At 38.0% G+C, this 288358-nt stretch overlaps 17 protein-coding genes, 3 long non-coding RNA genes, 3 other non-coding genes and 1 pseudogene across 34 annotated transcripts in view; 12 read left to right on the forward strand and 12 right to left on the reverse strand.

Moving 5' to 3' along the window:
* The first annotated feature begins 15624 nt into the window (after positions 1–15624).
* LOC136250930 (uncharacterized) lies at positions 15625–16081 on the forward strand. The gene is made up of 3 exons (XR_010698830.1): positions 15625–15688; positions 15744–15784; positions 15837–16081. It is a non-coding gene; the product is annotated as an uncharacterized lncRNA (long non-coding RNA).
* Positions 16082–21897: 5816 nt separating this feature from the next.
* On the forward strand, positions 21898–38103 carry LOC136251648 (uncharacterized). The gene is made up of 7 exons (XM_066044103.1): positions 21898–22177; positions 22239–22336; positions 24041–24151; positions 24198–24329; positions 24385–24444; positions 24710–24931; positions 37344–38103. Exons 1-7 carry the CDS (start codon positions 22057–22059, stop codon positions 37977–37979), a joined length of 1380 nt encoding a protein of 459 aa, XP_065900175.1. The 5' UTR covers positions 21898–22056; the 3' UTR covers positions 37980–38103.
* Positions 38104–46376: 8273 nt separating this feature from the next.
* LOC136251649 (uncharacterized) lies at positions 46377–48023 on the reverse strand. The gene is made up of 3 exons (XR_010699133.1): positions 47930–48023; positions 46972–47877; positions 46377–46856 (listed from the first exon to the last, which is right to left on the reverse strand). It is a non-coding gene; the product is annotated as an uncharacterized lncRNA (long non-coding RNA).
* A 12244-nt stretch (positions 48024–60267) lies between these two features.
* On the reverse strand, positions 60268–68038 carry LOC136251651 (uncharacterized). The gene is made up of 7 exons (XM_066044105.1): positions 67878–68038; positions 67730–67827; positions 67045–67155; positions 66867–66998; positions 66749–66808; positions 66247–66462; positions 60268–61013 (listed from the first exon to the last, which is right to left on the reverse strand). The coding sequence occupies exons 1-7, from the start codon at positions 68002–68004 to the stop codon at positions 60396–60398; spliced, it is 1362 nt and encodes a 453-aa protein (XP_065900177.1). The 5' UTR covers positions 68005–68038; the 3' UTR covers positions 60268–60395.
* Positions 68039–70985: 2947 nt separating this feature from the next.
* LOC136248862 (uncharacterized) lies at positions 70986–82615 on the forward strand. 2 transcript variants are annotated; one of them, XM_066040682.1, is made up of 7 exons: positions 78115–78272; positions 78328–78425; positions 79048–79158; positions 79203–79334; positions 79390–79449; positions 79719–79940; positions 81835–82615. In XM_066040682.1, the coding sequence occupies exons 1-7, from the start codon at positions 78152–78154 to the stop codon at positions 82468–82470; spliced, it is 1380 nt and encodes a 459-aa protein (XP_065896754.1). In that variant the 5' UTR covers positions 78115–78151; the 3' UTR covers positions 82471–82615. The 2 variants fall into 2 exon arrangements, with proteins under 2 accessions (XP_065896755.1, XP_065896754.1); XM_066040683.1 differs by lacking the exons at positions 78115–78272; positions 78328–78425; positions 79048–79158 and adding an exon at positions 70986–71126.
* LOC136248868 (aldo-keto reductase family 1 member A1-A pseudogene) lies at positions 77352–93936 on the reverse strand (annotated as a pseudogene).
* Positions 93937–93940: 4 nt separating this feature from the next.
* On the forward strand, positions 93941–97453 carry LOC136248866 (tetraspanin-33-like). The gene is made up of 8 exons (XM_066040689.1): positions 93941–94116; positions 94459–94647; positions 94759–94833; positions 95318–95413; positions 96374–96487; positions 96535–96594; positions 97036–97152; positions 97207–97453. The coding sequence occupies exons 1-8, from the start codon at positions 94045–94047 to the stop codon at positions 97351–97353; spliced, it is 870 nt and encodes a 289-aa protein (XP_065896761.1). The 5' UTR covers positions 93941–94044; the 3' UTR covers positions 97354–97453.
* Positions 97454–97479: 26 nt separating this feature from the next.
* Positions 97480–110549, forward strand: LOC136248863 (putative RNA polymerase II subunit B1 CTD phosphatase rpap2). Of its 3 annotated transcripts, none has more exons than XM_066040685.1 (11): positions 97480–97558; positions 97608–97716; positions 107617–107715; positions 107762–107824; positions 108130–108218; positions 108274–108305; positions 108834–109258; positions 109486–109577; positions 109629–109784; positions 109959–110121; positions 110327–110549. In XM_066040685.1, exons 1-10 carry the CDS (start codon positions 97527–97529, stop codon positions 110080–110082), a joined length of 1221 nt encoding a protein of 406 aa, XP_065896757.1. In that variant the 5' UTR covers positions 97480–97526; the 3' UTR covers positions 110083–110121; positions 110327–110549. The 3 variants fall into 3 exon arrangements, with proteins under 3 accessions (XP_065896757.1, XP_065896756.1, XP_065896758.1); XM_066040684.1 differs by having other exon boundaries at positions 109959–110125; positions 110327–110539; XM_066040686.1 differs by lacking the exons at positions 107617–107715; positions 107762–107824 and having other exon boundaries at positions 109959–110125; positions 110327–110545.
* Positions 110131–120807, reverse strand: LOC136248861 (mucin-2-like). Its single transcript, XM_066040681.1, has 10 exons — positions 120523–120807; positions 119901–120182; positions 117130–117215; positions 116726–117071; positions 116443–116674; positions 114762–115376; positions 114634–114711; positions 110760–114589; positions 110526–110622; positions 110131–110341 (listed from the first exon to the last, which is right to left on the reverse strand). The coding sequence occupies exons 1-10, from the start codon at positions 120682–120684 to the stop codon at positions 110286–110288; spliced, it is 5784 nt and encodes a 1927-aa protein (XP_065896753.1). The 5' UTR covers positions 120685–120807; the 3' UTR covers positions 110131–110285.
* On the forward strand, positions 120770–124853 carry LOC136248867 (U7 snRNA-associated Sm-like protein LSm11). Its single transcript, XM_066040690.1, has 3 exons — positions 120770–121088; positions 124097–124236; positions 124459–124853. Exons 1-3 carry the CDS (start codon positions 120809–120811, stop codon positions 124795–124797), a joined length of 759 nt encoding a protein of 252 aa, XP_065896762.1. The 5' UTR covers positions 120770–120808; the 3' UTR covers positions 124798–124853.
* Positions 124793–131232, reverse strand: LOC136248865 (corepressor interacting with RBPJ 1-like). The gene is made up of 10 exons (XM_066040687.1): positions 131065–131232; positions 130806–130900; positions 130678–130753; positions 129859–129938; positions 129761–129809; positions 129578–129637; positions 129300–129494; positions 128955–129040; positions 127072–127149; positions 124793–125192 (listed from the first exon to the last, which is right to left on the reverse strand). Exons 1-10 carry the CDS (start codon positions 131140–131142, stop codon positions 124841–124843), a joined length of 1149 nt encoding a protein of 382 aa, XP_065896759.1. The 5' UTR covers positions 131143–131232; the 3' UTR covers positions 124793–124840.
* An 88-nt stretch (positions 131233–131320) lies between these two features.
* LOC136251954 (U5 spliceosomal RNA) lies at positions 131321–131438 on the forward strand. The gene has a single exon (XR_010699294.1). It is a non-coding gene; the product is annotated as a U5 spliceosomal RNA (small nuclear RNA).
* Positions 131439–134742: 3304 nt separating this feature from the next.
* Positions 134743–190178, forward strand: LOC136248869 (splicing factor 3B subunit 1-like). Of its 2 annotated transcripts, XM_066040691.1 has the most exons (30): positions 134743–134902; positions 134988–135067; positions 135180–135238; positions 135880–135922; positions 135975–136058; positions 155299–155419; positions 157290–157363; positions 160808–160880; positions 161085–161161; positions 162375–162576; positions 173075–173332; positions 173420–173532; positions 174994–175119; positions 175178–175552; positions 175788–175874; positions 177427–177509; positions 178458–178645; positions 179757–179902; positions 180540–180686; positions 180742–180867; positions 181783–181908; positions 184340–184435; positions 184716–184898; positions 185264–185356; positions 185410–185495; positions 187040–187225; positions 188069–188341; positions 189624–189840; positions 189890–189964; positions 190012–190178. In XM_066040691.1, the coding sequence occupies exons 1-30, from the start codon at positions 134881–134883 to the stop codon at positions 190093–190095; spliced, it is 3903 nt and encodes a 1300-aa protein (XP_065896763.1). In that variant the 5' UTR covers positions 134743–134880; the 3' UTR covers positions 190096–190178. The 2 variants fall into 2 exon arrangements, with proteins under 2 accessions (XP_065896763.1, XP_065896764.1); XM_066040692.1 differs by lacking the exons at positions 134743–134902; positions 134988–135067; positions 135180–135238; ... (1 more) ...; positions 135975–136058; positions 155299–155419 and adding an exon at positions 155472–157066.
* Positions 142921–143038, forward strand: LOC136251955 (U5 spliceosomal RNA). The gene has a single exon (XR_010699295.1). It is a non-coding gene; the product is annotated as a U5 spliceosomal RNA (small nuclear RNA).
* Positions 144832–144949, forward strand: LOC136251956 (U5 spliceosomal RNA). The gene has a single exon (XR_010699296.1). It is a non-coding gene; the product is annotated as a U5 spliceosomal RNA (small nuclear RNA).
* Positions 190179–190236: 58 nt separating the features above from the next.
* On the forward strand, positions 190237–192086 carry LOC136248870 (paired box protein Pax-6-like). 2 transcript variants are annotated; one of them, XM_066040694.1, is made up of 4 exons: positions 190237–190508; positions 190846–190942; positions 190994–191138; positions 191260–192086. In XM_066040694.1, the coding sequence occupies exons 1-4, from the start codon at positions 190292–190294 to the stop codon at positions 191731–191733; spliced, it is 933 nt and encodes a 310-aa protein (XP_065896766.1). In that variant the 5' UTR covers positions 190237–190291; the 3' UTR covers positions 191734–192086. The 2 variants fall into 2 exon arrangements, with proteins under 2 accessions (XP_065896766.1, XP_065896765.1); XM_066040693.1 differs by having other exon boundaries at positions 190238–190508; positions 190846–191138; positions 191260–192085.
* Positions 192033–200372, reverse strand: LOC136248873 (coenzyme Q-binding protein COQ10 homolog, mitochondrial-like). 2 transcript variants are annotated; one of them, XM_066040696.1, is made up of 5 exons: positions 200243–200372; positions 200108–200191; positions 195142–195334; positions 193742–193837; positions 192033–192300 (listed from the first exon to the last, which is right to left on the reverse strand). In XM_066040696.1, exons 1-5 carry the CDS (start codon positions 200323–200325, stop codon positions 192130–192132), a joined length of 627 nt encoding a protein of 208 aa, XP_065896768.1. In that variant the 5' UTR covers positions 200326–200372; the 3' UTR covers positions 192033–192129. The 2 variants fall into 2 exon arrangements, with proteins under 2 accessions (XP_065896768.1, XP_065896769.1); XM_066040697.1 differs by lacking the exons at positions 200108–200191; positions 200243–200372 and adding an exon at positions 195445–199234.
* On the forward strand, positions 200373–208992 carry LOC136248871 (leucine-rich repeat-containing protein 46-like). The gene is made up of 8 exons (XM_066040695.1): positions 200373–200507; positions 200555–200663; positions 202117–202163; positions 202517–202626; positions 205823–205892; positions 206928–207040; positions 208543–208598; positions 208828–208992. Exons 1-8 carry the CDS (start codon positions 200437–200439, stop codon positions 208906–208908), a joined length of 657 nt encoding a protein of 218 aa, XP_065896767.1. The 5' UTR covers positions 200373–200436; the 3' UTR covers positions 208909–208992.
* A 735-nt stretch (positions 208993–209727) lies between these two features.
* On the reverse strand, positions 209728–213347 carry LOC136248874 (uncharacterized). 3 transcript variants are annotated; one of them, XM_066040699.1, is made up of 5 exons: positions 211383–213347; positions 211187–211327; positions 210848–210883; positions 210713–210801; positions 209728–209887 (listed from the first exon to the last, which is right to left on the reverse strand). In XM_066040699.1, the coding sequence occupies exons 1-4, from the start codon at positions 211971–211973 to the stop codon at positions 210715–210717; spliced, it is 855 nt and encodes a 284-aa protein (XP_065896771.1). In that variant the 5' UTR covers positions 211974–213347; the 3' UTR covers positions 209728–209887; positions 210713–210714. The 3 variants fall into 3 exon arrangements, with proteins under 3 accessions (XP_065896771.1, XP_065896770.1, XP_065896773.1); XM_066040698.1 differs by having other exon boundaries at positions 209728–209892; XM_066040701.1 differs by having other exon boundaries at positions 209728–209892; positions 210693–210801.
* A 5335-nt stretch (positions 213348–218682) lies between these two features.
* LOC136248884 (uncharacterized) lies at positions 218683–232960 on the reverse strand. Its single transcript, XM_066040717.1, has 2 exons — positions 232872–232960; positions 218683–220592 (listed from the first exon to the last, which is right to left on the reverse strand). Exon 2 carries the CDS (start codon positions 220587–220589, stop codon positions 218850–218852), a length of 1740 nt encoding a protein of 579 aa, XP_065896789.1. The 5' UTR covers positions 220590–220592; positions 232872–232960; the 3' UTR covers positions 218683–218849.
* Positions 232961–242590: 9630 nt separating this feature from the next.
* Positions 242591–260236, reverse strand: LOC136248877 (uncharacterized). Its single transcript, XM_066040707.1, has 8 exons — positions 259526–260236; positions 259338–259415; positions 249914–250054; positions 249785–249859; positions 243500–249106; positions 243321–243446; positions 243114–243245; positions 242591–243046 (listed from the first exon to the last, which is right to left on the reverse strand). The coding sequence occupies exons 3-8, from the start codon at positions 250040–250042 to the stop codon at positions 242921–242923; spliced, it is 6195 nt and encodes a 2064-aa protein (XP_065896779.1). The 5' UTR covers positions 250043–250054; positions 259338–259415; positions 259526–260236; the 3' UTR covers positions 242591–242920.
* Positions 260237–264223: 3987 nt separating this feature from the next.
* LOC136248882 (uncharacterized) lies at positions 264224–276853 on the reverse strand. Of its 2 annotated transcripts, none has more exons than XM_066040716.1 (9): positions 276711–276853; positions 266467–267204; positions 266307–266405; positions 266196–266252; positions 265564–266147; positions 265271–265504; positions 265092–265212; positions 264666–264940; positions 264224–264607 (listed from the first exon to the last, which is right to left on the reverse strand). In XM_066040716.1, the coding sequence occupies exons 2-9, from the start codon at positions 267191–267193 to the stop codon at positions 264491–264493; spliced, it is 2214 nt and encodes a 737-aa protein (XP_065896788.1). In that variant the 5' UTR covers positions 267194–267204; positions 276711–276853; the 3' UTR covers positions 264224–264490. The 2 variants fall into 2 exon arrangements, with proteins under 2 accessions (XP_065896788.1, XP_065896787.1); XM_066040715.1 differs by lacking the exon at positions 276711–276853 and adding an exon at positions 267797–269172.
* Positions 276854–278676: 1823 nt separating this feature from the next.
* On the reverse strand, positions 278677–279607 carry LOC136248887 (uncharacterized). 2 transcript variants are annotated; one of them, XR_010697856.1, is made up of 2 exons: positions 279569–279607; positions 278677–279017 (listed from the first exon to the last, which is right to left on the reverse strand). It is a non-coding gene; the product is annotated as an uncharacterized lncRNA (long non-coding RNA). The 2 variants fall into 2 exon arrangements; XR_010697857.1 differs by having other exon boundaries at positions 279532–279607.
* Positions 279608–284125: 4518 nt separating this feature from the next.
* Positions 284126–288358, reverse strand: part of LOC136248885 (uncharacterized) — a 6272-nt gene continuing 2039 nt past the window's right edge. The window contains exons 1-9 of one of the 2 annotated variants that reach the window (XM_066040719.1): positions 287938–288113; positions 286937–287063; positions 285542–286773; positions 285010–285489; positions 284725–284960; positions 284576–284677; positions 284469–284528; positions 284367–284414; positions 284126–284320 (exon numbers count right to left, since the gene is read on the reverse strand). In XM_066040719.1, coding sequence (XP_065896791.1) covers positions 284300–284320; positions 284367–284414; positions 284469–284528; positions 284576–284677; positions 284725–284960; positions 285010–285489; positions 285542–286319 — 1725 coding nt within the window. In that variant the 5' untranslated portion in view covers positions 286320–286773; positions 286937–287063; positions 287938–288113 and the 3' untranslated portion in view covers positions 284126–284299. Of the gene's footprint in view, positions 284321–284366; positions 284415–284468; positions 284529–284575; positions 284678–284724; positions 284961–285009; positions 285490–285541; positions 286774–286936; positions 287064–287937; positions 288114–288358 lie in introns of those variants that run through there. The other variant, XM_066040718.1, reaches the window with a different exon arrangement.

The raw sequence follows: 288358 nt of genomic DNA on the forward strand, positions 1-288358 counted from the left end.
GACAAGATTGTTTTATTTGACACATTTTATTTATGTAAGGTTGTATATAGCACAAGTTGCTGTCAGATCATCAGTACTTCAGATATCTTCAATAGGTGCCTTTAAAGATTGCAGTGGTTGCATGTCATGAGTGCACTGCATGTATATGGATTTAAATTCACTGCATGCAGATAGTCTTATATATTTGGTCTTATGGACTACTCTAGTCCATTGGTTTGTTGGCCTAAGGTTAGGGTGCTCTAATTATAGCTGTGTATTGTTTATCTGTGATAGCCATCTGCCAACTGAAGCAACTACTGACAATATAGCTACAGTTTCCTTGGAAAGAGGAATATCTCAGAAAGGTATAAAGGTATATAAAATACATAATAATGGAACATTTGGTTCTTTAGAGTTTGTAGCAGCTACAAAATGCTTTGCCAGCTGTATATGTCTAATCTAATCAAAACAGCCAAGCTGTAAAAAAAGTGTGACCCCTAAAAAGGCCATGGTGAAAAAAGATGTGAAATCCAAGGTGGCGGCCAAGAAATGGCTGTGATGGTAGGTTAATGGTAAAACTTTTAATAACGACAATTCATGTGAATTTGTGTTTCGGCACCAAATTCACCTGAATTATCATTATTAAAAGTTTTACCATTAACCTACCATCACAGCCATTTCTTGGCCACCACCTTGGATTTCACATCTTTTTTCACCATGGCCTTTTTAGGGGCCGCACTTTTTTTTACAGCTTGGCTGTTTTTGATTAGATATCACTTCTTTTTGTACTTGTATACCCCAAAGCCAGCCATAGGCCGACTTCGGGGCTCTTTTAACGTATCCTTTTTCTTTACCACAGGAAGAATAAAAAGACAAAGCAAATTTTTAATACTTCAACTGTTTTTCATTTTATCAGTAATTATACAAATTATATACCTATATTTATTACATGTCTATTATTCCCTACTGGATCACTTGTTCGCAGCTGATCTCTCTACTAAGTGACTTGAAATGTAGCTGAACTATCTACATGATGGTTTCTTTGTCACTGAACTCTACAAGATGACTTGTTTCTAGCTGATCTCTCTACAAGATGACTTCCTCTAGCTGATCTCTCTACATGGTATTGTATTGTATTGTATTAATGCTTGGTGACTTGTATCTAGCTGAACTATCTACAGGATGATCTGATTGTAATTGAAATCTCTACAGGGTGACTTGTTTCTAGCTGATCTCTCTATAGGGTAGCTAACTTGTTTCTAGCTGAACTCTCTACAGAGTGGGTTCTTTGTAGCTGAAGCTGCTGAACTCTCTAAAAGGTGACTTTTCTAACTGATCTCTCTATAGGGTGACCTGATTTCTCTGTAGGGTGACTTTTATCTAGCTGAACACTCACAGGGTGATTTGTTTGTAGCTGAACTCTCTACAGGGTAATTTATTTGCAGCTGAACTCCATGCAGGGTGATTTGTTTGTAGCTGAACTCTCTACAGGATGGTTTCTTTGTAGCTGAACTCTCTACAAGGTGACTTGCTTCTACCTGATCTCTCTAGACAGTGACTTCTTCTAGCTGATCTCTCTACAGGGTAACTTGTATAGCTGAACTCTCTACAGGGTGATTTGTTTGTAGCTGAACTCTCTACAGGATGGTTTCTTTGTAGCTGGTCTCTACAAGGTGACTTGTTTCTAACTGATCTCTCTACAAGGTGACTTCTCCTACTACAGGTTGACTTGTATCTATAGCTGAACTATCTACAGGATGACCTGTTTGTAGCTGAAATCTCTACAGGGTGATTTGTTTGTAGCTGAATTATCTACAGGATGACTTGTGTCTAGCTGATCTCTCTATAGGGTAACTTGTTTCTAGCTGAAATCTCTACAGAGTGGGTTCTCTGTAGCTGAACTCTCTACAAGGTGACTTCTTCTAGCTGACCTCTCTATAGGGTGACCTGATCTCTCTGCAGGGTGACTTTTATCTTGCTGAACTCTACAGGGTGATTTGTTTGTATCAAAACTATCTACAGGGTGATGTTATTATACCTGAACTTTCTACAGGGTGCATTTGTAGCTGAACTCTCTACAGGGTGATCTGATCTCTCTACAGGGGGTGATTTGTTTGTAACTGCATGATATCTCTACAGGTAGATTTGTCTGTAAGTGAACTCTCTACAAGGTGATTTGTTTGTAGCTGATTTCTCTACAGGATAATTTGTGTGTAGCTTACATAACTCTCTACAAGGTGATTTGTTTGTAGCTGAACTCTCTAAAGGGTGATGTGTTTCTAGCTGATCACTCTACAGGGTGATTTTTTTTGTAGCTGAATTCTCTACACAGTGATTTGTTTGTAGCTGATCTCTCTACAGAGTGATTTTTATTTGTAGCTGAACTCTCTACAGGGTGATTTGTTTGTAGCTGATTTCTCTACAGGGTGATTTGGTTGTAGCTGAAGTCTCTACAAGGTGTTTTGTTTGTAGCTGATCTCTCTACAGAGTAATTTGTTTGTAGCTGAACTCACTACAAGGTGATTTGTTTGTAGCTGATCTCTCTACAAGGTGATTTGTTTGTAGCTGAAGTAAGCCTGAACTCTCTACAGGGTGATTTGCTTGTAGCTGAACTCTCTACAGGGTGATTTGCTTGTAGCTGAACCGGCTCTCTGCAGGATGGTTTCTTTGTCACTGAACTCTCTACAAGGTGACTTGTTTCTAGCAGATCTCTCTACAAGGTGACTTCCTCTAGCTGATCTCTCTACAGTCTCTACAGGCATACTTTATTCCACGGACTGGACTGGACTTGTGGACTGAGCTGGAAACAGCTTTTAAACAATAATCCAGGAATTATCCATCTCTTGCAACATTGGAGACACCACTATCGAGCTACAACTGCTGCTGCTGGCTCTTCTCCCTTACAAATCAAGACACTAGCGCATGCACTAATTAATTAGAATACACTTACGATACATGCCGTACTAGCAGTGATGCAGCGTGATAAGGGCTATTCTTGTAGCGTAGATGTTTTCCTTTGTTGTTTTAGCACTAGTGTTACAGCTGTAGAGATGAGCCAGTAATTATTCTTAGCAGGTAGCGAGGTGCTGGGGCTATGCAATTAATCTGGCTCATCACTACAACCCTAACGCTAGTGTTAAGTACTGAAGCAACAAAGGAAAACATGTATGCTACAACAATAGCCTCTGTCACGCTTTATCACTGTGAGTACACGTGTATCGTAAGTGTATTCTAATTTATTAGTGCATGCGCTAGTGTCATCTGACTTGTAAGGAAGAGCAGTGCCAGTAGTTATAGCTCGATAGTAGTGTCTCCAGTGTTGCAAGAGATGGATAATGCCTGGATTATTGTTTAAAGCTGTTTCCAGCTCAGTCCGCCAGTCCAGTCCAGTCCACGAGTCCAGTCCAGTCCGTGGAATAAAGTAGCTAGGCCTGTTTATAGCTGAACTTTCTTCAGTGTGACTTGTAATGTATAGGCTTCTAAGCCTCAACCCAAATCACATCATAATCATAATGTTCTGATTCTTCTGAATCACTACAGCAATATATTTGTAGCTGAACTCCCTATGGGTGATTTGCTTCTTGCTGAACTGACTATAAGATTAACTGTTTGCAGCCGAACTCCCTACAGAATAACTTGCAATGTAATAGAATTCTATAATGGAGTAAATAATTAGCTGAATGCTTTATTAGGGTGACTGTTCTATTAGAGTATCTCGATCTCGTATTTGCTACACGGAGTTGACTTTCGAATTATAACTCAGTGGTTTGTACTCCGATTCTTCTGTACTACTGCAAGGGCTTTCTATGAAGATTATTCCAGCTATACACCGATTTTCAGCTCATTGTTCTAAGCGGTTTGCCTAGTAGGCGTGAAAATAATACAACTTGTTTGTATAGATGATCGGAATACGCGTTTGCGTTTTATAGCAATTTTTGCAAGCGTGCGTGCGAAAAGACGAAGAAAAAAAACGAAGAAAATTGAAACTATGGCAGCTCGTACCTCGGAAATGACTTGAGCGATTTCCTTCAAATTTTGAATGTAGACTTCCCTAGCTGGCGGACAACTCTGTAGCAAATTTGGTTCCAATTGGATAAGGGATCACCGAGATATAAAGGTGTGAAAATGACGTTTTCTTCCTGTAAATATACCCACGGTGTGGCGCGCCGGCTTCTTGGGCCGCACAACTATATAAGGCTATAGTATCTATGGCACGACACACTATCGTGTGTCTTGATCCATAACAGCTACCAGCTGTGAAAAAAGGGCTGCTTGTAGCTACTTCCTGTTGCATTTGTATACCTCAAAGCCAGCCTATATGGCTGGGTTTGGGGCATAATTTTTCTTCATTACAGGAATGAAGAAAGCGTGATTGCTGCCAGTTTTGCATCTATTTGATTTATTGCTGTTAAATTAGCGGATTATATATTTGCAATCAAAAATTCAGCTCTTGATCTCTTACTCCTCTCTGCAGCAAAGAAAAGACAAGTAAGAGAAGTCCCAAGGCCTTGGCTTTGGAGTATATATTCAAATACAGATATCAATAACAGCCAAGCTGTGAAAAAAGTTGCAGCCTTTCAATAATCACCAGGGTGAAAAAGAATGTGAAATTCAAGGTAGTAGCCAAGAAATGGCTGTGATGGTAGGTTAATGACAAAAGTTTTAGAATGACAATTCAGGTGAATTTGGTGCCACCTGCTCTTGGCACCAAATTCACTGTTATTAAAATTTTTGCCATTAACCTATACCATCACTGCCATTTCTTGGCTCGACTTTTTGAGCCACATGACACACTATTGCCGGTGTGCCTTGATAGTTGCACATGCTGATATGTCTGTTGTGGTATTAGTGTGCCTTATGTATAGCATGTGCTTATGACACATTATTATGCATTGGAAGGTGTGTTAGTATGTACGGTCATATTATGTTATCTATGTATGTCATTACACTAGAGTCACTACTGATGTTTTTTACAGATGTTAAAGCTCATACTATTGGCAGTGTGGACAGCTATTGTAAGTTGTACGCAGAACAACTTACCTAGATTTAGCACCAGCAAAACAATTGATTGTACGTACCGTCCCAATGATCCCTGCTATCTGGATCTGGTAGTCGAGCCACTGACATCAATGACCTATTACAAATTTACTGATTATAACAGAGAGCTGAAGGGGTACAGAGCAGCTTTTAATTCTTCTGGCAATGTGGTGACTCTCAACCCAGATGTTAACACTGAATACATGCAGCCCCCAATCATTACTGATGGCCGTTTCAGGCCCATCATAACTATTAATGGACACATGCCTGGTCCCACTATCATTGCTCATAAAAACCAAAGGCTGGTAATAACTGTCTACAATGAACTTAAGAATGTTGAAGGTATATCGATTCACTGGCATGGCATACACCAGATAGGTACACCACGGGCAGATGGGGTGGCATATGTCATGCAACTTCCTATCATGTCTGGACAACACTACCAATATGATTTTATAGCTAGTCCATCTGGGACACATTGGTATCATGCACACAGCGGCGCACAAAGAACCGATGGCCTGTATGGAGCATTGATAATAATGGAAGATCATGTTTTACCTGGTGACTTGTATGACTATGACCTACCTGAACAACACACATTAGTGTTAATGGATTGGCAAAAGGATGCATCAATTGACTTGTTTTATGAAATAGGAACAGGCTTGGGTTATTGGAAAGATGATCCACTTGTTCTTTTCTGATCTGTTCACACTGATTCAGTATCTCAAACACTGTGCTGAGCTCTGTAGCTGATGCATTAATAGTGGCAAATATCCTAATACATTTTCTGAGATTGGTTCTTCATCCCTACTTTGAATATTACATTCAGTCCAATATGGAACAGCATGATCTGTGTGCCTTGCTAAGACCCATATCAAATTTTCTGACATGCAAAAAGAGCTGTACAAGATTCCTTGTCATGGTTATTTCTAGTTATAAGAGATTGTGGGCCAACATGTGCACCAGCTACATAAACATCTAAATCCTGATCTCGGTTGTTTACCTTTCTTTTCAATGTGTGGAAGTTCAAGTGCAGGAAGAAATGGACCATGTACCTTTGCTTGTATTGCTATACCATTTACCTGATATGAAGTTCCTTTCCCAGTGAGAGTCTCTTAAAGTCAATCAATGTTGTCCCATGCAAGATTGGTGAAAATATGAGGTTTGATAGAGGTTGGGAGTGTAACCTTTAGCTGTGACTCAGTTGCTACATAGTTTCTGCAGACACAAAGCAGTTTCATTCTCTTCAAGCTGGGAGTATGAAACACCATGCCCAAATCTGTTAAGCATTTGAATCATTTCAACATTCCCTGTTAGAGTTTTGACTGCACAGGGGAGTAGGAAATGTTTTGACGGCTTGTGTTTCCCACATGTTACTGCATAAATTAAGTCCTGGCTGGAGGACTGCACTAAGGTGCTCACTCTGTAAGATGTATATTTTGTGTCAGGATCTCCAGTTAGAAAGCCAACAAGGAAACGCTCCAGATGATATGGTATGCTCAGATTATCAGCTGAATCTGATGGGTGAAATGGCCAAGGAGAAGGCTCTGTACTTTCTTTGATTTCTGATCTGATTTTTGATGATGCCTGATCTATAATCTTAATGCAATTGCTCACCTTTTTCTGCCAAATTTCAAGTTCACTGCACAGACTTTGAACTTCAATGACAACTTCCTGCAATGTCACATTGTCAGGTACCAACAGCAACTTTCCTCTGGCATCTTGAAATATATGGATTGAATCTAGCAATTCAGATTCTAATCTTCTCTGAACATGTTTTCGAGCTGAATCACGTAGAGCAAACTTTATACTTCACCAGAGAGCATAAAAGATTCTAGTCTGACACAATTCTTTTGTTAGGAATTACATCTGTTTGAATAAATTCAAAAAGATCAGCAAAAGCTCGTTCCTTAACAATTTGATATGTATCCTCTCCATCATCAGCCTTTTTCTTGTTAGCTGTAACTTTAACAGTGCACTTTTTATAACATGAAATAGGATAGTGGGCTTCAGCAGCAACTATATCTCTACTTGTTACTGCTAGAATCCTTTCATCAGCTTTCTGAATACCACATTCTCTCAATGTTTGATCTGCCCATAGTTGAACAGCTTGTACAAGTTTTTCTCGTGTTTTAGTGCCCTTCACATACTTGCATACCTTACAGATTGGTCATAAACCCTTGATTCAGACGTTCTTCTGCATAATCTTTTTGATGAGCATGCATCATTCTCATCATCAAGGTTTTTGTCATCTTCTATTTTTGAAATAGTCTCTCTAAGTCTCTCTTGAGTGTAAAAGCACTTCTACATTTCCTATGGTAATAAATTTCTGGGACTTCCCCTTCATTAAGCTGTTTTGGTAGCATCAATGTTTAGCTTATGCTTTCTTATAGTAGCAGCTTTGAGCAAGGTAAGCCATGAATCATAAGTTTTAGACAAGTGGCAATCATTATCCATACCTTCCTGTGAGCAGATGATGCTCAGTTACTTGAACACTCCACTTACAGGTCTGCAGTTAATAGATAGATTTTAACCAAACATCTACACATCTAGTCTTACCAGCTACTTTGTTCCAGTAACTCCAACTATCAAAGTACAGCAAACCTACTAAACTACACAGTTCTTTCAAGAGTCAAAACTTAACAGCTGACTGAATACAATAACTGAAGCATACCATATACGTATATACAGGGGGAGATTTCTGGGGTCTCCAGAAACCCCCTCTGAAATAGTGCGCTCCCCTATGATTCGTCTGGGCGATAAAAATTACAAAGAGTTACATATACTGTATTATATTATGGCTTTTTCTATTGGCAAAACTTCATACTTTTGCCTCTGAAATCACCTTCACAGTGTTCAAAACCATGTAGTGACCTTTGTTTTTGTTTTTTATGGTCTTCAACTCGCAGCTAAGCTGAAGTTGCAATTCCAGAGAACCTGAAACCCCCTCTGAAAATTTCTAGATCCGCCCCTGCCATAGCATTTATATCAGATCAGAGTCAGCATTCAGTCACTAGCTAGGTGTCGCCTACTAAATGCACTGAAAAGATTGAATTGAAATCCCAGCACAGCAATTTTACGGGATATCAGACCAGAGCTACTATGGTTTTTTAAAGAATAAGTATCCAGTCTATAGGTGTGGCCTACTAAACACATTGGCAAGATTGAGTTAACACAGCAATTTTTATGGGATATCAGACCAGAGATACTATGTGGTTTTTGAAGAGTAAGTATCCAGTCTATAGGTGTGGCCTACTAAACACATTGGCAAGTCAAATCCCTGCACAGCAATTTAACGGTGTACACGATGTTTATCAATTAGAAATTATAAGTGCCTCTGAAAAAGTGTCTGAAGCTGACTGCATTTATAGGCCACTCACCTGCTGCACAATGAGCATACAGTCTATTACGTCGCCTAGCTACCAACATCATGCAAATGTAACACGATGTATGAAGTCCAGTTGTTGAGCTCCTGAGTGAAACTTGCTTAGCTAGTAATTATTGTTATTTCCCCGGAATTGTTTGCACAATGTTTCTAAACTTTGGTAGCTGGGGGAAATAATAAACTGGTATGTTCATTGTGCAGTGGCCTATAAATGCAGTCAGCTTGCAGACACTTTTTCAGAGGCGCTTATAATCTCTAACTGATAAACATTGTGTGGGGCACTGTGATGGGGAAAAACTGGATTAGCCATGCAAGACTACTTGCAGAGGTACCTAGTACAAGTATAGTATATTGTGAAGTGTATAAAGAGTTGGATCCTCATGGATCCCCATGGGTCCCCTGGTCCTGGGTCCTTGGTCCACTGTTTATACCTACCCCAATTTTATGGGATATCAGACCAGAGCTACTATGTGGTTTTTTGAAGAGTAAGTATCCAGTTACTGCATAGTTGTGACAAGATTGATAATCAAATCAATAAATTTATATGCCAGACTAGAGCTACTATCTGGTTCTTTGAAGAGTCACTATCCAGTCATTAGAATAAGCTGAAAACATGAACTGTTAACATAAGTACATTTCATTACCAGGGTTACTGTTAATGGGTTTAGTAGGATGCAAATTATGTTTAAAAATCATAGTTATGCCAAACTTAAGCCCAACTACTTGTTTGAAAGTGCTCATATTCATATAATATTATGTATGTGACTCATGTTGAAATTTGGGGTGTGGTAAAAATTGTGCCATAAAAACCACAAGCTACCATGTCATCAATGCTATCATAAATTTTTCGACTACTGGGATGTATACCTTCTCAAAAACTAACATGAACCTTATTCAGCAAAGATGGTACCAACAGCCACAATTTTGGTGCCTAGCTCATGGACTATTTAATGCAACTGTTCAGCAGTCATTAGCATTATCACTTGAGGGTCTTATAACAACAAGCTAGAGTTTAAATTTATATTTTTACACGTAGTCTATAGCTTAGCCACAGTGGCATGGCTTCTGGAAGTGCAGTCTAGTAACTTTTTGTAACTAAGCATGCTGCAGGTAGCTATTATTGCAAACTTTTCTATATTATTAGATTTCTGCTGAATATTATATAGGTTGTTTTACTGAAGTAAGTTTAAAAGGATTCATTGTCTTTCTTCAAATTCTGTGTATCAGAATTCTGAGAGCAAAATATCCAAGTTTTTCCCTTGTTGACTTCATAGTGCTGTTCTGGAATTCTGGATCTGGCACTGTGCAGACACTAATACATGTATGTATATATATACCTTTTTAAATTCCATTTGCTATATTGCTTAAGGCATATAGACTCATGCAGACTTTCTAAAAACGGTTTTTACTCTAAAGCACAGCAGACTGATGGCATTATGGGTCACATAGCTCAAAACAACTTTGGTGGATTTAATCATTTAATCCCACAAATCTCAAGAAAAAAATCAATAATATCTCTGTCAACCAAAAGATCAGTTATTTATGTGCACAAGTAGGTTATAAAACTATATGGTGCATGGGATGGTGAGGATAATTATAAGTATATTCTCTGTCCATACAAGAGCACAAGGGTCTAACTGTGTATAGAAATGAAATCTCTTGCCAATTTGTCGTTTTAAGTTCTCCCAGGAACTGAGACATCAAAGAGATAGTTACAAAATAATAAAGCAGTTTACTTAATGTTCTTTCAGGTTAGAGTTCAAGTATATACGTACTTAAAATTAGATGTAATCCTGACTATGTAATCTATGTAGTGGAGCAACATAGTGCAAAAATGGGCATTTTGTGCACTTTGTGATACATTTATGAAAATTTCCTCACAAATTGTACTCCTTAATTATGACATTTATTTTTTGATATAGTGTCACTGCAGATTTGACATTGACCATGTTTACATTGAAAATTCACCATTTCTGTATTTATTTCCCTGAGGCATTGTTTTACGCTGATTTCAAATTAAAGGTGGTGACCTAAGAAACAACTTGACTTTTGTTTGAAGCATTCCACTCCAAAGTTATTTTTAGTGACAAATTCTTTAGCCTTATGTACCAATGAGCAGGCAATTCCATTGCTAACATATAGTTAGTCATAACTTCAAAATGAAATCACTTATATACAGACTTCAAATAAAGCCAAGTTGTTACTTTAAGCAAGACCATTGATTTACCATGCAATAATCATGTAAAATAATTCCTCAGGGAGATAAAAGGCAAAAAGGATGATTTTTCAAATGCAAAGATGGCTAGCTGTAAAGGCCAAATCTGTGATGGCACTATATCAAAAACTAAATGTCATAAGGAGTGCAATTTGTGTGCAAAGTTTCAGGTTGATATCAAATGCCACTCAACTAATGTACACAATCTTGTGGTTGGAAGTTACGGTAATGTGTATGTGTGATGGTAGTGACTATGCCATATAGTGGGAAATTCTCGAAAATTTTGAAATTAACAACAAAAATGCCAAGTACTCATGGCTCAATCTGCAGGCCACTGGATTAAGGCAAAGTCCATTGTTCAAGCTACAAAGAAAGATTCTAGGATAGCTAGACGCGATTCTACCAAAAACAGATGGGTCTCTATGAATATCAACAGCAATAAAAATTGTACTATGACAAGGCCACTAAAACACCTTGGAGTCGGAGAGCCAGTACTCATAGCAGCCAAAGATAACAAATGGAAACCAGCCAAGATTGCCAGTGTTAGTAATACTGGCCCTCACTCTTACAATATTATGACACTACAAGGACATTACTATCATACAATACTATCATACAATACTATCATACAATACTATCATACAATACTATCATACAATACTATCATACAATACTATCATACAATACTATCACAGGAATAGAAAATATTCAAGGAATTTAGTATCAAATGCAAATATCGACATAAGTGTTGATAATTTCCTAGATAACACACGATAGTAAGTCATGCAGCCAAGTACAGCCAGCGCGGGCGAGTGACAGACAAGTGTGTATTTATAGGAACCAAGAAAACAAAGTTTCACACATACGTAGCTTTGATAGTGCTTGACCAGAAATGAACCATTTTTGCTATGGAAACTCCCTCGAGGTGGGGCACTTCCTGTTTCAAATTTGAGCCAAATCTTCCAAGCCATCACTGAGATATGCGCTTTCAAAGTTTGTCTAGTTTCTTTATGTTTTCTTCTTTTTTTTGAAATACTTACTGTAACTCGTGTATGCTTTAGTCCATTTTCTTCAAATTTAGAGGGCAGTAAGTGCATAATGCAGCATGTTTGCAGTCCAACTTTCGTACACATCGGATAAAGAACAAGGGAGTTATACGCAGTTTTCCAAAAACTGCAATAGCCATTTTTTGTCATGGCCACAGAGTAAACCACTTGAAGGAATGACTTGAAAATCGGTCTGTACATGGAGCAACCATCGTAGTGCAAATCTTTTATGATTTGAAAGAAATTGCACTTAACAACCATGGAGATAACAAAAATGCCAACCATGTGTAACAAACATATGATCAAGTTTTGTTAAGGAAAATAAGGATTACTTCCCATGCCTACCAGGCAAACTAGTTTACGGAATCAGCTGAAAATGCATAGATAGGTAGATTATTATAGAGCGATCTTTCAGTGGTCTACAAGGAATCAGATTAAAAACCACTGAGTTACACTATGAAAGTCAACTAGGTGTAATAAAGCATTTACTTCTACAAACATTAAATTAATTGAATCAGTGTAACGCAGAGCAGCCCGCTGGATCTGTAGCACCTGGAATCCACAATTACATCAACGATCTAAGTCATCAAATATGATTGTATCAGTGAACTGCAATGGCCGTCCCTACAGTCTAGACAGCATTTCTTGTCATTATCAATTTTGTATGATATTTGGAAGAAGTGTACTAGATTTAGTTGAGTTCAATAAATTGTGTACAAAGTCGTACTCCCAAACATTAAAACTGTTTTCCTCTACCATCAATGTTTTCGTTACTCTTTTTTTGTATCCGTGGCATTCTTGTGGAACACTATTCCAGTGGACATTTTAGCTCAAAGCCATGTTAAATATTTCAGATCAAAACTGAAACAGTTTCTATTCTAGAGTATTGTGATTGTTTATAGTTTTGTAATTGTAATTGTTGTTTTGTAACTGTATGGATTGTATGTAAGGGTATCACCTTGTACAGGCATCTGTCTTTTAAGTGCACGATCGAGATACTCTAATAGTGTAGTTACCCTAATAGAACATTCAGCTACGTAATGCAGGGGCGGCTCCAGGGGGGTTTCTGAGGTTTCTGGAAACCGGTCACATTTAGATCAAGATACTCTAATAGAGCAGTCAGTCACTCTAATATAAGTAGTGTAGCAAACTATGAAGTTATGAATAAAGATTTTTATGTACTTTAGCAGTGATAAAAATATTGTTTAGTGGAGAATAGCCATTCTTAGGAGGTGTCAACCCTTTTTTCTTAGGTCTTCACCTAAAATCTAGCTATGCTTTTGATCAGAAACCAGTCGCCAAAAATCCTAGAGCCGCCTATGGTAATGAGTCACTCTATTAGAGCGTTTAGTCCCAATCAAGTCACCATATAGAGAGTTCAGCTAACAGCAAGGAACCCAATAGAGAGTTCAACTACAATCAAGTCACCCTATAGAGATTTTGGCTACAAAAAATCACAATGTAGAGAGTTTTACTACACACAAGTCATCCTGAAGAGAGTTCAACTACAAACAATTCACCTGTGGAGTTCAGTTTTAAAAAAATCACCCTGGAGAGAGTTTAGTTTTAAAAATCACCAAGTTCAGCTATAAAAAATTCACCCTGTAGTGATTTCAACTACAAACAAGTAGAAGGCTCAGCCACAAACAAGTCACCTTGTACAGAGTTCAGCTACAAGCAGTTTACCCTGCAGCCACAAACAAGTCACCCTGTAGAGAGATTGGTATGACCTAAACTTGAGTATGCCACCACAGTCTGGAGTCCACACTTAATAAATGATAAGAATAAGTTGGAGAAAGTACAGAAATGTACTGCTACATATGTAAAAGGAGAGTACATGTGATGCCAGTGTTACGCAGATGCTAAATGAGTTACAATGGGAATCACTTGAATCACGTAGGGACCAGTTTAGTTTGATAATGCTCTGACATCCTAAAACAGAACACCTATTACTATCAGAATATATTACAGAGTTTCATTCCCAGACATCACACTATCAAATATCAACTGCAAACCAGATCAAGCCACATGTTCAGTTTATCTGAATTTTTCTGTAATACAGACACCTACAGGTACTCCTTAATTTCATCACCAAGATCAGGGAGCTTTTTGCCATGCCACATTGTCGAATGCACCACAACAGAATCTTTCAAATTATCACAACAAAACTATTGCTATGGACTTATAGTTAGCTATCTGTGTATGATCTTCATTTTTGAAGTTTTCACAGTATTGATAAATAAATAAAGAGTTCAGCCCCAAACAAGTCACCCAATAGAGAGTTCACCCTGTCAAACAAATCACCCAATCATCTAATTGTCTGAAATTCTGAATATACTCCCACTTGGGGGTTAAGTTGTCCTATACTTGAGGAATATCTGTTCTTATCCTCTTCCACATAAGCAGCTCAGCTGGGCTAAGCCCACACCAGGGTAAAGGTGTTGCTCTGTAGCTGAGGATCGACTGAGTGCTCCAACAATTTTTTTCATGTGAACAATAATATTCCAACAAAAGCACACCATACAATATATACATATACGCATACACTGCTACAATATTATATGCAAGTGTCTGTCCCATAATATCCATATGCTACACAAGTTGCCTGTAGGTCACCCTGTAGAGAGTTCTGCTACAAACAAGTCAACATGTAGAGAATTCAAAAACACCCTGTGAAAGGTTCAACCACAAACAAGTCACCCTTCAGCTACAAACAAGTCACCAAGATCAAGTCACCTGTAGAGAGTTCAGCTAAAATCAGAGAGAGCTCAAGTTACCTTGTAGAGATGTAGAGATTTCGGCTACAAGCCAGCCAAGTTGTAAACCAACCTGTATAGCAGAGAGGACATGCACAATAATTTTCATACAGTAAAAAAATCATATAAAATATCCACAGAATTTAGCACTTGATCTTTTCCTCCTTTAACAAACTCCAAAGCTGGCCACAGGCTGGCTTTGGAGTATACAAAATTACAAAAAAGAAGTGATATCTATACCAAAATAGCCAAGCTGTGAAAAAAGGATGCAGCCTCAGGATAAAAAATGTGAAATCAAAGGTGGCGGCCAAGAAATGGCTGTGATGGTAAGTTGATGGCAAATATTTTAATAATGACAATTCAGGTGAATTTGGTACCAAATCCTAGTGAAACTTGGGGAGAAGGCAACACAAATTCACCTGAATTGTTGTTATTAAAATTTTTGCCATTAGCCTACCATCACAGCCATTTCTTGGCTGCCACTTTTGATTTCACATCTCTTTCACCCTGAGGCCATACCCTTTTTTTACAGCTAGGTTGTTTTGGTATTCATAATGATATACAAGTGAACCAGTCATTGTATCCCCTGAAATTTATGAACCTAGGCTACCTGCTGAAATAGCCCCAGCACCAAGATGCTCATAAAGAACTATTAAGACCCCAGTAGGTATGCAGACCAATTTCCATAACTCTCATGCATACACTACACACAATTTGTCATTTTTAGTTGATCTGAGCACTGTAATTAAGTTTTGCAATTGTAGCACAGCCCCTTACCACACTCCTTTCTGTAACAAGGGAGATGTAATAAATAGTGACATGTAATCATACGATGTTTAGTGCACGACTTTCTAGAACATTTGAATCAATCTACTGCATGACATAATGTTGTTCTGTTTTCATGACTATAGAGATTGCATCACAATACATCAACATTCCAAATAAAATATTTTGAAAGTTACACCGTATATCCAAGGGATTTTCCACTCATAATATGTAATAGATCTCATGACCTCATATCACATTAGCTACATTCGATTGTGGTTACTATAAATATTGTACATGTAATACAGAGCTACTTGAATTTATTAGAATGATGGATGTCCATAGATTACTAGAGTGTTGCCTTTGGTGATCAATAGACTGGATGTTTGGAAATTGCTCAAGGTGATGGTATAAAGAGGCTGACACATGCTGGATGTTGGGAGATTACTGAAGAAGCTGTGTAGGATTTGCTGGCACTTGTAACAGGTTGGAAAAACTTGTGAAGGTGATTGTTACACTGTTAATGTGTTTTAATTTACTTGAGATATTTGAATAATTAGTGAAGAGGCTGGTTCAGTGAAACAACTGGCACTTGTGTCAGGTGAAGAGAAGAAAAGTGATTTGATCCTGGTTGTTACACTATTAATGTGCAGGGTATTCCAATCATGTCAGGAGACTGGTGTAGAGGAGGACCAGGTTATTGCAGCGGGCCTAATCCAGGGTTTGCATTAAGCATGCATGATTTGTAGAAGTCTTTCAACATTGCCAATTGCATCACGTCATTCAGTATAACCCTGAACCAAATGTACAGGAGTCCTAGGGCTGCACCGATTCTAGTATCGGTATCAGTATCGGGCCGATACTGCTGTTTTCATGAAGTATCAGAATCGGCCATGAGAGAGGCCATCATTTTATTGATGAAAATTGAGTATTACAACAACAATAATGTGAGGTGAGTCCTCAGAAACACACTGCCACTCACAGAGCTATGCCCCAAGAGTGGGTGTGGCAAGGGAAAAATTACAAAAATATATTATATATGTATAATTAATCAAGTGTCAACATTCAAGAGTCCATTCAGAGCAATCTTTAGCCAAAAATATTCTTCTGGAAGCAGAGATAGCTATTTAAGCTGCCAAGTCAAAAACTCTCCTGCAGTTTACTTAGATATCATGGTGGTCTCATCAACAAAGATAGTACAGTTTTGAAAGGAAGACAAAGAAGGTGATAGGTAGTGGCCTAATACACTTAGTTCAATTGTGCTGTAAAAACAACGAACTCCCAGTCAATCAAATTCAGACTGTATTTCTTGGTATTCGTTTTTCCCTTGTTTACATTCCCTTGCAGACTCAAGGTTTTGAACCGAGTCCAATGGACAAGTTAGCTCCAGCATAGCCACTGAGTTATTACTCTTGTTGAAAATAACTAGATCAGGCCAATATGGTGTAATAAGTAAGAAAGGAGGAATTGTTGACTGGGGACAGTCACTTACCCGCATTCCAGGTAAATCAGCATATGTGACCGGATTTGCGAAAAGGGGTCTTCCACACACATCCAATTCCGTAAACGTTGGAGACCATAACTCAGTGTTCAAGTAACATATTAACCTGAAATTTTCACCATGTATTCAGCTATAGTGGTGCTCACCACTGTCCAAACTTCAAGGCAATAGCTCTTTCCAATCTGAAGTTATCAATTGTCAAAGTTGGCAAATTGGATGTGTGTGGAAGACCCCTTTTTGCAAATCCGGTCACATATATTGATATCACATATGATCCTGTGAAACACTTGGACAGTTCTGTGGCCAAACAATGCAAGACCTTATTGTGATGGTATGTAAAGCGACCCTGTGACAAAGCACTGGGACATTGTTGCAGATCCGATTCTTATCATGTGCGGGAATAAAATAACATTCGTTTGTACTTGCTTATTTTACTAGCACAGTGGATACCTAAAAGCATCAAGTGTAACACTAATAACTACCAGCAAAATTACTGATCTATGCTGAAACCTACATGTGAAAACACTTTACTGAGAAAAAATCGATATACTCTAATAGAACAGTCAATAATGCTAATAGAGCAATCTGGTAGAAGTGACGGGGTGTTTCAGTATTAGAATATTTGTGTTTTTGTAAGCACCATTATGATATTGTCTACACTTCTCCAGAAGAATACTGGAATATTCACTGGTTTGCATTTCAATGACTTCCTTAAGGCTTCTATTTGGTAACTATTAGTTTCTCATCCACTGCCCGCATCCTTCTTAGGCTACCGCATGGTAAGCCATTATTTACTCTGATCATGCTCAGAAGAACATGTGATACCAAACCGTCATAATTTGTATTGAAACACGATGGCGTTTTTTAATTAACACTAAAGTGCACCAGGAGTACTGTTGTTTCCTTGGCAAATTACTGCAGTGGATTCTATTTTCGACTGTTTTTCAAGTCTACTGAAATCCTGCTAGCTATAATGAAGTTGATAGAGCACGATTGCAACTAAAAACCAATGTTAATTTGTGGGAGGAAAGAAAGACAATTTGGACAAGGTCTGTACATCAGTGTATTAATACTATAATGGCCTAATGGTAATTCCCTCCCGCTCGCATCAAAATAATTAGAAAGACTGGATGAGAAACTAATAATCACCAAATAGGGGCCTAATTCTTTGTGAATCTTGATTGGCTACTTCATTTGAACCATACTGAAAATGTGTACAAGAATACCATGAAATGCACTATATAATAAATGTGTGCACTATGAAGTAGCTACTTTAAGGCACTTGCTATCGGTACTTGTACTTGCAGATACTTCCCAGCTGAGTACTTGGTATTTGAAGTATCGGTAAAAAGTGTAATTGGTGCAGCCCTATACAGGACACTCGGAATTTATTTAGTGGGATACAGGATGTCGGGGGGGTTGCTAGGGTGGTGACTTCTGGAGCTTGTATCAAGAGGCTGGCACATGTTGCATGTACCAGGTTAACATAAAGTGTGAAATATTTGAACCTGGTAATTACACAGTTAAATGTACAGGGTCCTTGACCTCTGGAGGTGCTGGTGGAAGTCACTACCACATGTACCAAGTTAGGATAAGTTGTCCAGTAGTTCATTCTGAGTGTTGGACTTGTTGCTCCATGTAGTTGTGTGAGGTGATGTCATATTACATTTATATTTGTTTTTTCTTTGTTAATTGACATCGTTTCAATTGGTGGTTGAAGTATAATTTGTTTGATTACATGTGTACAGGAAATTGTGTTGTGCTAGAGAGATTGTGGTGACCAGTAAAATCCCTCAAACTGCTGTTTCCACTGCTTTTGCTCTGAAAAACGTATTTCACTATCCTGGTATACATGTCAGCCATGTTTTTACACCTGTCACTAGGTTGACAATATCCTAATAAATAAATTCATGCATATATTACAAAGAATCTAATTTTCTTGAACTTTTACAGTGTATTGATATGACAATACTAACCATGTCCAGGTAATCTTTTTCAAAAACAATTATTTGTGATAGGATTTCAAGTCATCAACTTCACGGAGGTTTGCTGAAGCTCGCCGAAACTCCAGATATGACATAGTATTAATCAACAGAAAGAAGCAAGAAATATAATGTCTTTATATTTCAGATAAGGGGAAAAAGAAAATTAACTAGCTAGACAGTGCAAAATGGCACTGATTTACCTCACAATAGGTGAGTGGCTTAGTATGGATACAAATATTGTTTGCGTATCAATGTGGCCATTCTGCTTTGCTATCAGCTTTGTTCCACCCATTGTGTGAATTACAAAAAGGAACACTTTGAGAACTGCCTCAGCAATCAATCAAGTTATTACAGACTGAATGCACATCCTGAATATCAATCACTGAGAAGTGAAATGGCTACTATACTTCTTTTTCAACCCGTCATACAGCATTAAAAATAAAGAACAGTACCAGAAGCATCGCTGCAATCAATCCAGTCACCATAGGAGTTATGGATGATTCTCGCAATAGCTAGCTAGCACTGAAGCCATCACATGTTGCCACAAATCAGTGCCTATGTGGCAGTAGAAAAATAAATGGGACACACAAGGACACAGGTCACTGTATGTAGCCCCTGCAGCACTTGCCAAAAGACATGCCTTGGGCCAGAGATGTCAAACAGTAAAAAAAATCAATCTTGTAGCCTTAACCATTGTTGAGTTATGCTTGGCTGAAGGAGCCACTTAGTTAGTTAGTCAGTTATTAAAAATAATTTAGAATTTTTTTACAAACTCCATAGAAACAAGTTTTGGACTGCTCTGTAGCCATTTTCGGGCTTGATGATACCTAACAAATACCTGGCAAGCTGTCATGAAGGGAAAATGAGGTTGCATGGTTTTAGGGTGATCTGTACCTACATAGTACTGGTAGCAAGTTGTTTTGGCTAGACAACTGTCTGGCTAGACAACTGTCTGACTAAACTATACACTGTTACTGTAACTTGTCATGATCATGTGTAAGTGACTACAGCAAACAATACATTGACTGGTCCATTAGGTTACTTAATTATAATGAAATCATAACAATCATGTTTCTGATTTTCTGGACAGACAACAAGACAACTTCCCCATTTAATAGTACATCATTACAGTATAACCTTTCTCACAGAAAATATCACACACAACTTACCGTAACAGATTGAAGCATTTCAACAAGGTGCTGAATCATTCGAGGTCTATGAACTGATGACTGAGTCGGGTTCCTGCATGGATATGCACCTAGTAACAACATGGAACTTGTCACCAGAGAACATTGCTTAGCTTGTAGTCAAACATTAACCATGGCCAGTTACAAAATTAAACATTGTCTATAGACTATAACACAACACTAGGTTTTGCAACAATGATTCAGTGATGTAGCTATAACCTTACAGATACTTGGCTACCAAGTCAATCAGTTGTTGTCATTGTTTATAATATTTCATGTGGACAGGTCAAGCAATATATGGTAAAGGTCAACAATAACAAGTTGCACTCACTTCAAGTATGAGCTCCATCTGATCATGCAAATACTTCAACAAGTTTTTCATCTCTTTTGCCTATAGTAGTATAATGACAAGTCAGCTGTTTCTATGTAACATGTAGTACACTAACTTCATAATCTCTTTGTATTATATCCCTCTTCATATCATAACAACACATTATCTTAAACATGTTGTTGTAGCACATCATAGTGTAACTGAAATATTCCACATTGAGAGTAGCTCGTATGAAGTTGACAACATCCTACAAAACATTAAGTTATGGGATGTGACATATTCACTATTATTACCTGTCTCACTCAAATAGGTTTACAGTCCCCATATAACATTGTAGCTGTCTTGATAGCATCTGACGAGTCCACCTGTAAATATGAGTATTGGTGGGTGGTGGACGTGGTATAGAATTTGCATTCTGCACACACTCTGAGAATACTAATAGTTGATTGTTAAACACCAGTGAAAACTGTATACACAAACACTAAACTGCTCTATAATTTAACCTAGCCAGTCAACAGTACATGTGATGATCATGGTAACAAACAATTAAACCTTTCCTGCAGGTTAACACAAATCAAAAGCTACACAAAAGAATTCCCAGAATTTATGGGAGGGGACCAAAGATATTAATATTAATGATACAAAGCAGAGTGCAAGTATCTCAGCCAATAAGAGAACCAACACTCCATGCAGTTATGATGAATGATCCGCTGTTGACCTTTAGTTTGACACCTACACTTGCCCTATATGATGAAGTTGAGCCAGCTCTTCCCCATATATGCATGACAAAAGAGAATATGCTTTCTCTATTACTATTAAACTGCATAACAGAACTTTGATGGTCCCTTTAATTTCTGTGTGCAACTACAATCCTACCAGCTCTAAATCTCACCAAATCACAGTAGATCTCATAAATGATTTTGAACTTCTCCTTCATTTCTTTTGGTCAATAGTCACACAATAAGCGAAGTCAGAATTGTATCCAATATTCTATATGACAACAAAAGCATCATTACAGGTTAATGAGGGGTGACCTCAAATATGCTCAAACTCACCATCAATGGCATGAGCAAAGAACCTTATAACAGGATACAGCCAACAAGGAGAGTGCAAAAATTCATGGAGTCGGGAGTACGGGTACATCGTAAGTAGCACCATAGATGGTGTGTGCTCTAATATCTATGGTAGCACCACCAGTAGCCATCTCTACTGATGAACTGAGTATGTGGTCTGTAAGGTCTAGAAGTTGTTATAATAACCGGAACCGGTATGAGGAATGGAACGGAACGGAACGACTAAACCAGGTGAAGAAGAAACCAAAGCTGAACCCAACCCTAACCTGTTAAGCATTATGATGTATTTCACTGTCTGTATGAAGATAAGTTTTTGGTGAGTTCGGGGCGAGCTAGGGTTGGCCCGGCTTCGCCGGGACGCTCGCTCCAACCCTAGCTCGCCTCGAACTCACTAAAAACTTACCCTAGTGCAGCACTGTGTGCTTGATAGTGGAGTTAGCAGAGTGACCGTTCCGTTCCATTCCTGATTCCGGTTATTATAACTCAGATTACTTAATAACTTGCCAGTTTTTATTTGTGCAGTCACGTGCAATATAATGACATCACTATTATCTGCAAGCCACGTGACTAATCCAGTATGCAACTGTTTACTGGGACGTCTTTCCCGTTGGTAGCTACGTGGAAGAGCAAGAAAGGAGTAGCAGTTAAGTGTGTGAGCGCGACCTTTTCGTCACGTAAAAGTTGTGGAGCACTTTAGCTACGAGGACACGTGCCGGCTCAACTATTCTACGTCATCAAATTACACGTGACTGGGTAAATTGCCACACTCAGTTTACAGTTGATATTTTTGATAGAGATGGCTACTGGTGGTGCAGTTCACGGTGTACCCATACTCCCGACTCCAGGGTTTTGTGAATTTTTACACTCTCCTTGTTGGCTGTATCCTGTTATAAGCTTCTTTTCTCGTGCCATTGATGGTGAGTTCTGTCGGGTGAGTTTGAGGTTACCCCTTACTTACGCTTTAAATTCGTTGTGTAGAATATGGATACAGTGCTGTCTTCGGTGATCCTGTTTTGGACCGAAAGCAAATAAAACAGGAAATATACAAAATTCTTTACGAGACCTACTGTGATTTGGTGAGGTCATGAGGTCACACATTGTGGAATGCTCGCGAATAGCTGTATGCAGAGATTGTGATAAAAATGCATTTGTGTATAGAGTTACCAGTTGAGTCAATAGTAGCGAATCCGGAAGAATTTTAACATTAATGGAAATAGTTTTCAAAACCTTGTGTAATACTCTGTGAGGATCTCATAGCTATATAAACACTTAGTTTTTAAAAATCCGTCATAGGATGGTGGAGTTATAAGCAATTTTGTCCCTTAAAATATGCTAAAATTTGTCCATATCTTTCCATTGAAAAAGGTCACAAAAAAATGGCACAATTGAACAAAAAACAATTAATCACCTTTGCAATAACATTTTGAACTTCTGTTTAAATACCTTAGTACATCGACCACAGTGTAGCCTTACTTGTAAAACCCTCTGAATAAAGGTCACTTCCATAGAAGGCCACTAAATAGTTGCATGCATTTAGCATCTTACAGATGGCAAAATAGCATACGCATGGTGAAGTGCAACCACTCTGTACCAGTCATCTACACCCAAAAAGGATTGCGGACCCTAACAAGGGCTGAAGTTTCATCTAGCTATTCAGTGAAGTCATGTGAAACTGTCAACCAGTCTTAATGCTAAGTTTAGCTTTGGTTCAATTGTCAGCTGATATTAATTGAGCAATGGTGATTGTTGTTTCAATATAGTCACCAGGCCATGCAACCATTCAAATAACCATTCTGTATTTCCTCGTATAAAAGCCGCATTCAATTAAACGCCTGTCTTGATTATAATCGGGGGGTTTCCAGCACCTTTGGAAAATAAATGCCTGGTCTCAAATAGAGGCCTAGGCTGTTACCTGAGTCCATTAATGACTTTCATTGTTTCCCTTGTTGCTGCTGTTTCTTCATACTTAGTTTAGAGCCTTCTGAAGGATGAAGGTTACTACTAATAATCATGTGAGTAGTCCGGATGAGTCTGAGTGCATGCAGATATGTATGATAAAACTCTTTTGTATATAATAAAACTATTTTCCAATCAATTTAAACCTTTACTACACATGTTTATATAGTCAACACACTGTATCACTGTTTTCTATGCTTACCATTACAGTGATTCTGTTCTACCACCACCCAAATTCGATTAAACACTGGACATTGGTTGAACAATCCAAAATAAACACCCAGTCTCAAATAAAGGCCCTACAGTTGGACCTCTCTTAACGAACTCCCTGAATTAAGGACACAATAGAAAAAAACCTCCATGATAAGGACAGAAATTTTGGTCCCAACAGGTCTGGTTAATACATTTTTTACCTCTGAAAGAGGAAAACCTTTATGCAAAAAGTGGCCAAAAATTCTGGGTCCCAAAATGTCCAGTCCATAATAGAGAGGTTCCATTGTATTCGTTTACAGGCTGGGTCAAAAATGCTGAGAAGGAAACAAAAGCCCCAGGCTTTTATACAAGGAAATATGGTATACTGTGGTGTTGATATTGGCTTAGCTAGCCCGTCACTAAATTTTGGAAATTATATCAGTAGACATGAGTTATGCACCTTTTAAGTGATACTAAGCTAAAGGAAAGGCTTAATAGTTCAAGTTAATTCTGTTGACAGTCATTAAACATTAGCAGTATAGTTTTCAATAGTTTATTAAACAGCTGATAGATTCCTAGCAGAACACAAAACTTCTATACTGCTTTCTGTAATACACATTTACCATTTGCAGGTTGGTTGTATTCTTGTGGCATATCACAAAGACCAACAGGTGAACTTGTCAGATGTTGTCAAGACAGCTGCAATGTTATGTGGGGAATATAAACCTATTGGATTGAGACAGGTAATAATAGTGAATATGTCACATCCCATAACTTAATGTTTTGTAGGATGTCGTCAACTTCATACAAGCTACTCTCAACATGGAATATTTCAGTTACTCTATGATGTGCTACATCAACATATTTAAGATATTGTGTTGTCATGATATGAAGAGGGATATAATACAAAGAGATTATGAAGTTAGTGTACTACATGTTACATAGAAACAACTGACTTGTCATTATATTACTATAGGCAAAAGAGATGAAAAACTTGTTGAAGTATTTGCATGATCAGATGGAGCTCATATTTGAAGTAAGTGCAACTTGTTATTGTTGACCTTTACCATATATTGCTTGACCTGTCCACATGAAATATTCTAAATTAATAACAACAACTGATGACTTAGTAACCAAGTGTCTGTAAGGATATAGCTACGTCACTGAATCATTGTTGCAAAACCTAGTGTTGTTTTATAGACAATGTTGATATGTAACTGGCTATGGTTAACGTTTATACAAGCTAAGTAAAGTTCTCCAGTGGCAAGTTCCATGTTGTTACTAGTTGCATATCCATGCAGGAACACAAGAACGTTCAGAAGTATTTCATTGGGGTGAAGATGCCACCTGAACTACACAATGGACCATTTCTCTGTTGTTATGGAATTAGCTTGTGTGACCCTGATTGTGGCCATGAATCATTCCTTGGAACATTATTGTACTTGACAAATGAGATTTCCAAGTCATCAGTTGATAGACCTCAAATGATTCAGCACATTGTAGAAATGCTTCGTACTGTTACGGTAAGTTGTATCATCACAATTGTGATATTTTGTGTGAGATAGGGTATACTATACTGTGATGATGTATTGTTAAATGGGGAAATTGTCTTTACCCTTGTCCAAAAAACCAAAACCATGATCGTTATGATTCAATATAATTGGCGAGCCATAGCGAGCATCCTATGGTAGTGTTTGTTCAACTGTACGTCCGACCCATATGACCATTCCCAAAAGTTTACGTAATGAATACGGACAGTCTCAAGCTAAGGCTTGCCCATGATGCTGTGTAGCATCCGTATAGTTAAGTAATGGACCAATCAATGTATATTGCATCTAATTTATGTATGTATATGTATGTAATTGAATGGGTGTACAGGCTTCTAAGCCTCAACCCAAATCACATCATAATCACATCATAATCATGTATTGTTTACTGATAGTCCACTATAATTAGTCACTTACACATGATCATGACAAGTTGCAGTAACAGTGTATAGTTTAGCTAGACAGTTGTCTAGCCAAAACAACTTGCTGCCGGTACTATGTAGGTACAGATCATCCTAAAACCAACCTCATTTTCCCTTACCAGGTTCAAATATTTCACACTTTATGTTAACCTGGTATATACATGTTCCAGCCTCTCCAGAAGTCATCAGCTTCTTCAGCAATCCCCCAACACCCTGTATCTTGGCAAATGAATTCCAAGTATCCTGTGTACTAGCCTGACCCTTTGCTTAAAGTAAAGATCTGGTACACGACTTGTGTAGCCAGTTGGAAAATGACTGGTTGATCATATATTGAAGAATCCATTTTACATCATGGGGTCATTAATGTTTTAATATTCAGACTAGAAAATTTCAAAGATTCAGTGTTATACTGAAAGACATGATACAATCAGTAATGTTGAAAGACTTCTACAAATATCAATCACACATGCTTGATTAGGTCCACTAAACTAACCTGGTCATCCAATCTCTTCTTAAAATGTACACCCTGCATGCACATTAATAGTGTAATAACCAGGACCAAATATTTTACACTTTTCTTTACATGATACAAGTGCCAGTTATTTCACTGAACTAGACTCTTCACTAATTGAATATCCCAAGTAAATTGAACACATTAACAGTGTAACAATCACCTTCACAGTTTTTCCAACCTGTTACAAGTGCCAGCTAATCCTACACAGCTTCTTCAGTAATCTCCCAACTTTCAGCGTGTCTCAGCCTCTTTATATATCACCTTGAGCAATTTCTCAACATCCTGTTGATCACCAAAGACAACACTCTAGTAATCTTTGGACATCATTCTAATAAATTCAAGCAACTCTGCATGTACTACATGTATAACAACCACAATGTATAACAACATTTCTACATGTATAACAACCACAATCAAGTGTAGCTATAATATACTAATGTGATATGAGGTCATGAAATCTATTACATATTATGAGTGGAAAATCCCTTGGATATTACTCATGGTGGGTGTAACTTTCAAAAAAAATTATATTGTTTGGAACATTGATGTAATGTGATTCAATCTCAATAGTTACAAAATAGAACAACATTATGGTGGATGTAGCATGTAGTAGATTGATTAAAATGTTCTAGAAAGTCATATGTTAAACATCATATTATTGTACAATTACATGTCACTATTTATGTTACATCTCCCTTGTTACAAAAAGGAGTGTGGTAAGTGGCTGTGCTACAATTGCAAAACTTAATTACAGTGCTTAGATCAACTAACAATGATAAATTGTGTGCAGTGTGAGCATGAGAGTCGCAGAAATTGGTCTGCATACCTAACTGGGGTCTTGGTAGTTCTTTGCGAGCATCTTAGTGCTGGGACCATTTAGCAGGTGGCCTAGGCTCATAAACTTCAGGGGATTCAATGACTGGTCCATTTGTATCACTATCTGGACTATATAATTGGTCATCAACACTTATGTCGATATTTGCATATGATGCTAAATTCCTCAAATCTGATCTGTTTCTGTGATAATATTGTATGATAGTGTTGTCTTTGTGGTGTCACAATATTGTACAAGCGAGGGCCAGTAACACTGGAAATCTTGGCTGGTTTCCATTTTGCTATCTTAGGCTGCCACGAGTACTGGCTCTCCAACACCAAGATGTTGTGATGGCTTTGCATGTTGGTGATCGTATAGTTTTTGTTGCTGTCAGCATTGGACAAGGTCTTTCTGAACCGTACATGGTGGGAATAATTGTTTTAAGCTGTAGTAAGGTGCTAATGGTGGGTAAAAGTGTCTTTTTTTTGCCTACCCATTAAGAATTGAACAGGTGAGCCAATAATATCTGACCGTGGAGTATTCTGATACTCCAACAATGCTAAATTTAAGTCCTTTCCATTGTGTAATGAATTGTTTGACAGTTTGCACAACTTTCTCAGCCATACCATTGGATTGGGGGTGGTATGGGCTGGAGGTGTGATGATCATTTTGATATTGCTGATTGTAATGTATGGCTACAGAACATTGTCCATTATCAGGACATCCGGTATACCATGATGAGAAAACTGTGATTTAGTATGTGTTGCAAATACCACATGATGAGATGATGGAGATGCCATGACTGGTCAGTACAGGACATCTCTGACTCATCGTTTTCACTCTTCTATTCCCATATGAGGTCTGTTAATTAATTGTAGCATTTTTGGTTACGTTGCCTTTGGAATAATTATCTTTTCGCCCTTGAAAAATACTCCCATCATTGCAACATATTTGGTCATGGAATGTCCAGAATGATAAATACTAGATAGGGACTTTTAATATGCAGTATCTGTGATCACTGATTGCTTTCCAGGATGATACACAAGATCGATTGGATACTTCTGAATTGACATAATCATCTTTTGAAATCTGGCAGGCCCTGGTAAAGCAGATTTTTTATAATGGCCTTTAAAGGCTTGCGATTGGGCATCCCCTAGATATACTCGCGAAACTTGTTACAGCAAAATACAGTGGTGAGCATTTCCTTCTCAATTCAAGCATAGTTTTACTGGCATGGTGTAAGCGCATATGCGATGGGGTGGTTATCTTGTAAGAGGACAGCTCCCAAATACTTACAGCTAGAATCAACTGGCAGTTTAGTGGGCTTCTTGGGGTTAAAGTACTTTAGCACTGCAGCTTCAGTGATTAATTCTTTCAGAGATGTAAAACTCTTTTGCTGCTCATCTTGCCATTTACCCAAATAGGTTAACATACCTAAAAATATCTGGAGCTCTTCTCTGCTTGTGGGACAGGGCATGTCTGCTATAGCTCTAGTCTTTATAGGATCAGGCTTCAAACAATCCTTGCTGAATATATGGCCAATATAGTTGATTTTTTGCATTTTTAGTTGGCACTATAAGCTTGAGATTTCTATGCCTTGCCCTTTCCAAAACTTATTTCAATCGGTTGTCATGCTGTTCGTCATTTTCTCCCCATATCAACAACTTCAACTCCATTGATATTATAAAGCATGTCTGACACAGAAAACCATCTTGGGACGATGGCAGTCCAAATGGAAGATATTTAAACATGTACCATCCAAATAGTGTTAAAGGTACATAGTTTGGCACTGCAAGAGTCAAGCTTAACTTGTCAGAAACCACTAGGATTGAAAACTCTGTGGCATTCAGCTGATCATTCCTCAATTGTACATCATGTATAAGGTTCATGCTAAAAGGCTGTATTCAGATCATTAAAGTCTGAAGATGTGTGACTAGACATGTTGAAACAGACCCAAGACAGCCAATCACAAGTGGTATAATTTTAGCTCACACATTCCACATTCTTTGTATCTCTATCTTCAAGTCTGTGTATCTTTCACATTTCTCGTTAATTTTCTGAGTGAGTCGGCTATCACCAGGTATGGCAATGTCAATTATAAAGGCTGTCCTTTGGTGATGGTTGATATATACAATATCTAGCCTGTTATGAAATAAGCGTTGGTCAGTCTGGATGGTGATGGTAAATCCCAAGATCTTCATTGTAGAATTTTCCAGTACAGATGGGGGATCATGAAACCACTGTTTATCTTCAACTGGTAATTCCCTGAGTTTTGCAAGTTCATAGTGGATCAGCCTTACCACACTATCATGTCTTGATTTGCATTGTGTCTGGGCGATAACACTACAGCTGCTCAAGATATATGATCCACTGACTCAACATGTAACCCATACAGACAACACTGGGCAGAGCCAGGCTGGTGAAAAGTGTTTATTTTGATGCAGTCCATTGTTGTGAAACATCAATGCAGCCATCAATGTCCCTGGCAAACTGACCATGCATGGTTTAGCTTTCCAACTATCATAGTGGTGTTGTTTCCTCTGTGCCTTAAACTTAGATGGAGATTCTAAAGGAGAAGACCTCTCAGCACACTGGATGAATTGCTTGCAACAAAGGCTCTTCACTGCTAGCCAAATACTTAGCCCAAGTGTGGTACACTGTGTCTTCCACTGAAAGCAATCCGCAACCACCATTTTGTCTTGATACATACAATCTGTCAATGTCATCATTTTATATATAGGCAAGGAGCTTTCGAGTGGAAATGTCCAGCTGTTGCAGGTATGTTACAGATCCAATTTTGGAAACTAATTGACTGCTCAGAAATTACCAAAAGTGGCAATTTCTGGCAACCAAAAGTAGTTTTTGGCAACTTTTGATGGTTCAAAAAGTTTGGGCAGTGGAGGAAAGATGCCAATTCTGGCAAGTTTCTAGTTGCCCATAATTGCCACCTTTGGCATTTATTAGCAGTTCAAAAGTTGCCAAAACTGAAAGTTTCCAAAATTGGCAAGTATTGTTTTGCTTTGAGCAACCACAAAAAATGGTGCTCCAAAGCTACCAAATCTGGCAGTAATTGTATTTTTACTTATAAAGGACAATAAACCCATTGATTGTGGGATTTGGTTTGCCAAAAATTACCAGAAGTGGCAACTTTTGGATGCTGAGAAATTAGTGAGCAGTTCAAAAGTTGCCAAACTTGGCAACTTTTGGTTGCCAGAAATTACCAATTTTTGGCAATTTAGCTATTTCTGGCAACTAAGCATATCACTTTTTATGCAATGCAAAGTTGGAAATTTTTGCGACCAAATTGGAACATTCTTAACCACACAGAATTATCATAGCTATTAGACACTTTTCAAGCTGGACAAAAGTTGCCAAAACTGAAATTGTTCCAAAATTGGCATTGTCTGTGTTGCTTTGAACAACAAGTAGATGGTGCTTAAGTGCTATCCCACTTTAATTATAATATGCAATAAATGGGCTGATTTAGTAAATGTAAGTTAATCAGTTTCTACAATGTGGAAGATTTGAAGTTAAGATTGTCTATATCACATCCACTTCTTAATGACCCTTTTACACCTATGCTTGGCCAAGGGTGTAAATTCCTTGCATCACGGGTTATTGTTTTCTTCTTCTTGTACAATTTCCAAGACTTCTTCTTCCACAGAATTGCCATTGGAGTTACCAACTCGATTGCCATTGCCATCGAGTTGTACTTTTATATAATAAACATATTATTGTTCAGTTATTCATAAATTTTAACTGCTTAAAATATGAGTGTGATCAACAAGCTACCAATAAAATGTACATACCTTATTTACTAGTAGTTGCACTTGAGTAGTTCCACAATCAATTTTAAAAACTTAAACAAAGTTCTATGAGTAGCGATAGATTTTGAATAATTGCCACATCAATTTGAAAACCAAGGTAATGAACACTGTGGTATTTAACCATGTAAATACGGAACTTATTTAAGGGATAAGTATAATTTCGTTCTTTTTAATATCAGTCAGGTTGCTGGAATCTAGTACAGTCACAACGCCTTATTACTTTTGGCAGGTTAATATGTTCACTTTCAAAAGTAATCTTTTTTTGCCAAAAATGGCAATTTTCCACCTACAACACAGACTGAAAGACACCTTCTTACCCGCATAAAATTCCACTCATTTTTTGTTATTCTTCTTTTTGCAACACTGTAGAAAAATCACTATAACTCACTCATGCTTTAGTCGATTTTCTTCAAATTGAAGGGCAGTTGAAACTGATTGCCCGATGAGATATAATAATTGCAACCTAGCTGTGTGAGTGAATAGACTATTTACGTGGTATAATAAGCATATTTTTAAAGCATCGACTTCTTATTTGAAGTGATTTTAGTCACTCTGAAGACACTTTTCAGTTTGATTCTACTTAACCAAAACTGCCAAGGTGCCATGAAGGGATTGTGAAGCTGATTTCTGGTCATATTATTTTTTTGTGTGAATTTTTATGATTCCTATTATACAATCCTACTGTATTGTATGATGTACCTTCAATAAAATTATTAATATATATATATGCAGAAATTTCCCAAAATGGAAATTGTGAGCACCTCAAAAGTTGCCTAAAGTGGTAACTTTTTTGTTGCCAGATATGGCAATTATATAAATTGACACTTTGGGTATCAAAATATTTTTTGGCAAACTAAATCCCACAATCAATTAGTTCATCATCCTTTATAAAAGGAGTAGTACACTTATTGCCAGAATTAGTAGCTTTGAACACCATCTTGTGGTTGTTCAAAGCAAAAAAACAGAAGTTGCCAATTTTGAAAACTGTAAGTAGTTTCCAGTTTTGTCAATTTTGGCCTGCTCGTGTTAAAAAGTTGCCAAAAGTGGCAACTTTTGCTGCTCAAAAATTGTGAGCAGTTGCCAAACTTAGCAAGTTTTGGTTGCCAGAAATTGCCGTTTTTGGTAATTTCTGAGCAGGTTTAAAGTTGCCATAATTGGTTTGTAACATACCTCGCTGTTATAGTTCTAGTGGTGACCACTTCAATATTCCAACAGTATAACGTATTAGTGGCAGTGCCTACATGTTGAGGCCGAGATTAAATTCTGTCCATTTAGAGCTGATATTAACAATAATTATTATTATGTTTAAATAATACCATATATATATATACTTGAAAGCATATGTACAGGAGATTTGACAAGTTTAACTTGAACTTTAGAGTGAAAGATGTCTCCTTAACATCTTATCAGTCCTTAGCAACACTGTCTTCTGTAATTGATGAACAATGATTTCAGTTATTTGGAGGAATTCAACAGTTTTTTCATGTAGGGAACCCAAACCACCAAAGACCAACTCAACATTGGTGTTCCATAATAGCTGAAGCTCCATTTCCAAGTCCAAATACTTCTTAATTTTTTCTCCATGCTTGTCAACCACGTGACGGTCCATCACACAAGCTACGTCAATAATTTTGGTACACCTGGACACCTTATCTATCAAAACTAAATCAGGTCGTCTAGCAGCAATACCATGATCAGTAAAAATATTAAAATTGTAGAGCAGCTTATAGCTGGAATTGTCTAAAACAGGTTATGCTTTTACAGTGCATGGCTACAAAATTGTGTGTACAAAAAATAAGAACTAAATTAGAATCCAGCAAATACCACTGATGGCCTAATACTCACAAAACTAATTAAGTGCACTTAACTACTTACTTATAAATTTGTAGGTGCGGGGTTACAAGAACAATTATTACACGGAAAATTATATGGGTATTTGCAAAGTGTGAAGCTACCATTAGGCTTAACAACAGTAACCATGCTATTCAACCAGTGATTGGGTTCTTCAACCTTTCAAGTTACACCTAGCTTTTCCATTTGGATTACCGTATTTGACCGGTTAATAGCCGTGGCTACTATAACTTTCAGCAAGCAAAACCCTGTGGCTACTATCCGAGGGCAGCTACTATGAGCTTGTGTGGCAGCAGCCTGCAGCATTTATATGGATTCATGAGTGGCTGACCTTGTTTAATCATCTGTGAATACTGTCATTAATTTTAACTTCTCTCAAAAATGCTATTCCTGGCTTAAAACAACTCCTTTTCCTGGTTTCTGCTTCAAACATGTCTAGTCAACACTTGCAACAGTATGTTCAGATACAAGCAGTGGCTCTTATCTGAGGGTGGCTCTTATGACAATGATTCTAGGCTGTGGAGTGGCTACTATCCGGGGGCAGATATTATATGAGCCACGGCTATTAACCGGTCAAATACAGTAGTTCCTCTTGGATATTGGGTCGCAAAGTGACTGGGACTCTTCTAGGTGGTCAGCAAAAACTTTTGTCAACTTTGATATGATAGTTATGCAACCAATCCTTCAAAAACAGCTGTATGAGTTAAACAAATCAGTGGTGTTATGTTGATGGCGTCTAAGCGTTAAGAGGCATGTATTTAAATCAGTGGCTATAAATATAGCTGGGCATGTCCCTCAATCTGTTGATTTAGATTGTGAAAGGTTGCTCAATTGTTATTGTCCAGACAGTTCGTGAAAGGCCATATCATGCAGGTACAGTGTCTCCAACTGTCTACCAGTAATACCTTGTAATGCAGCTGAGCACTGCTTTAAATGGTGGCTAATATAGAAGGTGTTGATACAGAAAATTAATGCCTTGATACGGTTTCGTTTCATGAAGAAGAAGTCAACCAGCATGATTGAAGATTAAAGTAAAGGCAAGATGCAGAAGGAAGACACTTGCCAGAACCCCATAAAGGTACATGCCACACATGAGCCAAGTATTGTGATGAAAAATGATGGTGGCATGGGTTTAGCAATTTTTAAAAATTCAATATTGGTGTATGTATGCATTTCAGCCATACACAGCCTGTGATATAACTGAAGTTGGGATTAAATGTCCACTAGTGTATTTAATGAAGTAGGGATACAAGTGGTGAAACAAGAGATGAATGATGCTATTACAGGATAGCTCCGTGAAGATCGTTTATTATATGCTGAGCTGACATACCAGCAGTCAAGGAAGACCAGCTAAACTGTGATAGTCGTCGATTACATTTATTTAGAATTTGATTATTATAAATGTTGCACACTTTAAGGATGCTGAAGGTCCACCAGTATCCTGCATGTAGCTACCAGTGGCCAAGTTAATCACATCAATGCATCGATGTGTCAAAAAAAAAAAATTCTAACGAAACTATCCCTACCACACTTCCCTTTTCTTACCACTTTGGGTGGACGGTGTTAATGTATGGTACTATTGTTAGCACATTCAGTTCTACAATAGCATAGTAGACGGTAAGTGAACTATATGGGGAGCTAATATGCCAGGAAGGCCAACGAAGATCATCAATTACATGCTGAGTTAACGTGCCAGCAGTCGAAGAATGCCAGCTAAACTGGGAAGTGATAAACGGCGTGGGTGATGAGAATCCAACCTAGTCTCATCCGAGATCCTTATACGGTCACTAATCAGTTGTAAACACCTGACAACAAGTATTCGATATATTTCATGTGAGAAAAGGTCACCTTCCTTTCATCATCTGGCTTATGTACTGGTGACGTGACATCGCTCGCCAACTAAAGCAGTGACCTATCATGCTAAAAGGGGTCACACACTGTGATTTGTAATGAATGTCATGAAGGTTACAAGGCATTGCACGATGCAGCCATGTGTTTCTATTGTGTAGTGCTACACCCTAGCATCAACTGCCCCGGAAATCTCCAATTATTAGACCTGGTAAAGGGGTTGGAAGTTCCAATAGTCCAAAAGCATACTAACATGAGTAAATTCAGTGTTTACATTCACGTGTGTGACAGCGAGCTATATAGTAATCACCTACAGTTCATCAAAATGTGTAAATCACTTAGGTGCAAGCAGAGCAGATGAGCTCCCAGGACGATATGGTAATGCCACATTCCCCCCTGGGTAGTTGTTTCGTGATCCCAATTTTGGCCATCCAGTAGATTGAAAGTAGATACAGTAGCTGTTCACTGTGTCAGTAACACTCAAAAGCTGCACAGTGCCTGGTTGGCATGTAACTTAAACCTGCCCTCATTGCTAGGGTCAGCACTCATCTGGACAGAAATTGGTCGATGTATGTTGCACTTATAGGACAACTTACCTACCATGTATGTCAGTTATTGGGGGCGAGCCCCACACTAACGAAAGAGCCATAAGTCATCGTCAATTACACAGCAACTTCATGATTAAATACAAAAAACAAACCTGACAAGTTCTTTAGTGTCACACAAGGACGCAATAATATACAAAGTAGTGTCAGTCATCGTCAATGTCACAGATGTAATTAACGGTGTAGATTACTGGACTTTCTTATTGGTTCTGGTAATTGTGGAAGTCACGGCAAAGTTAAACAGCGTAGGTTACTGAGCTTATTTGTACTGTTAGTCATTGTTCATTACACGGAAGTTAAATGGCATGGATTACTGAACCTCCAGTTTTGCTGTCAGTCATTGACTCATCATCAATGTCATGGCGATTCTTCAAGACTTGTTGTAGTACAATGGATAGAGATTACTTCCTTCGAATGAATACCAGCTAAGAGGCTGCCCGCATGTTTTTGGATCTTCAATAGCAGCGGAAGCGCAAACATGCAACTACAAGATAATGCGCACTTTCACAGTGATAATCCAGACTATTTACAACTAGATGATGACATTGATAGCACCTAGTGACAACAGTGATGAAGAGTCACCAGATTACTCACCATTTGAACTGAATGCACAGTCTCCGACACTTCCAACCATAAAATGTGGTGGTATATAAACAAAATTCAAATAGTTACATGGTAATATTGAGGTAGTTATTCATTACTTAAGGAACATGTTCCAATATATGTAATGACTGCCACTGCTTCACTACCTACATAACAGAAACAATGCCATAGTCACCAGATCATATACAGCACAATTACAACTACACAGGCTCACCCCATGATGCTGATAGCATCTGTCTAGTCAAGCAGATGGTGTAAATGGAGGTAGGCTCAATGTGTAACGTCACATCATCACTACAATTTCAGCACAGTTATTACATCGATAAACACCCCTCCCCTTTTAGCCATTATGTGCTAGGTCAAGCCCACTCACTATTTACTGGCGCATGCAATCCCAGCTCTTGACGGGGCAATCAAGGGTTAGTTTGGGGTCATTGACATGAGCTGAAAGTAATTCGGGACAGGATAAATGGAGTGCTAGAGAGAGGTAGCAATCTAGGTGAGAGGTGCGAAACAAGTTAAAGCCATACGTGTATAGAAAATGCAATACTGATCTTTGAAAGAGGGAAGTCATTAAGTACACAACTGAGTTATCAGTGTTCTTAGTATAATGATGGTGGAGAACTAGGCTAGATAAAGCGATGTATTGAGCCATATAACACATACAAGTTAATGAAACATACCACAAAAGAATGTGCAAGGAGCAAAAGTATTGGGAAGTACCAATACAGGTTACACTGAATTACGAGACACAACAAAGTGTATATACATACAATGGTCAGGTTAGACCCCAGTATGTCATGGGCAGAAGCACCCAGGACTGTTTACTGAGAATCTACAGCGACAAACCTAATGAGTTTGAGCAAGACGAGATTACCTTGGTGCCAGTGGAGTACCATCAAATTTCTTCGCTTTGACATTCAGAGCACTGGGCAGTTGCGGTAACATGATCATTGGACACCACCATGGACTCTACAAGGGACTCTGACATTGGTACAGGTGTACGGTGACAATACAATTAGTACAGTACGGTAGAAAAGGTAATGAACCAGTTGCACTGAGGAGTGCTTGTGTATCAAACAGTACGGTTGTATTGTTTAGGTAGGGATCGTGGTGAATGTTTCATGTGCCGCCCAAAATTCCGCCTTTAAAAATCATCCTACAGACATTTTACACAGCGAAAATAAGCATTGAGATAAAAGTGACAGGGATGGATTACAGTATGTTAAATGATGGCACTTCATTTATACAATAGTTTACCAGTACGGTACATGTGTCGCAAAAAGTCTTTTACTCAGAAGGCTATTTCCAAATATCAACGGGTATGTTAGGGTTAATTGGTAAATGGTATATGGATGTTGTTAATTACACGATATGATAAAAAGGGGGTGTATATAGACAGCAGAGTTGATTGTTTAGTCTTGGCAGCTCCTGCGTTGTTGAAAAGTTGCTAATAGCATGCTAAGCACAGTGGGACAAAATGGTGGTGCATGCATATGGTTAAGTGAGGTGAGTGTTTGACAGGACCCTAATCCAGAACGCATATGATTGAGGGGTCAAAGCAAAGGGTAAGCAAACAAACAAACTAAAACAAATTAAAGAAACCCCCGTTGCTTGGGTGAGGCCTGGATTGCATAGCAACCCAGCCTCTGGGTACAGTGGGCACTGATGCCCACGTGTCTCACCCAAGCCTACTGAGGTCACGTGAGCCGTTGGGAAGGCCGTGGGCGTGCAGTAACGAGCAATCCCTTACCCAGCACGGGGGGCAAACCTAGGTAGGTATTAGAATGTCGTCGTACTGTGTAATCGTAGCCAGTTAAATGTTTGTAATTTTATATCACAACATATTTGTATCATGGGTATGATGTCTCATAATATCTCTACTGTGTTGTTATTGCATACAGGTTGATGAAGAAAAGGTGGACAAGCATATCAAGGAAATAACATCAGAAATACCAACCACTTCAACTGATGTCAAGTCTGAAGTCAGGAGGGTTAAAGCATCACTTCTTAAGTCCTCATTAGATCAAAAACTAACAGTATCTGATAAAATATTAACCATCACTCATGACCGCAAACTTCAGCAGGCTGTGCTTGATATATCCAAACAGAAGGTGTTATCTTCAGATAAATCAATGGCAGGAAAGTCCAAACCAACAAAAGAGCTGAAGCTTCCAGAGGAAAAGGTTGCTGTATCACAAAATCCTTCACCAGACCCTAATTTCATGAGAGGAGTTTGGTCTCGTGATACACCAGCCAATATGCAAATAAAACACCTGTATTTAGAATTTAACTACAGAAATACTAAGAACCTTGCTTACTTATCTGAACCATGGATAATACAAACAAGTGTAGAAAACATGTGTCAACTGAAGGCTGTGGTGGAAAAATATGCCAAAAGGTTTGAAGATAAGTGGCCACGTACAGTTAGTAAGGAGGGTGAACGTCGATTAAGTTATTCACGTTCTCAACCAGACAAAGTTCTGAAAGAATCACGGCATGCTATTACGATGCTCAAATATTCCAGTGAACTATACTAATGACCTCATCAATCTTGTACTGGACTGTCCTATGGTTATCTGTTGTGTTGCACACATCCTAACATGTTGTAATGTGTCACTTGTTATATCAATATTATTACTTGTAATCTGTCTTGTCATACAATTATCATAAGTTATATGATACAAATACAGAGGGTTAGGTTACACTATATATCAGCATGCTAACATACACAGAAAGCACTGGAATTTTTGACATATTTTATATAGTTGTACATAGTTTTAATTCACATCTGCAAAAAGTTAAAGGAAAGTGAAGTTACCTTTAAAGAGAATTAACCAAGCTTGTAAATAGCTACGTGTATGAGAGCATCACTTGATGATAAAGATTCATAGCTAGTTACAATGCACCCCAGCATATCCCCTACAAGAAGAATTGCAAAACTGGACTCATGCCAAATTAGTGTGGAGATAAGTTGTGCTGCAACCTTTACATTACCACAGATTAACACTTGGGTCAATTATCTGAATGTCAAATAATTGTTCTATTAGAGCATTTTATTCACAGGTATATAATTTATTAGTTGTTTGGTGTCACATATTAAGGTACGTATACAAATACCCCTCTGCCATATTTGTTTACATAATTGACTCTCCACTGTTATTGGTAATCCCATACAGAAACAGCATGGCTGTGTTTGTGTAACTGGCAACTACAGGGACTAATGTAGCAAGACTTAACATAGAACACAAACCAATAATCTCTGTTATTAACTTGCATGTACGAATATTCATTCTTGGCCACACCAGTTCTTAGTAAATTCTAATAAGTGATTTTTTCTACCACTACTAGCCAATTTTAGAAGGAATTGATTAGAGGCTGGATGTAGCACACAAGTCAATGACAATAATATTATTTGCATTGACATTCATTCTCAGGTATCAGTTGTATTATCACACAGTTGCAATGTGTACTATCCCAGATAAGTTATTTTTGTACAGTTGAGTTAATTTTGCATGATTTTTTAAATCAAATGCTAAACTAATGTATTTTTAAGTATGTGATTTTTAACAATTTGTGTAAACAGCAGGATCTCTATTACCTGAGCACTTTTCTGCTATCATATGCTTGCACTGAGCTGGTTCCTGAGAAACAGTAAAAAGGAAAGCAACATTTAATTGCAAGAGAATAAATATTTCATGATTTAGTGATGAGTCTGCAAAGGTGTGAATAGTAGACCATAGCTCCTGTGACAAGTTTGGAGAATATTCATACCACACCACACACTTTTAGCATAGGAAATGTATGGTGTAGAGTCATAATAAAATGTCAGACATTTGAATGAAAAGAATTAGTCATCAAGCATTACTACAAATGAATGGGCCAAATTTCAAGATCCTGCTCATTTAATTTTGTAGGCAGCTATCCACAGCACTAAAGTTCACACACATACACATGCAAATTTGCAATACGTTACAATAGATTACAATAGATTACAATACGTTACAATACAATTATTTGGCTCAAGCTTAATATATGAAAACTATTCCAAGGAATTTGATTAGACCTAATTTTCCCAAAATGCTTTCAGAAATTTCCTAAAATTTTCATTTATTATGCTGTTCCTATTATGCTTGTATTATGCTTTTAGGTTAGTAATATTTCTTACAATTATCTTGTATTTCAAAGTGACTGTTCTATTAGAGAGAATTGATCTAAAGAACTTAGCTTTGTATAATACATCTGAGTGCTTGGTTGTAGTTTGCAGCTTCCACTCACTGCTCTGTTAGGGAGTATTAATCTATTTTCATGGAATTAAGCTCCATAGTTTAAAATATTCATCTAATAATAATGCTGGCATACACTGTGAAAAAGGTGGGATATAATATGGTATTTCCAGTGGCTTATTGAATACAAATAAGCCTCGATATAAACCCTGTATTATACTCATGTTATACTTTAGTATAATGCATACTATACTATTACATATATGGTTTCAGTTTATTTACCACAATACCTAAAATAGCTTATATCAAATATAATTCCCACACTATACCATCACATATATGGTTTCAGTATGTTTAACACATTAACTAAAGCCTTACATGTGATTGTTAGTATACTACAGGTTATATCAGGCTTTTTTGTATTCAATAAGCCACTGGATATACCATCTTATATCCCTCTTTTTTCATAGTGATAGCACTCCAGCCTATTACGCTTTTATTAAGTTGGCATATTGAATTGGAAGTGCATGTGGTTACTAAACTGAGAGGTTTTTATTTTTGCATATAGTAGTAAGTATTAGGCAACACTTGATAGTTTTGATAGCAATTGGCAATGGTGATCAATTTTCTAGTACCACGTCTCCTTTGTATACAGATTAAATTTTAATAAGTATATTCACTCATTTCCTAAAAGATCTTGCTTGCTAAAACGGTTTGTAGGATCAGTGCATCAGAAAATTTGTCTTTAATGCTTTGCAAGAATTGTCATAATTTTTTAGTACTTATTAGCAGCTCACTTTTATCTGCAAATAACAAAGAACGACTTTTATTGAGATCACTTACAGCCAGTGTAAATGTCACTTACTGTTGCAGTATGTACACTGATCACTCTAGTTCTGTAGTCACAAACATAATTATATAGTTCTTAATTACTTTTATGTATATGACTTATATAGTGCGGGACATCATAAACGTCTGTGACAATAGTCATTTTTATAAAAATCATAACTCACAAATACTTCCAGATAATTAGATGAAATTTTTACTGCATACTCCATGATACTTTCTTCACACATTTTGAATGTTACACTATAAAGGTTGAATATATGTTTTCACACCAATTTTATTGAATATTGGAAAAAACGGACATTTCTTAGAGATGCCTTACTACATTAACCTATAAATTTTTATAAAGGTATGTAGTACCATTGTTGTTAAAATGTATTGAGTAGTTTTTTGATAAATTATTTCTTCTAACATTTATTTCGATTTTTGTAAATTTCAGATGATATTTGTAAAATAGACATTTACATAACCTCATTCAGACAATTTTCACAAAGCTTTGGACCAATATAGCCAAAAAATTTCTCTACAAAATGTATTGAAGAGATTTTAAATATCTTGTTTTATCAAAAAGGTATGATGCCTACAACAGATTTGTAGAATTTTGCACACCACTATATTTGTATTTCTTCAAAATTCCCTAATCCCTTTATTACTGTAATTACATTAATTTTTCTATAAGCCCTGTGATACTTTCTTGTGTTTCTAAAAATATTTTTCTTATAAGATGTAATCCAGCATAATTTTTAAGTGTGGAGAATTTATGGATAAATGCTAATACAGACATTTATGATGTCCCGCACTATAGAGATGATGTTTAAACCCCAACAGAGAGACAAAACATGCAAAGCTTAAGCTACTGTGTAATCTGATGTCCTTGCTATCTTTTATAAGTAAGAATGGACCTAATTTGGCCATGCATTGTACCATGGTGCCTGCAATCCTGCATGTAATTATAACCAGCAAAGGAGATGACTAACTATAGTTTCATTTAACCTTAGGGCTCAAGTGAAGAAAAGTAGTGAAACAAGATACAGTTTATGCACAGTACTGTAAAAACGATTTTGTTAATTATTGTTGTCACCATTTTGTAATTGCTTGTTTGGACAATTTTTTGCATCCGAACAAGAAATAACGAATGGTGGTAACAAACAATTTGTTAAAATGACAAATTGTTTTACACTGACCATAGCTATGTGAAAACATTGGCATGTTACTAAATGTGTGGCTGTAAACTGCTTTATTAGAGTATCTCAATCTATCAATGTATTAAGGGCACAGTTTGCCATGAGTAGTGTTTGATTTCTACAGCAAAACTGCAGCTTATTGCAGCTATTATATATAGATTTAAAAGAGCTTTGCCCTGAGAGCACAATAAAAATTGCATCATACCAAATAATTTTTAAAAATTCTTTCACAGTTTTAGCATTGTACAGTGCTTTAGGTAATCTGTTCCAAATGGCCGTGACCCTGTATGCCAATGACTCTTTTTCATAATCAGTTCTAACACTGGGAACAAGACTTGTGTTTAGTGATGTGTTTTTATCATTTATGGGGTGTAGTCTAGTTGATCCATACAATCATTTTATAAGCATGTATCAACTCCACTTAAAGTCTTCATTAACACTTCAAATAGTTTTGTGGCTTCTGAATACTTTTAAGTATAAAAGTGTCAATGCGGAAAGTTGATGCCTTGATGTGGTTTACTTGCATGAAGAAGATGTCATGTGATTGAAGATAAAAGGAAAAGCACAAGCACAGAAAGTAGACACTCATCAGAATCATGCAGAAAGGAAGAGGCTATTCATCTGGTTCTGTACATGATAAAAACACTTAGACACTGAAATGGTTAACTTAATATGGCTTAGAAATAATTATGAAATACATCATTTATAAATAAATATTATTTAATTGTACTTAGTTTGTTAACTTTTTGTTATAGCAAGTTATGACATACATATGTGGCTTTAGTATCTTGATTGATTGATTGATTGATCGATTGATTGATTGATTGATTGATTGATTGATTGATTGATTATAACTTTACAGTACTGCATACAAGTATAGAATAAGGGATGTACAATTAATAAAATCTTTAGGGTACAGCACTAGTCTGATGGTCCGCTCGCTCAAGGCTACCGGCCATTAAAATTCAAAAATTTACTTACCGTATTACATTACTTATACTTAAAGAGTTACATTAAAGGGGGACGGGGTGTGTTGGAACATCTACTACATGGGCATAAAAAATGAAATGTACAAGGGTTGTCATGTCTAAAGTTTGATAAAAAATGTGACCATAGAAACTTATATATCCTTGTCTTGTTCATTTTAATAGATAAAGATAAGTCAATAGGGGGTAGGGCATTCCACAATCGAGGGATTCTATAGAAGAAAAAATGTCTACCTGCATTATTATTGTTTCTAACATGGATCATTTTACCACTTGAGGAGGACCTGGTATTTCCATCAGCAAAAGTTATGTAGTCTGTGATATTAAAAGAGGGAGAGGGATACTTGAGTGACTTTAGTGTAAACACTATTTCGTTAAGCTCAAAGGTGTACATTAAAGGTAATAGGTTAAGTTGTTTGAGTCTATCAGAGTAATCAGAACTGTAGTCATTTAAAATAAACTTTGTTGCTCTCCTCTGGATCTGTTCAATAAGTGTGATGTCCTTGATAAGGTTAGGCCTCCAAATCACTGAACAGTATGTAACTTGTGACCTCACTAAAGAAATATACAAAGTTCTCTTGGCTGTCACTGTTTGATGCCTGCTGAAGCTGCGACGGAGCAGTCCTAGCATTCTGTAGGTCTTAGGGATTATGTTTTTGTAGTGTTGATCCCAAGATAGGTCTGATGGTATTACAATACCAAGATCTTTATGTGAACTATTTGTTAAAACCTGTGTGTCAGCTATTTTGTAATTAGTGATGACTTGCACTAATACTGAGGTGGACACTTTTTTTTTGAACATATTATATCTCGTACTCCACAAAGTTGCTGAGTCAAAATCGTTTTGAAATGCTGAACTATCTCCAGGACTACAAACAGTATTGTAAATCTTGATGTCGTCAATGAATAATAAAGTTTTACTGATGGTAACACAAGATGGTAAATCATTCATGTAAATAATGAAGAGTAGGGGTCCCAAAATACTCCCTTGAGGAACCCAGATAGAACGGCAAGAGGGCAGATAATGACTGATACAAACATGTTGAATTCTACCAAATAAGTAGCTCCTGAACCACTTCCACAATTTGCCCTGAATGCCAAAACTATATAGCTTGCAAAGTAACTTGTCATGGGGAATACTGTCAAAAGCTTTCTTTATATCCAAATAGATAACATCAATTTGTTGGTTATGGTCGTTGTGCACAAAGTTAAAAAATATTAGCAATTGCTGAAGAGTTGACCTGCCCCTGAGGACACCAAATTGCACTAAAGAAATAGATTCAGATATAAAATTGATAATTTTATCATATACAAGTTTTTCAAGTACTTTAGATACATTGCATAAAAGTGAAATAGGCCTATAGTTATTGACTAAGTTCTTTTCTCCAGATTTGAATACTGGAATAATTATGTAAGTTGCCCATTCAATTGGTATTACACATTGCTTCAGACACTTTTTAAACAACAGGTGGAGGGGGAAACATAGTGACAGAGCACAATTCTTGAGTATTCATGGCCCTATTCCATCTATCCCCATGGCTTTTGTGACATCTAAACTGGCAAGGATGCTGTAAACTTCATACTGGGCAAAATCCAGTTCTGTAAGTGGTGTAGGCACATCAGAAGTAAGGTTGTCAATATTATTTGGGTCAATGGAGCTTTGAGTAAAGACTGAATAAAAGAACTCATTAAACAAGTTGGCATTCTCCTCATCACAACTCCCACATTGGGTGTTGAAAAACAGTAATTCAGGTATGGATCTTGTTTTTGTGGTGTTACAAATGTATCGATATATCATGTAGTTTTTCCGTTTTGAAAAATCATTAATCAGTTTATTTTCAAAGTCAACTCGAGCCATGATAATGGAACTCTGGAGTTTGTCTTTAGCCTCTTGCAAGCGCTTCAATTTTTCCAGGTTGAACCGCTGCTTAGTCTTTCTTCTCAAAGTTCTTAGGCATTTTATTTGGTGTCTTATAGTATTATTAAACCAGATTGGTTGGGTGTTATGCATAGCTGTTTTGGTTTTGGGAACAAATAAATCAATGGCACCTAAAATCGTGTTTTTAATTGCGAGCCATGACAGTTCTACATCTAGAGAGTTGAGATAGGAAAAGTCAGTATCTAATAAGTAAGCACACATCTCGATGTAGTTTCCTTTGGTAAAGTTGTATGTGTATTGCAAGCCTGCTCTCTCCTCTCTAGGCTTCAAAGAAGTACACACCTCAAATGTGATTGCATAATGGTCACTATGTATTAATGGTTTAGAAGTGTCAACTGAAAGAGAATGTACCAAATGTTCCGCATTGGTTAATACCAGGTCGAGTATATTTCCCTATATATGTGTCAGTTTATCAACTAACTGGTTCATGTTTAAATCAAAAACTTGCTCACAAAATTGGTTGGAAATAGTGGTACCTCCTGATCAGTGTTGGGAATAACGCGTTACATAAGTAACGCGTTACGTAATATTATTACTTTTGTGGTAACTAAGTAATATAACGAAATACGCTAGAAAAATGGGTAATATAACTCGATTTACTTTACTTACAAAATGTAACGCGTTACCTAAGTAATATAGTTACTGTAACGAGTCTAATATTACGTAATATTATTACTACAAGTAACGAAGTTACTAATCTCGTTAGTTAACTTCTGAGTAACGACTAGCCAAAACGAAGTAACGAAGCCTACTGAATGAAGCTTATTCACCAGCTTCTTACTTATAACCAAGATTTGCACATTGTCCAACAACACAATCATGTCATGTGATAAAGTGGTAGTTTCACACGTGACAGTTTAAGGCTGTGGACACAAAGTAATATAATATGTAATATTATTATAGTTACTTTATTTTATGGGTAATATGTAACTGTAACTAAATAGTTCAGTTGCAAGTAATATGTAATATGTAACTAGTTACTTTTACAAAGTAACTTGCCCAACACTGCTCCTGATAATGTTTCCCAGTTAATGTCACGGAGATTGAAGTCACCCACAACAATAATGGTAAGGCAGGTGTCAGATAAGTTGGATAACTGTTTGCAGCAGTTGTTGACATAGCTTATAGAAGATTGAGGAGTGGCATATATAACACTAATAATAACGGGATTCATGTGGTTTATTTCTACAGTTATTCCTTCAATGTCAGATAATGTATCAAGCATTTTACTAGATATGTCATTCTTTACAGCTAACAGAACACCACCTCCATGAGAATTTCTATCCCTTTGATAAATGGTAAAGTCCACTGCTAAAATTTCATTATCCCAGTAGTCAGATGATAGCCAAGTCTCTATGTCAGTAGATGAACCATAAACTATTGCTTATAGTTCCTTAAGCTTATTACAAATACTACAGGCATTAAAATATAAAATTTTGAGTTTGTTTAAGTTGAGCCACTTCACAGAGTTTTTAAGTTGAGCCACTTCACTTGATTGCTTCGAAAAGGCACAATATAGCTATACACAGAAATGGTGTTGAAGCATCCATGTTTGTGATATTTACAAACATAGACACCGTTAGACCAGCACATTGCCAATGTAGCCAGGTTTTACACTGACCCTCACAATACACTGCATCCTCACCGGGATTTTGAGCACATTGCTCAATAATTTTCTTAGTACACACCCCACAATTAACCTCAGACCCCGATAACTCATCTGTTATCTGATCCTCAGACTGTTGCTCTTTTTCTGGGTTGCTTCCTTTCTTGCTAGCCTTGTAGGGTCCTCGTTTTTTCTTTCCTTGTTGATACTCTGATATTGTGACTCTAATTGATGCTCACCAGACGTTCTGTGGGCTAAGACAGACAAAGACCAAATGGTAGAAGCTCACAAACCTTTTAAGGTACCGTTATCTTTAAGGGGTGCCACGGTACAACAGCGTTAAAAAGTTTCCGAAAGGATTAAGATCTCTTGAAATCAAGCACGTATGATGATCACGTGAGTTTTTCTTGATCTCCCTGCTTGTCTCAAATGAGCTACGTAATAGAGTAAGCAGCATACTTTTCCATGTCTAGTTTTTCGACAGCAAAAAATCCAGTTGATCACAGCTAGATCATCAGTTAAGCATGGAATGCACTGATTGTTAAGTGTGAGTGATGTGTTCCAGTTGTTTAAAGGTGTGGTTGGATCAGCAATCGGTTTTATAAGTACAGTTACACATATCTACTCCACCTGCAGGACATTGAAACATGAGTTAAGAACAATGCTTCAGTATGTGCTTTTCAAAACAATGCTAGTGCTAGCTAACTGCTATCTTTTTCTATTTAAAGTACTTTCAAGACCTTACCTCTTGTGACTACTGTATGGAATCAAAGTGCATCAAAAAGAAATCTAATGATTTTGAGAAATGAATTAACAAGATACAATTAAACAATCAACTGTACAATATCTTGAGTTATAAACATGAAAATTTATTATTTCAAGAACTCATATAGTGCAAGAGTGTTGTGCAATGTCATTTAAGCATGCAAATGTATCATTAACATTCCAGAACTAGTGCAATATTATATGGCCTCTTGGTATGAGTATGAAATAAAATACATATATACACAAGACCCTTATGTATATGTATAGCTAAGTACGTCTGTCATCAAACAACACAACTACATGTGGTAACTGGTAAGCTACACAAGTACTACTATTGTGACACATCTCAGGACTGCACAGTTCCTCAGCTACATGAAAATTTCTCCAGCTACAAGTTATGCATACATACATGTGGACAGACAGACAGACAGACAGACAAACAGACAGACAGACATTACATACACACACACACACACACGTGCATGTATACATAAAGCAGAAAAGCAAAGCCTACAGCAGCCATGTGAAACACAGTCAGTGAACTTCCTGTGTACCACTCAGGTGCTCGAGTCTTGTGCAGGCATACTCCCTGGGGCAGGGCTAGTAACCCACATCAGGTCTCATGGAGAGAGGTCTCAGAACCCAAAGCAACCTCAACACCATTAAATGAGACAATCACCAGGTACTCATTGATGTTACATCTGGGTGGGCTGCTTCCCCTGACATACAGGCAGTTTGTACCATTGGCACTGGAGATCACCATTATTGGAGCTGAGAGATCAGTACACACCAACTACATGTAACAGTATACAAGGTATTGTATGTATCACTTTAATAATGAATCATATGGTTCTTCGAGAATATACAGGTCCACATAATGAGACAACTGCAATCAGTAAGTGATATAAAACACACGATCAGCCAATAAAACTAAATACCTGAAATGAATATATAATAGAGTCTAAACCATTATGTACACCACTGCATGTCATCATAGTCTAGCATCCTATCCTCTTGATGTGGTTCACATCTGTATAGCAAAGAATTGCAAGCAGTAAAAGAACATGTGTCATGCACACACATATAATGCATTTAGTGTACTAATACCTTGATTCATCTCTAACAGGCATACATGAATTTGATTCAAGGGATACTATTCATCAATCTTTGCAATTTTTTAAACCAATCATTTCAAACCAATCATATCTTTGAAAGCTGTGAAATGATCAGTTGGAAATGGAAGGCTATGCAGACACATGATAGAAATGATCGATGTTGTCGGCTATGAAATGTTATTAAGAGTAGACCTATGCTATCTATAACTAAAAACTTGCAGCCTATATATATTATATATACATGCATTGATCATTGTTTCTAGAAAACGTAGGAGTCTGTGTGATATATATATATGTACCACTTTCACACCTCAGATCAAAGGAAAGCCAGTGCATATATATCACATATCGCACTGACTCAAAATGTTAACGAGATATACGCAGTGCGTATATCTTGTTACACACTGCCTTAACGAGATATACGCACCACCAGTGCATATATCTCGTTAACTTGAGACATTGCACACCTAATAGGAGTGCACACTATATCCAGAAATCATCAGATTTCTTTGATGTTATACTGTTATCTTCTTTTCTTATATAGAGAATTATGAATCAAGCAAGCTGTGATTGTGGGATTGAATTCTGCCAAACAACCTGTGATTGTGGGATTCAATTTTAATACATCAACAGTAGTTTGTTTTTTACTTTTGTGTAAATGTAGCAATTAAATTAACACTAGTCTCTTAAAATTGCTATATTAGCAAAAATAAAATCAAACTACTGTTTGATGTATTAAAACTGAATCCTACAATCACAGTTTGTTTGGAAAACTTCAATCCCACAATCACAGCTTACTTGGTTCCCTATATAAGAGAAGGGTATAGCAACTAAAGATTTTGCCAATTAGGTGAGCCTACATGCTAAAGTAGAACATATTAGTTATACCATGGGCACTCGTGCTTTGCCTGTATATACGCACTCGCCCTTGGGCCTGTGGCCCTCAGGCTTGTGCGTATATATCAGGTGAAGCACTCTTGCCCATGGTATAACTATTACATATATAACCAACTAGCAATTGTATCACCTTCATAGACCCTAACCCTGCCATAACCCCTAAAATAAGCTTATTCACTACAATGTACAGGTGACTTTTGTGGGAGGTCCAGTGAAGTTGCCAGTGAAGCTGGAACCAATGTGGGCATTGGAAAGCTGCATGTACACGAGCCTGACACATCTGCAGGTTACGCTTAAACATGCCCAATCCCACAACAGTGATAAATGTACAGTTCCACCATTCCACAAAAGTGCCACATGAGGACATCTGCCATTGCTGATATACTTAGCCTCTTTAAGGGTTTAGGGTGGGTACCAACCTTATGCAGGATAGAGTATTTGTTTTCCTGGCTATATACTTCTTTTCTTTTCTTTTTTTTCTTTCCTTTTTCATATTTTCCATTTTTGACATTGAATGATGAGCTATAGATGCTAACAGTTAGAGAAGATGTCAATATCTTCTGTAGTTGTTGTAGCTGTAGTCACTCCATGTCTATCTTGATTCCTAGAAATGCCAGGCAGGTATTGGACCCCCAATTAATTAATTCAACTGTGATTGGTCTAGCAGGATCAAGAGGCTGTAGATTGTGGACATGCAGTAGTTTCTGGTCTTGCCTTGTGCAGGTCCCTTGCCACCAGCTGCTGTACAACATCATCAATGGTGTCCAGTCCTTTTGCTTAAAATCCGAACACTAGGCCAGACATTTTAAGGGTAGCCAACCTTGTTCATATGGATTGATTCAATACCTAGCAAATACTGAGCTGCACAGCCTGGGATCATCTGCTTTTACTTAAAGAGACTCCAGGAGCTACTAGAACAGCCATGTCATTTCTCAATGTGCGTAAGACAGCTGCATTTCTACCATTTTTACTGCTTGAAATAATGTTCCACAATCAGACAATTTCTGTTATTTTATTGCTGGAGAGCAGCCAGTAATATTTAATGTGGCATCTCAAGCCAACTTTTGAGGATTGTACACCAGCCTACTTGTACTTGTCAGCTATTAAACATGTTGAAGCTTAGCTCAAAGCACCAGCTTTCCTGCTTGGACTACAAACAGAATGTACATTATGTTATGACACTGTTATACCACTTTTGGCTTGCGCACTGAAAAACTCAGAACTGGTACTAGTACATTAGTACATTTTTGTGCCTTGTCCAGACCAAATCCATGTACTGACAGTTTGATAGTACGCTCAAAAATATATATATGCTATCGGGAGGCCCTGTTACTATACTCCAGCACAAGGAGGTCAGCATTCTTCTGGTTTACTTTTGCTTAGGTATTGGCCTCAAGGAGATAACCCTTTGGCATTGCATCCACAAAACACTTCTACCTTCTTTATAGTGCCACATGCACGTCTTGCTAGATAGCCAATCACTTTGCTTTGATATGTTGCAATCTATATTTGTGGTAGATGACTCTTGTGCATCCAAATAACCTTTATGACTACTGTCTGGGATATTATTAGCAACTGAGATATCCATGATCTGATAGTTCCCATATCCACTGATCCAAACAGAGTGAGGGTATATAGACATCCCATGACATAGGGATCAGTGGCTGCAACCATGTTTACTGTCCAATACTCATAGGTTCATATACATTCCTTCTGATAGAATATGATGTCCCAGATAAGCAGGGAGAAGCCTGATAAATTACACACCATAAGGTGGAAAGACAGGCCTCTCCCTAATACCGTATCCTACTAGTCCTGAAGATCCTCTCATCTGGTCTGGTAGCTAATAACCACCACATAGCTAATGGGTTTTTTGAAACAAATGGACAGCCAGGACCAGTTGGGTATGGCATTATCTTGGGTAATCATACAATTGAAGCATAATTCCTTGAGACCTGAAGTACCCACCGACCTGCTAAGTGTCAATGAACATAGCAACCACTGAGATGGGGGTGGCTACTACTGATTTGTTGAGTCTGCTATTATGCAAAATTAAAGCTTGCAGCAGCAGCAGAAGTTGAACTGAGATTGTTGATAACCCCAACAGCAGGTTGGTGGCACCACCTGTATGTGTTGACTGAGAACATCAGTATTTGTTGTAGCCAACTTACCATTCATGAATGATATAGCTTGCTACAAGCCCCTAACTGCCAGGCAACACTATGGGTACACCCCTACAAGCTGGTAGGTACACCCCTACCATACAGCAAGCCAGTAGGTACACCCCTACCATATAGCAAGCTACCAGTTCTTACCATACAGCAGGCTGGTAGGTACACCCCTACCATACAGAAGGCCAGTAGGTACACCCCTACCATATAGCAAGCTACCATACAGCAGGCTGGTAGGTACACCCCTACCATACAGCAAGCTGGTAGGTACACCCCTACCATACACCAAGCTGATAGCTAGATACATCCTTACTATACCTCAAGCCAATAGTTACACTCCTACCATAGAGCAGGTTATAAGTTGTACACTTGGTCAGTAATGTACTTTACTACTTGAACCCTGAAGGGCAAACACTATAGTGCCTGAGGTGTTTACAACAAAATAATGTTGTTGACTAATACCTCCTATAAAAATTGCACTGGTCAAGGGTAAACAACACTTCTAATTCTAAGATGTAACACATTTACATTTAAAAAATACTTTATGCTTTAATTTCTGATAAAAACTTTCAATAATTCTTAGCATTCTAAGCCAACTATTAATGTTTCATGTCCATAAATCACGGCTTTCATTCCGTGATTATTATGTGAAATTGACACTACACTAACTATGTTTGGAAACAATAATACAGTGAAAACCCCAACATACTTAAATGTGTGTGTAAATGTGAAATGTGTTTAAAACAAAATTCTATAATTCCCACAGTTTAAGAGTGTGTACTAGCTAGCCTCAGGCTGTTTAATCTACTTGGTAGAGTGGCAGAAATATTCATTTGCTGCTCCATCCAATTTTCTTCTTTAAATGTAAAGTTATCCTGATGTTCTGCAACTTAAAACAAATATAAGATATACAATTCTGTGTTTACCATGAGTCTAGGTTTACCCCTGATCACCAGGAAGGTATAGTACCACCTCTACATACAGTATCTCTGTAGGTACACCCGTACCATACAACAAATTAATCAGTAGATACATCCCTACAAATTAATCAGTAGGTACATCCCTACCATACAGCAAATTTATCAGTAGGTACATTTCTCTAGCATCAAGGGAAAACTATGACACCAGGAGAGATGTCGCTTAACTGACCTCACTTCAAATCCTAAACCAAGTATACCTACTTCCAGAAATTTAATTATCACATCACAGTACTAACCATCCTGTTAACCACATCATTGCCTTAAACAGGAAGTGAGGTACTATCTCAGCCAGTGCCATACCCATCTACAGAATGTATTTCTTATGCCATCTTCCACGCCGTGTCCAGGTGCATTACCAGTCTGCTGGTTCCCCTATGCTGGATCCCCTTGGCTTATGCAAAACAACAAGCATGTGGCTGCAGCGTGCCAAGCCTTGTAACTAACTATAAGAGCTTAATAGTACCCTGCTTACCTGCATTAGCGTACATACATGACTGTCAGCTGTGGAGCCAAACAAACTGCTGTAGTTGTGACTCAGAAATAAGATACCGTATAGCCTAAATATTTCGAGGGGCAAATATTTCAAGGTTGAGCAATGTTGCTAAAAATAAAATTTTCGCGGATTTGCAAACACTCCCAAAATGTATTAGATTATATGGAGGTCAAGGCTACAATTTTCACCGATAACCCCCAAAACCTCGAAATCAGTGAAAATTTTCCCCCTCGAAATATTTAGGCTATACGGTATGCTTGGTGCCACAATAGCATCTAAATGGCTAGCTGAAAGTGCATGCATGCCTACTTTAGCCACATTATCTCCGTGATGTCATCCTGGGGTGGATGGTCTCATTGGAGATTGATGATAATGTTGTAGTAATATTCTGCTGCTCCCATACTTGATAAGTTCCTGTATTAATACCATACCTGTTTCACTGCCCATACAAAAGTCTCAATAGTAGCAGTGAAATTTATCCCGTATTTCACTGGTAGCAGTGAAAAAGTTGTAATTGCAATTTCATTGGCTAGAATTTATGTTAACAATGTAGCGCCAATTAGTGTTTACGCGTGTTTAGTATACGTACATAGTGACAAATTGTGTACATAGCAACGCTAATGCACAGCATGCGTATATGCAGCGAGTATGGTATTAACTGGGAATAGCATGGGTATAGCAGTGAAATTTTGGGATAAATACCACTCTTGTTGTATTGAAAATGGTAAATTTCCAATACAACACTCGTGGTATTTATCCCAAATTTCACTGCTACCCATGCTATTACTAGTACTAATATCAACTCAATAAAGCTTTTCCAGCACTGCAAACAATTAGTGATACTGCTACTCCTTAGCTGCCACTGCTGCCCTGCTGTAGCATAGAATGATCTAGAACAGGCTAGCTGCTACACATGCTACCACCTCAAACCTGTTGTTGATACCTTCTAATGCATACCACAATGCATAGTGATCAAGCTAACCCTATTGTTAGTTTACTGACACTTTGCCTGTATAGTATTCCCATAGACTAATGTTGCTATGGCCGCCTTCAAGTTAACACTGTTTAACCTTCAATTAAACTTGTATTGAACTAATGTACTGAATAATTGTGCTAGCATGATAGGGTCAAGATAATCAAAATACTTTTTAATCAATCCAAGTACTCGGTTAGCTTTGGTGGTTACTTGAGTAGTGTGGCCATAAAATTTAAGCTGGCTGTCAAAAAGAATGCCAAGGTTACTGTGGGACGTATTGATTTTAATAGTAAGCATATTCTCTTTTGTCATGCATACATGGTGGCTCAGCGTCATCGTATAGGGCAAGTGTATGTGTCAAACTATCTTATGTAAAGGTCAACTTTGGGTCAATGTGGTCAAATTGATCATTGAACAATAACTGAAATGTTGACAACCATAGGCACAACTATTATAACTACACAGGGTGATGATTCTCTTATTTTATTGGCTTAGATACTTGCACTCTGCTTTGTACCATTAATATTAATATTTCACATAAAATCTGGGAATTCCTTTGTGTAGCTTTTGATTCAGTATTGTAAGTACACGCTTATTCAATGCCCCTACCTTGTGGACAAATACTATACCCGACCTGGTAGTCGTGGACATACATATCACTTCCCTGCATACAAGCCTGTACATCTTAGACTACTGGGACTTAAGGCTAAAGTGGGGTATGAAAATACAGTTAGTGCTAGTAGGTGTAAGCTTCAGTGGAGGGAATTGTGTGAACTACGGTCAAGGGTAGTCTTGTCCTCGCAGACCCATTCTCAGGGGTGGAGCTTATTGATTAGAGATTATATTTCGGGGTACTTATAATCTCTAATCGATAAGCGCCACAATGGGGCGCTTATAATCTCTAATCGATAAGCGCCACAATGGGGCGCTTATAATCTCTAATCGATAAGCGCCACCCCGGAGAATGGGTCTGCGAGGACAAGACTACCCTTGACCAAATATATGTAGTTCACACAATTCCCTCCACTGAAGCTTACACCCACTAGCACTAACTGTATTTTCATACCCCACTTTAGCCTTAAGTCCCAGTAGTCTAAGATGTACAGGTTTGTATGCAGGGAGTGATATGTATGTCCACGACTACCAGGTCGGATACAGCATTTGTCCACAAGGTAGGGGCATTGAATAAGCGTGTACTTACATTACTGAATCAAAAGCTATGCAAAAGAATTCCCAGAATTTATGTGGATAATATTAATGGTACAAAGCAGAGTGCAAGTATCTAAGCCTATAAAATAAGAGAATCATCACCCTGTGTAGTTGTAATAGTTGTGCCTATAGTTGTCAACATTTCAGTTGATACTCCATAAGAAGAAATGGAATTGTTCTAATGACTCCCTTGACCTAGTCTCGTCCATTAATATTAATCATTGGCGGATCTAGATGGGTTTCTGGGGTTTCGACAGAAACCCCCTTTTAAATTTAGTTCAGTGGCATTATAAATACATAAACATTGTTGCATTGACAATTTGTCATAGCAAACAACTATATACCACTGTATTTCAGTAGCATGCATGCAGTTGCACTTAACTGACACCATTTATAGCTATTAAACCCTCAGCAACACTTCACTTTCATCTCCCACTGCATTAAAAACGATCGAGATACTCTAATAGAGCAATCATGTAACTACTCTAATAGAGCAATCAAAGCTACAGCCATATTTGCCCTATATTTAGTTATAGTATTTACAATTTAAAGCATTGGTTTTATTGTTATTGGTAACTAAAAATAGCCTACATCCGATCTCAGAGCTTCTAAAATCTCAAAATTTTCTGGAGAAATGTCATCAGATGTCTTATTCAGCTATACCAACTTTCAGAAACCCCCGTTTAAAAATCCTAGATCTGCCACTGTTAATGGTACAAAGCAGAGTGCAAGTATCTAAGCCAATAAAATAAGAGAATCATTACCCTGTGTAGTTGTAATAGTTGTGCCTATAGTTGTCAACATTTCGGTTGATACTCCATAAGAAGAAATGGAATTGTACTCCCTTGACCTAGTCTTGTCCTCGCAAACCCATTCTCGGGGGTGGTGCTTATCGATTAGAGATTTTTCAGGGTCGCTTATAACGATCTCTAATCGATAAGTGCCACCCCCGAGAATGGGTCTGCGAGGACGAGAGTAGGTCAAGGGAGTCATTAGAACAATTCCATTTCTTCTTATGGAGTATCAACTGAAATGTTGACAACTATAGGCACAACTATTACAACCACACAGGGTAATGATTCTCTTATTTTATTGGCTTAGATACTTGCACTCTGCTTTGTACCATTAACAGTGGCACTAGGTCAAGGGAGTCATTAGAATAATTCCATTTCTTCTTATGGAGTACAAAAGCAACAAAAAGCAATTATAAAGTAAAAGGCTTTAATAGTTAGTTATTATAAGTAATTAAGTACATAGCTAATTTCAGGGTCTGGTACTTGTTACCAGATTCCTTTAGTGCAACTTGCTCATGCAGCTATAACTACTGTTTATATCATTATGTATTTTTAACATTGCACTATAAAGCTTTTTACTACTACTTACTACTACTAAAAACAACTACTGGGGGAATGGGCCATGAAGCCAGTGTTTTTTACAAGCGATTGGCGAGTTTATTGTCTGACAAATGGAATGACCCTTATGCCACAGTACTAGGATGGATTAGATGTAGATTGTCATTTTGTTTACTGCGTTCAGCAATCCAATGCATTAGAGGAGCACGATCTTCACAAGGTCGTTACATCAAAAGTGCTCCTGTGGCCTTGGTGCAATCAGAGACTCAGTTTTTGATTTAATTGTTTAACTGTTATTTGTATGTTCTAATCTTATTTTCTTTATATCTTCAAAAAAAAAAAAAAAAAAAAAAAAAAACTAGCACAATAACAACAGAGGTACGACACAAGATACTGTACCGTATAGCCTAAATATTTCTAGGGGCAAATAAAAATTTCGCGGATTTGCAAACACTCCCAAAATGTATTAGACTACTGTAGCTATATGGAGGTCTAACTAGTTCAAGGCTAAAATTTTCGCTGATAACCCCCAAAACCGCGAAAACTTTTCCCCCTCGAAACATTTATGCACCTATCAATGTAATGCCCGACTACCACTAATACTAGTCCCGCGTTGCCAGACCCTATTTCTCCGCACGACGCTTATCGATTGGAAATTATAAGCGCCTGCTCCGCTTTCAGAGCAGGCGCTTATAATTTTTAATCGATAAGCGCCGTGCGGAATAATAGGGTCTGGCAACGCAAGACTACACTAATACGGGCTGAGGGTGGGGAAAGGTCGGGCATGGTGGGGGAATTGATCGCTAAATTTCGGGATTTGTCTTCACTAAAGAAATTCACTCAGATAGCAAAGGTGTGTGCTTTCAGTTTAGGAAGGAGTGTCTCGGGTGCTAGCTATTATGCACCTATCAATGTATTGCCCCACTACCCCCCCCCCCCCCCCCCCCCCCTCGGGCATATATGGGGCTATAGTGGGGATTTGACACAGCCGAATGTCAAATGCCCCATAGTAGGGCAAATCTATCGTGTCAAATCCCCACCGCATTGGCCCCAGTTGCAATGCGGGATTTACTCGGGATTTGACATAGCGAAGGAAGTTACAACGAAAAATATTTGGGCACTTACTGAACGATCGTCAAATGCACCATAGTGGGGCAGCAGTTTTGTGTCAATTCCCCCTGTAAAGCCCCACTTACGCCCGAGGGGGGGAGTGGTGGGGCAATACATTGATAGGTGCATTACGTTCATACTAGAATCCACTCGAACTAACTCATCACTAGACCAACGCCACACTACCGTACAAATCCCCTCCTAGCCCCAGTATTCCCGGGGCTTGCAGGTCGAGACTTGGTCAGGGTTTGTATCGCCAGTATTCCCCAGTAGGTGCGGGGGGGTTGTAATTTTCAGTTTTGCAAATCCCCACCTTAGCCCGTATTAGTGGTAGTCGGGGATTACTGATAGGTGCATTAGGCTAGGTCTATACGGTATTTAAGGAGGCACGTTAGTTTATCTATCAACTATGGAGCCATGATACACTGTGGTGTGCGTACACACAAACTGTTACAGGAGAAACGAGTTTACCTTCAACTGTCTATAGTCATAGAGAAGCGATTTTCTTGTTCCATCTTTTCTACTATTAACCTGTGGAATGGCTAAATAACGAGATTTTAGAAGTGCATAACTTAATTAAGCACAAGTCACGTGACCTCGTGGGATTGGGTGAAAATAAATTTTTTTTGGGAAGACTGCATCAGTAGAAAGCAGTGCCCATACATAACATACAATATAATTACATACACATTAACATACATGCAAGTAAAAATTAGCTAAAATGATATTTATATAAGTGTTTAAATTGTCCAAGAGTAGCTGCAGCATAAATTGAGGCATCCAATGAGTTCCAAATCTGTGTACCTTTATAGTAAAAACTATTCTTTCCATATGAAGTCCTGACTCTTGGTACAAAAAGGTGATGACTGTTTCTTCCAACATGGGAGGTAATGAGAGATCGCTTCTCCTAAAGGATCAGTTACTCCAACAAATAATGATGATAATAGTATAATAATATGCTCTCTATATTATCTAGATATACCAGCAGCATTAATATCAATCAAGACATAGAGTGTCTGTTTGAAAAAATGTATGTGTAATTATACATGTCCCTAGCAGTTGTGGGCAGAGTTTGGAGAAACTTGGTAATTTATCTTGCCTATAGCCAACTTCTTGGATATAAACCACTTCTACAGTTAGCAGTGATGAACAGATTAAAAGTTGAAGGTGTTTAATATCTCCTGTCAGTCTCTCTATGGTCTATTAGAACAATTATATTCAACAGAACTTCATGAACTCATTTATCAATGATATGATATGTTCACATTGAGCTGATTCCAAAATATTTTGTAACTAGTGAGTAAACTGAAAGATTGACAACCTTTTACAAATCTGTTTATAACCTTGTAGTTCTAAACTGCATGAGATTCCATCTTATTACACCACTACTGTAACACCTATATACCACAACTTCACTATATTTCCTCCTCATCATCCACTGATTATGATCATACAAATTCTGTTACTTTCCTTGTACAATCTGATTGGAACAATCTTCCTGAAAGTTTCTGTCAGAATTATTAAATCAAATTTAGGCCTGCATCAAATTAAATATGCCAGCATAATAGGCTGGTCCTGGAGTGCTATGCCAGCATAATGACTAGCATTTTAGATGGATATTTCAAACTATGGAGCTCAATTCCATGAAAATAGATTGATACTAGTATCCCTACAGAGCAGTGAGTGGAAGCTGCAAACTGCAATAGAGAACTCAAATGTATTGTACATATGTAGCTCATTAGATCAATACTTTCTAATAGAACAGTCACTTTGTAGTGAAATACTCTATTAGAGGATTCACTGGTCAAAATGTTCCAAGATAATTGTAAGAAATATTGCTAACTTAGGAGCATAATGCAAGTATAATGGGAACACAGGAGAGGAAAAATTTTGGGAAATTCCTAAACATATTTTGGGCAAATTCAGCTCAGGCCTTGGTGCTTAATACAACTCTACTGGTATGAGAGAACTGTTGATAGGTGATGAATATGGTGAAGCCTCTATTCTACATAACAGAGTGAGGTGTCGATGCTGTACTACTGGCAGTATTTTTGATAAATGCATCTCAGTTATTTACTCTCTCTTACTACTATACATTATGAACACTTGGTAGGATCTTGAAATTTATTGGCGACGCTTGATGAACTAACATTTCTTTTCATTCAAATGTCTGACATTTTATTATGACTCTACACCATACATTTTCTATGCTAAAAGTGTGTGGTGTGGTATGAATATTCTCCAAACTTGTCACAGGAGCTATGGTCTACTATTCACACCTTTGCAGACTCATCACTAAATCATGAAATATTTATTCTCTTGTAATTAAATGTTGCTTTCCTTTTTACTATTACCAGCTCAGTGTGAGTATACAATAGCACATTAGTGCTCAGGTAAGTCTTTTTAAACACAAATTGTTAAAATCACATACTTTACAATACATTATAATAATTAGCTTAGCATTTGACTCACAAAAACACATGCAGAATTAGCTCAGCTGTACAAAAAGGACTTATCTGGGAAAGTAACCATGGCAACTACATAATAATAGAGCTGCATGATATCTGAGAATGATAACTGAATTAATAATTAACATTGTCATTGACTCATGTGCTACATCCAGTCTCTAATCAATTCCTTCTAAAACTAGCTAGTAATGTGTCTGTAGTGGTAGAAAAATTACCTAATAGAATTAACTAAGAAAGCGGCAAGGCTTAATGTAGAACACAAACCAATCCAATATTAAATCTCTGTTACTTGCAATTCTTTTTGTAAGATAGTTACATGTTGTGGTGTACTAATTAAGTGACACTCTCATACACTTAGCTATCTGCAATTCTCTTTATTCAGGTAATTTCACTGTCCTTTAATTTTTCCTTTAATTTTTTATAGATGTGAATCAACTACATCTAGAATATGTCAAAAATTCTCTGTATATTAGCATGGTACTATGAAATGTAACCCAACCCTCTATTTGTATCATGTAATTGTATCACAAGTCATACTACAAATAACAGTGATATAACATATTACAACATGTTAGGGTGTGCACAACACAACAGATAACCATAGGACAGTCCGGCACAAGATTGATGAGGTCATTAGTTCAGTTTAGTGGAAAATTTGAGCATTGTAATAACTTTCTGTCTCTCTCTCATAATATTGCATAGCACACGATGTGAATAACCAGCTGCCTCCTCCTCCATCTCCCTCTCTGTTATTGGTACTTGTCGAAATTTTTTATCATATATTTTCTCGACAGACCACAGTCCAGCCATGTATTCTTGACTTCTTTGTACTTTCCATGCCTCATATAAGTAAGCAAGGTTCTGAGTATTTCTGTAGCTATATTCTGAAATCAGGTGTGCCATTTGCAATTGGACTGGTGTATCTCGAGGAGGCCAAACTCCTCTTACAAAATTAGGGTCTGGTGGAGGACTCTGTGATACACCAACCTTTGCTAGTTTGAACTTTTCTGCTATCGATTTATCAGAAAATAACGCCTTCTGTTTGGGTTTACCACTCACAGCACTCTGAACTTTGGGGTCACAAGTGATCATGAAGATCCATATTTTATGAAATACTGTTTGTTTTGGATCTAATGAAGCCTTAAGAAGTGATGCCTTAACCTTCCCGACTTCAGACTGGGCCTCAATAGAAGTAGTTGGTGTATCTGATGTTAATTCCTTGATATGTTTGTCCACCTTTTCCTCATCAACCTGTACACAATAGCAACATAGTAGAGATGTAATAAAACATCATACATAATTTCCATGATACAAATATGTTGTGCATGATGTAAAATTTCAAACACCATATAGTAAAATAGTACTAAAGCACCGCCACATGTGTGTATGAAAAATAGGACAATACAACATGCCAAGTGCTGTATTTGCCTCTAGACACCCCCAGAGCACTGTATTTTGCAGCAAGGCAGTGCTTTAAGTGGTATATTGTACTTCCTGGTCGTCCGTGGCTTGGAGCAATCTTCTCTAGTACTCAAACTTGCTGCAATTTTTGGTGATCAGAATATCAGTAAGTGTTTATATAACCTAGAAGTGCACAGAAAAATTTGGAATTTTCAACTAGAGTAGGGACCATAGCACATCGATAAAAATGCACAGTATAGGGATATAACACTTCTTATTGTTTTACTGTGATTTAGTATCGTGCCTACTCCAACTTGTTTCAGTACTTTTTATCGATGTGCTATGGTCCCTACTCTAGTTGAAAATTCCAAATTTTTCTGTGTACTTGTTTGTTAACTTTTTTTGTAAATAATTATTATGACTGGTGAACCCACGCACACCACATCTGAAATGGCACCGCGTGCCCCAGCTATATCAATTATTATCTAAAAAGTGAAGTATCCATTATGCTTCGTTGTCAGCTATGTTCAACCCATTACACAGCATTCGGATCAAAACCTGTTTGAAAAGCACCTCTGCAATCCACGCATATACTAAAGGAAAGAAATACTGCCGCACGCCCCAGTTATATTAATTATCGTCTGAAAAGTGAAGTATCCATTACGCTTCGTTGTCTGCTATGTTCAATCCGTTACACAGCAGTACGAATCAAGAACTGTTCGAAAAGCACCTCTGCAATCAAAATAGCCACTACGAAAAATACGGATGATTTCCATTACGAAGGGAAACCATCACGTGCTACCACCAAATCGACCCTTTTTGCTGTCAGCAAAGATGAATGGGATACAAAGGAGGACACTGGTAAGTCCATGAAGAATGCATTGTACGTACTGCGGTATGCCAAAAGGCACCAGTCGGGCCGAGGCAACATCGAACAGTGAAAAAATCAAGCCCATAGCCTTAGCCGTTATCAAGTTACGCTTGTCTGAAGGCATCAGGCAGTCAGTCAGTCAGTCGAAAATTCCATAAAATAAATCATTTTTAAAATTCCGTAGCAACTTGTTGAAAGCGTTTCAGGTCGAGGTCGATCTGAAAATTAGTCAGTCAAGTCAATCAGTCAGTAGAAAATTCCGTTAAATAATTTCTTTTTAAAATTCCGTAGCAACTTGTTGAAAGCATTTCAGGTCGATCTGAAAGTTTGTTTGGGCTTAGTTTTACCCAACCAATACTGCCTCATAGTCGTCAGTGAAAATTGAGGCTATTTTTGGGTGATATTAGTCCGTGGGCCAAACTTACTCCTTTGTCGTCCCTACTATACAGTAACTATTGTACTGTATGATCTCTAGTCGATAAGTTTGGCTAGTTACATAGTCCATGCCAAAACAGCCAAGCTGTGAAGAAAGGGTGTGGCCTGAGGATGAAAAAGATGTGAAATAAAAGGTGGCAGCCAAGAAATGGTGGCAATGGTAGGTTAATGGCAAAAATATTAATTACGACAATTCAGGTGAATTTGGTGCCGAATCCTTGGCTGTTTTGGTACCCACCACAGGTTATATCCAAGGGATTTTCCACTCATAATATCTCGTATCATATTATGGTATATACCTACATTTGATTGACTGAAGAAGCCATGTAGGATTTGCTGGCACTTGTAACAGGTTGGAAAAACTGTGAAGGTGATTGTTACACTGTTAATGTGTTCAATTTACTTGAGATATTCAATTAGTGAAGAGTCTAGTTCAGTGAAATAACCGGCACTTGTGTCAGGTGAAGAAAAGTGGTTTGATTCTGGTTGCTACTCTATTAATGTGCAGGGTATTCCAATCATGTCAGGAGATTGTTCAAGAAGAGGCTGGTATAGAGGAGCAATTGCAGATCCAGGATGGGGCATTTGGGGCAAATTCCCCCCCCCTCGTGGAGCCATACTTCTGATTAAAATACTAAACTTTATGCCAGGCCAAGATCAGCTTATAAAACTCACGAAAATATGCACATTTTACTAACATTTATTACGAATTCAAAGCATCAAACTAGCTATGAAACTGTCGCACAGCACCTTCGTGCGTACTAAGTGCCTCTAAAAATAATTATCGTGTTGATGTTTAAGACATTCAGAGCCTTTTAAACAGCTTTAAAGACTTCACACCCATCTGCAAAGGCCAAAATGGTAAAAACCAACAGTGAGATACTACTAAGAGGTGTATTATTTGTTGCTTCAAAAATGCAGCAACTAACAAGAGGATCTGGCTCTCTCTAACCACCTACAACTTCCCTGTTTGTGCCCCTCCCCTTGGCAGGTACTGGATCCGCACCTGAGGAGGACCAGGTTATTGTAGCAAGCCTAATCCAGGGCCTGGCAAGGGAAAAAGTATCCAATTGTATACCGAGTGCATCACGTATTTCAGTATAACCTTGAACCAAATGTACAGGACACTTGGAATTTATTTAGTGGGATACAAGATGTTGGGGGAATGGTGAAGATGCTGGTGACTTCTGGAGCTTGTATCAAGAGGCTGGCATATGTACCAGGTTAACATTAAGTGTGAAATATTTCAAATATTTCAACCTGGTGATTACACAGTCCTTGACCACTGGAGGTGCTGGTGGAAGTCACTACCACACGTACCAAGTTAGGATAAGTTGTCCCTCTAAGTGTTGGGCTTGTTGCTCCATGTAGCCTGGTAGCTGTGTGAGGTGATGTCATATTATTACCTTCATATTTGTCTTTTTTTTCTTTGTTAATTGACATCCTTTCAATTGGCAGTTTGAAGTATAATTTGTTCAATTACATGTGTACAGGAAATTGTGTTGCGCTAAAGAGATTGTGGTGACCAATAAATATCCCCATTTCCATTGCTTATGCTCTGAAAAAGTATTTCACTATCCTGGTATACATGTCAGCCATGTTTTTACACCTGTCACAAGCCTCTAGTAGGTTGACAATATCCTAATAAATAAATTCATGCACATATTACAAAGAAACATATTTTCTTGAAACTTTCACAGTGTACCGATATGATGATACTAACCATGTCCAGGTAGTTTTGATCAAAAGAATTGTTTGTGATAGGATTTCGAATTGTCAACTTCATGGAGGATTTGCCAAAACTCCACATATGACATAGTATTAGTTTGCAATATATAATAGTTAGACATCAAGACCAAGGGAACTAAGCGATTTAGTAACCCTGATGGCCTGAGGCTGTAGCGTCTAGGGATTATGCTGGCATAATTATGAGCATAATAGGTGCCTGAAAGCATTGAGTAGTATAATAGGTAGAATATTTACGTAATAGTATGAATTCTTGCTTATAAAAATAGGTATCACAGAAAGATTGATATATTCTAATAGAACAGTCAGTAACTCTAATAGAACAATCACATAGCTGACTGTTCTATTAGAGTATATTGATCTTTTCTGTGATATACATTTTGACAAGTTTGTGCTTCAGCCACTTATTATTTATCCATAAACTGGAAATTATTAGCAGAGCATGAGAACTGAGGCATAAATAATTGGGCATAATTTGAGCATAATAGGTAAGTATTGAGCATAACTTTAAGCATAATAGGTAAAATTTTGAGCAGTGCAGCATAGCATAATAGGTAAACTTATGCTGCATAATAGGCGGGTCCCTAGTAGCATCCCTATCAAAGCGAGGGTGCTACTAAGGGCCTGAGGGGTTACTAAATCGCTTAGTTCCCATTGGTTGCAGTGTCTAACTTATTTAGACTATGGTTTAAAGTACGTACCTTTGAAGTCCTTATAGTGCCCCAAAAAATTATTATTCGACCGGTAACCAGAGTAATGGCTAGAGCTACAGTGGATACACCACTTAGTCTACTATTTGTCCAGAATTATTTGCAGAACACGAAGAAGAAAAGTATTACAGTATTATCAAGTACTACAATGTGCCTATCGTGTTATAATCATTTATCATGTACAAAATTGCTTGAGGGCGGGTTACTAAGTGAACATTTGTAGGTGACTAAGTGAGCATGTCAGGTGACTAAGTGATTTTAGCTGTACAATAGTCTAAAATTATTGTAGTAATAGTAAATTAATAGCAAAAGAAAGAAAGCAAGAAATGTAATGTCTTCATAACCCAGATTGGGGGAAGAAGAAAACTTAACCAGCTAGACAGCACAAAATGCCCAACTTCCTTGGCACTGATTTACCTCATAATAGGCGAGTAACTTAGCATGGATACAAGTATTGTTTGTGTGTGATATCGGCTATCAATGTGGCCATTCCACTTCGCTTTCAGCTTTGTTTCGCTCATTGTGTAAAGAACGTACACTATGAGAAGCAATCGATTGAGTTACTATAGACTGAATGCACAATATCAATCACTGAGAAGTGAAATAGCCACTATACTTCTTTTTTGATCCATTATACAACATTACAAACAAAGAATAGTACAAGAAGCACTTCTGCAATCAATCCAGTCACCATGGCGATTCTCACAATAGCCTCCTGGCACCAAAGCCATTACATGTTACCACAAATCAGTGCCTATGTAGCGGTGGAAAAATAAATGGGACACAAGGAGGACACAGGTCACTGTATGTAGCCCCTTGGCAAAAAGGCATGCCTTGGGCCAGAGCAATGTCAAACAGTAAAAAATTAATCTTGTAGCCTCAACTATTGTTGAGTTATGCTTGGCTGAAGGCGTCAGTTAGTTAGTCAGTTATTAAAATTTAGCTAAATAGAATTTTTTACAAACTCCATAGAAACAAGTTTTCAACTACTCTGATTATACCTAACTAATACCTGTCAAGCTGTCATGAAGGGAAAATGAGGTTGGTTTTAGGGTGATCTGTACCTACATAGTACTGGCAGCAAGTTGTTTTGGCTAGACAACTGTCTAGCTAAACTATACACTGTTACTTGTCATGATCATGTGTAAGTGACTAATTATAGTGGACTATCAGTAAACAATACATTGATTGGTCATTAGGTTACTTAATTATGATGAATCATAACAATCATGTTTCTAATTTTCTGGACAGACAACAAGACAACTTCCCCATTTAATAGTACATCATTACAGTACCTAAATAATTATCACACACAACTTACCGTAACAGTTCGAAACATTTCCACAAGGTGCTGAATCATTCGAGGTCTATGAGCTGATGACTCGAAAATCTCATTTGTCAAGTACAACAATTTTTCGAGAAATGAATCGTGGTCACAATCAGGGTCACACAAGGTAATTCCATAACAACAGAGAAATGGTCCATTGTGTAGTTGAAGTGGCAATTTACTGATACACTTCTGAACCTTCTCATGTTCCTGTGTGGGTATGCAGCTAGTAACAACATGGAACTTGTCACCAGAGAACATTGCTTAGCTTGTAGTCAAACATTAACCATGGCCAGTTACATAATTAAACATTGTCTACAGTCCATAACACAACACTAGGTTTTGCAACAATGATTCAGGGATGTGACTATAACCTTACAGACACTTGGCTACCAAGTCAATCAGTTGTTGTTATTGGTTTAGATTTTTTAGAATATTTCATGTGGACAGGTCAAGCAATATATGGTAAAGGTCAACAATAACAAGTTGCACTCACTTCAAATATGAGCTCCATTTCATCATGCAAAAACTTCAACAAGTTTTTCATCTCTTTTGCCTATAGTAGTAATATAATGACAAGTCAGCTGTTTCTATGTAACATGTAGTACACTAACTTCATAATCTCTTTGTATTATATCCCTCTTCATATCATGACAACACATTATCTTAAACATGGCATTGTAGCACATCATAGTGTAACTGAAATATTCCAAGTTGAGAGTAGCTCTTATGAAGTTGACAACATCCTACAAAACATTAAGTTATGGGATGTGACATAGTCACTATTATTACCTGTCTCACTCCAATAGGATTACAGTCTTCACATAACATTGCAGCTGTCTTGATAACATCTGACACGTCCACGTCTAGGTCTTTGTGATATGCCACAAGAAGACCACCAACCTGCAAATGGTACTATGTATTGGTGAAAGCAGTATAGCTAGAAATTTTATGCTCTGCTGGGAATCTATTAGTTGTTTAATAAACTACACCACTAATGTTTAACTTGATGGCTGTCAAAAAATCAATATAAACAATTGAGCTTTTCCTACAGTTTAAAAGCTGCATAACTCATGTCTACTGATAGAATTTGCAAAATTTAGTGAGGGACAATAGCTAAGCCAATATCAACACCACAGTATATGCTTCTTAGAATGGTTGGCCCGGTGACCTTATTGAAATAAAAATCACTATTTCAATTAATATCGCCAGCTGACAATTGAGCCAAAGCTGAGCTTTGTGTTAAGACTGGTTGGCAGTTTCCAGCACACACAGCTATATAACTCCGCTGAATAGCCATATGAAACCGGCTGAGCTCTTGGACTGCACTCTTCAGGCTTATTTCTATCATATGCGACAAAAGAAAAAAAATGTGAGTCTGACTACTGACTCAACTCACAAATACATTTTAAACACAACTTCTGCATGCAACTCAGTATTCGTGGGCATTCCATGATGTGTGACCTCATGACCTCACCAATTCACAGTAGGTATTATAAAGAGTTTCAAACCGCTCCTCCGTTTGCTCCCGGTCCGAAATAGGATAAGCGAAGAAAGCATCACGATATCCATGTTCTACACGACAACAAATTTAAAAGAGTAATAAGGGGTAACCTCAAACTTACCATCAATGCAATCTGAAAAGAACTTTATTACAGGATACAGCCAACAAGGAGAGTGTAAAAATTCACAAAACTTTTCAGTCAGAAGTACGGATACACCGTGAGCAGCAGCACCACCACCAGTAGCCATCTCTATAAATTGTGAACTGATTGTGTGCTCTGGAAGGTCGGGCAATTTTATTTGTGCAGTCACGTGTAATCTGATGACGTAACTAATTACTGAGCCGACACGTGTCCTCGCACATTTAGCACATATTTTCGTAAATTCTCGACACGTGTCCTCGCACATTTAGCACATATTTTCGTAAATTCTCGTTTTGGTTGTGAGCTAGCTTAATCACCGCTTTCTAGGACATCTTGATCGCTTGATTCAGAGCTAATTTACCCCTTGATCGCTTGATTTGATTTTGATACCGGTCGTAGATGGTTCTACAGGACTATTGGTAGTGAATACCCCTTGACAATGGACGTATCGAGGGGACGTATAGGCTGGAGCGACTTTCCTGTTGGTCGTAGGGGTAGGCATGGAAGGAACTGTACATGTACTACTGTGGGAGGCCTGTGAGGGGTAAAAGGGGGCGCTATTTGTGGCTAAAAGGCTAGATGTAAGTAACTTTGGCCGTTATAGTCAGTGTATAAACTTATGATAAAGCTAGTTGTATTAAATGACTTATAAATCTAGTATGGCAAACTGTACCACAGAATCAGGTACTCAGGCCACGTTTTTACCGGTATTTAATAACACTAAATACCTCGCTAAATACTATAGTATAAAGTGGAAAAGTTGTGTTTGTGTGCATGCATGTATCATTGTGATTACATCAGTGACTACAAACAGAGACCTCAACCTGCCGGTAAAGTGCACTAGGAGTGAGGTAAAAATGAGTGAGATTTGCTTACTTATGCATGAGGTCTCGTCTTAGTAGAAAAATTCCCGTAAAAATTGCAAAATTTACAACTTTCTTTGGCTATTTTCAGTTATACTTCTCCATTTTTAGCCATTAGAGCACTGTTTAGTGCTTTTCCAAGAGGTTTGAAGTGAAATTAACTTACATGAGAGCTTAATTTTCCAGGCATTGCAATGCGTGAGATGGAAAACCATGCGTGAGATGGAAAACCATGCGTGAGACAACAATCCAATGAGTAGTTGAGTTGTCTGTACAAAGGCTTATGACACTGAAACTGCTCCCACTTATATGTATGACTTCATTGACTTGGCTGACATCTTTTGTAAAATCAGCAAAGTGTCCATCAGAATTAAAGGTTCAACATCTTCAGATATGTGGAATTTACAGCTGGCCTCACTAGGTCAGCAGGTCGTAAACTGAGACATAAGACAGCATCTAAAAACAATGTGATGAACATACTTTTATTGTATACTCAGATTGGAATAGTTTACCAATAATCGATCTATCTTACTCCCTTCAAACCATTGGATTTAAACTTTGGAATCATTTTATCAACAATTTGATAGCATGTAAGTCGCCAATTATTGGCAGATATTAATTATCGGCACTTCAACAATAGAAGTTACAAGGTATGTGGAGGCTACCAAGTTCCACAATGAGCTGATATATCCTTTAAAACATTTCTTACAATCATTTTCATTCGGTGATTATTGTTGTTAAAGCGCTATACAATCTATACTGGTTAAGCATGGAATTGCGTTAAAATAATTTTATATTGGAAACCAGTATGCTTTTACATCTAACCTGAATCTCTTGAACAGCTGGCCTCATCATAAAAGTTATGTGAAATGGTATTCTCCAAGGACTACACCTCCCATAAAAACTTCACAAAGAATCAACAAGGCATCATGGAGTTACACACAAAATTACACATTGTGCCAATAATTGGCCAATCACGGAAGTACAGTTGCCAATAATAGGTACTCCTCATGCCAATAATTGGTGCACGATAGGCATTGTAATTTCTTATAACAAGATGTTCACTCACATGAGATAATTAAAATTTGGTGCAATATGATATGAAGGACTGCTCTGTCAAATGGTTCAAACTGGAAGTTCATACATCATTCATAATAACAAAAGTTGCCCCTAGCAACCTGAATTTTACAAGATTTGTAGGGGTAAATGTCTATAGTAACATCTCCAAATTAAAAAAAAAAAAAAAAAGGATAGCATATATAGGTCATGAGATATACCATTTTGAAGTTTGTTGTTTTTCCTATGAGAGGGGGAAACAGTTGCCCCTTCTGGGCAATCACATAAATAAGTGACATCATCATATTGCACATGACTGCACAAATAAAAACTTTCCAACCTAGGTGACCTTCCAGACCACATACTTTGAGTATACTCAGTTCATAGAGATGGTGCTGCTCGCAGTGACGTACCCGTACTCCCGACTCCAGAGTTTTGTGAATTTTTACACTCTCCTTGTTGGCTGTATCCTGGAATAAGGTTCTTTACTTATGCCATTGATGGTGAGTTTGAGGTCACCCCTCATTAACCTGTAATGACGCTTTTGTTGTCATATAGAACATGGATACAATTCTGACTTCGCTTATTCCGCGACTATTGACCAAAAGAAATTGAAGGAGAAGTTTAGAATCATTTAAGAGATTTAGAGCTGGTAGGATTGTAGTTGCACACAGGAACCACTGGTAATAGAGAAAGCACATTCTGTATGGGTATGATCAAATAGTGCCCAGTCCAAGGGCTGGCACATGCATCATATCAGGAGCTCATAAGCACCACAAGGTACATATATAGGGCAAGTGCATGTGACAACCTGTCTTGCTTATGTAAAGGTGAAGTTTGGGTCAAATTGATCATTGAACATCAACTGAAATGTTGATTATTGTTTCAACTATAAGGTCAACTATTACAACTACAAAGATTAAGGGTGATGATTGTCTTACTTTATTGGATTAGACCCTTGGTACTCTGCTTTGTAACATTTGGTCCCCTCACATAAATTCTGGGAATTCTTTTGTATAACTTTTGATTTGTGTTAACCTGCAGGAAAGGTTTAATTGTTTGTTACCATGATCATCACATGTGCTGTTTACTGGCTAGGTTAAACTTTAGCAGTTGTAGTGTTTGTGCATTGCTGTTCAGCAGAATGCAAATTCTTAGTATACCACATCCACCATCTACCAATATGTACCATTTGCAGGTTGGTTGTATTCTTGTGACATATCACAAAGACCAACAGGTGGACTTGTCAGATCTTATCAAGACAGCTGCAATGTTATGTGAAGACTGTAATCCTATTGGAGTGAGACAGGTAATGAGTGATTATGTCACATCCCATAACTTAATGTTTTGTAGGATGTTGTCAACTTCATAAGAGCTACTCTCAACGTGGAATATTTCAGTTACACTATGATGTGCTACAACGACATGTTTGAGATAATGTGTTGTTATGATATGAAGAGTGAATAATAAAAAAGGGATCATGAAGTTAGTGTACTACATGTTACATAGAAACAGCTGACTTGTCATTATACTACTATAGGCAGAAGAGATGAAAATCTTGTTGAGGTTTTTGCAAGGAGTGATGGAGTTCACATTTGAAGTAAGTGTAACTAGTTATTGTTGACCTTTACCATATATGCATGTTGTTTGTGTTTCTTTTTACCTGTTTACCGTGTAGAACAATTATTCTAAATCAATAACAACATCACTGAATCATTGACACAACACCTGTTTATTTATTATTGTTCAGTTATAGACTATAGTAGCATGCTCTAACACAAAAGGGGTAAGGTGTAACTTACCATCTAGCTATAGACAGGGTTTGGTTACAAGTTCAGTAGGTCATGGCAATGACTCAAGTTCAATATTGTTATTATACCCATGCAGGAACACAAGAGAGTTGAGGAGTATTTCAGTGTGGTGAAGATGCCCATTCAACTACACATTGGACCATTTCTGTGTCATTATGGAATTAGTTTGTGTGATCCTATGATTTGAGCCTTAATAAAATAGTGTATTTGATGAATGAGATTTTCAAGTCAACAGTAGATAGATACCAACTAACTGAGTATATTTCACAAAATTTTAATAATGACAATTCAGGTGAATTTTGTGCCAAGACCAAGCGGCACAAAAATTCACTTGAATTGTCGTTATTAAAATTTTTACCATTAACCTACCATCACAGCCATTTCTTGGCCGCCACCTTGGATTTCACATCTTTTTTCACCATAGCCTTTTTGAGGGCCGCACACTTTTTTTACAGCTTGGCTGTTTTGGATTAGATTTCCATTGTACTAGCATTATATGAATACAGCTATACCAACAACAATGGGGTGTGTCATAATGTCATTGTGATCAAGTAAAGAGACTATTGATTGACTTGATTGTTGATTTAATCTCATGATAATCAACACAGGTTACACAACCATTCTTCTTTAATGGAGCATACACATTAACCAACAAAGGACTAAGTATACAACAAAGAAAAACAAACTAAACAAGACATGATAAGCTGAATACAACTACTCATTATCATACAACAACAAATGTTCATAAATAGGGGCTGGCAAGTTGGAAGATGAAAAGAGGCATTGTCTTGGTGGTCAAGAGATAAGTGTGGTATCAAACCCATTGTGAAATTACAGGTATGTACCAAGTATAAGTTCACAGCATCTAAATGTGCTGGAAGGATGAAGACCAGCCTGATTGAAGATAAAAGGTGCATCCCCATCCAACTGGTAAGTTTTTTATTGTAGCGTATAAATGATGGCTGTGAGCTGCTTCATTTGGCCTCCAGCCTCCATGCAGGGAGGCAGAAAGGCGGATAGGCAGGCATTGCTAAATTAAGGTATTGATACCATATTATGACATGCCTTCTATCCCACACTTCATAAAGAAGTACATACAATGAGGTTATAGTAAAGTTGTGTATGGTTTCAATTTTGCTGCTCTTGCAGCTATATAATTATTATGATATGGCTTCAAGTTTCCTTTGATCCAACTGAATGTATTTTGATGGTGACCTGCTGGGGTTTAACTTCCATTCCTGAGGTTTAACTTCCATATCCTCCTACATTTTTACTTAGATGTATAGTGTTTCAGTAGGATAGAATTGTTTTTAATGTTGTATTTGATGTTAGATGGACTATAATAGTATTGTTCATAAAGGAGATTTTCATTAGTGTAAGATGCTTTAAAGGTGGCATTTTAGGCAGTGTGTGTCATTTTGGGGGGATCTCTACTTAAACAGTACTACTGTACTATTTGATAAGTACCATCATACTGTTTGATACTGGTTATACATGTACAGCCTGAATAGTAATCTATACTGAGCTAATATGAGTTGAAGGGACAGGTTGGATGACAGATTAAAACTAGCTAACTATACATTACAAGGACAGAAAACCCAACAAAAATATTAAACTACATTACTGCACTACCTGTCTTACTGGTCAAGTGAGGAAGATCAACTTCTGTGGTCTGACAGTTGTGCTACATCAAGACACATAGTAGTGTGTCATGCAGCCAAGAAAGTAGCACCTCACACTGTGTGCCGGTATATTGAAAGGAAGAAAGAAGACTTGTTCAATGGTGGCCCCCTCTCCAAAGCACATTATTTAAGAAGGCCGGCTGTGGGCGTGCGCCTGGTTTACTGAAATTGTCAAGAGAATTTGTGGGAAAAAACACGTTAGTTACACTATAAAACAATTTAGAAGATAGTTTTGTGTGTAATATGTTGGTAAAAGTGGTTTATTTAACAAACGCTTCCTTAGCAGTGCATAGCAACGTAATTGAACGAATTACGAATATTTCATGAATTACAAAATACGAGAAATAGCTAATTATATTATTGCACAACCCAAACTACCCTATTGTAAAGTAGTAATACATAGTTGGTTAATTCATAGTAGCATATACTGTCTATAGTTATTCCAGATGAGTTAGCTAGCTGCATGGCGCCTGGTTTTTAGAAGTAGCACAACATCAACTTGTTTTCTTTGCTTTCTCTTCTTATAAGGGATCTATGGGGGCCTTTTTATACACTTTGCAAAAAGATTTATAAAACCCAAGCACTTAACGCATGATTCGATTGCCTTGAAGTTTGGTACAGATAAAGAGCAAATGAGGGTAAATTCACATGCATACTAAGTTTATAAGGAATCTGATATACATATATTATATTCATGGTGATATGATCATTTATTTGTGTCACACTTTAGTCACAGCTATGCAGGGTAAACCAATTATGTGAATAATTTGAAATTTGATGTGTACATAGGGCTATTGATGGTTTGAGTTAAAGAAGTAACAACTACAGAGTTACAAAGCAAAAATCAAACAACTGTAATTGGTGGGGTCAAGATACTTGAATAGAACAGAAGGAAAATTTACCAGAGTTCAAATCTGGGACCTCCATACTGACCACTAGTCACTGACCAATGCTATCACAGCTGTTCACCTCTACTTTATATGCAAATGAAAATTCTAGCTAATTCGTTGACCACCACATGCACCAGCTGGAGACAATCTGTCACAAACATTTCAATCATAACAGGTGTCATCCTGTATTCTCTATTACACTTATATATAACAGGCACTCATGAGGGACGTACTAAATGTGTGCCTGAATTGTCCATATTAAATGTATGGCTCACTAATCTTGTTATTGCCCCTATCAAAGCACTTTTTTGATAAAAAATTCTGTCATTTAAAGGACTTCACAGAGCTACTAAATGTTTGGGAAGTTGGCCCTTGTAACAAGAAACGAGGGCTCAGGTGAACGCAAACAGTAACTTTAGAATGAAATTACCTATTGGCTCCAAATAAAACCAAGTTGTTTCTTTCAACAAGACCTTTAATTTGAAACCATGTTTAATGGTGTAAAACAATTAGGGATGCGGCGATTATGCTGGCATAATTTCGGGAATAATAGGTATGTGTGGGAATCAGGAATTATGCTAGCATTCTGAGGTGATTATAAAGCTTTAACAGTAGGAAAATATGCAAATTGCACAATTCCGTTAAAAAAAGATCGAGATACTCTAATAGAGCAGTCAGAAACTCTAATAGAACAGTCCAGGGGCGGCGGAACCGGGTAGGAAGGGTAGGCAAATGCCTACCCAACTTTTAGTGGTAACTATTGAGCCATGTTCCAAGTCCATAGAAAGCAGTCTGGTTGCTCTGATTTTTTAGGATCGCTTTTGGTTATTATCACTCGAGATACTCTAATAGAACAGTCATCGATACCCTAATAGAGCAGTCAGTGACTATTCATTCCATTAGACTATATTAGCTATGCATTATTTTATAGATGTGAAATTGTCTCCAGATTCAATCGCAGAAAGCAATTTTTCTAAAAATTTCTGGAGCTGGCCTAAGCATGTTGCAAATGCTGGTTGTGATTGCACAACTATGATGCTGGTGATGGTCATAGAAGTATGATCTTACAGTTGCCTACCCAACATGTAGACGTTTCCTCCGCCCCTGCAGTCACTGAATATTTACTGTAACAAAGCAGTCATACTGATACAAAATACTCTAATAAAACAACCAGCTAAAGAATGCAAGGTTAAACATCAATGAAAATGGTCTGATACAGCAATTAACTGGCATTATTAGCCAATTATAGTGGCTTAATTTTGGGAATAATGGGCAATTCTCAAAAGCATAATAGGTAATTTTTTGAGCACTGCTCAAAAGCATAATGCTCAATTTTTGGAGCATAATAGCCTCATGCCTAAAAACAATGCCCCAGGGAAATTAAAACAAAAATGATGAATTTTCATTATAAAATGTCCATAAAGGTTGCCAAGGATTATATGCAATGGCACTATGGACAAAAACTGTCATTGGGAGCACATTTTATGATGTGCTAAGTTTAAGTTTGATGCTTTTCTAACAAAGTGCACAAAATGATCATATTTATACACCATGCCACTCTATTATAGCTGATTATTCACATTTCCTGAAATCTAATAGAGCAGTCACTTACTCTAATACAGCAGTCAGGAAAGGCTGATATCATAGTCTAGCCAAGTCTAGAGCATAATCTCAACTTCAAAAGCATAATTTTGAGCATTATGGACTGGATATATTTTTGAGCACTGCTCAAAAGCATAATAGACTATTTTCAAAGCATAATTGGTCAAGCCTACTTAAAAACTTATATCTTGACTGCTTTATTATTGGATCTAAAACACCTGTGAACGTCCTACTAGGATATTTAAGCATGATTCAGTGACTGCTCTATTAGAGTATATAGTAATAAATCTGAACTTTTATTGTGTTTGTCTCTATCCCAACCTGTATCATGCAACATGTGCACAGTTTAAGCTTCTCTAATATAAAATGCACAAAACTGTACCTACTATGCTGGAATTATGTTCAGTGCTATTGCCTACCATTAACTATGTCCATATAATTATGCTGGCATTGTTGACACTCAAAGTACACCTCATATGTATTATACACACATCTTTGGGACCTACTTGACATTTATAATGAGGTAGTCTTATTAATGAAATCATCAAGTACACTTTAGCTATGTTTGAACCTATATATACCACTTTGACACCTCAGATCAAAGGAAACCACAGGGTTATATTTCACATATTGTCCTGACCACATGGCGATATCATGATATAGCCCTGGCCACAATTGCCTTTGATGCTGCATGAGGCAGTTACAAAGCATGAATTCCCTTTGATTATTTATATAGAGCTGCTTAAAGTTTTGCATTGTAAGTGAAATGGGAAGACAGGGGCAGATCCAGGATTTTGCTAAGAGGGGGGCGGAAGCAAACAGGTAGAAGTCACTCCACAGTGTGCGAAGCACACTCTGCGAAATGCGAAGTATGAGCCTTCTAGGGGGTCTGAGGGCATTCCCCCCCCCCCCCCCCCCCATGAAAATTTGATGTTCTGAGATTGAATTTGGTGACAATTTTGACTGAAATTTGTTGATAGTTACTGGAAGATACAGAGTTAAAAACTATGCAGAATTAGTTTAAACTGCTCCCTAATGAATTTTTGAAAACTTAACATTGTGAGATAATTTTAACTAAAATTTGTAAATGCTTATGAAAATTCAATGTTGGAAGCATGAATGCTACTGAGCTGTAGTAGCTATAAAGTCTATAAAGAAATTTTGAAAAATATTTACTTTATGAAAATGATTTTGGTGCTGATTTTGGCTGAAATAAAGTTGAAATTTTTAGAATTAGCATAAGGTCCCCTGCACAAGCATCACAAAAACTTTAAGCAAATAGATAATCCTGGCATTTGGTGTGCAGCTGCATTCCCAGAAAATTTCTAGTCACTAGTGTGTGGATAGATCTAGAGTCATTAACTCAATTTAGAACAGGTGTTTTAGTTGTTTAAAATGACAAACAGTGTTTTATAATTGTGTTACTCTTGACTGTTTTATTAGAGTTAATGACTGTTCTATTAGAGTATCTTGATTTCTAAATGTAGAGGGTGCTCTATCCCACCTAGTTCCCCTTGTGTTATGTCAATATTGGTAACAATTTGCTATAGACACATTTATTATGTTACACATAGTCATAAACTGCATAAAAATGTTTGAATTATGTCAAAGGTGCCTAGCTATGTTCAATGAGCAACACCATAAAAAATTCTGAAGGAAGGGAGGCTGCCCTGGAAAAGGGATGCTTTCCATCAACCTCAATCACTGGGTAACAAGCCCTCCAGTTACGGTAAATGATTCCAGTGTAACCAGGTCCTCAGCTGAAAGGCTATAATCAAACACATCAACGTTAGCCTTGATCCTGTCAGGTGTTACGCTCTTTGGGATCACCACTACTTTACGTTCTACTTGAAACCTGATTAAAATTTGAGCTGCAGATTTGTTGTACTTCTTAGCAATCTCAACAATTTTGGGGTCATCTAGAAGTGATGACTCTCCATGGTCGGTCAGGTGAGCCCAATGGACTATAAGCAGTGGTGACAATGTTGTGTTTGGCACTGTGAACAATCAGCTCCTTTTGTATGAGATAGGGGTGACACTCTACCTGTAATGCTGCTGGTTGTATCTTAGCCATCGCCATGATCTCGCCAATCTGTTTGCTATTGAAATTTGACTGACAATCTGATATGTTTGACCAATCCTTCTTCCACGAGTTTCTCCATAGCAGCCCATGTCTCACAGTAGTGAGTGTCAGAGTAAATCAAACTACCATCAGGGAACTTGTCATCTCCAGCTCTGAAGCCGATAAGCCACGTGGCTTGCAGATAGACTAGTGACGTCATCACATTGCACGTGACTGCACAAATAAAAACTGCTTGACCTCCCAGACCACATACTCAGTTTATAGAGATGGCTACTAGTGGTGCTGCTCGCGATGTACCCGTACTCCCGACTCCAGAGTTTTGTGAATTTTTACACTCTCCTTGTTGGCTGTATCCTGTTATAAGGTTCTTTGCTCATGCCATTGATGGTGAGTCTGAGGTCACCCCTCATTAACCTGTAATGACGCTTTTGTTGTCATATAGAATATGGATACAATTCTGACTTTGCTTATTCTGCGACTATTGACCAAAAGAAAATGAAGGAGAAGTTCAGAATCATTTATGAGACCTACTGTGATTTGGTGAGGTCATAGCTACATGATTGAAGCTTTTAGAGCTGGTAGGATTGTAGTTGTACACAGGAATTAAAGGGACCATCTGAAAGTTATCCAGTGTAATGATAATGAGAAAGCAAATTCCGTATGGGTATGATCAAATAGTGCTCAGTCCAAGGGCTGACTCAACTTCATCATATAGGGCAAGTGCATGTGTCAAACTGCCAACCTGTCTTGCTTATGTAAAGGTCAAGTTTGGGTCAAATTGATGTGAACGTGGTCAAATTGATCATTCCTATCAATTGAACATCAACTGAAATGTTGATTGTTGTTTCAACTATAAGGCCAACTATAACTGCACAGGATGTTACTTTGTTGGCTTAGATACTTGCACTCTGCTTTGTACCATTTGGTTCCACCACATAAATTCTGTGAATTCTTTTGTGTAGCTTTTGATTTGTGTTAACCTGCAGGAAAGGTTTAATTGTTTGTTACCATGATCATCACATGTATTGTAGACAGCTAGGTTAACTTTAGCAGTTTAGTGTTTGTGTACAGTTTTCACTGGTATATTCTCAGAGTGTGTGCAGATTGTGATTTCTCAGTATACCACATCCACCGTCCATCAATACATATATACCATTTGCAGGTTGGTTGTATTCTTGTGGCATATCACAAAGACCAACAGGTGGACTTGTCAGATCTTATCAAGACAGCTGCAATGTTATGTGGGGAATATAAACCTATTGGAGTGAGACAGGTAATGAGTGATTATGTCACATCCCATAACTTAATGTTTTGTAGGATGTTGTCAACTTCATACGAGCTACTCTCAATGTGGAATATTTCAGTTACTCTATGATGTGCTACAACGACATGTTTGAGATAATGTGTTGTCATGATATGAAGAGGGATATAATACAAAGAGATTATGAAGTTAGTGTACTACATGTTACATAGAAACAGCTGACTTATCATTATACTACTATAGGCAGAAGAGATGAAAATCTTGTTGAGGTTTTTGCAAGGAGTGATGGAGTTCACATTTGAAGTAAGTGTATCTAGTTATTGTTGACCTTTACCATATATGCATGTTGTTTGTGTTTCTGTTGACCATGTAGAACAATCAATAACAACATTACTGAATTACTGACACAACACCTGTTTATTTATTATTGTTCAGTTATAGACTATAGTAGCATGCTCTAACACAAAAGGGGTAAGGTGTAACTTACCATCTAGCTATAGACAGGGTTTGGTTACAAGTTCAGCCGGTCATGGCAATGACTCAAGTTCCATATTGTTATTATACCCATGCAGGAACACAAGAGAGTTGAGGAGTATTTCAGTGTGGTGAAGATGCCCATTCAACTACACATTGGACCATTTCTGTGTCATTATGGAATTAGTTTGTGTGATCCTGATTACGACTATGATTTGAGCCTTAATAAAATAGTGTATTTGATGAATGAGATTTTCAAGTCAACGGTAGATAGACACCAACTAACTGAGTATATTTCACAAGTGATGATTAATGTTAAGGTAAGGGAAGTTGTGTCATCATCAGGGTTGTGATATATACTAACTGTATTGGTGTGCCCTGTATATTATTACATTTGCAATGGACCTTATCCATGTTTACATCACAACATGGGGTATTTTGTACAGAGGGGTATTGGGAGAGGTGCCTTTTGACATACTGCAGTACATACAATGCATTCTTCATGGACTTACCAGTGTCCTCCTTTGTGTCCCATTCATCTTTGCCGACAGCAAAAAGTATCAATTTGGTGGTAGCATGTGATGGCTTCCCTTCATAATGGAAATCGTCCATGTTTTTCATAGTGGCTATTTTGATTGCCGAGGTGCTTTTCAAGTATTTCTTGATTCAAAATGCTGTGTAATGGGTTGGACATAGCTGACAACGAAGCATAACTTCAGACAATAATTGATATAGCTGGGGAGCGTGGTGCCATTTCAGATGCAGTATGCGTGGGTTCACCAGTCATAATAATTATTTACAAAAAAAGTTCAAACAAGTACACAAAAAAATTGGAATTTTCAACTAGAGTAGGGACCATAGCACATCGATAAAAGTACTGAAACAAGCTTGAGTAGTGCACGATATTAAATCACAGTAAAAGAACAAGAAGTGTTATATTCAAACTGTGCTCCAAGATACCATAACAGAAATGCACAGTAGGGATATAACACTTCTTATTGTTTTACTGTGATTTAATAACATGCACTACTCCAGCTTGTTCCAGTACTTTTTATCAATGTGTTCAGTGTTGGGGCAGTTACTTTTTAAAAGTAACTAGTTACATATTACATATTATTTACAACTGAACTATTTAGTTACAGTTACATATTACCCATATAATAAAGTAACTATAATAATATTACATATTATATTACTTTGTGTCCACAGCCTTAAGCTGTCACGTGTGAAACTATCACCTTATCACGTGACATGATTGCATTGTTGGACAATGTGCAAATCTTGGTTATAAGTAAGAAGCTGGTGAATAAGCTTCATTCTGGCTAGGTGTTACTCAGTGGATTACTATAATGAGATTAGTAACTTTGTTACTTGTAGCAAGAGTAAATAATAGAAGAGAGAGTATCTAACTGCCATATAGTGCATCAAAAATGAGCACACGTTAAGTAGAGAAGCCACCCTGTAGTGCTATCAAAGTAAGTGTTGAATGAAGCAATAAACACTTTCTACTTCAGACTGTTTGAGCCTGGGTACTTCAAACAGTCTGAGCTAGAAGTTGTTTATTGCTTCATTCAACACTTACTTTGATAGCACTACAGGATGGCTTCTCTACTTAACGTGCTCATTTTTGATGTACTATATGGCAGTTAGATACTCTCTCTTCTATTATTTACTCTTGCTTGTAGTAGTAATATTAAACTCGTTACAGTAACTTCATTACTTAGGTAACCGTTACGTTTGTAAGTACAGTAAATTGAGTTATATTACCAGTTTTTATAGCGTATTTCATTATATTACTTTATAACCACAAAAGTAATAATTATTACATAACGCATTAATAAGTAATGCATTATCCCCAACACTGGATGTGCTATGGTCCTATTCTAGTTGAAAATGCCAATTTTTTTTGTGTACTTGTACTTATATTTACAATACAAATGCACGCTATTTTGATCCATATCAGAAGTCAGATCTGGTTTTGCCAGATGGGCCTATTTTACATCACCACAACACCATTATCGAATGGTTCCATGTTGTGAAACTGAGCTACAAGCACACTAGTTCAGTTTTTGTTACTGCGTGATGAAGTCACGGCCATTTTGGCAATTATGAAATCACAATTTGTCGATACAAATAAGATCCATTCTATGTCACAACTTGTTCATATCATGGTGGCATGTCATAACACCTCTAATGTGTTGTTATTGTGTACAGATTGATGAGGAAAAGGTGGACAAGCATATCAAGGAATTAACATCAGAAACACCAACTACAATTGATGTCAAGTCTGAAGTCAGGAGGGTTAAAGCATCGCTTCTTAAGGCCTCATTAGATCAAAAGCTAACAATATCTAATAAAATATTAACCATCACTCGTGACCGCCAACTTAAGCAGGCTATGTTTGATATATATAAACAGGAGGCGTTAGTTTCAGATAAACCAATGACAGGAAAGTCCAAAGAACCAAAGCTTCCAGAAGAAAAGGTTGATGCACCACAGAATCCTCAACCAGACCCTAATCCTCGTCGTACACTGAGAGGTGTTTGGTCTCAAGATAAAACAGCTCAAATGGTACATCTTGTTCAAGAATACAACCACAGGATCACACAGAACCTTGCTTTCTTATCTGCAACATTTATGATACAAGCACGTGTAGAAGACTGGTGTCAGCTTAAGATTGTGGCAGAAAGATATGCTAAAACATTTGAAGATGAGTGGCCAGATACTGTTAGTAAAATAAAGTCAGGAGGCAAACGTCACAGAAGGTATTCACATCCTCCACCAGAGGAAGTTTTGGAAGAATCACGTCAAGTTATTAAAATGCTCAAGTCTTCCACTAAACTGAACTAATGACCTCATCAATCTTGTACTGGACTGTCCTATGGTTATCTGTTGTGTTGCACACATCCTAACATGTTGTAATGTGTCACTTGTTATATCAATATTATTAGTTGTAATATGTCTTGTGCTACAATATTAATTTTTAGTATTATAATCACACAGATATAGTGGTTAACTAGTATATTAAAAATCATTAATTAAATATGAAGTAGGGATCCAAGCAATAAAACAAGATATGAACAATGGTATTACAGCATAGCATGGTGGGAACATCCCTACAATGACATGTGTATATAATAATCAATGCCAATGTAGGGATTTTCTCACCTAATATGCTGTAATACCACCTTGCTTCACTGCTTGGATCCCTACTTCATTTTTATCGCTGCACTGATCTGCTTTCTCACCATAGCTTAGTAACTTACAGCAGCATTCTGATCTGACATGGATTAGAAGCACATCGTCTTTCTGTTTACTGTAATCTGTCACAATGTACATCCAGGTAATGCGATCGATTTCCCATTGCTCCACAGATGCTTTCCCAGATATGAGCCATATTTCTGTCCTTATGGACTGCTAGATGTCCTCTTTTCTTGGGAATAGCTAATTGTTTTATTATATTTATTAATTATTACCATTACAAAAACTTGTTATAGCATATATGTGACTGTTCTATTAGGGTGAGTGCTGTGTTAGAGTATCTCGAGTCAGCCTTTCACCTACTACCAGAGGTCACTATTTCATATTTTCATTGTGTTAGCATTATGAATAGAGCTATACCAACAATAACGGGGTGTGTCACTGTGATCAAGTAAATACAATGCATTTTAAAGAGATTATTGATTGATTTGATATGATTGTTGATTTAACCTCACAGTAATTGGCACAGCTGTTCTTCCTTACCGGAGTGAACACACTTACATACACATTACAAAAGCCAACAAAGATACAATTACAACTACAAAGAAAAACAAAACTAAACAATACATGCACATAACAAGCTGATTACAAAGTACAGCTACTGCTCATATAACAACAAATGATCATTAATAGTGACTGGAAAGTTGTAAGATGAAAAGAGATGTGGTCTTGGTGCTCCAGAGATAAGCATGATGTTGAACCTACCGTGAAGTTACATATTTACTGAGTGTAAGTACCTAAATAAATCTGCGGCGTTTAAATATGCTGAAAGGACGAAGACCAGCCTGATTGAAGATAAAAGATGCACTTGTCAGAACCTCAAAAGGTACATCCCACTGGTGAGTTTGTTATTGTGGTGTGTTAAATGGTAGCTGTGTGCTGCTTCATTTGGCCTCCAGCCTTGCAACTGTGGTCAGGCAGAGGCAGGCAGGCATTGCTAAATTAAGGTATTGATAATGACATGCCTTCTATCCCACACTTCGAAGCATTTTACTTCATAGAGAACTACATTGAGGCCAGTAAAGTTGTGTACGGTTTCAATTTTGCTGTGCTTGCAGCTATATATTATGATATGGCTTCACATTTCCTTTGATCCAACTGAATGTGCAAATCAGCTTGTCATTCATACTTAAGGATTTTGTACTGGAGTTTAACTTCCATTCCAAGGGTTTAACTACCATATCCCTCTATTTTGTTTACTTTGATGTAGGGCTTCAGTAGGATAGAATTATTTTTAATGCTATATTGGACTAATATTGTTCCAGAAAGGTGATTTTCATCATGTAAGATGTTTCTAGGATGATTTTTAAAGGTGGCACTTTGGTGGTGCATGTCATTTTTGGGGGGATCCTTACTTAAACAGTACTACTGTGCTGTTTGATAATTAAGTAACATCATACTGTTTGATACTAGTTATACATGTATAGAAAGGAATCTACTTGCATGTACTGAGCTATTATGAGTTAAAGGGACAGCTGGAATGGTGACACTTGGATGACATAGATTAAAATTAACTATACATTATAAGGACAGAAACCCCCAACAAAAATACGTTAAACTGCATTACTGCATTACCTGTCTTACTGGTCAAGTGTGGAAGATCAACAACTTCTATGGTCTGAGAGTTGTGCTACATCAAGACACATGGTAGTGCGTCATGCAGCCAAGAAAGTAGCACCTCACACTGTGTGTATATTAAAAGGAAGAAAGAAGACTTGTTCAAGTTTCATGGCTGCATAGTTCAATCTCTCCAAAGCACATTATTTTTTGCATTGTAGCCATCCACCAGGTAGGGTAGGCCACACAGCAAATTTGATTAAATTTGTCATGAGATTATGGGTTTGGTTATTTGTTATTTGTTTTTGTTTTCTTATAAGGGATCTACAGTGTGGGAGTCTCCTTTCACACACTTTGTAAAAGAATTATAAAACACACACACTTGACGCATGATTTGATTGCTTTGAAATTTGGTACAGATAAAGAGAAAATGAGGGTGAATTCACGTGCATACTTACTTTATAAGGAATCTGATATACGTATATTATATTCATTGTGTGTACATAGGGATTTTGATGGTTTGAAAAACAAAGAAGTAACAATTCGGAATTACAAAGCAAACACCAAACAACTGTGATTGGTGGGGTCAAGATACTCGAATAGAACAGAAGGAAAAATTTACCAGAGTTCAAATCTGGGACCTCCATACTGACCACCAGCCACTGACCAATGCTATCACAGCTGTTCACCTCTACGTTATATGCAAATGAAAATTCTAGCTAATTCATTGACCACCACATGCACCAGCTGGAGACAATCTATCACAAATGTTTCAATCATTACAGGTGTGACCCTGTATTCCCTATTACACAGCACTATTAAAATGAAGAGTAATCACAACTCTTAAAGAGTTCCCATAATAGGGAGGATTTAACACCCCTGGAGAGTAACCATTACTCTAAAGGAGTAACACATGCTCTGAAGGTGGTGTCACTTACTCTTCAGAGTAATTGTTATTCTCTTCAGAATGCCAGGGGTGTTAAATTCTCCCTACACTGGGAACTCTTTAGAGTGGTTGTTTACTCTTCATTTTTAACAGTGAGGCACTTATGAAGGACAGATCTAGAGTCAAAGTTCCTTACAGAATATAGTACAGCTGGAAACAAGTCACCCTGTAGTGAGTTCAGCTACAAAAAAGTAAACCTGTAGGGGAAGATCAGTAACAATACAAGTTACTCAGTAGAGTTCAGCTACAAACAAGTCACCAAATATTTCTTGGTTAGCTGTATACTGCAGGCATTTCCCAAAATTTTATTACAGGCTGTATTTTTATGTTTAAATTTATTTGTCACTTGTACCATATATATACTATAAAAGCTAGTTTCATTATACTCTCCCGATGTTGGTTAGCACATACTTAGGTGGTTTCTTTGTTCCAGTTATACTTTTGGCAAGATGCTCACAGCTACATGGTGATGTTGAATTGGAAACAATAGCTCTCATTTAGCACAGTTGGATAGGATAATGTATTATATTATTTATGGGAAGTGTGTAGTAGGGATATAACAGCTACAAGGATAGTAAACCATGCAGGGTCTGTAAGGTACCATACTACATTACATTACATTGCCTCAACAAATCTGTAAGGCAGAAATACACTAAATCCATGCAACTCTGAGTGCATTCTTATATCCCTGAATTTCCTAGTAAACTTATACCTGTGAAGCTATAATGGGCAACTACAATAGCTATTACATAGAATAATAGGATCACCATAATAAATAAGGATGGATAATAATTTATAGGCTGGGTAATAATTTATATATATATATATATATATATCATAATGAGGTAGTCTTATATACCACATAGTCTACACAACCTCTGTTATGACTCTCGTTAAACGATTGCCTAAAAGGATCATTCTGTCTCATCAGTTATCTCTGGGTCTCAAGGTTGACTGAATTGCAGGTCATGCAGTTTGTAGTGTGTACTAAGTCATGTATAGTGTGTACTAACAGGAGCCCACGTATTTGCAGTGCTCATCACATAAATTATGAGCTTCTGATTATAAACAACTATTGCTGAATCAGAAGCCACATAAACAAGTAACCTGAAATACCATTGTACTTATACATACATAAATTGTTTTCAACTTCCTATGTATGTGGTAGCAGTGATGATGTCTTCCACTTTACATGCAGCTAACAACTCTGTATCAAACAACCAACAACCAATGTCTGTATTATGTGTACTTACTGGCAACTACTTTTGTACAGCAACACAATTACTTACCTAGCTACTAGGATGACAAACTTTTGTTCTCGTAGCCTAGTTGAAATTAAAATTGCAAAAGTGATTAATAATTAAATCAATAACTGTTACAATTACCTATCATTCTGCTGGCAGGAAAATGCTACATATAACTACAACAAGCCTGTATACAAAATGCCTATATCAGCAGCCACTTTGAGTATCTGCATAGTACACAAATAATGATGTCATGGTACACCAGGATTAACTGGTAACAGTGTTTATACATTTACGCAAGAGTAAGAAATAGGCTATCACTATGACCTATATATGGAGGGAATAAAATAAACATTTAGAACTTGAAGAGATATGTCACAGGATACACTAGCCTGCTCAGTAAGTAACCATACAATTAAGTGTTAATATAGCGATTTCATCTCTAGAATAATACTGTATGAAGTAAGAAAAGTTTTAGTTTCTGTTCACCATTGTTCACTTCCACATTGTAATCATCAAATATGAGGTATTAATCCAACTGGTGCATGGGAGTATGTGAGTGGGTGCTTCTTACAGTTTCTATACATGTAGTTATTTCACCTTTGCTATAATCTGTCAGTTACAATATCATGAAGGTTGTGTAATTGATAAATGATTTCTATAAGACATCTTTGGTGGGAGGATACTTGGGCGAATCATTCCATCAACTAAATTATAGCTCTTGCAATTGTCATTTTGTAGGTAAGGTTGAGCTTGAGTTCACCAACGTTTTTTGTAAAATGTGTGCAATTGAGCTGACTATATATATTCACCAAAGTTTCCCTCCATACAGTACATATGTAGTCACTACAATGAAGTGGTCTTGACAATGAGGTATAGGTTTATAACATCATGTTTTTTCAGCCAAAAATATCAATATCACCCTAAAACCAGCCTCAGTTTCCTTTCATGACAACTAGGCACAGCCAAGCCCAAAAATGTCTTCAGACTGACCCCAAACCTTTCCAAAAAAATATTAGGAATTTTAAGTTGGATTAGGGATCAAAGAAAACAAAGTAGTGAAATAAAAGTGCAAGGAAGGTTGCAGATATACTAGATAACATTTAATCCCTAATTCAGTCATGGTTATAGACTAAAATTTAGGGATTTAATGTCATATGCAACCTTCCTTGTTTCACCACTTTTAGCTATTCCCTTGTTTCACTACATTTTATTTCTTTGATCCCTAATCCAACTTAAAATTTCTAATTTTCCCTTCTACTTATATACTTGAGGTTCCAAGGTGGATGCGTAAAAAGTTACTCCCCTGAAAGTACCTTCAAACTCCCTCATATAATTATCTGTATACAGTGCAATCACTAGTCCCACCAGGCAAGCTGAATCAGCCTGCTCCCTGACTGACTGACTGACTGACTGACTGACTGACTGACTGACTGACTGACTGACTGACTGACTGACTGACTGACTGACTGACTGACAAAAGAAAATTTCTGGCAAAACTATATGCTAAAAGATAGTGGCTATGCAGGCTCCACTGTACTGGTGATGAATACAAGCATGGAGATTTCCAGTTTTTTTTGCCATGTCAATTAAAGAAACAGTAAGTAACTGATTTGCAGTAAGACTCAATTATATAGCCTGAGGCAAACACTGATTCCATTTACCCAAGTTTACTTCACAAAGTTCCAGGTCATTATCAGCTTATATAAGGAATACACTGTTTACATATAACATATCGCTATAAACTATACATATAGCTACTTGTATTATAAATCTAGGACATTCTACATGTAGAAGTCCTCAAAAAAATGTGCACTCAATTAGAATATTAAGATAATCCTACATTACAATATTGACAACTGAAACTATTTTGACTACTATCTTCCATAATCATCATGTGTGCTTGAAGAAGAAATTGTGTAAAATTAAGCCCCAAGTTAAACTCCAAAATTAAGTACTATGGATATGTCTTCTATAATCATCATTTGTGCCTGAATATATAAGAATTGTAAGCCCCAATCTTTTGCGCAAACATAGCTCCATGCTCCTTTTTCAAATGAAATGATTTTTATGCTGCAAATTAAACTCCCTTTACCTCCAGCACCCCACATGTCAAGTTGAGCAAGATCACCTTATGCATTCATGAAATACAAACCCTAAAAGTTTATAATTAGCTTGGTCTCTTTTTTTTCTTTGTTTGGGGGCTTAGATTTATCCATTTCTCATTTACTTTACAAAAGCCATCATAAAATATAAATGCATACCTCATTCGCCTTGCTTTAAGGATGTATTAAGGCTAACTCATGTGCAAAGTTTGGGGCACAAAAACTCTGATAGATGTTCACAGAGTAATGGACAATTATTTGCATACAACAAATATTTTGTCATGCCTACAGGGTAAAAGACTTATGAGAAAAGCTTTAAAATCTGTTTTAATCATCAAAGCTCAAACCTTTTGTGGTTTAAAACAAATTGCAGTGATAGCTACAGAGCAATCTGGTGTAAAGTCTAAATACTCTAATAGAACAGTCACTGAGAATTTAAAAAGTGAACAGAATTTTTAAAATCATTGACCATCTCCCAAACCTTCACCACTGAACCACTGTTTTCACCTGATCAGCTAATTTAATTGCTGCCTTATAAATTCATTTAAATCTATATATGTGTGATCTATTTGAAGTCCTTAAAATGTTCATTCAATTCACAAAATATTTTATAAAACATTTGACAAATATCAGTCTACAAAATGCAATACTATTAACTACTGTCTTCCATAATAATCATTGTATCTATAGGTAAGAAAAAAACAAATCTAAAAACTTTATGACTGGCTATGGGATATTTAAAACACAAAAAGTAAAATCCATGTAAATAAAACAAACAAAAAAAAACAAAAACAGCCAAGCTGTAAAAAGGGAATGTGGGGCCAGGAAATGGCTGCAATGTTTTTTTTTACAGCTTGGCTATTTTTTTTTGGATGAACATTAACAGTTCAATACAGTGGGAGGAGTTGGTCATCTGAACCAAACAGACTGTTCTATTAGAGTATTTAGTCAACAGGTGTATGCTTTATTAAAGTAATTGACAAACTTGATTATATTTGTTGCATTTACACAAAAAATCCAAACCTTTTCTGGCTAATTCAGTGGAGAATTGATTATCTGGGGGATCTGTGTATAACTGCATGAACATACTGGAAAGATTAAATTAATTTTTAAAGCTAATTAAATTTAACTCTTACTATATATGTCCACCTTTTCTCTCTACACTGATTACTGCAAAAGGTACTAGTCAATTAGAGATAAAAATATAGGAACATAGAGTCAATGATAAAGTTCCAGTGCGTCTGCTGCACCAGATATTAAGTTTTTTGATTGCCATGCAGTTACTCTTATTTTTTTCTGAACACATCCTCTTTGAACAATCAATAAATATCCATATTAGTGGACCCTAAGAGGAGAAATGTAACGTGTTGTCATAACAACCATATACCGGTTACCATGGTATCAGCCAGCTCAGGCAGGGGTTGGATAATTTTTGTGAATCAAATGAATATTGGTACCTTACTTGCAAAGAATGCTTACATTATCTTATCACTTGGTTATAAATTGGCACAGAAGCATTCCGGTTAGGTTTAGGAAATGGTAGAAGACATTTAATCTAATTAATCACCTTTGTCTGTACCACTACATGCCAACTACACAATTATCGTTTATATCCAAGAAGTTGACTAGGAAAAGATGGCTGGGTGACAGTCATATTGTGAGTTACTTCTTTACATCAATACACAACCTTGGCATTAGTGGTCCAGATGAAGATGTATGAATGACTGATATATGTAGCAGATGCTTCATATCACAAACCAGGTTTTGAAATTGTATGTCTCTATTTAAGACTTGCTTAACCTCAGATGTAGAGATCATGAAAATTGCAGAGAGAATTACAAAACTGGTGCTACATTATTATTAACAACTCCCAGTAGTGGTCACACTGTTAGCATGCATTTTTCTTTATATTCTTGGCAGTGCGGCTCACTACCATATGTACATGATGCACTGAACATAAATTAATATTGACAATGCTATAACACACTTATGCCTCTTAAAGCCACAACAATTCCAATTGAATTTCATACTATAGTCTGTTCGTGTTCACCTAAGCCCTCGTTTCTTGTTAATAACTCTTGTTACAAAGGCCAGCTGCTCAAACATTCAGTAGTGCTGTGAAGCCCTTCAAATGCCAGAACTGTTTATCAAAAAAACGCTTTGATACTGACAAGAATAAGTGAGTTATGAGGCTTTAAAAATATCCCATACATTTTAGTAAGGATGATTCGGGCGTGCAAACATGTTTACAACATGAAAATATGCTTGTTCCAGTACAAAACCATTGGGAGTGAACTCATGTTCACCTCTTTGATATTCCTATATTTGGCAGGGCTCAGGTGAACGCATACAGACTATAAAACTATGTCACATAATCAATATTGTAGGAAGCCCACATGTCTTGAAGTATGTACGAACCCAGGGGCTATCTTCAGTAGTTTGTGATGAGTCAAAGTAATAGCAACAGCTAATAAAACTCTTCTTAGTATTATAGCTAGCTAAACAGTGCATACCAGTATTCATGACTACTTGACTGAGAGCAAGTACAAAGAATTAACAATATTATATGGTGATCTTCCCATTTCGACTTTAATAATCAAAGATTCTACCCACTGCAGTATTGCTGAACTACTACATGTAAGTACAGTGCTCCCTTGATTGTCAGAACCCCTTGGTAGTTACCAAGATGTGTCCAGATAATCAAAATTTCAGCTTATTCAGAGCCCTGTTCAATTACTCTAATAGAATGCACACCTTACACAAAATACTCTAATAGAACAGTCATTTCTATTGTTCAGATAATTAAGTATTTGGATAGTTAATTAAGGGATTCACTGAAGTATTAGAATTATGGATTTCAGTTATTCTTAAGGCTTAGCAAAGTAGATTGTTAGTTTCTCATCAACAACTTCCTCAATTTTGGGACGGGCAGGAAGTAACTTTTCATGCACCCCAATCACTTACCACCTTTCTGAAGCAGGAAGAGAAACATTATCCTTAGTATAGTTTGCCCAAACATCAAATTGCTAGTGTACGCGATCAATCATGGCAGTAATGAATCTAGATATGGCAGGGTGGAAGATGATGCAGGCGGGTGATTAGAAACTATAATCAACTTTGCCTGACTTATATAATGAGAATGTAATACACTTTATATGCACAATAAACCTTGGTCATGTGCGACCACAAAGACTGGCTCAAAAATGAAACAAGCGTAGGGGTGAGAAATAAAAATTGCTATAACTAGATTAAGGTAAATGCGGGTATTTCCGGACACTCTTTGATAAAATCGCTCTAACATTGCACTCACAACGAGTTAAGACAAACTCTAGGAATCTTTGTAAAGCCTATCTTATGGTGCATCCGCAGTACAAATTTCGTTTCGATAAAATCAACTGCTGAGGAGTTATAGACCGAAACTTAACAGCGTGTAAAAATGCAACATGCGGCTAATTCCGGACACTTCGAATAACAAGCAAGTAGAGCCTTCCACAGGTTACCAATCCTCTTTCACAAGTATGGAGACTAAAGTACCACTCATTTGCAGCTTATAAATCAAGTAGAAAGTTCATACCATTTGGGAGAAAGCAGCAGTGCATATTTTTAAAAGTTTATGTAATTCGTGAATATTTTCTTTGTATTTCAACCGAACAGCTGCTGAAAAATCAACTGCCACTCCGCCTGTGCTGCATGGATTCTTATGATTTTTGGTATGCAATTAGCCAAGGGTATGATCTTTCTATAACTCTGAAAATCGAAAATATGAACTAGGACTGATTGACATTTTCAAAGTTTTTGAACAAAATTACCCATGATTGCGCTACAAATTCGTGTCAAACTTCGCGGTGGAATAATGGATTCGCTTCAATTTTGATTTGTAGATAGGCCATAGGACACTGCATTAGCTTACCAAATTATAGGCCCAGGAATTCTACCATTGTTGAAAATGACCCAAGTGTCCGGAATTAGCAGCTGTCCGGAATTACCCGCACTTACCTTATAAGATTTATTATACAGCCACTCCATGCAGTCTCGTGCTATAAATACGCTGTGTCAGTTTTGAGTCACTGATGTGCCTTTGGTAATGCACCTATCAATGTTATCCCCCACCTACCCCCTCCCGGGAGTAGTGGGGGAAATGGTGGGGATTTGACTTTTTGAAAAACCAAATTCTCCACCCATGGGGGAACGACTAGTGGTCAAATCTCCATGTAGTATGGCTGTAAGGTACTTTAGGAAACAGGTCAATTTATTTAGCTTGCAAGTTAAAACAAATGCCTAAAATTTCGAGCGGTCAAATGCCCCACTAGTAGGGCAGAGTTTCAGATCAAATCAGGTCAAAATCCCCCACTAATCCCCTAGTAAGCTTGGGAGGGGGGTAGTGGGGCTTAACATTAATAGGTGCATAAACCCTACAAAGTAAAATTGAGGACATTCCAAATGTTCTTAAACTTACCCCCCAACTAATTACTGAATCACCCCCACCCTCACGTAATTGATTTAGCTACATAGAGTATGTACATCTTCTGAATGAAGTTTACACAGTAAAGAAAAATCTAGCTATTAAGGTGAATTAAGGCACAGCTCAGTAGCATGGTGACAAATCCGAGGACAATACGACTACTACACATGTACAACACACATTATGTAGTAGTCTCGCGTGGCCAGACCGCTTTTTTCCGTATACTGGGTGGGGAAAAAGGGTCTGGTGCAACTCCAATAGCTGTTTACTTCTGAGCCGTCCCCACATTCTGGGGACGCTAATTGAATAACATTGGTCTCAAAGGAGGTGCCATGACGTCAGTAAACTACGAAGTATTCCTACACTCCTGCTCCGGTTGTGAGTCTTGTTACACGATGAGGATTAACTTTCAAGACGCTATAAAAGAGACATCGGAGCAAATTAAGATTCGTTTAAAGGATAAACAGATCTCTAGTTAACTTACTGACGTCATGGCACCTCCTTTGTGACCAATGTTATTCAATTAGCGTCCCCGGAATGTGGGGAAGGCTCAGAAGTAAACAGCTATTGGAGTAGTGCACCAGACCCTTTTTTCCTACGGAAAAAAGCGGTCTGGCCACGCGAAACTAATTATGTAGCTCATGTATTAATCACAATGATAGGTACGTATACTAAGTAAGCTTACAACCAGAGATTCGATCTGTACCTTTTAATACTTTTTACAACCCACGATCAAACCCGCCATATCAGAATAATAAAACGAGGATATACAGAATTCTACTATAAGTACCTTATTTGTATCGCGTCGCCTCTCATGCCTCTTATTCCTTAAATAGTCGCATAGTGAAAATGACATCGGAGAGTCAGTGGGGAAACTTACTGATAAAGTATCTTCTGTTTGTTGTCAACTTGTTAATCTGGGTGAGTATATTGTACAGGTACGTGTGATAATTTATACTAATTGTTATTGTTATTGTTGAAGTGCGTATTAAACCAAACGTCGGCTCGCCCTACTTTACACTTCGTACCTCACCACGCCAAATATCACAATCATTTTTGTGTAGTGAACTTGACTAGTTTGCAGATCTTGGCGCCAGATTTTAGCGCGAGTTTTAGAACTTGGGCCGTTTTGTTTACGTGTGCTTCTGAATCAACAATCAACTACATGACTGTGTGCGGATACTAGAATAGAACAATAGAACGAAGTCACACATTTCCTTACTGGACTTCTATATACAGCTCTGGCATGTTTTCTTGTTTCAGATTCTCGGTGGAGCTTTGCTGGCCATTGGTATCATAGCAGAACTACAGAAGGAAGATTATGGTGATGTTAGTTCTTCAGTACTGGCTAGTCCTGCTATAGCCTGCATGACTATTGGTTCTGTGTTGTTTGTGCTTGGCCTGTTGGGATGTCTTGGAGCTCTGGTAGAGATGTACTATGCCTTAATGCTAGTAAGTTACAGTATGTGTCATCTTTCATATATGGTATATGACATTAAAAGTGACTAATTAACCCGTAATATGTATCAAAATATTTATCATTGTTGTGTTTTTCTTCTGTAGTATGCCATATTGCTCAGTATTTTGCTTCTGGCAGAGATGGGAATTGTCATCTTTGTGTTTATCCGTCGTGATGATGTGAGTGTGGTGTAGTGCATGCGTGTCTTGTTTGTGTGCTGTGTGTTTGTGTGTGCGAGCGAGCGAGTGAGTGAGAGAGGCAACATAACCAAGTGAATAAAGCACTGGCCTGGTATTTGAAAGGTTCAAGGTTTACTGTGGCAGCTCCATTATTCCCAGTTGCTATCGTTGTTGTTTTTTTTGATAAGAACTTTACCAAGCTGTATATTGGACCTATTGGTCTGGTATCAGCTGTTGAAAATGCCCAACTGTCCTTGTCTTACTTAGCAGTGTTGGGATCATTGTAGAACTTTGGGTTCTGTGATCTCCTTCAGCGGGTTACTAGTCCTACCCAAAGAGGATTTGCTTGCACAGATTTGAGTGCCATGAGTGGTGCACGGGTGGCAGAGTCGCTCAACTGCCAGAGGCTTTGCTTGGTGTGTTGTTTGTGTTGAGCATTTTATGTAGTGTGTAGCATATTTATACTTCAGTTTTGATATTCTAGTCAGAGGAGCTTGTTCGTGAACAATTGGAGGAACTCATAGTTGAGTACAGGAACAATCCAGACCTACAGAACCTCATTGATGACATTCAGTCTGATGTGAGTAACTGGTATTGTTTGTACCATACTAGTACTGTATGTATAACTAGTTGTGTAGAGTCACTAGAGTGATTAGGTTGAATAGGAATTTTATAGAATATCCTGCTGCTATATATAGTGTGTGTTAGCTGCTATATATAGTGTTACAGCTTTTGTTATGAATATTCCTTGGCCAACTTGTGATTATTACACTCAGGTTGGCTCTAGTTCACACACTGTTGTGTATGATGCATTGATATTCCTGAGCATCCACTAGCTTTAACATGGCAACCATAACAATATGTCTTATTTCAGCTGCATGGTTCTGCGCTTTGTTGCTATACTCTAGTACCCTTTATTAAGCATCTAAATAATTAAAAGCTTATTAATTATTGTGCATATATTTTAACTTCTTATGCACCATTGAGCTCGTGTCATCAGAGCATAATTGTCACGGAGACTACAGGAAACACGGTATGTCATAGCCACACTGTAGAATGCTTTTAATGAGTAGAAAATCCTGACTGACAAAAGCAAATTTGTTAATCTAATTGAGTATCCCAGATTACATTCACATTGCATCCTATCCCGGACCAACTGGTGCCAGCCCACCTTGTCGTGTCGTGCCGGGCTGTACCTGGTGTTAGGGCTACAATTTTCTGACTTAATTAAGCAGGTGGCTATATTGATACAAATGATGGTATAAACTGTTACAATGGCCAATTTATACAGGTGACAACATGGTTGACTTATTAGACAGTTTGCTGATTTAAATAACGGTTTATATGTAACATCCTGCTTTTCTGATGTCTCCAGTAACATTTTCATCACTTACTTATGTTGTGAATTGTGCAATGTATAGAGGGAGCTATGAAGAAACAGTACACAAACATACATATTACATTGAAGTACTGACTGATAAATTGTATGGGTATTTACCTGTCTTTGATTCTCTCCTTTAAGTTATCTCACCATTTGTAGTTGCTAGAATGCTGTGGTATTGATGGACCAGATGACTGGCAGTTAAATCCATATTTCAACTGTAGTAGTCCTTCACTACAAGCTTGTAGTGTACCATTCTCCTGTTGTCTACCTGTAAGTGTTCATATTAAGTGATCAGTGACTATTGACCTGTTGCGTAGGAGGAGAACTCTACTACTGTTAACACACAATGTGGGGATGGCGTTCTGGAACCAGGAAATGTGAGTGTAATGTTTAACAGTGCTAGGGTTCTCTTTATTTTTTATGTAATTGCTGACTTCACATTGTTATGGACGTAAATGGATGTAACTAAAACATAGAATGGACTTGCAAACAGACTGGCTCAAATTGTTTATAATTAAAGCCAATAAAAGTTATCTTGTCAAGTTAAATTACTAGCCATCCGAGGTTGTAAAGCAGGGAGTCAAAAAATTTTTTTTGAAAGGATAAGTTTTTTTTCATGAATTCTAGTTAGTAGCTCATGTATAGTGTATTGCTGTTCTACAGTTACAGGTTATCTGTCTAGATGGTAATCCCCAAATGTTTTATATATGTGCATAAAGATCTAGTTATATGCAGCCAACCACCTACTTGAATTTTGGCCCACATTAGGTGACCAGAATAGACGACAAGTTTTACTCTTATATGTGCTGTCGTTTCAGAGAGGTAATTTGCCAAATGTGATCTATACTAATGGATGTTATGAAGAGTTTGAGGAACTAATCAATGACCTGTTGCCAGCGTTGGCTGGCATTGTACTAGGAGTGATCGTATTAGAGGTATACATTACAACTAGTTTGTGTTATTGTAGTCACTATTGTTCCATATTGCAGTTGGTGAACATATTTCTCTCCATTGGTCTGGCACTTGATATCCACAGAGAGAGGAAGAGAGCTAAGGAGTGGAGAAAACTTCATCCCAAGCAGCCTAAGGAGAACCGAAAGAACAAGCGCAAAGACCACCAAGATTCCCGCTTTTAATCAGTAGCTTTAATTATTATATAATAAATATTTACCGTGGATCTTAACTCAAATCTGTGTATATATCACATTTATCATTTATTGAAGTATATTTTATTGACGTGTGCATGTGGGAGTTTTAATGAAATCGATCAGTAACTTAATAAATTTTGATTGTGGGTCGTAGTTTCGGGATGTCGGGCGATGCGCGGTCAAAAGAACAAAAGTGAGTCTTTGATATTGTACTATCTTTGTATTTATTGGCGTCGTTATAGCCTCTTTGCTAGTTCGCTGGAGTGGCGAAAAGAGTGCGAAATGCGCGCTCACAAAATAGTCGAATCCTTGATTGAACCTGGGATAACTGAAACTCAGTTAATTGACAGTGTAAGTTCTCATCAATCTCATGCACGTAGTTACTAGTAAGTTACTTTCCGAGTGTGCAGTACCGTATAGCCTAAATATTTCGAGGGGGAAATTTTTCGCTGATTTCGTGTTTTGGGGCTTATCAGTGAAAATTTTAGCCTTGAAATATTTAGACCTCCATATCATACAGTACGATAGTACTGTATAGTAGGGGTTGGTAAGGAATCATATGGTTTCGTGGATTTTCACACCTCAAAAAACAGCCTTGCAATAAGTTTTACCTGAAAAAACCACCTGGAATGCATTAGTACTGTTATAATGATGCTGTACCTTGGGTAAACAAAGCGAAAGTTGAATGTTTTGATGTACAGTGAGTTTTTAAAATTTCAAAATTCACCTACATTTTGTCTGCCAGCCTGCCTGTTGTAAGACCTGGTAGCGCTAGGTGTACGGCTCCAGAAATTTCAGACAGTCAAGGTAATGACGTCGGATTCACGAATCTGTTGTTCCGATTACGTTCTGTCCACTGCGCCATGCTGTTTGCTTTCATCATTCATCTGATTCTTTGTTCTTCTCGAAGGATAATCAGTAATTGTGGCGCTTAATAGTTGTGACACGCGCCACAACTCAAACACGTGATTTTAACGAAGTGTGAATATGTGTGCGTAAGATCAGGGTGAACGGGTGTAGTACCCAAGGAGTTGTCTCTAGCATTTGTTAACGCTGGATAGTTGTCTTTTTGTGAGGTAGCTGGCTAATAATGTCTTTGAGGGGTGGATCTACTTCGTTATCCAGACTTCTAAAAGCGAGGGTTAATAATGGTGGACTCTCCAGTGATGTTTTACTGTAAAATCATCAACATTTAGACCATTAGAAATGCAGCTGAAGCCTTAAACAGCTGCTGTAATAGCTTTAAAAGACAATACGATAATTATTTTTAGAGGTGCTTATTGCGTACGAAGGTAAAAGATAGCTGCTTCAAGTGATATTTATGCTATGTGCAAAACAAAAAGAGTATAATATAGCTAGCTAGCTAGACAAAAAAAGTTAACAAACCAGCTATTTAAATTTCAAAAGGAAGTAGAGGTTGATATACACGCTACAAAAACTAAGGAAACCAGCTCAAAAATGTTACAGCTGAAAAGAGAAATGATCCAGCAGTAAAAAATAAGGAAACAAAATTAGACGACTGCTTGCTAAAATTAGACATACTTTAATCCCTACTTTTGGCTAATTTGATGGTCTCATTTCAAGATGCTAGCCAAAAGTAGGCATTAAAGTGTGTCTAATTTTAGCAAGCAGTCGTCTAATTTTGTTTCCTTATTTTTTACTGCTGGATCATTTCTCTTTTCAGCTGTAACATTTTTGAGCTGGTTTCCTTAGTTTTTGTAGCGTGTATATCAACCTCTACTTCCTTTTGAAATTTTTAAATTTTTAAATAGCTATAGTCTAATACATTTTGGGTATGTTTGCAAATCCACGAAAATTTTATTTTTAGCAACATTGCTCAACCTCAAAATATTACCTCGAAATATTTGCCCCTCGAAATATGTAGGCTATACGGTAATACAAGCGCCTGATCTTAATTCTAATTAATAAGTGCCTCAAACAAGGCTGTACTTGTGCATCAGAGGAAGTTGGACACGCTATAAGTGCTACTTAAATATATTGCTCTTAATTGCATTCTTATCTTTGGTATTTCATGTGACCCTCAACAGTCACAATACTAATGATGGGGTTTGTTTAGTCTCGTCCTTCAGACCCATTCTCCGGGGTGGGCGCTTATCGATTGGAGATTATAAGCGCCTCCAATCGATAAGCGCCCACCCCGGAGAATGGGTCTGGAGGACGAGACTAGGGTTCGTTAGATATTCAGATCGACCTTCACATAGGCTTCAAGGCTATGTATGTACTTTGTTTTCTCAAAGCACTTGAGATCCGGGGTGAAATTAATAAATTGTGATTTGATGCATACGACTTTACCAGACTTGTCACATACGTTTTCTATAATGAAACAATGTCCCTTCGCTGCGTTACACTGAGTTTGCTGTATTACCCTCCTCTAAAAAGCAGATTTTCGTGATTTTTTTTATTGGTGCTTTAAACCCTGGCTTTGTTACCAGCCAAATCAGCGGGGTTCGCTGAGGTTCACCACGCCGTTAGATTTAGAAATACACAAACTTTCAAATGCACTATAGTTTTAATAAAATTGTCTTGAAATTAAGATTTTCCGATGGAAATGTACCACTCACATGAATGCGTCCAACCTCCTCTGCTTGTGCATATATAAATCTATGACTTGTGTGTCATCATGGGCGTGACCGTATGTGTTGCATGTGTAGTGAAACTGCCTTCCCAGTGCCTAGGCATGGCTGGCTAAATCTCTGGCTACATGTGTCATTGTGGTATATTTATTAGACATTAGTCAGGCCTTCACCGTTAGGAAACACAGGCAATAGGTAACCAATTGTTTTGTCTGACATGTTATATTAAGTATCTACTGTACAGTGTAATAATTTGACGGGGGGGGGATTTTGACAAAGTCTTTATCTCTTGAATATTGACAAGGAAAATATTGACGAATGTCCTATACCAGAAGTATTCTAATTAACTAGTCACGTGAACTTTGACAAGGAACATTTTGACGAATGGCAAGCATTTTGTCAAATTCGTCAAAATTTCTTCCATCAAATTTTTACGTTATATCAAAATAGCCAAGCTGTGAAAGGATGCAGTCTTCTAAAAAATCCAGTGTGAAAAAATATGTAAAATTCAAGGGAATGGCTGAGATGGTAGATTAATATACGATAGGAAATTTTGACAAAAGAAAAGTTGACAAATTATCAAATGTCCATTAGCACCTTAGATTTACAAAATTTTGCCATTGATTTACCATCACAGCCATTCCTTGGCCACCACCTTGGATTTCACATACTGGCTTTTTTTGCAGGATCACACCCTTGTTTTCACAGCTTGGCTGTTTTGGTATAGATATCACACTTCTTTTTAAACCAGGCGGCCGGCTGTGGGCGCACGCCTGGTTTGCTGAAATTGCTTTCGTAAAGGTGTGTGTGTGTGTGGTACCTATCTATCTACCTATGTATCTATCTATGTTTGTCCATATGCACCCACATGACCAAAATCGTTAAATAATGGTAAAAGCAGCTTTTATGTAAGAAGTAAAAGCAAAATGAAGTCTGTATTAAACTTCTGCACAGGTAAACTTTGCTCTGAGAAAGTTTCTTTTTGGTGGACTGAAATACAGGTGTGGTGACTCTCCTTGTGAATTACCTTCACTTCAGGGTTTTACAAACTGAAAAACGGCTTCGTAGACTACTAGGAATAGCCTATCCCTTCGAGTTGAAAGGGGGCATATCCTTTACGTACGCGAACGAAAATGAAGAGCAGCTTTGAGGCTTTGTCAAGAGAATTTGTGGGAAAAAACACGATAGTCAAAGTATAAAACAGTTTAGAAGATACTTCTGTGCGTAATGTGTTGGTAGAAGCGGTTTGTTTAACAAGCGCTTCCTTAGAAGTGCATAGTAATAATTGAATGAATTACAAAGATTACATGAATTACGAAATACGAGAATTACACACTAATAATAATGTATTATTGCACAACCAAAAACCCTATTGGTTAATAAAATAGTAATACATAGTTGGTTAATTCCAGATGAGTTAGCTAGCTGCATGGTGCCTGGTTTTTAGAAGTAGCCCGACATCAACTTGTTTCTTTTGTAATTGCATACCCCAAAGGCCAGCCTTGTGGATTCCTTTTTACTTCTCTTTTATCTTTACCACAGGAACAAGTAAAGGCTTTGTTATGTTTAAGTGACTATTTGAACTGTTTTGTAGTTGTCCAACTATAACAGGTGACTTGTAACATAGCTGAACTGACATAGCTGAACTCTCACTTGCTAACATAGCTGAACTCTCTACATGGTAACTTATAATGTAGCTGAACTCTCTACAGGTGACTTGTAACATAGCTGAACTCTCTACAGGGTGCCATACAGGGCGACTTGTTTGTAACTGATTTCTCTACAGAACAACTTGAACTTTCTACGGAATGACTTGTAACGTAGCTGAACTCTACAGACTCTGTAGAGAGTTCAGCTACATTACAAATCACCCTGTATATAGAAAGTTCAGCTACGTTGCAAGTCTCTCTGTACTTGTAACATAACTAAACTTTCTACTGGGTGACTTGCTACCTGCTGAACTCTCTGCAGGGCGACATGTAACATAGCGAATGCTCTAATAGAGTACGTAACTGACTGCTGACTACTCTATAAAAGTATCTCAATTGCACACTTACTAAGTTGCTAGACGTAATTGGTTTTTGCAAAACTCAGTTTGTGCTTTTAAATCCAATTACTGAAAGGTATTTCTATAGTCCATGAGCTGGAGGGGTCAGTCAGTACCATCTGAGCTGAATAAGGTTCATTGCTGTTTTTGAGAAGGTGTCCATCCCAATAACACAAAAATGCATGATAGCAATGTATTTGTGGTAGCTTCTAATTTTTATGGTCGTATTATGGAGGTACAGTAATTACGTGACATTAAAATTATACAAAATCATATTACTAGTTACATAAAACATTTTTGTTCATTTTTAAAAGTCATAATCTGTTCATTTATGACATCTTCATAATCATCAGCATGATCGGCCTGATTGCAGCCTACACTTTTCTGTACACTTGGGCCCATTAGTCATACAAATGTACCTTGGCAGCTCACACTTCTTTGCACAGTTGCAAGCTAGAAGATCTAAAGTAGCTTGGGGTACTGGTTGACCAGTCATCCAGTGTATCACTAGTTGAGTGTACTTCAATCTTCCATCCCCTGCCTTCAGGACTTGGAATACTAGGGTTCTGTTCCAAACATCTTCGCCATATGGCAGCCTGAAAATTTGATTGAAGGGCGTGCTAAACTAGACAATCTTTGCAAGGTGGAAGCAGATGGCTTTTAACCTCACCCTTCTTAGCACAGAACAGATGATACCTTAGCTCATGGAAAGTTAACAACATGATGAAAACATCAGTATCTTCTGAGCAGATAACTACAGCCTGATATCCATCTTTTGCTGCATGAGCAGTGTGTAGCAAAAGGCATCCATCAGCTTCTTCTTGATTACACTGTAGACATGGTACTTGCACGCATTCCTCTGATGTAATTTTGAAACAAACAACACTAACGGTAGCAAACAAACCTCACTAATGGTGGCATACAAAACTTTCTCACCCAATTGTTCTCTGTGCTGTGTACTCCTCCATTCACTCACTAAAAAGGCAATTAAGCTGGTTTTGTTAATGGTTCTTGACAAACAATTCCTCCATTGCCTTATGATCTATGTACTAGCAATGCTCTGAAACTGATGACCAGTCTCCTGATCTTGCAGCAACCTCTCACTGTTTTTGATTGAATTTTCTTTGTATGTGTCAAAAACAACATCAATCCTCTTGCTATGTTTTCCTTCTCTCAGCACCTTTTGCAGTACTGCAGTAGCAACATCACCAAATGTAGATTGTTCACCTTGACCTTTTGCACTAAGCTCATTCCATCTATGATCAATGCAAAATTATCTGGTAACTGCTCAACTGGTGCTACATTGCTTTGAAGACATGTTGCTAAAGCAGCTTTATTGGTTTTTCTAAGCAATCCATCTGGTGTGGACAAAGCTCAAGGTAATGGTCCAAGGGGATGGAACAGAATATCTTCTATCAATAAGTCTCCCATCAATATAGCCACCCTGCCACTTGTTTCTTTTGCACAAGCTGCTAAAAGATTTTAACTTGCTCAATACTATTGGGTCATGAATTTCTTTACTGAAGATCTTTTTCTAGGCGCTGATCATTAAAATCTGAATAACATTGTTGACCAATATCATGTGCCTTCATCAGATCAGAAGCAACTTCTCTAGGGTCTTTCCTAGCTGTTGATATACACAGTAGATCCTGGTTCTCAGCAAATGGATTAATCCAACCTTGAACTAGTTCACACACTGTTGCAACTTTCTGCATCTTTCTGAATTCTTCTCTGCTGTAAATCAGGATGCTGGAGTTTAGCTTTGTTTCCATCAACAATGTTTCTTATCTGTGCCAAGAAGGTGCTTCGATACTTTGCTGTCATGTAAAACCGCTGTACAGCACCCGACCTCAAACTAAATCCAGTAGTACCTCCTGGAGTCTCAGTATCTTTGTTCACAGTCACCTCAGTAGCTTGATCAACTGGTATTCGTCCAAAAGGGTTGAGACAAGATAATTGAACTGAAAACTGTCCAGCAATAAATGCTTGATAAACTCTTGATAAACTTCAGGCTTACTCTCTGGCAGAGCTAACATTTCAGCATAATACACAGTGAGGTATCTGGCATAATTGACTTTGTCATATGCGAAACACCATGGAATTAAAGTTCTTAGCATTGATATGTTCCCTTCACGAGATCCACGCAAAAGTCCAAGAATTACATTCTCAACCTATGACATCCAATAAGCTGATAGTTCTCCATTATCCGGTCACAACACAAATGATGAAGAAAAGAATTCCATTTTGCCATTAATTTGGATAAAGAGTATTGACTATTGAACAGTTTGTTAAAGCTTCTCTGGTTAATATCACTGGCCATGCTGTTCACCTGTTCAAAAAATAATACAGCTGCGGAGTGGGGTCCCTAGTCATTTTCTGTCCAAATTAGAAACTGTGCCCACATCAATCTCATTAATGCTTCACAAATACATTTGTGGACGCTAACAGCATGATTGTAATGCTTGCCGTCAAGAACACTATTGATGGAGCAAGCCCAGCTTCAATGCAAATGTCTTTTAAACCAGCATCCCAGAATCGTTTTCCTAAATTTGACAAAGCATTACAGAATAGTATGGAATGCTCCCATCCTAAGAACTACTTTAGAGCAAAATTCTTTTTGCTTCCAGACCAGAGGTATGTACTATGTGGTTTTTTGAAGAGTAGGTATCCAGTCTATAGGTGTAGACTACTAAACACACTGGCAAGATTGAATTGTCAAATTCCAGCACCGCAATTTTATGGGATATCAGACCAGAGCTACTATGTGGTTTTTTGAAGAGTAAGTATCCAGTCACTGCATGGGTGTGGCTTACTAAACATGCTGACAAGATTGATTATCAAATCAATAAATTTATATGTCAGACTAGAGCTACTATCTGGTTCTTTGAAGAGTCACTATCCAGTCATTAGAATAAGCTGAAAAAATGAACTGTTGACATAAATACATTTCATTACCATGGTTACTGTCAATGGGCGTGGTTTGAAAACCACATTAGTAGGATGTTTTAAAATCATAGTTATACCAAACTTAAGCCCAACTACTTGTTTGAAAGTTCTATATTTGCATATGTATGTGACCAGGAGCTTATGAGCCGCCGAAGGCGGTGAAGGAGCATGAAACTCGGTTCCATCACAATCCAAATTACGTCACGTTTTTTGAATAAAATGCTACGAGTGTCGCGCACAATTAGTATATGGCGTTGATTAATGAGATTTTACTTTCCTTATATGGAAACTAATCGCTAATGAATTTGGATTTTGATGGCACCCAGCAGGCTACGTAAGTTTCATGCCCGCGGCTCATAACCTCCTGATGTGACTCATGTTGAAATTTGGGATGTGGTGAAAATCGTGCCATAAAAACCACAAGCTACCATGTCATCAATGCTATCATAAATTTTTCGACTTCTGGGATGTATACCTTCTCAATAACTAACATGAACCTTATTCAGCAAAGAATGGTACAGCCAAAAGTTTGGTGCTTAGCTCATGGACTACTATGGTGATTAGTACCAATTCCTTTAAGCAGTTTGCTTGGTACGTGGCAAGGAATTATTGTTTCTTTTATTAGCAAAATTCGATTGTGTAATTGTTGGTGTTCCACCGATAATCGGATCGGTATCAAATCGGAGCCGATATTGGGAATTTTTGTATCAATCGGTATTTAGGTATTCCGATACCGATTAGTAGCCACTCGTGCCAATCGTCATCATCATAACTATCATCATAAATGCTATGCTAGCAAAACTTGGGGTATGACAGGCTGGAAATAGTGTTGAGCATTATTCTAGTATAAAGGGTGCAGGATTTGCTTTGTCAAACATTGAGCAACTGCTGCTTACTATACTTTCATGAAAAAGATCGAATTACTCTAATATAACAGTCACTACACCATCTAATAGAGCAGTCGTACATAGCTAACTTGAGAGGTATGTAGATTGTAGGGCAATAGGCCTTATCCAAAGCTACGCAAAGCCACACAAGTGCTGTATACTATCCGTTTTATGAACACTATACTTTTGTTTCATTTCCGTGTCACATGGATCCGTGATATTTTAACTGGGGGTGTAGTTTGTACAGGAGCCTATGGGAGAATGGTAAGTGCAGCCTATAAGAGTAGCTCTAGCTTTATGAGACACAAGTATGTTGTTTTATTGTTTAAAATATGGTGTTCTAAGGTGGCAAAACCCAGGAATGATGCCTCAAAGCAGGTTTATTTTGCTGTGTGCTCTAATTAGAAACTTCCATACATTTGTTTAATGTACTGTAAATTGGCAGTCTGCCATTAGGACAGGCAATGCAAAAGCATGTAGGCTAATTGAAACAATACTGAATGCTAGATTGAACGCGATAACATGTCCTTTGTGCCGACTCTATTTAGCGCATGTTATCAAAAAACTCAACTTCTAATCTTTATTCCTGGTAGGGCTGAAACGGATAGCAACTTTTACTATCCGGATATCCTGAACAAAACCTATCCGGATATCCTACGGATAGTGACATCATCACTTGCTATAGAAACATTTTATAGTTTATTGTAAACATCCTTGTTTTACTAGTACTAGAAGCAAACAAACATTAACATGATAGCAAAAGGTTTGTGGTAATGTTACAGTGTTACTTACACCGTCTGTAACAAGATTGGCAGCTGGAGAAAACATGAATACAAGATGTAGCAGTTGCTACAAGACCTTTTCCAGGTACAACTAGTGTAAAGAACTCTTTATAAGGCAATAACTATTCTGTTACAACTTCTTCAGCAACATTCACAGCCTCGCTTCGTAATTTAGCGATGGACGTGGTCACCAGTAAGCTGATTAACTTACCAGGCTGCTGTTAACTTCACATAATCTAGCTTAGCTAACTCTCCATGATGAAAATTGATTCATCTAGTGATGAGAAGTTGGACAGATAAATGGCTTTAAGTTATTACTATCCACTTGGCTTCAAAGTACTATCCGGATAGTAAATTATTATCCGGATCATACGGATATCTGTTTCATCTCTAATTCCTGGGTTTTGTCATCTTAGACCACAGTATTTTTAACGGCAAAATAACATACTTATGTCTCACAAAGCTTGAGCTACTCTTATACGTTCAACTCACCATTCTCCAATAGGCTCCTGTAGAAACTACACTCCCAGCTAAAATATCATGGACGCAACGCGGAAATGAACCAAAAGTATAGCGCGTTCATAAAACAGATCTGGCTTCGCGTAGTTTTGGATAAGGCCCATTATTGGTATCCGTATTGCTGAAATTTTCTACTAGGTATTGGTATCGGATCGGAAGGTATTTTTCTGAATCAGTGGATCCTTATCCTAGTAATTGTTATACGTTGTTGGTTATTGCATTTTCTTTATCTTGATTTCTTCCAAATTACAAGAGGTTTTAGGTTTAGTAGTAACCTATCAACTTGTTAACATTCAGCTTCTTTAGCTTACACTGTAAGTGTGACAACATATTGGGCATTATTTTAGACAAATCATTGTTAATAACTACTCATATTTGGTATGTGGACTATTGAAGGTGGACTGATGTGTAGCACCGGCTCCTTGAGCTACATGACACACTACCATGTGGCCTCATGACCTATTTACTTCTACTAGGCCACCGCACTTGATCCTGATCATTACGAGCGTGTGTCAGAGGAGAGATATCTTGATCACCTGTGTGGTTACCCATTGTGTGATAATCATGTGGATAAGGTACTTCCCCTTTAGCATGATTGTTAACTAGTGATGAAGCTTCTAGGTGGATAGACCATACCATATTTCAGTAAAGACTAAGAAAGTGTATGAGTTAACTGAAAGGAAGGTGTGTGTGCATGTGTGGTGCTGTATGTGTTGTGTGTGTGCATGTGTGGTGCTGTATGTGTTGTGTGTGTGTGTGTGTGGTGCTGTATGTGTGTGTGTGTGTGTGGTGCTGTATGTGTTGTGTGGTGCTGTATGTGTTGTGTGGTGCTGTATGTGTTGTGTGTGTGTGTGTGTGTGTGTGGTGCTGTATGTGTTGTGTGGTGCTGTATGTGTTGTGTGTGTGCATGTGTGGTGCTGTATGTGTTTGTGTGTGTGTGTGTGTGTGCGTGTGCGTGTGTGGTTAACTATTTTATAAACATCTTGTAGCAATTCTGTAGTGGCTGGTGTTATAAAGCATCAAAATATTTCAGTGCACAGTTGGACCCCACCCCACTATGGGCCAGAGGAAATGACAAGTACATGATGGATATGCCTTCATATGAGCAGTATTGTTACATGTATATCCCACAGGTCACGTCCAGTTGAACTACTACAACTCGTAGGTAAGGAAAATGTTTTGTGTGTGTTGTACGTGAGTGCATGTGTGCACACTCACACATACACTTTCATGTGTTTCTAAAGTGCTGTTGACTTTTGCTTGAATTCGATTGTAATGTAGCTATGTTATGTGCAAAATTCTAATTAGGGTACATGGGTTATGTACACACCAGTTGATTTTAGTAATTGTGTATTGAGGGTGTGTCTTATTGTTGAGATAGAGGAGGGAAGGAGACTTAAGACCACTTCCTCCAAACAATTTGTTTTATTATGCATAAAGAGACCCTTTGTATCAAGCATATTTTTCAATCACCCTTTGGAGCCTGGATTACTTTTTTCCTGAGTATTCAAATGTCAAAATACAATAGTACCACATAGCAGGAATTTGTTATGATAAGGCTTGAGGTTTGAAGAACTGTTTATTAGCTAAGGAAGGTTTATACAGGATGCTGCAGTTTTGCATTGCAGAAACTTTTCTGTATGGTAGACACTTTGGTACTTGGTAGGTCTTTCAATGCAGTTTGTTTACCTAGATACTGAGAAGAAGGATGGTGGAAGTGCTAAGTCAAAAGTGCAGGTGGTTGAGGGGGACCAGTCAGTGGACAGTACCATCACTTCACTAGAACAGACACACTTGTCTGACACTGCTTCATCAAATGGTAGTGACACAAGAAATGGCGACACACAAGATCAACCAACTGCCTCTGTGGAAAAGTCAGATACCACCTCAGATGTTGTTAACTCTAAGCCTGAACTAACTTTAAGTCATGAACGAAAGACAGAAATTATCAAGCAAGACACTCCCAAGCCAACTGTTGGTCCCAAACATTACGGGGCACCCTCACAAAAGTTATCACCTCGTGAGAGAGTGATGGCTGCTCTATTAGAGTGGAAGACACCTAAAACTGTGAAGTTTCTTAAAGGGACTGAGCCAGACTTAAATCAACTTGATGAACCTGTAAGTGATGTTGCTGCTTGTGGAGCCTCACTTGTCTGAACAGATACCAGAATATTACATGATTGCTCTATTAGTTCTGTTAGGGTACCAAAAATTGTATTCTTTTTAAAAGCAACTTCATACTGTGTTTTGTATACTGTTAACTGGACACCAGGTAGTCTAGGGGGTTCAGACTGATGAAGTTCCACTGTACTGAGTAAAACTGTTGATTTCTAACTATCCCACAGGTGGATAATGGTAACAAATACCTACCAAATATTGACTCACACAATCAGATATCCATGAGACGAAAGATTGCCACACAACAACTAATGAAGGGGTATTGTTATGATGTCACTGTTATCTATTTATAGAAACTCTCTCCTAATAGGGTTACTCCAATTGTCCATCAAGTTGGGCTGTCAGTGCAACAAGTGTCAGACGATATTGTTGCGATAATGACCACATTCAACTTGCAAGCCAGCAATGTTAATGTCACCATTCAGCCCTCGCTGAGGACTGCTGTAGCTGCCATTATATTACTACTGTAAGTGCAATGATTTAATGGTCTCATTACAAGTCGAACTGTAATGGATAAAAACTGGAGCTGAAACTAATATTTAGTTTGATTTTAATAGGCAACTGTCACTGTGGTTCAATATTTTACTTTTTTGATACATTTAAAGATGGATAGTAACATATGTCTGTGTTGTTGTTGCAGAATACGGTCAGTAAACAAAGATGTCGGTAGCACTATCAACATCAGTAACACAATGCCTTTCATCAACAAAGCAGAACTATCAGAAGATGATATTAAAAATTGTTTGTCAGCTTTTGAGAGCTAGCTATCCAGATGAATGGCTAATTTGACAAGCTACATTGCAGTACGTAAGTTGTGTACAAAAATATAAACAATTTTAATTAAACTTTTGAGATAAGCAATGAGATATGATGTGTTATTGATACATGTACTATAGAGACGAGGGATAACTAACATGTGTACACAATTTCAAATAAATAGTATTTACTGTGTGAGTCAGTATAGAGGCTAGTCCCATTCATGACTTGTGTCTTGTTCATCTTCCATAGATGTGGAATGTCGTTCTATATGGACAAGAAGAGATTGTCACACAAATTGCTAAGTGTATGTATTTCTAATATGCAAGAAAATTCAATTGTATATTTAATGGCACCTTTTGGCATGTACATCTAAGTTGTGTATATGTGTGTGTGTGTACGCATGCGTGCGTGTGTGGATACGCCTATACTATGTAACGTATATACTTACTTGAGGTGATATTAATACGTCGCTGCTTCATTGCTTGTGCTAGTAATGAGGCCATTTCAGTATGAGGAGACCCAGTTTGCTCTGGCGGTGGCAAAGGCTACCAGGAAGAATTTGTGTATATTCTTGTAAATTAATATGTAACACACACAAAAATACAAGCATTATACTGTACATGTGTACAAACATTCATTAACATTTTACTAGCAAAGATTACAATAAGGAACAAGAAATTACCTTTCTTAAAATGGTACTGTGATCAGCTTCTCTCACTTCTTCCAAGATGTCATCAAGTGCATCTTCATATTCTCCAGCAGCTTTTGATCTCAGTGCTTGTGATGGTGGCCTCTGGTGTAACACTGAATCAGACACAGTTTTGTTCATAGTTTTGTAAGTTAGTTGATCTAGTGGTGAATTAGGGTCTGTCAGTGGAGGCGGAGATGTTGTTGGGAGGGGCGGTGGGGAGGTTGAAGGTAGGGGTGGTGGACTTTCTGACCGAGTCTCTGAGTCAGTTGAAGTGTTATTGGTAGTCACTGGTGTGTTGGTGGCATTACTAGGTATTGGTGGTTTACTGGTACCTACTAATGGTGATATCATTTGGGTAGGCAGTGGCGTGCCACCTTGCTGCATTCCAGTACCAGATTGTGGAATCTGCATTGCCATTCCGATTTGTGGCATTTGCATGCCTGCAGGCATCTGCATACCAGGAACACCAAGTTGTGGCATGGCCATCATGGGGTTAGGTGTTTGTCCAGGTGCTACTTGTTGTTGCTGTAGCTGCTGTAATTGTTGCTGCAGTTGTAGGATCTGTATCTGATTCTGTAACATTTGGATCTGTTCCTCTTGGCTGCCCGAAACATTGCCAGCACCCATGGCATTCTGCATTGACATACTGGGAACTGCTCCCTGGACAGGTGGGACTGGGGTTGCTTGTACATTAGGTACTCTACTTTGTGTAGATTGCATGTTATTTTGTCCTTTGGGTACATTAGTTTGTATAGAAGATAAAGGTCTTGTAATCCGTTTGGGTTGAGTGACGGAAGGCTGTGTTGCTTTAATGGTAGCTGCAGCTTGAGATGTATTCCCCTCCCAACCTTGATCCTTTGTTTGCCGCCTTTTTAACTTTGCAGCCAGTTCATCTTGGAACTCTTCAACTGGTACAGTAGATCCTGGTCTCTTTGGTTTAGGTTTGACAGTTGGTGGAGGGCTCTTAGCTTTTGTTGGACTAGTGGGTAGTTTTGGTTTACCAACTGGCGGAAGTGGTGGTGGGGGTGGAGCTGCCCTAACAGGTACAGGTACTGGATTAGGTGCCACTGTTTCTTGTTTAACAGCTTCAGCAGTGGAAGAGATCTTACTGTGGTCAGGCATTTGTTTGTTAGCTGAATCTTGAGTGGTGACTGCTTGAGTAGTAGCTACATCTTGAGTGGTGACTGCTTGAGTAGTAGCTACATCTTGAGTGGTGACTGCTTGAGTAGTAGCTACATCTTGAGTGGTGACTGCTTGAATAGTAGCTACATCTTGAGTGATGACTGCTTGAGTAGTAGCTACATCTTGAGTGGTGACTGCTTGAGTGGTGACTGCTTGAGTAGTAGCTACATCTTGAGTGATGACTGCTTGAGTAGTAGCTACATCTTGAGTGATGACTGCTTGAGTAGTAGCTACATCTTGAGTGGTGACTGCTTGAGTAGTAGCTACATCTTGAGTGGTGACTGCTTGAGTAGTAGCTACATCTTGAGTGGTGACTGCTTGAGTAGTAGCTACATCTTGAGTGGTGACTGCTTGAGTAGTAGCTACATCTTGAGTGGTGACTGCTTGAGTAGTAGTTACATCTTGAGTGGTGACTGCATCTTGTGTTATCATTTCATTCTTACTCTCATTAGGCAATGATTCCTTTGGTGGACTCTCAGGTGGCTGTCTCCATGCAGATAGAGGCGGTGTCTGTATTAGAGAATCGTCCACAACTTCTTCTCCATCAGATTCTGCTTGATCTTGCAACATGGTCTGCAAAGAAGCAATTATGTTGCTTAGTTCATCCTGCGTCTCTGATTCCTTTGTGCTCTCAACTGGTGGCTCTGAGATGTCAGATGCAATATCACCACTTGTTTCTGTTATATTTTCAGTCATTTTTACTTTCTCTGTTTCCATTGCATTGTCTTCCTTGGTCTCTAGCTCTTCTGCTGGTAAACTGTCTGGTATACTGGGAATATCTATGTCACCTTCAAAATCCATGGGTTCTTTATTGCTAATTGGGGGTGTCCAGGGTGGTGTTGATTCAGGTGGTACATCATCAGACATCAAAGTATCTTCTTCGGCGGCCTCAAATGATGGAGCCATATCCATAAGTGTTGTAATAATATTATCATCTTCAGCAGAAGGTGGAGGAGGCACAATGTATGCTTCATCAAATTCATCATCATCACCTGGTAACGGTGGGGGTAGAAGTGAAGGATCAAAATCAACTGGTGGTGGTAGTGAATCTTCATCAATACTGAAATCATCCATTGGCGGAGGTGGAGGAACGGTTTCTATATCATCATTATCAGGTACCAGTATTTCTTCATCATTATCAGGTGCTATTATCTCTTCATTACCAGGAGCTACTATTTCTTCATCCTTGCCTGATATCATCGTTTCTCCAGAGACCAGTTCATTGTGAGGCGTACCAGGAGGGGTTGGTGGTAAATCTTCTTTTGGATTAAAGACCACATGTGGAAGTGGTTCTATTACTTGTTGTGAACTGTCTTGCTTATTGCCTACACTTGGCTGTTGACCCTCTAAACTATGTTTGGAAGTGTCATTTGTCATGTGCCCATCAGTACCAACAAGCTGTTGGTCTTGTGTAGCTGTCACTGATGTTGCTGTTTTGTTTTTCTCTGGAGATGTAGTGAGTTCTGTGTTCTCTTCACCTTCTTGTTCTTCACAGGGAGGTAATATTGGAGGTGGTGGTGGTAAAAATATCCTAACAGCAGATGTGGGTTGGTCTTGTTTACTGCTCCCAGGAGGAGGAGAGGGACAGAGAACTAATACCTGCCGACCATCATTACTTGATTCGATAGTAGCCGCAGACGATTTTCTTTCCTTATTAGGGGGTATCTGCTTTGACACAGCTTTTATGTATGACTCCGATTTAGTACGTTTGCTTAGTGCAGCAGGATGTGATTTCACTGATTGAGTGACTGTATCTGCTGTAGTGACTGGTGTATTAGAACTAGTGACTTTATCTTCTGCCTCCTTAGATTTCACCCTAGTCATTTTAGGTTTTACTTTAGGTGGTACTTTTCTGACAATCTCTGGTCCACCAGAGGCAGCTCTTTCCCTTGCAGGGTCACTGTGTAGCTGACTTGCTGGAGTAGGAGGTTGTTCTGTCTGTTTGGGTGTTACTTCAGTAAATTGTGTAGTTGTAACTTTTGCCTTGTCCTCTACAACCCCTTGCTGTAACTGTTTTTGTTTCATTTTGTCTTGGGGAGGAGGTGGTGCTCTTCCACGAGGTTTCAGCTTCCTTTCTTCTGGACTTTCATCTTGTTTAGTGGTTTTGATCCTTTGCGAATTGGATCTTTTAAATACTTGCTTTGGTTCTTGTGTTGATAAATCTTCATGTGAACCAGTTCTTATCAATGAAGCTCGCTTATTCATTGTTGGCTGATCATTACTTTCACTTTTATGTACAACAGCTAAGGGAGTTCGCGTGAATGATTTCTGCTTTTTCATGAAGCCATGGAGCATTATTTCGGACTGGTTGCTAGCAGCTATTTGTTCTCTCACTCTTCCCTTAATCCCACGAACTGTTCCACTCTCACTGACCACTTGGCTAGGGTTTTGTTCAGCTTTTGACGTTGCATCATCATCAGTTTTGTCATCTGATGTCACTTTGTTCACTGAATCTGTTTCCATTGGAGCATGACCAGAATCAGTTTCATCCACTGAGGAGTCTTGTTTAGTGTCAGTGTCTTCTTTGAATGTTTCATCCTGTAAATGTCGTTCTGCTTCCTCCACTACACCAGATAAGCACTCCTCGAGCTCATCCACTTCAAGTTTGTATTGAGCCGATGATGCTGACATTGGTCTCCCTGTTTCACAAATATAATAAATGCAGGATACATACACTACATACCCTGCCGTGCTGTTTTCTTCAGTTCCAACACATCCTGGTTGGGAGCAGTTGTATCCATAGGAGTTTCTTGTTGGAGTTCTAGTAAAAAATACAAGGTAGCTAGCTATTTTAATACAAAATTTTCCTACCAGTTTCTAGTTTTCGTTGTGGAGGAGGTCGTGTTGGTGCTTGGCGTCTCTTTTTTGCCGTGGTCTGATCACTAGTGTCTTCTGTAGACTGCTTAGTAGGACTTGTTGGTGGCTGTTTCCCAGTTGATGTTGGAAACTGACTATTAACCACGTGTTGTTTTGCTGCTGTTGGTATTCCTGGAGCTGGACGTTTAGCAGGTGAACCTGGTATTGGCTGTTTAGTTTGTGTAGTCAAGTGTTTTGGGGTACCAGGTGATACACTAGCTTCTGGCCCAAAATCTGTTTCATCAATTGCTTCTTTCTTTATCTTAGGTGGGGGTGGGGCTCTTCTTCTTGCAACATTTTTGGCTGGAGATGGATGTGAATCTTTATCACCAGCTGGTGTCAAGTTTTGCTTTCCTTCTTTGTCCCCACTTTTGTCTGTTATCTTCTTCTCAAGGGACTGAACTAGATCTTGAGATACTTTTCGTTTGCCTTCATTTGCTGGTGGTGGAGGTGCTGATCTCTTTTGTGCTGTCTTATCCACAGGTTTTGTTTCATTAGGTGAAAAACTTCCTTTTTTTCCAGAAATTTTAGCTTCAGGCATGGCTGAACTTGGAATACTTAGTCGATGAGCTGTATAAAATAAGCAGCTTGTATTGCATAGTTTTAAATTAAACCACTGCTATGCAACTATAGTACTATGATGTAGCTAAATGGTATACTATTAAAAACAGAAATTTGGCACAGAATAGTACATGATACTATGTGTGTGTGTTTTTTTTTCTGTCTAAACTATGTATATTGGTTATTGTTGGTTATGTTACAGATAACTACTACGTGTGCTCATCATAAGCTTTTGATATACATTGCACTATGTGATCATGCATGATTTTGTGGTTTTCTAAGTCTGATAGGATACCTAATATGAACTACAGTGGAAGTCGTCTAAGCCGGTCACTTTTAGGTCAAAAATTTTTGGTTTTAATAGACAGGCGGCTGCTTTGGACAGGTGAATTAGTGTTTAAAATAATATCTTACCAGTTGGCCATTTTGAGAAGTAGGCTTTCTATACAGGTGGTTCCTTCCAGTGAAAATTAGGTACATTGTGTCCACATCAGTGGTGCATTGATTGATGGCTATAAGTTTACCATGCTTAACTACTCAAATTGTGCCACGCCTTCAAATTAAACCACATTGTGGTACTTGTTTTTGTAACAAGTACCCAGCAATTTATCAACATACAATTATCTCAACACTCTGAAATGGAGATGTCTTTGATTATCAGGACACTTGTCCATGAAGTCAGGACACCTCTCTATCTTAGCATGGTCCCAAGGTGTTCAGAATAGAGATGTTCCTCTGTGATTATTTCATGATAAATTTTGCCAAAAGGCTCTTAGTAACAGTGTAGTAAAGATATGGAAATGTGGTTATGTACAACTACTACCTATGGATTTCATTTTGGGCAAAAATAGTACCTCTGTTGCACAATTTAAATGTGTTTTAAACAACTTTAGGGCAATTTGTAATGGTGTGCCACTATATGAGAGTTCTTTCTTCTGAATATCAATTCTATATTTAAGGAGACCATTTAAATCAGGTAATTGTAGGCTCAACAGATGTGTAGCAATTACTGTTAAATATCAATGCATTGCCCAAGTTCTTATTCTCACCTATACTGGACTACAACTATGCATACCTTTCAGATCAATTAGAGTGATCACACCAGAAGTTATTGCTGACACTGTCATTTCTCTTGTCACTATTCTAATTTGTCCTGATGATGGAGAGGGCAAGGTCAGTGTGTGATGGGCAGGGTTGAGATTTCTCTTCTCACAAATGTACACTAGTAATTGTGGCATTGTCATTGATGGACTAACTTGTACAACCGTACGCTGGTCATATGGCAGTTGAACTTTTAGAATAGTCATCTAAGGATGACATGATTTGCTTGATGTGAAAATATCTGGTACTTGACTTACCTGTGCTTGCTTCTGTGTTTGTGTTGTTAGTTGTGCTGTAATCTTCTGGTTGGTGGGTATAACTGGTTTGTTTTGTTCAGTTGATGGTATTGATCCCCTTGGCTCCATAGAGGGTACTGATTTTCTCTGTTCAGGAGGTAGACCCGGTGCTTGTTTCTTATCCGCCAATGGCTTGGTTCTCTTTACAATATGAACTTCTGTGATCCTGAGAGTGTGGAGTTGAGTGGATGGAGAGAACTGTGTTTGTGCAGTCTTGGGTTTACTGGGTGGGAGCACCAGTTCATGATATCGAGGATCAAGATGTCTCTTAGTAACAATATTAGACAACAATCCCTCCATTGTAATGCTATGAGAACAATGAGTACGTTGACCCAATGGGCTGTTATTGTATCTAAGCAGCTTACTTTGGTGGGACTGATATTACTGTGGTCTGTTTTCCTGGTAAATGTACCTTCAATAGCATATCACGCTCCTTAACTTCGTTCTCTGCCTGCAGGGACAAAGATGTCTGACTTACATGACAGTTGCTTGCTGAGTTCATAATTATATTGTATGTCACTAGGTTTAGCATTTCAATTGGAAGTATGATAACAGGATAGATGGTATAGTGCAAATAAATCGAAACATAAACCTATTTTGAGTTGACTTACCAATTCAGTTAACAAAAGAAACTGTGCTGGTATGAAGAATGGACCTTTTAATTTTTAAAAAAAAATAGGGCAAAGTGCACATGGTGTGTAGCCAGTTCTTTAAAATATTATTACATCATTCTAAATATGTTGCGGAAGTAGTTTAATTAATTTAGTGATCACATTTGGAGGTACAATGACAAGATCAAATGTCAGACCTACAATAAATTCAAATATTCCTATAGTCCCATGTCTTCACTGGTGTTGTACTGATTCATCCAGCCTGAAATCGGTAACATTTTAAAATATCAGTATCGGTATTAACTAACACAGTATTGAGTGATGTAAATATGAACTATTTTTAGAAATTGGGAAATTATAAAAATCAGATTGGTCATCAATTTAGCAGCCATTATACATAAAATTAATATTATTGACAAAATATTTCATTGGTCTCAGTATATTGCATAGCTATGTAGGAATTTTCCTATAGAAATGGTGGATGAATGAAGCACTATTATGCAAAACCCTTGGAGCAGTAAATGCATACATTGAAGTACTACCAAGCATTTATATACATAATGTTTATTAGATAAGGAAGTGAGTATTAGAGGATCAGAAAAGAGGCTACTGAATTGTTTTGAGAAATAATCACTACAACAGTGAGCATTGTTTATATCCCAGTGCGTGGGACAGTGCCATAACTAACTTATCACCCCAGTGCGTGGGTTGTCAATTAACGTGTACATGGGAACAAACTTTGAAACACAGCCATGTTACATGAGGTAGGCTGCTGTTATCATGCATGCATGCATAGTCCACCGACCATGTGATCCGTGAAGGCTCAACAATTTAAAGTCTATATAGCCAAGAAACTTTCTAGTCCAAATCTGAGGGATACACAACAAGCATAAAATGTTGTAAAGCACTGGTAAAATCTGGACAAGTTAAGATATTATTGTAAATCTTGAAATCTCAAAGATTTTCAAAATCTCATGGCTGGTTTTGTTGAGTTTCTCAATCCCTCGTATGAATCAGTGGAGATCTAATACACCATTATGGTTGAAAAGAATTTATTGCTATCACTTTTGTACATTGAGAATTCATCAAGAAGTGAGGAAGGCCAAGATGAACAACAAATATTACCATAACTTTTGACTAAAGCATTTGTGGACAATCCACACATTTCATTTGTTAAACTCACCTAATAGTAATTTGCTTTTATCCTTAAACGAGGTACAAGTTAAAGTGGTAACAGATAAATTCACACAAGACAACTACCATAGCCTTTGGTGCCATGAGGGTTAAAGATTAAAGTTCCCATATTATGTAGTATTACGTAGTAATAACCACCTGGATATTATTCAAAAAATTGGTAGAAATAGTTTCTGAAGCAGTTTCAAATCTTCCTATTAAACATTTGCAGCACACTACTGTGGTTTCTGACTCACTGACCAATCCGAGTGTACCTGCTACAGTGAAAACAGCAGTCTGGCACTGCCTGCCCCTTCGCAAAAAGATTGGGTCTGGTGAAATACAAACATATACTAAATCATTTCTGAAATTCGGCGGTAGCCAATTAAAGAGTGCCAATGACATTCACACACAAATCACCTTGGTAACACAATGCTTTGTTCAAATTGAAAAGCAATCATCTGACGTAGTCAGTAATTACATACGCTGTCTAATAGAATTCCTTTTGAAATCTGTGTTTCACTAGACCTTTACTTTTTGCGAAGGTGCAAGTGGGGCCAGACTATGAAAACAGGTGCTCGCATCTAAGAAGTCTTTTTTCTTGGCAATTACGTTAACCATTACTATTGCTATAAAATTTGTTTGCTAAGACATGCTATAGTAGATATATAGAAGTTTGCGTGTGGCAACTGAAACAGTATACTGTAAACTAAAAACAACCTTAAGCAACCATCTTTTTACAGGCTGCTTCATGTCTGAAATTAGAGAGCAGATACTGTAGGGAGGAAACTGAGGTACCATGTTGGGAAATATTATTTTGTCATAATTCAGAGCAATTAAAAAGCATTTGATTGCACTTTATACCCTTGACATCACAGTTCATAGCCAGCACCACATTCTGTCTAGTTATAAACAGTATAGAACTAGCTACAGTACAACTTCTCTTAAAGGACTCTTTGAATTATAAGAATCAACCTCTGTTTGTCCCCGAAAGTCTGGAATTTTTACCTCTGAAGGAGAAAAACCTTACAAAATGAGCCAAATTTTCCATTATAGAGAGATTCCACTGTATATCCCTGCAGAACACTGGTCAGTACAGAACACCAAAGGCAGAGCCTGTGTGACAACTTGTCTATCTACCCGTGAACTTGTGCTTGGGCTAGGTAATCAAGTCAGAAGTACAATACATCATATACATAGGAGATGATACAGAAGAAAACGAATGTATATCACCGTAGTGACCTAACCTGGGCAAAATGGATAATCCAAAGAAGTTACTATTATTTTAATGTGCAATATAGGGTGAATGTAGCTACCAGTTTCATGCCACAAATTAGTGGTTAATTAGGTACCTGGGTGGTGGTGGTGGTGGTTGTTGGTGGTTTATATGGTGCAGGGTTTCCAGGTGCTGGAGCTTTACTAGCTGCAGGAGTTTTGGTGGGTGTGGCTGAAGGAGTTGTCTCCAACATAGCTAATACTCCACCCACTATAGCCTCAAAACGTTGACTGTCATTAGCGCTCTTTAACCTCAGACCATAATTAACAGGTCGTCCAGCTGAGTTAGTCTTCCTCCACTGAACAAAGTTGTCCTTTGACCTCAACTGCATCTCATTGTTGATGTCATGAACTAGAACCTGAAGATAGAGAATACAGTAGCAAATTAGACAAACAATTCAACGGTATACTGAGACTTTTTAAAGCGCCAATAATGATCAGTGCATCCAGGAAGTAACCTATACTTGCAGTGACTCAGCACTGATATCATAGAGCTATCCCTGCTTTTTATACAGCGAGTTCCTGTTTAGCTACTAGCTCTCACTAAAGCTTCATACTCAGCTACGTAAATGAACTTTGATGACAGACAAGGAGCAAACTTAGCTAACATGTTGACAAGCTAGTGTGGAATTTGCATGCCAAGTACGATGCCATGAATTAAATAGCGCCAAAATAATCCAACATTTGTGACTACCATACCTCGCGATCCTTGTCCAAGGCGATAATTTGGTGTCCCTGCTCGTCTAGGTTAACTATCTGTACAGTTGCAGGCCCACTGGCAATGCTCGTCCATTTCTTTGTGCTTGCAGCAGCTTCAAAAATCTGCCCGCTGAATGAAGCTACTACATCTCTCTCCGCCATTTTAACCAGAAAGAAAGCATTCAGCGATATCGCGAGACCTCAGTCTCCGTGCTGATCACGAACTTTTAAAACAAAGTCACACCTATGTTAAAAAAGGGGCGTGCCTGGCACAAGGCGGCATCAAATGGAGAAAAAAGATGACGAAAATTCATCAGAATTGGATTTTGCTTCTTCTCAGTTTAACCCTCTAGCAGTTCTGTATGCAGAAGGGTTGGAACCACCGTGCCCTGAAGTGCGAGGATTTAACAGTATTTATGAGTATGAGAACTTCGTCCGCGGAAAGAAATCTGTCAAGTACACACAACCTTCAACTCAGCAAGCCACCTCAATAGAGCATTTAGCCAAAGATGTTGCTGAGCTGGTGAAGCAGAAGTCACCAACGAAGCAAATAAGTTTTATGGAAAGTTAGTCTTGAGAGTATGTGAAATTGTTTATAGTACGTTCACGTTGAGCTGAATCCTGAAAAACAGCTAAAAATTAAAAGTGGATTTTTTCTCAACAGAGTTAACATTTCAGCTAACCAGATGATTATTGGTAACAGCAAAGGTGTCAACAACAGACACGTACGGTTTGGCTCCATTACAAGTTCGGGAAAGGGCTGTAATGGACACTGTACTTATATGGCTTCCCCATAGGAAATGTATTGTGAAAATTTTGATTGGCTGTAAATATTATGTCAAACATTTGAATAAAAAGATTTTGAAATATTTTTAGCGGATCAAGCAGTACTACAAATGAGCCAAATTTCAAGATCGTGTGTAATTGCATCCATGAGTTATTAGACGTTTTAGAGGATTCAGCTCAACGTGAACATACTATAGTGGGTGCAAAGCATATAGCATCTATGGTGCAAGTCATGATGTACGTGTGTGGTGTACGTTGCTGCAGCTTTTCACGAATACCAGTGCTACAGGACTATCAGCTTGGTTTAGGCTGGGTTCTACAAAGCAGCTCTACTAGGTCTTAGTTCTCGCGTAGCCAGACCGCTTTTTTTTCTTCTTTTTCATTTGGTTGGGGAAAAAAGGGTCTGGTCCGGTTCGAATACCCGCACTTGTTCTCAAAATCCCGGAATTAATTCTATGCGTGCTTACTACAATCAATACAAACATTACAAAATCGTAGCTTGCCTGTTCGTCACTGAATGATTGGAATCCTATCTTTTCAATTACCCAGTCAATGACAGACTTAACGTCCATTCAAGCATGCTTCGAGAACACATGCATAGAATTAATCCTGGCCACAACCAGGATTTTGAGAACAAGTGTGGGTATTCGAACCGGACTGGACCCTTTTTTTCTCCACCAAAAGAAAAATGTGGTCTGGCCACACGAGACTAAGTAGGTATATAAGTTTGGTGAATAATTGGCATTTCACCCAACAATAAAAATGCACTAAATACTTAATCTGGAGCAAATTTGCCAAACGTTTTCTCATGAAAATCGTATCATAACAAATTCGCCAAAACTTCTTCCCACCAAACTTTTCTGTTATGTGGTATTTCCAGCTTCCCAGCATTTTGAGAGCTAGTGCTGGGGGTGGTGGCAAGGACAGTCCGTATAACCCGGGGTTAAAAAAATCCATAGATATTAGACTGACCAGATCACATAGCATTTTTTTCAAGTCATCACCATTGACAGGGACACAGCTAGTGTAAAGTGATAACAGAGCATTAAGTGAATTTGTCACTGAATGTACTAATGAATATTCAAAGAAATGATATAACTGATATTGATTGGCTCATCACAGCTGAACTGATTGTCACTATAGTCAGCTGAATCAATGTGTTGTCTTGAATTACAGCCAGCCCTGTATAAATGCTTACTTATTCCTGTTTAATCACCAAGGATATAACAAAAAAAAACTGCCAGGTTTCCTAGTACAAAATAGTTCTGTGCAGTACCATACATGATGAACTAAGCTACAAAACAAAAAATATATATATATATATATTTTTGTGTTAAGACATCAAGACAACGAGGTACGAAGTTGCTGCATGAATGTTGGTACACTGGCCTTGTATACTGTAGTTGCCAGTCTCTAACCCTAAGGTTGGAACTATCAGAGTCCTTTAGTGCACTCATTGTAGGTCTTCATCATGGACCACTTGGCTCTCTGTTATTGAATTTTGTTAGCAGCCAGAATAGCCTCTAGCAGTATCAAGCATTCCTGTGCACATCATATAGTGTTGCATGGCTAGTATTTAAATAGAGACCCCATGAAGATATACACCCTGTATTATTGAGTCCCACCATACAGTGCTACGTATAATCTTTCTTTGCATGTAAAACAGTTTGAGATTATATTTCAGCAAGAGCCAAACACTAATAAATTTTTGACAGTTACCAACTTCCAATGAACCAAGGAATAACAAAAATAGTCTTTGGTGAAAAGTTTGTGAGCATGAGCCCATCATAAATATAGCACAAAGTGCATGTTATTGGTAAACCCTGTAATATTGTACCGCATGAAATTTTGACTGAAGAAAAAGTTATTTGTCAACTTTTAGTTCATCAGACATTAATGATCACCTAGTGTTTAGATCTATGGATTTGCAACATTAAAACTGATGAAGTGACGATTGAAGTTTTAAGTTTCCTGTTGTATGATATAGTGTAATGGTAATGTACCACACCCAATAAGGATTAATGGTATATTACCCCCATTATTCACTTGGTGGCTTTTTAGCAATTCATGTTCCCATTTCTAAATTTCCTAATATCTGTTTTATCACTGAGTAACCACATCTACTGATTAGGCTTGTGTGTCTGATAGTGTAAATTGATAACACTTTATTTACATTAAGTGAATTTATCGCTAAATGCACTAATGAATATTCAAAGGAATATCACTATCAGATACAACTGGTGTTGATTGGCTCATTGTGTATTTGGCTAGTCAGTATTACAGGCTATTGCCTCACTCTAGGTCCTAAATAAAGACCATGTTTATATAGGGAAATAAACATCCAAAAACACACATGCTAAAATTTATGTTTGAAAGAAATTATGACCAGGCCGGGCTGTGATTTGAGGCAATGTGCTAGTAAATTTCCTTTCCTCTGTGATTCTTATTTTTCTTTCTAGTGGACAATTTGGGAACCCAGAAGTTTTGTTGTATTTTCCTGTATATCTACGTGTTGGGCCCTTCTCTAATGTGGAGAGTCCTTTTGAACACTACATGAGGCACCGTATAGCCTAAATATTTTGAGGGGGAAATTTTTTTGCTGATTTTGCAGGTTATCAGCGAACATTTTAGCCTTGAAATATTTAGACCTCCATATAGTCTAATACATTTTGGGAGTGTTTGCAAATCCGCAGAATTTTTATTTTTAGCAACATTGCTCAACCTCGAAATATTTAGGCTATACTGTAACATTTAATAACATTGTACTTGCCATCAATTACACTCACAGGTCCTCGTCATGGACCACTGGGCTGTCTCCAGCAATGGTACAGAGATAACACCATGGTGTGGGTGTGGATTAGACATTCTGCTGGGGTGAGGGGAGTTTGCCATGGAAGATTGATAGCATTTGATAAGCATTGGAATGTGGTAAGGTATTGTAAACTATGTGTGCTTGCACCTGGAAGTTATCAGGGTACGGGTCTGAACTAAGTCTTGCTTAGAGAACTTGGTCTCAAAGTGTACTGTGATTAGACATTGCATAAATTTTAGTATGTTTTTGCTCGCATACTCAACTGCGTATTTGTGGGGACCATAAACTTTTCTGCTGTGATAATTTGAGTGGTAACTTTCATTATTGTATTCACACAGGTATTAGCAGATGTAGAGGAGACATTTGTGCCATTTGATGTACGCAATCTCAAGAAGACCAAGAAAAAAAGGAACAAATCAAATTCTAGTCGGGGTGTGTCAAGTAGCTTAGAGTGGACCCCATGTGATCAGGTGCCTTCAAATGTTGATAGCCAATCCAAAGACAGGATAGCATGCACAACTTTAGCCACACCCCCAGAATCATCAGGCTTCAGGTTGGGCTACTGCACAGAACTGTACAGAAAGACACCATCAGTATTAACACGTACACTAGCTCAGTTATTTATCAGAGGTGACAATATCGTAATGGTAGCTAAAACTCACTCCCACAATACATGATGACGCTTGTATTATAAAACTGTTAGTGTATATAAAATAAATATTATTTACGGTGATGGTGTGCAGGGTGAGAAGTAGTTCTGCTGCTACTGTCTCTGTGTGTTGTTTTGTGATGATTATCAGGTGAAGAGTTATACTGTCTCTTCTTGTGGTTAGTTTTCTTCTTGCTTGTTCTCTCTGCCTCGCTGTCTGAGTCATCACTTTCTGACCTCTCTCGTCTTCTCCTGTGTTTCTTGTGCTTTTTAACTTTCTCTGATTCATCATCTGGTGAATTACTTTCTGATCTAGCCCGTTTCCTTTTGTGCTTCTTGTTGCTCTTTTTAATTCTTTCTGGCTCACTATCTGATGAGTCACTCTCTGAGTCAAAGCGATCACGTCTGTGCTTCTTACTAGACCTGTGTAACAAGGACAACACTCATTCAATAGTTACTGTGTACTAGAAGACAAGGTGATGATCATTCTAAACAAGTACACAAAAAATTGGAATTTTCAACTAGAGTAGGGACCATAGCACATTGATAAAAAGTACTGAAACAAGCTGGAGTAGTGCATATTAAACTACACTAAAACTAAAAGTGTTATATCCCTACTTTGCTCAACATCGATAAAAAGTACTGGAGTAGTGCACGATATTAAATCACACTAAGGCCAGGAAAACTTGATTAATTGTTTCTCATCCCTGCCCGCATCCCTTTTTACCCCACCACCTCGTATTGTCATTATTGCTGTTATCAGTCACGTGTACATGTATTTTGATGCTAAGAAGGCTGACTATCATTTTACAGCACAGCAAGTGTCACTTGCACCTCAGAAACAGTGGTAGAATGTAAGTACTAGTTCTTAAAAGGCTTTAGCTAATCTTTAGCAGTAACAGACAGCTTGATTTTTGGAGTGTTTTCTTTAATAATGAATAATGAAAAATGACTTCCCGCCCACATGGAAATCTGATTTTTTTTGTGGATGAGAAACAAGTAATCAAGTTTTCCTGGCCTAAAACAATAAGAAGTTTTGTATTCCTACTGTGCTCAAGATACCATAACGGAAAGGCATATAAAATTTCTTATTGTTTTACTATGATTTAATATCGTGCACTACAGCTTGTTTCAGTACTTTCTATCGATGTACTACTCTAGTTCAAAATTCCAAAAGTTTTTGTGTACTTGTTTGTCTGTGAAGTATCCATTATGTTTCGTTGTCAGCTGTGTTCAGCCCATTACACAGCATTACAAATCAAGAACTGTTTGAAAATCACCTCTGCAATCAAGGTAGCCACTATGAAAAGTATGGATGATTTCCGTTACAAAGGGAAGCCATCATGCACTACTGCCAAATCGACACCTTTTGCTATCAGCAAAGACGAATGGGACGCACAAAGGAGGACACCGGTAAATGCATTGTACATACTGTGGTATGCCAAAAGGCACATGTCTGGCTGAAGCGACATCGAACAGTGAAAAAATCAAGCCCGTAGCCTTAGCCATTATTGAGTTACAATGTACGCTTGTCTGAAGGCATCAGTCAGTCAGTTACTCAGTCAGTCACTAGAAAATTTTGTTTATATATATATATATATACAGTGTATATATTTAAATTCCATAGCAACTTACTGAAGCATTTCTGGTCGATCTGAAGGCTTGTTTGGGCTTAGTTTTACCCTAACCAATATTGCCTCTTCTTTGTCAGGGGAAAATGAGGCTGGTTTTAGGTGTTTCTCCATGGGCCACGCCTACTCCTTTGTGGTCCCTACTATACAGTACTATCGTACTGTTTAATTGTTTATGTGGTGAACAGCACCACACTGTTTACTATAATTATTTCCTCACAGTAACTTTTAAATGAAGCTGTTGGAAACGTTTAGTATATGAATTACAATAATTTACTTAGCAAAAATGTGTGGATCTCTGAAATGGGAAATAATTACACTAATGAGATTTGCATTCCCATATACAGTAATTTTGCATACCCCTATGCAAATTTCTCCTAAATAAAAGAGGAGTGCCTAGCCCTATGCCAAGTTGCATTGCCCTATGTTATAGGGGAAATTTTGCTTACTCTATGTGAAATGTCATCTATATAGTATGGGAGTAATTTTGTGTACCCTACACAACACACACGACATTTTGCATAGGGTACACAAAATTTCTAGAGGCTTGGAGTTGGGGTACACTATTGTAGTACAGGAACTCCTCTATTATATACAGTATGAGAGTACACATGATCACATCTAATTAGTGTAAACTTGCACATTACCCCTTTGAAATCACAAAATCTTACTTGTCACTGCCTCTGTGCTTCTTTGTCTTCTTATAAGTCCTCTCCCCATCTTCACCATCTTCTAGTCTCTCCAACTTCCTACATGGAGAAGAAATTTCATGAAAGTTACAACCTCCAGTGAATACATGCACGTGGGATGAGTGAGTGTGAGATTACAGGTTGAAGACATTATGGTAGAGTCTTGTGGGGACTATATTTTGTTAACAGTACAAATATGCTAGTGACTGTGAACAATATCTGTTAGTGATGTAACAGTATTATTGTAGAAATCTCTTAAGGTGCATAGTGTAGATTTGTACCACTGAGAGGAGATTAGTACTTGTAATGATTTATTTGGTGTTTCACGTGAGCCTCAATAGTTTGTAATACTAAGAAATGATGGGGGCCACATATCATTCACATGAGCTTCAAGGCAGATTTGTTTTGTACATGAATGATGCCATACCAAATCCTTTCTTCTACAAACACGGGTTTTTACATAACTTGCTTTAGCAATGCTAAACTAAGTCTAACCTCTGGTTTGCGTTAAAGCTGAAACAAATATTACAAATACTCAAGTACTCAAGTACTTGTTAAGGATTTTGGTAATCGGATAGTAAAATTAGTACTCAAGTACAGATAGTTATAAAAACCTGAATCGAAACGGGAAACGAAACAAAACAAAATCAGCCTACAGTCTAGTGGAGGACAATCACTATATTTGGCACGCACTTTAACTGATACCTGTATATGCATCAAGCAAGACTCCAGGTGGCAGATTTCTCTGCACGGCGCTTATCGATTAGAGATATTAAACGCCTGCTCCTATCCAAAGGGTCTGGGGACTCTACAATAGAAAAGTTCTGTGCTTGGGTAGGTGAGCATTGATTGTCCCTTGACCACTTTCATAAGAGGAGTGAATAGCAATAACTACTTGATCAGTACAAACTGTTTACGGTAATGATTGGCTGCAGTGGGTCGACGAGTCTGAAGCCTTGCCTTTAAGAGAGGGATGAAGCCATCAATTATGACACACCTCTTATGAAAGTGGTCAAGGGATAATCGATACTCACCTACCCAAGGACAGAACTTTTCTATTGTAGAGTCCCCAGACCCTTCGGATAGGAGCAGGCGTTTGATATCTCTAATCAATAAGCGCCGTGCAGAGAAATCTGCCACCTGGAGTCTTGCTTGATGCATAAACAGGTACTGCGTGCATATATTATAGTGTAACTGGCATAATACAGTGATTGTCCTCCACTAGACTGTAGGCTGATTTCGTTTCGTTCCCCGTTTCTATTCCGGTTTTTATAACTATCCGTACACAATAAGATCACATGACCCAGCTCACATGACGTATTTGAAATGACACCATGATACCCAGAGGAGGTTGGTCACGCGTCATAATCCTATGACGCGAAATTATGTAACCAAGCATTGTTCTATGTGTTAAGACTTGTTTAGCAGCTAGGAAGTACTGAGAAGACTTGTAATATCACTGGGACGCTCTGGTATGGATATACAATCCACCCTTTAGAATATTAAGAGGTGTGAAGGTTGAATTACTTCAACCCTTCCTTTGAGATCACGAGATGAATGTGACGTGTGACCAACCTCCTCTGCATGATGCCTGTAGAGTTTGATTGGTGTAATTTAATACACATTGCTAGTCAGGAACACTTCTTTAATACAATGTATGTATCATTGCTGTTACTTGAAAACTGCTTATGGTTCAGTATAAAACATGTCACATGGTATGATTAGTATTATTTATGAAGTACTTGATTGTTAATACTAGAAAGTACTTTAAACTAAAAATCAATCAGCCCTTATTCACATGCATATCATTATTGTTCTCACAATGCCATTAACACATCACCTCTACACATGTAACAATGCTGTACCTTAACAACCTCCTCTTCTCTTTCTTTGAAAGTTGTGCCATCATTTTTACCTCTGTTTCATCATCATCATCACTCACCACATATTGCTGTAAGGTGAACAGTGAAGTGTGTATATGTGTGGTATGTTTGTTGTGTGAGTTTGTGTGGTGTGTGTGTTTGTGTGGTGAGTAGTTGTGTGTGTGTGTTTGTGTGGCGTGTTTGTGAATGCATGTATTGTGTGCGTACATGTGTGGTGTGTGTATGTGCTCGCTTACTGTGTGATGCCTGGAGACGTGTGTGTAGAAACACACATTCAAGCATGCACACACACACATGCATGCACTACTAGAAGTTTAGCATTTATACCTGGTTGTATGCACGCTTGTCAACGATCTTGTCCCTCACACACTGTTTGAACACCAGTCCATCTGACATAAGATCATCAACTCCATCAGCCACCTTGCTGGGTTCTTTAGAGTTCTCCTCAACCTTGTCATTGTCTTTAGTATCATCATCACCCTCAACTTTCTTTGGTTCTTTAGCCTTGCCATAAAGTGGGCACTAACAGGGAATAATAAATGGCTCTAGTCATGTTAGTTATTTACAACACACACAGACGAACATACACACAAACACATACTCACCAGTTTGTCTGTATTCACATGTCCCCATTTGCCACACTTGATGCACTTAACATGACGTAGCTATACCAGAGACACACAGAGTAAACATCTTCAACATAATAATGATGATGTATAATATTTCCAAACATCATTGATATATGACACTGAGTCTTCTGAAATATAAACTATTACACAACCACTCACTGGCACACCAAACGGTTGGTCCTCTCCATCCATAGTACCCTCAGGACGTCTAAACCACCATGAAACACAGGATGTTAGCCATTAGTGATGTAACTAACTTTTCATTAGGGAATGCTCGGCTTTCTCGTGCTGCTGCGTTTTTCCAATCAAACTTTAGTTTGGGCTGGTCTTCCTCCTCCTGCAGGGAAACAGCCCTTTATTTATATAATTTATATAACACACAACATTAAGGCCACACATACCCATGCTCAAAATACCAATGCAGGCGGGTTGATTTCAATTTTATTTTTTAAACACTAGATATGTAGCTGAATTACATAACTAAGTATATAATTTTTTAAGACTGTTCCAGCTAGTTACTAACTTACAACAGAATTGTTCAGTGACTGCATTAAGCCATCAGTAGAGCAAAAAATCATTGATGTGGCAAGGAAAACAGCAATGATGGGCAGAGATGAGAAACTAATTGACCTAACATTAGTAGTTGGAAATTTGACAGGGCAAATGAATATATGTTGAGTTTACAAAGCACAAACCTACAATTTTGTTACATCTAATTTGCCATACTAATTTTTAAATAAAAAAGTGTACCTCAGTTTGAGGAATAACGCACACATGTAACATACAGTACAGTGTGACTGAAGTATAATAGTTTCAGTTGGTACTTAAAAAAAATCGTAGTGATTGTTGTTGGATTAAACCAGAAAGTGAATTCCACGATCTTATTGCTCCTGGTCAGTATGTTGTTTACACTGCTGAAATGCGAGAAGTCAGCCATGATGAATCTAACAGATTACCCTCTGTACTCGTTTGAGCTTTTCAATATCAAATGGATATATCACATAGGCTTATCAACATTGAAGAGACCCTTACACTGTCTGTACATTCACCACCATTGCTTGCTATACAGTACACACCTTATCTTCTTCTTGTTTGTACCCTGGTGGAGGATCGTACATAAAACTCATTGGATGAGCCTTCCCCATCAGTTCCCTGTATCACATGGACCTGTCATGGGTTGTTAAGTTTAACAACACAGCCTCACTTGGCTTTGTATATCTCTTGTTCCTTCTGGTATTGCATCTTCATCTCCTCTTCTTGTTGTTTTAACTGTTTCTCTCTTTGTTCTGCCTCCCATTTCTAATAACGCACAGGAGGAGATTGACAGTATTAATGTAGCTCTAGCGCACCACATACGGTGTCACTGTATTTTACAAAATGTGTTGTATACCATTACCAGGAGGTGTAAGATAGTTACTTATAGTAAACAGCGCGAATGGTGCGGGTCGTCGTTTTACTCTAACCTTTCGTAAGTTAGTCCAGTTGGCAGGATGAAAGTGCTTATTGTTCATAAAATTATCATACCCGTGACCAGCCGCCATTCTCGCTAGTTCAGCACAAAATCGTCGAAGACTGTTTACTAGTAGTGCGCTTTTAATAGAGATACTGTAGTGATTACGTAGTGCATTCGTCGTGTTAGCGTTTTACACATTCAAAACTGCAACCCACAATCGGTATCTGTTAAGGGGCGTATATAAAGAAGACAGAAGGATTGCATCTTTACTCTGGTCTTCCTTCAGAGCGAATAAATCTTTCGCCTTTTACTAAAGATTTCCGTGGAGGAGGACACATAATGAGTATGAAATGATTATTTTTTGTTTGCCCCTTAAGTGGGGCTCAAAAGTTAAATCAAATTTTGTAACTACTGTAGGAGTGTGTTCAATCAGTAGCTCGTCAGATCTGGGCTCGATGAGCTTCTGGGTTAGTGCTGACTTCAATTGTGTCCTGTACCATGATACTGATTTGATTTACATATTTAACCTCCAGGCAATCGAATTGGCTGCAGCCATTCTTCCTTGCCTACTATTGCGCTTCATTACTGTAGAATGCACAGTCAGTTCAGTTTCTAGTTTCTTTGCTGAACAAATTATAGAATATCATCTTCATGCTGTTATTACACTAAAAACCAGACCTCTTCTTTAGGGAATGAATAAATAACACAAAAAGAAGTGATCTGATTGCATGTGCAAGACTACAGTATAACTATCTATACCCATGATGATGACAAATGGAAGAGTATTTATGCAGATCAGAAGTAGACCACTAATTACAGCAATTGGCTGAAACTTTGCACAGCTGGGAGTCACAAATTTGACACTGTTGCTATGAAACCGTCACTCCACTGAGGTGGTGACTTGATCTTCTACCACAACATATAGCCTGGGATCCTGCAGAACTGGCTCATATACTATGCATGAGATTGACTGCTTGTTATAGCTAGATAAACACATTATTTTAAGCCATATATCTGGCTTCCATTTTATATGCTGAACATAGCCAAGTCAGAAGGCCTATGACTGTCAACAATACAAGCCCAAAGCAAAATTGTCAGATTAGAAGCCTAGAGCCCAGCATAGATGTTTTGACATTTCCTAAACATATCGCTATATTTAATGTTCTAGTTTTTCGCAAGTGAATCTGAAAAAATCTGTATAATAAATGTCACAAGATGCAGAATAGGGAGTGTAGTGATCGGTGGAATTGACTTCATAGGTATAGAACAACTGGGAGCATGGGAAAAGGAAGCTTTAACCACTAAGCTATACAACACATATAGCTTTACTGCTAGTAAAACTTTTGCTGCTAATAAAAATTGCTTATAACAGCACGTGTGTGTTGAGCAGCTTAGGTGTGCCAGCTTGCCGAGGTGTCTAAACACAGTGCCTTACCCTATAGTAGCTTTTTGGGATGGCTTCACTGTACCCTATCTTTCTCCTTATTAAGGTGTTCCATCTCTTATAGGTCATCAGACACTTCCCCAGAAATGGGCCTCACAAGTGGTCCTTGCAATTGGGTCACAGTATGTGTTTGGGTAAAAAATCAGTTCTTATATCAAAAAAAAAGCACTTTGCCACTACCCAAAATCTGCAAGCAAGAATGTCAGCTTTGGCAGCATCTTATTGGTCAGCTGATTCAGAAGTAAGTACCTCCCCACTCACTAAGAGGTTGACAGAACTGGCAGAGAGCTGCTATTGGTATTCCTTGAAAAGCATATGCTTTGCAACCAATTGTTTTCTACATGGTAGCTAACCCTGACTCTTGACCTGACCAGCTTCTGAGATCGCTTCAGTATCCACAGAAATTGAGAATATTTTAAGTATTTTCAGCAGTCCTATTTGATGACTATTCTATTACAGTATCTTGGCTGATTGTGCTATTAGAGTATATAGTTTTCAACCAACAAATGCCACTGCTGTAGTGGTTGTAGTGCTTACACCAGGCCTGATGGCTCACCGTCATGGCCACTCAGTCAGTCACTGTCAGATGGCAACATCATTACAAACATTTGAAAGCAACTCAGCTGTAATAGCTAGCTATCACACAGTCATTATGACGAGTTGTGGAGACTGCCTCTGATCTCAAGAGCATATTCCTTAGAAGCTTCACAGTGTATCGATTAATTTGACTCTTCGAGTATTTGGGGGTTGAGCATGAATGGACCGGCTAGCAATCAATTTCTTTTAAACGTGCAGTAATCATCAATCTGAGTCCAGAGCCACCCAGAGAAATTAAGGGGCCCAGGGCAAAGAGTTAAGTGGGGCCCCAGGGGCAAGGAGGGTTCCACTCTGAATCACAACTTCAGCTAGCTGTAAGTCAAAGACCAAAAAAAAAAAAAAAAAGAGGTCATTACGTGCCTACAATGACAATAGCTGCCCCTCACCGACTATATCTCCTTATTTATAACTATACGTACATAGCTTGCTACACTGCTCCTCTGAAGAATACGGTGACTGCTGTATTAGAGTATCTAGATCTTGACTGCTCTATTAAAGTATATCAATCTTTTTAACAGATATTCAAAGGGCCTTTGATGGGCCCCTTTCAGGCTGGGGCCCAGTGCAAAATGCCCCAGTTGCCCCCTGTGGCGGCCCTGTCTGAGTCACAGAAACTAGTAGGATCACCCACACCCATTAAATAAAATGGCATGCAACAGAGAAAAAGTCATGTTCACTATAGTATGCACGCATTGGGCTGGATCCTCAAAAACATTTAACAACTCATGGATGCAATTACACATGATCTTGAAATTTGGCTCATTTGCAGCACTGCTTGACCTGCTAAATATTTCAAAATCTTTTCATTCAAATGTCTGATGCAATATTTATGGCCAATCAAAATTTTCACATACATTTCCTATGGAGAAGCCATAAAACTACAGTGTCCATTACAGCCCTTTCCCAAACTTGTAATGGAGCCAAACGATACGTGTCTGTTGTTGACACCTTTGCTGTCACATCTAATCATCTGAAATGCTAACTCTCTTGAGAAAAAGTCCACTTTTAATTTTTGGCTGTTTTTCAGGATCCTCAACTTGTATGTACATACTATAGTGATGATGGTGCATGTAACATGTCCAGTGATAGAAGAAGTTGTAGTCCAATGGTTGAAACAAAGAACTAATGTTAGGGATTCAGTTATATTTGTATATTTATACAAATGTTCTATTATACATGACTGCTCTATTTTGGGTAGTCAGAGTATCGTGCCTCTACCATCTATGGTAGTATTTTCGCAGATTGACAGGAATTCTCTCAAAATTTAGAACTTGATCAAAATATTATATTAACGTTGTTTAGTTCAAAATACAAATAACTGTTAGCTATATTAGGTAACTACTTTGCTGCTCCTTTTCATGTCCCTATGATCACTGCAATTTTATTGTTTAATACTACAAATTATTGTGCTATACTGCATACTGTTACTCACTACTCTTGTTCTGCAAACTAAATGGTGTGCCCAGTTGGAGTCCTGCAACTCAGTTTGCCTAAAATAAAAACTCAAATTTTAAAGGAGGGTTTCTCGTCTCTGGAATCATGTATACAGTCATGTGCATTCCTCGCAGCCCCGCCTCCGAGTTCGCCTCAATAATTATGATCCAACCGAACCTCTGCTTCAACAGGTTGCAACATAGATAATGTTATCTATGGTTGTAACAATCGAAAACCTGTTCAGTGCGCGTTATATAGAGTTACTTTTTGTGATTGTCGGTTCAAAAATTGTCGTCATATTTACGTTTTGCTCGCACGTTCTGGAGCTGCTTGTATCGCTTGTAGGACACAATGGCAGCGACTACGAGAGAAGGTAAATAAACTAGACAGTGTACACGTGTAGGGTTGAGCTGTTTAGAAATGTTAACACGTTATTACCATTGTGCTAATTTTAACAGAGTTAGAGCAGCAAATTAAAGAGTTTCAAGAGAAACGAGGATCCCTGAATAAAGCAAATACCGCCGAGTCATCAGACAAGGTATGTGGCGTTTATTTGTACCAATAAGTTTGGCCGTAGTTTATAAGTGAGCCTTAAATAGAATTAACGTTTTCTTGGTGCTATTGTGTTCCTAACATAATGTTTGTTTTAGATTGGATTTGGTTCTACTGGGCTATATGATGGTGATATTTATGATGGACCAACTCACAAGTAAGCAGATTAATTATACACATATTTTCAGTGGAAAGGATATTGGTAGCAGATAAATTTACCTAAATGAAATTAGAGGTTTAATTGTACACATGAATGTAAAATACAATACACTCTGTGTCGGCATTCTCATTCACTATGAACATATACACACAAGTACAAGGTATATGCTGTACACACAACATGGACTACAATGTTATAGTAGGTTAGCATGTAGGTGGCTTGGTTGTACATGGCATAAGATTGTTACCAAACTTTGTGGAGTGATTCTTATCACTGGAAGGAACAAGTGCATTTATGTGTTGAGCAAGTATGAGCCTTCCATTATAGTTGGTATCCCTGATGGTGATACAGTCTCCCACTCTGGACACATTCTCTGTAACATGATGAGTCAGCCTTAGTATTATATTGGGGGATCATTGAGGGAATTTGGGCCTTACAAATGTGTTTGGAATGAGCTACATATGTACAAAAATTGTGTCATTTTGTTTAAAGATACATGCACACTTGGCTGGCTCACAAGTTTCTTGTGTCACACTATCACGTGTGTCTTTATAGTGCATTACGTATAAACCCACTTACAAGACGTTACACATTATAATTGTATGCAGTTAGTAGATATCTAAATCTCACCTGTACAGGTTTGCTGGCTATGTCACATCCATCAATCCTAATGAAGAGGAGGTATGTGCTCAACTTGTACTGTAATGTGTTATGGGTATGACCCCCTCATTAGGAAGATGATGAAGATTCACATGCCCCAGCAAGAATGTCATATGGAGCCACATCAGAGATGCTACAAGAAATCCCAAGTGATGAGGTGAGTGATGATATGGAGGGTATGGGTTTGTATGATATGGGATATGGGCTTGTGAAGAAAAAGTCACTTTCAATGTTTGATTACTTAAAGCATCTATGTTGCATAGTATACATTTACGTATGAACCTGCCGTACTGTATTCTTGTTGGATAATCAGTAGTGGCAAGAATGGATAGCAGAAGTACTGCCAGTTTTGTATTATGTACACAATGTGTGCCACACTTAACAGACTACAACGTGACTAGTCAATACCAAGACATTTGCAAGTTTGCAAGCTCATTGTAGATCTAGAGAATGGTAACCAGGCCTTGCTTGTTTCACACACAAAGGTGTTGCTGTGTTGAGAAAGTGTTAGTGTAGGATAGGTGTTTGTAGTGTCATGTGATTGTGTTATGTTGTGTGTATGTGTTCTATGAAGAGGCTGATCTCAACCTGGACTGCTATACGTGAGTCTATCTCTTACAAGATGGCCTCTCTTCTCAATAGTAAACAACTAAGATGTATGAAATTGACATTGGTGTACCAAGGTGATATCCCATACTCTATTATCCTAGGACTTAAGAGACAGCAACAATGTTTGAAACCAAGAACTCTGTTATGAACTCATCTAGCAATAATGGTGGCATCATATCGTCTGCATGACTGACAATCATAATGGCAGCCACAATGCTTGAATTCTTTTTATCAAACATTTTTCTGTTGTTGAGCACCTTTGTCAACCAAAAAAGCTCAGGAACTATCCTCTTGACATGTAGATTGAGATACTCTTAAATGAAACAGTCACAACCACATGTGTATAACATAGCCATGCTATAGCAAAAAAGATTACGAACTAACACAAATATAAAATGAAACAGGAATTTATTAAACCAGGTGCGTGCCCACAACTGGCCGCTTGTTTTTCTGAAATTGGTTTTGCCAAAACCAAGTGTCTCCGTGATCAGTATGTCTGTCCAATACCCACAGGCTTTGAGCTACAAAAATAAACCTTCACTCAAGGCTGTGGTGGTGGAGAGGCCTCAACAACCCAGACAGTAAGTTACCAGGTACCCACGATATTTTAATGCATGCTCCCACCAAGATTAGTCTTCATAATTACTCCATATTTTAAAGATTGCTGGTTTTTTTAAGTTGTGTTTCTATCCCATGGTTGCTTTTTATAGCTTACCACTATGATTGTTGTATGGTTGTTAAGCATTGTAACAAGAATGTTAGCTGTGCACGTGTTTCTATGGCTTCTTGTAGCGTAGTGCTTTGTTTAATTAATTAAAGGACTGAATTAATTTTCAAGTATGGAGTAACGTGTAACAGAAGGCAGTGGTCTTCTGTAAAACAACGGATTGCAGAAGACCACTGCCTGCTGTTTTTTGTTGTGCTTTTTACTTCATCTAATATAGTTGCTTCTCAGGCTAAACTTTGTTGTAAGATTGGTAAGTATTGTAACAGTAAAATGGTAGCCAAATACAAACGCTTATATGGCTTTGTGTAGATGGTGCTTTAAGGCAAGAAAGATAACCACTGTTTTCCAGCTTTGTTCACTGATTAATGTAGCTTAATCACTACACAATGTCCTCAAGATAGTTCAGTTGTATATCGATAGTTATATATATTATCGGTTGTTACCAGTGATATCGGCTTCCATCGATATTATAAATTTTTCTATATCAGACACTGATACGATATATATCAGCCTCTAATAGTAAGATGACTTGTAAAACATATTACTTTATGGGTGTTGTTGAGATTGCAGTGCCATGTTGCAGCAGTTTCTTTGTGATAGGTGGTAGTAAGGATCACAACATCAAAATGTGTAATAGGCTCTGTGAGGTGTGTGTGTGTGTGTGTGTGTGTGTGTGTGTGTGTGTTGTGTATGCTGGTTCATTTTAAGTACCTCTCAGTCATGAGCAGTGTGATGTGGAGACAATTACTTTTGGTATGTATAATACTAGCAAGAGTTCATAATATCTTCTAATATTATGAACTCTTGATACTATATAAAGGGGCTAGCTTACTTATGGATCATCATGGGGTTTAACAAGACAATGAGTATGATTTCCAAATGGCTCAGATCACGTAGTGATTGCATGCTATTTGGGATTATATGAAGAAGGTGAAGTCGAGCATATCAATGGTGTTAGGCCTAGTTCCCTAGAGATTACAGCTAGTTGGTCGTTAAATAGAAACAGGATACGTAGCACGTGCGCTGTGCGCATGCGCAGAGAATCCTTATAAAAATTGCCATGCTTTCACACCTCTGGCCTTTTGATAGTGAGCCAAGTGTAAGTGAGAATTGGGCATGGGTGGGTGGGACCATTGATATGCTCGACTTCACCTTCTTCATATAATCCCAAATAGCATGCAATCACTACGTGATCTGAGCCATTTGGAAATTATATTTCAGAAGGCTCAGTCTCACATATCAATGGTGTTGTTTGTAGCTCAACACATGGTGAAGTCGAGACAAGACATGCATACATATGCATGACACAGCATAATTGCACTTAATACATATGTTAGGTCTCACTGTTTCCAGATGCTATAACAGTTCGACCATATAGTGGATCATGAGAAGGTCGGTAGTAGAACCGCCTGAACACTGACTCAGCACTCCAGTCAGCAGCCCTCAGGATGTCACTGGTCGTCACTCCAGAATCTGCAGCAGCTGATGCTGAGGCACTCCTTGTTGAGTGTGCTGTAAAAATACTAACATCAATACCAGATAACTTAAGCACCTCTTTTAACCACCGGGCAATGGTGCAAGAAGCAACCGGCTTGTGAGGCTTGATGATGGCCACAAACAACTTAGCAGAGTCCTTCCTTAGTGAGGATGTGACTGCTAGATACTGTCGTAGAGTTGCCACAGGACAAAGTTCTGTATTGTCTGGAAAACTGGCAAAAAAGTAATCAGTAAGTGGCTTATTCTGCCTGGATTGCTTGGCTAAAGAAGAAGGCTGGAAAATGACACCCTCAGGCTTGAAGTGACAATGGCTTACACATAGTGAAGCCAGATCAGCAGACCTAGATGGTCTGGCCAAAGACATCAGCATCACTAGCTTAAAAGTCAGTAGCTTTAGTGGGAGGGACTTTGTACACCCCCACTGTAGCATCTGATTTAGAATTACCTGGACATCCCAGGTGGCTGTATAGCGAGGAAGAGGAGGTCTGGCATGGAAAGGACCCTAGCAATTAATGGATGCTTACCCACATCCATGTCATCCACTCTGTCATGTACACTGGATATAGCAGACGTATAGGCATTCAGGGAATTGGTCTGATAACCCTGTGAATGAAGGTCAGCCAAGAAATTGGCTACAGCTGAAACGGGATCCAAATTCCGTTCAGAACACCAGCCCAACCACTTCTTGAAGTGGGAGTCATAGGCTGTGGATGTCTTACTTCTCCAGGACTTGAGGAGGAGCTCCTTAGCTGCTTCCGAAAGGTCTCCACTTCCAAACTTCTGCCGGAGACAGGCCATATGGCTAGTTGGGGTATCAGATCCATTCTGGTTGCACTGGCTGTCCACTGAAAGAGGCTCATTGAGCGTGGGAGCTGCCGAGGATAGTCGTACAGCATTCCCAGTAGGACAGGGTACCAGGGTTGGCCCTTCCACACAGGAGCCACTAGGATTAACACAGCTTGTTGGCTCTTCACTTGTGACAGGACTCTCCCTATTAGGCACCATGGAGGGTTCGCATACCCCTTGATGCAACCCCAGTCCTGGCTGAAAGCATCCGTTGCCTCGGCCAGTGGGTCCGGTCTCCAGCTGAAGAAACGAGACAGTTGTGTAGACAGACGAGTTGCAAACAGGTCCACCTCCAGTGGTCCCCATTTCTTGTTCACCTGCTGGAACACATTGGTATGCAGTTTCCAATCTGTCCTGTCTGACATGGACCTGGACTCTGCATCTGCCACAACGTTCACCGTCCCCGGTATGTACTCTGCAGTCAGCACAATGTCCTTGGACAGGGCCCACAGCCAGAGGGCTTTGGCCAGGTCTGTGAGTAGGGGTGACACTGTGCCCCCCATGTTGTTGATATAGGCCACTGCAGTCTGGTTGTCCAGCTGCAAAAGAACTGTCACACCTGACTGATCCTTCAGGAAGGTCTTTGCCGCCAGGGTTGCTGCCAGCAACTCCAGACAATTGATGTGCATCCCCTGCTCGGAGTGGCTCCAAGGACCCCCTGTTCTGGAGCCATTGCAGACCACTCCCCATCCCATCAGAGAGGCATCTGAGGTGATGGTCACAGTCTGTTGTTTGTGGAGGAGGGCCTTGCCATTCCATTGAGCAAGTTGCTCCTGCCACCAGGTCAGCTCCCCCTGGGCTGGAGCTGACAGGGACAGCAGCGTGTTGTAGTTCTGGTTGCTTTGGGACAGGGCTTTCTGAAGATCTCCCTGAAGTGATCGGTAAAACAGTGGTGCAGGGAGGACTGCCTGCGCCGCAGCATGCAGCTTCCCTATCAGTTGAGCTAGCTGTCGTGCTGTCACCTGTGAGCTCTTGAGAAGCTGGCTCACCTCTATCCTGATGTGGTGGAGTTTCTGTCCTGGCAGGCTCAGGTGTAGTGAGGTGGAGTCCACCTGGAGACCCAGGAACTCGATCCTCTGGGTCGGGGTGGTGATTGATTTGGGTACATTGATGATGAACCCCAGGCCTGTCAACAGATGCATCAGTGCTTCCAGATGGCCCTCCACCAGGGAAGGGGATTCCCCTAGAATCAGTATGTCGTCTATATAGACTATCATACGCACACCCATACCCCGGAGGAGGATGGTGACGGGCTTCATCACTTTGGTGAATGCCCATGGGGCACACGACAGGCCGAATGGTAGGCATGTAAACTGATAATGTTCCTGCCTCACTGTAAACCTCAGGAAAGGTTGGTGATCTGCATGTATCGGTATGGTGAAGTAGGCATCTTTTAGGTCCACCTTCACCATCCAGTCGTTCAGCCTCAGTAGCTCCTTGAGAGTTCCCATGCCCTCCATCTTGAAGTGCTGGGGCTCTACCCATTCGTTCAACCTCTTAAGGTTGATGACTGGCCTCATTTGACCTCCTTTCTTGGGGACAAGGAAGAGGTTCGAGTGAAACCCTTTTTTGCAGGTGGCAATCCTGCACTGGCACTATGGCACCCTTCTCTAAGAGTGCCTTTACCTCCTCTTGAATTAGGGAGCTTTGCTCTTTTGAGGATATAGGAGGGTTTGGTTGACACTCCTGAACAGGCTGACTTATGAAGGGGATTTGGAAGCCCTTTACTGCTTCCAGAACCCACTTGTCTGTAGTTAACACTTTCCAATTGTCTTGGAAGTGTGCCAACCTCATGGCCACTGGGGTGGACAGCTGTGCTGTCTGTGGCTTCATAAAACCCTGCTGAGTCAGGTGCACAATGATATGGTTGACACTTTCTTTTGTTGATAAAAGAGTGTGTGCATGAGGTTCTAGTTACTTGCTGGTTGTCCTTTGGCTTGATCCTCCTCGGCCCTTGCCACCCCTGGGATAGGGTTGGTGACGACGCTGCACCTTGTAGGAATACTTGCTCCCTCGTTGCGTCGGGTACGAGGGAGCCTTGGAAAAACCCTGCGACTTTGGCGGGTTAGCTGGCAGACGAGAGTTTCTAAGAGTCTGCATCTGCTTGATATGGGCTGCAGCATTCTCCGGGAAGGAAGGTCCAAACAATGTAGTAGTTGCCGACGAGAACAGTTCATTCGACTCTGTGGCAAAGGACACCAAGTCTCGGTTGTACTCACTGAGTACGCCCAATCTCCTCTGGGAGGTACATCGTGAGGATGCATTTCCCAGAAATGACAGTGCTGCCCCTCACTGCCTGCTCAACATCCTCAAAGTTCAGCACCGAGCCTGAGTTGATGCTTTCTAGCATCCCTGTCAGGGGCCCAACAGCATCCAGGAAGTGTGCCTGGATCTCTGATAGCTGGCTATCCGAGGATCTTACACTCTTTGAGCAATCCTCCTTCATGGACTTGTCCAGCCATGGGGCAGTGGTGAAAGTAGTGTCTGGCACGATAAATTCGGACCTGAGCTTCCTCCTTGTGACATTAGTCATAGGGGTGAACGCCTGACGGAGAAAATCTTCAGTCGGCTGGCTAACGGTAGTTAAGGCGACTTTGTCGCTCTTTACCGGCTGCTCCCTGCTGTCGCGGCCATCGCCGTCGACAGGCTCGAGAGAATCCTCATCCCGCTGTTCGTCCTCTAGTTCCATCCGCTCTGCCCATGACAGAATGGGGACGACCTCATCAGAGTTACCTGACTGCGTAACACTTTGTGTTCGCGAGGTACTTTGTACCGAGCCAGGATCTTGATCCCTGAATAGCTGTGCCGTTCTCTGGGGAGTAGTTCGTTTCAGTTCGTCAACATCCTTCGTGACGTCTGACAGCTGCCCCTCCAGTCGCTGGAGAGACTCCTGGATAGCCGCGAACGCAGATGCAGTGTCATCAGACATCCATGTAGACTCGAAAGACGAGACGAAAATCACACAACAACCAACACTAGCGAGCTAGAAAAAAGGCCAGAGGTGTGAAAGCATGGCAATTTTTATAAGGATTCTCTGCGCATGCGCACAGCGCACGTGCTACGTATCCTGTTTCTATTTAACGACCAACTAGCTGTAATCTCTAGGGAACTAGGCCTAACACCATTGATATGTGAGACTGAGCCTTCTGAAATATAATTATGATATTCCACTATCACTTTGTTCTATATATACACTAATAAGCAAGATGGTATGGTATGTGAGGATATGGTTGATAATTCAAATCCACAATCAATAGTGTGAATAGACCTAATAGAAAACTACAACCCACAATCAGTAACTATGGGAAGGTCTATATAAAGAATTGGTTGGTACGTTAATTCACTCTGGTCTTCCTTCAGAGCGAATAAATCTTTCGCCTTTTACTAAAGATTTCCGTGGAGGAGGACACATAATGAGTATGAAATGATTATTTTTTGCTTGCCCCTTAATTGGGGCCCAAAGGAAACTAAGTTAATATCTGTGTATGGGAAAGGTTAACATCATAGCTACAAATATTGGCGCTGGTTGTTATAGCATGTTCACGTTGAGCTGAACCCTGAAAAACAGTTAAAAATTAAAAGTGGATTTTTCTCAACAGAGTTAACATTTCTGCCAACCAGATGATTATTGGTAACAGCAAAGGTGTCAACAACAGACACGTACGGTTTGGCTCCTTGGCTCCATTACAAGTTTGGGAAAGAGCTCTAATGGACACTGTACTTGTATGGCTTCTCCATAGGAAATGTATTGTGAAAATTTTGATTGGTCGTAAATATTATGTCAAACATTTGAACAACAAGATTTTGAAATATTTTTAGCGGATCAAGCAGTACTGCAAATGAGCCAAATTTCAAGATCGTGTGTAATTACATCCATGAGTTATTAAATGTTTTTGAGGATTCAGCTCAACGCAAACATACTATAATTGCTGCAACAAGTGAAAATGATATTACTATATACTTTGTATGAGCAGAGGAGGTTGGACACGATATAAGCGCTTCTGAAATTTATTACTGTTAATTGCATATTTCTAATATTGTAAAGAGGAGTAAGTGATAGAAGAAATGTTTAGCAATATCTACACCACGTTACCTTGTGCTTCTTAAGATGAACAGCAAATTCTTATTGCAACGTGGGTGTGCGAGTTTCTAATTCTCTTTTCGATTCTCTGTGAGGCCAAGCTAGTGGCGTCCGCTCTTCTTTTTCAATACCCTGAGAGGCTTTGTTAGCATGCACATTGCTTTCTTTGACAATTATTGTGCTTAAATGCACGTACATAAGGCGTCCCTATAGTATTAATTACACACGGATTCCACCCAGCAAACACTTACACACGTGATTCCCGTAGATTTCAATAGCGATTTACGTGCCTAGAGTAGTGGGGTTGAATGGGGTTGACCCGGCTGAATAGACTAAACTTAAAGTGCACTCTCGAATGGTATTTGTGAAAACTTTTGTGGACACTTGGTTAAACTTTCAATACAAAATGTATGCGCTCACGTGTGCGTGTCCAACCTCCTGTTGTATGAGTAGCTAAGCTACTTGAAGTGGCTATAAGAAGTTGACTACTTGCTTCATCTATTGTCAACTCTATGAGACACTGATATCTAGTTCAATAGACAGTTTGCTGTAGTAACTGTGTCTTTCTGATAAAAGTGCTCTAAATTGTATGGCGCATTTCTTGGCTTTAGACTTTTCATGGCTCTTTCATCTCGGCGTATTGACACAAAGTGTTGTGTCTTTAAATGCTATAGTGAATACCACATACAGAACATGGAGCTTAATACCTTAGACAATTTGGCCCATACTTCAACCTCATGTACAAAGCACCATTTTAATTGTATTGACATGTGATCTGTCAGTGTTGGAATCAGCTTATTTGGTGTGAGGTATAAAATTAAACGCAAGCACTTGTGAATGTTTGTGTTGTGTGTCATGTTGGTCATAAACTAAACATCATCTTGTCAAGTTACACAAGGAAATAGGAAGTTTATTATTCTACTGAGCAGATAATCAATGAGATAGGATGATGTCTAGTAGACACGGTGCCCATGTCATAGCTACAATGTTTGCATGAGTAGTAACAGTTAAACTCATTCCTAATAATTGATGTTAACAAGTCTTTAAACATACTAGTGAAGAAATTTCAAATCCACAATTGATAACATTTAATGATTGTCCAATAGAAAACTGCAACCCACAATCAGTAACTGTAGAAAGATCTATATAAGAGGAATTGGTGGCCTGCAGTTACTCTGGTCTTCCTTCAGAGCGAATAAATCTTTCGCCTTTTACTAAAGATTTCCGTGGAGGAGGACACATAATGAGTATGAAATGATTATTTTTTGTTTACTCCTTAATTGGGGCCCCAAAACAACTGTATAGCATGTGTGATGTGTGGGAATGGGTGATGCTGGAGTTCTTGTTTCAATGCGATATTTAGTAGTTTGTTCAGTTTGTTGAAAGGTATCAATACAGTACTATTGTGGTTAAACATTAGGACTGCACCATAGAGCAGCAGTCAGACTCTCAAACTGATCACAAGGTGCATGCAAAGCTGAAATTTATCGATAGATAGTGGTTATTAATCCAGATCCAGAGAGTAACCAACCCACTGGAGTGGTGGAAAATACATCAATCATCATGTTCAATTTTATCCCGTCTTGCTAAAAAGTATTTGTCTATTTGCCTTTCAAGTTTAGCCTCTGAGTGCTTGTTTAGTGCAGCAGGTAACATATCTACAAAGAAAAGGAATGGCTTAAAGCCTGATAAACTAAACATGTTGACCTTCTTTGTACACAACCTCAAGTGACAGATCACACAAATATATATCACTGTAAATGACAGAAATATACCAAACACTTTTTATACTTGATTAAAGCACTGATTGTACATACAAGAGAAAACCATTGTACACTGAGATATAGTAGTACTTTAGCAAATTTCACTTGAATTTCAATAGGGCTGCAACTAATGTCCAATTTAGCATCCAGATATTTGGATGTCTTAATGAATGATAATATTTTGAATAGTGCAGAAGTGCTAGAGTTCAGCTACATATGAAATATATGTAAAATAAATGGTTAGCTGTCTTTATAATCAGTTTAGAATAGTAGAACAAGGTCATCTTGTAGAAACAAAGCTGGTCATCAAAGCCATTTCCACCACACACACTTGTAATAAATAATGGTAAATTTAGTATCCGGATAGCATAATTCTAATGAATGTCTGAATGAATCAAGCTATTTAACTTCCTCTTCTTGGCTACAGGGAGTACAGGCTCTCCCTGTGTAAGTTGTATAGTATCCATAGAATCTGTAGTACCTGATTGAGCAGCCTTTGCTTGCTCATTCTTGGAGGTTACATATACTGCTTCTTCTACCACTCAGCCGTTACCCCTTGACATTCCAACATCATCAGGCACATAGTCTGTAATAAACCCGGGATCCAAAAGGATGTTATGCTCATCAACTGCCTACAGAATGAATCTGAATGCTTGTCATCCAAATAATCTAGGACTTTGCAATGTCAGGGTTGTATCATCTTCACCAACATTGCAAACATCATCATCTAAAAATTTCAAAACCAGTAAAATTGCAGAAACAGATGCATCATATTGTGTAGCTCCTGTAGGGATCATGTTGACACTGGACCACATGTCAGTTGTAGCTGAATAAAATTCAATACTATTTATGTCATGAAGCACAGATTGCCTCGTATGTTCATAATTGTGAAAGAACTGTTTTTGTAAAATATTTCTTACCTAACAACTTGTACTGTGGATCAAATCGTCTCAGCAAGTTGGTACAACCTGGCTTTTCAACAGTGTATATAGACAACATATCTTTGCCAATGTAATACATTACAGCATCAGTCAGTCTACGCCATTTCCTGCTGTGTAAATTGTGTTACTGTGTTGCCTTGAGTGAATCTACGATTAATGGTTGGCCATGGAGGGCATCTTTCTTCTTGGCTTTCGGAGCAGTGGAGGAAGCAGCAGCGGCAGAAAGTCTTCAAAATTCGTTGTGCTTTTCCAGATGGTGCACTCGAAGATGAGAAATCAGTGTTTCCTCTGTGAGCAGCAACATTTTTTTTTTTACATTTTCGGTGTGAAGCCACTTCCCTTCTCACATAGGTATCGTCTTGGTATCCAAAGAAATTCCATATCACTGACTTAATTTTTTTTCTTTGCTAATAAGTCATCGCTATAATTGTTAGAAGAAGTATCGGTTGGACTGGTGTTGGCATTCTCATCATCTCTCTCGTCACCTTGTTTGTCGTCCATTTTCTAATTAACGAAAACGTGGTTTTTACGCATGCACAAAAAACCCGTTATTTCAAAAATGCCATACCTTTGACCCAGTTTGTATAAAATACCATAAATAACTATATATTTCCTGTTATATTGCCCAGCACTATAATTTAGGTCCTAAATATATATTACTATGCTCAATTTTTAACTGCTAGAAAATAGACATTTAAATCTCTTAGAGAATACAATAAGTTTAGTAATGTATATGAAGCACACGCACACACACACACACACACACACACACACACACACACACACACACACACACACACACACACACACACACACACACACACACACACACACACACACACACACACACACACACACACACACACACACACACACACACACACACACACCGATGGTCTTTATACATCAGTATACTGTAAGTTATTAAGTTATTATTATTATTATTATTATTACTATACAATCATACAGTACGATAGTACTGTATAGTAGGGACCACAAAGGAGTAGGCATGGCCCACGAGATAATATCACCCGAAAACCAACCTCAATTTTCCCAGACAATGATAAAGCAGTATTGGTTAGGTAAAAGTAAGCCCAAAAATGCTTTCAGATCGACTCGAAACACTTTCAACAAGTTTCTACAGAATTTTAATTTTTTTTATTCAATAGAATTTTCTATTGACTGACTGAGTAACTGACTGACTGATAGTGTTGCACCAATATGAGATTTTTTGCGATAACCGATATTGAATAATGTTTTCAAGCCGATAAATGCAGCCGATCCGATATAGCACAGCATGTGTATTTTGTAGCAATTTTTACTAGAAATTTGATTGTAAAGGGCCAGTTTAATTAGCTTGTTTATAGTGGCAATATTGCTACAACAACAGCTGACAGTACACTGAAGTAATAACTAAATATAGGAAAATGTAACTCAATACATTTGTAAACATCATTTGGTGCACATGAGCATGTCTTTCTAAACAAATACATATACCGTAAAGTCGGGTTGTTAAGTGCATGTGCTTATAATTTTCAGAGAAAACTTTTTGTAAAAATCATACTATCTGTTAGGCGCATACGCCTAATGAATAATTATGGTGAGTGTAACACGGAATTACTACGTTGTAATAGAGTAGTTAATAGTTTGTACCGGTCGCCACGCCAGCATGTAAGGATATTTGACTAGATTTTCGGGTGAATTCCTTCGTGATGAATGAAATTATCACTATCCTGATGGCTGATTTGCTGTATACATAACGAAGAGAGACCTCAAGGGAGACGCAAGCACTTGAGGAGACATTAATTTTTCAGTACTTTCAGCTTTTCTTGCTGTTTCTTGCTGTGTGTAGCTCTATCGTTGCATTTAGCCATGTGCGCTTATCATCCATGGTTAATTACAAGTGCGCTTAACAACCTGACTTTACGGTATCTATATCTGCTGCTTTTTTCATTGTGATGCCGATCCGATACCGATATACAAAAAACACAGCTGATATATGGTTTTTCCGATAACCGATCCGATTATCGGTGCAACACTACTGACTGATGCCTTCAGACAAGCATAACTCGATAACGGCTAAGGTTACGGTCTTGATTTTTTCACTGTTCGACGTCACTTCGGCCTGACAGGTGCCTTTTGGCGTACCGCAGTACATACAATGCATTCTTCATGGACTTACCAGTGTCCTCTTTTGTGTCCCATTCATCTTTGCTGACAGCGAAAGGTGTCGATTTGGCGATAGCATGTGATGGCTTCCCTTCGTAACAGAAATCGTCCGTTTTTCATAGTGGCTATTTTGAAGTAGAGGTGCTTTTCAAACAGTTCTTGATTCGTACTGCTGTGTAACGGGTTGAACATAGCCGACAGTGAAGCGTAATGGATACTTCACTTTTCAGACGATAATTAATATAATTGGGGTGCTCGGCACGATTTCTTTCTATTGGTATGCGTGGATTGCAGAGGTACTTTACGAACAGTTCTTGATTCGAAATGCTGTGCAATGGGTCAGGGCCAGAGCCCACGGTCTGGCCAATCACTTTTCAGCTACTTGATTTTAGTGAAAAAGATCGAGATACTTTAATAGAGCAGTCATCAAAATATACTCTAATAGAACAGTCATCATGATACTCTAATAAAGCATCCAGTACTTATAGTCTAAGCCATGACATCTGTGTTGACTGTCTTAAAATACCCAGTGAGTCATCTGCATGGCACACTGCATTGAGCTAATTGATCATGCATGTCATGCATTAGCATGCAGTTATAAGACTAAACTTTCACGTTGAGAAATTTTTGTATACATCATGAAAACAAAATTAGTTAATAGTCAGATATGAAACTCAATTAATTGGTAATGTAGCACAAAATTACCATTGATGTTAACAAAAAGAAGAGACTTTGCATAGCCTCCAGATGCCATGTCAGAGTATCTATTTCAAAAGTTTCCCTGGGGGAGCATGCCCCCTGACCCCTCTAGCTTAGCATGCTGTGTGTACTTATAGCACATGCAGTTAAGTAACAAACCAAAGCAGATAATCTCTGATTTACATATTAGATCAATAAAAACTGAGTAGTGTGCATGACTATGACCTTCATTGCAGTCCATGGATGGCCGGACCACTCAAAATCTCTGGGCTCGAGCCCTACAATGGGTTGAACATAGCTGGCAACAAAGCGTAATGGATAGTTCACTTTTCAGACAATAAGGGGCTGGGCATTTCAGATGCAGTATGCGTGGGTTCACCAGTCATAATAAAATTATTTATAAAAAAAAGTTAACAAACAAGTACACGAAAAATGCACAGTAGGGATATAACATTTCTTATTGTTTTACTGTGATTTAATATCATGGACTACTCCAACTTGTTTCAGTACTTTTTATCGACGTGCTATGGTCCCTACTCTAGTTGAAAATTCCAAAATTTTTCGTGTACTTTTACAAGTATGTATTGATGATCTGCCAACAACTTGTGCTGGCAGACAGGAAATTACTTAATTACTAATTATAAATAAGAGTTAGCTAGACTTACTGTACATCACTGAGAAATTACTAAATTATAGCAGTTACAACAAAAATGATAGGTGCATGGAATGTCAGATGAGAAATTGCTTCGAAAATGTTGTTGCAAATAATTATAGATGGTGGTTTTGATAGTTGGTAGTGACTGGTCAAGATCAATGAACGGTAGTTTATTCCATAGCCTAGGTAATCTGTTAAAGTAAAAGTTTCTTGTGTAGTTGTTGTTGGTACGAATGTGGACAAGCTTGTTGGTGGAAGTTGATCTGGTATTGATGGTGCTGAAGGTCATGTAATGAAGTATATTGAAATGATCTGATTGCTGTTTTAGTGCTTTGATAAAGAATATGATGTGATAAAAGCCTAACATATACATTAGAGGCAGCAAATCCAACTTGAGCAGATGAGTCTTATAATCAGTGATTATGTCATAATCTCTTAAAATAGATTTGGTTGCTTGACTCTAAATCCTTTCCAGCATAACCGTATCTTTTCAGGAAGGGATTCCACAACTGAGAACAATAACTGAGCTGGGATCTGACAAGTGTAGTATAAAGAAGTGTTTGGTTCTTATAGAATGACAGCAACTTGAATGCACATCTTAGTAGTCCTAACCTTTAGAAGCTAAGTATTCATAATGGTTCCTCCAAGATAGATCGTCAGTCAATAGCAGGCCCAGATCACGATGTGAATGCAGTTGTGGGAGAGAGCGTTCATCAACTGAGTACGAGGTGGGAGTCTTGTTGTTGAAGCTTAAATGTATACATATAGTATAGCGGCGTAGCCCCCAAAATTGGCAATATTGTGCACTTTTTCATAAACCATGAAACTTTCCACACACATAGTACTCCTCACGACATGCATTTTTAGATATAGTGCCATCGCTAAGTTGACTTTTGGTGACGTTTATGGCCATTTTTGTACAGAAAATTGATCATTTTTGTCTTCAACTCCCTGAGGCAGTAATTAGCATGGTACCAAAGTAAAGATCTTTTTGATAGAAACAACTTGGTTTTTATTTGAAGTCAATAGGAGAATTCATAAGTTATGAGTATTTTATTAGCTGCAAAATTTGATCAATTTACTGTCCACAGGTAATTCACACCTCAAGGGCAGGTAAATTTATCAGATTTTACAGCTAGTAAAAAATGATCATAACTTTGTAATGAAATCACCTATTATTGGCTTCAAATAAAAACCAAGTTGTTTCTATCAGCAAGATCTTTTGTTTGGTACCATTTTTTAACACATTAATTAGTACCTCGGGGAGTTAAAGACAAAATTATCAATTTTCTGTACAAAAATGGCCGTAACGGTCACCAAAGGTCAACTCAGCGATGGCACTATATCTAAAAATACATATCATGAGGAGTACTATTTATGCGGAAAGTTTCATAGTTTTATGGAAAAGTACGTGATGTTTTGGCTGTGCTGCTATACTAATATGTTGATACCGAGCAAAAGATCACCATCAATGGTCCTGTCTAGTTGTAAGTGCAAATAGTCAGAGGATGATTTTGTAGAGTTTGGCATCGTCAGCAAACAGGAAAAGATACGAGAATTGTGTGATTGATGATATCAATATGTCGCTTATAGATCAGGAATAACAGTAGGCCAAGGATGCTATCTTGTGGTACACCCGACAGTACTGGTAAAAAGTCAGAAATAGAATTTGACACACTGGAAACGATTATCCAGATGATCGTTGAACCAGTTCCAAAGATTCCCCGTAATGCCATTGTGTGACAATTTAACTGGGAGTTTGTTGTGTGGCACACTGTCGAAGGCCTTACGAAAGTCTAGTTATATGGAATCAGTTTGATGGCCTTGAGATGTGGCTTGATAGATGTCATTTAGATATAGCAAAAGTTGTTGAGTGGTGGATCTGCCAGGCAGAAATCCAAACTGGCATGTAGTGATGTTATCAAGTACATGATTGATAATTCTATTGTAAACAAGAGATTCAAGGACTTTAGAGGTGTTGTACAGAAGGGAAATTGGTCTGTAGTTTTGCACAGATGATCATTCAGCTGATATGTATACCAGTACTATTAGGTTGACTTTCCATTCCTGAGGGATAGCACCTGTTGACAGGCTTAAATTGAATAGATGACAAAGTGGACGAGTGAGTGACGAGGCACAATGTTTCAAGATCTTGGGGCTTATTGTGTCGATTCCCGTAGCTTTATTAGGATCTAGGGCAGAATATACTTCATCTTCACTAAAGACTATTGTATTTATTCCACTAGGAAGAGGGGTTGTATTGGTATAATCGGCAGATAAGGAAGGTGGAGTGAAAACTGAGTAAAAGTATTGGTTAAAGAGATTTGCTCTTGAAGTGTTACTGCTGGCTGAGGTGTCACTGAAATAGACAGTGGGTGGAATAGTAGCAGATTTAGTAAAACTTTCTAATATGATGATAGATATCAGGATTTGATTAGTGGGAAAGTTAGTGATAAGGTCAGTTTTGTAGGTGGATTTAGCTGTAGCTACATTGGACTGGAATGACTCTTCAGCTTGGCTTAATCGTGTTGCATTACAATCAGAAGGCGAATGTTTGTAGGTTCTTCTAAGGGTATGTAAACATTTTAATTGGTGACGCAAATCCTTAGTAAACCACTTCGGATATTGTTTAGAATGGAACTGGAACTTGGGAATAGACAATGTCATGGCTTTGTAGATAACAGACATGATAATAGCCCAAGTAGTTTTGACATGAGAAAAATACAGACAGTTTAAGATAACAGAGTTACAAATGTAGAGATTTGTTCTGGGAAAGTCTGCTTTGGAATAGTCATGTACATGTTGAGTTACATTTTTTTATAGCTGTGATCTGACATGAGATAATTCAGACGTGATGGGGAAATGGTCAGACAATATTTGTACGTTGTCATTAAATACTATCAATTAGATCTTCATTGTTTGTTAGAACTAGATCTAGAGTATTAACCATAAATATGAGTAGAGCAGGTTATGAGCTGTAGCAGAAAACAGATATCACAGAATGCATTAGCAACTGCAGAATTTCCACAGAGAGTATCCCAGTTAATTTCAAGCAGGTTAAAGCTGCCTAACAGTATAATGTTACAGGATGGTGGAAACTGGGACAAGTGGCTTGAGAGGGACTGGATTTGCAATAGAGTAGGATTGGGAGGCAAGTACACAACACATATAATAGTTGTTTGTGAAAGTTCTACTTTAACACTTAGCATCTCGATGTTGGTTGGGGAGCAGAGGATTTTGCTGATAACATTGTCTTGAACTGCAAGAAGAACTCCCCCACCCCTAGAGCCATGATCATTACGATATATTCTGTAGTTAGTGGGTAAAATTTCATTATCAAAAATGTTATTAGAAAGCCAAGTCGCAGTAATTGCTACAATGCTAAAATTATGGGAATAAATGAAGGTTTGGAATTGATACTTCTTATGTTTATATAATAGCAGTTAAGTAGTCATTGATCTGATGGCTGATTAGTAGATGTCATTTGGGGAAGTGGAGGATTGTAGTCAGAGCGCTGCAATTCAGAATTTCGAAATTGACCATAAAGTTTATTGAAAATACATTTGTTTCGAAGTTTGACTCTTTTTTTGTCAAAGCCTAGTTGCATCAATCTCCATCTCTCTTTGAGTAGTGCATTTTCAGTTTTCTTTTCTTCAGGTGATAGGTCAGGTTTGATTCTAATTGGAGCTTGAAATAAAGAAATTTTGGTTAAAGCCAAGGTGGCTTTAGTGGGGACCGTAGAAACTTTTTAAGAACCGGTCTAGGACGTGGAGCATCAGATCTGTATTTACCCTAAAGTAATCTTTGACTGAGCTGGCCTGGATTGTGAGATCAACTTTGGTGAATCCATTAGATATGGATTGTAAGTCGTTTTCCAGGCAATTGGATTTTGGGTGGGCTTTCTTTGATGCCATACATGACAATATTGTATTGTTATCCTCATATTTGGTGACTGGAATTGTTGGTTTATTGCTAGCGGTGGTGAGAACAGGCTTAGGTTGACAGATTGTCAGGTATTGAAACAGGTGCAGAAGTAGGCTCCAATGACTTGACTGAGTTCTGGAGAGCCATGATGGTTTCAGTGAGTGAAGCAATTGTGACTTTCAGATCTAAGATGGTTGTGGCATGTTTTGTAAATTGACAGTGTGGGTAGTAAAATGGATCAGGGGAATTTTGTAAACTGGTAAACACGGACTTGGGAAGACCTGCATAACCTCTGTGCAACCAGGAGTTGCACTGGCCCCTCGCAAAAAATTGCATCATGACCTTCTTACTCTTAGTTGAGTCTTGTATCACTTCCAAACAAATAGGACACATACACCCACCTTTCTTCTTGGCTGAGACAAGTTTTGGGGTGAGTCACCTGGTCTGTTACGCTTCAGACTAGACGTACACTGTAGTGTCCATGCTGTCTGTGTCTTTGGTAGCCGACATTTTGCTGCCTCAGTCTAAATACAGAACACCACAAAGAAAAATGAACATGAAACCACAGTGACTAACCTTAAGTGGTTCTGTTATCAATAATATGTCACAGTATAACAGTGTTTCACTGTAGTGGCGGAAAGAACAAGAGGAAACAGTCCTGAGCAAAAACAGCATAAACATTTCCCATGTGTGTATGTGTGTACTGTTCAATACTGTAATGGTGTTTAAGGTTACGGTATAGTCACGGGCAATCATTCTAAATTTTGAATGCCTATCGATACTTTTTGAGAAGCCCATAAAATCAGTCTAGCAGCGTGAAAAGTTTTAAATGAAGATGAAGCCCTTCATATTTAATGTTTTTATGTAGCTACAGTGTAGTTTGAGGCAGGTGGAACACTACAATTTGTTGTAATAAGACAAGTAAGCCAGCCCGTACATCGCTCAGCTCCAGCTCTCACTACCATGTTTTTCCGCCGCCAAATACAGCAAAAGCTGTAGGCTCTATTGGTTTTTCTGGGGCATAGTGATACTGTATATTAAATTTGTTAGGTCCTGTGGAAGCGTTTTTGGCGTGTTTCTCCCAAGTGACTTGGATACAAGCCTTCAAAGAGCTTGTTTCACCCGAAAAAACTACTAAAAGTTCAATAAAACGTCTATACTACCAGTAACTTAAAAAATCGCTTCCACAGGACCTAGATATTTTAGTTGTTTAGCCACTTGTGTTGAAATTATAAGGATTCAGTAATCTGTTAGTCTGGTTTTTGGCAGCGCGTTTTTATAAAACATCGCTCTATTGTGGACCACACACCCAAGAACAGTTGTTGTTCTGTAGTAAAAACAAACAAGCACAATTAGTTGTATTACTAACACAACACAGTTGTTCAAATTATTTATCCCTGCTTGGTTTAAAGCAGGTTTTGTAATTTGTTCCGCCCACGCATTTTAAACTATTCCGTAACCTTAACTGTTTATTGTGTTGTTACAGAGTCATGATCCATTTGCTGACACTCGTCGCAAGAGGATAGCAGATCGGCTGGATGACTATCACAAGAGGCAACACAGACACATGTTGATATCCCCAGCTAGAAATGATCCTTTTGCTGAAGGTAATATCATTTCTTATGTATTTAACTACCCCATAAGTTATTACTAATACTATAATGCTGTGTTATTGCCACTATATTGATTTGTGTGCAGTTAATGTTTAATTCTCCACCTTACTTAATAGTTGTTGCTTCTGTATGTTATGAAAAATGAGATCAGTGTAGCCATTTGAGGGCTATAATATACAAATGGTTGGCTTGTACTATTGCTTGTATGCTAAGACTTAATTAGTTTTACTATTGTAGAGTGGTTGAGCTTTGTTGTTGCTTTTGTCATTATCAAATAATTGGTGTGTTATTGTTTTTTAGGTTGTCTGAATTGTGGAGAATTAAAATTGAATCTTTGTATTATAAGTTTACTGTGTACACATAAGGAACTGCTGACAATACACATACTATTACTATAATATCAAGAAATGAGATCGAATATCAACTGTTTATATGATATCCTTACTGGTATGCTTACTTTAAGTTTCTCAGCCAATATCATACAATCCTGTACCCTGGATAAATTTATATATTTATTTAGTAGATATTACTGGCTGTTGTCACACAGCTTGTTGTCACACAGCTTGTTGTCACACAGCTTAATGCCACCCACTGACATTGTACATAGTGTGTTTGTATGTGTTGAGAGGTTCCTTATGTTGATGATAAGTTAGTTAGGGTAATTATATTTACTAACTAATGAATTATTTCCTCCCTTCGTTGGTGACCGGCTAATCCTGTTCGAGTGTATGGTAAGTGTTCCCTTGAGATGACTGGCCATGGATGACTTCTACTACCACTCCTCACCACAATATAAATTATTATATAATATAGTGTGTTTGTGTGTTGTGGTATGGTTGTGTTGTTTTATTGTCCCCAAACCTTAAGTGTTGCTATTATTTGAGTATTTAACTAACTACCAACCATTATTAACTGATCCCAAGTTGCAGTCATATCATATATCATATTTCCTCACATAAAAGCTAATGTGTACGCAAATATAAGTGTTTGTCTTAATTATTTGCAGACAGAGCTTCATTGTCATGGAGTAAAGTATGTGCCGCTTGAAGTCGGCTATTATTCATTACTGTTAGGATTTTATAAGCCACTGAAGTTGTTCCTATATGTTTCCTGTTTTCGTGCTTCTCTGCACTGGCCTTCAAGCCATAAAGCGATACTACAGTATGTGACCTTTTCACTTAATGAACATACTTCGTTTAACGTTTTAGAATTTTGCTGCAATAAAATAATGAAATCTTCAAATGGGCTTAATGAAACATGTGACTTGGAATTCGATTATTGAATCCTTGGGAAACCAATCTGACCTATTGAATTAAATGCATGTTCTTTGTTGAGCACTGTACTCATATAGAGGCTGTATCTGAAATGCTGAGAAGAAATTAAACAGTGGCATTTTATATGAGGAGATATGGTATAGATCATACACACACAACACAAACTTGTTTGGCAGTTGTACTGTAGTAATTGTAGTGGCTTCTATTTGGAGGCATAGCCTCCCTGGACTGTAATACATCTTTAACATGTTCACAGGCTAATGATACACTGAAGAATCTGCTGGGCACTAAATGGAAGCTATCTCTCACTAGATTCACTACTTAAGTCTATCAGCCATTGGGGCCTGCATTACATCATACTGCACGTGTATGAATTAATGTATATAAACTCGAGTTAACTGTGTTTGAAACTGATTGTAGGGCCAGATTTTTTGATGTGAAGGAGATTTAGGGAAATCAGACTTTATTAGAGCACTTGCATATTATAATGAATACATTTACCTTATTTTTTACCCTATACTATTTGACCCATGGGCTTTTAAAGACGTGGAGTTGTGTTTTATGTTGTCCTGCCTGTTGTTATTCTACAGGTGGGAAGACACCAGATGTGCAGAAGATGACGTATGCTGAAATTATGCAACAACAGGAACTGCGTAGAGAAGAAGTGAGCTGAATGTTTTGTCATTTTGTTTCTGTAATGTAACCAAATGGTCATCTAATGGTAAAATGGGTTTTGAATTTCAAAGTGTAATCTTAGTACTATTGTACTGGATTATGATGGTTTGGACTATCCTGCCCAATATTATCACCCTAAACCAGCCGCACTGTTTACCCCAAAAATGCCTCTAGTGCAACCCCAAATATACAACTCAGCAACAGGGAATCTGCATTGTACTATTACAAATTGACACCTTGTGTTGTCAGCGAAAAGAACTGGAACACAAAGGAGGACAAGGGCAAGTCCATGATGCGTGTATTGTGATTGGCAAATAGGCACATCTCTAAACAAAATGACGTCAAACAGTAAAGAAATCAAGCCCTTAGCCTTATCCATTGTTGAGTTATGCTTGGCTGGAGGCATCAGTTAGTTAGTTAGTTAGTCAGTCAGCATAAAATTCTGTCAAATTGAAAATTAAAAAAAAAATCATAGAAACTTATTGGAAGAGTTTTGGGGTTGGCATGAACAGACATTTTTGGGCTTGGCTGTGCCTAACCAATGCTACCAAGCTGTCATGAAGGGAAACTAAGGCTGGTGATATTTTTGGCTGGAAAACTTAATATACAGTACAGCATGATAAAATCACCAGGCTAAACACAAGGGTGATATAATTCACTGTTTGCGCATCATACTGTACTATAACAAAAACATGGAACAGACTGGAAAACAAACTCACAAATGGACTGGGACGTACTAGTACATCCAGTACATCCCCTGAGATTCGGTTTTCCAGTCCATTCTGTGTTTTAGTCATGTCCATCCTACTATTGTATGCCGATTGCTTCTTTTGGCTGTGAAAACCTTCACACTTTTCAGGTAGTTTTAATTCACACATCAGCCTCTATTACCATTTTACCGGTTTTTTGTTAACCGATAAAATGTCTTGACTCTTTTGTGCTCACTGCTTACCTGGTGAAAAGGTGCGTCTCAGGCTGAAGTTACATCAAACAGTGAAGAAATCAAGCCCATAGCCTTAAGCTAAGTTGAGTTATGCCTTGCTAAAGACATTGATTAGTCAGACAGTCAGGAAATTCAATTTTAAAAAAATCATAGAGCTATTCCCATATTTTCTGTAGTGACTGGATTTATTGCAGAGACACTTGTACTTGTTCTTCATTTGTAATGTCGTGTAACAGGCAGAACATAGCTGAAAATAAAGCGATGGCCACCTCCCTTTTTGTTACATAATGGATTATTGGGGGAGGGGGGCACGTTCTGATGTAAAAGTACTTTTATGGCATACCTGACACCATTCTTTCTTTTAATGCGGTATGTGTTGGTTCATTAGTCATAATTATGTTACAAATAAAGTTAACAAACAAGTAGAAGGAAAAATTGGGGATTATTAAGTTGGATTAGGAATCAAAGAAAAAAAAGTAGTGAAACAAGGGAATAGCTAAAAAGTGGCGAAACAAGGAAGGTTGCCTATACCTGCAGATATACTAGTGGATATTTCTTGTTAGAACAGCAATACCTCTAATAGAACATACAATTCTAGAGCCATTAATATTGTCATAACTTTTTGAACTGCAACTTACGTTCATGCTAACAGATATCTTACACAAGCACAGCATAGCCTGTTTATTATGAGCAAAATTAAGCTATATTTATACTCTACTTCTTGGTGGCAGAAAGCCAAACAAAGTAAAGCAGCCACATCATGAGAAACGCTCACTTGTACATTATACCAGTAGCTTGATGAAAGGGATCACCAAATAGAATGTTTTGATGTTTTTACTTTTGGATTGATTGCTAATGCATATTGTGTCATAGAGAGCTTGTATGCTTTGTGTATTGTTTTTATTAAGTTAATAATTGGTCAAGATTTCCAACTGCAGTTAGTGTGATGCTTGGTCAGTTTGTCAGGATAAACAGTGGTACTCAACATGTCCAGCACATTCCACACCAAGTGTACATCATGCATGATCTAGGGTGTAGTCCAATATGGCGTAACAGTTTAAAATGTTATGGCTTCTAATTTTAGTGAGGTTTGCAGGAAATAATAAGGTGTATTGTGAAATACGTAATTGAAAATATTACGTCACAACTCAACTGTATACTTTAGTGCAAGGGAATATGCTCATTTGTTTTTAAACATTGTCCTATATGCACAGAGCACATGTACCTTGTGCCCATTAGATTCACTGTGTTATATGCCAGAATATTTGGTAGCCCTTGGTGGATTTTTGTAAGCAGGTTACTTACAGTTCACTTGGGAAGATACATTAAGGGAATTTCCCACTATTAAATTCTCTTTGTGTAATATTGCACCTGCTGTTCTATATATATAGCAAACACACTCTTCTGCAACTCGTAATGGCAGCCAGGTGTTGTCATGCACTTTACACCCTTGTCATTCTACTGGTTACTTCACTAAGCTTCTGTTGTACCTGAACATTACCAGCGAACATGTTTTTGTAGCTTTTGTTTGGCTTATTTTTTGACACCTGGCAGCCATATTTGAACAGGTAAATTTAATATACACCCTCACCTGCGAAGCCGAACTGTTCAGCACTCCCTAGCCAGAATGTTTGTCGGGTTTCCACTCTGGAAAGTTTTCAGTTGTAAACAAACTTTCGCAGAAACAGAAAGTGAGGATAATATGGATTACTACTTGCTTTCAGCTTTAGCATTTCTGTACATCTTCTCGGTGGGTATACAGTAAATGTTACTTTTGATCACCTCTCCTATCAAGGAGATGAATATTGTTTACAACTTGAAGAATGCACTCGGATGACACACACACATGTGGACACAGCGACAGTAGCCATATAGTGTTGAGGCTTCTACTAGTAGTAGTGGACATTCCATTGTACAATAGTGGTAATCTCATGGCTCCCAACATTCCGAACCTCATTTGCCATAACACGATTAAGATTTACTCCAGCCAAACTGAATTAAACAGTGACATTGCTGGCGTGTATGCTACATTATCACTGGTGGACTATAGTACATGTGAATTGCTGCTGGCTATGACCCTGTGTAATAGTTACTACAGTATGAAATGGCTTGAAGGTTTTATTTTTTGTGGGAGTGTGTTATTCTAGCAATAGATTGAGGTTTCTGTGCTAGTATCATTTGTAGGATGTCTGCTAGATAGTGTCCTCCCATACATGGGAACTAGAAGTTGACATGACACAAATAAATCTCCACCCTTATCTGTGAGTGCTTGCCCATGTCATTGGTAGTGACAATTGTGGGGCTCTACAAAAACCCTTACTTCTTCTCTTTGCCTGTGGTACTAGAAAAGATGTATATATTAGCAAAATTCAAATTCATTGCTGGAGTTTGCGGTATAGATGACAGCTTATTTTTGTAGCTTAATTGTATATACCATACTGTATGGTGAGTACATGTACCTGTGTTATCAATTTACTAAATGTTCTATAGTATGAGGTTCGGGCTAAGATAGCAGAAAAGGCACAGGCTGGCCAACTACAAGCTATTAGTGGAGCTAAGAAAGGTATGGATCAGTATTGGTATACAGATAATGACTTGTGTCTGCCTTAGACTGATTTTTTTGTGTGTATTGGGAGTTTGCACACAATAATTCAGGACAATTTGTTTTTGAAATGCATGTTGGAGAAAATATTTTGACATAATAATTTACTATTTTATTAAACACTTAAAATGGGATGATGTGTATGTTGTCTGGGCTTGTATGTAGGTCAGAAGAGAGCTCGGCGCTGGGACCAGTCCACTCCTGAAGTAACGCCAAAGAAGAAATCAGCCTGGGACTCTGAGGTAATACATAAGTCCCCTATAGCAGCTGTAGACAATACAATGTATTTGTGTAAGTCTGAGAGAATTAGTGAAATGCTTTGCTCTGTTGATCAGCTAAGTGATTTCACTCTTGAGTTGTGTATCAGTTGTCTGCTCTTGAATAGTGTAGTGTTTGTGTTAGGACGGGCCTGTAGTTGTTTAGACAAGAGAGAATTAGGAGGTGTGACAAAAGCCATATTTGTAGACATTTGTATAGCAAATAGACATGTTGTTCGTAAACGTCAGAATATAATTCCCACAATTATTTCCTGATTTCCATTATGCAGATTGTCCTGAAATATTTATGCCCTTTTGTGTTGATGCGTTGCTTGCGTGTATTTGGCTGTTAATTGGACCTTTTGTGGTGTGTGCACGTGCGTGTGTGTACGCGTGCGTGTGTGTGTGTGTGTGTGTACGCGTGCGTGTGTGCACATGCGTATGTGTGTACGCGCGCGCGCGTATGTGTGTGTGCACATGGTGTATGCATGTGTCCAAAATTTCTTTTGTCCCATTCTTTTGAAACTTATCTCTGCAATGGGCTGTAGTGTTGTTTTCATGAACAGCTGATTTATCACCGAATATTTCAAGCACTGTATACGATGTGTGTACACATCAGCCTCTAGTACAGATCTCAATTGTTTGTACAAATTAAGTACAGAACAATAGCACATGACAGTCTTGTGTGCACACATAGTGCAGCTTCCACTGCAAACACTCTCACTGTAATCACATCAGTAACCTCTTGTTTGTCCCATCATTTCCTGTTAGCAACCAGTGGCCATGACAGCCACAGGAAGGGAGGGTTTACTGGGTGTGTACCCGATCACTTTCCTGTGTAGGTAAACCAGTTGATTTAACTTAGTTCCATTCAAAAAATATATTAGATCAGTATGGTGTATAGTCACATGGTAGAGAATCTTGACATTTTTCTCATGGGATGTGTTGTCATTGATTGTTTTACCATATATGGGTGTGCTGGGTTGTTATGTGTAATATGGGCTGGTAGATTATGAATTTTTTTCGTGTGATGATCATGTTTATTAAGTATTGTGATGTGTAGCTGCGATGCTCTAGCCACTTGGCTATGTGCCTCATGACTATATGCCTCACGCATCCACGTGCACACACGCACGCACGCACGCACACACACATGCAACCCGTTGTCTTATTCATTATTTAACTCATTTCATTGTAGGCTACACCTTCAATTGCACATGATTGGGACGAGACTCCAAAGAGAGCTAAGGGCAGTGAGACACCTGGTGCTACACCTGGGGCTAGTACACGCCTCTGGGAATCAACCCCTGGGCACATGACACCTGGAGGAACCACCCCTGGGCATGGTACACCTGGTAGTAAAAAGAACAGGTGGGATGAGACACCTAAGACTGACAGAGGTGTGTATGAGTGTGTGCGTGCGTGCGTGCGTGTGTGCGTGTGTGTGTGTAGTTGTGGACCTGAATAGAATCATCAAAGCATGGGCTGCATTTCTGAATGTAAATTGTACTCCATTACGAATTCCAAAGTAGATCTACTAAAGTATTTAAAAAATGAGTGGTTGATCTAGCTCTTACGTATATACTCATTTGAGACTAATGATATTTGCCCTGTAACTTGGCAGGACATTTGAAGCATTTCTAAGAGATTTATGTGAATTTTTAATGCATTTACTTGTGTTGCATGTTCACGATGGATGATGTGGAGCTTCACTTCAGGGTGATCACCGTCATTGTGCTTACCTTCATGAGGATATGCAGTTCTTCATCTTGATGCTTCCTTAAAAGTCCTCTTCACCGAGAGAATGCTTTCGGTTGGCTCCTAGAAGACAGCATTTCAGCTTGTAGATGTAGCAGCTGGAAAGAGTGGAGCTGTCATTGCTGGAAGTGTCCTGATTGATATCAATACTTTATCCTCCTCTATTGTCCTGCCATAGGATCTTACAGCATTCCCTCTATGCTAGTGGCATTGGAAAACTTGTCTATATAACTACAAACACTACTGAAATGTGATGACAGGATGTCTAGATGCAAAACAACAAAATTAATAATGCAAATCATGACGAAAAGTTTTCACAGTTTGCCAACAATTGAATTTTTCAGTAAAACTTGTGATTACATGATTATTAATTTAATGTATTAGTCACATGATTTGTTGAAGACAAACTCTCATATGAGATGATATGGTGTCATGAGTTTAAACTGTCTACATGGAAATCAACTGGTTTCCTATTTCTGTTGAAATTTCACTTGCTATTAGGACATGTTTAATTCTGTTAGGAAGTGAATATAAGGTAAGATGTAATGAAGAGAGATAGGATTTTCGGTTCTTACAATCTAGTACAACCATGACTACCTCAGACTATTACTGTGGTACTCTGTGCCTACTTTGCTTTGCAATGCTGATTTGTTAACACATGGCTGCAGCACTGCTGTATGTGAGAAAACAGGAATCATGATACCAAAATCTCCCTGTATTGTTGTGGCATCAAAATAACTGTGCATGCACAGTATGGGATAGCTGATTGCTAACTTTTTGCCTTGCCTCTTACTGGACTCTTTCCCATTTATTAGTGATCAGTTTTTTCATATGCGTCAATGGTGCTGGATACAGGCATTATACCAATACCTATATTTAGGTTTCATCTTTTAAATAAGGTTTTGTCATATAGCAGGGTCTCTGTGTACATTCAGAAGAAACAACTTGTTTTTAATTTATTAAGTGTCTTTGTTATTAGTGTGGTAATTCCTGTCCAATAGTACAAATCAGTATGTACATGATGTCTGTCTGTGTTCCTCAAGTAGCAAGTTGTGTATCAGTCTGTCTTGTATTGTGCCAGTCACTCTAGAAATTAATTGTGCCGAAAGCCAATTTTCTGGGATGAAATAAAATGTAGGCATTAGTGCTGAAACAATCATTTGGATATTCAACTATTCGATTGACATGACACATTAACATGCTATTCGAATATTCTTTAGCACTGTAGTAAGCTGTGATCAGATGAATAAAGCTAACCAAGAAGCTTGAGATCGTGAACAAAGTGGCATATTCTTACTGAAAAATTCCTTTTTAGGAGAGATAGAAATAGCTCTCAGGCTTTGCCTTACTGCCCATCAAAGATATCAGTATTTAAAGAATAATCGGCCATTTTGTTCACAACTATTTGAATAATAAAAATTGCTATTCGTTTCAGCACTACTAGGCATCATTGTTTTGCTCACAAGAATATACGTACCTGGTCAGTGCTAGAAGATCTTGTATAGAAGACATTAGTGAAGAATCTATGGTTACCATTAAAAGCACTCTGACTCAATGTTAATGTGGTGATGTTTACTGTCTCAGAGTACCAACAGCTAAACATGCTAAAGTTAGCATTATGTTGTTACTTTATTGCCTTTTATCTCTCTGTATTAACGTCTACAGTGAATAATCACACTTGTAGCCTTAGCCGTTATCCAGTTATGGTTGTCTGAAGCCATCAAGCGTCAATCAGACAGGCAGTTAGTCAGTAGAAAATTCTGCTTACTTCAGCCCTACAAGTGCTTTTTTACCATACCACAGTATGTACAATGCACACATCATGGACTTAACTTCGTCCTCCTTTGTGTCCCAGTTCTTTTCACTGACAACACAAAGGTGTCAATTCACGATAGCATAATATGGCTTTACTGTGGCTGGCTTTCATGGTTATCACCCATAATATTTTCGTAGCAATTGGATTGATTGCAGAGACACTTCTTGCTTGTATCCATGTGTAACAGGCAGGATGTAGCTGAAGAAGAGGCATAATGGTCACTTCGCCTTTCAGTAATTGATAAAGATTAAATTTATGGCATGTCTGTCGCCATTCTTTCTTTGAACAAGAAAGCTGCCTATAGCTACCTGCAGATATATTAGTGGACATTTAATCTCTTATTTCAGTCTATATTCCTTCTATACTTGGGAGAGGACTTCCAATATAGCCTGTATAAAATCAACTGAGTTAAGCTTAGTCAAATTTGCCTTTGATCAAATTAATACTTTTTCTGGTGACAGAAAACTGTTGATTGGTGCTTATTAGTGTTGACAAGGTCAAGGCTTTATTCTGTGAACAGGCTTAATGTGTTACTTAGATATCCCTCCAGTTAGATTGTACTGTTGCTTAAGCCTGAGTGATAGTATTGATAGTATTCACAATCGCGATAGTGCTGTTCTGATGTCGAATACGATAATAGCTTAGTTCAGTATTCAAATAGCACACGTGGCGCATGCGCAAACGTCTAGAAATGGCGGATACCACAAGTATGGTTGACAACCGTGTTATTTCTGACGACGGCACTTGCCGCAATGAAAGCCAGTCTGGGGAAACTGAATTAATCCCACTGGAAGGCTGTAGCAGCAAAATATGGAAATACTGTGGGTTCCCCGGTAAAGATGGCCAGTACATTGAGAGAGACAAGCGGAAACGAAATGGAGTAATTTGTGGTTACTGTTGGAAACATTTCAAGTACAACGGGAATACTTCGAACATGCGCTCGCATTTAAACTCACTCCACCCCAGTGATTTTACCGCGATGGAGAAAGAAGAAAAAGAAGCCGACTCTGGAAAACGCCCAAGGGCAGTGACTACTATTAAATCGAAAAGTATGGCGGTGGAAAATCAGCTCCCAGCTCTTTTCGAAGCTCGACAGCGACTTTCCAATGGTCATCCAAGATGGAAGAAACTAACTGATTCTGTATGCTACTTCATAGCTAAGGATATGTTACCTTTCGATACAGTAAACAGTTCGTTATACAAACTGCTCAGTAGAGTTCTTGTAAACTGTGACAGTGATTGTTGGCTTGTAAACTAAAGATGCAGGAAAATCTGTTATGCTGATTCTGTCCTTGATTTATTGAATAATAAAGCTGTGTTTTTGGACCCACGTTTCAAGTCCTTTACCTTTGTCACAGATTCAGAGAAGGAGACCAGATTACTGTGGAGACTGCTAATTGTTGTGTGCTACAGACCGAGACTACTACATCTAGTAGGTCAACGTTTTGTGGAGAGAGGAAGTTGTTACATATCTTAGAGGATATAATTCAACCACAATCTAGCAGTACAGATGCCGCAGAGGGTGATGATGACAATGAGAAGGCCAGAAGAGAAGTGGCACAGTACACTGCAGATGTTATTACTCTTGAAGGTGATTCATGAGATAATCTCAATCCTTTACAGTGATGGGCTGGTTCAATGATGCGTTATCCCGACTGTCACAATTAGCCACCAAGTACCTTGCCATTCCAGCCACTTCAGTGCCTTCAGAGCAGTCCTTCAGGTAACATTGTAAACATCAAACAATCCTGTCTTTTACCAGATAATGTAAACATGCTGGTCTTTTTGGCAGCCAACTTAAAAGTAACTGCCTGATGGTATTGACACAGTAGATTTTAATCATATGTAAAATTGATTATTGTACAATTCACTTTCATTTTGATTATCACTTAAACAATAAACATGTGTGTATAGGTGTGTGTGTTTACATCATGTACAATTATACAACTGTCTTGAAGTATAGTTCATCAGCTTCATATTCCTCAGCTAGTATCGTGATGGTATTCATAATCGTGAATACTCTACCACACACTATCTGAATACTAAAAATGTCACTATTGCCCAGGCTTACTGTTGCTATTAGCTGTTATACTTTCAGTGTATCATAGATACCACTATTATTAACTCTTGATACCCAGGCATTAAGTCAATACATGGATCCTTGTATCGTAAGTAATAAAATTGGTTGACCTTGAATATGAGGGTGCTTAACCTTACTAAGTGTTTCCAGTTGTACTTGGTCCTTATCACTAGGTCAAATGGTACTTGATAAATATCTACTTAAAGGTTTTACTTAATAACTCATTGCTTAATTAAAATTCCTGCCTATCTATTCATGATATTTCATTGTGGGTATTGTTTTTTCAGTGTGAAGAAGAAAAAAATGATATTTACAGTGATTGTATAAGTGATAAGTCAACTTGTAATCACAAAAGAAGTTCTGCAGTTGCAAACTTAATTTAAGTCAATGATTTATACTTAACCCACCATCTGGTGATGAACAATGAATGTGTTAAACTGTCACCAAATGAGTCTAGACTATGTAGTTGTCTTGATATAGATTAATAGTCTTTGTTTGAAGTGGGCCATGAGTTAAAAAATTTTAAATGCACTATCTAAACTATCAAGATATTAGGATGGGCTATTGTTGCTCAACTATTGATTTCTAGTATATTATTTGTACTTTTTTTCACTTTAAACAATGCTTACCTACTTCAAAGTTTATCATTGTTATCAGCCTGAGAAGCAACCAACTTCTTAGCAATCAGTGAAGCCTCAATTAGTAGCAACCTCATAAATAAGACCACCTTGTTATATTGGCCATTTAACAAAATATACTATGGCACCAAAACATGGCCTCAACAATGAAGTGGTCTTATTAATGAGGTCATGAAGTACACCTTAGCTATGTTTGGGACCTACTTGACATGGTCACTATAATGAAGTCATGATGTACACCTTAGCTATGTTTATCTTGTGAGTCCGAATTAGGAACACACTCAATCACACACAGTGTGATACACAATGACATACACATTTGATGTCTTACTTCACATTTTGATCATATTATGCTGCAACTACATCAGCAACAGATGCTGAATCTAATTGTTGTTTGTTGTGTAACTGACCAGTAATCATTTCCCCAATTATATTGCTAATGGCATATGTCATGTTTGCCATAAGCAATGTTGTTAGGCTGGTGTTACGTATTTTATTAACACCCATGAGTGTACGTAAATGTCATAATACACTTCCACCAAATGGTTTCATTTAATATATAGTTTGATTGAATAATTCTAACTGAGTTATATTTTCTGCGTCATTCAGGATAATAATAAATGGACCTGTTTCACATGTTACTTCTATATTTGTCACTAAATGGCTTCATGTAGAATGAGTTTGTTTTATTTTTGTAGTTTTCATAGAGCCAGGAGGATAGTTCTATCATACACTAGAGCCAGGAGGATAGTTCTATCATACACACATTAGTGTCTCATTTAGAGTACCTGCTGTTGAGCGACTTCTGGTGTGCTTGCCATATATAGTGATTTCACTGGCAGTGTAACACACAATTGAATGGCTTTACCAACAATCATTTCATTGTTTGTTGCCTTTGGTATCAAACTAGCCTGTATGGGCTGGGAGAAAACTTATAGAGAGTTGGATTCTTGCTGGACAAAATTGCAATCATTTTTTTGGTTCTAGCATAGATTGTTGGTTGGAATCATGTACAGCTTTTCTCATAGAGGACTTGTACGTGTGACGACACGGGCTAGCAATGGTTGTCAGGCGGTCATGTTTCTGTTTGTTTCGGGACAATTTTTGTGGTACACATTGGGTCAGAACGAAGGTAGTAATATTTATTTACTAAGCGCTACAGGGCTAGGTTCGAAATAAGACTTACTCAACATTCATTGGCTCTGTGAAATAGCAGCTGTAAATTTTGATAAATTACTCACCAATTCTAACTGCTGATGTGATGTTTACACAATCACATGATAATATGTTTATCATGGCACTAAAACACTTGCAAATTAAATGACTCCAACTTTCCAACCTTCACTGTATATACAATTTGGCTGCAAACGATTGAAGCTTTGGATATTCCTTACTAACCATAGTAAAAGTTTGGGATTGACAACTTTATTACTGTCCAAGCAATAAATCAGTTTTATGACCAGTTCTAATTCACTGTTAAGGTACTTAGTCCACAAGAAGATGAATGTTTGAATACTACTTAGAAAGCAATTAACTTTTGATCTTAGATGTAGGAGTGCAATTTGATCTGATCAATTCTCTAGCTTGTTTATGCATGAGGCATTGAGATTACATCTGGTATAGTTTTACTAAGTTAGTACCAAACATTTTCCCTTGTGAGTTTCCTATAAAGTTCCACCTTATTCAACAAGATTCCCTATAAGTATCAATGACACCTGCTATTCAGTAGGGCTTCACACATTTGCATGCATAACTGGTAAGCACTTGATTACTGTAGTTAGTTTCCTAATTTCGGATAGAGGTGGTCTTTATATACAGGTGGCTACAAACACAGGTACTATCATCAGTGACCACATATAATATTACTGTATGAAATAAAAACTATTATGTAATAAATGGGCTTTCTTAGAAGACAGACGTCATACCCTTTTAAGTAACCCAAATTTGGTATCTGGTATGTGCACTTATTCACGTCATCTTTTTAAGGTGGAGCAGTAATGGAATTTGTGATGGCTGATATAATGTGTGTCTAGTTTTTATAACAATAATTGGTGACGTAGAGTGTTTAGCTGCTTTTCATTTCTGAGTGTATAAAATTATGGTATGTTTCACTGCTAAATATTTCAGCTTGAAAAGTGCATACTGTTACTTTCAGTATACATTATTACACTTTTAGACATTGCCTAACAAGTGTCTTTTCAGTACCATAATAGTACATTATGCATGCGTCGTGGACTCACCTTTGTCCTCCTTTGTGTCCCATTTTTCACTGACAGTGAAGATGTTGATTTGTGGGGTTTGTGTGTATTGCATAATCTGTGCTGACTATCACAATCAGTTATAATAAGAATTGTCTGTATATTCCATTGTGACTGGGATGATTGCAAAAGTACTTCTCATAACCTTGTATTGCTGTGTGACTTAACACAGCTGAAACAAAGTGTAATGGCCACTTCGCTGATAGTTGGGGGTGTGTTCAAATGAAAAATTAATTTTATGATATGTCCAGCACCATTCTTTCTTTTAATGCAGTATTTGCAGGTCCACAAATCATAATTATGTTACAAAAAGCAAAGAAACAAGTACAAAGAAAAATTGGATTTTTTCATGTACTTGTAGTAATGAAAAGTATGTAAAAAATGAATGTAAAAATGGCTCCAGTTCAGAGTCAATTATTACTGCCTGACATAGGCCATTTGTCAGGCAAATATCATGCATGGCTGACCATAATGGAACCTGCCTGACAAAATGTCAGATCAAAATAGAAAGAAGTTGTAGAGTTTTTATAGTGAAGCATTGTCAGTAATAGCAAACGCAATTTGATAACAATGTTGTATTATTTTAGGTTGAGTCACTCTATTCTATCAAGTATCGTAAGGATTTCCCTATTATGACGAATCGTGTAAAACAGTAGCATATCAATGTCAGGTAATGGTTTAGGTTGCCTCAACTTGCCTGACATTTTCACTGGGATTTGAAAAAAATTATAATTGTCTCTGCTTCAGTTACTTTAGGTTATGGACCACGCTTCATGTGTTGTCCGCACCATAGATAATAGACACCCCATACTGGATTGGAAACTTCTAAGTGCCACCTAATCTATCCGCGCTTCGCGCCCCTTATACTGTACACAGTACCAGGAGTATATTTTATAAGAACATGTTTTGCTTACCGGTGAGTAGTAAACCCACTGCTATGGAATATAAGGTTGGCCTATTCATAGTGCGTGTACTGATGTGTATTAGCTAGAAGTTTGACAAGCGTGAAAGGTTGATACGAGAGGTGGGATTTGTGAACTTGACTAAACTGGAGCGAATATACCATAAAACACATACCAGTACACGTAGCATTAGTAATAAGCATCAGCCTTAAACTAGACTTGTTCACCCCGCCATTTTCACAAACATGTTCAAATACTTTTTATACGGAAAGTGCCTATACCAGTAGTAGGCCAATAGCCACCCAAGAAGCAATCTACTAAACTTACTAGTAAAAGCAACCGAGCTGTATCCAGACAGTAAAACAGAACCTTCGAATGAAAAAGAGTGTTTGAAAACTTTAGGTGTGAAACGTGGATAGAACCGTAGTTTTGCATGGGCACTATACGTGTGCTTCCAATCCAGGTAGGGGTGTCTATTATCTATGTCCGCACTTATAAATTGGCAGAATTAGTTGAAACTTAGTTCAAGACTTTTGAGTCGTCGCATAATCAGCTTAGTCATGTTGTGAGAATTGTTCAATGGTTTCTCTGCCCTGAAAACATGGCTTGTACAGGTGTGTATGATCTGAATGTGTTATGAAAATATGAACAGTAAACAAACAAGTATAAAACAATCAGACTGGTGGTACATATGGCTTATCAACTTTTGCTCTATATGGGTTCAGAGCTCCTTGTCTCGTATGTTTAAAATTGCTGTCACGTTTAGATTCCATGAATATTTTTGTGTAATTGTATTTATGGCTTGAATTTTAAATTTAATTTATATCCCTAAAAATTTAGTGAGTGGGGGGGAGGAGTTGTAGAATCTCAACAACTTGTTAAATCTATAGCACATTTCTACTGTTTAACCCATAAAGGCACATGAGATACTACAATAGAAATATTAAAAAATGTATGGAAAACATACGATTAAATAAAAACTGTTTCACAAAGAAAAGATATTGATGATCAGCTGAAAATAGAGCTGGGAAATATTTCACCGGCTATACAATTGTATTTAGCTTTTGCAGTACTATTGTATTTTACAATAATTATACTTTACAGTAATTTGTGTTTATTCTGGGCCTCGTATTTGATACAGTTTGTGCATACTATTGCTAACCAAGAAGTTGTGTTTGTAAACCAATTCTCAGCATTCATATTAGCATTGCAGACTTTTCAAACTATGTAGTTGTGTTTCAATTTTCACATGCATGCAATAATCGCATGTCACAAATTAAATATCTAGTTGAAAATCTGTCCTCGATCAACAAGAATTGCCATTAGCTCACTCGAAGGCTCCGCTTGTAAAAATGACAACAAGGCAACCAATCTTTAGCAATTTGATGAAAGCAATGCTGCTTGAAAAGTGCCACATCAACTTGTAGATCAACAAATAAACTTTCCACAACCATGTACAGAGTTCACCATGCTGCAGTAATTTGGTCATGTTTCACCTTCCCTGTTGACAATTATGCAACATTCGTTTGTGATCTGTACATTGAAAATGTCTCACTAGTGAATCTCTAGAATATCATGACACTCCTTAGAAACATTATTGTTACACTTAACCACTAGCTATACAGAATACTTGTGACTGCATATCTTCATTTGTTGTTTCTTACTGTATACATGACCGGATCTGCAAGAATCCCACATTTTCGCACAAGCCTAATTTTGCAGTAGAATGCGTTAAACACAATGTGTGGAATATTTATGAATTATAAAAAAAATCTGTAATTTTCGAGCAATTGTTTTGCAATGAAAGAAGGTGCTAAAAGCGGTTTCCCAAAGCAAGAAAAGTTCGAAAATCTTTCAGTGCTCCCAAGATAAGAATGTTAGTCTGTTTCATAGGTTTCATCAGTTGTAGAGGACTGCATTTGTAAGTTATGACCATTAATTTAGCGCCTGTTGTTTAATTTAACTCCTGTTTGATTTTTCTGTTGTGTTACCACTTTGTAGCGCTGTAACTTTAAAAGTTCTCAGCTTCTAGGGCTGAAACTTTAGTTAATCATTCAATTGGCTATCTAGATAAATAAATTTAGAATTTGAAAAATGTGTGAACATGTGGGGCTCTTGCAGATATGCTATACTGTTGTATTGGATTAGCATGCTGTAATCTGTGTTATTTGTAATATTTTTGTTTGGGTAGCTGGTACCCGTAGATAAAATTTGAAGGGAATTTTAGGAGTCTAGGTATCGAATAATACACAGTGGATTCTCTTAAAGGAAGTCATTTCATTGTAGGAAGTTTGTGCATGATCATGTTTGCATTAATATTTGTTGATCTGTTTACCCCTTGAAATCATGCACATCTTTTTAGTAAGGGCAAGTCACTATAAGGTGTCTGGAATAAAGGTGGTGTTCCACTGTATGTAATTCCACCCATTTGCTTTGTTTATTGTAGGGGAAACTCCCAGTCACATGGGGTGGGCAGAGACCCCTCGCACTGATCGTGGTGCTGGAGAGGATCAGATTGGAGCCACACCCACTCCTGGTAGCAAACGTCGATCACGTTGGGATGAGACCCCATCTAGTCAACGTCATGGTGGTGGAGGAGCCACACCCATCTTGCGTACACCTTCCATGCCTGGAGCCACACCCAACATGTCTGGAGTGACACCAGCCGGAGCTTTAGCTATGAACCTGCAAACTCCAAGCAGTGGTAAGAAATTAATTGTATTGTGCTTGCTATTACACTATTTTGAGACCTTACACTGTATCAAATGAGGTTTACACACTATTCCTTTAGTACACTTGGGCTCTATGACACCAGAGCAAGTACAGGCGTGGCGTTGGGAAAAGGAGCTAGATGAAAGAAACCGTCCACTTAGCGATGATGAACTTGATGCTTTGTTCCCACTGGTAAGAACCATACACACACACAATACATTAGGTGGGCTATATCTCCCACCTATACAGGCTCAGTATACTTATATGTTCACCTTATTAGTTAGTTAGAAACATTGTTGTGCTGTGTATTCAATAAGACCATCCTGGCATGGTGTACTAGTAAGGTAATGGTGTGGCTAATTGATTTTCTTAGTAAGCAAATGTACTTGCGTTGTTATGAATCCCTGCTATGAATCACTGCTACGAATCACTGCGTTTGTGTTGTACCAATAATTACTAATATCATGAGCTATACTAAATGGCATGGTGATTATTTAAGACTTTTGTCTTCACTGTCCTTCACATGGTACATGTTTACAGAAGGTCTAAAAAAGCCATACCACTATTGAATAGCAGAGGTTGTCCTCTTAAGGTGTAGCAGCAGGACCTTCAGAATCAGTCCTTAAATATTTTTCTGCAAATCATATTAATTGAAAGAGCTTTACACTGCTTAGAAGATGATATGATATAAATCTGTTATTGATTATTATCAGTTGTTAATTATTAGGTTCATTGCTAATGTTATGCAATTTGAATTGCATTTAATGATTTTGTGTGGTGTAGTAGTTTCTCTATTAAACCTGGTGATTTTCTCCAACACATAGTTAAATCATTCCAGAAACCAAAAGTAGTTAAAAATACTTTCAGTGGTAGAACATATAAAATATAGCCACCAACTTTATCCTGAAAACAATCTTTACAGACATGATGACATTGCAGAGTCAGTGATTCATAACTTCCTATTCCTTGAATTCTGTTAACTTTTCCTCTTATTTTAATCCAGTGTGTTATGTTTGTAGACAAGTATGCACCATGGCTGTTATGGTGGTTACAGGCTGTGATACCATACTGCACTTGAGAGGCAATATAATGCCACTTAAATCTTACTGCATGACTGCATGTGTGTGTAGTAGTGTTTAACAATTCTGGGAATCAGTGAAGTTAACCGGTATTATTTTGAACTTCCACAAAGTAAGAGATCTGTATACCAAATGTGGAGCTACAAGCTCGTCATATGTCCCACTCAATTGGCACACCTGTATTATTATTATTGCTCATTCATGTGTTATTAGGTCACCCACTGAATACAATATGTTGTGAGAGGTTTGCTTTCGGTAACAGCTGTTGATAGGTATTATGTGACTGGATCTGTGAAACCCCTCATGTTTTAAATTTTTACTTACTTTATCATCTAGAAGGCGAGAGTACCGTGCTACAAAGTGGCAACAACAGAAAGATCGATTTGCACATTGTTAATAGGGAAAAATAATTTAACAGTGATAATATACGAAAGAAACTTATATGAATATGTACTTATACCATCATGCTTTGTCGGATCCATTTCTGGTGTTCAAATAATTGTATGTGCTTGACATAGCCACTGTGTGTGATAAGAGATTACTACTAGTCTTGTGATTATGTAATTGTTTACAGGAAGGGTTCAAGATCCTGAAGCCCCCAGTGGCCTACCAGCCAATCAGAACTCCTACAAGAAAGCTGACAGCCACACCCACCCCAATGGGAATGAGTGGTTTCCACTTTCAAATGGAGGACAACAAGGTAGCCTTGTATTCTATTTATTTAGTGCATAATTAATGATATTTATATATTTCAATAGGTCAAGATTGTTGATAACATGCAGCCACAAGATGCTGGCAATCAGCTGCCCTTCTTGAAGCCAGAAGATGCACAATATTTCAGCAAGCTATTAGAAGATGTAGATGAATCAATGCTTAGTTCTGAAGAGCAAAAGGAACGGAAAATAATGCGTCTGCTACTAAAGATCAAGAACGGTACACCTCCAATGAGAAAGAGTGCTCTGAGACAGATCACAGACAAGGCTCGAGAGTTTGGTGCAGATTCTTTGTTTAACCAAATCCTTCCCATGCTAATGTCTCCAACATTGGAAGATCAGGAGCGTCATTTGTTAGTGAAAGTTATTGATCGTATCTTGTACAAGCTAGATGATCTTGTTCGTCCATATGTGCATAAGGTCAGTTTTTTTTTCAAAAATTGTTCTCTAATAGAGTGTCCATTCTACTTGCATTGAAAAACAATTTTGCCTCAATTCTATGCTCCCACTTTTGAGTGTTATTTGTCCAGTACACATTGTTCATGTAAAGTAATTACATAATGTAGTTGTATGCATATTTTACAACACTTCAGTGTAATTAGATTTATTATGAGAATTATATTGTAGATTTAGTTTGTATACCATCTCTACACAGATTCTAGTGGTTATAGAGCCGTTACTGATTGATGAAGATTACTATGCCAGAGTGGAAGGAAGAGAGATCATTTCAAACTTGGCTAAAGTAAGTCATTCTTGTAGATACAGTCTTTCTTAGTAACTCTGTAGTTCTTGGAAAACATTCCCTTATAATGTTTCTTTTCCTGCAAAGAAGGTCATGGTATTTAGGCTCAGCGTTCAACCTGTTATGTGATCTGCTGGTGAAGCCACATGTGTGTGCAAGCAGCCATATAGGAGTGTCTGAAGGTTGTACATTTCAGTTTCAACATGTTAGGAGGCCTCTTCTGGTTATCAACAACCCATAGTGTATTTACTGTGTCTGATATTCATATGTTTAGGGTGAAAATTGTGTTAGTGTGTAATTGTTTTAGTTTGTGTGTTGGTCCTTGAAGAAAAGAGTGGTTCTGCTAAATCAAATTCATGAGACGTTAATCAAACAAATTAACTTGGAATTCGTCAAAATATCATCACAGCTGAATTTCGTTCATAGGTCTTGCCAAATTTCCTACACTACCTGTACTAAACCACTTAATAACCACACCTTACCATAGACTTACAAACTTTAGTTATGTTTACATATCGCAAACTGCAAGGTAATCACAACACAGCAAATATGATAAACAACGGATACCAACAGTTGGGTACAACTTTGTAGTTACGAATCAGTCTATAAAACAGTCCTACATCATTTGCTTACTTAGCAATGTTTTCTCTCTGGCTGGTTTTATTGAGATTTAGCTCAACAACTTTTCTTGAGCATGTGTAATACACACTAGTGTACATTATGTCATATTCTTGAAAAGCACTCAACTGTCTTCCCCAGCTATCAGAAATGATTCTCAAAGTATTCCATAACACTAGCTAGTATCAACTTGAAGAATTACTTAACTTGACTCTACTTACAAGAAAGCTTTTACCAGGTTACATAAACCAACCCATAATCAAAATTGTATTCAGGTAGTGTTTAGTGAACTGTCATATGGAGGTTGCGGCCATGAATTTAACTTTATATACACACTGGCATGTTGGCACAATGCTTGAATGTATAACCATTCCTGTTTTTAATAATCATAAGGCATGACTCGTAAAAATCCATTCATGTATATGCCTTATTCCAAATGATGTCACAGGAATTTTTTATTTGGGGGACTCTTATATTTTCAAGTTTTATTACCAACGGCAATCAATATTTTACAGATATACTATGGTGAAGTCCTAACAAACAAGATATCGAGCCGAAACTACCAGATATGGTTATTACAACGAAGAAACAATAGCGTTTCTACTCAACTTGGAAAACTATCCGAAAATTCTAAGAATAGATTTTATACCATTATAACAATACCTGTTCTACCTGTTCTAGTAGTCAATTGATTCTTATTAAGCCTCATTATAAGTAACTATGTTAGAGTCCCCAAAATAGAGTGTCCATTTGCAATCTGGGCATTTGGCATAAGGGTTGTTCCAATGTGGTCTGTTATTGCAGGTCTGGTCACTAATCACAGTGACATAAGATACCATCACCCAGCTAATAAGTAACATAAGTGTTTATTGATCATTGTCCCTACTTTGTTATGTTGTCACCACTCTGGTCATGTTGTTCCTATTACCCACAGGCAGCTGGATTAGCTACAATGATATCAACGATGCGTCCTGATATTGACAACATGGATGAGTACGTTAGGAACACTACTGCAAGGTGAGTACTATACCATAAGCTAGTAGGTGTTTCAAAGGACTTAGTTATGAATAGTGATGACGTGTTGATCTCACTGATCAGCTGATGTAACTTATTTTTCTAAGTGACTTTAGCAAACACACATACTACTTGTATGGTTGAGTTGGGTTGACTTGGGTGTGTTCCTTTTCGTTCTATGTTGATGTCTCGTGGAAAACTAAAGCGAATGGTTCAAGGTACACACCAAGTTTAGCCATATGATACTACTGGTACACATACACATACCACTCCACACCCACTCAACACAAAGAGCTCTAGCTATTGCTTACATAATTACCACACTTATTTGTGTCTTGTGTTTCTAGTTTATTAACATATGTTTGAAAACTTTGTAACTTGGAAGGCTTTGCTGCTACGTCATTTGTCACTCTCTCTCTCTCTCTCTCTCTCTCTCTCATCTATATAGCACTTAATGGGTGTTTTATGGTAAGGTCCCACCCAGAGATTGGCCAGTGAAATCACCTTATGTAATAGGATAGCTAAAGGCTTCACTTACATCTTGAGACCACGAATGAATATTTAATGCTAGCACCTTCTGGATGATAATGTGTTTATGAAGTGTGTTTGTTTAGCTATTATAACTACTACTTTCGATATGCCATTGTTGTGATTATCTTTAACTAGTTTATCAGTAAACTCTGGACTGTGATTATCAAACTACCAATGACACTATTGGTCTATAGCATTATACTGTGCCATAGTAATCCTCTTATATTCCAGCAGTAACTACAGGCAGTACTAATGTCGTATGACCCACTTGTAAAAGTTGTGCCAACAAGAATGCTAATTTTTAAACTACTTGTTGCTGATTTATTTTAGGGCCCATTTTGTGGCCTAATTTCATCACCTGATATGCCTTGTCTTGTGTGTGCTGCTTTAACTGTGTTCACTATATTAATCTCATTGTAGAGCCTTTGCCGTGGTTGCATCAGCACTTGGCATCCCTTCGTTGTTGCCTTTTCTCAAGGCTGTCTGCCGCAGTAAGAAATCCTGGCAGGCACGTCACACGGGCATAAAGATTGTACAACAAATTGCCATCCTTATGGGGTGTGCTATCCTGCCACATCTGAAAAACCTGGTGGAGATTATAGAAAATGGTAAGTGCTCTATAGTGCATGTTAAGTGTGTGTACAAGAATATTATCACATTCCTCTGGATGAGGAAGTCATGTGTGTTTTGCATTAGAACAAGCTTAAATTGTGTTAGTCCATTGGACTGGTACAATTGTTATGGGTAGTTGGTAGCTGCACCTGACAACCCAGCTGACCATTATTTATCATCATATGATCTGTAGTCTCATTTCCTGAAGCTGCACCAGAATTGGATGTTTGCCACTGTAATGAAAGCGAAATAATTGGACATGTCATCTGGAACTTTCCTACAGTAAAGTTGGTGAATTGCTCCCAACGTTAAAGCAATTTTATATTCTTTTATCTTGAAAGAATTTAGAGTGTTGCACCACTGTTTATGGAAGATCCCACAGCTAGAACTTGTAGAGGTGTATTTTAGAGAGGTTCCAGTGTAACACAGTTATGTTGATTTGTTGATCTTTTATTTTTATTATTTAAGTGGCTTGTTAATAATTAATTATTGCATAATTGTAAAAGTACCGCTAGATATTTATATCATCACTGCAGATGTTAGAGCATTAGCTTCAAGCTAGTTTACTTATTACTTAATTTGATTGTTGTTTGTTTAGTCATGAATTTTTTTAAAAAGTTTTATATTTTTACCAAAGTGTTAGCTTCAGGAAAGTGGTCTTACTAAACAGGTGTTATTTGTTTATCAGAGCTTTGGCCAGTGTACAGCCCTGCCTTCTGGTTACGATGATAATAAAATTAAGAGGTCAACCAGGTTTAAAGTTTTTGTAATGTAATCTGTTTGTGGTGTTCCTAGTCTGTTGTGCACTGGAGAACCCATCAACATTAACATTAGAATAGTGAAATTAAGTTATACAGTCTGTTGACCAAAGGTAGGTTTTTAGTGAAGCCTATCAGTTATTCGTCTTCATGATAAACACCTTTACCTTCAACAATAAACAAGGATGGTCCTAGCTAATTTAATCAACAATGTACGATGTATGTTATACGGTTATGGTTGTACAGTGTTCTAGCAGTTTTATGTTTTGATTATATGCATACCTCAAATCCGTCTTGTGTAATTTGTAGTTATTTGTGTGGTATTTAAAATATTTTTTATTTTGTTTAGGTTTGGTGGATGAGCAACAAAAGGTACGAACTATTACGGCACTTGCTCTGGCAGCTTTAGCTGAGGCAGCTACTCCATACGGAATCGAATCCTTTGATTCTGTCCTTGTGCCTCTTTGGAAGGGCATACGAACTCATCGTGGAAAAGTATGTAGCATTCATAGCTCTCCAGTGGTCACGACTTTATTGTACAGTTGTACTATATTAGTTAACAAGTAGAGTTTATCTCCTTTAGAATGTCAATCAGACGTCTAGTTCACTGCTTGTGCTAATCACTTATCTATTCATTGACAGCTATCGTCTTACACTCTTGTCTTACTAATAATAAACTGTTGAATTTTATTACAAAAATGTTTAGGATATTTGAAAGGTACTTCAGTAAACAATAGTGTCTATGGAGATGTGCTATACAGCATGAGTGGGTGTTGTGTGTACACATTAACTTGTTCCAAAATGTGTGATGATACACAAGTCAAACAGTTGTGTGGGTGAGTTATGGCATTGCTGTGGGTAAGTTGATTTCTGGCCCACTCACTCTTCCAACTGTTTTACTGTTTTTATTTCCCTAAAACTAACACAGCAAACATGTTTTTAAGAACTTTTAACTGGTAAATTACATGTTTGCAGTCCATGTAGCCAAAGCTAATGCCATAATCCTGGGTTGGCTTCCACTAATGTGTTGTTTCGTACTTGGTTATGCATATTATGGTATTGTCTTAGCAGTTCAATGGCAGTTGTTATGTCATTGTTATGATCCCAAAACCATATTTGTGTTCTTTGGTAGGGTCTGGCTGCATTCCTAAAAGCCATTGGGTACCTCATACCTCTCATGGACAATGTATCAGCAAACTACTACACTAAAGAAGTGATGTTGATTCTCATCCGAGAGTTTCAGAGTCCTGACGAAGAAATGAAGAAGATCGTGTTAAAGGTTAGTAGCAGTTTATGATTGGATTGTTTTCTTAACATTATTGTTTTCTCTAAAGGTGGTGAAGCAGTGTTGTGCTACCGATGGTGTTGAGGCTGAGTACATCAGGCAAGAAATTTTGCCAGATTATTTCCGTCATTTCTGGAACCACCGTATGGCACTGGACCGACGCAACTACAAACAGGTTATTTCATTGCTACAATTGTAGTTGCCCTCACTGCAATCTGTTAACAAAATTAAATCTGGGGTAGTGGTGATTCATGAGGCATTTAATTCCAAGTGTTGTTGCTATGGGCAATTGTCTAATAGTATAAATGACAGATGTGTAGCTGGTAATATAGGACCAGTATAAGAATTGTACTGCAAGTCATCTCTTTGGGCGTGTGAGCCAACCTGTATTTGATTTGCATTCTGAATACTCTTTGTTTAGTCGTAGCTAAGTAAATTATCATAACCAGCTAAATTAGTTAGGCAGTATTTGTGCCCGCTACTGCTGCTTGATATCACATAACGACAGTTAATAATTATCTTGTTTGGTCCCTTGCGGTGTCCTTATGTAAGAGGCATGTGTGTCTGAAGTAAGAAACTGAGACAATGCCTTATTAACAACTTGGTGTCCACTACAATACTATAATTCTATTTTACACATATTTGGTTCCAGATGTGTAATATCTTAAGTGCTTAGTCCCCTTGCTACACAGTACAGATGTTAGCTACTAGTGTATGGTAGAGATGCATGCAGCAGTGGTGCAGATGTCTGGCAAGTGCAGTTAAGCCCTTAAGGTATTATGCTCTTGATCTTATCAAGTTACTAGTGTTTTGTAGCAGCCTTACAACTTGTAATGATTGTACTACCTTGATGGAAATGGCTTTGACTATATTTTAAAATAGTTTAAAATTACATTGAAGCCTCTCTGTGAGGGAAAATAAGGGCTCTGGATAAGGATTTTGGTACTATCAAGTCTAGAGCATTAGCCTGTAAAAGAGAAAGTCACCCAGTATTCAATTTTTTCTCCAAGGGCAGATTATGCTGCAGTTAAATATCGTTGTGCATGCAGCCAGTATGTGTGTAATGTCATATCTGTTACCCTCTGTATAGCTTGTTGATACGACAGTGGAATTAGCCAACAAAGTGGGGTCCGCAGAAATCATCAGCCGAGTTGTGGAGGACTTGAAGGATGACAATGAACAATATCGCAAGATGGTCATGGAAGCCATTGAAAAGGTAACCATCTCAATATATTATATATCACTAAGTTATTCATGTAATTGATTACTCCTTGATTACCCGTTGATCACACTTAGTTTGCTATATTATCAGTTAATCTTATTGAAGACCACCAGTTATTAACCAATATTGGCTCTGGTATGAAGAAGCTATAGATATAGACAACATATCTGGTTTGCTTGTAGTGCCATTTCCATCCTCACTGCTTGGTAACTCAATTCTTTGTATCACTCGTAAATTGCAGTGGATTTGAACAGCTTTCTTGACAACTTGTTTGAATTGTTATTTAATTGTCATTTTATTAAGTATTTCTGTTGTAGTGATTTACCATGCATAGAATTAGTTTAGTAGTTAACATGTCTTGAGATTCCATGTTACTGATGGACAGATAAATACTTGTGGCAGTGTGCACATTAATTAACAGGTTTGCTGAGATGGAGTTTTCATCAATATAATGATGATGATGCATACAAAATATCCATTTACATTTCTATGGCTGTTATGCAGTATTATTTTTGGTTGCCAAGGATATAATTCGAATCTAACCAATGGTAGGCTGTTGCATCCACCCAGTGCAGTTTTTGGTGTTGTGTGGTTTTTGCATACACATGGCTTTAAATGTTTGCGTGCATTTTTATTAGCTTAAGATTTTTGGTGCGAACTTTTGTCTACAGTGCAGAGTTAGTTTATATCAATGAATTATCCTAACAGCTTGCTACAGATCAATCATCAAGATGTTAATTGTTTTATAATGTTAGCACTTTATCAAGTTATTCTGCGGCTATTGAAGTTTGAAAAACAGAAATCGTTCAACAGTAAATTGTTCTCAAAATCTGCTATTTTTTCAAGCGCATTCGTATATCACTTACCAAGCACTTATAACTTGCAATGTAACTGTACAAGTGTAATTAGTTTTACCATATGTTGGGTGATTTGTATAGACTAATTGCTTTGTTATTCCTTTTTTGTATACTTTGTTTGTATAGTGAAGTTGCAGGCATGAATTATATGTGTATATGTTTGGCCTACTGTAAGGATTATTGCTGATGTGTTAAGAGACACCTTGTATAGGGATAAGTGGATGCTATTTGCATAATTTATATAATGGAAAGAGTTTTTGTAGTCTAGTAGCAGCAAGGACTAGACCTGTTCAACTGCTCACAAGCCATCTTGTAGTCATTTCAATGTTGAACACTAGTATTGTCTGTGTGGCTGTACAAGGCCATTGTGTTGTGGATAATTCACTTATTCTTGTCATAGTTAGACAGTTAGTAATCACGTTATAATCACTGGTTGGGCCTCTAATGTAACTCAATGGTTTGTCATTGCCAGTCTGTGAAGGGTGAGGCGTATTTTGAAGGATCCCGCTACAAGGGCATGGTCTGACGGCTTCCCTAGCTTTACTGCTTCCCTAGCTTTACTTCTTGTAGTGGCGTTACCCAGACACCTTTATGTCTTCCCATTGTAGTAGAGAAGCTCTACTTGTTAAACAATTACTTAGAATTGTACTGTGTTTTGTCAAGTGAATATACATACTAATAATGTACACACTAGTTTTGTAGGGACATTAGACTAATATTATTATAACATGCATATCATTAAAAAATGCTGTCAAAAAGGAACTTTTTCGTAGCTACTCGCATAGAAAAAGACTGCCTCTAAACGGACCAACTGTCAGGATTTGTAATTGAAAATTTGTATTTAAAATGGCTATAGTGTAGCCCTAAACTGCCCCAAGAGTGCTAGAAATACTACTTGTTATATGTACTTGTACCATTCACAATGAGGCTAGTACTATGGAGGATTTTACTAGGCCACTAAGTGCTGCTATGCACCAATTGATAATATTTATATTATTGAACCCATCCGTGTGAAGATAAGACAAATGTTTCCTGATAAAAGTGATGTTACTTTCAGAGTTCATTCACTGTACATCTTCAATTAAATTCTTCCAAGCATTTGTATGTAAACTGCTAGAGGCAAATAGGATTTGTCTGTTTCAACACTTCATTTTGTACTTGATTTAATAACTCTACTATATGTTAAGAATAGCAATGCTAATGTGTTCTACAAGATTATGATTATTATCTGGGATAAGTATATTTACAGCTTGTAGCATACTTGTTGGTTCCACATAAACCACAGAGTAATACTGCACCCACCTAAAGCTGAGCTGATAGTCTTAACCACTGTACTAACTTGACTGATTAATTGCCTAACTAGCCAACTAGATGGGCATAAAACAATTAGCTGTGGATGGCCTGTTTGCATTCCAGTGATTCCTGTTTGATTGCTGTCTGTCTCCAATAGCACCAGTATATGAATATGGTTGATGGTGTTACTCCATATGGTCATTTCCATCCTTAGCTACTTATAGTATATTAAGTGTGAATAATATTGTAATAATTATGCTATTGTCCTTGTGTAGGTTATGAGTAATCTTGGAGCCACTGATGTAGATTCACGACTTGAAGAACAATTGATTGATGGAATTCTGTATGCCTTCCAAGAGCAGACGAATGAAGTATGTTTGCGTGCCTGTAGTGTGTGTACACATATTTTGTATATGGAGGTACACAGTGACAATCCTCCCTAGTGTGTTCTCCTCTGGAATGCAGTACACTATTTCCATATAAGGAGTGATAATGTCCATATAAGGAGTGATATTGCTTGTGGTGGTTTGATGCTTGTAGCAATAAATTTCAATAATCAGTTGATTTGATAATGTCACCTTAGTTATTTTATATGACCAGAAAAATGGTTCATGAATTGTTTTAACTTTCCCCATTGTTTCACTGTTGCAGGATGTTGTTATGCTTAATGGATTTGGTGTTGTCGTTAATGCCCTGGGGGGTAGGGTGAAGCCATATCTACCTCAAATCTGTGGTACCATTTTGTGGAGGTTGAACAACAAGGCAGCAAAAGTGCGGCAACAAGCAGCTGACCTGATTTCCCGCATCGCTAACGTAATGAATACTTGTGGAGAGGTGAGCTTGATCCCTTGATATGTGTAAGTATAATTCCGTGATTTAGAAACTTGATTCCTTGATTGCATAGTCAGAGTTTGACCCCTTGATTTATTTAAGTAAGCTTGAAATAACAAGTTGAAGACATAGGGGATGGTCAGTCAATATGATGTGCACCATATGGCGATTATCAATGTATTAGCATCTAGTTACAGTTCTATAGTCAATCACCACATGTGCAGTCTTTTTACATGTGTGAGACAGACTATTAAAGGAATGGCCATGAGTTATAGTATTCCCCTTAACTATTTATTTTACGGCTTCTTAAAGCTTGGGTCTGCTCTTTGTTCAGTCTTATGGTATGCTATTGTGATCGACTCTTGTAGGAGAAGCTTCTGGGACATCTCGGTGTTGTATTGTACGAGTACCTTGGAGAAGAATATCCTGAAGTGCTGGGAAGTATCTTGGGTGGACTAAAGGTCAGTAATTTATATGTGTTCTTTTATATGATAATGTGTTACTATTTTTCTAGGCCATAGTGAATGTCATAGGAATGACCAAGATGACACCTCCGATAAAAGACCTTCTTCCTAGGCTCACTCCGATTCTTAGGAACCGGTAAGGTTTCAGCGACCCAACAGTTGTCCCATGGTTAATTGTGACGAGATTGTGTCTCTGTCACTTGCATTCTTGGTCCTGGGCTGGGCCATAACCCATGGCAACCATTATAACCTGCTTAGCCACTGGAATGTTGTGTGTTATAATTTTGTTATTCTTGTTAATACTTCATATGTTGTTTATCCCTGCCAAGTCTCTCAACTATTGTTTATGTCTCTATTTCCTTTGGGTAGGACAAAGTAGATTTGTGTTCCCAACTTGTATTGTTAAACCATTTACGGTAGCCGACCCATGCAACCAACGTCACAACGAGCTTCTGTGTATGTATTTCATACGTTTTGTGTTCAATTATTTCATTGATTGTATGCGCACCCAACTATGCTGTCAGTCTTTGATCTATATTTACAAATTATTCTTTGGGTACTTTGTCAAGATTGCTCCATCATTAGCTCACAAACATATCACCTTCTCAAGATGGTATCATCCATTAGTTCCTATGATGAAAAAAACTGTGTTTTCTGAGAATAATAATATTTAGGTAGTGTTCTTGCTCCAATTATGTGCCAATTGTGTGCGGTCTCTTTTATGTACAGTAAAACATTAGCCAATTTTCTCTGCAGTGGCACAAAAGAAAGTGTCATTTAACAATCAGTCACTTTGTTAGCAAAGAAGCAGATGAGGATATAATGAGATTTTTAAAGCTAAGCATCTCTCTTGTTTAATAATTTTCCTAATGTACAGAAACGACATGAATTACTTTGTGAATGAGTTGTACTTCCTAACTTGATTACATACAGGTAATGAAGTAGGTTATATATCAAACAAATCATTTGATTTTTTTAATGTCAATCATTGGCAAGTAGCCTTTGTTGTAATCAGCTATTTGTGGTGATAGCAAAGTAATCAAGTTATTGGATAATTAAAAGCTAACTATTATTGGGCGTAATGTAGTTAGTACTGGTCTAAGGTAAACTACTTCAACCATAATCCATCCCTTGACTGCCTTGCTGTGCCTTGATGAAGACCTGCTGTGGCTAACTTTATCAGTCATCTGTTGATATAGTGGTATAGTACTTTGAACCACGCACATCTGTCAACTGACAGTAGTGTCTATCAATGTATTCTTGGTTGTGTTGTTTGTTGTTGTGATTAAACTATTTATTGAATTATGTTTGTTATCAATGTTCCCTGGACTATCAACTTTTGACACTATTAATATTAATGAGTTGTCAATTTTTTAAAGTGAGTAGTGGTATTGAAAACCTTGCATTTCTTTTCCTTGTGCTTTATAAATAGTGAAGCAACAACAGAGTAGGATTGTTGTTGATTTCTAAGAAAGTACATCATCATTTTACAGTTTGGTTTTCATAGCTACAATGGCTTTGTATTAGCTCACAATGTGCCACTTGTCATGTTATATATTAAGTGATGTAATCTAATGTACAGTTTAGTATATTCATCACATCTCAAATAGCAGTGGTTTAATTAAAGCATCAACTACTGACCAAAGTGTTTTTACAATGTTTGTTTTTGTTGTTGTGTAGACATGAGAAAGTGCAGGAGAACTGTATTGATTTGGTGGGCAGAATTGCAGACAGAGGATCAGAGTTTGTTCCAGCGAAGGAATGGATGAGAATTTGCTTTGAATTGTTGGATCTTCTGAAGGCCCACAAGAAGGCCATTCGTAGAGCCACAGTGAACACATTTGGATACATAGCAAAAGCTATTGGGTGAGGTGTACTATTAGCACCACCATACATGAAGTCCTATACACTAGTAATGATTTAGTGTAAACACTACTCTAATGGTAGGAGTGTACGTGAGTGTCTGGCTAAACAGCTTGATGGTGCTTACATCAGCAAAACCTCCAACAACAACTTTGTATTCAAGTCTCCAATTCTTTTTGCCCCAGTCATGATCCCATTTTGCCTTGCATTGTTGCAATAGTATACTACTGGCTTACAATTATCACAGCGATGTCTTTGAGCTTACAAGGAAACTTGACTGTCTAACTTCATAAGTGTTACTGTTCAGATAAGGTATTGGCATTTAAGTTTGTTTAGTAATATGATATGTTTAAATTGATGATTGTCCACTTTGCTTGATGAGATTGTGTGCTTTCCTTAAGTGGAAATTTTCAATAAAATGATTTGTAAACATCCATTTTGTTAAGCTATGCCTGGAATCTGAGGTCTTTTTAGTCTTTTACATTTGCTAGTAGATCTTTCTATCACTTAGCCATGCTGGTTTACAGTTGAAGAGTGCTGGTATGTTGTTAAGGTATTTTACTGGCTGTCAATCAATGGATCTAACTTGATTATCACCCTGTACCATTAGCCATGCTCTTATGGTGATGTTGTATGGCTGCAGCAACCAATACTGTCTAGGAATGGTAAATAGCTATCACAAAATGGCTTCCCGAACTATTTGCTTGGCCTCTCGAAACAATATGAATAGACAGAAAGAATATAGTGTGGTCTGTGGGGCTGGGTTTCTACTGTGCTTTCCTCCTGTTTAGGAGTGAAGTTATTTTGTTACAATTGTTTACCATTGTTGTTTCTGGTCCTGTATAGACCGCAGGATGTTCTGGCCACGCTGTTGAATAACCTCAAAGTCCAGGAGAGACAAAACCGTGTTTGCACAACTGTTGCCATAGCAATTGTGGCCGAAACATGTTCACCATTCACAGTACTACCAGGATTGATGAACGAGTACCGAGTGCCAGAATTAAACGTACAGAATGGAGTACTGAAATCTCTGTCCTTCTTGTTTGAATACATTGGAGAGATGGGGAAGGATTACATCTATGCTGTCACCCCTCTGTTAGAAGATGCTCTGATGGACAGGTAGGAATATCAACTCAATTAATGGGTTAATCAATAGTATATATTAGTTGTTAAGTGGACCACTTAATTGTTGCACTGCCCTTTACACTAATCTAATAAATTAGTGCTGGAAAGGAAGTTGGCCTAATTGTTTAAACATACAACATAGTATGTTAATTGGTTTTGTTGTGTTGGTGTTAATTTGTGAGCTGTTCAGCAATAAGGTGACCAATATTTCTTATGGGCAGAATGATTACAAGAATTGCTTTTCTGAACTTATTCTCTTTATAAATACAAAGAACTGTTAAAAGTATTTATTTTATTCTCAACAGCATAGTCATCATAGGTTAAATGCCAAATGCATGATTCTATCAATATTATTTTAAAATTCCGTACCAAATTTCCGAAGAAATGATGACGTGCAGATATTTTTATAAGGTGATTACAGCTATATATTTATCTGACAATTACCTGTCTCTGTTATGATGGCCTGTAATGGACTGGCTGAGCCCCCTAAGGGGTTTAGGGTTGTGTGTGAATTGTTGCCCTACCTTGACAACCTGTGTGTTTGAGATACAAAACACCATATGCTTAACTGAAGCCATGCTAGCTAGCAACTAGCTAACTGACTAACAGTACACATCCATCCTACCAGCAGTTAAGGAGATGAAACTTAGGACATCTAGTTGGGCTTTAACTGGTTTCAATTAGGTCCTGGGTGTGTGTTAAGACTTACAAGAAGTTGAACAGTCTTACAACACTACAGTGTATAGGTACTATTATTTCTGGCTTCAAAACTGGGTGTGTGTTTCCTGTGTATTGCAGGCTGCAGACCCCCTTCCCTGTTGTTGGTTCTGTTTGTTGTCTTGTGGTTGTAACCTTATCAACCAGTGATTGTCCTGAGGCTATTTGTATAATGATAATTACACATAGTGGAACAATGAACAGTTGTATATATATACTTGTGCTGTGTCAGAGTTGATTTAATTTATTATTGTAATATGATAGTCTGGCCCATAAGGATTTACTACTACACTGTATTCAGTTGGAAATTTCTTGTAGATAGTGAAATGTTGAATTACAACTTGTACGTATACATTTTTATCACAAGGATTTAAGAGAATTCATTGAAGTTAAAGTATGTCTAGCGTTATAATATGTTTGTACAAGAGAATGGTGTGGTTCAGCCTTTACAGACATTTCTACCACCATGGCTATTGCATGCCAAGATGTGGTGGGTGTATACCCCCATTGTCTAACAATGTGATTGTGTCCTTTAAAAGATTGCATGTCATTTCTGTAGAGATCTGGTGCATAGACAGACAGCCTGCTGGGCTGTCAAACATATGGCTCTTGGAGTATATGGTTTTGGCTGTGATGATGCTCTGATGCATTTGTTCAACTTGGTATGGCCAAACATATTTGAGAATTCCCCTCACATGGTGCAGGCTTTTATGGATGCTGTTGATGGCTGTCGTGTTGCCCTCGGTCCTACTATAGTACTGCAGTATACACTACAGGTTAGTCCAGTATTTGATGCTGAGAAAAATAATAATCTTTTCGTTGCAGGGATTGTTTCATCCAGCTCGTAAAGTGAGAGAGGTCTACTGGAAAATCTACAATATGTTGTATATAGGCTCACAGGTATGATTGAATGTTGTTAGTTAAACTTTATGCTTTTCTCTCCATAGGATTCACTCACACCTGCGTATCCAAGAGTACCGAATGGAGAGAAGAATAATTTTGTTAGAAATGAGCTGGACTATTTCCTTTAAACTGAACAAGCATACAAGCACACCCTGTTCGTAATACCGCATGTATTTTACGTGTTATATTTGTATAATTGAAATTGTTAGAATTCCTCTTGTAGTTGCGGAAATACGAAGCCAGGTACATTCTTCGGAAGTAGCTTATAATTGTCCACGCTATAGCGAATAGATCGTATCAGCGTCAGAAAGCGAAAAGTGAACGATGCAGCCACTACATGGGGCTCCAATCTACTCGTTTGGAACACTCGAGCAGCGAAGTCCTCCACTTTACGACTCCCTCCAATCGCCGGAGCATTCAAGGCCATCGCTACCTACTCAAGTTGCATCTATGCCATCGCAGCCATCTCTGTGTTCTACGGCCTTCCCTTCATGTACATCGACGATCGTAATGGCGCCCACCCCACAGCTAATACACTTCGGTAAGCATTATAAACCTTATATATAATAATACGATTGGTGGTCCGCTTATTTGTACACATAATCACACTAATTTAATATTGTATGTTGTCGAAAACTAATTATGTGGTAGCGTGAGCATGATGACTTAATGGTGCTAATTACCGTAATTTACCATGATTGTAGTATACGAGGGCTTCAAGCTAGCTACTTAAAGGCTGTAGGCTTCCAGAACTGCATTCAGTACGTTCATTCATTTTGTTAGTTGAATTTATAGCTCAGTTTACTCGATAGTAATGTCTGTCGCGTTAACACATGATTTTATGCCAGCTGTATGGGCCTCGCAATTTGTCCCCTTAGGTCCAGCAGCCGTAACGCCAGCAGGGATGCAGAGCTTCCAGACCAATGCTAACTCGCATCCTCCAAGCGTCTTCATCCAGCAGCCAGCAGGAATGAGGTCAGCTATTAATCCACTGAGACCTCCGTCTGCAAGCGAAATATACCGCAGGGGCAAGCAGAGAAGACATCGGACTAACTTCACTGCACAACAGCTAGAGGAATTGGAAGCAGCTTTTGAAAAGACTCGCTACCCTGATGTATTCATGCGTGAGGAGTTGGCCATGAAAATCAACTTGACCGAAGCTAGAGTACAGGTAAGGCGATAACTATGTGTTACTAATATAATTCATAGCTAAAACATCTGTGCAAAGTTTATTAGTGTTAATTAACCGTGATTGTATAAGATTACAGCGTGAATGGTCCTTGTCTCTACAGGTGTGGTTTCAGAATCGCAGAGCTAAGTGGCGTAAAGCTGAAAAAGCTAAAGACCCTGGAGACAGCAACAGCCCGACTGGCGGGACCGCTAATACTAACTCTTCCACAACTTCGCCTCGATCATCGACCACCAGCCTTAGTAGTACCCCAGTGTCTATCAAGCAGGAGTCAAGAACGGAGTCGTGGTCATCTACCTCACCAGTAGAACACAGTCCCGTGTTTACACCGTCTGCTCAAGGCCCACTACACCCTCAATCCACCAGTCCATTTGCAGCATCACCAACTGCATCACAACCACCACAGATCTCCAGCCTGCCCAGTTACCCTAACAATCCAGGACTATCATTTGCAACATCTGGAATCCACCACCCTCACGGGCTGCACAATCCTCAAGGCTACCCTCCTCCATTAACCAATAACTACCCATCCCCTCCTAGCTCAATCACTCACTTCCCTGGACACACCTTACACTAATGATGGTGGGAGGACTAGGTGTATTGCAATTGAAGACACAAGTATTTCATTTTTGTACAAAAAAAATATGTAGAAATTAACTTTGCAACTTTTGTATATTCACTTAATCACTGTATGTTGGTTGATCAATGACAAGAAAATGGTGCTGGTCTCCATTTTGATTTTTTTACATCAGCTTTTTCCATGTATTTATAGTAACACAGTTAGGCATGAGATTGTATATATGCAGTTATAATTCACTGGTATGATGTGTTTGTTTTTGTACTTGTTCATATTTGCAATCAGAAAAAAATAGAATCTAATGTGCAATGAATAATTCTTAATGTAAAAATTTGAATTCAATAAAAACAATATTTGGTCTTAGTAGTGTAGTGTTTATTGTAAGGTATGGGTTCCTCAGGTCTTCATGTCTGCTTCAATATATTTTGTGGCATCTTTTGGGAGGTTACTTTTACCATAGAGCTGAATACAACGTTTCTCAAATGCAGCTGTCATCTGCTTCACGATTTCGTCGTAACACAGAAGTGCCAATTGTGAATGCAAATGAGACCGAAACTCAAATTCTACCTAAAACAGCATTTATATTAACAGCAAAAAAAAAAAAGACTTGGGTAATGCTGAGTGAAGAATGTGTTTATAAGTGCTAGGATAATATGGTGGTTACCTACCTTATCTGGGGAAGGCTTCACCCACTTAAAGTTGAGCAACAGAGACTAAACTTGTAACAGGTGTGTGAGCAATGTGGTACAACACTAATGAGCTGGTCATGTAAGCAAACCAAACACAGCAAATTGTGTGGCATCAAAAAGAAACAAAAAACAGGAAACGTCAAAGGCCAAATGACAACCATTTCCTACAACACAGTGCCATATTAGCAGTAGAGTTCAAAGACTCTCTACACTCAGACAAAATCTTGTTATAAAGTAAGTTAATAATGAAACCTCTTATGACCAACGTTTTTCAAGGTTTTTAGCTATGAATTGTCCTCTTTCAAAGTGCCAGGTATGTCCCTATGACAGTCAAGCTGTGTAACTGTACCAGCAAATATATAGAAAATGCACACCTCCAGAGTAAGTTTCAGAGCTCGTACATACTTAGAATGCAATCCATTTTAACTTGTATGAAATCCTAGGTCTTAATTTTTAATGAAAAGAAATCAGTTTATAGGAAAATAATTTTGCATAGACAACTGAATTGTTTACAGTTACAAACACCACTAAGAAACAAGCCATTTCATCCATAAATGGTAAACATTGGTATAGTTTAGTTTGTAATTGCAGAAGAAGCACACAAATGTCATATGTACATGATTCCTATTCAGTCTTGCCTGAATGGTCAGTATAAATGATTGGCTGAAAGAAGTTCTAAAATACCCATTGTGGTCTTGCACTCTAATTACCAGTAAGAAATTATTACATGGGGGCTACACATCCTGTATAACATGGATTATATTGTATGTGGTAGGTGGAGGGGAATGTTGCAAGAACATGGTAACTAAAATAAGGATGTGGGTGAATTGAAGTAAAATGTCCACAAGTGTAGTGTTAAACTCTAATTACCTTAGTGAGTTCTTATAGCTCAACAAAACAGGACAATGAAACATCAATATGTAGTGTGTGGGTAGGTGGACAGGTAGATGTCAGATAGAAGAATCTACATGTACACATGCACGGTCACATACAAGCACATACATACTGTACTCATTACACGTACACACACGCAAAAGCAAAGCCTTCAGCTGCCACTAAGCGGTCACGCTGCCTAGTGGCCAGCACTGGGGCACTTGTGCGTTACTCAGGTGCTATGAGTCAGCGCAGGCATGCCCTCCTGGGGCAGGACTAGTAACCCGCAGGAGGCTGTAACATGTCTCACAGTTGAAGGTGTGGGCACCCAAAGTTCCACCTGGACCTTCAACTGCTATATGAGACATGGACAGTTGAGTATTTGCTTCCCCACACACTCACGTATGCACACACACACGTAAACCCACACACACACACACACTTACCCCACAATAAACAATACAGCTGTTACTAGTGGGACCAGGTTGGAACTCCCACACGTTCTCCAAGTGTTCAAACAGCCATCCATCATGGGAGATGGACTACATGAGAGACAACATCATCAAATCAATATTGTGCATGAGCATCATAAACTGTGGTACCAGAAATAATCACCAACCAAATTGGAATTATGAGCCATAGTAATAATGTCCTGTTCATTAAAGCTCAGTAGTAGATTATAATGGATGTTGATTGGTTGGATGCTAAACTTAGTCAGAAAATAACCATCGACTAACTACTATTTCTAGTACTGTACATGTATCCATCATCACACAAACTTATCATGTGACATGTAAATCAATAAATACTGTACCAGGAAATCTATTTGAATTTCAATCCTACTGTTCCATTCGTCTTGTCTTTCCTTACTGCAATTATGTGGGTGGTTGTAGAAAGTTACCTCTTTTAAACATGGGCAATAAAATTTTTGGTGAGTGCAAAATTTCTTTTCTCCCCTTTTATTCAAACTGTACAACAGTGACTGTACACATATGAACACTACTCACACCTGTACTGTAAAAAAATGACCACACAGGTTGGACAATTGACTATACACAAGTTTTGGCACGAAATAGGGTAAATTTTAGAGAAGCCAAGTTTTCTGTGGGTTAATTATCACACTAAAATTCATAGAGCAACTGGCCACATTACACAGGTTACCCTTATGCCGCCCATGTTACTACTATTTACTATTTTTTAATAAAAATTAATAGAGCCCACTTTAGCTTGTTAATCTTATTAAGCGAAGCCTCACTTAGTGGACACTTTCAATAAGACCACCTCATCACAGTGGTCAGTGTTAATAGTGTTCTAAGGTGGTCTTCATTATCTCATTAATAAAATCACCTCAGTACTGAGGCCATAGTTGGTGTTTTGAAAGTGGCCACCTTTGATGGAGTTTTACTGTACCTAATGACAAGGTGAAATCGGACTAGGGTAGATAGGAGAAATAGATATACCGACTTATAAATGTGTCAGTTATCACTTTACAGGTCAACGTAACATAAAAGGGTTTCTTAAACTCAACCACTTCAAATCATACACAGTTATATCTTTCATTTCTGTTTTAACAGTCGTACGACTGTGCATGTCTATGACGAGGAAGTTGGCAACAATTACTCAACGTTTCCATGGATGTAATTAGTAACTTAAGTAAGTAGTTATTAGTTATTCAACCAAATTTATACACTGTAAAGTGTACTATAAGTAGTAACATAACCAATGAATATGAATGAGATTATCCTATAACCCACGCAACACTTGTTCCTCATATATCAATTTCCTTTCTTAGTACAAAGCAAGTAGTAAGGGCTTTGAAACTGGTGCTACAATACTGATTACTTACGTGAATTGATTTGTTTGGTTTCACTGTTACGACCGACGTGTAGGATTCCTTGAGTGGGGGAAATCCCACCTCCAGTTTGGCATGTAACACATTTTCTGTTTCCTTTGTGACTACGGAGTCGATACACCATGGAAGAAACTCCTTATATCGTCCAATATGATATACCACACTGTACACTTGCTCCACTCTGTACCTAAGAGAATGGATACGTCTAATCATATGTACCCCATGGAAACCCCAAAAACGACCTTCACAAGGACAAACAATTAGGTCTCAACAAATCTGGCTCCAAATGGTTTTTACCTATATCTGTAGCAGGTTGATCCCAGAGTGTCCATAATAAAGAGGCTCCATAGTATAGGGATGTTGGTTATCAGTTGTGAAACAATAACTGTACAAGCCCCTTGTGACAATCAAGCAAGTAGGCATGTTTCAAATACTTACTATTAGCACATTGGCTACTTTTGTATGTATTATTGAACAGAAAACATCAAGTGCCTTACAATTTATGGCACATATTCACCTTGAAGGCTTCTCTTGAGATAGTCCAGGGGGTGAGATGATAGTAATATGGACGTATAGTGGAACCTGTCAAAGCCAGTTACCTTTGGGCCAAAATTTCTTGACCTCAGTAGGCAGGTGGCTGCTTTAGACAGGGGGATTAGTGTACAAATTCTTCAGTTGGGAGAATTTGAAGTACGTCTTTTAAGAGAGGTGATCTTTCTATACAGGTGGCCATTACGATAGCTTCCACTAGTACTGTACTCCTCTAAACAGAGCTATATACAAGTTCTTGTAAAAAGCAACCTAGATGACACCTAATTTAGTTGCTATTAACAGGTACCATTCAGTTTAAGTCAAAGTTCAAAGGTGAGATTTCTTATGTACTAAAACAGCCCACCATAGCACAAACAGCTGAGATGCATGACAGGTTAGGCTGCCACGGCTGGGTCTACATGGCACCAAAAATGGTAATGATTTTTCAAGTTTATGTTGTGGGCATTAGAATAAACTTCCAAAATTCATGCATGAAAAAGCACCATTGCCCTAATGCAAAACTCTAGTTTTCACAAAAACTCCCACCACAATGGTTGAAGAGGAAGACTGATAAATTAAACAAGTGTTTGACCTACCTAATCCCAACACTTTAGTACCAACTCAAAGTGCTCTAATGTTGATTTAGTACATACACACAATTTGCATACCAAAATCCTCACACACCTTCTTTCAACCACCCCAACACAATGAGAAGCAAGTGCTACATACATGAGTATCTATATACAAGTGACTATATAATTTGCTTGGCACCACATTAGGTTGCAAACCATTACAAGAATCATGATATGAACACCTTCGGAACATGTGATTACCAACTTGTCTTGACTTTCTAGGACAATCTACAGAGATGATATCCTCATTAGTCCACATATAATGTACATGTAGTTTACAGACAATACAATAATTTGATGCCCAAAGCATTTATTCACAGCTGCAAGATCCTGTCTCTTTGTGTATATGTTGTGAGGCAGCACAACAAAGTGGTTAGAGTACCGGCATGGCAATCGCAAGGCTCTGAATTCAATGCTCCACAATACCCAGTTTTTGTTTCCTTGAGCAAGAAACAGTACTCCATTCTGGGGATCTGGTGGCCTGGTGTCAATTGGGGGAAACAAATGCATTGTCTCGCTTAGTGATGTTGAGATCAACTTGTTGTGGAGTTTTGGGCCCCTATCTGTGAAACCTGGGCAGTCCACCTGCAGTGGATTTGTCTGTGCAGACTAAAGTGTTTTAGTAGTGCACAGGCATTCCACTGCTGGTTTGCTGGGTGACAATAGCTGTGTTTTGCAAGGCTTCCACAGGCTGTACTTTACTCCTGGTGTGTGTGTGTGTGTGTGTGGGAGGGGTGGGTGTGTGCATGGACGTATAGTGTGTGTGTGTGTGTGTGTGTGTGTGTGTGTGTGTGTGTGTGTGTGTGTGTGTGTGTGTGTGTGTGTGTGTGTGTGTGTGTGTGTGTGTGTGTGTGTGTGTGTGTGTGTGTGTGTGTGTGTGTGTGTGCTAGCAACAATAATTTCCAATCCAAACATGGTGACAAACACAAACACTCTAAGCACACCAACAGCCAAGAAGCCATATAAACATGGGACCAAACCATACAACATCATTTTCTGGTATTTCGGGAGGGTGCCAGTGGTCTCTACAAACAGGTAGCTATAAAAATCTTTTTTTGAATTTTATTGGTTCTGAGCTGACACCCATGTGACAGCCATATGGGTACACATCTGTTGTTTGTTGTTCAGTGATAGTACACAACACCACAAGTAAGCTGAGCTGAGTGACTGAAGAGAACTGGCTGCTTCATCATTCTCACTAATACTGTACCGCACCACATGGTATTTCACTTTGTATTACAGAGCACTTCCTAATTGAAGTAAAAAGCAATTTTCAATTAAGTTAAGTGATGCAGTGGGCTCTCTTCCTGTGATTCTTCAGTAGGTATCAAAGCACTTAATTCAAATTATGAAACACTTCCTCGAGTACAAAAGGGCTTAAGCACAAGCACAAATAGTTAATAAGATTTGATGTTTCAAGTACAAAATGAAGTACTTGAAAAATGTTTAAAACCATAAAACTATAATTTTCCTTAAAGTTTGCATTAAAATAATAACATAAATACAACCATTAATTTGAATCCTTTGGAATGACAATAACAGATCTGTCAACTAGTGTGCATTGTAATGCCCTCAAGCACTTCATTAAAAGTCTAAAGGACCAGCATAAGCACAATGCTCCTAAAATGTAACAGCTTCAAAACATGTGCAATTATATTGCTTACAAGGTGCTTGAGTGCTTACTCCATGTCTATAGAACTTACTGTATGCTAAGATGTGCAATACCAATAGCATCAGAAACGAAATTAAGTTCATATATAAATGTTGCTGTCCACACGAATAACTTCTAAATAGGTTTGATCCTTGTTGTTAGTCTAATAGCAATAGCTGTGGTATTAGCAAGAACAGCAAGACGAGCCTCAATACATTTATTTGAGCTTTACTATATAGGCAAATAAAATTAATACTGCATTGCAAATAATAACCATGTTGTAAATCAGCTTGACAAGCACATTTTGAAACCCTCTCTTACAATTACCAGATTCTCTAAAATCTACATGGAGTCTAACGTACAAGAACTTTTCCCTCTGTACCTTCTAAGTATTAAACCACAGGTTCGGACACACAGAAATTCAATAACTACAGCAATTATATACAATTTTGCTATAGCCAAAATTTTAGTTGTTTTCAAATAACATCTCAGTTCTCATTTATTAGTTCCCAACTACCATACCCTGCAAACTCAACAACTGCATATGCTTCTCTACCACACCAGACATGTTTTTAAATTATAGTTAATTAATTCCACAGCAGTATATAATAAACTCTAAATAATGTTGGAAACATAAAATCTGACACTTGTTGCCGCACTACATGATACAACTTTACGCCACCCAAGATATTTACTGATCCAATATGATTTCTGGTACTAATGAGTGAAGGGTTGCAGTGTAGCACATATGGATTGCAATATGGCAAGAATAAACATCTAGCTCCTCACTAGAGTAGGTCACCTTGGTATAAAATTAGAAGGGCTGACAGAAGAGTTGTCTCATCATGACATCAGACAGCCATGTTGCTACTCTTATAGTGCATTATGTTAGTAGCTAATGGTAAAATTTAGCCTAGTGTTTCAATTAAACACCACACTGTGCCTAGTTTAAAGCAACACTCATGCAACTGGGTATATTAAGAATTATTTATGTCTCGGGAAATCAATGACCTAGTAAAATGTAGCAAACTTGATTACTTGGTCTGTGTGACTTTCAGCCCTTCACCTTGGCTTTCATTATTCTGTACTTGGGTCATGTGAGAACTTTTTTCAATATTGAGAAACTCACGGTAGCTAGTCTCAAGGCCGATAAAGCATCAGTAAACAATAATTATCATTTACAGCAAAGTAATGTATCTTACTGCTCAAGCAAGGCTGGTAAAATATAATTGAGTACAGCTATTGGATGGTCTTTGGTAGCTTTAGCTGTTTAACAAGTATAAGGAAAAATTTGAAATTTTATATTTGAGTAGAAATACAGAAATAGAAAGTAATGAAAAAAGGGAGGTCATCTACTGGAGAAAGAAATGTCTGGACACAAAGGAGAAGTCCATGATGCATGCACTGTAGCTGCTCCAGTTAGCAAAAAGGCACATCTTGGGATGAAGCAACATTGAACAGTGAAGAAATCAAGCCCATAGTGTTAACCATAGTCAAGTTATGCATGACTGGAGGCATCAGTTAGTTAGTAGAAAATAGGAAATATAAAATTCTACAGAAACATGTTGGAAGGATTTTGGGTCACTCTGAAGGCATTCTTGGACTTGGTTACACTACCATCAAGCTGTTTTGAAGGAAAAGTGAGGCTGATTTTGAGGTGATATTATTGGGCAAGGAAGCCCATGATCCCTACTATACAGTACTGTATGATACACAAGACTATTAGTTTCTCATCCCACCAATACTCAAAATAGCAATTACAGGAAATAAAATAGATCGTATTACTCAGAATGTAATTTTCGTGGTCTGTCTACTAACTCAAGATGTTTCTTATCAAATGCTAACCCACTAGGGACCTGTGAGGAGGCTAAAGAGTGCATTCTGTCACCCAATGGTCCAAAAAATATTGATGTGGCTAGGAAAATGATGATGTAGGCAGGGATGAGTTTATGTGACCCAACGACAATCAAACTTTGGTGATAAACAAGGAGCCTCAGACTTCATTGTTTGTGTCATGTTCTACAAAATATTAACAGCTAAACTCAGTGGCAGAACATTTGATGCTTGGTGTAAATAACATTTGGTGGATTGATATGGTGATAGATCACGAGACATACAAATGACGTCAACATGAATTTGAACATACCCGAACACTTTCTGTTGAGAATAACGTTTTCTCTTGTCACAGAATAATCCTAGGTACCGTCTCGAAATTACCTGTCCTCCACTCCTGGAGTTATAAGAATCGTGGATCGAGTTTACCAACAAACCATTCTCTTACCATCTCACGTCAAGGCCTGAAAGCGAACACGGTGAAAATAGTGACTTGAGTCGTCCACGACAAACAGAACAAATAAAATTCATTATCTTGTTGTTAGCGTTAGTAGCGTAGCAATAGGTAGAAATATTTATATAGGCGCTTATTATAATAAGTTTATTATACAACAAGACAACGACCCGATCACTTTTCTTGATATGATCTCGTTTTCTCTAATCTGTAAACGAAACTTGCCGTATGTAGAAGAGACAGAAACTCACGATGAGCTGTAAGTGTTCTTAGTACTAATACAGTAGTCTAATACCAACGTTACAGGGCTGCTAGAGTGCTCAAGCTTACACACATTCGTTTGGACCGCGAGTCACTTACCGCCATTGACAACCTTGACTGTTTAGGGCCCATCACCAACCTCTATCTGCAGCAGGTAGGCGACTATATAGTATTAGTAATTATTTACTGTATTTATATCTCATCAGTCATGCATTGCATAAAATGAGTTGTGCAAAACTTAGTGTGTTGTACAAAGCAACAAAGAAATCCCACCTCCTTACTAACATCAAAGAGATCATGTTTTTGTTTCCCTTCATAACCAATGTTGGCGGTACTCGTATGCTGACCCTTAACAATCAGTTTTAATTTGTGTTTGCCACTGTCAAAGTTACCACATGCAACTGTTCTATATCCACAGTGTTATGATATGTGACTCTAAATGTCAAGATTGAATTTTGCTTTGATCGTTTGTCTTAGCATTGACACATTATTTTTGCCACACATTTCTGTACTGTTTACTTACATTTGATATAAGTTAGAAAAATAACTAGTATCATATAGCCAGACCACCTTTTTGTTTTGTCCCTACCCACACACACATGCATGCACACACGCGCGCGCGCGCGCGCACACACACACACACACACACACACACACACACACACACACACACACACACATACACATAAAAGAAATAATAAGCGGTCTACCTGCATTCAAGACTAATTGCTTTGCACCTAAAATTGGCCTTTTCTATTGACCCATTTTAGTTGTGATCTTAGATGGACACCCACGTTTGTTGGACACAGATCTTGTATAGGATTGGTGCTTTAGACTGCAAATTCTGCAGCTTTTATACAACTCTTTTGCATTACTTGCATTTGCTCTTTACAACACTGTACTAGCAGTATCAGATTGTGGACCTCCAGGAGTTATACAACAGTAGTGATGTAAGCTCCTAACATTACTGGTGAGCATTCTGTGCTCTTAAGCGGTTTTGATTGCAAGATTGAGATACTCCAATAACATAGTCACATGCTCTAATAAAGCAGTCATGTTGAATGTACTGACATTTACATTTCTGTTCGAAAAGCGTGGTGTAGCGTGTGACTGTGTAGCATAGCAGTTAGTGTGATGTAAACTCAGTCTCTGGCGGTAATGATCAAGTCTATGTTACGTTTATGCTCACATCCCATGTGGGCATTACACGATTTGCAAATTTCAGTATTGTACACATGATGCTTCTCAAAAATTTCTTTCACATATTTAATTCTTAGGGCATGAGTTTTCCATGTGCCCAATATCCTTAGCATGACTGAACCCTTTAAGCTCCTCTGCCTCTAAAAAAGTATAATAAAAGGTTTAATTATGCCGGACTACTTGTTCACTAGTTTCTATTTCTGCGTAGTATTAAAGTATGGCAGAGAATAAGCCTTGATAAATTTGCTATAGGGTTTCAAAACAAAATTTTCTGAGTTTGTTTTATAAAGTACATTTGTATGTATGTACATAGATTGTATTAGGTTTAAACTTTACACATGTGTCAAACTCTTCAAACTTGCCAAACACTCTTTCTACACATTTAACATGGCGTATTAACATTTTAGAATTTAATCTCAAAACTGGAAAATCTTGAAACACTTACCAACCTAAGGTATGTAGTGTGCTGTGGTGTGATACAGTGGGTAGCAGCAGATAGAGGTACTGCACTTAAAGTACAAATAATGTGACTATATTTGGATTACAGGGTTTGTCTATTAACTGTTGTAATGTTTCAGTTAAAAACCACACTATGTTTACTGCACATGTCACATGTACACTTTTGTAGAGTAAGTGTAGCTTGGCTGTTTTGGCGTGAATATTATTATTATTTATTGTTTATTATTAGCACTTTACAGTGATCAGCACTGAAGGTCTGACAGCAACATGTGCTGCAGCCTTAATAGATTTTATATTTGGTAGGGTATTCTCTTCATTTCTTTAGCATAGTTTTGTCATGGTGTACAGGTTTTTAACAATCAGTAATAACAAGATCAAGAAGATGGAGAACCTTCTCTGTTTGACATTACTACAGTTCCTGGATCTCTCTTATAATCAAGTAGATCAACTGGAGGAAGGTAGTAAATCTTATGTGTGCTCTATTAGAGTGTTTTCAACAAGGGATATAGGTTTTATTGGAATCAATGTTGTAAACATACCAAATAGCCTGACCAATTTTATTAAAATATCCGAACATCATTGAAGGAAATTTCATTCAAGCTCTGTATACATTTAGTAGTGGGCGATATTGATAATTCTAATCAGTGCAGTATATATAAGGTGGCAATGTCACACCTGTATAGCCTTGTGTGGCCAGATCCTATTTTCTCAGGGCGACACTTATCGATTTTCAATTATAAGTGCCTCCTTGAAAACGGGTCTGGTCCAGAATCAACACATGCCCTGAGCTAGAGCTTGGGTCAATTTTCATTTTAAATTTCAAGCCATGTACATACTGGAAATTCCACAAACGATTGCCAGTAGCGGTGATAAGACACTGCCCTTTTCAACCTTAGACAAACAGCCCCAGTGTCTCTCATCTACTACCAGCAATCATTTGTGGCATTTCCGGTGTGTACGTACGTGGTTTGAAATTTAACAGGAAGTATATGTATGACGAAAGTTGATTAAACACCCCGAACTCTAGCTTGGGGTGCAAAAACAATTTTGTATATTAATTCTGGACCAGACCCCTTTTCGACTGGGTGCTTATAATTGAAATCGATAAGCACCACCCCAAGAAAATAGGGTCTGGCCATGCAAGACTAGCACCTGTAATGAAAGCAAGGAGTTATGTAAACTAGAATATAAATATTTCACCGAAAAGCCACAGTATTGTCAAGTTATGAATAGAGCTTAGTGATATACTGGTATGTATCATAGGAGAAGGTATTTTAATAATATCATTACTGTACTGGATGAGTTTAGAAAATACTACCACACAGTCTAGAGTTAGATGACAGAACATTATCCTGTTATTTCCTGCGAAAACTTTCTACTTGCATTAAAGTCATTTTAAGATGCTTCATCAACTTTCTGTCACACTTTCCAAAAGAGAAAGTTTCTTTTTTGTTGATATTATTAAAAATACAATAGTTATTATGTATTTGTACTGTGATATTTTCTGTAATGCCATACTGGTTTTGGCAAATCTCATACCGCCCAGCTCTAGTTAAGAATTAATCTTTTAGTAATGGAATGCTCTCACTACATTTATACCCAATGGTATCCTGTAATTGCTATCAGTATTTGCAATATATTGAGGTATTTCAGTTATGATACCAAAAATACCGTTTGGTATGTATCAAGGCACACGGTAGTGTGTCGTGCGGCTCAAGAAGCCGACGCGCAACACCATGAGTATATTGACAGGAAGAAAGAAAACATGATTTTTGCACCTCCGTAGCTCTGTGCTGCCTTAACAAAACAAGACGAATTTTGCTGTGAACATGCCCGCCAACTTCAGTACTCCACATACCAAATTTGAGTAAAATCGTTTCAAGCGTTCCCGAAATATGCGACTTCAAAAATTGGCTTAGTTTTTTCATTTTTTAAAAATTCTTTTTCTTCGTCTTTTTGTAATCTTACAAAAACTGCCATAAAATGCGAACGTCATATCCGATTGCCTTGAAATGTGGCACACAGAAGAGGGGTATAAAGGTACATCTTAGTACCAAGTTTGGCTGGAATACAATAAACAGGCAAAGAGTTATTAGTGATTATTCATGAAAATAATACCAATATGTTGTCACGCCTACAGGGTAAACTGCTCACGGGAAGAAGCTGAGAATTGGTGGGTGAATAGGTTAACTATTGAACCTCAAACCTTTTGTGGTTTGAAAGAAATCGAGCTAAAACCACGAAGATACAATGAAAAAACCAACAGTGTGTAACAATTATGCAATCGAGATTAGCAAATAAAAATGATTACTTGCCACGCCTACCACAAAAACCACTTGGAGTAATGCTTTGAAAATCACTGTACAGATGTAGTAATCATCTTAGAAAGGCTCTTCAATGGTGTAGAAGAATCAGACTTAAAGCCACAGAGTTATAGCACGAAATCCAACTTGGTGTAGCAAGTGCAAGATTGAGATACTCTAATAGAGCAGTCATCCTAATAGAGCAGTCACCCGAAGAGAATTCAAGAGATCAGCTAGAAACAAGTAACCCGTATAGAGATCAGCTACAAACAAATCATCCTGTAGAGAGTTCAGCTACAAACAATTTACCCTGTAGAGAGATCAACTACCTTGTAGAGAGTTCAGCTATGAAAAGATCACCCTGTAGAGAGTTCAGCTAAAGAAGTCATCTTGTAGAGAGTTCAGCTACAAAGAAACCACCATGTAGAGAGTTCAGCTGCAAACAAATCACCCTGTAGAGAATTCAGCTAGAAACAAATCACCCTGTAGAGAGATCAGCTAGAAGAAGATACCTTGTAGAGAGTTCAGCTACAAAGAAACCATCATGTAGAGAGATCAGCTACAAACAAATCACCTGTAGAGAGTTCAGTTACAAACAAACCACCCCGTAGAGAGTTCAACTACAAACAGATAACCCTGCAGAGAGTTCAGCTAGAAACAAGTCACTCTGTAGAGAGAATCCTGTAGAGAGTTCATCTACAAGCAAATCACCCTGTAGAGACTTCAGTTACATTTCAAGTCACCCAGTAGAGAGATCAGCTGCAATAAAGTAATATATGTATTATATATGTGATTTGTACATTTACTGATAAAATCAGAAATAGTTATAAAGTATTAAAATCTACTTCATCTTTTTCCTGTGGTAAAGAAAAAAAGATAGGTTAAAAAAGCCCCAAAGCCGGCCATATGGCTTTGGGGTATACAAATACAAAAGGAAGTGAAATCTAATCCAAAACAGCCAAGCTGTGAAAAAGGAGTGGCGCCCTCAAAAAGGCTATGGTGAAAAAAGATGTGAAATCCAAGGTGGCGGCCAAGAAATGGCTGTGATGGTAGGTTAATGGTAAAAAATTTAATAATGACAATTCAGGTGAATTTTGTACCAAGACCAAGCGACACAAAATTCACCTGAATTGTTGTTATTAAAATTTTTACCATTAACCTACCATCACAGCCATTTCTTGGCCGCCACCTTGGATTTCACATCTTTTTTCACCATAGCCTTTTTGAGGGCCGCACTCTTTTTTTACAGCTTGGCTGTTTTGGATTAGATTACAACATCTCAAAATATATCTGTATACATCATTACTGCTTGTGTCACTGCTCTATAGTTCATTATGTTATGTTTGTGTAGATCAAGTTCCTACTGGTGTGATGATCCTGATGTTAGCTGGTAACCCTTGTGTCAACACTGATGGATATAGGTAAGTTTCTCCAGTGTGATGATAACCAGTCTAGGATGGTATACGTACACATATTAGGTTATTACTCGGGTTTGTGATAGACTCAGCAGGGGTAGATCCAGTTTGTAAAAACCCTGGGAACTTTGGAGCATGGTTTATTGTAATTTCAGTCTAGCTAACTGTACCTAGTATATTTCATAGCAAATTGTAACATCTAAATTAGAGGTAGTTTATTGCATATAAAGATGCTGGGCAAATGATTGCAGTAGAGATATGTTTTGCCACTATGAGAGTTTGCAATAAGTATTTCTTTGACTGATAACTGGTTTTGGTTAACTGAATTTAAATTAGAAAAACCTGTCAGTTGCTCATCAAGTAATTAATATTAAGGCTATTCCAAAAGGGTGTGTTCCATGGAATCCTTGCCCAGCTCAGAGATTTGTTCCTAACAAGTAGTAGTTGATGTTGGATGTTTGTGATAATGCCACAACAATAGCAGAATCCACCATCACAACAAGATCTCACGCCAATAACATTTTAGTTTCATTTGCAAGAACAGACACTTATCAGCACTCATTCGGACCTAATGCTTGTAGCATCTAGAATAGCTTACCTAATCACGTCAAAGAAATTACCTCTATTGAACAATTTAAGAACCAAATTAATCAATTGTAATTGCATAAATGTCCCCCCCCCCCCCCCCCCCTTCCCGTCTAAAGTCTTCAGCGAAGTTGACAGAATAAAATAAATATTCATTTTAATTGTAAGAGTGACTGACAAAATTTATGATTACTCAGCCAACATTTGGGACCTGAACTACAGTAAAACAACACCCTGAATAGTGGATGAATCAGGACACTTGTTCAAGGTTCAATGTTACGCGTAGGCTCCTGAAATCAAAACACCTTACTAATATGGACACTTTCAACTGCATGGTCCCAAAATAAAGGCATACACTGCAGTCCACAATGGACAACTTTATGTGGTCATTTAAGTATGCTATTGTTTATTTTATCAACCAATGTATATAATATTATCTTGGTGTGTGGTTCACAGTCAAAGATTGATGTCAAGATTGGCAAAGTTGAGACAACTTGATGGAGAAACAATTAGAGAAGATGAAGTAAAGGATGAAGCATTAGTAGTGAATAATGAACCAGTTCCATTAGGTACATCACACCGATAGTGTTATTAACAGTGATGTATCTAGACTATCTGGTTGGATAAGGCCTACGAGATTTACAGCCTGTTGCGGGGCCCTTATGTAGTACCACTTTTTTGTTGCCAAGGTTTTTGCCTGGTACCAAAGACAGCCCAGAGTCTGGAATACCCCTACAACAATAGAAGCTAGTAAAATTATTAACAATAGGTGTAAGATTTTCTCTACTTATTAACTATAGTGATTGTTGATACAATGAGGACACTTAGTATAAGCAGTCAGAGGTTGTAACTGTAGACATTTACAAAACTGTTCACACAGACATAATGACTGCTCTATTAGAGTATTTGACTGTTGTGTAAGAGTCTTTCGATCTTTGGTATGCCCACTCCTAGATATGCTACTGGTCATTAGTTAAGCAGTCACTCAAGCTGGGTTACAACAGTACTACAGTATATATACATCCTAAGCCATATAATACCAGTAGTGGATTTAAATGCATTTATACTACAACCAGTAACTGTCATTACAGTGGAACCTCTCTGGCTTGCAATAACTATTTTAGAGATGAATATGTATGGAGTCAGCCTTGTTAGATTTGGAGACCTTTCTTAGTGCAGATATTCTTTTTAAGAGGTTCCACTGTAAAGAGTACAATTAGAGCTGGTAGTAACTCAGAATAACATTACGAATAAAACAATATTACTATTATCCAAATTTTGACAAAACTTCGATATTACTGCAATATTCAGCACAGAATGCTTGCCTTGAATATTGTTGTAGCCCAGAATGGTTCACATCACGTGTCATCATCAACCATGGCTGCAGATTAGGCACTGAAAATATTCTAACAAAGCAATCAAACACTCTAATGTCACAGTCACAGTAAAAAGTATTCAAATTAAATGTGTAATTTTATCAACTCTATAAAAACAGTGAATATTGTGTCATTTTTCAATACTGCCCAGCCCTAAGTACAGGCATGGTTAGACAGAACTTGTGATTGTTATCTCCAATTGTAGGCCATCCATTACTTTATGTGACACATTGCTGATACATCATTGTGTATTTATTTGCTAAAATTACCAATGGTTGCTCTATTAATGGGTATATCATAAACTGTGAAATCTTGGCAAGGCTGAATATGCATGTTAAAGTTTTACTACATAGCTACCATTTAGCTAGTTTGATCTACAATAAACAATGAATAAAGTTCTTTATACTTAGTCCTGTTAATTATGGTATAGTGGGACCTTTCCACTCTGAACACCTTGGGACCATGCTAAAGTGTCCCTATTAAGAGGTGTCCTGATTTCAGGGGTCTAAATGTGTATACACTAATACAAATGGGACCATGTCCTGAGCTCTTATTAGGGTGCTCACTGTATTTGATCTTTTTGTTGGAATGATTTAATATAATTTGCTGTACCACATCCAACTTAGGTACCAGCATAATCCGCTCTAATAGAACACACACTGTGTCAATATTATAGATAAACTCTATTCCTTTAGTGATGGAAGGTATTACTCTGAAGATACAAGAGAGAACTCAGTCAAGACTACAAGAGGTACAGTCACTACTAAATAATAAATATTGCTGCATTGAAATAAACTGTAGCAGATTATCCTTAATATTTGCATGGCCATCACATACTGTTGTGAACCTATAGATAATCACATGTCCTTAAAGTAGTTATGTTATTAAATTAAACCATCTTCAGTGCTGAGAGATTTATTACCTTAAACTAATGTGTCCTAGAATTGATACTTAGTGCTTCTTGTTATAATCTTTTTTAGATGCACAAGATTCACTCAGAACATAAGAGTCAGTTAGAACAGCTACATCAACAGTATGATAAGCCAAGCAAGAAAACATAGCAATACACATTACTGTATGGAATTACATGTTTGTTATATCACATGATCTGTAAAGATTGTAACAAGAGATTTTCCAGCTGCCAATTTCTCTACCTTGGATAGCCTATTGTAGGCTACATATCAGTAAAGCCTTTTATTGTATAGAATTATAGGCTTGAAAATGTTTATAGTTTTTGAAACTACAAGTGGAAGGAAAAAATAGAAGATTAGGGATCAAAGAATAAAAAGGTAGTGAAACAAGAGAGGTTGCCTATACTAGCAGATATACTAATGGACATTTAATCCCTATATTTCAGCCTGTAATTATCACCATGACTGAAATGGGGATTTAGTATGTCTATTATTATTCTTCTCGGTAATTTTGAAATTATACTCAGCAACTCATGTTCTGTATAACTGTTACAGCATATTATATCCTTTGCTTGTGTGTGAGAGTAAAGGTCGATAGTGTGTATGCATGCATCCGTATGCGCACATGTACAGTGCGAACAGTGAGTGTGTGTACCTATGTGTAGTGTGTATGTGTGCACATGCATAGACATACTCCACGGGACTCAATATACTCCAGCACAAAGATAACAGCTAGTGTGTATAGTTATGCATCATGCAGAAACAGATTCTCTGTTACTTTATAAATTTTACCAACCAATCACTACATTTGAATCACTACTGTAATCCAATCTTAAGAATGTTTCACCGGTATACCATTGAGTGATAAGTGAGAGATTTGAGATTTGGTTACATGCATAAGAGTTGTATATATAGTCCTTTGAAAAACTCACTGCTATAAGATTTATATTGCAACCCTTACTACTTCGGTGCACTAGTACATGAAAGCTTTTTCTGGTGCTAATTTTATTGCAATGCAGGGAGCAGCAACTAAGTATACAGTTTATGCAGAAACAGCAGTGTGCAAGGTGTTAATTTCAATTGCAATCCTGTGAATGGAAGATCATTCTCTGCGACTTCTTCTTGTTTTCTAAAATGAGGAACAGATAAAATAAACTGAGGATCATATAAAATACATAGTATTATTCTGTAATTAAGACAATAAAATAACCCTTTGTAAATTGGCCCAAATGATGGGGTTGTATATTAACGTTTCTTAGCTATGTATATTATCATACTACAAGCAGGAGCAAACAGGTGCTTATGATCATGAGCTCCTGTTACAAGACACCTCTCTACACACAACTCACACTGGCAATAATGTAGTAACTATGATACCAAACCTAATGAGGAATTGAAATACTCTATGCCACTGAGCTTCATTCCTATAGCTCAATTTCATTTGTACCTGACTGGGATCCATCACAATATTATGGGCTTGAAAATTCATTGCCTAAAAGGCTTACTAATAGTCACACGTTGCAATATACAATTAAACTTATGTTGAAAAGAACAAAGCTGGTATATTTAGTGGCTATACAGATAGTTTTGTTTACATGCTTAAACTCAGTATTGTAATTTTTCATGAATGGGAGAATAAGAAATTTTTCACAAAATTAATTATGATGTCAATATTAAAGGTATAGTTTGTATTTACTGAAATTCTCAAGAAGTAGCCTGCAATTAAAAGTATTCATGGAATCTCCTGTTTTTTGTGTATTCAAGTACACAATACATGGTGCCAGTGGCCACTGACACTGTAATGTTCCTATTCTTTGGGAGGGGGAGAGAGAGGAGAATTATTTTGCGATATACGTAGAAGTGTTATTTGGGACCTTTAGACATTATTTTGTATAGTTGTTGTATAAAGAGATGTATATAGAGATGTAACACACTTGCATTTAGGGTAGTTTACCTTCACACATACGGTGTACAAACTCCTGTTACCATCTGTACATTAGACTTGGTGGGCCTTTCATATGCTTCCAATGACGTTGGTAGATTCTAGTTGGTGAATACATCAAATTATCCTATGCACCTGAATACTTACTTTGTAGTCATTCCACACAGATTTCTTTGCTGACACCTGGATAGTAAAATGATCAACTGCATAACGTTATACTTACGGACTAAGTTTAGGAATTATAGGTGTTTCTGAAAACTTTGCAGAATAGTTTTTGCAGAAAGTGAAACTTTCAGAGTGATCTGGAGGTACAACCCCAAAAGCTGTAGAATTTCTGCAACTTAAAATTGGTGCTAAACCTACAGTAACTATTTCTCAAGAGGTTTTTCACCTGGAGAATAGTTCTCCTTCCCCTTAGAATAGTTTATGGTTCCCATAGCTACCACATACATGTATGTACAATTCTTATTAACAGGTTACTATTACATTTTCTTCTGGACCTAGTAGGCAAGGGATGATCTTAGGATTACAATAAAATCTACTTTCAAAAGTCTCTCTTGGTTGATAGTTCACTTCTGAGCTGACTAGGTCAACAACGTCATCTGTCAATACTGGCAAATTGTCTTGCTACAATAATATAACACAGATAAGGATATTGATATATGTACTTTAACCCACTTACTTCATCAATTGGCTGTACTGGAAGTGGATAGCAATGTGCTTGCACAGGATTGATCACAGCATTGTTACCTTTCAAGTAGTCATAATCTAATGATTGCTGAGGTAAGTGCATGCATTCAGTTGCATTCAGCACAGCAGTAAAATTGATAGGATTTTTCCCACCACTGTCATAAACTCTGTTTTCATCAACAGAAGCAGGCTGTGAGCTGACAACATATGGAAGCTGTTGATAGTGAACATCATGGGGATGATAGTTATGTGGAGTATTATTTTCTTCAATGTTAGTAATCTCAGGTAGAAGAATACTGTCATCATTATTACCACCATTATCTCCATGCTTGTTGGTAGTATTATTACTTCCTTTACTACCATTATTGATAGGTGTATATCCTCTTCCGTTTCTCCCAGTATTTCCTCCACTGCTACTATTGTTATTAGCAGCTCCCCCACCTCCAGCATTATTACTTGCACACCTCCTACCATGATAAGTTTTATCACTTGGTAATTTTTTAATGGTAGGAGTAAAGTCACTACTAGCCAGCACAGTTTGAAATGGCTTAAGAGAAGCATTATTATTAAAACTCAGTGGCATACCAGCGTCTCTAAATATGCTAATTGGCTGGCCAGCAGAGGAACAATTTGTTGGTGGACCACATTTTTGATGGCAATAGTCCTTTAGCGTAGTGGACTTTGGGAAATTTGATCTTCCACAAATCACAACACATTGTTGTGGCTGTATGCTACAGGTGGGTTCTTCGAACTAGTGTAAAATGGTGTAATCCTTCTCCTCTTCAAAACTGGTTTCTCAAAAAATGGAACTCTGGCTGGGGCATATGGTGGAAGCTTCAATGGAGATTCTTTTGGAAGCTTAGGTGGAAGTTCTTGTGGAAGTTCATATAAACATGTTTTGACTTCCACTGGGATGCTCTCACTGAAGGACAAAGTATCAATGAAACACTTTTCTAGAAAATACAATATGTGCATCAAAGCTGTTTTGTCATAAAACCAAAATGTATTTTTAACTGTGTAAGTGACAATACGTGCTTTTGTAGGTAGCAGATGCATACTCTGGAGATTACCACATGTTGTACCACTGCATTCAATGTGTGGCAGTACAGTTGTAATCGATGTGTACAGCCCAGTAATTGGCAGCATAGTCTTAGGAATAAAAGTGGAGCAACTGCTACAATCCTTTGTCAGCACATCTTGCTGCCATAAATACAACACAATCCTCACGTACATGGCCTCATGAATGCAGAATCCAAGTATCTTTGGGTCACAGTAGGAATTTCCCACTTTTATTATTCCTTTAACCAAGGTGAATTTTCCTGTGATAACCTTGCAAATCGATGAATCTTGAGTAAAAGTTCTAGTGATTGTGTCTATTGCAAGGTTAGCTTCAAGGTGCTTGGATCTATAAATGCATTTCTTATTAAAGTCTTGAAATAAGCAGATTGAGTAAATATGATTGAGGGTACTTTTACAGCTTTTATCTGCATTATAGCTTATAATCAAAAGAGCATTGAAAACAAGATGGCATTTATTAGGTGTTTCAATAATATTGTTTGCCGAGATATGACAGGAACAATCTGATTGTGGGGCTCCTTTGCATACTAAATTACATGATGGCAAGCAGTGAAACTGTTGCTTTGCTATAATACCAGGCTGCACAACTGCATTTGCTATGATTACTAAAATATGCAAGGCATTCTTTAAATATGTGGCAGGTTTAATATTAATGACTTTAATGACACAAGGTGGAGGGTATTTATGTCCACTGCATTCAGTTTCTTGTATCTTAGCTGGTGTGCAAGTACTCACCAAGTGACTATTATCAGAATTATCCAATGATATGATGTCTTCTGGATCTTGTGAAGACTTACTTAACGCAACTATTGGATCAGTGAAATTAACGGAAAGTGTATTATCAAGACACACGATAGTGTGTCGTGCGGCCCAAGAAGCCGGCGCGCCACACCGTGAGTATATTAACAGGAAGAAAGAAAACGCAATTTTCACACCTATGTAGCTCTGTGATCCCTTATCCGATTGGAACCAAATTTGCTAGAGACGTGCCGCCCAGTTAGGGCAGTCTACATACCAAATTTGAAGAAAATCGCTCAAGCCATTTCCGAGATACGAGCGAACAAAATTTCGTTTTAATTTCTTCGTTTTTTTCTTCTTCATTTCGCACACTTCGCAAAATTCGCCATAAAACACGAATGCGTGCTTGGATTGGGCTGAAATTTGGCACACTTAAAGGGCTCATTAAGGCGGATCTCCGTACCAACTTTGGTAGGAATCCGATGAACATTCACGGAGTTATGACCGATTATTTGCGTAAAATAAGGTCGAAGGTCTGTCACGCCTACAGGGTAAACCCCTTGGAGGAATCAGTTGAAAATTGATATGTAGATGGAGCAACCATCGTAGGAGTGCCTTTTTGTGGTTTGAAAGGAATCGAGATAAAGACCATGGAGATATGACACAAAACCCAACCTGTGTCAAAATTACGCGATCGATTTTTATGAATAAAAAAACTATTAGTTTTCGTGTCTACCAGGCAAACCGCTTAGAGCAACAAGCTGAAAATCAGTATGTAGCTGGAATAATCATCATAGAAAGTTCTTGCAGTAGTACAGAAGAATCGGATTACAAATCACTGAGTTATGATTCGAAAGGCAACTACGTGCAGCAAATGCGAGATCGAGATACTCTAATAGAACAGTCACCCTAATAAAGCATTCAGCTGCATGTATACATTGCAAGTTATTCTGTAGGGAATTCAGCTACAAACATGTCACCCTGTAGTCAGATCAGCTAGAAGAAGGTACTTAATAGAGAGTTCAGCTACAAAGAAGCCATCATGTAGAGAGTTCATCTCAAATAAATCACTCTGTAGAAAATTCAGCTACAAACAAATTGCCCTGTAGAGAGATCAGCTAGAAGAAGTTACCTTGTAGAGAGTTCAGTTACAAAGAAACAGTCATGCAAAGAGTTTAGCTGCAAACAAATCACCCAGTAGAAAGTTCCGCTATGAACAGATCACACTATAGAGAGTTCAGTTAGAAACAAGTCATCCTGTAGAGAGATCAGCTAGAAGAAGTCACATTGTAGAGAGTTCAGTTACAAAGAAACAACCCAAATCACCCAGTAGAAAGTTCCGCTATGAACAGATCACACTGTAGAGAGTTCAGTTAGAAACAAGTCATCCTGTAGAGAGATCAGCTAGAAGAAGTTACCTTGTAGAGAGTTCAGTTACAAAGAAACAATCATGCAAAGAGTTTAGCTGCAAACAAATCACCCAGTAGAAAGTTCCGCTATGAACAGATCACACTGTAAAGAGTTCAGTTAGAAACAAGTCATCCTGTAGATAGATCAGCTAGAAGAAGTCACTTTGTAGAGAGTTCAGCTACAAAGAAACCACCATGTAAGAGAGTTCAGCTGCAAACAAACCACTCTGTACAGAGTTCAGCTACAAACAGATCACCCTGTAGAGAGATCAGCTAGAAACAAGTCATCCTGTAGAGAGTTCAGCTAGAAGAAGTTACATTGTAGAGAGTTCAGTTACAAAGAAACCACCATGTAAGAGAGTTCAGCTGCAAACAAATCACCTGTAGAGAGTTCAGCTAGGAACAAATCACCCTGTAGAGAGATCAGCTAGAAACAAGTCATCCTGTAGAGAAGTTCAGCTAGAAGAAGTTATATTGTAGAGAGTTCAGCTACAAAGAAACTACCATGTAGAGAGTTCAGCTGCAAACAAATCGCCCTGTAGAGAATTCAGATACAAACAAATCACCCTTTAGAAAGATCAGCTAGAAGAAGTTACCTTGTAGAGAGTTCAGCTACAAGCAAATCACCCTGTAGAGGATTCAGCTACAAGCAAATCACCCTGTAGAGGATTCAGCTACAAACAAGTCACCCTGTAGAGAGTTCAGCTAGAAGAAGTTACATTGTAGAGAGTTCAGCTACAAAGAAACTACCATGTAGAGAGTTCAGCAGCAAACAAATTGCCCTGTAGAGAATTCAGCTACAGACAAATCACCTTGTAGAAAGATCAGCTAGAAGAAGTTACCTTGTAGAGAGTTCAGCTACAAACAAATCACCCTGTAGAGAGTTCAACTAGAAACAAGTCACCCTGTAGAGAGATCAGCTAGAAACAAGTCACGCTGTGGAGAGTTCAGCTAGAAGAAGTCACATTGTAGAGAGTTCAGCTACAAAGAAACTACCATGTACAGAGTTCAGCTGCAAACAAATTGCCTGTAGAGAATTCAGCTACAAACAAATCACCCTGTAGAAAGATCAGCTAGAAGAAGTTACCTTGTAGAGAGTTCAGCTACAAACAAATCACCCTGTAGAGGGTTCAGCTACAAACAAGTCACCCTGTAGAGAGTTCAGCTAGAAACAAGTCACCCTGTAGAGAGTTCAGCTAGAAGAAGTTACATTGTAGAGAGTTCAGCTACAAAGAAACTACCATGTAGAGAGTTCAGCTGCAAACAAATTGCCCTGTAGAGACAAACACATCACCCTGTAGAAAGATCAGCTAGAAGAAGTTACCTTGTAGAGAGTTCAGCTACAAACAAATCACCCTGTAGAGAGTTCAACTACAAACAAGTCACCCTGTAGAGAGTTCAGCTAGAAGAAGTTACATTGTAGAGAGTTCAGCTACAAAGAAACTACCATGTACAGAGTTCAGCTGCAAACAAATTGCCATGTAGAGAATTCAGCTACAAACAAATCACCCTGTAGAAAGATCAGCCAGAAGAAGTTACCTTGTAGAGAATTCAGCTACAAACAAATCACCCTGTAGAGAGTTCAGCTAGAAACAAGTTACACTGTAGAGAGATCAGCTAGAAACAAGTCACCCTGTAGAGAGTTCAGCTAGAAGAAGTCACATTGTAGAGAGTTCAGCTAAAAGAAACTACCATGCAGAGAGTTCAGCTGCAAACAAATTGCCCTGTAGAGAATTCAGCTACAAACAAATCACCCTGTAGAAAGATCAGCTAGAAGAAGTTACCTTGTAGAGAGTTCAGCTACAAACAAATCACCCTGTAGAGGGTTCAGCTACAAACAAGTCACCCTGTAGAGAGTTCAGCTAGAAACAAGTCACCCTGTAGAGAGTTCAGCTAGAAGAAGTTACATTGTAGAGAGTTCAGCTACAAAGAAACTACCATGTAGAGAGTTCAGCTGCAAACAAATTGCCCTGTAGAGACAAACACATCACCCTGTAGAAAGATCAGCTAGAAGAAGTTACCTTGTAGAGAGTTCAGCTACAAACAAATCACCCTGTAGAGGGTTCAACTACAAACAAGTCACCCTGTAGAGAGTTCAGCTAGAAGAAGTTACATTGTAGAGAGTTCAGCTACAAAGAAACTACCATGTAGAGAGTTCAGCTGCAAACAAATTGCCCTGTAGAGAATTCAGATACAAACAAATCACCCTGTAGAAAGATCAACTAGAAGAAGTTACCTTGTAGAGAATTCAGCTACAAACAAATCACCCTGTAGAGAGTTCAGCTAGAAACAAGTTACACTGTAGAGAGATCAGCTAGAAACAAGTCACCCTGTAGAGAGTTCAGCTAGAAGAAGTCACATTGTAGAGAGTTCAGCTAAAAGAAACTACCATGCAGAGAGTTCAGCTGCAAACAAATTTCCCTGTAGAGAATTCAGCTACAAACAAATCACCCTGTAGAAAGATTAGCTAGAAGAAGTTACCTTGTAGAGGGTTCAGCTACAAACAAGTCACCCTGTAGAGAGATCAGCTAGAAACAAGCCACCCGTAGAGAGTTCAGCTAGAAGAAGTTACACTGTAGAGAGTTCAGCTACAAAGAAACTACCATGTAGAGAGTTCAGCTGCAAACAAATCACCCTGTAGAGAATTCAGCTACAAACAAATTACCCTGTAGAAAGATCAGCTAGACGTTACCTTGTAGAGAGTTCAGCTACAAACAAATCACCCTGTAGAGAGTTCAGCTAGAAACAAGTCACCCTGCAGAGAGATCAGCTAGAAACAAGCCACCCATAGAGAGTTCAGCTAGAAGAAGTTACATTGTAGAGAGTTCAGCAGTTTAGCTGCAAACAAATCGCCCTGTAGAGAATTCAGCTACAAAAAAATCACCCTGTAGAAAGATCAGCTAGAAGAAGTTACCTGGTAGAGAGTTCAGCTACAAACAAATCACCCTGTAGAGAGTTCAGTTGCAAACAAGTCATCCGGTAGAGAGATCAGCTAGAAGGATCACTTTGCAGAGAGGTCAGCTACAAAGAAATCACCCTGCTTCATCTTTTCTTCTTCCTGTAGTAAAGAAAAAAATGACAGGTTAAAAAGCCCTAAAGCTGGCCATAGGCCGACTTTGGGGTATACAAATACAAAAAGAAGTGAAATCTAATCCAAAACAGCCAAGCTGTAAAAAACGAGTGCGGCCCTGAGAAAGGCTATGGTGAAAAAAGATGTGAAATCCAAGGTGGCGGCCAAGAAATGGCTGTGATGGTAGGTTAATGGTAAAAATTTTAATAACAACAATTCAGTGAATTTGGTGCCGCTTGGTCTTGGTACAAAATTCACCTGAATTGTCGTTATTAAAATTTTTACCATTAACCTACCATCACAGCCATTTCTTGGCCGCCACCTTGGATTTCACATCTTTTTTCACCATAGCCTTTCTCAGGGCCGCACTCTTTTTTTACAGCTTGGCTGTTTTGGATTAGATTTATCTTACAGGAATATATTTGATGGTAATATTGAGGATTTCTGCAAGCAAAACTCTTAGCTTTATGACTGTTCAATGCTGTAGAAGTAATTCCCAATGTGTTTTTGTGTTTATTCCAAATTCGCAAAGGAGAAGATTGGCGAATTTCTGTGAGTGTTTGCAGTGAAGAATCAAGTTTATCCATTGAATGACTAGACCAAGCCACTGTAATGCCTTGCAATTGCTGGTAATTTGTATTACATTGCATAAGTGAAAGCTTAGTTGTACAAAGAGGTATTACTTGATGTACTGGAAGTAAAATATACTCTTCAGGGATTAAACTCCAAACAACTTTGAGAAAATCAAAAGTTAATTGAATAGTTTCACTACACGGTGTAAGTACAGTGGTACTAAAGAGAAATACACCACACTGTGTTCCTTGACAACTCTCATTGCAATGTCCATTTATCAGTACAACTTTCACTTTGACTGCTTCTGCACTGATGCAAATAACTTGGTCTTGTGAAGAGAAAAGAACTGTGGTGTCAAACATAAAGTTGCAGTTTTTCTTACCATTCACTACATGTATTTTTTGTGGTGCACATATAAAAGGACTTCTAGGGGAGTGAGGCATATGTAAGGCATTCAGAGTCACCAGATGACAGTTAGGCTGGTCTTCCTGCACTTTCATTGCAAAAGTGTGAAAACACTGACCTGTTTTGTCAGAGTAAGTGTTATTTGATTCTGAAGGGTGAACCATTATGACCTGGGTTGCAGTTAGGTTTATATGCTAGCGTGATCTACTAAACAATTGTTACGATTAAGATAAGCTATATTTGATTCTTGTTGCTCATATTCAGTGTTCCTTGCATCTTCATCAGTGCACTGGGTTGTGGTAGTTATTTCTTGACTGGATAGAATGTCTCCAGATTCCTCTGGGATCCTTCTCACTAATGTGGAGGCTTTTTTAACCTTTAAACTGTTATTTGATACATCAATGTCATTTGCCTCCTCAGTTTCATTTGGTACTTTCCCTGCACTTGTTAGATGACCTGGTATGGCTACTAGAGAATGTGGTTCTGCACTTTCTAACTGAGGTAAAAGTTTGAAAGGTGGATCATTCCATTGTCTTTTATTTACCCATGTAATCTCACCATGGTGAGGCTGTTGTAGACTTAGTTTGCTGAGAATCTGCTGTGATTTTTTTACTTTGCTACCTGATGTGTTCCATGAATGTTCAAATCTACTACAACATTTGTCTTTCACTTCTTTACTTTTTTTGACAGGTATTTGTGATAGCATGGCTGTAATATGTTCTGATTTCAATGTCTTCCAAAAGATAGTGTTCATTAGGTTTGCCCAATTAATCTGAAATGATTCTGCAGTGATATGCTTCATGCAATAGTATTGACTGTCCTTGAAAATTACTGTGGTTGCCAGTTTCCATTGCAGAAAAGCAGTGCCTAACCAATTAAACATAAGTATTTCTATGTAGGCAAAAGCTAAGCACATCATCGAAGTTCTATGCTGACAACAAGCTGGAATTTGCAAGAATTGTAACTGATGTTGCATCTTTGATTGAAACACTGTATCCAGCTTCATAAGGAATTGTTCGGATATAGCTGCTGATCGCATAAAGATGGCTGGTAGAGTCTGTGTCTTGAAACATTTTTGATACAAATCTGATAAAGTTTTCGTTGGTGGTTCAGACTGCTGTAGTAAAATATCAGCATGATTTTCTAAGCAATGACTTGACTGATCAAATGTTGCATCGTTTGTTGGAGAGACCATCCTGTCAGACACTCTGTTTAATGATTGAGCACCCTTTCTTGATGAGGCTTCCCTTTCAGACGTTCTATGAACTATACCAGTATCTCTTACTAGTGCAGAGACTTCAACAGGCACAGTTACCACAGTGTCAACACCTTTCATTGGTGTAACTACCCTATTAGATACTCTATCTACTTTAGCAGTATCAGCACTATCTAATGGCCTCTCGGAAGTATCACTTAAAACAGTTTGAGGTGCAACAGGTTGCACTTGAAGATCAGGAGATAAACCAGCATCATAATTTTGGATTAATATTTCTACTTTGTGCTGTAATGTCAATGAGCAATGTGTTTGTTCTAAGCAAACAGCTTGTAAGTTATGCAATTCTTGTTTAACTAGCTTTTTCTCGTGTATTACGCTAAACATTAAGTCTGATGATTTTGCCAGCAGACTAGCTACGCCTTTACGCATATTGATATATACCATCTTTTCTGTCTTGCTAACAATGGTGTAAGTAACCTTTTCTTCTGTTAGTGATAAATCATATTTATAATTTTCTGACTTACTGATGCTAGGTGTACGTGGACATGATGAGCCAGATTCTGATAGTTTATGAGTGCTTTGTGGGTATTCTACACATAAATTGTTACTTAAATGTTTGCAAATTAACAGTGTCCTTTTATCAAACTCAGGATGGTCTTTTGAGTTTTGGACAATTGGAGGTTGTATGGAGGTGTGGTCTGAGCATCCCATGACCTGAAACAACATAATGTGAAAAGTCTAGGTAAGATCACTTTTGTTATTACAAGCGTTATTATGATTACAAGCTTGAGAGTTAAGAATACAGACATACATAGATACATTTAATGGGACCTCATGCAACTGTATACACTGGACAACATCACCATGTATACCAACCAGGACAAAGTAGCTGTATTACTGTTATCGTCTGCATCAAATCTCAAGAAAACACTTGCGGACAGCCAGATATTGATTTTTTTTTAAATTACCAACACCTGATTTTTGGTTCGCCTGCCAGCACATTCACAACTCACATGGCTATAGAGGCCAAACAAAGTCACCACAATAACAAACTCACAGGTGACATGTGGCTTTTCTGGTTCGACAAGTGGTCTGCCTTTTGCACTTTGCCTTTCCTTTTATCTTCAATTGCATGGTTGTCTTCTTCTTCTTTATGCAAGGAAACCAATATCACCATACATACTGACATGAGCAAGTTCTCCATCTTCTGGCCTTTATATGCTATGCTTGTCAGTTCTTTATCTATCCATGAGTATGCTAACCTATTGGGTTTATGAGCTAGTAAAGGACCTCAGCAACCGTTCCATCTAACCTGCTGATCACCTTTTGCAGACCAGATATTGTTGTCTACAGTTCAAGATAACTTTACTAGAACTGACATGTCCTTTGGACTCTGAGCATCATATTTAAGTAGGAAGCAAAATAAGAGTGAATACTTACACAGCTGCTTGCAGAATTTGACTATTATGGAATGCCAACTAGTTATTATGAAACAGTGGAATTAGTGTTCTAGGTCACTATCAGCCTAGCTGTATTTAGAATTTAAGAAGATTTATTGACTTCATTCAGCTATTTGTTACCACCAAGTCTTCCATAAGACAAACTCTTGACAGCACAACTAATATGTGCATATCTTGTTCACAAAGATTTTTTGGCCCAAATGAACAGCTCAGCATTTTAAAATGTTTAATTAGCCATCTTTATTGTAAACTGACCTGAATTTCATGATACTCAGTTCCTACCTAGTCCCAAGTTATATATTATGTATGTACCATGACTACATTCAACTGCCTACAAGATTTCCTTATGGTAATCTGGTTGTAGTCACACAAGACTGAGGTCTCATCTTTTTGCGCATTTCCTCATTTATAATAATGACGGTTCTCTCTCATACCAAGGCATTAATTTTCCTTACAGAACTTTACGCGGGCGAGATCAAAGGAAAAGTGTACTTTAAATTTCATTAGGGCAAACAGTACTTTATTGCCTAAAGAGTGCTTTATTGTATGATTAAAGCACTCTTTGTGGTGCAATAAAGCACTCTTTGTGGTGCAATAAAGCACTCTTTGTGGGCAATAAAGCACAGTTGCCCACGTGCTCTAGTGCAGGCTAACAGCCTGCAGCATTCACACCAGACCCAAGCTGGTGCAGGCTGATAGCCTGCACCATGCTGAGCAGTCAATCACCCCAGCCAACATGTGTTCTACCACTGGACTGCTTTTATAGACATATCTAAATACCTTGATGATGGGTGGGAGAAGGTTACATTTGTTAAAGTAAATAGGCAAGTCCTGGAGATATCACAGAAATATTTCACCACGTGTCACAATAGAATTTATTGTGGATTGTGACCAAAACTTGCCAAAATATGCGATGAATGTCTACTATGCCAAACTATGCACGAGTTACTTTGTTAAACTAGCTTGTGTGCATTCAGGCTGCTAATAATTTGTGCAACGTGTATTAATTATGAGTCCTAGTGTATGGCTGCAAGCTACCACTAGAAAGTTCCATAAATCATTTAAAGTATTGCCTTGCTTGTGCTATATGAATAATAAAGCACTCGGTGCTTGGCCTCTGATCTTCAACTGTGCCTGTGAAATAAGAAGAGGGAGTAGCTGAAGCTGACATACAATAATTGCATGGGACAATGTTCTTAAACTATGAGAACATGCTGCCATGCCCTTAATGATCAGAACTGGGTGACCACACCCATTATGTATCTAGCTGCAAGAAAACAAGACACCACATCCCTTAATCTGTTGTGTAGTTCACTCAGACAAGTAGTGAGATTGAGATACTCTAATAAAGCAGTCACAGCCACGTGTGTTAATAAACTATTGCAATTAAAAGTAATGGAATGGGTGACTTATGCTATGTACCTTCATACCTCTGCAGTTATTTTCTTGTAGCCTACATGTCCATTTTCAGTAGAGTGCAGATGTTCTAAAATATTCTTAAAATGATGATGATTGAAGAAAGTGTGGCCGCTTTTATTTTACAATCTTAAGGAATGTGGGCAGAAGATGGTTCATCCTTTTTGGCAGACAAACAAAGAACATTTTTGAAGTACAATGCCTGAGTAGTTTGGAGTCTGTTATAGTGGCAAAACACGAAAGTTTTAGTTCCCTAGTGACAATCACGCATCTTGTTTTCTCCTCAGTCATGATTTGATTTGGTTTATTATTATTCTCTTGGTAATCGGCATGAGTCGTTCTTCCTTACCAGAGCTAAAACACATATGTATAGCACAAACAAAAACAAAACTAGACACACATGCACTAATTACTAACATGCATCATTACTTAAATACATAGATTTAACACATTCAACAAATTCAGGATGAGTGCCTTCAGTTTCAGTGGTCAAGATACATTCCACTCAAGTCTCAAACAGCTCTCCGTGGCCTTCTTTTGACATAACTACCTCGCTCAACTTCACCTCAGAATTCACACCTCACATAGTACTACATAGATGACTGCCACAAAGAAGACTCCTGATTGAACAGGCAAGTGCTTTTGTAGTGTAGTCTCTCATCCTTGCCAAGTAAGCACATGACACCCTTGCACTATTTACAAATTGCTGCAAAAATTATCAATTCACACAATGTGCAGCACAATTTATAACTTTTTAAAGTTAAAAAAAAGATATGGGTCATTCCATGTCAAATCAGCAAAGAATTTAGGGTCACTTCATGGTTTTTGACGAAGCTTGGTGTTTGTAGTACCCGTGGTGCTTATCACTCAAGCAAATTTTAGCTCCATACATTCCTTAGTTTCTAATTTATGACCACAAATATTTTGAATATTTCATGAAAATTTGGTCCATCTCTAGTTATATAATCGACTGCAACTTTGAAAATATTTTTTAACACAATTTTCACTGATGGAAGACTGTTGATTGACCTTTCCAGTGATCCCTAAATTATGGGATATCTACTTAATTTTGGTTCAATAGTACTTCATTGAAAACTTTAATCCTTTATATTTTGAAAAACGCTACTTGAAAATTTTCAAATTTTTTTTGTGAATAATGATTGGGTCATAGTCTATGTTTGATAATATTTTTGTGGTGGGACCACATTGGGCTCAAGAGATATAATGAATTATGTTGTGGTATGCGGTGGAATTTGCAATCTATTATTGCTGTATTGGAGTGTACACCTCCAATAACCACTCACAACAAAGCCATGCCAAGTTTGTCTTACAGAGTGAAGGTGTCTATAGGTACATTGCAACCTGTATTAGTAACCACCTGTATTGAAAGGCCATCTATGTGCTGCAGTTAAGTTATGCTTCTTCAATGTATAGCACCAAAGCATCAACCCTTCCTAGCAAATCCAAAAAGGTCCTTATTAGACAGGTTGACTATAAATTACAGATCTGACCACCATGCGTCCACAAAGATCATGTAAATGTTGTACCATCTCTTCACAAATATCTTCTTTATTAAGTTGAATCCCACTGTAGTGGACTTAGCCATATTTAAGTTGCATGTGTGGCTGCATAGGTACATACAACAGAACTCCTCAGAAGGGATACCTGGATACCTTGCTAACCAGGACACCTGTTTATACACTGTACTCCCACTCTAGTGGTGCACATACCTTTGAACCAAGATATTTTTGTGGCTTCTGTAATATGAGCACTTTATTATGGTCCCAGGAATGGAGGGGTTTTACCATATACATGCATTACTTGTACCCAGTGTTGGGAGTAACGCAAGTAACGCATTACGTAATATTATTACTTTTGCGGTAACTAAGTAATATAACAAAATACGCTATAAAAACAGGTAATATAACTCAAGTTACTTTACTTACAAATGTAGTGCATTACCTAAGTAATATAGTTACTGTAATGAGTCTAATATTACGTAATATTATTACTACAAGTAACGAAGTTACTAATCTCGTTAGTTATTTTCTGAGTAACGCCTATAGCCACAATGAAGTAACAAAGCCTACTGAATGAAGCTTATTCACCAGCTTCTTACTTATAACCAAGATTTGCACATTGTCCAACAACGCAATCATATGTCACATGATAAAGTGGTAGTTTCACACGTGACAACTTAAGGCTGTGGACACAAAGTAATATAGTTACTTTATTTTATGGGTAATATGTAACTGTAACTAAATAGTTCAGTTGCAAGTAATATGTAATATGTAACTAGTTACTTTTACAAAGTAACTTGCCCAACACTGCTTGTACCTCAGTGTGTGAAATTAATTACTACATTACTTTACATTCATGACCACTTTGAAGATCAAGTCATTTCATACACATACTCATGTAGGAGGTAAACATGTTGACCACATGTTTAACATTTACCTGTACTGATCTTCAAAATGTGAATGCAAAATACTTTGAAAAACCATTAATTTTAGTAATTACAGTACTATAAATCACACATTGAGGTGCAAACAATTGCAAGTGTTAATAATATAAATACTCTTGGTACAAGTAATGCATCTACCGTATATAGTGTGACTCTTCTATTCCCTGGACCATTGATGAAGTGTTCATTTTTGAGAAACCACAGACTTGTCTTGGGTCCAAAATGTACGTACAATTATAAAGTAAGATCATGAGGCTTCAAGGTGCGCAGGTATCCTTTTTGAGGAGGTCTGTTGTACCTATGCAGCCATATAAGTAACTTGAATATTGTAGAGTGGGGATATGTATGTAAGGCACTACGGCAAGATTTTACTTAATAAATAAGGTATAACTGAAGAGATGGTACAACATTAATGTGTTTATGGACGCATGATGATCTCATAATTATATAGTCAACCTGTCTAATAAGGATCGTTTTTGGATTTGCTAGAAAAGGTTGATGCTTTGGTGCTATACATTAAGATCCCATTAAAGTATAAATTATCTGCAGCTTATAGATGATCTTTCGATACAGGTGGTCACTAATACAGGTTGCAATGTACCTAGAAACCTTCATTCTGTAAGACAAACTTGGCACGGCTTTGTTGCAAGTGGTTATTGGAGGTGTACACTCCAATACAGCAATAATAGACTGCAAATTCCACCGCATACCACAACATAATTCATTATATCTCTTGAGCCCATTGTGGTCCCACCACAAAAATTTTATCAAACATAGGCTATGACTTAATCACTATTCATAAAAGAATTTGAAAATTTTCAAGCAGTATTTTTCAAAATATAAAGGATTAAAGTTTTCAATGAAGTATTTTTGAACCATAATTAAGTAGATATCCCATAATCTAGGGATTACTGGAAAGTTCAATCAACAGTCTTCCATCAGTGAAAATTGTATTTAAAAATATTTACACAGTGTAGTTAATTTTGTAACTAGAGATGGACCAAATTTCATGAAATATTTAAAATATTTGTGGTTATAAATCAGAAACTATGGAATGTATGGAGCTAAAAATTTGCATGAGTGATAAGCACCAAACACACCAAGTTTTGTTAAAATCTAAGAGGTGACCCTAAATTCCTTGTTGATTTGACCCATATAGCTAACAGTATAATAAGCAAAAACAAAATAATGGACCTAAATACGAAACTCTGCAACCTGCAAAGCAATCTGTACCTCAGCACCTAGACAATGCAAACTGTACAGGGCACCTGAATGTCATACTCTCCAAAGATTATTTTATCATAAGTCACAATGGTTTGCTCAACAGCATTTGGAAAATAGCCATAACAGGGACTGACAGTAGATAACAAGTCCCACCATTGTTTAAGCTTAGAAAGCTTGCCACCAGCAGCACTGCTTTACTTCGATCCAGTAAGATGAGAAATCAGGGGAAAGATTCTGATAGTGTACATGTCCATAGCCAGGGGTAGTCCCTTCACTACAAAAGATGGTGCAACCAGAAAAGCAGATGAGGGCAAAGGACCTCAAGTGTTACTTGGTAATTTAACTTGTTGAAGGCATTCTTTGCATCAAAAAGGAGAACATCATCAACCTCAGGTAAATCAAAAATCTGTTTCATTGCATGGACAGCAGCTTCACAACCTCCCATTTGGCCAGCACATGACTGACAGGATCCTGCTGTAAATTATGCCCCACAATAGTCTTATCACTGCCTTTCCATTGCTTCTTTGCAAAACTTCACCCACACCAAAAGAGCATAGACAAGGACAGTGGAAATACAATGGGCAAAAGCAGAAATAGCTGCATACAAATCCCTAGAAGCATCACCAAAGCTATACAAAGATGTCTCCAAGTTCAAGCATCCAGGCCAGCCATAAAAGAGTAGATGAAACAGGATCAAAGATAGCATCAGGGTCACCAGAATGACCACAAGCTTCAATGCATCATACACAGTTTTGGGAGAGCCATCAGACAGAGGAACCTATTACATGAATTGCGATTAAAGAGGGCCACAATCACAAGAGCAGCATTGACATGGCCCCGAATCATATGGTATAGGCAAATTGAGGTTGATAGTCACTGAAGCAGATAGCTGTTTCTATATGACAATCCTTCATAAAGCAAAGCTAAAAAGTCACCCTTAAGCCAAAGATCAAGTCATCTCTGAAGGCAGGAGCAAACTATCCGAAAGCTGAGTTTGGACTCACAGTAGGTTTTTGTAGAAGCAAGTTGGGCATCAACAATGCAGCTTTTAACACAAAATGGTTCTAGAGCAGGCCGTTCACAAAAGGAAATGCAGTAATGACACAAGTTCAGAGACAAGAGTTGCCTGATGACATGGTAAACAAGTTTCACAGAAGAATTTTGAAAAGGGGTTTCCACTACTGGTTTATATTTCCTGACTGCTATATTAAAGTATCTTGAGTTTATATATGTGACCTTATTTTAGTTAAATAATAGTTCCTCATATGATAGCAACACTTGTAGCATTGTTCTGAACTATGATTTTGGTGAAAAGATCAATTCTGAGTTATTAGTTCCTTGGTTTTGCCATGGCCTGGCCTTACCTCATCAAGGATTTTTTACACCACTGGTGGCTGAGTGCAGCTATATCCAGCACCTTCTAAAGTTGGTACCTTGCTAGAGCATTCTAAGAAAACTGCATTCTGAGTCATTTTAGCTAGCTAATTCAACTATCTAGTCAGTAAAAAATAAACAAAATCCACCCTCCTGCACTGCTATTGAGTACAGGAGGATGAGAAACTAATAATTAAGTATATGTGGCTTGAAGTTTAAAATTTACTGTACTGACCTCTGTACAGAGTATATAATAGTTTGCAGATTCTAGTTTCAATTTCTTAATGTTTCAAATACTAATCCAAGTTCCTGAAACCCCTGGAAACTCCCCTGGGTACGCCCCTGTTTGATTTCAATTGGACAGCTTGAAAGTATAGTTTGTCGAGTAGTCAAGCACAGCAGGAGCCACATCATTCAAAATTAGTAGTAGAAGTTGACAAGTTAAGGCCATGTTCTCCAAATAAATTCTCCCCGTCCTGGAGTCAGGCATATTTGCATGCAGGCAGGCGGTCCATTTCCATTATTTCATTATGATTTGCAGGTTTTCAAGCCATTATTTTATTTGCCTGGCACAGCCATAAAAAGATGCGGCATAAAAGCATGCTTAAGCTTTTTCTTCCTTTTAAGTTGCAGAAGTAACACAAATGTGAAGTGTGTGCCGCTGCTGACATTGTTTTTAGTTAGCTTGATAGTATGCAGAAAATAATGGAAGAATACGGAATTTAGTTGACAGTAACCAGATGTAGTCTCGCCCCCAGACCACAAGGGTCTGGTGACACGCAATACAAACTCTTGGCAGTGACGTATATGACCGAGGAATTCATCGGTTACCAATCAAATTCGAGTACACCTCTGACGTCAGATATTCCTATACTTTCACGCAACTAGAACTCACTTTGTTCTTTATCGCTGTGTCCCATTCACGGTCTACACCAATGCTTTTTTACGGTAGCATCATGGATCTTTAGCAGCACTCCATCATCGCTGACAATTTGAATCCATGCCTCAGATTACATAATACGTGATGTCATATGGAAATTGTATGGCTTTGTTTTATACTGCCTAGCGTTTCTATTGCGTGTCACCAGACCCTTGTGGTCTGGGGGCGAGACTAAACCAGATTCTGGTGGTATGGGAAACAGAGAATTTCGTAAAAGAAGGAATATCTGCAGGGGCGGATCTAGGATTTATAAAAGGGGGGGGGGGGGGGCTAACTCAAGGTACTAATCTGTTGGGTAGAGGTGTGCAAAGCACACTTCCCAGCATGTGAAGCATGCTGGAACTAGGGGGGTCTGGGGGCATGCCCCCCCAGGAAATTTTTGAAAAATAGATGCTAAAATACTGCAATTTGGAAACATTTCCACATAAAATTCATAATATTTTCTGCCTGTAGATATTTCATATACTGCCTTTAGATTATAGATATGGCTTTCTAAAGCATTTTGCTAATCAAAATGTTTGGGTAGGTACAGACAACCAAGTACACGATGCACCCCTCTCACAATTGCACAACACCGAATACGTGCATGTTAGAATAATATAATGTTGAACGTGGAAAATTTTGAAATTTGAACAATACAAGATTGAATCTGAGAGCATTTTCAATGAAAATTGTGTACCTGAATTAAGTATTGCCATATATATTAACTACACAAGTGGATGAATGAAGCCCTTTAAATAAACCAATGCACTTCATTGTATATATGTATAGGTGCAGGCAGATTTGGAAAAATTCCATAACAGAACCAACTACATGTTTCCAGTGAATGTTCTATTAGAGTAGTTAGCTGACTGCTCTATTAGAGTATCTTGATCTTGTACACCTCCAAAGCTGATCCGGGCCCTTGTTACATAAACTTTAGCATAAATCCACTGATAATACCTTGGAAAGATGTTTATAAGGTGGTTTTATGAGTATTTGTATTATTAGTGATCATATAATTATGCTAAGACAAAATTTCATTATAATACTCAGCATATTGATCAAGTAAAGCCTAAATATGAAGGGGGGGGCTTCAGCCCCCAAAGCCCCCCCCCCCCTGGATCCGCCCCTGATCTGAACTAGATGTACAACTGTGACAAGCACCCTGCAGGGCAAATAAATGTCTGACCTCAATACCGCACAATTATTGATTGCGCCTAACACCCACATACATGCATGGCATGCATGCACCCTTGATTGCATAGCTTAATTTGCATAGTGCACTGGCTCATACGGCTATATGTATACATACGGTAGATATACACAGACACTGCCCGAAAGGCTTAGATAGACTAATTAAGCTTTTATAACAATCCCTGGCAGGACCATCGATCTACCGACACAGAGCCCGGATAGCGATATACGCCGGGTACGCTAGCTACGTAGACTATCATCAGGGGCGGATCTAGGATTTATAAAAGGGGGGGGGGGGCTAACTCAAGGTACTAATCTCTTGGATAGAGGTGTGCAAAGCATGCTGGAACCATAGATAGTATATACTATCTATGCTGGAACTAGGGGGGTCTGGGGGCATGCCCCCCCCCCCCCCCAGGAAATTTTTGAAAAATAGATGCTAAAATACTGCAATTTGGAGACATTTCCACATAAAATTCATAAAATTTTCTGCCTGTAGATATTTTATATACTGCCTTTAGATTATAGGTATGGCTCTCTGACTCTGAAGTATTTTGCTAATGGAAAAGTTTGGGTAGGTACAGGCAACCAAGTACATGATGCACCCCTCTCACAATTGCACAACACTGAATAGGTGCATGTTAGAATACTAATATTGAAAGTGGAAAATTTTGAAATTTGAACAATACAAGATTGAATCTGAGAGCATTTTCAATGGGAATTGTGTACCTGAATTAAGTATTGTCATACATATTAACTACACAAGTGGCATATATGGATGAATGAAGCCCTTTAAACAGACCAATGTACTTCATTGTATGTATAGGTGCAGGCAGATTTGGAAAAATTCCATAACAGAACCAACTACATGTTTCCAGTGAATGTTCTATTAGAGTAGTTAGCTGACTGCTCTATTAGAGTATCTCGATCTTGTACACCTCCAATACTGATCCGGGTCCTTGTTGCATAAACTTTAGCATAAATCCACTGATAATACCTTGGAAAAATGTTTATAAGGTGGTTTTATGAGTATTTGTATTATTAGTGATCATATAATTATGCTAAGACAAAATTTCATTATAATACTCAGTATATTGATCAAGTAAAGCCTGAATATGAAGGGGGGGGGGGGCTGCCCCCCCCCCCCCTGGATCCGCCCCTGATCATGGGGTCTGTACGAAGAAAGAAAGACTAGCTAAACATAGACCACCCTGAAGGACTAGCTAGTGTTTGTTTTGTCCAAGGTAGGGTCCGCAATGCGAAAAATCGATATCCTCCAATCAACTACCTAACTATTGTCATGTGTTAGGCTAAGTGTAACTTGAATAACACCAGCGTGGCAGCCAAGTTTGTTACTTTCTTCTGGTAGAAAACGATACAAATGTCTTAAAATCACGTGATTTTTCGCTGCAGCGGTTTGTAGGGTTCTTCGTATGCCACGATATTCACTCTCAACATTGTTCAAGTAGTCTATCATCAACTCAAAGTATTGGTGGTTTGATTTTATTGGTCATTTTCTGGTGGCAGCACGATCTGTGCAGCTTTTTGACGACAGACAAAATGTTTCTTCCTCTGGAGCGCAGGAAAAGCAGAGCAGCAACTGCGCCGTAGGTCAGCAATGACCAGTACTAGGTAAAGTACCTGCATGCGGAGTATGGTTATAATTGAAGCTTGTTAGCCATCTGGCTGAGCCATCTATATGCTGAAATTCGGCCAAAATGACGCGATTTTTGCAAACAAATACCAGAATGGTTGATACATCAGTGAGACAGTCTCCAACAGCAAGGATACGAAGCTTATAAACACCTAACAATACGGCTATCTCGCCCAGTAAACGCATAGAGCAGTCCAAAGCATGAAATAGGCACTCACGTGATTGATATTCAAATCTCCGAAAATACAACTATAATCTATTCCAATGACCTTAAAATCACTTGGAATCAAGTGACAATCAGTTTGTGTACGTTAGGTTCAGCATCTCGACTAGCCCAGCAGTTTAAGACTTTTCCTACGATACCATCATAGTACAAAACACACCTGCACTGGCCCAAACCACGTCTGAGTGAACAATTAACACAAATATTTACAAAAGGAGCACATCGCATGGTTCCTATTCAGAAATGAAAGCGATTTCATGGGTATTTCCGCAATTTGAGTTTCAATCACGTGAGTGCCTATTTCATGCACTGGATTGCTCTATGCGTTTACTGGGCGAGATAGCCGTATTGTTAGGTGTTTATAAGCTTCGTATCCTTGCTGTTGGAGACTGTCTCACTGATGTATCAACCATTCTGGTATTTGTTTGCAAAAATCGCGTCATTTTGGCCGAATTTCAGCATATAGATGGCTCAGCCAGATGGCTAACAAGCTTCAATTATAACCATACTCCGCATGCAGGTACTTTACCTAGTACTGGTCATTGCTGACCCACGGCGCAGTTGCTGCTCTGCTTGTCCTGTGCTCCAGAGGAAGAAACATTTTGTCTGTCGTCAAAAAGCTGCACAGATCGTGCTGCCACCAGAAACTGACCAATAAAATCAAACCACCAATACTTTGAGTTGATGATAGACTACTTGAACAATGTTGAGAGTGAATATCGTGGCATACGAAGAACCCTACGAACCGCTGCAGCGAAAAATCACGTGATTTTAAGACATTTGTATCGTTTTCTACCAGAAGAAAGTAACAAACTTGGCTGCCACGCTGGTGTTATTCAAGTTACACTTAGCCTAACACATGACAATAGTTAGGTAGTTGATTGGAGGATATCGATTTTTCGCGTTGCGGACCCTATCCAAGGTTACAAGTAATTTAAGGCTCTGACAAAGCCACGTATATCTAACATTGTAATTTAGCGTTAGTTACCTAGCTACGAGGTTTGTTAGCTGCGCCGGTATAAATAGCTGTATGGTAGTTATAAACTTATATATAGTACTCACTTGAAACACTTATCTTTTGATATTCCACCTTATCTTCACAGCAGAAAGACCCCTCAAAGGTAAACGCCCCTGTGAGTATCGTTTTTATTCGAGTCGCGCGTTTTCGTGGGAAACTTACGTCACAACTGAGGTCAGAAAAGTTTCACCCTTTTCGCCAAGTGCCTTTCACCGAAGCAGGAGATTAGCTAACAGGGTGCATAGAAGTCTATTCAAGACTATAGCTATATATATGTCTTCTGAAATGTTCAAAGAGAGCCGTGCACGGTGAGTAGACTGAGGCTTTCGCCTGCGTTCGAATGATCTGCGTGACGCCGTGCATGCATGTAAAGTGTACCGGTCAGCGTGATGGCAAAAGGCTGAGTGTGCAATCACGCTAACTGCTACGCACTCACGCACGGCGTCACGCAGATTCGAACACTGGAGAAAACCCCAGTATGTGTGTGTGTGTGTGTGTGTATGTTGTGTGTGTTGTGTGTGTTGTGTGTGTTGTGTGTGTTGTGTGTGTTGTGTGTGTGTGTGTGTGTGTGCCGTATGTGAACAAGGACCGCGGACAATTTAATGCATGAGTCCGCATGCTCCCCCCCACCGGCTCTTCCCATGTACAATTATATAAGTACAAAAGCAACTTTAATATACATAGCTACAGGGGCGTAGGGAGGGGGGGTTCCGGGGGGTTCAGGACCCCCCTGTAAAATTTAGACTTCCTGCAAGCAGGATCCTAACACACCATTTAGTGCGGCAGGACAAAATGAGTGAGTTGATAAAACTTATCTCTCAGGGAAGGATTTACAGAGGTAACATGAGCCCTCTTCAAAACTTGTTAAAAAGATCGATATACTCTAATAGAGCAGTCAGGTATATACTCTAATAGAGCAGTCAGGTATACTCTAATAGAACATGCATGTAAATATCCATGTCCATATGAAGTTTTTCAGACATTCCAACATTAAATGCAAAACTTAGCATGACCTTATACTGCTATAGCTTTGGTGTGCAGTGTTTAAAGATATAGAGCTCCAGTAATTTATCACTTTTGTTATGCAAAATTAATTCATGCTATGCATATTTGTATAGTTAGCTATATTGTTTTGATTGTCATTTGTATCAGTGGATTCATGGCTCCTATACCACAGTGAGATATAACCATCACTTACAGATTACTATATGTGTCTCTATGTGTTATGCTGTCTGTTTCCACTAGGTGACTTTATCTAGTACTACCTTCATCCCTGGGGCACTTAATGCATCATAATTAATGTACTTTTTGCATAAAATATAGTAATTTGCTGAGTTTTGATTTATTAAAATATTGAAAGTCTCTCAGCGGCTGGGGGCTGTGCCCCCAGACCCCTGCTTCTAGTAACTCAATGCTGGTGCTGGAACCCCCCTTCAAAAAATCCTGGCTACGCCCCTGTAGCTATGCTGTGCCTGTGAGTATTAAGTGAGTGCATGAAGTTTACATAAATGACAAATTATAAATATTGATAGCTCAGTATAATATTGATCTAGTATTAGCTACGTGCATGCATGGCCCATTTCACAAAACATAGCTACTTGTTACAATAAATGTAGACAAAGAAGTATAGATAAGTGAGAACTTAATTGAGGGTAGCTATAATATAGCTATATGCTTTGCAAAAATGTCATCCTCAGTTAATAGTGCTTGCATTATGTTGTTGGCAGATGGATATAGACAGCTATAGTTTAGATCACTATTCAACACTGCAAAGATGGCTTGGAGTGAATATGTATATTGCTGTACTTGGGATCCCTATAATGAGCAGGGGAAAGTAATAATGGTTTCAGTAGGTGCTTAAAAATTTGCAATTAATGATTGTTGTTGGATTAGGTCAGGTTGGAGTGAATTCCACAGTCTTATTGATCTAGGGAAGAATGAGTTATTGTACTGATTGGTCCTTGCATAGATACGTATGATGAAATCCTTGGTCGTGTCCTCTGGTGTTAGAAGTGACAGGGATTAAATCAACAGGAGATATATCAATGAGATTATGAACAATTTTGTAGAGGAGGGTGATATGTTAAGGTCAATGAGCATATTGGTTATGCTGCTGAAAGGTGAGAAGTCAGCCATAATGAATCTGGCAGATTGCCTCTGTACTCGTTCAAGCTTATTAAGGGTTGGCGTATTCTAAAAATGGCATTACAACATTTTCAATTTAATTTGAGTTGGGCAAGACTTAACTCTGTAGGAATGCTTTGACTGAATTGGATGTGATGTTAGTAATGTGGACCATGACAAATCATTGGTGATTGTAATTAACCCCTAAATATTTAGTAGATGAAACTTCTTTGATAGAGATTTCATTAATGATGTAGTTGTAGGTGATTGGATTGTGTTTACGAGTGATTCTCATGAATACACTTTTATCAGGATTAAAAAACATACCAGATCTAGTGCCCCATTGTGATAAGGAGTTGAGATCATTTTGAAGTGATAAACAGTCGGATGTAGAGTGAATAATGGTATAAAGTATGGTATCGTAATGCAGCATACAGACCAATGTTGGAATTGATCGATGATGGTACGTCATTACTATAACATAAAAATAATAGAGGGGCTAAAATTGTTCCTTGGGGGACACCAGAGTACTACTTTCATGAAAATTGGCAAAGCCAAAATGAAATGTTGTGACTTTCTGTACAAGACGTACAGGCATCACTATTACCAAATCTCAATGCTAGCACCCACACTTTGTCACTTGTTAGCTTACTTTCTGGACAAGAAAAGTGTCATTGGCATTCATCTATGAATCTCAATACTAGCAGTCGCAGTTTGCACTTTCTGAACTTCCTTTGCCTAGGGGATTAAAGTACTTAGAACAAGTCAACATAAGTTTTTACATTATTTAGAGCTCCTTAGATGATGTAGGTTCAGCTACCCACAGCCTGTGGCCTTGGTAGTCAAATTTATGGGTAGCCTCACTGAGTCTATGCAAAGCATCAGAAACCTTGCTGGCTCATTCCAAAATAAAAATTCGTTCTCCTTATGAGGCTTTGAGTGGTAACTTGTTTTGACGTCTATGTACCAAAAGTATAGCTGGCCCAATTGTCCATTATATAACTAAAGTACATAAACACAGATAACATTATACTCACTCAATATTAGAAGTATAGAGTTATACTTCAGATGACAGCTATACATTGTGGTCATACAACTTATACTTCCTTGATTAAGTATCCAGCAGTTTCTTCAGTCACCATCTAAATTGGCCATATCCCAACAGTGCGTTTTACATTGCTGTATACCAGGATCTCACAGTTTATCCACAATCTTCTAGCTATTAATGTAATGGAACACATTAGACCCCTGAAATCAGAATGCCTCACTAATAAGGACACTTTAAGTGGTAATCAGGACACTTTGTTTTATATTTAGTTTTGGGAAATCAGGATACATTTATAATTGGACATTTGTCCATATCCTATATAATATGTGACCCAGTCTGACAAAACCGGGCTTATCGCCTATTTAAAAGTATCGAGAAATGCCGGTTTAAAGTATTTAGTGTGTTGTAGCTTGCCAATGGTTGAAGCTATATGTACCAAATTTTCACACGTTTTGCACCAATTCCTTACCTTCCAGAGCATCCACTGTGCAAGTAGCCAACAACTAAGTTTCCCGCCATTTTAGATAGTTTTTATACCGAGGTTGACTGTATCAGGTGAGCTGCAAATCGGGTGGGAGGTGGGGGCCCTGGAAGGCGGGCAAGATGGTGTTCAAAATTGAAAAGGAAGGCCAAGGGATGAATTAGGCCAAGTTTTGAGTCACTGAGGTCTCAAAACTGGCTAAAATGAAAGGAAATTCACAGCAGAGGTGCTTATTCAACACCACAGAGCTGTACAGCCACATACAGTCATTCCCAGGCTGACCAGAACTCCATTAAGGCCCCACACCACACGTACGGATCGCCACTGGGCTTGGGAAAAGCAACCAGCAAAACCAGACCACTCAAGTCTAGCTGATTTTAAATGTGGAATTAGATAGTTTATTCATGTAGCTGTGTGTCCTGGGTGAAAAATCGAATCTGCTGACAGCTGACATGGGCGATAAGACCAGTTTTCTCAGACTGGGTCACATATTATAATATACGTACAATTAGATCACGACACTTCACTAAAAATGAACCCATGGTTCATATGTATTGGTGCTCACACATTTATCTAATATGTATTGGTGCTCACACATTTATCTACTGACCTAGCTGAAGTCAGAACACTTCACTTATATGGTAATTAGTACTTTTGTTCTTGGTCCCATAGTTATGTATCCACATTTAAACTGTTGAAATCAGGACACCTCTCCAATAATGATGATGTGTTAGTAAACACTATTATGTATGCAGCTTGCTAAACATCAATGCGCATAGTCTGGAAAGTCCATATAGCCATTAGCAGGGTTCTTTTGTAAGTACACAAGCCCTTGGTAATCTGTAACTGATTGCTTACAACATTTTATGAAGCTGTGTAGCCAGCATAATTAACTTGATATAACTACACAGATACATATATCTAAAAGCGCATTATTAAGCATATTGATGTAATCTCTGTATTGTCAACTGCAAATAAATACTACCTGCCTCTTTAAATGCTATATAGGTCATTAATGTACAATTGTGTGAGAATGTGTAGAAGAATACATAGCCACTAAAGACTTGATGATCTCTGAATGCTAGTTGCATGGTATTTGTCTAAAGTATAGAAAACATGTTTAATTAAATCTCAGCTGAAATGACTACTCCATTATCTGAGTTTGTCAGTGGTACGATTTTCTTATTGTGCTGGCAATCATGATGCAGGCCTACTCTCAGTTTCACTTTCAACCTCAATAGCACATGACAAAAACCATATCCTCTGCTAGTGACCACAAGCATATTCCAAGAAGTGTAGAGGTTCTTGTGCAATAAATACTTGTGTGATTTGTTATACAATGCTATGGCAACTGTATGGGGGAAGTTCAACCACATCTCAAAGCTTTTACAACTGATATTTCTATGAATTAGTTCATAAAATTTATTACAGAAAGCACTCTTCAATTCTCACACAATTATTGACACTCTTTCATGAATATCAGATGGGTTTTGTGCATGGTGAGAACAACAAGAGTGGAACAGCATACTTTTGATATGATAATGTACATCTTTTAGGCCTGCTGATGTCTTTCACCAACAGCCATGATGTTGTGCTGGTTCAGTTTATGACAAATTATTATATGGATATGTATATTTTTTTTAGTTGTAAATTGATCTTTGGTATTAGCTATAAGGTTTAGTATTTCAATCAAAAGAAGTATGGCTCCTCCACAAAGAAGGGGGTGGGGCATTTGCCCCAAATGTCCCATGCTGGATCTGCCATTGCCGCTCCTAGTATTTGGTCAACATTCTGATCCATATTAACTAAATGGAGTAATTGAGTTTTCATAGTGATGAACTGCACATATCTAGCATTGATAGAGATGTAAAAAGAGAAAGATATAACTCAAAAATCAATTTTATATTCCAGTGCCTGAAAAGCCACTTTTCTTTTTATTATTATTAGAGCTTTACAGTGACCAGCACTGAAGGTCTACAGCAACTCAATTGTGCTGCAGCCTTTTAGCATCAGCACTGTGTGTTATGTTATCTGCTTTGTTTTTGGTGCCTGATACTGAATTATCTCAAATGTTGACAGCTGCATGAAGATACTAAATGGCACAAATGGCAGCAGTAGCCCTTTGTATGTGTATTCATTAAAATTAATAGTTAAGTTGCAGGCTTGCAGCAGTTTGTATAAATATAAATATATTATGTATAAATTGTTTGGAGAAGTTTAGCAAGTTACACCATCTTTGCATTACAGGGGTAGTAGATATACTGACAGCATTGTTCACTATAGAAAATACGTAGTTAAGTGTTGAGTGTTACATAATAAGAAAACTTTATTGTTCATAATATATTCTGTGGATGCTATCCTACTAGGAACTTGTGAGAAGGCTTAAAGCCAGGTAGTCAGAAACATGTGTAACTATATACATAAGAGAAAACTTTATTTAACTGCTCTGGACCTTATTACTACTTTCCTTATTCAATAGCTACAATGGATTTCATTATTCTTTAATGATTGAATTGAGCAAAAGCAATACCTATGTTTGCTTGAACTGCCAACCAAGAACATTAGTCTCCACACTAAACAACTATGATTTTCGTACAACTGATGCACTGTGGTACTAAGTCATGACTTGTGCACTGCCATTCATGTTCACCTATTTTGTTATTCGGTGAATGCCGTCACACTACTAGGGACCTGTGAGAAGACTAAAGCCTATGAATACAGAGAGTCAGAAACATGTAACTAAAACATGAAGAATGCATAAAAAAAAATCCCAGACCAATGCAGTGGTGACTTCCCAGCACCATTGACATTACCCATGGAGTAAAATATCCACTTCAGTGTACAGACATGTGTTCAATCTATCAACAATTCTACCAGATCAAGTGCACTTTCTATACCATAATCCATACTAAACCATCTTCTTTTTCCAGACACATTTCGCTCAGTGGAATTGTGAGATCATTATATCACTTCACATAATGAAAGAATTTCATGCAATTTCAGATTACTAGTACTACTGAGAAAATTTATTATGATTTTTCTGTTAATATGTGTGTTGTTGGTGCCAAAGACAGTATAGATTCTGCATTGTACTGACCCTATCTGACTGTATCATGTAGCTGTAAAATGGTCTAGCTCTTTTCCATTATATCTGACTTGCTTGCTCCTTATTTCAATTATATGTATAAGATTATTACCACAGTCACCATGGTAACAAGAAGGGTCACTGACATGATTCCAATGCTGATCTTAGTCCAGACAAAAAACCAACACAAATCACATGAGTGTGTGTGTTACATTCCTATTGTTTTTATGACTATCTGTAAAGCCCAAAATGAGCAGTGAGACACTTACTAAGAGGTGATTATTTCCTGCTTAAAAACTAAGAAGAGATGTGTTTTTCCCATCCACCTACAACTTAGCCTATTTGTGCCCTTCCCCTTGCCAACTCTTGGATCCGCCCTAGGAGCTATACTCTAAAAGCAATGACAAATAAATGGCTATATGCATGCCTTCATAGTACCATAAGAATATATATTGCAAAAGTATCCAATTGTATAGGAGTAGTGCAAAATCATTCACCAATGTTTGGAGTGCATCCATGAATTCATGTAGTGTGCACATGCAGTTGTAAACTGACCTAGGCATATTTATATATATATCACATCAAAGAGTCACAATTCACTTCATATTAAATTTTATGCTTCACTATATGACTTAATGCACGTGCATGTGTGCAGTTATGTGGTTATAGGCATGATAGTGTCCCCAAAAGCTATTTATAGTACTATATGAGTCATGAAGTAGGTTTTTCCAAGAATGTTATAGTCCATAAATCAAGCCATACACAGGCTATTTATTGTATAACTTCTCCTTTCAAGAACTGCAGTATTAATTGTACTGAGACACTGTTGTGCAGTTGATTTGGTGTAAAAGGATAGGCTATAAAACTTATTGTAGCTACATTGTGTGAATACAAGGTTTGGCAGTTGTTATCTTGTAGCTGTATAATTATTATGCTGTTTTAGTTATACAATAAATAGCCAACAGGAGTAGAATATCTATCTTATATCCAAGTAAAAAACTGTATGTATATGGCTTCTTGTACAGCCAAGGATGACTATTAATATCTATGACTGTTGTGAGCTTATATCCAAGTAAAAGACTGTGAGCATTTTGATGTATATGGTATGGTAGTTATTGCCCAGAGTTATTTGCTCAGTAAATTCTTTGAAGTGTGGCTTTACTGGGATATACACCAAGTTATGGCTAATGCAATGGATGCATGGATATATGGTAGCTACAGGCAAGCAAAAGTTTTAGAAGTTTTAAATGTGGCTGTATATATGTTTATTTCTTTTAGGTTAAGTGTTATACATGAGTACAAACCTGCATGCATTTATAGTAGCTTGCTACATTTTATGGTATATAACTATAGCTTTCAATTTATGCTTTAATCTTTATCTTGTACATTAACTAAAATGGAACTTCTTAATTGTATGGACAACTGCCATTGTGTTAGAATGCATGTAGTAATACATTAAGCTATAACCAAAGAACTTTCAATGAAAATAATTATTATAGCTTAACCACCCTGCAATTGATAAAGTGTTAGAATTAGAGCAACTACAACATTATCAAGTAGCCAGCCATAATATGCAACTGATATTTGTGATTGCATGGATTTTGAAAAAAACCCATTTTTTTGGGCACATGTAAAAGTTGTAGAGAAAACTCAATTGAAAATTTCAAGAATTTTTTTGTAAAAAAAATCTATTTTTACACGTACTTTGGATAAAGTAACTCAGCTAAACCTTCTTGCTATGAAGTTTCACACCCATAGCTTCTTACGTATATATGCATGATTATATCAGACCATATAGTTAATAAATAAGTCATCATTTAACTTACATTTACATATTGCACATGAATGAAATCTGTTTTTATACATTTTAGAAGGTAAGAGTGATTTGTCACCATTTGTCAGTGAATTAGCAGTATCTTTGGAATTAATGCTTAATATTAAGTATCATGCTCAAATTTTAATACTAGATAGATAACCACTTGGCACCTCATTTTAGCTAAAGAAAATTGAATGATGTACCCAAAAGGATGGTTTAATGGTTTTCCAAAACTGGGTCACAGCATTTATTTATTTTTTTTAAATATGTGCAAACTTCAATTAGAACTGATGTAACTTTTGTGTATATAGCACAGAAGTGAGCTACACCAGAAATTATCTCAATTTGAAGTTTGCAGTGTATTCAGTAATTCATATAAGAAAACTGTTAGTACAGAAGGTTAGCACACTTGCTCTACCTGCATACCTACCTTATCGGCTTATGTCATATTGCAAGGCTGGGATCGACATTTAAAAATTTAATGGAAGCTTTACTGTTTGCAAAAGAACTTAGTGATTGTGGCAAGTTTAGACAAGGAAATGACATAAATAAATCATTGCTATCAATAGGGATGCACCTATTTTGCCGGCAAAATTTTTGGAAAAATCCATTGGTAAAAGCAAAGAGCAAAATGCTGGAAAAATAAGTGGAAAATTGGAAAAAATGGGCACCAAGGAATGGCACATTTTGTATGAAAAAGATCGAGATACTCTAATAGAAAGCTCCCGCATAGCATAAGGGCAACATAGATTATGCTGATAGGAATGCGGTGACTAGAGATCGAGATACTCTAATAGAGCAGTCACTATGCACAACATATTCTGATAGAGCGGTCACACATGTTTGTAAGCTTGAGATACTGTGATTAATTTGATTGATGGTCAGCAAAATAGAAAAATTTTGAGTAAAATATAGGTAAGAAAAAGAATTGCTGGAAAGAAAAATAGGTGGAAAAAATCAACACCATTCACTTGCGATTTCTTGAACATGTTATTACACTTGCATCCATGCATTGTTCAACATTGTATATTATACCATTTTTTGCATGCAACTTAAACCAAATACGTACTATAAAAGTAAATAATATATTTTGTATTAAAATTACTCGAGTGGCCTCACATATGGCCTGATGTACACATTTCTACCAAAACTTAATCAATATATACTGCATGACCCCAAGCAGATGATTGATTGACTATGTAACCATATCACAAACCATAATTTCTCTTATTCAAAACTGCCTGCTTAGAACAGTAGTTTGTCAAAAACATGTACACCTTTAACAAGTACAGTATAGTCTACTAATAATAATACCAAGTCTAAAATAACATAGCTATTATATATAAACCTACACATATAATATCAAAAATATAGAATTTAATACAAAAACTTGTTGCAGAAAGTAGTAACTAAATTTAATAGTAACATGTATGATATTGAACCAAACAAACCTTACAAACTATAACATAGGTATAGAAAGGAATGACTACTTGTAAAAAAGTTTATGTAGCTGGCTATATATGTATGTGTGTTTGTATGTTAAAATGTTCGGCCTCCCTCACTATCTTGTGAGTTACTCCATAGCTGAAAATGCTCCCATGCATTTGACCCAAAAATGCTACTATACTCTGTGTCTACTTCGATCATTGGAAACGAATTTCTTTGCTGCAGTATTATATATATATATATATATAGCAAATATAAAGTACGCTACATGAACGCATGTGCTTACCCAACTGGTGTTCTTTAGTACAGCAATTCTCATTAGTGCTCTAATACCAGATTCATCTCTGTCTGTTACTTCCAAAGGATATGGAAGCACTTCATAACTTTTATCTATTTCCAATCCTCTTTCTGGTACTTGCTGCAGAGGACAATAATTATAAACAAAGCAATGAATATCAAACATTATTTTTCTACACAGTATATAGTGACTTACTCCATTGCCACCAACTCCCTGCATTGTTACAAACTGTTTAGGCTTCAAATGCCAATCTAAACACTCAACAGGAGATGGTACAGGATACACCATTAAATGCTCTTCATCACACTCTTCAGTAGCAGACTGTGTGAAAATTTCACATGTAAGTACCAACCATGCATACAGTTCAGGCTTACTGCTAGTTCCAACTGATCCTCAAGGTTAAGACTGATAATTCCTCCATGTACTTCAGCACTTGTCAGTGGTAGCTGATTGTGGTAATGTGACTCTGCAACAAACTCTAAAGCTTTTTTGATTTTTCCTTGGGTAAAGATGTTTGCATGGCCATTATTGTCTTCTCCATGACCATCATTGTCTTCTTCATAACTCTGTTGTGTGTTGTGGTGATAGGTACGTCCAGTCACCAGTTGCGAGTTGTTCCCATAATCTAGCATGACACATGCATCAAATGTACCCCCAATAGTCAAGTGTGCATTGTTTGTAGAGTTTAATGAAGTGAAAGAAGAATCACCTTCAAGTGCATCCTCAAACAGTGAGTGTACATTACAAGTTTGACCAGTAACCAATAGTGTGGAGGTCACATCACCTTCTTCATATTCTGCTGGAGATTCAATTGACTGATGGTCATGTAATTTTTCCAGCCTTAGAACTGTGTAACAGAAATTAATAGTCTCACAATTCGCCTGGTATAGCAATCTTGGAAAAAACAGTAAACACTGGGGCAAATGTAAATCAGTTGGTATCAATTCCATTGGTGGCACAAGTAGTTGATTATTGTGGTTGAGTAACTTTAGATAATTTTCTTTAACTACATCATGAAAATTCCAATTATGTTTGATTAATAAAACAACGGATTTCTGCACTATTGAGTTCCAGGAAGCAGATTGCAGTTCTATAAATACCAATGAATGGTTGAAATCTGTCATTAAAGCACGTCTGAATTGTGAATCATCTGACCTACTAGTATACGAGAAGGTAGAGAACATCCTGACTTTCACAATACTACTACCAAGTTGCTTTCCTACTATGGTAAGTCTCATTTCACACACAGACAAGCTTCTAACAAAGTTGATTAAAACACTTGATGAATTCAAATTCAATAACGATAGTAATAAATGCTCAAACGATTGCGTCAAAGTATCATGATCTCTTGGATTATTTTCATTAGCAAGCAAGTGAACAGGTATATGGATAATGCAATCAGTGCACTTGACATTTCTATTCCTCACACAGCAATAGGTGGTGGTTGTCACCACAAGTATTCCAAAGATGACTGACACAAAAAACACAGCAACGTATCCTAGTAAATCAGCACAGTCTATAAAGCACTCATTGAAAATAAAAATACAGTCATAATGGTAGTCCTTGTCGTTGCAAATCAAATTTCCAGATGGTATAGTATGATGATGCCAGAAGCAGTTTTGGTATTGTCTATACGTAACACTCATTACAAAAAGATCATCATAACTATTTATGATGGCATCATAGCTATTAATATTCTTGTATAAATCAAGTTTATCAAACGATAAATGATGGCCTTGCCACAAAGGAATGGTATCAGTTAACAATTGTATAACAAAATTAAAAATCTTATCATTATTACTACGTAATAAATCAATATCTTGTGACCCTTTCATTACCAGTCTTGATAACTTCTTAAGGATATTCAATCTGTGGACATTAATGATGTAATTTACTTTAATCATATCTGAGTTTATTCTACAGTTATCAATGTTGACTGCAATCAATATATTAGCATTAGACCCTTTACTAAGAGCATCTGTACTGTACCAAGGGTTAAGATGCAGTGGTGCTTCACTGTAGTTGACAATGTATATCCTTTGTTGTAAGAGGATAAAACTGTATTTCTTTGACAGTCTAAAATGTAATTGTCCTTCAGTGTTTTTAAGTATAACGAATTTGTTTTGATAACTTGCTATGCCATGATTCTCTTTTACCCATAAACTAAGATGGCGAGGAATTATATGGAGGCTTAGTGTTCCATGTAAAACAAGATCACTGTTAAAATAACATGGAACCTCAGGATATTCTAACAACAACGCATCATGCCAATCTACCAAGCTATCTTCTTTAATCATTCCCAGTATTGCATCAGCACGTGAGCAATTATGTTGAAGAGAAGCCAAGTAGATTGAAACATGTTGGTTGTGGTACTGTCTGTTATAGACACTTTCTTGGACTAAAGCTGAATTTGTATCATTAGTGACATCCTTGTCAGTGAGGATGTCAAGTTCACAACCAAGATTGATCATCTCTTCACAATGACTAACATTGTTCTTTGGCAACAAAGATTTATGCTTTACAGAATAAACACAAGGCTTGACATCATTTGATTGTACATGTGAAGAGCTGAGACAATCACAGGTCCATTTGTGTAACTGTTCTCCTGGACCATTACAGTTTCTTGTCTGGAAGAAAAAGCAGTTCTTGAAGTATTTGCTTTCTGGTCTGCTTTGGAAAACATTGTGATATGTTATTGGAATTCGGCTTGCAATTGGTTTGATGGCATGTTTCTTTTCCATCGCAGAAGATTTGTGATTTGGTGAAAGGTCAAAGTATAACTTGGAATATAGTTTCATGGACATGGAATAGGAGAGATCGTTGTACCACAAATTGCTATTCTCACTTAAAGAGTACATCACATGGAGGTAGGGGGTTTGCATAGTGTCCATTGGTGCTTGAAATGATGTCACTTCACTGAAAATGTGAGTAAATGAACCACAGGCTTCCACTGCTTTCAGGGAAATCAGCTTCTGTTTAGAATTACTTATGTAATTCAAAATCAGAAAACAATTGTCACATAGTAAGTGATTACGCTCTCTTGCAATGCAAGCACGACACATAGTTAAAAAGATTGTCAGGTGGTTATCTGTAATTGTGGAACCAAAATGCAGGACAGTATCAGTATCTTTTATCAAGATATCAAATGGATTGTTAATATACCAAGTGAAATACTCCTTGTAGTAGAATGCATTAAAAATGTCATCTCTGGTAAAAGGCTGTTCCCCAGGAAGTTCAGTCAATTGGTAAGCCTTATTCTGTGATTCTTCTGATTCTGGCAGTTTCATCCACCTTGCTTGTTCAATTTCAGTTGCAATCATTGTGTTAAATTGAGAATATGCTATATTGTTGTTGTAAACATAAAACTGTTCTTGATCAAATGGCAACAATATGTGCTGCTTTGGAATTAAGCCAAAACCCTTTAATGGTACATTGTGGTATGGAAGAGGAGTTATATCTGAGAATGATCTGCTCATACCAACCCTTTTTGGATTCCTGCTACCCAAACATACTGGAATTGTTAAGCCGAGCAAGACATCCATATTTCTTATGTCATATGATGAAAAACTTTTTACATTGCTCTTGCTGGTTGATTGCTTCTCGTCATGTGGTATTGATCTGACTAGAGCAAGAGCTCTAGCTCTACTAGTATCCTGGTAAGCTGATATGTTATACCTAGAAAGTGCAACTGATCCAGGACATTGACCATTAATTCTTTCCATGGTTTGATTTGAAAGAGGTGGGCTAAATTGTGTAACCTTCATACCACATGTATAAAGACTTACTCCAAGGAGAAGCACCAGAAGTACAAAAAGTAGCAATATAAAGGAAATAGTGGTAAAACTCCACACAAATTTAAAATATGTGTTGCTATTGTTACCATCACCACCTTCATCATTGCTGTCATCATTGTAATGGCTGCTGTCACCATCGTAATGGTTAGATGAACTATGCTCACTGGTAATATCTTCTTGTGTGTTGGTAATATCTTCTTGTGGGTTAACATTGTCATCATCACCAACACCTTCATCTTTCTCGATACCATCAATGCTGCCATGGCAAGTACTGCTGGAGGTTTTGCTTTTATCTTGTTCACCAACACTGCAGTAGAGACTGTCACTAGGAAATTCATCCTGTTCAGTACAATCTTCAGTGTTATCACAGTAGTCATCGGGTTTGAAATTTTCATATTGACCAGTGTATTGAGCAATCTGATGGTCAATATTATCTGTATCTTGATCTCTGGTCAAATTGTCTTCAAATTGTCTACAGTCTTCAACCTTGTGGTGATTGTCATTGTCAAATTGTGAGTGCACTTCAGAGCTGTGACACACATCATTGTCAACAGTTTTTGAATTGCATCCTTTTAAATGCAGTATCTCATCTACTCCAGTTTCACCAGCAGTTTGAATGAAGGCTTCTAGTGAATGACATAGCAAGTAGTACCAACAGAGTGTGGTTACTTTTGAGATATATTTCTGGCAAAGCAAAGAACTATCACAAGAATCAAATTCAATTGGGCTAAGAGTGTTGCACAGGAAAAAAATAGGATTTTTGTCACAAGCAATACTTGAATTTGAAGACAAGGTAACAGTATTGCTGCTCTCATTGCCATCTGCACCATGCACAGATGCATAGGTTTTGTGTACTTCACTGGTTGGTGCATGTAGGAATGCTTTTAGTTGCTCTTCTATGCCCACAGGACTTTTACTTACAGTAGCAGGCTGGCCAATGCTACTTGTAAGAGCTGGTTTAAAAACATCATAATGGTGTTGTTCATATTGTGAGTGCCAAACAAATTCACCACACCCATCAATGATGGCATCAAAACATTCCTTAGTTGTTGGTACCGAAACAACTTGCCCAGGAGTTTGACTCATCAAGCCTTTGTACAAAACAGGTGAGAAAGGCATTGCCTTTTGTGCTGGAAACTCTATACTAACATCACAAATGGTAGTTTCATCACTGTAAGACATTTTAAGATTTTTAGATGCTCTCAAAGAAATGGTTTTGTGCATCTTAGTTGGGAGCTTAGGAGCAATGCAAGTTTGGAGGATTTTTAAATCACCTGTTTGCACAGGCTTTATGAACACAAGGTTTTGTTCAAACCCAATACTATTAAACCAGCATGCATCATTAGATTCATGGTAATCAAGGCGGCCAATAATATTACACAACCAAGCAAATACTTTGGAAGCGCTTGGTCTGTTATGTGGATCACTATCCACACAGCGCTCAACTAGCCTCTGCAAAATCCTATGTCTCAGCATTTCTCCTCCTTTTAATTCTCTCCCAGTAAGAGTAAAATATATGACACAGCCAAACGAATAAATATCAACCTTTTCATCATAGCTACAGTTATCGCCTGATGCTTCTGGTGGCATGTAATTAGCTGCACCAGGTGCTTGAGTTGTCAGCTTTTCACCATCAACAAGAAACATGGCTGATCCAAAATCTCCTAGTTTTGGCTTGTGGTCTTTGGAGAGCAAAATATTGCTTGGTGTAAGGTCACCGTGCACTATTTTTAGTGAGTGTAAGTAGCACTGAGCATCAGCTACACCATGCAAAATCGTAAGCCTTTCTCGTAAGGGTATGTGTGAGTTTTTTCTGATGTAATTACTCAGAGATTGCATACATCGCTCCATAACAATATATGGAGGAGTGTCTGAATGTTCATCTGGGTAGTATGTTCCAAAGAACCGAACAATATTGGGGTGATCAAGCTTACTCATTATGCTGGCTTCATGGATAAAATACTGAATGAAATAATTTCTATAGGCCATAATGTTTTCATCATTGATATCTTCATCAGTTGCACTCTTCAACAATAAGGTGTGTATTTTTTTAACTGCACATTCAGTGCTGCTATTTATGTAGCCTTTCTTCACTACACCATATGCTCCTCTTCCAATAATTTCATCAGTAATTGAAAGATCTTCTCTACATTTTGCAACCAGTCTCTCCCGAACTACATTATTTGTCTACATAACATAACACAGCACCCATAATGCTATACCTCTATGATTCATTATCAGTATATTAGGCATATGACTAGTAGAAGTTTTCAAAGGTAACTGTTAAAGTTTGATGACCATCTGAGCATGTTAAAATACATAGTAGTGCATGTGTTGTGTGGCATAGAAATGGCAGCACTGGACAGACAAGCTTCTAGATTCCCAATTGTTTATTGTAGGTTTTTTACTTTAAATTACAGCCACTCCAACTAGTAATTTCAATAACAAAGTTAACTACTCAATTAGGGTTTGTTCTATTAGAGTATATTTATCTACATTTTGCTAATGTACATACTTTTTATTGATAGGTGCATGTTTAGTATATATAGGGCTGATCTGATACCTTAACAGTAGCCCAATAGGAATTTGTGTATTTTTAAAAATAGGTTGCTATGCATTTAATTGAAATCAACACCACTGCAGGTGTCTCTTGGCTGCCACCTTTGATACCATATATATTTCATTCTAGCACTATTTGAAGGCCATTTACAGCTATGACAAGTTTTTTTTTAAATAAGATAAGAAAATAGTCCTGGGTGTTTGAGATATAGGATACGTACTGATAGTAAAATCTAAATAAAAGCAGGCTTGTATCCTTTAAAAGCTTCTAGTTATACAATATAAATATGATACTAGCCAGCATACCTTGTCAGGATAGATAAAAACAAATACAGCAATTCCAAATTCAGCTAACAGTATGATGCCAAGAAGTACAAGGTACTATACAAATATAATCAACATAGCATTAGTGCACCATTTGCTATTACTACTTACTATCATCAGTACATAGTACAATTCCACAAGATCTCCCATTGATCCCAGTAGACCAAGTAGAAACAATATTGTTATGCAGATACTAGTAGGACCAGTCAACCTACCACCATCAACTTTGCCAGGTTTCATGCTACTGTTTATCTGATAAAGAAGATACTTGTAACTGTACAGTGTGTTTCATTGTTTGATTTGCTTACATGAATCAATGTGGCCAACATGTACAACAGTAGCACCTAATTATTTATTTATTATTGAAGTTGTGCAAACAAGGTTGCCTTTGCACCAAAAAGCTTAGTCTTACTTCTCTAAAGTACACACACACACATGCACACGCACACGTACACCCACACACACCCACACAACACACACACTCACACCCACACACACACACACACACACACAAACACACACACACACACAACACACACACACACACACACACACAACACACACACACCTATACATTATGAAACAGACATTGTTACAAATGAAGTACAGTGATGTCATGATAAAAAAGCCAATACACAGGTGATGAAATCAATGAAAGGGTCAGGCCTACATAAAAGCTTTCACGTCGACTTCATTAATAAGAACCAGTATACAACACGGAATAGCACTACAAATAAATGGGTGTTCAGAAAGAAGGAATGGAAATAAGCATTTCTAAAGAAGGCATGTAAGGATGGAGTTAGAATTTCAACATTAAAAAGCCAGAAACAATTCCAGACCAGGTGGTGACTTGATCCCCAGTCAACCTGCAATCTAGGCCAGTGCTTATTACGGAGCCACACAGCTTTATATCAAGAAAGCCCTCTGCATTGAACTTATATACAGTATGACTTTTTGTACTTCACGCGGCTGTTTACTAATTACTATTATAATACATGATATATACTCTAGGGCACCAGGAAAAGAGGAATAGGTCAAATCCTTGCACATGAATTCATATTTAAACATACTCTGATTAACCATGTAATCAGCTAAGACTCTATGATGTACTTGTGCTTGTAGTCAATGTGCAAACCATTTCATGTATGGCATACATTATGATTGCTTAGTAGCTAGTCTAGAATTGCTTCATCATCAAATCCAGGACCATAAAAATAAAATAAAATTAACATACATTAACTAAACTTATATTTATTTATTTATTATAGTGTCTATAGGGATCAGCAAAGAGGCTACAGAAAATCTTTTCATTAATTTGCAGTATACAGCTGATGGACCACTATACTCATCCCTGTTGTATAAATAGAATTTTTGCTATATACTGTCCTGCTTTTCTGTCCTCCAGTGGCGGATCTAAGGGGGGTTTCTGAAAAGTAATATATAATGAAGACAATATCAGAACATTCCCATCCTCAAGAAAATTTTTTAGATTTTAGAAGCTTTGAGATTGGATATTTGGCTAGTTTTAGTTACAATCTCTGTAAATGTAATGCTTTAAACCGTGTAATAAACTAACTAACTGTAGTGCAAAATTGCGCTAAACTGTAGCTTTATTAGAGTTGCTTGTTTTAATGCAGTGGGAGGTGAAGTTGCTGAGGGTGTACTGGATATTAGTTAATGAAATGCAGTTGTAGACTATATAGTTTTTGCTATTTATTTATTTATCAAGACACACGGTAGTGTGTCGTGCGGCCCAAGAAGCCGGCGCGTAACACCCGTGAGTATATTGACAGAAAGAAAGAAAACGCAATTTTCGCACCGCCGTAGCTCTGTACTTCCTTGATGAAACAAGACGATTTTTGCTGTGGACATGCCCTCCAACTGCAGCACTCCACATTCCAAATTTGAGCGAAATCGCTTCTCGCGTTCCCGAGATATGCGACTTCAAAAATTGGCTCAGTTTCTTCGTTTTTTTTTTCTTCTTTTTCTTTTTCTTGTCGCACACTTACAAAAACTGCTATAAAACGCGAACGCCATATCCGATTACCTTGAAATTTGGCACACCTAAGGGGGATATAAAGGCGCATCTCGGTACCAACTTTGGCTGGAATACGATAAACAGGCAAAGAGTTATGAGCTATTATTCACGAAAAATAACACCAATATGTTGTCACGCCTACAGGGTAAACCGCGTATGGGAAGAAGCTGGAAATCGGTGAGTGAATAGGTTAACTATTGAACCTCAAACCTTTTGTGGTTTGAAAGAAATTGAGCTAAAAAACAGGAAGATACAACGAAACAACCAACAGTGTGTAACAATTACGCAATCGAGATTAGCTAATAAAAAACGACTGCTTGTCACGCCTACCAGATAAACCGCTTGGGGTAATGCTTTGAAAATCGTTGTACAGGTGGAGTAATCATCTTAGAAAGGCTCATCAATGGTGTAGAAGAATCAGATAAAGCCACGGAGTTATAACACGAAATCTAACTTGGTGCAGCAAGTGCGAGATCGAGATACTCTAATAGAGCAGTCATCCTAATAGAGCAGTCACCCTGAAGAGAATTCAAGATATCAGCTAGAAACAAGAAACCTGTATAGAGATCAGCTACACACAAGTCACCCTGTAGAGAGATCAGCTAAAAGAAGTTACCTTGTAGGGAGTTCATGCAACTATGGAAAGAGATAGTTCAGCTAGAAGAAATCACCTTGTAGAGTTCAGCTACAAAGAAACCACCATGTAGAGAGTTCAGCTACAAACAAATCGCCCTGTGGAGAGATCAATAGAAGAAGTTACCTTGCAGAGAGTTCAGCTACAAAGAAACTATCATGTAGAGAGTTCAGCTACAAACAAATCTCCCTGTAGAGAGATCAGCTAGAAGAAGTTACCTCGTAGAGAGTTCAGCTACAAACATATCACACTGTAGAAAGATCAGCTAGAAGAGGTCACCTTGTAGAGAGTTCAGTTACAAAGAAACCACCATGTAGAGAATTCAGCTACAAACTAGTGACCCTGTAAAAACATCAGCTAGAAGAAGTTACCTTATAGAGAGTTCAGCTACAAAGAAACCATTATTTAAAGAGTTTAGCTTCAAACAAATCACCCTGTAGAAAGATCAGCTAGAAGAAGTCACCTTGTAGGGAGTTCATGCAACTATGGAAAGAGATAGTTCAGCTAGAAGAAATCACCTTGTAGAGTTCAGCTACAAAGAAACCACAGAGTTCAGCTACAAACAAATCGCCCTGTAGAGAGATCAATAGAGGAAGTTACCTTGCAGAGAGTTCAGCTACAAAGAAACCATCATGTAAAGAGTTCAGCTGCAAACAAATCACCTGTAGAGAGTTCAGCTACAAGCAAATCTCCTCGTAGAGAGATCAGCTAGAAGAAGTTTCCTAGTAGAGAGTTCAGCTTCAAACAAATCACCCTGTAGAAAGATCAGCTAGAAGAAGTCACCTTGTAGAGTGTTCAGTTACAAAGAAACCACCATGTAGAGAGCTCAGCTACAAACTAGTGACCTTGTAGAGACATCAGCTAGAAGAAGTTACCTTGTAGAGAGTTCAGCTACAAAGAAACTATTCTTTAAAGAGCTCAGCTGCAAACAAATCACCTATACAGAATTCAGCTACAAACAAATCACCCTGTAGAAAGATCAGCTAGAAGAAGTTACCTTGTAGAGAGTTCAGTTACAAAGAAACCACCATGTAGAGAATTCAGCTACAAACTAGTGACCTTGTAAAGACATCAGCTAGAAGAAGTTACCTTGTAGAGAGTTCAGCTACAAAGAAATCATTCTGTAAATAGCTCAGCTGCAAACAAATCACCTGTACAGAATTCAGCTACAAACAAATCACCCTGTAGAGAGATCAGCTAGAAGAAATTATCTTGTAGATAGTTCAGCTACAAACAAATCACCCCGTAGAGAGATCAGCTAGAAGAAGTTAACTTGTAGAGAGTTCAGCTACAAAGAAACCATCATTTAGAGAGTTCAGCTTCAAACAAATCACCTGTAGAGAGTTCAGCTACAAACAAATCTCCCTGTAGAGAGATCAGCTAGAAGAAATTACCTTGTAGAGAGTTCAGCTACAAAGAAACCATTCTGTAAAGAGCTCAGCTGCAAACAAATCACCTGTACAGAATTCAGCTACAAACAAATCACCCTGTAGAGAGATCAGCTAGAAGAAATTACCTTGTAGATAGTTCAGCTACAAACAAATCACCCTGTAGAAAGATCAGTTAGAAGATGTTACTTTGTAGAGAGTTCAGCTACAAACAAACCATTTTGTAAAGGGCTCAGCTGCAAACAAATCACCTGTACAGAATTCAGCTATGAACAAATCACCCTGTAGAGAGATCAGCTAGAAGAAGTTACCTTGTAGAGAGTTCAGCTACAAAGAAACCACCATGTAGAGAGTTCAGCTGCAAAGAAATCACCCTGTAGAAAATTCTGCCAGAAACAAATTGCCCTGTAGAAAGATCAGTTAGAAGAAGTTACCTTTTAGAGAGTTCAGCTACAAAGAAACCATTCTGTAAAGAGCTCAGCTGCAAACAAATCACCTGTACAGAATTCAGCTACAAACACATCACCCTGTAGAGACATCAGCTAGAAGAAGTTACCTTGTAGATTGTTCAGCTACATACAATTCACCTTGTAGAGAGAGCATCTAGAAGAAGTCACCTTGTAGAGTGTTTAGTTACAAAGAAACCACCATGTAGATTTCTGTAATCAATATAATATTATGTATTATATATATAATTTGTACATTTACTGATAAAATATTTAAAGTACATCTACTTCATCTTTTCTTCTTCCTGTGGTAAAGAAAAAAAAGCATAGGTTAAAAAGTCCCAAAGCTGGCCATAGGCCGGCTTTGGGGTATACAAATACAAAAAGAAATGAAATCTAATCCAAAACAGCCAAGCTGTAAAAAAAGTGTGCGGCCCTCAGAAAGGCTATGGTGAAAAAAGATGTGAAATCCAAGGTGGCGGCCAAGAAATGGCTGTGATGGTAGGTTAATGGTAAAAATTTTAATAATGACAATTCAGGTGAATTTTGTGCCAAGACCAAGCGGCACCAAATTCACCTGAATTGTCGTTATTAAAATTTTTACCATTAACCTACCATCACAGCCATTTCTTGGCCGCCACCTTGGATTTCACATCTGTTTTCACCATAGCCTTTCTGAGGGCCGCACAATTTTTTTACAGCTTGGCTGTTTTGGATTAGATTTATTATTACTGGACAGACAGAATAACTGATATGTCCAGGGGACCAGCCTGGAGTAAGGGACCAGCCTGCAATAGTTACAGCAATAAATCATGTAATTTAACTAAAAACTGTTCAACAGTGAGAGATTCAATTGTTTCAACAGGTACATTATTCCAATCATTTAATTGTTCTGGGGAAAAGGCTGAATTTGTATGAATTGGTTCTTACTGAAAGAGTGATGAAATGAAGTGGATGTTGGTGGTGTGTTGGATGGGAAGTGGAGGAAAAATATGGTATGGAGGAATCTTCAAGGCCAAGTGATCATTAACAGAGTTGTAGAACATTTTTAGTCTTGAAATCATGCATCGATGTGATAAGGTGATAATGTTGATAACAAGACTGCCCTGAGCTAAATTTGAAAGGGGTGTCTGTCAAAACCACAGAAGATCTACTATTGGCTACTGTGAACATGCATGTGCATAAAACTGAACGTAGTATGTATATACTTACTCTCTTAGTGTTGCCATGTTTTCGGGGTAACATTACCTATGACATGATACCATTGGGTAGCCAAGTATATATATGTGAGAGGATTTGAGGAGGATTTTTTAAAGTGAGAGGAGAGTGAAAGGATTTGATAATAGTGAGAGGATTTTTTTCAGCTATACATTATTCGTTAACTATGCAGTGGCAGATCTAGGATTTTTAAAAAGGGGTTTCTGAAAGTTAGTAGAAGGCACCTGATGACATTTCTGGAGAAAATTTTGAGATGTTAGAAGCTCTGAGAGTGGATTTTTAGCAATTACAATAAATGCAATGCTTTTAAACTGTAGCTAACTATAGCGCAAAGATGGTGACTATAAGCTGAAGCTTTGATTTCTCTATTAGAGTATCTCGATTGTTTTTAATGCAGTGGGAGATGAAAAATGAAGTGTTGCTGTGGGTTTCATAGCTATAAATGGTGTTAGTTAAGTGCAACTGCATGCATGCTACTGAAATACAGTGGTATATAGTTGTTTACTATGACAAATTGTCACTGTTTATGTATTTAAACTGCTACTGAGCTAATTTTAAAAGGGGGTTTCTATCAAAACCCCAGAAACCCGTCTAGATCCGCCACTATTATGGTGTCAGATTTTGCATGTTTAATGTTGTGTAGTCATTTTTAAGTTGCCTACTGATTCTTCAACTGGACATTTATTGCAGGAAAGTGACACACACTTAAAGGACACCCCTGATCATGAATTTTGGACAACCGCTTTATAAAGGACATCCATCTAGGTCCCAAATCAGCAGTATTAGAAGCTTGTACGCCCCTTGATTACGGACACCTTTTTACAAAGGATTCCCTAATGGTATCCATCTTTGAGAGGTTTCACTGTAAGGCAGCCTCGTGAAGGAGATTTCCTACAATCCGGGTGAATATGGTGGGTGAGTATAAGGAGTTAATTATTTAGTGGGCTTGGAAGTGCTTGTATAATTGACTTGCATATACAGTGGAATTACTCAGATGAACTTTGTCCTTTATAAAGAGGTACATGTCCTCAGTTAAGGGTGTTAACACTGTTAATTTGGGATCTAGCTAGATCAGTGAATGTCTGTAATAGGGTAGTCCAGACTTAAAAGGTACCTTATAAGTGGGGTTCTATACTGTTACTATTATGCACATGTACTTAATTGTGCACTTTGTCGTTTGTTGCCTTTAATTTATGTAAATGGCCTTCCTCATCTGATTAATGAAGGCCTTCTACTCCAATATGCTGATGACATCACCCTTATTTGTAGTGGAGACATCCCTGATAGTATTATGAATTCACAGCTTGAACTTCTTAATTAGTGAGCGGTTGATAGTAGAATGGAATTGAAATACTTAAATCAACAGTGATGTGGTTCAGGCCAGAGACCCTTTTTATAGGCTATATTTGATCATAATTTATCCTGGCTCACAAGTCTGCAAGAAAATGTCTTAACTATTTGTATACTATTCACTGTCATTGTTGGTTCCAAATTACTGAAACCTTTAACTGAAGCACTTATCCTCTCTCACTATTCTTCTGATGTGGGGCACTTCACTACATACAAGAGGATGCAGAATAGGGCAGTGCATCTTTGTAGGAATTTGCACAAGTACAATCACGTCTCAAAGCACTACCATGTAGCATCTTCAGTGGCTTAATTCTTTTATACAGTGTTGTTCTTCCTGATGCATCACCAGTTTCATGGAATGTAGTGTTTACTGTTTGGCAGGCATCATCATCGTGATACTAGAACATGCTCTTTCTTTGCTAATCTACCTAGATACCATTTAACATTTTCACAGAGACAATTTCGTTACAGGACCTCAAAATGGTGGAATGGATTACCTAATGATGAGAATTTTACTGCTGTTATTGATGACAGTTAATCTTTTTTGTTTTCATGTATGAAGTCATTACATTTCGTTTGTGTTTTGTTTCGTATATGTGCATGTGATAAATTTGTGGAGCAGTCAGGTTTTTGTTAAAAATTATTTTTTAATAGAATAGAAGAACCGGCTCTAATGGCACGCCCATCCACCACATTTTAACTCTATACTAATAAGTTTTCCTATGCATATACCTATACACTAGAAAAACAGAGCAGTCAGGTGCGTGCATGCCGACGAGGGTGGTGCATGAAGTATGTACAACTTTGTAGAATTTGAAAGCTGTCTGGCAAAGAGATGCTGTTCGGCTAGAGTTGGCCATCTTAGATGACAATTTTAATACTAGCTACACCTTGCTCATCATGTAATAATAATAATAGATGTTGTTTGGCTAGAGTTGGTCATCCTAGATGGTTCAGCATGACAATTTACTAGCTACACCTTACTCATAATAATAAGTAAGGGAGAGAGTATCCAGCTTCCAAAATAGCCTGTACAAATTCACTGTGTTAAGCTCAGTGAGTTTATCGTTGATCAATACTTCTCAATTCTCAGTGATCAGGGTACTGTTGATTGGTACTTAGTAGATAAGGTGAAGGCTTTTTTCTGTGATCAGTGCACTTACTTGACTCAGTGATTTTCCTGGAATGTATTCCAGTCAGATATACTCTTTCCCTTACTGTGTATAGCGATTCTGGAATTCCGTAAATTTTGCATAACATTTTCTCCGTGAATCTTCCATTGGAGAGTTGGCACAATCATTTCGCTACCATACGAGCGATTGATAAAAATGGGATCGTTTCTAGGGTTTCTGGGGGCAAGGAATATGATGGTGCAGTTAGTTTCCTGCTATAAATATGTTTGTGTGGAGTTTTATGCCAATTATAAGATTATTTTGCAATATAGCCACCACAATGTTATGTTATTTTTGCAAGAAACGACCCAGCACATGTTAGTTACACCAAGGTGAGCATTTTTGTCCATGTAGTTTTCAATATTACTATGCTAAAAGTCAGCAAATTTGCACCACAAATGACTCATCTTTTTGATGTACCATTCTGGTAGCTGTCAAGGAGCTGTACATTAAGAGACAAAATAATCATATAAGCAACTATAAATCATCAGTACAACTCCTTGCTTTGCATGCACATTGTATTTGTGAGTGGAGATTACTGGAACAGAGTGGTTGCACTTCACCATGTGTATGTTGTTTTGCCATCCGCAAGATGCAAAATGCATGCAACTATTTAGTGGCTTTCTATGGAGGTGACCTTGATTCAGAGGGTTTTACAAGTAAGGTTACACTGTGGTCCATGTGTTAAGGTATTTATAACAGAAAACAGAAGTTAAAAATGTTATTGTAAAGCTAAGTTATAAGCATTTGTTCAATTGTGCCATTTTTGGGACTTTTTTCAATGGAAAGATACGGAGAAAATTTTGCCTATTTTAAAGGACAAAATTGCTTATAACTCCACCATCCTATAATGGATTTTTGAAAACTAAGTGTTTATGAGATCCTCAGGGAGTACTACACAAGGCTATGCCAAATAAAAATTATTTCCATTAATTTTAAAATTCTCCCGGAATCGCTACTGTGTATTATGAACTCTTGTTGCTATGAAGCTCGATAGACTGAGCAACTTGAGTTGGTGGGCCAACCGTGAGACATGATCATGTTTGTGGTGTGCCTAGCTACCTGAGTGCAATTATTTCTGATCAAAAGTAAGACATTTTTAATACAGATGCTATATATGTCCTTCACACGCGCTGCATTATCGATATTGGTAAAACTGATATCGATACTGAAAATATCGATACTGAAAATATCGATAAGATATTGTAGATATAGATAATTATCTATGTTGTAGACCTACAATCCCACTATCAATGCATTATGCCTCATTTTTAAAATGGTAAACTTACTTTCACTATCTTTTCGTAAGGCCACCACGGCTCAGACGGGCCAATGCAATCAACTCGGTCGGACGATTCAGTCGATCTCTAGATGAAAGATGAATGCATAACGAATAAAATTTGATGACTAGCTAGTTGTTAAATGATTAGCTACTAACTATGCATGCATGCGTATAATTATATTATAACGTACGTACCAAACTCAGTTTAACAGTGTAGCCGGTTGGGACGTGCAGCTCAGTAGTGCACTGCTAACTACGACGGTTTGTTGATTTCAGGACCAGGGACTTTCCATTACGGAGTTAGTTACGTCATAATTATAGTATTCTGGCTGCGACGCAGTGATGTGTTTGAGGGATCATCGCTCTTCGAATCGCAGTCCATCATCATCGAATATTGATCTGCCGGCCTACTCCGAGGGTCGCTTGGAGTCTGGTGGCCTTGTTTGATTGCTGGTCTTTCCAGCTGTTCAGCACTTTAACACCAAGTGCTGAGGGTGGTGGCAAGGGCAGTCCATCTAGTCGTATTGGGCGCTTCGCTAAGCACGGCCATATGAGTAGATCCGTCCGAGTCTGCATTAGACTGCGAATGTTTACTATAGAGTAATGACGTGGTTAGTTATAGTCTTAGCAGATTGCCGCGCGCATTAATTGTGGGCACCTTCCTTGGTTGCAGAGCCGAGGTAGCCGAGTCCATCCAACACTGCCGACTAGAGTGAAAGCATTATAGCTAGCTGTAGTTTGGCTGAGAAACGATCCAAAATGTGACTATATAGCATTACAGGGCTAGTCTATACTACATGTGTGTTTCACAGTGTTGGCATGGGTTGCACGGTAGGGTACCCGTCCAAGAGCGTTGCAAAAGTAGCTAGAGCACTCAGGCACTCAGTACTTTTATAGCAGCTAGTACACATGTTTGCATTGTGCAAATATTATGTCACCTAAGTCATAGATATAGTATAATTGCATTAGCAGGGTATTTTTTGCACACAGGGCGTTTTACATAGCTACGTATAGGTACTTTAGAAGGGAATTTTTCATAGCATGCATCTTTTATATTTACCATGTATAGTTGTGTTTGGAGTATGAACCAAGCCCACAACTATACATATATAAAGTATAGGGAAAGCAGGAATAAACACATCCATCAGTGTATGCAGTATTGCGAAAGACTATCTAGATAGCTTTTCACACATATGCAGTTGGTGACCAGTGTTCATCCAGTCTCAAGGGTGTTTTTACCACTATATAAATTGAGACTGATTGACAACCTGAGTTGAGGCAGTGAGTCAGCTACACACAACCCATACATATGCATGCATAGAGAGAGGTATCGTTGCTATACGCATCACAAATGGCCATGCAATTGCATGGCCAATTGCATGGCCATTTGTGATGCATATAGAAACGATACCTCTCTCTGAGTCTCTCTGTCTCTGTCTTGCTCTTCTCTCTCTCTCTCTCTCTCTCTCTCTCTCTCTCTCTCTCTACACATGCACATGCACACTATCCTTCCTTCCTTCCTTCCTTCCTTCCTTCTATGTTACTTTCTTCTGGTCACACAGTTTTTCTAATCAGGAAAGAATGGCAGCAGCAAAAGTGGACAGTCATGCCACTGCATGGTTTACTGGCAGTGGTCATGGCACAGCCGCATGGAACCATGCAGAGGATCTGTTAAACTCTGGCAGCATACAGACAATAGATGAATGGAATGGTCTAACCTATACAGTGTATATATGCATACAAGTTGTAAAATGTACACTATCGTAGAACTGTAGAAGAATTTGACTCAGGAGATTCCTTATCCTTGCAATTCAATATAAACCTGTTACTCCAACTTATATTGAAACAAACAGTTGAGCTGAGATATTATTTTGTATTCTTTTATAATAAGGAACAATATTACGTTGTATTGGTAATATTTCTTTGTCAACTGGAGAACAAGTGAGTGTGAGTGAGCCAAGTGGAGCATTTACATGGTAATCAAATGGTAACAGGTTTGATGACAAGTTGCCCCTTCCTTAATTGAGCAAGAAACTTTACTCACATTGCCCCAGTCTACCTACCTGTATATTAACAGTCAACTGGGAAAGCAGCCCACCCAGCTGTACCGTCAATGGGTAACTGGGGAAGCAAATACCTAGCAGTTTTAGGTCTTTGTGGAACTTCAGATTCCATGGTCTCTCTCTGTGAGACCTCCTGTGGGTTACTAGTCCTGCCCAGGAGGGTTTGTTTGAACAAGACTCAAGTGGTGCACAGGCATCCTAGTGCTGGTTCACTGCATGGGTGGCAATAACTGTGTTTCACATGACCACTGGAGGCTTTGCTTTGTGTTGCTTTGTGTCACCACTAGTGCACCACTCTTGTACAGAATCCAGTTCCAATGGAAAAAAGTTCCAGTATACCTCTGTATGCTAAGTAAGTAAACCTCAGCAGATCATAAATTTACAAGACAAAATATGTACATGTGTGTGCAGGTGCGTGTGGACATACGTAGTATTACTGTGTGTATGTATAATTAACACACATAACAAAACTGTGAGAATAATTATACATTTAAAAATGCTTAGAGTGGATTGTTTATAGTGGCCAGTTGCAACTTTAATATTCCCACACCGTAGTGTCTTACATAAGTATAAAGATATCACAGAAAAGGTTTGGTAATTAAAGGTACACTGGAAACTTACCATCCTAGCTATTTACTAAGACATATTGAACTGATTATGTATACAATCAGCTAGCATGTTCTTTCATTTCACTGAACTAAGATACATACATATATATATGTATATAGAAAGAGAGTAAAGTACAAATTTTTTTTACATGAGAGTGGTTTAGCTAATGGCTGCTGTAACTCCCATTCAACACTCATACATGAAGTGTCTTTAATAGAATTAATGCTTTGATTGTCACAGTTCTAACTGCTCAGTAACCAAACTCAGAGTGATTTAAACTGAACTGAGCCTTATTGATTAATCCTTATATATTTACACAGATTTCATTGTATAATGGTAAGTGCCAATACCAGTAAGTAGGTGTGTCATTTTCCCATAGCCCATTATAACTTTTCTCATGAAATTCGCTTTTAAGCTTAGTGATGTGTTTGAATGCAGAAATGTGTATTTATCTGATCAGATAGAGAATCAAAAATGCTAATAATGGCAAAATTACGCTGTAATAAATGAAGTGTGCTTTGCACACACACAAAAGTGTGCCCTGTGACACCAAAGTGTGCTGTTTTGGTGTCACAGGGAACACTTTTATGTGCAAAGTACACAAAAGTTGAGAGTGCATGGGAACTGAGAGGATCATGGGCTTCAATGCAAGTGTGCCTATAGTTATATCAAGAGTTAATAATAGTGGAGGGGAACTCTTGGTTATATTGATAACAGTTATAAAAGAACACCTGCATTTCATGCTAGCTGTATTTTGAATACCACCATATCACTGTGATATCTGTAATCTAGCTTGATAGCTACTTATGGGCTAGCTATCACCTTGAATCTTCTGTATACTTTAATTAATATCTTACATGTACATATGTAGCTACTGGGAGCAATAAACAAAGTTTACAACTCTCATAGCAGCTGTAGGCGTTGTGTTTAATGGCTATAATTATTGATATGATTATTGATATTATTTGATTGCTGATCTTTATCATTAAATTTAACAATACCATTGGTACTGATTTTGATGTTATTATTATTGATATACTTTAGTTAATGATATATATGCTATCGATAATTATTGATATTAACTTGCTATTACAAAGAATAACCACTAGTTCAGTGCCAATGCAGCTTCTCAGTATGTGTTTACTACTACCTTTTCATCTCTCAAGTTCCCCTTACCAGTTCTACGAATAGATTTTATACATTTTATGGTCATGTGGTAAACTCATGTGACTGATGGTGATCTTAACAGGTAGCAGCCCACACTGCATTAAAATTGTTTATCCCACATTCCACAGTTTGTTCATCCTACAATAAAGGCCCATCGTCTTAACAATCTTATCACATACAAATTTATACATTACTATACCCTTTATGCTGAGTGCTTGCATATAATTTTGATTGTTCAAGAGTTAACAATGTCACAGCTGCTCCAACAAAATATGATGATATTTAATTCTTCTTTATGAGTGTAGTACTCCACACAACTAAAAGCATGTATGTAGCTAGACAAGACCTCCAACAAATTCAACTCTTTTAGCAGGTCACCACTTAAAATATGACTCACTTTTCTGTTGCTATATATATATATACAGGTTTTCCAGGAAACATATAACCACACATTAAATTTATATGGTGCCAAACTTCTTATGCAGCGCTAGCTTTGTGGCAACTTGTTTACTCAAAAAGAGCTATTAAAGTTAATGCATGAGGTAGATAGTTGCACAACCTTGCATGTTGGACCCCAGCACATGCAATTTAATTCACAAATGGTAAGGTTATACTGGCATGAATTTGAATACGGTAACATTCCTATTGCACCAGTCCTCGGTATGCATTAGCGTTGGAACGAATGTACAAATACATCCTCCAAAGCTTCTTTTGAAAATGTTACCGAAGCTTCAAATCTTTGTTACAAAATGTCATGGTCATGTCAACAATTAATGAACACAATTGATGGTTACTAGGGTGTACACTGTAGTACAAACTCCTACACTTTGTTATAGCTCCAGCACAACCATCATGGAAATGGAATCTACCATCATAAATAAAAGAACTTCCTATTGGAAATTCTGCCCTTATGTTGTTTGAATTATCTCTGAAAGCTGCTCACATATGAGCATGGAATGCAAACAGAAGTATTATATGGTCAGTGTGGTCAACTTCAAACTTACCCTCCCTTAAAAGAAATTCCCTGCATGATGTAATGCATTGTTTACTACGGTTTCCATGAAAAACAATTCATAATATTGTTAAGCAAAAATATCCACTAAGGATATAAAGTACAAAAATGCAAGCAGTGTGCTTGTATAATAATACAACAGTGATTATGTACACATAATCAAAATAAGAATAAAGCTCCTACAAAAAGCATTAAGTCTTTAAATATAAAGTTCTTAATACATGTACAATTAACTTTAGAAAAGTCATAATATTCTTGAGTTTAAATATAACTTAAGCCCAAAAAAACATAAAATATTATTACAAAAGGTTACTTACTGTTACTTTTTACTATTTGAGTATCATAGTGTGACGCTAAATGAAAGCAAATACATGTACCTGAATTAAAATCTTGTAGTGAAATCTTTTCTCCTGACTTAAGGTTGTCCTACACAAAGAGAGTAAATACAACATTATTATGCATATTTATGTGATAATATAGATACCTGTTTACATATGACACTATCAGGCTCAGGTAAGGTAGTGCTGGAACACTTTTCACCAAGCTGTTTGCCAGTAGATTCAATTTGTGGCAATATTGGCAGTATCCCAGTAATCACACTTGCACCAGTTTCCTTCACCATGCATGCTGGGAGTTGGCATATTGTTCCAGGAACTGGTTGCATACAATATTGCTTCAGTGGCTGAGAACATGGCCGAGGAACTTGGTAAATGTCATCTTGAATTGTATCTTCTTGATTTGCTTGAACTGCACCATCAACTGCAAACATACAGGGAAATACAGTAAAACACAATAAGTAGATCCACTACTAGCTAGAATCCTTCCTACTGAAAGATATAATGCCATAGAGCAAACCAATGTAAAATCAGACACAAATATTTGACAGTATGCACATAATTATAGAAATCACCTCTGAACGTTTCAGTATCTTCAATGGTGCGGTACGCTAGCTCTGGCAGAAAACAACCATCCAGTGGTGATTTCATGGATGAATCTGCAGCATCAGTGGGTTCTACTGGGTCACTCTTTGCCTGTGGCAATAAAACATCTCAAGTGATAGCACTGTCATTACATATAAAATGTACTAACCTTATCCTTCTTGTACAAAGGTGGTACAAAATTATCCATACCACATGTATTTCCCAGCTGAGAAACAAACTGCATGGGGCAATTTCTAGGGTCATCAAAAGAGCCTGGATCTGATTGGGACAGCATTGCTAGAGGCTCACTGTCTTGGTCGGCAGTAAGAAAGACCATTTCAATTAAGTTTTCCTGTTGCTGTAGTTGGTGTAAAGCAACAGGATCAATATCAGCTTCACCAGTCTGCAAAATATATATTAGTGGTAATGTATTAATATGTATGCCGTAATGGACATACATACCATGTCAAAGCCTAAGGCAGTGAGCCCATCAACCAAAGCTGGTACACTGCTGTATGCAACTATAACTGGAGCATCGTTGAAGGCATGTGTTTTAGGGTGAATACCCAATTGGGTAAGTTGATACTTCCAATAGTTAATATGGTCATTAAATGCCAGCTCACGGGCATGCTGTTTATCACAAGAAGCATTTGTACTTTTCAGTGTCACTTTTATAACAACTGACTGTCCTTCTATTTTGACACTCAACTGATATTGCTGGTTGGTTAGATAGAAAAATGTATCATTCTGCTTTCTGGTTCTGGTCTGTCCTGTAGTAGGAGTATACATATTTTCTAGCCGTCTATGATTAAAATGGTCTACTCTTGGATGCCTTTGTCTTCTTGTCTCATCTTGACTTAATGGTAGCTGGGGACAACTTTCTCCAACCTCCCCAACTGCACCACAAAACTTAAACGTTTCACACTGGAAGCTATGGTGATTAAAATGATAGGGATTGCTATTGAAAGCGACTTGATCATCTAAGGAATTTTGATACGTGTTTGGGTCACTTTGATTCAAATGGTTGAAACTGACAAACTGATTACCTACATCACATCATCAATGAACAAATACTTGTCATTACAAATGCTTACCACTATCAACACCACTTGAACCTTGTAAAGCTTGGCTCTCTTGATTAAGATGGTCATCTAAAATAAGCACAAATATTGATACAGTGCAAACAGAATTGCTTGTGTACTTACCGCTGCTTGAATAATCATGGTTTTCACTACATTGACTATTAGGATGTTCAGACATGACTTGCCTTCCTTGACTCATTTGGCCAGCTTGGTCCAGCGGGTCTTGAAATAAGAAGAGAGTCAAGTTGATTATATACATCAACAGTAAGTAGCTAAATCTTACCATTTAAATTTTTTTCACTACTAGGGTCAGTAGCTGCAAATTTCTTGTCACCAGTACTTACTGGCATTACTGTAGTAAATGTTGGGGGTTGGTGGTTGAATACATCATATAAGTCTCCTTTTACAAGGAGTGAGCATATCTCTTTCAAAGACTCTTCTGAATCACTGTATTTTTTAAGCTTTGGCATGAGAAATTTAGCAATGGATTTCTTAGTCCAACCATCTTTTATACCCACAAAAGATTTTAGCTTCAAGAGGCTATCAACCAATATATCAATGGTGACATCATCAACATGGTCCGACTCATGTGCCAATGTTGAAATGTCACCATGTTTAGTGTATTCCTTAATGGCATCCATTTCATCATACGTGTCCTTATGAATAACATTGGTACCAATACCAATGCTATGCTGTCTGCTTTTCCCCTGTTCAAGTGAAGACACATCTTGTGTTCTTTTTGATTGATTATATGTTTGGTTCCCATTTTCTCTCGAGACACTAGATAACTTTTCATTGAGTTCATCTCTTTGAATACTTTCTTCAGCAGGTTTTAATTGTTTGTCATTTTCATGTTCACTGATATAGCCATTAACACTATGACTTATGGTGCCACCACATCTCGGCTCATCACTATGACTTCCAGTCATTGTTGTGAGGGAAAATTCTTCACCATTTTGACTCTTTCTACTAAGGCCATCTGATTCAAATCCATCTGGATTGTCGTCCATGTTGTTCACTCCTATATGGCACGTTATGACAATTCAACCAAGCTGATGCAATAATAGTATAGCTATATACTCTGACACAATAGAGCATTCAGTAATGGAAAGAGTAATGATAATGATCATACCTTTATTCAGTTAACTAATTCAGTTAACTACTCAGCCTCCTACATACTTGGTGAGCTACATAGCCATGATTGTGCACTAGCTAGCTATAAACTATGCCAAGCCAAATGTATAGTGCATGCTTGTTGCAGAATTATACGCTTTCCGCCTTAGCCGAAAATATGACGGCAAGCTTCACCTAGCTACTAGTGATCAAACCACTTCAGCACGTACCACTAGGCATTACTTGTTAATGTAAGGACATTTTAAAGTTGATGTCAGTTTCATTATAATTGAAAAATGCGCGTTGATCTCGCTCAACGTAGTCTCAGTCGCGCCTGCTGATGGCGCGTAAGACTATCACAAATGCTATCCCACTAGGGACCTGTAAGAAGGCTAAAGACCGTGAATACAGGGAGTGAGAAACATGTAACTGAAACGTTGAAGAGTGCAGAAAAAAATCCCACACCCACTGGTGACTTGATCACCTATGACTTCACTTACTCAGTGTTTATCTGCCCGTAGTCAGAGATATCGCGTCACGTAAGCTCACTTTTACGCCCATTTCTTTTAGACTTTTAGAAAGTCAGAAACTTGGACAAAAATGCTCGCAGAATGATTTCATCCCGGAAATCTTGTAAGTTGAGTATATGTACACAAGTAACCCTATATATCCCTTTAAAAAAAGTAGTCTCGCGTGCCAGACGGTGACGGTTTATTTGCCGCCCCCACACAGACTAGTACAGTCGATTGCACGTGCGTTTGAACATTTCGCAGTACGTGTTTGGCCTGCCTGCAAGGGATACGCAGTCACGAAAATAGAACTAAACAAGTTCTAATACCCAAAGGAAAGAATAGAAAGAGCTCCGTAAATCTTTTTCATTTCATTATAAAGTGTTATATAAAGGGAAAAAGCACAAAATACAGCTACAATACAAACTACTCTACAACTAAACTACAAGCACAATTAATTACAGCAGCGGTTTGGGGAAAGGAAAATCAGAGTCCTTACACTGCAAAGCCCAGTACCGTAAAATCATGCGGGCATTGTTCATCCATAAAGAAACTGAAAGTTGTTGTAACAAATGTTTATGAGCCTGTTTGGTTGACGCACCACTTCTGGCTGTGGTGCGTTCAGGAATGGTACGAAGGGTTTGAAGCACAAATGGTGACCAAACACCAAAAGTTTCTACAACAAGTGGGACAAAGTCACACTCCGCCTCCTCTACAGCATCTTGATGTCTCTGGTCCTTGGCTAACTCACCAGCTGCAGCAGCTACCCCAGCACAAGAAGAAAAAGAAATGTGAGAAGGCTGGGTAGTGCTACGAACAGACACATCAAAATAAGCTGGATGACCATGCTGAAAATCAGGGTGGTACACATCACCTGGGCGAGAATTATCTTCATAAGAAACACGTTGTTCCTTCAAAGCTCCTGAGTGACTCTGGGACAAAGCATGACAAACAATGTCAACTAGAGCATCATGGCGACGAATTCTCATAGGACCATGGGAGCATTCCAAAAGATGGTCACCAAATTGGTCAATGGAAGCAAGACACACACATAATGGGGAAAGTGGAAATAGAGGAATTCCGAGCCACAAACGAAGGCCAACAACAAACTCAGGGCCAGGAATAGCCAGAGCAAGGGAGACTTGAGGAATAGCTTTGAGCCATACACTGCTAGTACCAGATGAGTGAGAGAGAGCAGTAAGTCGAGCACGGTTTCGGATGTTGAAAGAAGCAAATAGTTGGTCATACTGATTTTGATCTAACAGAGCCTGTAAGTCCTGCTGGGTATAGCAGAGGGAATAAAGATATCAGATGCAAACCTTTCAAAGGTAGTAGCTAACAGCATGTTCTTCATTTGGAAACACTAGATCATGAAAGTTCTGGGATAGAAGATGAATCTTTTGGTTCACCAGTGACCTTCAAGGGATGATTTTTGCCATACGCAATGTTCAAACGCACGTGCAATCGACTGTACAGTTTTCTTTCTTTTTTTAATAATAATGATTTTTTTTTATTCCGGCCCTAATGGCACTCCCATCCTCCCCGATCTCTAGCTAGAAGTTAAACCTAATTCAATTTATAAAAGACAAAAAGCAGAAAAAGCAGCTAAATCTACAGAGCCTATATACACAGACCTACAAAAACACCGCATACGCAGTCGATTGCACGTGCGTAGTATGAACATTGTGTACTGCGTGAATCCGTCTGGCCTGCCTAAAAGATCTACACAGTCACGCAAACAGCACTAGACAAGTTCAAACTTATAAAACAAAGAATAGCAAGTGTTTCGTAACACTTCAATTACACGTGTGAACAACACGGAATGATTTTTGCCATACGTAATGTTCAAACGCACAGGCAATCGACTGTACACAAGTAACTAAACGTTTACGCTATCATCAGGGGGTACTGCTACTGCTAATTGCACGAATCTTTAAAAATTGCGTGACGCATGCGTGTATGCGCACACAAGAATTAAAAACGTTTTGTTTCACGGAACAAGTTGCTTACATTAGGAATCTTAGTGAGTCCCCGACATCAGCAACATGTTCCGTGAAACAAAATGTTCTTAAATCTTGTGTGCGCACACACGCATGCGTCACGCAATTTTTAAAGGTTCGTGCAATCAGCAGTACTGCGGTTTTCCAAGTTCTTGCAATGCAAAGCGTCATGCGCTAATATTGTGTCAGTATGCGCAGTTCTTTAACTACACCTGTAATGTTCTGAGGCTGTCGATTTGTATGCGTAGGCATGCTTGAAGTCCTGTGAGTTGGTAACCGTCACTGAAAATCCACTGTTCCACAACTGCGCACGTACATGCTTGTATAGCGCATGACGCTTTGCATTGCAAGAACTTGGAAAACTGCAGTACACGCAATTTTTAAAGATTGGTGCAATCTGCAGTATTGCTGATTGCACGAACCTTTAAAAATTGCGTGACGCATGCGTGTGTGCGCACACAAGATTTAAAAGCATTTTGCTTCACGGAACAGGCTGCTGATGTCGGGGACTAAGATTCCCAACTTAAGAAACTTGTTCCGTGAAACAAAACATTAAAGTATTTTGTGCGCATACACGCAATTTTTAAAAATTTGTGCAATCAGCAGTACTGCGTCACGCAATTTTTAAAGATTCGCGCAATCAGCAGTAGGTCATGATTTTTTAATTTTTTTTCTCCCGGACTGGATGTACTGCCCTTGCCTACCACCCCCAGCACCAAGGAGCAAGTGTGCTGGACAACTGAAAGAGGGGCAAATAAAAGTCCCTAGGGCCAGCAATATGGCCCATTTCCGGGGGAAGCATTGTTGGAACGATGAATGATGGATCGTGTTCCCCGGATGCACATTGTAGCAGAACGAAGCAATGAAAATGACAGTGTGCAGCGAATCCACGCCAGAGTGCCACTATAAGATGTTGAGCTGTGGCGAGAAAGCAAGTTGGCTAGACGACGATAGAATGTTAGTGCTTCTCCTCCCATTCCACCGGTTGTGGAAAATACTAAAGGGGTATAGGAAGCCTGTTCCACCTCCCGGACACGTTCGCCATACTCTCGCTTTTTCTGTAATTCATGACGGCGATATACAGATGGTATGCTGGAGTTACGGTAACTTGGTACATTAGGGTGAAACACCCTTACGTCAAGAAAGGCACTTTGTCGCCATCCCCAGAAACCACGTGCATGAATATCTGCCCTGGTATCATCCTGTCGGTTCGCAGACTTGGGAGTGATTACTTCACCACTGAGGAGCTGTAAGGGAGGCTCAGTAGCAACATCTGAACACACCCTTGACAATAAACCTGCCGTGATGTCACGCAAGTCATTGTGTCGCACAAACGTTAAGCCCCCATGTTGACAGACCATGGCATGGTCGATAGTAAAAGAAGCCCCACAGACACAGTGACTGGGAACATTCAGTAACTTCCATCCGTAGCGCAGATGGACAGCATCCCAGAACTCTTGTTTGTTAAGATGGAAGCCCTGCTCCTGTAATGGCAGGGCCAGTAACCAGGAAGATGCACCGGGTTCACTGTTCAAATCAACCGCCCTTTGAAGTTGGGAAGAAAGATGATCTCTTACATGCATTGCAAGTTCTTTGGAAGTTCTTCGCCGATTAAGATGAACCTGGGCCTTTACAGAACGAACATCAGTTGGCCAAACACAAACTGACTGCTTGATAATCAGATCTTTCAGGGAGGCAGTAATCAGTAGTGATACATCAAACTGAGAATCAGAAACCTTCGTGGGATTTATAAGCCCTAAACCACCAAAACGGCAAGGAAGGGAGAGCAGGTCCCATTCATCAGCAGAGCAACCAGGGTGTCCAGAAATAGAAGGAAGAAGTTGCAATCATATGGCATCCTCTAGTGGTTTTAAAAAAGAGCTTATATCCAGGACTGTTCTTATCAAATAAACCCATCATCCAATCAATCCATGAGTGAAGGCACTATAAGCAGCATGTGGACGACTGTTTGCAATCCCAGCCAAGGCAGAAACCTCAGAGACCCAGGACTGCACTTTGTCAGCCACATATTCCTCTGCGAATTCTCTTGATCCCAGCACAGCACCAAGATGTCTTTGGCCACGAGCAGTTATCTGAATGTTGGTATCAGCAAAAAGCTTTTGTGCTCGAGTGAGGTGTTCTGGCTTGACAATTAGAATAGTTTTAACAGCATTTGTAAAATAGCCATAGGCTGGGCCATAAGATGAAAGTTGCCGCCACCAAGTCAGCAGTGAAGAGAGTGAACCAACAGCACTGGCATCATCAGCAAACCAAACCTGAGATACATCAGGCACTTCAGTACGTAAACGACGAATCAAAGGAACCATAGCCAGTGCATACATGCCCATTGCAAGGGGGTCACCTTCCGTTGTGCCCTCAGTAGATGAAATTTCACCTTCACCAACAACAAAAAGACGGACTGGGGCATGATAAGTATTCTGCAGGATGGTCATAATGCGTAATAATGACCATCCTGCAGGATGGTCATGACCTACTGCGTATTCTGCAGTAGGTCATGGTGCGTAACGCGTAATGAATATTGTGCAAGCATTCACGTGAGCTGAATAGTCCCGTACAAAAAGTAGGGCGCGTTGGGGCGCGATACTTATTTCAGTTTGCTGTTTACAATGGTGGGAGTCACGATTATAAAAACGATGTCATTATGGAGTAGAGTTACAGTGATGGCGATGTGTGGTGGCCACGACTTTCATGTTAACAGTAACCGATGATTACTTGTTTATCATCAGTGATTACTTGTTGTGTGATTTATTACTTTCAACAGATAGTATGATCATGTTTAATAAAAATATTTTTATTAGTGCTTCGTAGTGGACGTGGCCTTGTCCTAGTCTCGTGCCCAGCTGGGCTCGCGCTAATGCGCAAACACCGTCTGGTGACAATCTTGGGCCCGGAAGTGCCATCCAGCCAAAATATTGGCTGGGCAATCAGACTCGGAGTTGCATAATCGCATGAATATATTGGAAGTTGATGAAAAAGCAGATTATTTAAAGCCGTTTTATTAGAAGTATTCATCTAGGTTGTTCAAGAAGTTTTGTTGTCAAGTTGTGTCTTCCGATCTCACCTTATAAAACTGAAGAGAGGTGACTCGACGTTTCACCAGTAATGAAATACTATCCTCTACCTCGTCTGCTAATAAGAGATCGCGTCTAGAAAATTGTCCTTTTCTGAGTTTTATTTTATTCCTAGCCATTTTCGAATGGTTTTCACTGTTTTAAAGCGATTATGCAACTCCTCGATTCTGATTGGCCAGCCAATATTTTGGTTGGATAGCACTTCCGGGCCCAAGAAACTCGAGCATTTTCACGCATTAGCGCGAGCCCGGACCAGTCTTGTCCTATTCTTTATTATTAATTACTAGGCAGGCAGCACAGCTGGTTTGCCTAGGATGTAAATCACAGAACACGTTACAATCAATAAGTTAAAGTATGTATGCTATATTGTGTATGTTACAGTTACTAATAATAAACAGTGCAATCCCCCGGCTACCACTCTGAACCAGGGGGAGAATAAGAATGACAACAATTGGGTGGGCAGAGGATATTGGCTGACAGACCATAGATATACTAGCCCCAGAGGTTAGTATATTTATGGACAGACTCACCCAACTTTAGATAGGCCATCTGTGTTAGGACTTTGCTAAGCACAACCTCTGATGGCACAGTGTGTGCAATGTATTAAATTGTGTCTTCAAGTTATATAGCTACTGAACTATGTGGCATCATAGATATACTAACCCCAGGTACCTGGCAGTGGCGGATCTAGGAATTTATAAAGGAGGTTTCCAGTTTAGAAGGTGGAGATATACATTGATATGAGATACGTGAAAGTCTGCACTACATTGTCTGGTTTGGCAAGGTGAGACCAAAAAAAAGTCACAGCCTATTGATATTACATAAAATACCTTAAATAACTTGCTACACGCTGCTTTAATAGCTACTGTGACTGCTCTATTAGAGTATCTCGGTCGAGGCGCACGCCACGATAATTAAAACGTTTAATTGTTATGTAATCATTTTTCAAAGGGGGTTTCCGTGGAAACCTTGAAACCTCCCTAAATCCGCCACTGCCTGGGGTTAGTATATCTATGGTGGCATGTACTGACATGGTGTGGATGTATATGCACATGCATGTTTGTGTGTGCTAGTAGTATGTGAATCTGCTGCTGCATGCCTACAACAGACTATATATGGTACATGGTATACTAGCACTGGCATAGCTATATGGCTTCAATAAGTGTGATAATCCCCTAATACCATATAAGAGTGAATGCCTCAGGAAGTGTCAGTCACATATAGTCACTTATATAATCCTACACATATATTAGAGTACTAATAACAATTTTAGAGGTCCAATGATTTAGTGGTATCTGAAGAGATATATGTGATCTGTGAGTAGTTATATCAAATAGACAGCTAGAGTTTAGAGGCAGTGATACTCATAACCTGGTAAGTCAAAATGTTGCACAATGTGCATACTGATGTGTATATACAAGGCAATAAATGTTATATTGTGCACAGAGCTGTAGCTACTAGTGGGTCAAATTTTGATAGTCAGAGGTCTTTATAATGTATGTAGCTACCCATCAAAGTTGTGATTTTAATGGTCTCATACTATGGCTATATGACAAGAAAGCACCTTTGGTGTGTGATATCTTGATTTTGTCAGTTTAAATATTTGGAATATTTTCCTTCCATCAAAATTTCCTGTTGTATGGTAACAACAATTTCCAGCTTCGCTTTTCTCCTAAACATCTTCGTGAGATTTGTATACCCTGCAAAAATAGATATAGCTATACCCACAAAAATAACCAGCTTTACGGTGTACACAGCACACTATCTATGACTGTAATCACCTGTTTAAATTATTATGTGATGGCATTCTTAGTGTGCTTTGCACACAAAAATGGTGAGCCACGCTTCGCACACAAAAACATGTCACGGTGCACACTTTGGGCCTCAAAGTGCAATGCACTGTCACGGTGCACACTTTGGGCCTCAAAGTGCAATGCACTGTGACACTGTTTTTGTGTGCAATGTAGTGTTGCTTTAGTATGGAAAATTTTAGTTTTGATTAGTTTTTGTAATCACCAACAATATATTCTGCACTTTTGGTTAATTCAGTTTAGTTTAATTTACTATAAGTAGCTGTGGGTTTTGATTAACTTAGTAAAAGTTGTTGGGGTTTAGTGGTGTTTCATGATCTTCATTATTTAACGTAGAGTGTTACTCCCTAAGCATGCATATTTAACTTTGTTAAAGAGCACAATGTGGCTTGCTTTTGACACCAAGTCACTGCTGCCAGTCTTCTGGTGTGGCCACAAATGAAGTAGTGTTGCACCGATATGCATATTTTCACATTTACCGATACCGATTTTTCACTCATTCCTGTAGCCGATATGCCGATATTTACCGATATTCTTCTATTCTATAGGTCAGAGGAGAAGGAGCAAAAATCATCTAAAGTTTATGTGTGTGTATAACATTAATTGCAATAATTTAATTACTTGCGTGGGCGGCCGATTCTACAATGTTTGCTACCAGTGTGCCACTAACCCCTTACATGGAAATGAAAGCCAAGTAGTTATAAAACACCTAAGTCAGCTTCTCAAACAGAGTTTTGGTGGGATTCCAGACCTTTTCCAAATAGTGATTGGTTAATTGCGTGGGCGGCCGATAAATATACACAGCCTATTATAGCCTTGCAGCCACACTATTCACAGATAAACAAGCCTAAATAGTTATAAACAGGTACAGCAAATAAATGTTTACCGCTTACCACTGCATTCACTGCTTTCTTTTAATACTGTCATGTGTTTATTACTGTCGTTAATGATTGATTGTGGGTTTAGGTTATCGGCAAATAATTTCCTCTTCGTAGCCGATACCGATACTTGCAAAATCACCTTATATTGGCTGTTACCGATTATTCAACCGATTATCGGTGCAACTCTAAAATGAAGCACAAGTTTATGTAAGTAGATAATATAATAAACGGTAGTTGTTGTTCTTTGCAGTCAAAGTTTTCATTCACTTGCATGTTTATTTTAGTTTTGATTAGTTTTCACAGGAAGGAAAGCTACATTTCAAGTATTCGGAAATCCCCAGTAAATGTACAGAAATTCCATGTTTCCGTACATTTTGAGTTTTCATGAAATTTGCACATTTCCTTGACATTTCCTGATAGCAGGATTGATGGTATTTCTTGACATTTCCTAATGCAGGATAGATGAAATCTACTGACATTTCTGAAACACAGGAAAGATTAAAGTTTCATAAATATCTTGACATTTCCTGCACTCAGGATAGGTGGTGTCAAAATGCAAATTTCCTGTCTAGTAAATGTCATGTGTCAACACATTTCCTAAACACAGTATTGATGGGGGACAGTATGGTGCCAGTGTGCATTACCCTCTCTACCAGTTCAGGACACATGACATTTCATGACACTTCCTAAATGGCAAGGAACACCGACAGTGTTGGTATCTACCAGTTCAGGACACATGACATTTCATGACACTTCCTAAATGGCAAGGAACACCGACAGTGTTGGTACAATACAACTAGCTAGTTTACCTACTTTAATAGAGTTTGCAAAATGTATAAGAAACCTATATTACCAAGGTATTATTTCATTGTGGGTTTGGGTTATCACATTTCCTGTTAATGTAAGAAATGTCCAGTAAATATGATATTTCTTGAAATTTACATGACGTGTCCTTGGCCTCTATAATGTACCGTTTATATCAAGACTCACAGTAGTGAGTCGCGCGGCCAGTAAAGCAGAAACACGCGCCGCAGACAATAAATGACGCGACCACTACGTGAGGATTTTACAAGAAGGAACGTTGTCAAATTCGGCCTTCCTGTAATCCACCCGTCACTTACGCTATCCCTCTGAAACTCTGGAGTTGAACTCATCATGTCACTAGTAACTACCACACAAGCAGTGAAGCAAATCCATGCCGATTGTTTCGTGATCGAGCCATCATCGAGGTTGCCGACATCAAAGGGGAAGTTTCATTTTTTTTAATCGCATGCGGTTAGACGCAACCGCAGGTGTATGCCTTGCGTTCCTTTGTGCATTCCGAACATTCATCGCCCTGTTATCGCTTCAGTATTCACTCAATCACCTCAAGATTCACATCATCGATTTCACCATACATGATTACCCTACAGTCGTGATTTCAGCATCAAACGAAGTTTCAGTCGTCCTCAGTCGACCTAGAGGCCAAATACAAATCCCAGATTGTTGTTTTCCGCAATACTCGCTTGGCATGTAGGGCAATGTGTCTTTAAACTGTTCTGAAAGTTTCGTTCAGATTGAAACATTTGTTTTCGAGAATGGCTAGTTTGAAATTTGAATTTAGTCGCCCCCACGTCATTTGCTCTCTAAGAATTTTACTCGGAATTTAAAGAATGACGCAGAGCACAACTGCGGTCACTGGGTATTGATGAACTGGCGCTCTATGTAGTTAATCAGTACATATAGCCACCAAGAAGTGTGCTGCCATACAGAGGCATAGCTAAGGGGGGGCAAGGGGGGGCATTTGCCCCCCCATCACTAAATGATTTTTTTAAAACCTTCGTCACAAGTTTACCAGTATTAAACCGACACGCAAATGCCTGTAAATTATGTACACTACTACGCGGTATCACCAGGGGTTGTTAGTGAATGCGCACACACAACATTCAACTCGCTAGTGAATCCATCGAACGAAAATATTAGAGACATACTTCTATATTTAGCCTAGATTACTCGCGTGATAGAACATTTTTGAATCTAAAAAGAGTGACCCGTTTCTCCTCGGCAGGAGTCACAACTCACAAGTGACAAAGGAGACCAGATGAGGCTATGAACCTACTGCCTACGAGGTGATAAAGCGTTAGCTAAATAAATGTACCATTATCGAGTCGATCACACTGGACCTTTGTACGTACGGCAGTGCAGTCTGTTTTTACTTTGTCAGTCAGTCAGGTGGATCAGTCAAGCTTACAAGTTCTGCTAGCAAGACAGGTGGGATTTCATGCAATACATGGCATTTGAATTTCGCCGAGTGAAGTAAATGAATACGTCATCCTGTCAGCAGTGTGCTAGAACTGCAGCACAGGCTGTGGCTAACGTTTGTAATTGCACTAAAGTATTAGCTCTACCGGACTGTGGATGAATTTGTTGGAGTACAGTTGTGGCACGTGCGATGATGCTCGACGAATGTAGCTACCTCGATTAGAAGTAGTCTGGCGCCGCCCGCCCCTTCGCATAAAGTAAGGGTCTGCAGATACTAAATCATTTCTAGCGCCCAGATTCGGCGCTAGCCAATTAGTGCATGCCAATGACGTTCACACAGAAATCGCCTTGGCAACACAATGCTTTTGTTCGAATTGAAGTGCAATTATCTGACGTAACAAGCATTACGTGCGCTGTCTAATTGAATTCCTTTTGAAATGATTAGGTATTTGTATTTCACCAGACCCTTACTTTTTGCGAAGGGGCGGGCGGCGCCAGACTAGATTGGAAGCAGTCAGTACTGAAATAGTTACGTAGCTAGTTATTTAAGCTGTAATAATACAACACCGTATGTTGGCTAGCCCACCATTGGGTTATTAGCCTTTTTTGCAATCATGAATGATTTTGAATGTTTCGTGGGGGCATGCCTGCCCCTCCATCACCTTCTGGCTAGCTACGCCCCTGCTGCCATAGATTATAGTCCATAGATATAATCTATGGTGCTGCATACCATCCTTAATTCGTTTTGAAATTAGTCCTCTAAGGGCGCGGCTTAAAGAATGACACAAGAGTACAACTGCGATTACCAGTTGTTGATACAAGCTGTGAGTAATTAGCACATGTAGCTAGCTTAAAAGGAAGTGTGCAAAATCGCCTAATACAATTGTCACCATGCATTATTGCATTTTATAGCACCCCCACACAAAATTACGCATATAATTACAACATACAGAGGAGACACATGAATACCAAACACTTTTCACAACAATAATGTAAGAATTGTACAATAATGACTGTAATATAACTGCTATGCAAATGTTTTCCAGTGGCCCACCATGGTAGCAAGTCTCACATGACGGCATGTATATTCATCCAAACACAATGGGAGTAACGAGTAAGTATGATGACAACAAGTTGGTATGACTCCATTTGTAGAATCCAGATGAGTGGGTGTGGCTCCAGTATGTCTAAACAGTTAACAAACATTCCTGTTATAAATACGTGCTAGAGTTGCAATATAATAGTATAGTATTTAAATGCAATAATACATAGTCTCCATTGCATCACTATCAAACGACACTAAGTGGAGGATATTGTTGCATCTCTAGTATGTACACTCTATCAGTACAACCTATCTTAATGGCCACTAGTATAGAAAGACAACCACTCTTGAAAAGCCAATTCCAATTGAGAATTTATACACTGTTACCTGCTGAATGAGTGAAGGTGGCAATAAACAAGTTCCACCGTAATTTATACACGTGATCTGATCCTATATATTCTGTCAGTGGATGAGATCCACTTGGCCAGGACAAAATGTGACTCAAGTGCCCTGGATGATCCATACTCAACCAACTTATGACCCAGTGGCACAATGGAACTGATTATTTATAGAGAATACAATTATATTTATTTCTAAGATGTGTGGATGTGTAGACACATTACAACACATTACATGTACATACAAGACATGCTACGTACTGTTTTAGCATTTCAAGTCACCACATTATACACGTACCAGTCAACAATGCTTCATAGTGCCCATCAGTAAACCAGAAGAAAAGTTACGAAAAATAAAAATTCACATAAGTACAATGAAACCTCATTAATATGGCAGGCTGTGGGACCAAAAAATTTGGCCTGAATAACAAGGTGGCTTTATTAATGAGGTCATAAGTAATGCTTAGCTATATTTGGGACCTACTAGAGGTGGCCAATATAATGAGGTGGTCTTATTAAAGAGGTGGCCACTAAGTGAGGTTTCACTGTACATATAGTTCACAATATTAATGGTTAACAATATACACTGAAACTTGCAGGTCACTCTTGTGGAAGATTGCTCTCTACACAAAATGACACATTCAGAGATTGTATTTAGATGGATGATGCAGTAACGCATTGTGACTTCAATACTCGTGATGTGTCACTGCTAGGCAGCAACCATATACACGGCACTGCCACATCGCACTTGCTCGCACACACAATTTTGCTAAAGATTTTACAAATTGATAATTAAGGGGTGTGGCAACTAGCTGTTTCGCTCGCAAGACTGTGTGGCAGCTATTTCCCTTCTGTACAAGTGGCCACCAAGACAGGTCCACTGTGGATGAAAGCCAGGCATTAGATATTTGGTATTTCATGTGTTGAAGACATTCCAGGGCTTCTGGTAGTCTCAAATCTCACCACAGTTTAACTCAGGCAGTGTTGTGGTCACCACTAAACTATACTGGAATGCTGTGTTATGTTCATCTTATGCTTGGCTACTATATTGTAGAACTGAAATGGATACTCTGAAAAATATATCCTATGGATAATGACTTCATCACTTTCTTCATCAGGACCAATAGTGAAACTTTTTACACTTGGGGCTGACAGTCAACTGCCTATGTCTGAAGCAGTGCTTTTGGTGCTCTAACAGATTGGCTGCCCCCTTGCTGCCAGCACTCACTGTCTCATACGCTGTCATACACTAAATCCATCTCTATAGCCAGTTAGAACAGCATGCTTCTTACCTTTTTTTAAGGCCGCATAACGCAGCTACCTCTTTAAAAGGCAAGGTTAGAAAATTTTGTCCCTACGGCCTGAATAATGACCAGTTTTCACTGTACTATTAGTGATTAGTGATCATCGGGGATTATTTATTAAGATACTAAGATATACAAACGCTACAACCTCTAAATATAGCAGTAAATTTTTTACCCTGGTCCAATGTCTGGTAATAATCGTGACTTCGTGAGAGACTCTACTGTGACAAATACATGTTTATCATGATATGTGCTAATCGCCTTTTTACAATTAAGTTTTACAACACAAATACATGTATAGTTAAACTCACCAATTGCGACTAAATCCCTTCAACACGAAAAGACAAGTAATGAGACAACCTTGGAGACAACAGCCACACAAGCCTATTCTGGTGCGTTTATTTAGTAGTAATATAAATTTTAAAGGCGTTTATTTACAACAGGACATAATTACGCGCCCCTCTATTGTCTCTGTACATACTTGCCTTTTCTTTACTATTCTCATTTTCATTTCACAAGATCTCTTGGCAAGGGCGTAGCTTCTTCACTTGAATTAGTCAATGCTTGAAGTAGATCGAGATACTCTAATAGAACAGTCACATTTCTACAAGTACCATAATTTTATATTGTAAAGTCTGTAAGTAGCTAGTAATTTTAAACTATACAATCCAATGCTAAGCAGAAGTTGTAACTATGCTAAATATTGATTGCTGTGTTACAGCTATTTTGTGACTGCTCTAATAGAGTATCTTGATCGTTTCAATGCAGTACAAGATGAAAGGCAAAGTGTTGTTAAGGGTTTACTAGTTAAAATGGGTACTAGTTGACTGCAGTTACATGCCACTAACAGGGCCGTCCAGAGAAATTAGAGGGCCCGGGAAAAGAGTTAAAGAGGGGCCCAGGGGCAAGGAAGGGTCTAGATCCTGACTGTTCTATTAGAGTATATCGATCTTTCTTTAAACAGGTATTCAAGTGGCCCCTTTCGGGCTGTGGTAGGGGGCAAAATACTCCAATGTGGGCGGCCCTGGCCACTAAAATTTTTTATATTTTAATATTCTGTCACTGTAATCTGGGGTTTCTGTCAAAACCATGGAAACTCACCTACTGTTATCAACAGTGCATTGCTTATTCTAACAAAAGGTATTGAAATCCCATCCAAAAACAGCTTATAGCTGTAAAAAAAGTGCGCGTCCAAGTAAAGCAGAGTTAACTGCGACAAAAATTAATGATATCAAAATGCGGCCATGTGCGAGGTGTGCAAGTTGTAAAATTAATATGTGACCGGGCCTGCGATAATAGGGCATGTGGGCACATGATTTTTGCCTAATTTTTCACACTTTCATCACTCATAACATTTTGTACCATTATGCTATGGCATTGCAATTTTCAGCTCTGAGTAAACATTTAATTGGCATCATGATGCAAGTTACAGAATGGAAATATACATTTCCAATACTGCGATATAACCTGTAGAGTGATGGAGTGTACTTTGTGCCCACATGCCCTGTTTTCGCAGGCCCGGTCACATATTAGCTAATCAGATAATACAATGTTATTGTTAAAGTGTTAATGAGAACTATGTGATGCTGCTAGTTTTTAAGTGCATGAGCATCTTCATAAATGCCACATAAATTTAATTCTCAATGTGTATAGATTCTCTGTTAGTAATAAATAGTTTGAGTTTGGCCGCCTTTCCTGTATACAGCAATGCTACGAACAAAGGAAAGGTGGCCAAACTCAAACTATTTATTACTAACAGAGAATCTATACACATTGCTTTATTGAGAATTAAATTTATGTGGCATTTATGAAGATGCTCACACACTAAAAAACTAGCAGCATCACATAGTTCTCATTAACACTTTAACAATAACATTGTATTATCTGATTAGCTAATATTAATTTTACAACTTGCACACCTCGCATATGGCCGCATTATGATATCATTACTTTTTGTCGCAGTTAACTCTGCTTTACTTGGACGCGCACTTTTTTTACAGCTATAAGCTGTTTTTGGATGGGATTGCATTTATAAATATGTAGGTTACACAGAGACCTTATCCTAATCTGTAAAGTGTTATAGTAGTCAGGTATGATAGCAGCTGGAGTGACAATCTCGGACTAAAATTTCACTACATGTTTAACTTAGGAAATCTCATGTAAATGTCAAATTTCTGGATAGTGTAGAAAATCTCACTGCATGCCATGTGTCCTTGACTTAGATGTAAATGTCAAATTTCTGAATAGTATAGGAAATCTCACTACATGCCATGTGTCCTCACTCTTCAGGCCCGTACGCAGGGATTTCAAAAGAGGGGTTCTAAATTGAAGCAGTAGGCAATCCCAGACGTTGAGAAAGGTTTAATATTCAATGTCCTGAGAATAGCCTCAAATTGCTTAAATGCAGAAATGCATACACTGATTAAATAAACTTTTCACACATCATTGTGTTGACACAAATTCCTCTCAACATGGGCCCATCACACACTAATGCAAACAAGAGATTAGAATATGGTTGTAGTGCATGTACACTCCATCATTTCTAAGACTGCGTCATTTATTTCAGCTATAAGCTAAACCTTACATTTCACCATTGTCCAAACATGGATGGTAACCATAATAAGGTTAATATGAAAACAACTGACAGACTCACACACTTGACACTTTAGTAGAATTCATATCATTGAATGCAACAAGCCAGGCTTACTTGTTGTTATAGTTAACAGTCTTCACAGTGTCCATCCAGTCTGGTGTTCAGCATTGCTATTCCAGGCTCTTATTAGAAAATATTTACAATTGGAATTAATAATAGTAGCTCTCAGTGCAGTATGGGTGCCTTAGTGATAGACAGAAAACCACTGTCTGTATTCATGCATCATTAAAGTGGTTTCTATGTAGCTACACAGATAACCTCGAAGCGCCTATAGAAGCTACATGCTGCGGTTCAGCTGGAATAGAAGCCATGGAAGGCGTGTAATGAATGCTAGAACGCAGATTACAGTTGAAAAGATCGTTTTACAGTAAAAATAAAATTTCCAGTTTAAAATAGGGGGTTCAACTGAATCCCTCAAACCCCCCTGGGTACAGGCCTATTCCTTGACTTAGGAGATCTCATGTAAATGTCAAATTTCTGAATACATGCAGGAAATCTAACAACACGTCAAATTTTTGGCAGAGGAAATGTCCAGACACTACAGTGAATTTCCAATGTTTTAGGAAATGTCACAAAATGTGACATTTATGGTATACAGGTTTACTCCAGGTGTGATATAGTAAATTCAACAGTTACATTTCCTGTACATTTCCATGCTAAGTTTTGGTCCAGAAATGTCACTTTTTTTCCCCGTGTTTGTTAGCAGTTCATTTTAGTTTTGAATTGGTATTTCAAACTCAACATGTTTTAGTTTTTAAGTTAAAATTAGTTTACTAAATGCCGAACTAAAAGTATTTTAGTTTTAGTTATACTAAAACAACACTATAGTGCAAAGCATGCACACTTCAGTTTTAGAATGGGGAAATGTAGGCAGCTGATCATGATTCAAGTGAATATGTATAGATCAAACAAAATTGATTTCACATAAGAGACAATAAATAATAAACAATATATAGCACAAGTCTCTTTTATAAAATACAGCTGACCCTATTGCAAATGTGCAAGTTTCATACAAAGCAAGAAGTCAGCCAAATACATGCATTATTCAAAGTTTCAAATGTAGTCAGTATAGTTACACCATCTCCTCATATCCCTTTAATGAGTAATATATATGTATTTCTTTTAAAAATAAGACTAACCAGTCTTCCAATGACAAGCTGTGCGGCCATGTCACAATGCCCATTTGCCTAAGTTTATTACAGTATAATAAGCATCACTGTATAATTATGCACTAACCGTACCTTCTCCTGAACTGGATAGCATAAATGTTCACAAGTGTACTTTCGTTCATCAGTTCTTAGCTATGGAAATGGGAAGTGAATTAGTTGTAAATGTTAGCACAGCTTACCTCTGAACCTTGCGTATAAAAGTGCTTAGCTTTAAAATTGCTGAATATATCTTGTTTAGGTAACAGGTATTCTGAAGGCAACACCTGTTCTACGATTTCAGACTGAAAGAAAAAAGAATAAAAATATAACAATTGAGACCAGGCCTTACTCCTGTGGCTCCTAAAGTGGCATGAACCACCACTTTACTCTGAGGCACATCTGTCAATGGCACAACATTAGGTACTGGATAACATAGAGCTGAGCTAGTGATAATTCCTTCCTCTTGACAAGGAACCTGAAGTATTTCATTTAAAGGACAGTTTAGAACTCCAACAGTTCCTTTCTCTTCACAGAGAACCTGAAGTATTTCATTTAAAGGATGGTTTAGAACTCCAACAGTTTTATCTAACAAAGAGCAATGTAAATTAAAATCAGAATAGTGGTTGAATCTTACCTTCACCAACCATCAATGTAATGGCAAACACCAGTGCCCCAACAATAACTGTCAATAGCACTAGTATCATAACATCTCCATTACTACCGTCTAGATACTCAGTACTACTAGTGTGGCCAATTTGATTGATGCCACACTCAATATTGTACTGATTTATTTCATCGATTTTGCAACTGCATAGTCGCTTGCAGTCTTCTGCAAAATCGCATAATTTAGCTACAAAAAATGGTTTGTGGGCAAAATAGGCAAGCTCTGAATCAGCTTTCTTTGACTTGACACAGGCTTTTACCAAACACCCTAGTTTATCCGTAGTTAAGCAAACATCAGTCAGTGAATTAGACTGACACAATGTTGCAAAATCATACAATAAAGAAACCTCAACCAGTTGGGTTTGTCTGCTAGTGAGTGCGGTTATCTCTTGGGCCTGACCATACCCATATTTGTCAACCTTATCAGAGACACGTACAAATAATGACAAACCTGTGAAAAGAATGAATTATGCACTATAAAACTCATTCAACTTTGTATTTACCAGTGGATTTGAAGTTTCCATAAAACACTCTTCTAAAAAAATCCCAAATAATGTCCTTGCTGCATTGCCACAGCGAAGTAATACATGCATAATGCTGATCCTCAGCAGAATCATTGTCGTCATTCAGTTTTGAGTTACCAATTTGTTTTGGGATATTTGATTTCCTTATCCCACAGATCTGTAACTGCAAGTAAACATTACCAGAACCATCAAACTGAGCATCAAACTGATCTAGTTCAATATTAACAGGTGTTATAGACTGAGAAATAGAACTGGACATGCTATATTGGTAGTTGCAGCCAGCCTTCCACATCATGTTATTAGAAAACAATAAATCTTCCTCAGCAAATAAACCAGTCACCTTACTGTCAAAGGAAGGTTGAGCAGACACTGCATGTAGCAGTGCAAAAAATGACAATAGGAATGACACAAAGTTGGCAATTTTAAACTTGAAATAAATCCTTTTACTTTCCTGGTGATAAATGATATCTGTGCCATCATCAACCCTGTCTTCTTGGTATAAACCATCCGGAAATTGTTTAGTTTCTTCACAGTGCTTTTCTGTGCCAAGTGACGCAGAATATATTTCATCCCTAGGTTCACACAGCAGATCCCCACACGCACATTTAATTATTTTCTCATATACAAAAACACGTTCTTCAGAGTACAGCATGTAACCTAGTTTAATCTCGAAGACCTTTTCTATTGGTACATTGATGCTAATTCTAGTGTCAAGTATCCTCATAACCTTCTGCATAATATCAGCAACAAAGATCATTATAGTGAAATGTATACATGTCAAATTCTGCACTATTGCTCAACAATAAAACATGTGCAATTTCTTGTTTGACTGGTGCACTGCTGTGCACCAAAGCCATTGTGGGATTGAAAGTAATCAAATTCTTGATTAGCGCCATGATATTTGATGGCATCACAAGGTCTTGTAATGAAGACAGTTGTAACATACACTTTATCCGTACTCTGGAATTTGGTTGAGTGTTATACAGTATTTCTTGGGAAAAGTAAGGATCACTGTTAGCTTTTATTTGAAGGTATGTTTCTATATAGTGGGAAACTCCCATATTGTCTGCCCTTGAAATACTTTTCTTTCCTAAAATATAAAGCTGATGCATTGTGTAACGGATGATACTACTGCCACAGTGCAGTACACAAATCAGCAATGCTGCAATGGTAATGTGTTGGAGACATGGGCTTGCATCCTCTGAATTAACCTGCAGAATGAGACCAATGGTACAAGCTATATACTGCAACATGTGTATAGTGTGTGGTTCAAATGTCCTTAAAATATCTGTTTACAAATATGGTTGTTGTAGTAGGAAATTGTATTACAGTGGCTATATATGCAATAATATTCACATACAGTTTACCACATACTTTATGGCGAAAGCCAAAAATGCTTCCTGTTTTCAAGGTGGGGGTTACAGTTCCAAAGATATCTTTTAAAAATTCCACCCTTTGACATGAGCTCAAAACTACCAAGCGATTGGAAGACTGCATCCTCCTAATAACATACAACATTGTGGTGATTAATATGGCTGGCATTTGAAGTAATGCATACTTAAATGCATTATGTATAATGTGTCTATTTTCAAATACCCTAGCAGAATTATAAGCTTAAAATGTGGGAGCCTGCATACATACAAGTCAAGATAAATCATTGAAATACACATTCCAATTACCAAGACATGAAAGAAAGAGGTTTCGAATAATTCTGTGAATGCTATCCTGCTAGGGACAAAGTCAGAAACATGTAACTAAAACATGAAGAATGTGGACCATTGCTGGTGTCACTGATAACTGAAGGACTTATTGGGATTACTAATTTTGATGGTACTACAAGCTACCATTTAAGCTCTATACCATTGTGTACACAGACTTTACAATGAAGCAGCACTTAATATGGTTAAATTGGCTGGAAGTACAAGTGACCAGCTGAGTAAAAACCCAACTACATATAGTTTTTTATGACTGCTTTGTAATCTAAAAGGAAAAACCACCAGGCTGTCAGCCTTATCTGTTGAATACTCTTGGAGTAGAGTTGGTATAGCAAAGCAATTGATCACTACAGCAACTAATACTGCATGTATACATAAAGTATACAGGTGCTTTACTTCATTAGTCACAAGTCACATTATGCAAGTCTATGGAGTTGCAGTGGCAGATACAGGGGGGTTGCAATGGTTTCAGCTGAAACCCCCTCTGAAAATAGCGTGCGCCCTTAATTTATTTTCGACTCGTCGTGTGGTTGATAAAATCACCATGAGTTATACACAGTGTACTATATTAGGACTTTTTCTACTGGTGAAACTTCATAGTTTTGCTTTGAAGGCATTCAACAGCAAGCAGTGACCTTTTTTATTTGGTCTTCAACTTACAGCTAGGCTCAAGTTGAGTGGAACCTGAAACCCCCTCTGAAAATTTCTAGATCCGCCACTGAGTTGGGATTTGTATACCAATGTATTCACCTGTTCAAGGAGAGTAAGAAGTTTTTCTATACCTATAAGCAAACTTTATTTACATGTGTTTGCTTATGATACAGTAAAAGTAACTTATCATATACTTTGCCTCAAGTTTCTTTGTTGACACTGTCTTTCTAAATGTGATCACATTATCAGGAGCAAGGAAGACAGTTGTATAAGAGCAGTGCTAGTTAATTTGATCCATGCTGGGCGAGATATGGAGCAAAAACTGCATGGGCATAAGGATGTTGACATGTTGATAAGTACAATAGTTGATGTACAACAAAAAGTTCCTTATACTGTTCATTGTGCTGGTCACTGTAAAGCACTAATAATA

Source organism: Dysidea avara, chromosome 3, assembly GCF_963678975.1.
Source record: "Dysidea avara chromosome 3, odDysAvar1.4, whole genome shotgun sequence".
In the NCBI taxonomy this organism is placed as follows: Eukaryota; Metazoa; Porifera; class Demospongiae; order Dictyoceratida; family Dysideidae; genus Dysidea; species Dysidea avara.

What these genes read in the sequence shown, in the direction of transcription:
- LOC136248863 (XM_066040685.1), top strand. Translation starts at nt 97,527, where the DNA reads ATGTCGGGCGATGCGCGGTCAAAAGAACAAAA. An exon ending in AAACTCAGTTAATTGACAGT is followed by an intron (nt 97,717 to 107,616) that starts GTAAGTTCTCAT and finishes TACTTCTACTAG; the next exon opens with GCCACCGCACTTGATCCTGA. An exon ending in ACACAACAACTAATGAAGGG is followed by an intron (nt 109,578 to 109,628) that starts GTATTGTTATGA and finishes CTCTCCTAATAG; the next exon opens with GGTTACTCCAATTGTCCATC.
- LOC136248874 (XM_066040699.1), bottom strand. Translation starts at nt 211,973, where the DNA reads ATGCCACTGAGTTTTAATAATAATGCTTCTCTTAAGCCATTTCAAACT. An exon ending in CAGTACAGCCAATTGATGAA is followed by an intron (nt 211,328 to 211,382) that starts GTAAGTGGGTTA and finishes ATATTATTGTAG; the next exon opens with CAAGACAATTTGCCAGTATT. An exon ending in CTGTGTGGAATGACTACAAA is followed by an intron (nt 210,802 to 210,847) that starts GTAAGTATTCAG and finishes TTCACCAACTAG; the next exon opens with AATCTACCAACGTCATTGGA.
- LOC136248865 (XM_066040687.1), bottom strand. Translation starts at nt 131,142, where the DNA reads ATGGCGGCTGGTCACGGGTATGATAATTTTATGAACAATAAGCACTTT. An exon ending in ACCAACCGTTTGGTGTGCCA is followed by an intron (nt 129,638 to 129,760) that starts GTGAGTGGTTGT and finishes TCTCTGGTATAG; the next exon opens with CTACGTCATGTTAAGTGCAT. An exon ending in GAGAAGAGGAGGTTGTTAAG is followed by an intron (nt 127,150 to 128,954) that starts GTACAGCATTGT and finishes TTCTCCATGTAG; the next exon opens with GAAGTTGGAGAGACTAGAAG.
- LOC136248884 (XM_066040717.1), bottom strand. Translation starts at nt 220,589, where the DNA reads ATGGGATGCTCAGACCACACCTCCATACAACCTCCAATTGTCCAAAAC.
- LOC136248873 (XM_066040696.1), bottom strand. Translation starts at nt 200,325, where the DNA reads ATGAATTTTATTTGTTCTGTTTGTCGTGGACGACTCAAGTCACTATTT. An exon ending in TCTCAACAGAAAGTGTTCGG is followed by an intron (nt 195,335 to 200,107) that starts GTATGTTCAAAT and finishes CCATTCTCTTAG; the next exon opens with GTACAGAGTGGAGCAAGTGT. An exon ending in AACCAAACAAATCAATTCAC is followed by an intron (nt 193,838 to 195,141) that starts GTAAGTAATCAG and finishes TCTCTCATGTAG; the next exon opens with TCCATCTCCCATGATGGATG.
- LOC136248870 (XM_066040693.1), top strand. Translation starts at nt 190,292, where the DNA reads ATGCAGCCACTACATGGGGCTCCAATCTACTCGTTTGGAACACTCGAG. An exon ending in CCCACAGCTAATACACTTCG is followed by an intron (nt 190,509 to 190,845) that starts GTAAGCATTATA and finishes TTGTCCCCTTAG; the next exon opens with GTCCAGCAGCCGTAACGCCA. An exon ending in TGACCGAAGCTAGAGTACAG is followed by an intron (nt 191,139 to 191,259) that starts GTAAGGCGATAA and finishes TTGTCTCTACAG; the next exon opens with GTGTGGTTTCAGAATCGCAG.
- LOC136248862 (XM_066040682.1), top strand. Translation starts at nt 78,152, where the DNA reads ATGGCTACTAGTGGTGCTGCTCGCGATGTACCCGTACTCCCGACTCCA. An exon ending in CTTTGCTCATGCCATTGATG is followed by an intron (nt 78,273 to 78,327) that starts GTGAGTCTGAGG and finishes GTTGTCATATAG; the next exon opens with AATATGGATACAATTCTGAC. An exon ending in TGATGGAGTTCACATTTGAA is followed by an intron (nt 79,450 to 79,718) that starts GTAAGTGTATCT and finishes ATACCCATGCAG; the next exon opens with GAACACAAGAGAGTTGAGGA.
- LOC136251648 (XM_066044103.1), top strand. Translation starts at nt 22,057, where the DNA reads ATGGCTACTGGTGGTGCAGTTCACGGTGTACCCATACTCCCGACTCCA. An exon ending in AACCTATTGGATTGAGACAG is followed by an intron (nt 24,152 to 24,197) that starts GTAATAATAGTG and finishes AATGTTTTGTAG; the next exon opens with GATGTCGTCAACTTCATACA. An exon ending in TAATACAAAGAGATTATGAA is followed by an intron (nt 24,330 to 24,384) that starts GTTAGTGTACTA and finishes ATATTACTATAG; the next exon opens with GCAAAAGAGATGAAAAACTT.
- LOC136251651 (XM_066044105.1), bottom strand. Translation starts at nt 68,004, where the DNA reads ATGGCTACTGGTGGTGGTGCTGCTGCTCACGGTGTATCCGTACTTCTG. An exon ending in TAATACAAAGAGATTATGAA is followed by an intron (nt 66,809 to 66,866) that starts GTTAGTGTACTA and finishes TTACTACTATAG; the next exon opens with GCAAAAGAGATGAAAAACTT. An exon ending in AAATGTTTCGAACTGTTACG is followed by an intron (nt 61,014 to 66,246) that starts GTAAGTTGTGTG and finishes TATTGTGTACAG; the next exon opens with GTTGATGAGGAAAAGGTGGA.
- LOC136248877 (XM_066040707.1), bottom strand. Translation starts at nt 250,042, where the DNA reads ATGAAACCTGGCAAAGTTGATGGTGGTAGGTTGACTGGTCCTACTAGT. An exon ending in TGTACTATGTACTGATGATA is followed by an intron (nt 249,860 to 249,913) that starts GTAAGTAGTAAT and finishes ATATTTGTATAG; the next exon opens with TACCTTGTACTTCTTGGCAT. An exon ending in AGGGAGTTGGTGGCAATGGA is followed by an intron (nt 243,246 to 243,320) that starts GTAAGTCACTAT and finishes TGTCCTCTGCAG; the next exon opens with CAAGTACCAGAAAGAGGATT.
- LOC136248861 (XM_066040681.1), bottom strand. Translation starts at nt 120,684, where the DNA reads ATGGCGGAGAGAGATGTAGTAGCTTCATTCAGCGGGCAGATTTTTGAA. An exon ending in CCTTGGACAAGGATCGCGAG is followed by an intron (nt 120,183 to 120,522) that starts GTATGGTAGTCA and finishes CTCTATCTTCAG; the next exon opens with GTTCTAGTTCATGACATCAA. An exon ending in ACAGTACCATTTTAAGAAAG is followed by an intron (nt 110,623 to 110,759) that starts GTAATTTCTTGT and finishes TCTTCCTGGTAG; the next exon opens with CCTTTGCCACCGCCAGAGCA.
- LOC136248869 (XM_066040691.1), top strand. Translation starts at nt 134,881, where the DNA reads ATGGCAGCGACTACGAGAGAAG. An exon ending in TATTAGTGGAGCTAAGAAAG is followed by an intron (nt 160,881 to 161,084) that starts GTATGGATCAGT and finishes GCTTGTATGTAG; the next exon opens with GTCAGAAGAGAGCTCGGCGC. An exon ending in ACCGACGCAACTACAAACAG is followed by an intron (nt 180,868 to 181,782) that starts GTTATTTCATTG and finishes CCCTCTGTATAG; the next exon opens with CTTGTTGATACGACAGTGGA.
- LOC136248882 (XM_066040716.1), bottom strand. Translation starts at nt 267,193, where the DNA reads ATGGACGACAATCCAGATGGATTTGAATCAGATGGCCTTAGTAGAAAG. An exon ending in CTGCCTTAGGCTTTGACATG is followed by an intron (nt 265,505 to 265,563) that starts GTATGTATGTCC and finishes TATATTTTGCAG; the next exon opens with ACTGGTGAAGCTGATATTGA. An exon ending in ATAGTGTCATATGTAAACAG is followed by an intron (nt 264,608 to 264,665) that starts GTATCTATATTA and finishes CTCTTTGTGTAG; the next exon opens with GACAACCTTAAGTCAGGAGA.
- LOC136248871 (XM_066040695.1), top strand. Translation starts at nt 200,437, where the DNA reads ATGATCTCGTTTTCTCTAATCTGTAAACGAAACTTGCCGTATGTAGAA. An exon ending in GAAACACTTACCAACCTAAG is followed by an intron (nt 202,164 to 202,516) that starts GTATGTAGTGTG and finishes CATGGTGTACAG; the next exon opens with GTTTTTAACAATCAGTAATA. An exon ending in GTCAACACTGATGGATATAG is followed by an intron (nt 205,893 to 206,927) that starts GTAAGTTTCTCC and finishes TGTGGTTCACAG; the next exon opens with TCAAAGATTGATGTCAAGAT.
- LOC136248866 (XM_066040689.1), top strand. Translation starts at nt 94,045, where the DNA reads ATGACATCGGAGAGTCAGTGGGGAAACTTACTGATAAAGTATCTTCTG. An exon ending in TGTACTATGCCTTAATGCTA is followed by an intron (nt 94,648 to 94,758) that starts GTAAGTTACAGT and finishes TTTCTTCTGTAG; the next exon opens with TATGCCATATTGCTCAGTAT. An exon ending in CATTCTCCTGTTGTCTACCT is followed by an intron (nt 96,488 to 96,534) that starts GTAAGTGTTCAT and finishes CCTGTTGCGTAG; the next exon opens with GAGGAGAACTCTACTACTGT.
- LOC136248867 (XM_066040690.1), top strand. Translation starts at nt 120,809, where the DNA reads ATGGAGAAAAAAGATGACGAAAATTCATCAGAATTGGATTTTGCTTCT. An exon ending in GCAAATAAGTTTTATGGAAA is followed by an intron (nt 121,089 to 124,096) that starts GTTAGTCTTGAG and finishes TTACACTCACAG; the next exon opens with GTCCTCGTCATGGACCACTG. An exon ending in TTGATAAGCATTGGAATGTG is followed by an intron (nt 124,237 to 124,458) that starts GTAAGGTATTGT and finishes GTATTCACACAG; the next exon opens with GTATTAGCAGATGTAGAGGA.